General features: G+C 43.2%; 3 protein-coding genes and 1 pseudogene across 7 annotated transcripts; 2 read left to right on the plus strand and 2 right to left on the minus strand.

Moving 5' to 3' along the window:
* Positions 1 to 11,322: 11,322 nt before the first annotated feature.
* On the plus strand, positions 11,323 to 20,950 carry RELT (RELT TNF receptor). The gene is made up of 11 exons (XM_052653100.1): positions 11,323 to 11,467; positions 15,462 to 15,577; positions 16,506 to 16,580; positions 16,686 to 16,852; positions 17,059 to 17,138; positions 17,783 to 18,040; positions 19,253 to 19,333; positions 19,576 to 19,657; positions 19,800 to 20,045; positions 20,399 to 20,597; positions 20,750 to 20,950. The coding sequence occupies exons 1-11, from the start codon at positions 11,323 to 11,325 to the stop codon at positions 20,795 to 20,797; spliced, it is 1,497 nt and encodes a 498-aa protein (XP_052509060.1). The 3' UTR covers positions 20,798 to 20,950.
* A 3,368-nt stretch (positions 20,951 to 24,318) lies between these two features.
* Positions 24,319 to 226,744, minus strand: FAM168A (family with sequence similarity 168 member A). Of its 5 annotated transcripts, XR_008200654.1 has the most exons (10): positions 226,582 to 226,744; positions 94,449 to 94,536; positions 50,370 to 50,450; positions 45,072 to 45,098; positions 40,022 to 40,147; positions 33,465 to 33,607; positions 32,688 to 32,862; positions 31,039 to 31,168; positions 29,762 to 30,325; positions 24,319 to 29,105 (listed from the first exon to the last, which is right to left on the minus strand). XR_008200654.1 is itself a non-coding variant. In XM_052652761.1 (9 exons), exons 2-8 carry the CDS (start codon positions 94,516 to 94,518, stop codon positions 31,056 to 31,058), a joined length of 735 nt encoding a protein of 244 aa, XP_052508721.1. In that variant the 5' UTR covers positions 94,519 to 94,536; positions 226,582 to 226,744; the 3' UTR covers positions 29,700 to 30,325; positions 31,039 to 31,055. The 5 variants fall into 5 exon arrangements, 4 of the variants coding, with proteins under 4 accessions (XP_052508721.1, XP_052508723.1, XP_052508724.1 ...); XM_052652761.1 differs by lacking the exon at positions 24,319 to 29,105 and having other exon boundaries at positions 29,700 to 30,325; XM_052652763.1 differs by lacking the exons at positions 24,319 to 29,105; positions 226,582 to 226,744 and adding an exon at positions 116,251 to 116,263 and having other exon boundaries at positions 29,700 to 30,325.
* LOC128061060 (uncharacterized) lies at positions 72,596 to 72,695 on the minus strand (annotated as a pseudogene).
* Positions 226,745 to 260,015: 33,271 nt separating the features above from the next.
* On the plus strand, positions 260,016 to 275,037 carry PLEKHB1 (pleckstrin homology domain containing B1). Its single transcript, XM_052652836.1, has 8 exons — positions 260,016 to 260,033; positions 263,041 to 263,116; positions 264,483 to 264,635; positions 265,228 to 265,330; positions 266,458 to 266,497; positions 269,165 to 269,269; positions 273,194 to 273,293; positions 273,852 to 275,037. Exons 1-8 carry the CDS (start codon positions 260,016 to 260,018, stop codon positions 273,986 to 273,988), a joined length of 732 nt encoding a protein of 243 aa, XP_052508796.1. The 3' UTR covers positions 273,989 to 275,037.
* Positions 275,038 to 282,503: the final 7,466 nt, after the last annotated feature.

Below are 282,503 nucleotides of genomic sequence, written 5' to 3' on the forward strand. Positions count from 1 at the left end.
ATTGCAAGCCAGGAGCTTGGATCATCCAGTTTCATCTTCAGTGGTCCTGGGAGGTTGGTACCATTATCCTTTTTTTCAGATGAGGAAACAGGTTCAGAGAGGTTAAACGCCTTCCTCAAGGTTGCCTTGCTACTAAGCAGTAGAGCCGGGATGTGCATGTGGTCTGTCTGCTCAGGTCTCTGCCTCATGGGGGAGACTAAAGGCAGTGACATAGGGTGGCTGGACGACAGAAGACAGTCCAAGCAGCCAAAGACACACCCGCCACTCATGACGTATCTGGCTCATGTTCCTCATACCCAGCCTGGAAAGGGCATCCTGACTTCAAAGGAGACAGTCAGGGCCAAAAACCACCTCTTCTCCAAGGGGGGTTCTCCAGGTGTTTCCTTGGGCTAGATAGAAACAACAGGGTTTAGCTAGACATCTGCCTCACAAGGAAGATGAGATACAGAAAAGGACAGAGATTTACCTGACGTCACACAGCAAGGCAGCGTTGAGGCTGGGGGTCGGTGTAGGAGAGAACCGGGCAGGAAGGTTTCCTATGGTCAGAAAAGTAAAAAAAAAAATGACCCAGGTGACCTCCGAGAGCTCTTCGCATCTTTTGCATGCCTGCCAAACACCAAGTCTCTCTTCTGTCCTCACAGACCTGAAGCCACAGGCCAGATTGCAGGAACCAGCAAGGGGAAGTACTATTTTGGGCCCATTACGGCCAACGAGGAGCCTTGCCTGGCAAAGGCAAGTGAAGGGGCTGGGCCAGGGGCAGGATGCAGGGCTGACGGGGAGGGGGCAAGTTGGTGCCTCCTATGTGGGGTCTCAGCAGATCCTCACAATGCCCTGAGAGTGAATTTGCACTCAGATGAAGTCACTAGCTTAAGGCCACGTAGCCTGACAATGGCTTTAAACCAAGCTCACCCTCCCACTGGAGGCTCGGAACAGATACAGGAGGACAGCCCGCCTTCTGAGGGATAGAACCTGGCCCATTAGGGGGTTAGCCAGGTGCAGAGTCTTGAAATTTAAGTCTGAGCCATGACATTTCCTCTTGCTTTGGACAGTCACATTGGAATTTAAGGGTATCCACAGAGGGCGCCACCATTTCTGGTCCATAACCCTGTGCGTGCTACGTCGCTTCAGTCCTGTCTGTCTGACTCTTGCCGTAACCTGCCAAGCTCCTCTGTCCCTGGGATTCTACAGGCAAGAATACTCAAGTGGGTTGCCGTGCCCTCCTCCAGGGGATCTTCCTGACCCAGGGATCGAACCCGGGTCTCATGTCTCCTGCACTGGCAAGCAAGTTCTTTACCACTAGCGCCACCTAGGTAGCCCTCATAACCCCAGAGGCAGCTATCTGCTCAGATCCCCTGCAAACAGCCCCTTTTCTCTAATCCTGCAGCCCAGGATCCCCACCCTACCTCAGGCAAAGTCTCAGTGGGGCCCATGTCCCTGCCCCTGGGCCACCACAGCTCACCCAGCTTATTGGAGTCTTGTGCCGTACCGCCTAGGATGAGGTGCAGGACTTCTCTGGGCTCAGCTCTCCCGCTTCCCTATCGGAGGTTCAACAAGATCGTCTGTCTCTGAGGTGCTTGAGCTCAGGGATTAAAATGCTAAGATTCTGAGGACCCATCTGAGATGCCAAGAGTTTTAAAAGCCTGTGATTCTAAAAGCCCTTTGTTTTCCCGAACCTGTGGTTCTCCAAGCTCCATAAAAAGCCGATCTAAGTCTCTCGTTTGGCCTCCGCAACTCCTTCCCTGTCTCCTCTCTGTAGCAGCTGAATGTTCCCAGACTCTTGGGCAGGGTTCCAGGTGCAGCTTGCTGTGGTTCGGAGGACAGAGGGACTGCTCGCCTCCTCCGTCCCTGGTCATTTCTCCGGGCTCTGGTAGCTGCTCCCCCTTCCTACACAGTCAGGTCAGGCCTCCTCACACAGAGAACTAGTATGACCTCCAGGCAACAAGTTAGGCAGCCTCATTTTCAGATGGGGAAACTGAACTGGGAAGGGATTTGACCAAAGCCTCACATGGAGCTGGTAGCAGAGACAGGCCTGGACCCTCTATAGTGGCAGTCCCCTTTGGCACCAGGGACCAGTCTTGAGAAAGACAGTTTTTCCACGGACCAAGGGAAGGGGCTGGAAGTGGGGAGGATGGTAATGCCAGCAATGGGGAGGGCTATAAATACAGATGAAGTTTCACTCTCTGGCCGCCACTCACCTCCTGCTGTGTGGCCCAGGGGTTGGGGATCCCTGCTCTATAGGACGTCTGGTTAATGGCCACTACTTGACCAAAAAGCATATCCCCACTTGGCCTATTGAGTGCATGTGAAATGCCACCATTTGAACTCCAGAACTTGGAACGGGGGAATAGAAGTTCCCCTTATAAAGAAAACATCTGCAGGGATAAGGGCATCCTGGGCCACTCTAGCTCCCTCACTAGGTCCCCAGCATGGACCTCTGTGGGCTCGGATGGGGGATATGTGACCCTGGGCCCACCCCTGATCTAGTCCTGGGGGTCTCCGCAGTCATGCGAGGGGCCTGGCTGGGGCTATGATCCTAACGTCAGTCATCTGGAGCCTCTCTGCCCTTCCCCCACAACCTGGGCTTCGCCCAAGGAAATGGAAACTCTTTCCCTGTCCCCCTCCCTCCGCAGGTGTCCAGTGCTCCTCCTTGGATCTCCTGGACCCTGGGGACCTGACCTTTTCCACCCCCTCACCCCATGGCTCAGATCTGACTCAATTTACTTAGAATTCTCCACCTCCCCTCACAATCTATCCCTAACAACTTATTTACCTTCCTCCACCTCTGCCATGAGCTGTGATTATCCTAATTCTGGCCAGGCCTCTTCCCCCAGCACACGGTCCTCCCTAATGTCTGCATCCCCATCCAGCCCCGCTGTCCTGGGAGAGCCACTGGGAACCCCTGAATGTAACTGAGTGGGGGGAGCCTTGGCGCCTGAGCTGCTGCCCTCAGTTCTGGCCCACCATAAGGCACAGCTCCAAGGGGCACGATTCACAGAGCTAGAAATACAATATGATTAGTGCCCCCCTGCTGGGCACCCCATGGTTGAGGTTGGGAATCTGCAGGGTGGGGCGGCTGGCTGTAGGAAACGGAAAGCAGTATATCACCTGTCCTGCTGGAAGGAGGGACTAAGTATCCCCGCGGAGGGTAGTGGGGAGGGAAGTGGAGGCAGGAAAGGCCTCCTGGAGGAAAGAGATTCAGGCTGGGCCCCGAAGAATGGCAGAAGCCTACCCAGTGGGCCTCCACTATAGATCAACTTTCACCAGGCCTTTTCTCACCTAACGGGTGGGGTGTCTGGAGGCAGGCCTCGGCCTCCTCAACAAGACAAAGTGAGTTCGTTCACCCTGGCTGCCAATTTCCAGGAGGAAAACGAGACCCAGTGAGGAGCAGCGGTGCCCCGTTTGCACTGGCAATGATGACTGGTCTCAGAGTAGCATCCAAGTCTCCAGTCTATCTTGCAACTCCCTCTTGGTTTGGAGCCCAGAAGGGGCTGACCCCAGAAGCGGCTGGTCTGGCACAGCCCCTGCAGTTCCTGCGGGACACGAGAGACGGCGACACAGAGCAGCACGGCCGGGCCGCGGAGCTCCAGCTCTCCCCAAGGCAGCCCCCAGGGGCGGGGGCCGCGGGCCGGGCTCTGACGTCGGGGGCGGGGCCGGCGGCCGTGACGCGCGGGGGCGGGGTGTGAGTCTTCCAGGCCGGGGCGGCGATTCATTCAAAAGGCGCGCAGCTTGCGCGGGCGCCCGGGCGCTCACCGACACGGGCCCGGGCACTGCGTCGACCCAGGAGCTGGGCTGCTGGAGGGGGCGGCCAGGTAAGGAGGTCGCGCGGAACCCCGGTCCGGAGTCCGTTCCCCGCGGCAGGGGCCAGAGGGATGCGGAGCCGAGCGGCGCCCCCTGCCTCCCCGCGTCTCTAAGGAAGTTCGCCGGCGCGGCGGATGCCGCAGCCCGGGCCCGGCGCCCCCCCGCCCTCGCGTCTTTTCGTCTCTGAGCCCCCCTGCCCGGGGACCTGTGCGTCCTTTGGCCGCGGCTCCAGGCCCGGCTGTGCGCGGTGGGGAAGCGGCGGCGGGACTTGCAGTTTGAGGAGCGAGCGGGCCGCGGAAACGCCCCCGGCCCGGGAAACTTGGACGGCGGCACCTCAGTGCGGCTGCAGCGCGGAGCGACCGGAGCGGGCTCTGAGCGGTGTCAGCCCGTGACTGTGGGCGACACGGCGCGTGAGGCGGCCCAGCCGGGGCGAACGTGTGGCCGGGACACTGGGCGGTGACGCCGGGCCGAGCGGGAGACACAGAGGGGCTCTGTGTGTCTGTGACAGGCAGAGTGTGTGCGTGTGATTGTGTGTGAGACACCCCGGGTCACTGCGGGTGACTGTGACCCCCCGCCTGCTGTGAGTGAGACCCCGGGTCACTGGGGTCACCGAGTGTGTTTGTGTGTGGCCTGGGGCGTGACCAGGGCAGGGCCAGGGCCCTCGTTAACGTGGGTGAGCGTGGAATAGAGGGACAGGGGCCCCAGGTGATTGTGAGAACCAGCCCCCAGAGCATAGCTTGCTGTGGGGTCACGTTGTGCCGCGTGCGCGCCTGCACCTCAGGGAGATGAGTACCAGGTGGGAAGGAGGGACCTCAAACACCCGCTAGCAGATGGGGGGCTGGAAGGAAGGGGGCTCAAGGGAGGGGACAGCAGTCTCTCCAGGACTGTCCCCAAGAGGGCACCTCCTCAGGAGCCCAGTTTAGTGAGGGTGACTTACCCTGGCAGGAGAGGCGCCAAGGCTGAGTGGCATCTCCTGGGGTGCCAAGTCTGGCAGCAGCAGAGGGCCCCTGAGGTAGCCTCAGGCTCCACCCTTCTCTGTCTTACACACACACACACACACACACACACACAGACACACACACAGGCTCCACCCTTCTCTGTCTTACACACACACACACACACACACACACACACACACTCAATCTCTCTCTCTCTCTGGGAGGCCTGGCAAAGCTCTGCCCCCGGGTAACCTGTATTTTCACTGGGCCCAGGCATAGTCTTACTCTCAGATCCCACCCTCACCGGGCCTCAGTCTCCCTGTCTGCACACTGAGGTGCTGGGCTGTGAACAGACTGTGAATCATCACTTTGGGATCGTCTATTGTTTTTGGGTCAACTGTCTCTGTTCTCCCCTACCTCCCTCAGGCGCAAAGACTGCAGTGGGGGAGGGGGGCAGGCAGTCTGCTAGGGACAAAGTGGCTCAGGGGTTGCACCCAGGTGCTGGTGACAGGACTGCCACACCTACCCGAGCAAAGCTGAAAATTCTGAAGCACAGACATGGACTTCTCTGGCCCCGTCTCCCTTCTTCAGTCCCCTTCACAGGGGGAGAGGAGGCAGGTTCCCCGGGAGTGGCCTCTGATTTGGAGAGCTGGAACAGGGCCTCTTCACCATCTGGACTAGACCCTGAGGCCCCCTCCTCTACAAGAGGCTCTTCTAGGTTCCTGCAAAGTAGAATGGAAATTAGGAGAGGTAAAGGGACGCCTGCCGAGGGGTCTGGAAGTTCTCTCATCTGCTGTCACCCTTTGAAAACGTTGACTGCATTCTGAGTGGGGGCGAGGGTTCCAGGTCCCATGCTGAAGTTTATGGCATGCTCTCGGTGAATCCTCACAGTGGTTCTGAGATGCAGTGACTTTTCCAGAGAAGGAAACAACCTCAGAGAAGCAAAGTGACTTCCCCAAGGTCACGCAGAGTCAGGTCAGTGCCAGGACTGGAATTCAGGCCTCCTACTCCTGAAGCCCTGTGAGCTGCTTGGCGAGGGCCACTTCCCTTCACAATAAGCTGCTCATGGCGCATCTGGGCTTCCTTCTCTCAACCTGGGCTGGCAACGTGGCCTTGGCAGGGGATATGCCATTGCGAGTTCTGAGTATGGTGTGTATTTGCTTACACATCTAAAACATTATGGGTGGGTAGACTATGTGGCCTTTCTCCTCCTCCTCTTCCCTCCCCCTAGCTCTCAGCCCGTAGCCAGAGGTCACCAGAAAGGCCTGTCTCCTGCCTTCTAGAGCCTGTAACTGGTTTGGGGAGAGTCTGTATAGCTCTTGAGGAGTGTTTGTAGAGCTCTGAGGAGTGTTGAGCGTCAGCAGCATAGCCCAGGCTCCAAGGGTGGCAGGAGAATTGGAGTCCCACTTGACCTTCACCATACCTGTGAGGACCTATGCCCCTATCCAGAGTTGTTCCAAAACCACCCACATGCTGCAGGAGTTAGGGGACAGGCCGGGAGTGACCTTGAGCTTGTGCCTACACTCTCCGGGCCTCAGCCCAGAGACCCCTGCAGCTGTGTGGCTGAGAGCTGGAGCTGGGGATCCAGGTGTCCCTCTGTCCTCTCTGGAATGACTGGAGTTGTGCTTCTTGGGGCTGATCAGAATAGCTGTCTTGGTCTCTTGGGACTGAGCCTGGGTTATTTCCATCCCCAGCAGAGAGGTGGAAATAGCTCAGGGTCTAGGAACGGGAGGGCGAGGGGAAGGGTTAACCGAGAGTTAACCTCCTCTTCTGGTCCTGGCCCTACCCTGTGCCCTGCCCAAGCCAGACTTTTCTGGGAACTTGGGTTCCCTGAATGACAGGGATGGTGGGGCCAGGCTGCGTTTCCCGTGGGGCCCCAGTTGGGATTGGTGCAACAGTTGCTGAAGGGAGGTGTCTGTTTCTGGCAGGAGGGGAAGCTTTCTGTCCCCAGCCACTGCTCACAGGGTTAGCCTCATTTTACAAGCAGGAGAGACTGAGGTTCTGAGAACTGCTGGAACTTACCCAAGGCCCCCGCCACCCTGATGCTCTGGCTCTCACCCTTCAGGCAGGGGACCTACCTTCTCTCCTGCCACATGTTCCCCAGCAGGCTGGACATGGCCCAGGACTGGGAGCAGGCCCAGGACATGCCTTCACAAAACCAGGGCACCTCTTATGTTCCAGCTCTGGCCTCTCTGCCTCCATTTCCAGTCCCACCCCCGCTCAGTGCCAGAGTGGCCTCCCTAAGGCAACCTGTACTTTTGGCCAACAAAGTACAGTCCAGACTCATCACCCTGTCATTGAGGTTTTCTTTCCAGGACCTTTTTGAACTTTACATCTTCAGCCTTATCTCTCTCCACCAGATGCTGTGGTTGTGCTGGCCTCTCCTTCTGCTGGCTCCCCTTTCTAGAACCCTCCTGATCGTTCAGGGTACAGCCCCACCCCTACCCCCTCTCCCAGGAGCCCTCCCAGCCCAGTGTTAGTCCTTCTTCGTTGTGTGGTCCACGTGCTACCTGCCCGCCTTCTCGCTTCTAGGAATAGGTCCAGGGGTGGATCCTCGTGGGCGCCGCACGCCCAGCTGGGTGGGGCCGGCCTGGCCCTTATCCTCTCTTCTCCCGTGGTCATATCTGTGTTAGCCAGGCAGGAAGGAATGGCAGCCGCTGTAGGCTGAGGGCCTACTGTGTGCCAAGATGCGCAGGGAGGTCTGTCCCTGGCGTGTGCTGGGGTTGGGGGTGAGTCCTCAAGGTCACCCCTCTGTGTAGGGGCGAGTCTGGTGCTCACTGTGGGCTCCTCAGGCAAGGGTCTCACCCCGGGCCAGCAGAGGAGGCTCCCCATGGAGGCCCTGCGGTGCGTCAGGCCCTGGGTGCAGGCGCTGACAGCATGCTCCCTGCTCCCCAGGCTGCTCCGGGGGGCCCAGACTCTGAGGGCAGAGGGTCCAGTCCGAGTTTGAGTCACAAACTCGGCGGCTGGTGCTCGAGTCTGGCACTCCAGTTCCCGCCCAACCCCCAGCCCCATCTCCGCCAGCCAGACCGAGCTGAGGGTTGTCTGACAACTCTGGCGTCGGTTTTCAAAGAAGGACCAGGCACCTGTAAGGGGAGCAGGGAGTGGTGGTGCTGCTGCCCAGCCCCTGGCCTGGCTGGGCAAGGCCCACTCCCTCCCATGGGGCAGCCTTTCTGCCAGGTAGGCAGTGAGGGTGGACCAGAGGAAGAGGAATTTTGCCGGAGAACAGCAGCAGGGCCCCCACTCAGGAGTGGGGGTGCTGGCATGTGATCCCTGGCAGAGCTTAGCACCCAGCTGGGGATGGGGTGGCCGGGAAGATGGTGGAGCCGGTGCTGTATTCTGGCTGTATGTTCAGCCCTGGGCAGGACCCTGAGGCCCATCAGCGGCCCGTCCAGGTACTGGCCTCGAAAAGAGGGTCCAGACCAGGGGAGGGACGGGCAGGACTCCAGTGTCACTGAGATCCTAACCCCGGTCTGCTTGCTGGAAGACCAGAGCTCTTTCCCAGGCCTCCCTGGGAAAGATGAGGGCTCCGTGAATAAGCTGCCCATGTGGCCATGAACGTGTGCCCTGGTTGCTTAGCACTGGAGAGAGATGGAAGGGTTTTCTGTAGCCTATAGAGTCAGGGTCTGAGTGTGTGGGTAGAGAGAGAAGGAAGGAGGGCTTCCAGAAGGAGAGACCTGACTTGGACCTCATGCCCTCACCGTGAGAAGGAGCAGCGAGCACAGTGATGGAGCCGTGCCCCACCTCCCGGAGCACCCGCTGCCTTCCTCTTTAGACATGACCAATGATGGCTGAGGGGGCCACGAGAGGGGTGGGGAGGCTGGGAAGGCTTCCTGCAGGAGGTGGCACCTGGAGTGAGGCCTGGTCGTAAGAAGAGCCCTGTTCCCTGATGAACTGTGGATCCTCCAGCCATGCCAAGCGGCCGGCTGGACAGGCACAGTTGTCCCAAATTACAGAGGAAGCAGGCTTGGGGATGTAGGGCTGGGTTGGGACTACTCAGCCCTCTTCTCCTTCCTCACTGTGACTTCAGTTGGTGTGGGAGCAGGTGGACACGGGCCTGTGTAATGGCTGGGAAATGGGCACCCAGGGTCCACCTGGGGAGTCCAAGACTCGTCACCCATGCTTTTGGGACTGATGTCGGGTTCCCCAAGCTCTCTTGCCTGTCCCGAGTCACTGGGTGACCTCGGTGGGATGCCGCTCTGTTCTGAGCTTGGCTCCTCCTCTGGCTCTTGTGGGCTGTTGAGAACTGGTACTCAGGAGAGGTCTGGTCAGCCCAGGCCCCGGGCCAGTACTACCCACAGTGGCTCCATTTATCCCCTCAGCATCCCTGGAGACAGGGATCAGAACCCCTGTCTGCAGGGGAGAACCCTGGAGCTCAGGAAGGGTAACTGCCTGAGGTCACAGAGCTCCTAAGCAATGAGCTAGAGCTTGAACCCAGGTGTGACTGCTCTGGGCCCAGCCTCCTGTGACCTCCATACTCAGGCTCTGCTGGTTGGGGCCTGACTGGGATTGCTGGGGGCAGGGAGTCTCTTTCCTCCAGCCCCTTGAGTCTAGAGGAGCTGGAGGACAGGGCTGGTTGGGCCTGTGGTCTCCCCTCGGTTCTTGAAGCCTCGCCCGAGTCAGCCTGGCCAGGGTGCCAGGGCAGGGCCTGTGCTGGGAGCTGCAGGCTGTCCTGGGGCAGTAGTGATTGGCACAGATGCACGGCTGGGTGGGAGGCAGGGGCGGCCTCTCAGAGGAGAGGGCGGCAGTGGCGAGAGCTGGTGGGTGGAGGGCTGGGCTGGAGCAGGGTGCGTGGGTGCAGGGGACTGCCAGGTCTGGGGCGGCCAGAGCAGGGGCTGCCCGCCTGTCCCCGCTCCTCACAGGGAGACCTGTCTCCTTGGAGGCCAGGTGGTGACGGGGGACTACCAGCCTCTCTGCCCTGTGGCTTCCTCATTTGTGGAGCCCAGAACCCTGTCTTGGAGGCCTGGTAAGGGAATGGGCATGTCAGTCGGTAGGTCAGTCAGTTCAGTTGCTCAGTCGTATCCGACTCTTTGCAACCCCATGAACCGCAGCACGCCAGGCCTCCCTGTCCATCACCAACTCCCGGAGTTCACTCAGACTCATGTCCATCGAGTCGGTGATGCCATCCAGCCATCTCATCCTCTGTCGTCCCCTTCTCCTCCTGTCTTCAATCTTTCCCAGCATCAGGGTCTTCCTGGTAAGGGAATGGGCATGTAATAGGTTCTTAGTAGCAGGCAGGGGTGCCCCAGCTCTGCTTCAGCATGACTGGCTGATTTGGGCCCCCGGCTCAGCCCAGGGAGGGGGCAGGGATTGCTTCTGCACTCAGACTGGGAGGGGCGGGTGGGCCCTGTCTGTCTGTCTCAGCCCTTTTCTTATCCTCAAGGGCCAATTAACCACCCCCAGCCCCTGCCCCCACCCGTGCCCTACCTCCCCACCCCACGCCCCTGAGCCTCCCAGGGACGGGTCGGGGTGCAGCTGCTGCCTGGTGGGCGCTGGGGCGGGATTGGGGGGTCTGCATGGCCTGGCGTCCTCACCCTAGGGTTGTGACCTGGGAGAGCTAGGCTGCCTGAGGCTGGGGGTGGGGGTGGAGATGAGGGCGCCCTTCTCACCGAGTGGCCCCTTCATCAGTCCTGAGGACTTGGCCTCCCGGCTGGGCTCTTCCTCCCCCGGGAATCCCCAGGCTTCCCACAGGTCCCAGTGCCTTTTCCTACTGGAGCTGGTGTAGACGAGGGCAGTAGGCGAGTCTGTGCTGGAAAGCTGAGAGGCCCCACTGGGGGCTGTGCCTTTCGAGATGGGCTTTCAGTTGAACTGCCCCTGTGTGCTGCCAGCTCCCTAGCCTCTGCCACTAGGTTGGCAAACCCTCAGAACATCTGTCTTATACTGGGCCCGGGGCCAGAGAGATGTGGGTACCTGGCCTCCATCTCTGCTTTACCACTCCCTGGCTGGGTGGGGTGACCCATAAGGTGACCTCCTGCAGCCTCAGTTTCCTTAGGGATGAAAGAGGCGTGCTCAGCTCTGCTGTGAGGAGTGGAGGCAACCCCGGATGAGGGCCTGGCCCGAGGGAATGAGGATCTGTCCCCTTCCCTGTGAGGGCGGAGAAAGGAGACAGCGCCTAGCTGTGGGCACTGCCCTACTTCAGCCCCAGTTGCCAGGGAACCACTGGGTTCCTTGCTAACCTGGATTTCTCTGCCGATGGGAGGCCTTTGTCTTCCTGCTTGGGTGCAGCCATTGCCGAGAGAGGCCTGTGTCCAGCTGTGTTTCCAGGCAACCCCAGCCTCTGGAGGCTGCAGGAGGTCCACAGGCCATAAAGCCACTGTCGGAAACAAGTACCTGTCTCCCACCCCCTGCTCCAGGTGGGAACCGCCTCCCACCTCCGTCTCGCCGGCCCTGCCCCACTTGGCCGGCAGCCCAGCAGGCCTCTGAGACAGGAGTCGTTCCTTGCCTTTCGCTCCCCTGCCCACCCTTCAAGGCTCCGGCAGGCCCCGAGGGCGGGGCGTGGAAACGAAGGCTTCTCAGCTCCAGCCTAGACTTGGTGGGACCTGGGCTCCGCCCACCAACCTTTCCTCTCCCTGCCCCCCCACCCCCCGAGATGGTCAGGGTATCTAAAGGAGCGCCTCCTGTGTACCAGGCTCTGTGCCAAGCATTGTGCATGAATGTAGGAGAATCTCATTTGTACCTCGCGCATCAGGTGTGTGCCATAACCCCCTCCACAGTGTACGCCGGAGACAGGCGTGGTGACTGCTTACTGAGAGCTTGTTCTATGTCAGGCTCTGTGCTGAGTATTTTTTAAGAGGATTGATTGATTGATTAGTTTTTGGTTGTGCTGGGTCTTTGTTGCTGCACGCGGGCTTTCTGTAGTTGTGGTGAGCGGGGGCTGCTCTTCGCTGTGGGGTGCGGGCTTGTTGCAGTGGCCTGTCCCGTTGTAGCCTGTTCGGTAGCTGTGGTGCTGGGCTCGGTACTTGCGGATAGCTGGCTCTTGAGCCCCAGCTCAGTGGTTGTGGCACACGGGCTTGGTTGCTTCGAGGCATGTGGCATCTTCCCGGACCAGGATTGAACCCGTGTCCCCTGCAAGAGTGTTGGCGCGCGGACTCTTAACTACTGGGAAGCCCCTGGGAAGCCTTGTGCCGAGTGTTTAATGTGAATTCTCTCTTGTCCTCACAACAGCCCTCTGAGAGATGGGGAGCGGGGGTGGGATCCACAGCGGCAGAGCCAGTGAAGAGCAGAGCAGGAAGGCTGGTTCTCCCCGAGTTAGGCAGGGGGTTCAGATCTGGCTTCAGTGCCCCCGACCCCAGCCCCACCCGCTGGGCCCCGTAGCCTATGGCCTGCGCTCTGGCCCTCTTGACCCTGGGAGAAGCTGGCCCCGCTCCTGAGCACCTCTTCTGATCCCCTGGTTTGGCACATGCCTCTTCGGGTGCTGGGTGCCGGGCATGGGAGTGGGGGGCAGCACGGCAGTGGGGAAGGGGCTGGGTAAACAGGATGGTCACACCCAGGGCGACAAACCCAGGGCACAGGTCGGTGGTAGTTCGGGGCTTCCAGGGGGAAGCGGCTTCCAGCGAAGCTCTGAAGGGCGGGTGCCAGGTGATGGGAGAGGGTTCTGGGCAGAGGAAGCAGTAGGTCCCAGTGCCAGGGAGAGAAGGCAGCTCAGAGTGGCTGGCGCTGTGGGGAGGCATGGGCCCAGCCCTCGGTGTTGAGACACCTAGGCTGCAGCTCGGCTGCACTGGAGGCCCCTGCGGGGCGGGCTGGGGGTGCGGGGAGCCGTCGGAGGAGCCACCTGGAGGCGGTGACCCCATGAGCTTCAATTCTGGGAAAGGGGAAGCTGCTGAGGCCTGAGGAGGCTGGGTGGGAACACAGCTTCCTCTTTCTCCGGGGCCTGCAGGGCTACGCCACACTGGGGCTCTGGCACCTTCTGCGAGGGGCCCTGGTTGCAGCTTTCCTCCTGGGCTTGCTTCCAGGGAATTTCTGGTCCTAATTGTTTGGGCCTTTTTAGGAGGGTGGGGACGGGCCGTGTGTGAGGAACCCTTCCCCCCCGAGCCCCCAATATCCCCGTGTTTCTTGGAGTCCTCCTGCTCTAGACGCTGGCTGGGGGAAGATTTTGTGGTGAACGAGACAGACATCCCTGCCCTTGCTGCTGTCTGGTCGGGGGGCAGACAGTAAGCAAGCAAGCAAACAAATAATTGCAAACCCTGGCGGGAGGCACAGAAGAAAAGAGGGGAGGCAGTCACAGGACCCATGGCAGGCTACCTCATCTAACCTCGTGACAGCCCTGCTCTGGGGGCACACAGCTCCCACTTACAGGTGAGACTGAGCCCCACTGAGGTGAAGCAGGGGCTCAGGTCCCCTGGGGAGCTGGGGACTGTGGGAACAGGCGCCAGGCTGGCTTTCTGGGAGAAGTGGCCTCTAAGCTAACTTCCTTCTGTGCCCCCGGGGCCCTGAGGGTGGTTCTGCTCTGCCAGGAACCGTGGGGCCAGAGAGGACCACCGTACCAGCTGCCACCCTTTTCAGGGCCTCAGTCTCTGACAGCCCTCTCCCAGGAAGCCCTCGGGAGGTGCCCCGAGATGCTGGGCTTTGGAAGGTCCCTGATTGCCCTGCCTACAGGAAGGCAGGGTCGGGGGGTGGAGGCTTCACCCACTGCCCCCCCTCCGCCCACCCAGCCAAGGGCTTGATGGGAACTTGCTCTCCAGTCAGGATTCCAGGGCTCCCAGCATAGGTGCTGGAGGCCTGGTGGGGAGAAGGCTCAGAGGGCAGCCAGAGCAGCAGGTGTCCGCATGTGCAGGGGCTTCTGGGTGGCGGCCAGCAGCTGCCTGACTGGACAGGTCTGCCGGGGGCTCAGGCTGAGTGTGGGGGCCCGGGGAGCTGCTAGTAAGCAGAGACTCGGGCGGTCAGACTGGAGTAAGTGCTGGTTTGGGGTAATTAGAAGGCGCGTAATTAGAAGGCGTCAGGCATGAGGCGGCGAGTGTCTGTGAATGTGCCAGAGGGGGCCCTCACTGGCTCTGAGTCTGGGCCCTTGGACCCCACTTTCCTCCTGGAAGTCTCGAGCGCAGAGCTCCCCGTCCATCTGGAGGTCAGCAGCTGCACAGCCCCTGCCTGCGGGCACAGGTCACCCAGCAGGTGCCAGTCATGGGCTGGGACTTGGGTCGGGGCGGAGGCACCTCTTCTCCGTGGCCAACCAGCCTCTTACTTTCCACGCCTGCCCCAGCCCCCTGGGCCCACCCTGGGGATACGGAGGGGCGCTGGGGCTGGACAGGGCTGTGGGGCTGGCATTGAGACCTTGGGACTCGGGGTCGGCTGTGGGTGTGACGAACAAAGGAGGGAGCCATGGCGAGATGGGCTGAGTGGGAGTGGGGCCTGGGAAGGGGAGGGACACGTGTCCCCACGCTGGAGGAGGCGCCAGTGGAGGCTGGGTCAGAGGATGCCCCCCATCAGGCGCTGACGGCCAGGGTGCGGCGTTCACTCTGCTCCGTGGCCGGACCTTCTGTCCTGGGTTTTCCCTTGAGCTGGCCTTGGGCCGAGAGCCCCCGCCAGTGACCTGGAGAGTCCCGAGGTTGGTGTAACTCAAACCCCCGGTCCCACGAGGTCCCTGCCAGGCCAGGCCCACAGCGCGGCCGGGTCGGTTTCCTCTGCCTCCCCCTTCGTGTGGGAAGTCCCGGCCTCTCATAGGCTGATGGGCTCTCCTGTGACCTGGGCTTTACCGCGGGCAGTGCTCCTTCTGCCAGGCTGCCCGTCAGACTCTGAGGCTCCAGGCGGGGCCCCTCCAGGCTCTAGGCTTGGCTGCTTGCTGCCCCGCAGGGGTCACCGGCTGCCCGAGACGCTCTCTCTCCCTCCCGAGCCTGGAGCACAGCCTCCTGGGGGACCATCACAGGACTCCCTGGCTCTGCCACTGTCCCTTTTGTCGTCTAAGCCAAATCCTCCTCCCTGCTCTTCAGCCTTGTCTGCCAGCTGGAGACTTTTCTCCCGGCGCAGCCAGTGCCCGTCACACTCTGTGCCCTCGTGTGCCACGCTTGGTGTCTTAGCCCTTCCCTCCGCCCAGCATGGTTGATCTGTTGGTCGTAGGTCTTCCTGGGGTGTGAGCTCCCTGAGGACAGGGGCGGTGTCTTGTTCGTACCCTTGCCCATGCTGAGGGCGGTGTCCAGCGCACAGGAGCCGCCTGGGAGAAGACGGAAGGCTTGAGTGCGGCTGCCGCGGCCACCCCCTCCCCACAGATCTGCCCAGGGCTCTGAGGGGCAGGCCCGGCGCTCTGGAGAAGCCGGCCCAGTGTGGACGGTGGGCCCGCGGAAGGAGGGGCTGTGGTGGGGTCGGGCTGGGGGAGGCCACACACGGGCGCTTTGGGGGAAAGAACATCTAGAGGGGCCTCCAGTTGTGTTGGGCTTTGAAGTGTGGCGGAGCAGGCCTTCCTTGGAGCAGAAACAGCAAGAGTGAAGGCAGGCAAGTGGAGAGGCGGGCGTGCTTGTGGCCCCCGGAGTTCGGAGAGGCGGGAGCCCTGAGAGCTGGGGATGAGAGCGGAGAGGCTGGGCGTGGGGGTGCTGCCAGCCCGCTCGTTCCTCCCACCCGGCCCCAAGCTGTCAGTCCCTTCCTCTCACACTTCCCTGCTTGGCCTGGGGCAGCTGCCTGTTCATGGATGAGGCCGGAAGCCCTGCTCCCCTGGGAAGCCCCCCAAGCCTGTGCTGCCCTGCGAGGCTGCCCCAGCCTTCTCCTGTCCAGCACCATCTCCCTACCTTCCCTCCCATCCAGCCCCATCCGGGAACACACGCCGGGAGGACAGCGGCCGCCTCTGTTCCATCTCCACCCGCTGGGGCCTGAGGATGAAGCTGAGCCCGCCGCCCTGGCCCCTGTCCTGTCTCCTCGTGGTGAGTAGGGATGGTACTGGGGGAGGCGTGTCCTGAGCCCTCAGGAGCCTCGTGCCGAGGTGGGTGCTGGGGTCGGTTACGCAGCCCTTCCTTTGAGGAGCAGAGACAGTCTGGCCCGCTCCTCTCCTGGTGCCCCTGGCCTCCCAGTGCTTGGCACGAGCTGGAACCAGGTCTGGAGCCTGAGGAGGTCCCTCACGCCCCCCATGTGACATTCCCTCTGCCCGTTTGGGCAGCTGGCTCGACTCTGCACCTGTCCCAAGCTGGGGCCCCATCAGAGGACTGGAGGAGGGGGATTCAGGGTAGATAGTTCACACCTGGAATGGGAAAAGAGGGCGCTCCAAGAGGAATGGGTGGGATACAAATTGAGAAGATCCTTCCCTTGGGACCTGTCATGCCCTCTGTGGGTGCCAGGCTGTGAATGAGCCAGCCTTGCATGGCAGGGAGGTCATGGAGGAGGATATGGTCCCAGAGCCTTGGCCAAGGGCCCAGAAGCACCCCTGTAGCCCCGGCCCCAGGGATGGTGAAATGAGGCTGGTTAATGACATTCTCAGCTGTGATGTGGGGGCCAAGGCAGCAAGCAGGAAGTGGGGCGGAACTTGAGAGAGGAATTCGGAAGAATGTCCTCCTCATCGTCCAGGATAGCTCAAAGGGTGTGACTCAAAGACCCGAGGGTTTGAGAGCCTGACCTGGCCCTGTCGGGGTCTTTCTGGCACTTTCCAGAAGCAGATGTGTTAGTGGCAATGCATCAGGGCTGAGGCAGGCAGATTGGACTTGGGGCACAAGGGATTGCGGCTTGAGGGTGCCCCCGAAGCCTGGGGGCGGCCCCATAACCGGAGGCCCCTGTGCCTGGGGCAGCGGACAGCGGGCCCGGCGCTGCCATGCCCCGGTGCTTCCTGCCCTGAGTGTGTCCTGCCCTGTGCCCTTCCAGCTGCTGCCCTGGCCTCTGGCCACTGCTACGTCGACAGCCCCTCGGCAGTGCCCACCCGGGCAGGAGCCCAATGTGGTGAGCTCGCCCTGCCCATTGGCCTCTCCTGGGAAGACTGTTGAGGGCTGGGGCAGGGACTCAGGCCTGGCTTCTGGCTCTGTTCTCACTCTTTCCCTCCTGCAGGAACCGGGGCGGGGCACATTATGTAGGTCCTGCCCCCCAGGCACCTTTTCGGCTTCCTGGGGCTCTCGGCTGTGCCAGCCCCACTCACACTGCAGCTCTCGAGGGAGGCTTGAGGCCCAGGGGGGCACGGCAACGCAAGACGCACTATGTGGAGACTGCCAGCCTGGGTAAGCCATGGGGTGGAGCGAGGGGGCTCATGACCAGGCGGCCAGGACTTGAGATCCTGGGGTCCCAGCCTCACTCTCCCCTGAGTGGGCCCCAGACTTCCCATCTCTGATTGGAGTGGGTCGGGACCGGTGAGGGTGCCTGTGGGGAAGGTCCAGCCTCTCTGAGGATGGCCTTTGGGCTTCAGTAACATCTTCCCTCCCTGCAGGTGGTTTTCCCCTGCAGAGGCCCTGGGTGTTCCCTGCCAGCCGTGCGCCCGGACCCCCCTGGGTGGCCGCAGCTGTCACGGTGAGTGCAGACAGGGGCTAGGACTGGTGGGGGTGTGTGGGAAGGGTTCTGGCGAGCTTGAGCCTGAGGGCCCCTCTGCGTCCGTCTGGGGCAGTGGGACCCTCACTCCCCTAGCCCAGGCTACCCAGCGGGACGTGGCCACTTGGTCCACTGGCTGCCTCTTCTCTCTCCATCTCCGAGGGGCAGAGGTTGCCCAGCAGGTGCTGTCACAGCTGGGGGCTCACGTCCCAACCTGTCTCCTGTCCTTCCTTCTCCCCCTCAAAATGACCCACATGGACGAGTGTGAGCATACACACTCACACGCGTGCACCTCCTCTCACCCGTGGAGTTGGTCGCTTTCTGAGGACACTAACCCATGGGCCAGGCTTGTGGAGAGGCAGGATCTGGTGTCCCTGTGTACACCATTGCCTTTTGTTTACCCCTCTGGCCTAGATGGGGGGCTCAGGGTCTAGCCATCCTGATGGTCAAGTGGCCAAAAAGGAAGGGGCTGAGCTGGCCTTGGCTTCCCCAGCGTGGTGGACGGTGGGTGGCTGTGGACCTGTCAGTGCCACAAACCCTACCCCTGCCCCAATGGCTCAGCCCTGGGCCTCGCTGAGTGTCTCCCTCTCTGCCTCTGTCCTGCCTCCGTCCTCTGTGGTGCTCAGAACGGGGACGACGGGCCCGACGTGGCGTGGAGGTAGCCGCAGGGGCCGGCAGTGCAGGGGAGACGCGGCAGCCTGGGAACAGCACGCGGGCGGGCAGCCCCGAGGAGACGGCTGCCCAGTACGCGGTGATTGCCATCGTGCCCATCTTCTGTCTCATGGGGCTGCTGGGCATCCTGGTGTGTAACCTGCTCAAGCGGAAGGGCTACCATTGCACGGCTCAGAAGGAGGTCGGGCCTGGCCCCGGAGGCGGAGGCAGTGGTGAGCCCACGCGAGGGTCGAGTGGGGAGGCCAGAGGGCCTGTGTTGGCCCAGCCTAGCTCAGCTTGGGGTCACCTGAGCGGCTCTGCTTGGCCTGGAAGGGTGATCAGGAGAGCTTCCTGGAGATGCAGCACATTGGCAAACTGATAAAGTGGAAGGAAGGCTGAGATGGCCCAAGGTGGCAGCTGGGGCAGAACAGGCAGAGAGGAGGTCAAGGGGTTGCAGCGGGACTCCCTCCCAGCTGGAGGAGTGTGGACCCCTTTGGGGCTGCCGTTGTGTGTGTAGTTCAAAGGTTAGACTGCCTCCTGGGTACTCAGGGTGACCTCTGGCCTGAAGGGCTGGCAGGGCACCTGAGCTGGACAGGCACCATGAGAGGCTCTGGTTTCAGCTCCAGGCTGTGGTTTGAGTTACAAGCCCTGGAACCAGAGGGAAAGATGTTCCTCCTGCCCTTCCCCTAGGGCCCTGGGGCTCTTTTCTTTTTTCTCTCCCCACCCCTCCGCCACGCTGTCCCCTGAGAGCCAGCAGGGCAGGGCCTCTGCATGCATACAGTTCTGTTCACAGAACATAGTGGCCAAGTCAAGACTGAATGGTGCCTCCCATGCCAGTCCCCTTTCCAGCCCCTGACTCTGCAGGGCCAGGATGGGGACAGGACAGGAACTTTGGGCAGGCCATTTAGCCTGGAACCGCACTTGTTTTCCTAGCCTAGGACTCCCTTTAACTGGCTGGCTGCTGCCTGGGCGCAAGTCCTAGGACTCTGCTGCTGGCCCAGGACTGATTGTTTGGCCCATTCTCATGCCCTTGAAGTCTGGGCCCTTGGTTAGTTACGAAGAAGACAGGGCGGAGTGACAGGCCCAAAGACAGAGTGTGACAGGCAGTGTGTTGGGGCTGGCGGGGGTTCTGGGCAGAGAGCCCGCCCACAGCTCCCTGAGGCTGAGGAGAGGGCAGGCCCTGGGAGAGGCTGGCCCCCATCCCATACACTGTGTGCAGGATGGTGGAGTTCAGAGGGCCCTGAAACCGCTCAGCACCTGGGACTGCCGGAGCGGTGGTGCTGAGCAGTGATGGTGGTAACAGCTCAGAGCCAGAGCTGAGGCCCTAGGCGCGCACACCCAGGCCTGGGGCGCCCTCTGCTGCCAAGTCCTGGCGTAGCCGGCGAGCAGGAGAGGGTCCCACCCGCTTCTTCCCTGGAATCCTGGTGGTTCTCTCTCTCCTCCAGGGACCAGCCCTGCCTGCCGGCCTGAGGACACCAGTGAGGACACCATCGGGGTCTTGGTGCGCCTGATCACAGAGAAGAAAGGTGAGGAGGGAGGTCTGGCCCCATCCCCGCACCGAGCGGTGCTCTGCCCCTCCCGCCGGCGTGCCTCGGGCAGCCTGGCCCTCTGACCGGCGTGGCTGGCGGTGCTGCCCTTTCTTGCTCGGTGAGCTGGGGAGGAAAAGGCACACAGCCGGGGCTGGGGAGGGGTGGGTGGGCAGGGGTTGGTGCAGGGGCGGGCCCTCCCTGGCTGCCCAGAGCCAGGTGCTGAGAGCAGCTGCCCACAGAGAATGCCGCGGCGCTGGAGGAGCTGCTGAAGGAGTACCACAGCCGACAGCTGGTGCAGACCGGCCACCGGCCTCTGCCCAGGTGAGCGGGCAGGCGGGCCCCCGACCGCAGGTACTCGGCCTGCCTCTGGGGACTCGCCCCTGGGGTGCGTTTCCCCTCCTGTCACTGCGGGGTCTCCTGGGCCTGCCCCACCCCGTGACCCTCCTGCCTGTGTTCTCCACAGGCTGTCGCCGGGCCCCCCCAGCATACCGCACGTCTGCCCGCATCGCCAGCACCTCCACACCGTGCAGGGCCCGGCCTCACTCTCGGGCCCCTGCTGCTCCCGTTGTAGCCAGAAGAAGTGGCCCGAGGTGCTGCTGTCCCCTGAGGCCGCAGCTGCCACCACTCCTGCTCCCAGACTCCTGCCCAACCCAGCCAGGACCCCCAAGGCTGGACGCCAGGGCGAGATCACCATCCTGTCTGTGGGCAGGTGAGGGGGGCACAGACCACAGGTGACCCCCTGATGGCTGTCGGGGAGGCAGGGCTGTAGGTCGATCCGTGAGCAGCAGGTTTGGTGGCAACCCCACCCTTCCTGGTCTCAGTGGGCCTCTCTTTGCAGTGGGGGTGGCCAGGGTCCTCGCCCCGATAACACCTGAGCCCCCAAGACACCTAAGAGCCTGGCCACACATGGCCTAGAGTTGGGAGCCCGGCAGTGGGTGGGCAGACATGGGAGGGCTCAGGCTCTGATCCAGGAACTTGCTGTGCGACCCTGGCGGGTGCTGCGCTCTCCATGCCTGGGGATCCCCCTCTAACAGGGGAAGATGGCACCACTGCTCCTCACAGGTTCCGTGTGGCCCGAATTCCCGAGCAGCGCGTGAGTTCAGTGGGCTCCGAGGTGAAGACCATCACGGAGGCTGGGCCCTCAGGGAGTGAGCTCCCCAACTCCCCACGACCTGGCCTCCCCAGTGAGCAGCGGGCACTTCTAGGAAGTGGTGGAAGCCACACTAAGTGGCCGAAGCCCCCAGCAGAGAACAAGGCCGAGGTGAGGACCCGAGTGGGAAGGTGTCTTGTCAGCACCTGGGCCACTTTCATGGCGGACAAGGCAAGGGTGGAAGTCCAGAGGGCACTGGGCAGGGGCTGCTTTCTTGGAGCCAGAAGCCCCGACAGCTCTGACCCCTCACCCCTGTCCCCCAGGAGAACCGCTATGTGGTCCGGCTAAGTGAGAGCAACCTGGTCATCTGAGGGGCTGTCCCATCTGAGGACCCTGCAGCCCTGCCCTGAGCAGTTCCGAAGCCTTCCTGGAGAAGGTGGAGCTGCAGCTGGGCCCATGAGGATCCAGAAACGCCAGCAGACAAAACCGCCAAGGCCTGGAGGTGGGAGTGTCCACCCTGGTGAGGAGACAGGCAGGCCGGCCGGCGGGTGCTGTGTGCAGGAGCAGGTGGAAGGCCCCCCGTCCCTGCCACCCATTTCCCTCCCCACAGGTCCCTGAGCCTGTGCCCTGCCCTGACCTCTGCTCCACCGGGCGGCTAGGCCTTGTGGTGGGGAAGGGCCCTCTGCCTGGCACCCGGGCCCCACCCTTGCCTCTGTAGGGGGACCGCTCCGTTCTTTTCTGACAGGTCCTATAAAGGACCTGGGCTGGGAGCTGAGTTCTGGGTTTTCATCTGGGGCAAGCCCCTGGCCATTACTGGGTCCCAGTTTTTTTGACTGTGAAGTGGGGGTAGCAGCGTCACGGCGCACAGGGCCTTCCCGCCTCGCAGGCTCTGGGCTGGGTTGTGGGGGTGGAGAGCTCGACTCCACGCCGCCCCTCCCACTAGTAGCTTTATCTGACCCAGTTTTTGCTGCTTCAGGGCTTCCACCTTCAAGTCTCCCCCGGGGCTGCCTGAAAGTGGCTCTGCATATATAAGGGGCCTAATGCATGTGCCTGCCCCTGCCCCTGCTGTTTTTATTGAAACTGAAGAAACAGACTTGACCTGGGCAGGACTGTGGTGCAGAGCCCCAGCCACCCCCAAGATCTCAGGCGCTTCGGAGGGAAAGTGGTGTGTGTGACGGGGCTGGGAAGGGGCCTTTGGCCTCGGTGGTTTGTGTCCCTGCGGTGTTGGTGTCTGTCCCCTGGCCTGGGCAGTGCAGGCGACTGCCCCGCCTCCGTCTCCACGCTGGCTCAGCAGTCTCGTTATTTATGTGGGGCTGTGCAGGCGCGGGCCCACGGCTGTCCCCGTGTCTCTTATTTATTGAAACTTGGCTGTTGTCCGTCCTTGTGTCTCCATACCCATCCATTTGTTGAATAAAAATGTGGGAATTAGTGTCAGGAGGAGCTTCTGTCCTTGCACCTCCTCCCAGGTTGCCTGCCCACTGCATAGTTCTGTCAGGCCCTGTGTGGGGGACATGCCATCCTTCCCCTGGCAGTGTCTGCTGTTTGGCAGGTGGGGCAAAAGGTGAAGTGGGGCCAGAGGTGGCCTCGCAGGTCGTCTGGCCTTATCTTCCCTTGGATAAGGAAGAGCTGCAGTCCAACCACAGGTATAGGCTTCAGGGAGAGGGGGTTTTTAGTTAATTCCAGGTTCTTTTGGTGTTTGGTATTGTTTTAAAAGATGGAAGGGGACATATTTAAACACTAATGGCAAAGAGGTTCAAGGAGAGGCTGAAGAACCAAGAAGTGATGCCTGGTGGAACCTGGGGTGGGGGTGGAAGGGGACACCCTGGGAAGGCTCAGGCTTGCTGCACCTGGGAGATGGCAGTGGGCACACTGGGCATATGCCTGAAGCCTGACTTCACATGGGGCAGAAGCCATGGCGGGGCCCGGCCTGGCAACTGAGGGAAAACTCCTGCCCTGAGGGGAGGCTGGGCAGATTCGAGTGGAGATTCAACCTCTCCCTTCCTCTCACCTCTCTAGAGCACAGGCTTCTCTCTGCAGCTTCTCAGGTGGGCAGGAAAGGGAGGGCACCTCTGAGGATCCAGGGCACAAAGCATCACCTGCTCTCAAGAGGGGAGGGAAGGATACAGGCTGGACATCATGAGGAATTTTCTGGAGCATCAGAGGTTCAGCATCATCTAGAGCTCCAGAGTCTAGAACAGTGTTGTAGGGGACCAATGGGCACCAGGGCACCCATGTTCCCTGGGGCCACTGTGGTGCTGTTGCTGTCCCTACTTGCCGGGGTGTGGTGGACTTGGCTGCCCCCTGAGCCAACCAACCCCACTTCACCGAGGGCCTGGACGACACACTGAGATGAGGACGAGATCGTGCCCTGGATGAAAGGGGAGGCTGACAGAGGGAAGCTGGACTCTGGTCTCTGGGATGAGGCACATACAGATGGCAGTGAGGGTGGAGACTGAGGCTGGGTCTGAGCTTCCCAGGTGAGGTAATGGACACCCATCTCAGTGCTGGCCCTTGGGGTAATAAGCACTGGTCGCCTCCAGACCATGCCTACCACCCCAATTTCCTGCTTGCTGGAAGGTAAGAAAAAGGAATGGCTCTGGCCCCAGTCTCTTCTCTTGATCCTTGGGGATACTGAAGCCACCTCCCAAAAGAGGGAGATGAACTGAGGACCAGCTAGGGGTGTGTCTGATGCGGTTGACCCTGAGGACCCCCTCTCACCTGGAAGCTTTCCTGGCTCTAAAGCCTACTCTTGAGCTGAAGGTAGGCCGAGGCTGCTGGCAGGGGTGGGAGCTGGAGGACAAGATGGGGCCCTTGGTGGCCACTGAGGACAGTTCTGAGCTTGACCTCTTCTCACTCCACCGCCCCTCCTCCACGGGCTAGAATGGTGTCCACCTCCCACCTGCTCCTGGGGTCAACCCTGCCACTGACCTGGAGCCGAGTCCCTGAACAAAGTCCCCTTCCTCTCGAGGAGGAACTGCTGTGACAGAGCCCGGGAACATGGTCCCCAACAGAGCTTTCTGCCCCCGTAGGGGAGGAAGGTTCTGTGGAGGCCCGGGGTACAGTCTGGCAGAGAGGGCTCCAGAGTGTTAGTTACAGCCAGGCCACTTAGCCTCTTTGGGCCTCAAGGATTCTCCCCAGTTGAGGAAGCTGAATACATGGGAGGCTGGCAGGGCGTGGACGGTGGGAGCCAGGCCCTAGGAGGGAACAGTTGGTGCGATGACCAGGGAGGGAAATCAAGGCCTGGACCAAGGCAGTGGCTTTGCCCAGAAGGGAGATTAGAGATGTTTTGGACATAAATAAAACTGACAGCTCGTGATGACAACTTGGATGGAGACCATATTATCACCTTCAGCCATCCTTCTGGGACTACAAACCACTTCGCCCTATTAAGTGGATGTAGGCACTGCCTCCTCCAGGGTGGGCAGGAGAACTTGGGGCTCGGCACCTGTGCTTTGGAGCCAGATCAAGTGTAAGTTCCAACTCTGCCCCTCACTAGCTCTGTAACCTTGACTAAGGTACTCGCTCTCCTCAGCTGCTCCCCCTCCCAAGGCCAGGGCTACCCACAGGGCTCACCTCCTATCCTGCCATGAGGACTGCCAGTCACCAAGCATAAAGCACAGCACCGGCCACACGGCGGGCACTCGGCAGATGCAGCCTCCATCATTCACGGCTTCCCTGCACTCCTGTGTCACACACCTTAGCCCAGGCCCCTGAACTGTGAGTGCCAGGGCTGCCCTGGAGATGCAGCGTAGGTATTGCTCGACTGGTGAAAACAAGTTTAGAATCAACTTGGGAGAAACCCGGGGGACACTCACCAACCCAACAGGTGTCTGTGTCTCCCTCTCCCAAGAACCACAAGTCTGGTCACTCCAGACTTTTTTTTGGAAACTTTTTTAATAGTTATTGAATGTTCTACAGCTTACAGTAAATATCATAGTTACAAATTCTTGGCTTCAATCTTTCAGAGTGATCACTATCTGATCTTCAAAACAAAACGGAACAAAAACCCAAAAGAATCCAAAACAACAGAACAAAACCAGATTTACACTTCATACACACAAGCGAGGCCGCAGGGCTTTCCACTCTTTACACTCCAGGCTGTGTTTTGAAAACACCTGTAAGTTCTTTGCTCAAACTACTTGGAAGACACCGGTCAAAGGTTTATTATTATTATTTTAAATGTTTTTCTTTTTAAAATGTGAGTTCCAATAAAATTTAAAAACTAGATTCCAACCTGTAGATTAAAATGAATTAAAAAATACAAAATCATATACAACGCTCTCTCACAGGGATGGTACATGCCACGAGAACAAGTTTCTCTGTCATGTGATATGAACAGGGATGCAGATGCCTTTTAGTCAGGAGATGGGGACAGGCCTTTGGGCCTTTAGAGGTCATGACAGACAACGCCACGTTGCTAGAGGCCTGGCCTTACCTCCCCTTGGGTAAGGAAGAGCTGCAGTCCCACCATAGATCCAGACAAGCTGGCTGACCCGAGAAGGTGGTCTCCGGCCAGTCCCACTCTTTCCCTGACTCTCAGGCACGAGGAGGAAGGCTGGAGCCTGGAGATGCTGGTCTTGCTGGGGTCAGGCCCAAAGATGACTTCACCCATTTGAGACCTATGGGCTGGTACTTATCAGCAAAGCTGTTATATGTGTTCTCTTCAAAAAAGGAAAATAGCCCCTCTACCAGGAGCTGGACTGGGTACAGGGCCTCAATGCCACAGCAAGAAGACCCAGGGACTACAGATGCAGCCACAGGGAAGCAAGCATTCTAGTTTCCCTTTCTGGCTCTGTGGCAGCCAGTCCTAATCACCTGGCCACTGGGCTGGACTCAACAGCACACAAGGTAGAAAATACCCATTGGAGAAAGTGAGGAGTGAGACCCAAGTCTGGCTCAGGCAAGACTGGTTATGGAATGTTGAAACTGACCTGCCAGGAAATTTAAAGGCCAGGCCCTAGAACCATGTAATGCCTAATTTCAGAAACAGGTTTTCTAGAAGGGGACGTGGACAGGTAAAGGACAGATCCTGCCGCCAACCTGGCACACCCAAAGGAGGCTGAGCTCTCTCAGGCTCAGCTGTGGAATTTGATGTTAGCCTGGCTGGGTCTCCACTGTGATCCAGCTTTTGGAGGTAAGTCTAGCCTGGATTCTCCTGGGGCTGGACACCGGCATGGAGCCTGCCCCTCCACTGCCCAACCTGCCTCCTCTGGATTCCCAAGCTTGGCAATCAGCTTGGGACCACATGCCCTACAGTGCTGTGGAATACAGGGTAAAAAGCAGAACTTCCACGTGTACTTTGAACTGCAATTGAGGAGCAAATGCCATGGTGACATCTCAGTGACTGATCCAGCCACAGTGCTGTGACCAAGACCTGTGCCCTCTAGGCCTCCCTCTGGCCTCCCTCAGAGCAGAGCTGAGGGTCTGACATGCAGGGCTCCAGGCCAGATTCAGCCAGTGCCTCTCTGGACCTCTGGCCGAGTCCCGTCTGCACAGTGAGGACATCAGAACTCGGTGACCAAAGGATCTGCACTACTCCTATGCTCCATGTGATTCATTTCTGAAGGGTACTTGGAACAAAGTCAGCCTCTCTGGACAAACTCCCAGATCTCTGGAACACTTTGGGTGGCCAAGGGTAAGAGTTGGGATGAGGTGGAAGGACTGCACAGTGTCTCTCTAGATCCTGGTCCTCACCCTTGGGAAAAACAAATCCAGGGACTGGATTCAGATGTACTTTTGACCATTCAGGGCTACACCAGGTCCCCTGAAAGTGCTAACTCACTGGATCTGGACAGTGGGCCGGCTCTCCAGGGTCAGAAAGCAAGGGTACACAGGCTTCCTAAGGACATAGGTCTTTCAGTGGACAGGTGCCTGGGGCTGCCCCTGAACACGTCTTCAGTCCTAGGCATCAAGACCCCAAAGTGCTTTGCTCAAGTTAGGCCTCTTATTGCAAATTCCTGTCCTTCGAGTGCTGCCAGCTGGAATTGCCTCTGGGTTTCCAGGGCTCCTCATAAAAATCTGCTCAGCGGGGAAGACTGACTTCCCAGGTTTCCCTGGAGTGTTCCTCTGTTTAGGGGCAGACAGGTAGCCTATCCCTTCTGCATGCTGGCCACCAAGGCCTGCAGGTATCAGCAGAAAGAGCAGAGGATTTGAAGAGTTGGTTCTTCAAATCTTGGCTCTTTCTCTGATGAGCTATGTGACCTTTGGCAAGTCTCTTAAGCCTTCAGAGACTTAGTTTTTTCCATCTATAAAATGGGAATTTTGGCAATCAATATCAAAGTAGTTCGTACACAGGCAATAAACTAGACAGGTGAGTGTCCTTTTTCAATATATAGGGAGGGGGATATTCACTTTATAGTCACTGCCAGGGGAGAGAGAGGAAGAGCAGCAACTGTCCTGTCTTGCAGGGAAGAAAGGAAATCAATTTTTCCAAAATGTGGCAGAAAGATTAAATTTCATTCTTTTACCACTTGGGGGCACTCCAGATTCCAGACTCCAGCTTCCTGGGCCCCAGGCTAAGGAGAGGGAGGCAGGTAGAAGTGGGGGAAGCTGTGAGGGTTGGCTGGTGACTGGAACCACCTGTACCCCTAACCCTGCCCACCAAGCTTGTGGCACTGGTGAGAAGCAGTGGAATGGGGTGGAGAGGGCTTTGCTGGTGCCATGCTGCAGCTTGAATGTCATGTGGGCACACCCCTTGTCCTCTCTGGCTTGCTGGACTTCCTAAAATGACAGGGCCCGTCAAGCTCTGACCTTCTGTCCAGCTCGACCACTGGGCCATCCAGTATCTGTGGATGACGCTCATGGTACCTCCTGATGGATGCCTGTGACCCCACGTGTGCTCATCCTACCATAGGCACACGACTGCCTCGTTCTCCTGGGCTCAGTCCCTCTGCAGTGACTCCCCAAGCTTGGCCAGGCTTGTGGATCTCCGTCAAAGCAAGAGGGCGAGGCCAGCTGAACTGGGGCTCCGGTGCTCAGCCCGCAAAAGGGGTGCTGTGCCTGGGTTCTTCCAGACCCCAGCCTTTCCACACCTTGTTTCTGCCTTGGGGTCTGTCCTTGATCTTGAATTACATACAAGGGCCAGGAGAGGGTGCACAGCATTGAGTTTCAGTCCACAAGCCTGTGTGTGGAGTCAGACTGGAGGAAAAGAGGCCACAGACTGAGATTCAAATAGCTCTGCCACTTATAAGCAAGTCACTCTGCTTTTCCAAGTCTCAGTTTCCTCATGGATCAAATGAGAGAATCATTTTTTTCATGGGGTTAAACCAGATGATGGGTATGAAATTGTTTTGTGAAAAACAGGTACTAGATGTTAGTTTTCACATACTGGTACAGAATGAACAAAGGTAAAAAGGTAATTCCTAGATCTCCTTTCCCCTCCTCTGGTTCTGCCCCAGCCCATCTGGAGGCAGTGGGGTTCAGGGGAGCCTACTGGGGTGTCAGCATTCTGCTCACTTTGGGGCAAGTTCCTTTTCCTGCTATTAAATAGGACCAGTTTCTTCATTTGTCAAATGGGTGAAATAACTCTGACCTTGTCTTTCCCTCAGGGTCAGTAAATTAAAGGCTGTGAAGTGCTCTGAAGTCTATGAAGCACCTGACAAACACATATGTTTCCTATTATTATTATAATCATTATTATTATTTTGGCATTTTCTGAACATGTATGACATAATCTAAAACAACCTTCACCCACCCTTATACAACCAGAGAGTAGGAGGAGGTATTTGCCCAAAAAAAGAAAAAAAAAAAAAAAAAAAAGGATTAACACTGGAAAATTTTCTATTGTTTTAAAACAAAACCTTTTCAGCACCCCTGAGCAGACCGTTTAGAACAGCGGGGCTTTTCCTTACTGGTCCTGCATTTCCCAGGTCGAGGATGCTGCTGGGCTGTGCACCCCTGGGAACAGCCAGATAGCCTCTGAGGTCCTCCTGGCCCAGGGGTTTCCTGATTATTTCCTCCTTAGGGAGACATGGGAGGTAGGGTAGGGATATATCCACATATGCATGAATTTAAAATAAAGAGAGTTATTTAGAAGTTCTAAATGTCATCAATGATCCCATTTTGTTCAGTAAAATGTTCCTGTGCACGCCACCCCCCCCCCCCCCCACCAACCATCCCCGAAGGGGCTGCTAACCCCTCCAAGTGCCGGGTGCAGGGGGGCAGTGTTAGACAGCTGGGCTCCTGGCTGAGACCAATGGGGCCTCCTGACCCAGGGGTCCCCCTTCTCCCCAGAGAGTGCATGTTTCCTCCTCTCCTCTCAGGATGAGGGGCTACTGTCTTAACAGCATGGACTCCTTTTCAGCCAGTCCACCTGCTCCTCCAAGGGCTTGGAGTCAGGTATAGGATGAGAGGTCCGGATGTCTTCACAGAATTTCCAAATGCTATTTCCTCATTTGCAATTTCTGTTCCCACCATCTGCCCCCATGTGACCTCGGCCAAGTCTTCAACCTCTGCCTTTGAAATCCATGGAGGAAAAGAGCAGAAACAAAAGCCCAGAGACTGTTCCAGAGCTCATCAGGTGTGGGCACTGCTGGCTTCGTTTTTACAAAGCCAAGCCAATCCATCCCTAGGTAAATTTTTGTGGGCAACATGCCCCAGGCAGGAAGGTTGCATTTAATGCTAATTTACTGCAAGGTCTAGGGAAGTCCCTTCCTCTTCTCTGGGCCTCAGCTTCCTTATCTGTCAAATAGGGGAATGGATGAGATGATTGCTAAGGTCCCTTCAGTTCCATGAGTCGATGAAATGTTTATTGCTATTGCTTTTCCTTCACTATCCTGACCTCCAGAGCCACCAGCACCCACCTGGAATGTGGTTCCTTCACTCTGGCCATGAATGGCACAAGGTAACCAAGAACTTAGCCTGTCTGCCAGCGCCATGGACAGACAGGTGAGCCCTGGCTCTGGGAAGGACAAAGGGAAGGGAGAGAAATGCCACAGGTTTCCACTCTACTCAGGAGCAAGCTCCTCACCAGAGTGGATCCATGAAGGCGCAGAGGCCAAGGTCTAGATTACACTGGGCACCTAGCCTCCGAGGCTTTGGGAGGCTGGGATCCCACCATCCTGCAGCTGCTTGGCAGGTCTGAGGTCCAAAATCACCTTCTGAGGAAGTGCCAGGTCAGTTAACATCACTGTGCAAATTAGAGGGTCCAGGCCCAGACAATTCGGCCAGAGACCTTACAAGCCAAAGCCAGCAGGCAAGGGCCTCTCGACTCTCTTCCCTCTGCCTTCCCACAGTGCACCCCTCCCCCCACCCTCCCTCAAGTTCTCCCAAAGAAAAAATCTGGTTTTCCCAGGTTCTCATCTGGGGTATTATTAAGCTGCTATGAATGCTCCTACCTAATCAGGTGGTTTTGTTCTTGGTCTGTTGCGATGGTTCTCAGAAATATCAGAAGATATTTCATTTGCGTCAGGATACAGCAGTGTCTTAAACTAATCCTGCTTGAGAAAAATCGAAAAAGAAACCATCCCTCAGAGATGTGGCTTGCTCAACAGTTCTGAGTTCCTACTCTGGACCCAAGGGTCACATCCACTATGCTCTTCAAAGGAAATCGCACCTGCAGCTGAACCACTGCAACAGACCCCACTCTCTGCCTGCCGCTAGACTAGGCTCCCAGGACTGAACGCTTGGGGGAGGAAAGGAGCAGAGAGGATGTGCCTGGTCACGTAGGAGAAGGGTGGAGCTGGGAGGGCAGCGGCTCAGGGGGACGGTGGGGAGAGGCAGGAGATTAGAAAAAGCAGCTTTTACAAAAACCAAAAATAAAAACCAAAACCGTTAATGATGCATAAAGTGACCCTTGCACTTCCGTTGTCTCTTCTTGCAAATAGAGGTGGTGCTGCTAGGGAGCTGCTCCAGCACCTGTGTAAGACTTGAGTAGTTGCATACAATGTGTGACTCCGGGTCTAGGGGAGGAAGGGGAAAGCTGTTAGTGACAGCAGTATTCCTGAGGCCCTTCAGGGAGCTCCTGGACCCCTTCCCCTCATGCTGAGAGCCCTAAATGGAGTCGTCTGTGCCTTCCCAGTGGAGCGGCCCATTTCCCATACAGTGCTGAGAGCTCTGGAGGAGGCGGCAAGGGAGACAAGGAGGCATGGCAGTGATTTTCAGTGACATCCCTGGAGTTCTACAGGTCACTGGCACCGCCTCAGGATCTGCAGAGGAAGGGGGAGCCTGGTGGTGAGGGTGACCTAGGGCTTCTGCCTGGCCCCAGTCGGAGCCAACATCTGACTGAGATAAAAGTTCATTGGAAGGATAGGCCCACAGTTAGAAGAAGTCTGAAGTAAAGAGTATAAAATTTAGTACTAGAGGATTGGAGTTCAAGTCCCAGGTTAGTTTTTACTAGTTAAGTGATACTAAACTATATATTTATCTGTAAAATAGAGCAATGATCCTTACTTCACAGAGCTACTGTGCAGATCATGAGATAACACATGTAAAGTATCTAGAATATATAGAAAATGACAGCTATCATAAAGAGTGATACTGCTGAAGCTGGAGCAGGAAAGCGACTAGTAACTGTCACCTGCCCCTGTTGACACCTGTGCTGGGCCAAGCCAGGGGCTGTGGGACAGTTCTGCTAGCTGGTCACCCTCCCACCTCGCACCCAGTCCCCACTCACTTGGATGGGTGCAGGCTTTACCAGTGCGGGGGCACATAGCTGTACGCAGGGGCCCCTTGGGCCCTGTATGTTGGCATGGAGACAGGGTGTGCCCCGATCGCGGTGTGCTGGGGTGCAGTCAGCAGGGTACCTGAGCATCCGGAAGGAGAAGAGCAAGCCTGATGAGGCCGTCCCAGGTGCTGGGGTGAGGAGGAAGGGCCGTGATCTCTCACAGCTGCTCCCCTCCCGCTCGTGAGCTGCCGCCCAGCCCTCCCCACCTTGCCAGGAGCCATCTCCCGAGGGGAAACCAGGTTCCTGATGCTCCAGGACAGCCAGTCTTCAGCGGCCTCCCTTCACTCTTCTCTGTGTGCCACTCTCACTGCACATCACACTGAGAGGTGTCTGCTGCTTTACGTGGCGCTGGTCGTCCCACTAACCTAGCTGTTCCTAAGGGTAGGCCTCTGGTTTGGTCTATCGGTATTTGGTCCCCAGGACCCAAACAATAAGGCTGGCACCCAGCAGATCTCCATCAGCTTGCTGACCTGATCTGGGGAGTGAGAGGCCTCAATGCTTACATAAGGGGCAGAGGAAAACCCCAACTCCCACCTCCTGCCCACTCAAGCCCTTGTACCCTCTTTCCCCAGAAGATGACCTCGCTGATTCTCTGAAAGTTGGGTCTCTAAAGGTTATTCAGAGCTCTCTTGTCTTCTCATGCTCTTCTTTTAGTGCCAACTCATCCAAAGACTTCCCCAAACCTGCTCTTCCTCTGGTGAAGTGAAGTCGCTCAGTCGTGTCCGACTCTTCGTGACCCCATGGACTGCAGCCTCCCGGGCTCCTCCGTCCATGGGATTTTCCAGGCAAGAGTACTGGAGTGGGTTGCCATTTCCTTCTCCAGGGGATCTTCCTGAACCCGGGTCTCCTGCATTGTAGGCGGACGCTTTACCCTCTAAGCCACCAGGGAAGCCCGCTTTTCCTCTGGTGTCTCTCCCTAACTCCATCCTCGGGGCTTCTGGAGTAAGCCAGAAATGGAGAAGGCGTTCTCCTGGACTCCTGTTTCTTCCAAGACACGCAATTAGTTACTGGACAGGTCCCGAAGCTCCTGCCTGCTAAAGAACACTGCCCTGTGCCCTCCTGTTTGGAACTCTGCTGCTAGCAGAGTCCTAGCATCATCATCTGTCCTCTAAAGCACAGCCTTCCCCCAATATCCCCTCGACCCAGCTGTCTCCACCTTGCAGTCAGAATGATTAGACAAACCTCTCTCCCATGCTTAAACCTCTCTGCTAGCTCCCTGTTACCTACGTATTCGAGACTCTCCACCACTTTATCTCTGACAACTGCTCCAGCCACCCTTCCAACTCCACGCTCTCATTTTCTAAGCGATTTATACCATGTCCATTCTGTGAATGTGCTTTACTCATGTTCTCTCCCCTGGACTGCCCTTCCCTCTTTCATCTCTCTGATTAGCCTCTGTTCACCTTTTAAGGCCTAGCTCACTACATCGTCCATGGTGAAATCTTCCACAGCCCTGTGGACAGAGTTAGAGGGTCCCTAGAACTCCCAGGCACAGGATTCTTCATGTTATGCTACAGTCGATCCCATGACTGTGTTTTCCACTCTGTCATGAGTTCCTGGAGGAAGGGAATGGACATTGACATAGATGCTGCCCTTACCTGCTGACATTGCCATGGTGGTGCCGGCCACCATTCCCATGGCCACGCCGTTGGTCCTGGGAGCGGCGACAGGCGCCGGGTAGATAGCAGAGGGAATGCTGTTGGGCTGGACGACCGTGGTGTGGTGGATGACATGGGGCTGGGCAGCATACACCGGCTGTGTATAGTAAGCTCCCTGGGGGAAGAGGGGCTGAGGTCACACCGGCTTTTGGAGAGGTGGGGAGAGAGGGGAGGGGAGCCTGTCTCAAACCTTAAGCGATGGTGTCTGAGAATCTCTGGCCCAGGGCCACAAGGTCTGGGGCTCTGCTCGTGGAAGTACCGTGCTGGTGTGAATGCTGCCATTTTACATACTAGAAAAATGTCCTAAATGCAGAGCGCTTCCCCAAATGTCTCTTACTATATATTTCCTTTTAGGCAAAAAGGTTGACGATGGAGACAATGGTCTGAGGTGACACCCCACTGCCTGGATCACATGACAGCGTTCTGCCGTCACAGCCCACAGGTCTGCTGATCTCTGGGCAGAGTGGACAGAAGGCTTGGATCATCTTAATCCAGAGCTTCTCAGATGCTTCTACTACATAATAACAAGAGCTTCTGACTGTGGACTGAGGTAGAGTGAGGGTGTGTATAGGCTATAAGGTTACTGCTTCAGTGACACAAGAATGACAGCTGATCAGAGCCACAAACTCTCTTTTCCTCCCCCTCCACCCCACCCACCCAGGCTGGTGGCTCCTTTACCTGCAGAAGAGGTGGACCCAGGCTTCTACCTGTACTTACCTGGGCATACAGATTCTGCTGGGGGTAGGCACTTCTGATTGGATACATGGCCGTCTGGTAGGGGTTGGGTGAAGGGGAGTAGGGGGGCGGAGCAGTATTACTCTGGGTTGGTGGGACTTTGTATGGTGTCCCCGCAGTATATCCTGTACCAAGGCAATAAGAGAGACTTCCAATTAGTTGGCAGAACAGCATCGCTGGGAGGCAGCAGGTCCCAGTCACGACTCCCCAGACAAGCATGGGCTGAATCCAGGCTGGAAACACAGATGAGAACAGACAGAGTACAGGGCTCCGCCCAGAGAGCCCTGGCCCCAGAGGCAGCTCCCTCAGTCCTGGTGCATAGGGCTGCATGTGTGGCATCTTTTATTTCTCCATGTCTCAGGGCTCTGAGACACACATAAGAGGCTGGGACCAGATGACCTCTTAAGGGGCCCTTGAAACTCGGACAGTCTAGGATTCTGAAACCTGTACCATGAGACAGGCAGGTACATGTGGACGGGAGACCCTCAATCTGCTTGCTCTGTACTGCACTCTCTCTTCCTGCTTTTCAATCTCTTCACTCAGTACCCTGGGGCATCTGCTGTGGCCGCTTCTGTCTTGCTTTCTCCCTTACTCTCTCTTTTCTCCTTATATCTCTCTCCCTTTATGAATTGCTCTCCACCATACTCCTCCTCTTCCCTGTCAAGTTTTAAGGTGGAACCCTCAGACAAAACACCATTCAGAGATCCTCCTTTGGTGAGATGCTAAAAATCTTTGCTCTACATAGCTGGCTTTTCCTCCCCTCCCGGGGCTTGGAGGAGGGCCACCACTGCTTGAAAGACTGAAGTCAGGATAAAAAAGATTCACATCGACCTGGAACCCAGGCCACGTCTGGTCAGCAGGGTGGACAGAAGCTGGGGAGGGGGGCTGAGAAGTCAGGCTCCGAGAAGTTCACAATCAGCCATTCACACAAACTATGCTGCCTTTGAATTTCTGGAAAAGAGAGTCAGATCCTAAGTTCATAGGAAAAACTTGAAACATAAATCACTCAGGAACAAGGCTATGTCCTTAGAGAATCACAACATGGAATGATTCTATGGAAACTGAGCGATCATCAGGCAGCCCTATTCTCTGAGTTGAAGGGACAGTGCCAGGGGACCTTGGCTTTGGATCGCCAATGGGGTGTTGCTGGAGATTCTTCCCTGTGGTCCTCCATCCTGACTTAGTCTGGCTGACACATCACGAAACCTCTCTTAGCTTCAGGTCTTTTGCCTACAAGACACTCAACAAGGACCCATTCAGTAACATGGAGCTGTTTTTGTAAGAAGAAACTGGAGGCAGAGTAAAGAGGGTGCTTTACTGGAAGAGAAAGCGTCCAGGCTTCAGTCCAGGCTTTCCTCCAATTTGCTGTAACTACTGCCAAGTCTCTGGGCCTTAGTTTCTTATTTTGTAAAATTAGAAGGCTAAGAATGAAGCTCTCTTCCTGAACTAAAATCCCATTGTTTTAAAGACACTGGGTCTCTTCTACCCTAACCCCCATTTAAAGCAGGCTGCCATACAGTCACAAATCTCTCTCAGGTCACACCACAGCTTGGGCATACCCTGATGAGGTACTCAGGAGGATGTGAAAGCTACTGTGTAGTTACCACACAAGGCACTACCAATAGGTGTCCTGTCCTCTTCCCTGGAATCATGCCATTTATCTTTCCACCTGTAGATTCATAGTTTGTTCTGTGAAAAACTGGAGAAGCTGATTTTGTGGTCAAACATGCTTGAGAAATAAGTAGCAATGAGGATGGAGTGGAGAAAAATACACTAAGGAGAAGAGAGCATTGGTAAGAATTAGAAACTAACTGAAGTGGAGATGTGAGTCAGTTGAGGAAGAAGTCTACAGCAGATTCCTCCAAGATTCTAGACTGCACAGCTAATCATGAAATGTGGTCCCGGGAGAAGCAGATACTGTGGGGGAAGTCAAGGAGCGTAGGTTTGCACATGCCTAGGAGCTGTCTGAGCTGTACTTCAACCAGAGACAGTTTACTTGTCTGCAGAACAAAGGGGATTCTCAAGATGGGCATGTCCCAAGAGCATGGACTATGATGCTAAGGGAGCCTAATTGCTATTCTGCCCCCTTCCCCCAAAGAAGAAGAAGGTGGGAGAGAAAGGGAGAGAAGAGGGGAGGAGGGAGAGGAGGAGGAGAAATATAAAATAAGAGAGAAAGAGGTTTTATTCCATGACAGTGACAAGTTTTAAAGTAATAGGATGAAATGTGAATCTCAAAGAACAGGCATATGCAGGAGACTATTTCCAGATTTACCACAGGATCTTTTACTCATACTATTTACATTTGAAACATGCAAACCACAATTTGTGTGTGTGTGACTGCAGCTTGTTTTAGTAAATCAAGTTTTACTGTAACACAGCCATGCCCATTCATTTACATTCTGACTATGGCTGCTTTACTGGCTGAATGGTGATTATGTCAGAGACCATAAGGCCTGAAAAGCCTAAAATATTTATTATCTGTCCCTTTACAGGAAAAGCCTGTTAACTCCTGACTTAAAGAAATAAAACACTATAGGGAGTCCTGCCAGAATGGAGAGCACCCCTCTTCCATGCAGGAGGGCAGGACACCCCCAAATCCTAAGAATCCCTATCTCTGAAAGCTATATAGCATAGGGTTATGGTGCTGAGCAGTCTGGAGTCAGACTGACTGCCTGGGTCTCCTACTTAACAGCTGTAGAATACATCAGTTTCATCATCTATAAAATGGGGACAATAATAATATCACTTACTTCATAGGGTTATAGTGATGAATACATTAATAAGTGCAAAGCCCTTAGAAGAAAGCCTGACACAATAAGAATAGTTCATATAGGTTACCTATTATTCCTTTCTCTCTCCCTGTACAGAGAACAGTAAGCTTCCTGTCCTGGGAAGTGTACCAGCAGAGACTGATCTGAAAGCTAAACCATGACTTTCATGGTGGGATCCAACTTGGAACACAGACTTCAGGATTCTAAAATTTTTAAATTTAGTGGTTTAAAATGCCATGATTTTAAGATTCTTTAAAGTTAACACACCAGTGGTGCTAGACTCTCCTTTATGCTCCCAGACAATGTGTGCTCAAGTTCTATCCTCTGGGAAGCCTGCACTCACCTTCTGTGTCACAAGGACAACCACATCTCACAAAGTGTTGAGACTGTCCCTCTGAGGGAAATCAAGAGGTGCCCAGAGACTGCAGTAGAATTTGGTTTCTACATCTAAGAATAACCTTGTCTGAGAGTGTTTCCTTTCTTCATGTTATGAAATAGACACACATGAACTCAGAATACAAATCAGTTTAGCCAAAACACTCTTGGTGGCCAAAATGATGATGCTGGGGAAGAAGGCCTTGCCCATTTGTCCAGAGAGGTCGAGGGGGGAGAGGCGAAACTGCAGAGCTAGAAGACTTCTTAGAGAGCATCAAGACCAGCACAGATGTTTCACAGAGAAGACAACGAGAGCAAGCGAGCGACTGCTCACGAGCACCCAGGACTCGGTGCTCACGAGCACCCAGGACTCGGTGCTCCCTCCTCGAACTACAGTCCCAAGTCCTGGGCTCCGTCAGTGAGTCACATCAATTCTTCTCTTAAGGAATACGTTCATTGGACTAGATAATATCAGAAGATCTTTCCAGTGCTGATACTCTAAGCTGTGAGTATTTCAGTGAGACTTTTATGAGAAAATCCTTGCAGAGGACATTCCGTAACTGACTGATGGTCCTGTCCACACCCTTGAGGAAATTCCCCTGGGCTACCTCAAGTATCACAGAATTCAGGGTTTACTACTATATGCACCTAAATTAAAGAGGAAAAAAAGCTGTTGGACTTCATACAAACAAAACAAAACCAAGTCAAAACAAAGACTAATTGATTTTGCTCAAATGAACTTAGACTCAACTCATCACTTGAGGCCTGGGTCTCCTGAAAAGAGTTCTACCTAAGTCTGAAGGTTACAGAACTAGGACTTTGGAATGCTATCCCTTAAGGACATTAGAGACTTGAATTCAATCCTCTCCAATTCAGGTGAAGAATCTAGAGCCCAGGGGAGCAGCAACTTTTCCAAAACTGCGCAGCCAATCAGTGCAGAGCTGGGCCCAGAGATCAGGGCTTACCATGCCCTGGGCAGAGTTCCTTTTTGGATCATATGTCTGTCTCTGTAGTCCAATCTTGGGCATCTGGTATATTGGCCTTTGTGTCCCCATTTCATTAAGGCAATATTGTGAGAGAAAAAAGGAATTCAGTCACTAGCAGTCCCAGCCCTGTCTTTTGAAAAAGGCTTTGTTTATGGTACCCTATTCTTTCTCTCAGGTTCCTAACCATAATTTTAAAGTCCGTCAAATAGGGTAATAAAGAGAGTGTGTATATTAGCAAGATAAAACCTTTTTAGCCCTCTCTTTAATCCTTCTGCACTGTCATAAATCTTTTTCAGCTGGAGAGCCCCTACCACTTTCAAATGCATTGATGCTCACATCAAGGATACCTTTTAGACTAATCGGTTTATTGACTATCAGATTTATATGTCTGGACAAAGCTCTATGTATGAGACTTGCCTTGACCCCCAAGTCTCCTTGTTGGCAGCTGAACAAGAGAGTGCTGAGTAAGTAGGAGGGAGACCTAATTACAAACAGGCTTAGCAAGTGTTAGTGAAATTAAACTGAATTTTTCAAAGGGTCCCGAGTTTTCTCTGGTATTAGAAGCCACAAAATCTGTGTGCTGGGAGAAACTCTGGAGGGATATGGGAGGACCAGTCAATCCTACCTCTATTTATAAATTACAAGAAAGGGGGTATGCCTTGGCCCTTGCTAGTGACTGTGAGAGCCTGTGAGAGGACAGTGGGCTATAGCTACTGGACAGTTCAGTGGAACTTCAGGAAGAGGTTAACATGATGAAAGGCAAGGCCTTCTAATACAGATACTTCCCCGCTGTGGAAAGGACTGCCTCTGGAGGGAATGAATACTCCACACTCGGAGACATGTGAACAAAGGCTAGTTGGCAGCTGGAGAGAAGGCCCCTGACGGGGTGGAGGATATTGGGTATACAGCACCAAGATGACCTAGTCTAGTCTCATTTTACCTTTGGAAAAAATAAGGTCCAAAGCATGGGAATTATTCAAGGTTACACAGAACCAAGTCTATAATCCAAATCTTTTGGTCTTCCACTCCAGGTTTCTTTCTGCTACACTAGTAGGTGTGTCTGTATGCATGTACCTCCCTATGTGCAGATACAAGAGATGTATTATATGCCCGTGCACCTATATCATATCATAGGTTATCTGGAAAAACTCCCTACTGCTATTGTCTCTCTCTTAAAAAACAGTAAAATTAATCTCAAGAAAAAAGTCAGTAATAGAAACTTATCCTGGGTGAAACCTTTCTCCAGTTGTGCTGCACTGGGCATATTACCTTTCTGAGCTTCAGCTTTCAAAATAGAATAAAAATCCACCCAAATATCGTGTAGATTAAATGAGAGGGTGATCATGAAAGCATGTTCTTCAAAAGGTGAGAGTTATGTCGTATAAACTAGTTTATGTTGACATGAAGGGGCAATGATAACTAAGGAAAAAACAACATTTTAATGAAAAACTTTAAATACAACATATTCTTCTAATTTACTTACTTAATAGAGTAATACTTCATTGAACCCCAGACCATGGGCCTAGTCTGCGACATCCCTCTGAGGGCCTGACCAGCCCACGTTGGCACAACTTAAGAAACAGGCGCTTACCACATGCAAAGCCAGCTATTCCTCTTTTGGACGGCTCCAAGAAAGCATGAAGATTTTCCTTACACAGAGTCAAAATGCCACTCGGTAATTTCTGAACACTGGCCCTCATTTTACCTAGTGGAGTCATTTTGTGTTAAAAATCAGAGGTGAAAGTGAAACCATCGGTCAATCCACTGAGCCTCGAGTGAATGGGACCCATCTGACCAGCCAGACCAATTTCCGGCCTCCACCAGGACCCCCTGCACTTACGTTGCTTCCATAGTGTAGCTTCCATGCAAGGGGCAGTGTTTCTCAAGCAAGGGGCAATTTTGTACAACAAAGCCACCTCCCAACTAAGAATTATCTGCTCCTGATGTCCACAGTGCTGAGGCTGAAAATCCTTGTGCTAGCTGGAGGAGGCCCCTCTGTCCAAAAGTCCACAAGCCTTTAAACTGCCCTCTGTCTTTTCCCCTGAAATGCAGTAACGGTCCTTCCCTCATCAAACTTATTGGCAGATGAGTACTTCCTTCTCTCTCCCTCACTGCTTTGTGTCTCCTCAAAGTGGGGTGCATGATTAAAGAGGATGACCTTTCCCTGTATGCTGCTGCTGCTGCTGCTAAGTCGCTTCAGTCGTATCTGACTCTGTACGACCCCATAGACGGCAGCCCACCAGGCTCCTGTATGAGGAGGGCCAATTTTTCGGTGGGTAGGAGAGAGAACCTCTTAAAACATTGTCTTACAAATGTCAGTTTTTAAAGTTCCCTTTCCTTTCTTCCTAAGAGACAAATCAGTCCCAACCAAGGGGAACAAGGAAAGGAGGAGACAGGCTGTATTTACTGAAAGCCGCAGAGGATGCTTGGTAAGTTCGGTTCTCGGTCCCGGTGTCCACTGGGAGGTGGAAGGTGCCTTCAGTGCCACAGGAAGACGAGTTCTGTGGCCAGGCCTGTTTCATCAGCAGAGTTGCTTAAGGGAAGACACAAGAATGGCATTAGGCAGAAATAAGAAGTGGGCACCACCAATCACAGACACAAAGCAAGGGTCTTGGGCTGGACGGAAACATATAACCCAAGGGGCCCCGTTCAGACACACAGGATGGTTCAGCCTTTCTGAGATGGGTGAGTGGTTGGGAGGAGTGCTGAAATGAGCTTCTAAATGATTTGAAGCTGAGGAAATCTGACCTTACACTAATCAGGAGAGTCGGGATTTTCTACCCACTACTAAAAGCATGACAATGCTTATGAATACCACCTTCCACTGTCTGGCATTCTGACCTAAGGCTCTGAGATATACCTTAGCCACTTTCTTGTTAATGTGTAGCAACTTGGAACCTCTGACTGCCTATTGGGCCAGATCAACTGAGTACTCCTTTTTCATGCCTGAAATCTCAGCTGGAGGTGTATTTAACAACTGCTTTCGAACAGAGAGCCCAGAATGCTAATCACCACCTGACGTGAACCTTGCTAGACTGCCATCTCTTGTAAAGGGACTGAGCTTTGGCAGCCTGGAAGGCACAGGCTGTCCAGCAGGACTTTCCCTGCAAACTCCTTCTCCTGTGCACCTAGCGGGGAGCAGGCAGACAGACCTCTGGCACACCCTTTGTACCTCCTGCTGCAGTGCTCCACCTGAGACATGGCCTCCTGAATTAGAGACGAAATCTTCTGGGCCATCAAGAAAGCAACTGTCAACCTTAGAGCAGATGTGAAATAGAGATGAGGCCCAGTTTGAAAGAAATCTGCAGAGACTTTCCAGGCTGACTCAAAGCTCAGCTTGAGAAATTTGAAGGATGATGCTTCCTATGTTCTAGAAGTGGGGAGTGACTCAAAAAACTTACCTTCATGTGTCCTGTAGGGAGGGTGAGGAATACAGTTTCAAAGGAGGGGGCTGCTTAACGTTTTAGGTATCTCCCTTGATCTATTTTCAAACACTAGAGGAGAAATATTCCTGACCCAAATTTCTACTTACGACTAAAAAATGATTTTAGCAGTATCTTTTCCACTCAAATAAGGTCTTGGGAGTCATGGATATGGGGTGTTTTAAAGTATATTAGTATTGGCAACAGTTGGATATACTTGAAACATTTTAACAAGGGGCTGAGGTAGACAGGGTAGTAAGAGAAGCAAATTTGCCTATACTCTCTCATTCCATCAGGACAAGGATAGTCCACTCCAGACAGATTCCCATAAACCCCTCTGCCTGTCCAGGTAACTGGAAACGCCTTTGTGTCCTTCAGTCATCAAAGTACTGCGGCCAGAGGAGGAGGTCAAAGACTCTGCTGTTTTAGCTGAACCAAGGAAAAATGTGTAGCTGTTCTGGGCTGATTCTGAGCTTGCATCAATGGCCCGCAATATATACAGCAGATGCTGAGAAATGAGAAGGAAATCATGGGCAGGGAAGTGACACTAAAAGGAGAATTCTGGTAGAAGAAATGGAGATCCAGCAGAATTCCATGCAGAGTCCAGGGCCTTTGCTAGACATTAGATCATGACTCTGCAGACAATACAGGAGGAGGGCAGTCAATTTTAAACAATTACCTTGAGTTTCTTTTCCTGAGGGGCGGGGATGGGGGGAGTGGTGGGGATTAATAAAGGAACCAATTAGTGCTGAAAAATCCTATTAAGATGGCTCCAAGTTTAGAACCTGCCACTCCACTTGGCTGGAAAGCCCTAACCACCTAAATCAACTTCCTAAAAAAGTATAACATTCAGCTCTAAGAAGTCAGATAGAGCAAGCCCAGGCCCTCTGGACCCCACAGGAATCTACCAGAGGGCAGGAGCCTGAAATCTGACTGTGGAGAATTTGGATGTCCTATTCTGGTCCAGTTTCTAACCCAAATGGTGCATACTTTACCATAGTTTTAACCATAAACCAAAAGTCTGACATTAGCCTGAAGGACCATGTGACAAAGTCCGTCAAAATCAACCAGAGCGCGACTGAGGCCTACACTGCACTCAGCACTGAGGGGAGTGCCACGGTGGACAGGAACACACGTGGGTCATGGGCACCGCACACAAGGTTATTTATGGTCTAGCTGGGGATGCAACACAGCCACACGCCAACCAGAGAGTGAACAAGACAGCATCACGCACAGCAAAATAATGCTCCAGGTTAGCCAGGAAAGAGGCAAGTGCGACTGTGCCTTTGATTTATGTGTTTCCCAACTGAGCCAGTGAACTACACTATACATGTTTGTGAAGAAGTGGATATTTTTTTCTGGTTTCATTATAAAGAAAACAAAAACTAATATTTCTGTAGTTTTCTATATATATGAATATATAATAATCTACATAACTGGATAAATATGAAGACTAAAAACAACAAATAGCAGCTGTCAATTTGCTCTCCTCATTAGATATACCATATGATCCTCCTTGTCCATGTACAATTCTAAAGTAACCTGTTGCTGGTAGCGATTCAGAACTCAGTTGTGGGATGAAGACAATCCAACTGAAGCTTTGAGAGGCGTGGTAACAGAGAAGGCTGCTCTGACAGGCATGCCTGCTCCTGGTGCCATAAAACGTAGCAACTCCTAGAAATGATCTATATTTTGAATAAATACATGTGTATATATTTGTCAAATATTATTAAGGTGCACGTGTGAGACTGGTGAAACTTTATGGAGTGCTGTATATGTACTATTCCTCAATTTAAAAAGAGAGAGAACCCGTGGTAGTGAAGGGCCACGGCCCAGTCACAGCATGCTGCCCACGTCCAAGTGCTGGGTTGTTCACATCCCTGGACACGGGGCCCTCACGCCCTCTGACACTTGAACAATCTGTTAAGCACACTTACAAGGAGGAGAGGCAGCAAGGGACCATCATCCTGAACAATGTAGTGTGTCAGGAAATCTGAGTTCTGCCCTGGGCTGTGCCACTTATTAGCTGTGGGACCTTGGGCAAGTCACTATACCTTTCTAAACTTCAGGTTTGTTGTCTCACAATGTGACAATAAATAACCACTACTTGATTGCTTGACAGCACTGATTGTGAGGATCAAAAATCAAGTATCCGGTCTCACAGTTTCCGATTCCGGGGCTTGCCCACTCCTCCACTCCCAGATGTGGCAGCTCCATGGAAGCTCTCATCACCTCCCTGAATTACTGCAACTGCTTCCTCACTGTTTTCAAACCTGCCAACTCCAATCTCCAAGCTGCAATCAGAGTGATATTTCTAAGACCTGTATCTAATCTCAAAACCTTCTTTCTTAAAAATATCCCATGGTCCTCCACTACCTAACTCCTTGTGTGGCACTTAAGGCCCCTCAAGATCTAGTCCTATGATCTCTCTAGATTCTTTTTGTTCTCGCTCTCAAACCCTACACGTCAGCCACACAAATCGCTCACCATTCCAAGACTATGCCAAGAAGCATCACTTCTCTGTATTTTTGCTCACACTGCTCACTCTTCCTGGCACATCTTTCCCCAGATGCTACCTAGTAGACATTTACTAATCCATCAACCATGAGCTGAAGACTTGCCTCCACTATGAGGTCCTTTTCTCCCCCAATTTTTGACCATACTTCTCTTGTGTGCCCCATTTGTTTCACTATCCCAGTTCCTGTGTTTCTTAGAAGTTCCCTGCTGGTTTGTCTATCTCCCCTGTTAAACTGTGAGCTCCTTAAAAACAAGAACTCTGTCTTACTGAACTCTGCAATTTCAAAGGGCCCTGGCTTAGGGTCTGGAACAGAACCATCTGTGAAGAGAAGAGCTCCATACTACTCTGAATATTTCAGATGCTACAACTGGAGCGGAAAGGAAGCAGGAGTGCTTCTCTCACTTTCTATGGAGCCTTCTGTTCAAGTTCATATATTCTGAGACAAACAAAAATGATTCCTCATAAAAAATAAGAGAAACAGGTCTGTGACTAGCAAAAATGAAATTTTTAAGAGGGCCTTCTGTTAGCATTTAAAGGGACCTCAGAGATCATCTGGAATAAAACACTTTATCTATGGCCTGGAGATATTAGCAAATTGCCCAAGATCACGCAGCCTATAGCAGCATAGAGAGATTTTCACAGCTCATCTCCTAAAAGATGGGCCACACACAAATTCAATTTTCAACATCCAAATAATTCAAGGTTAAAAGTTGGGAAAGTGTGCAGAGACTTTACAAAAACATTGTCCTAAGCAGCCCAGGCAAGGGTGGTGAAAGCAACAAGTCCCCCCTATGGTCCCTTCCTGTCTATGACAAAAAAGGACCTAGTCAAGTTACACTGCTGGGACCCTCACAGGTGCCCAGGAGTTCCCCGTGGTGCCTTGGGCCTGGAGTCCACACTGCCCAGAGAATCCAGCTCTGGTCCCTGGTTTATTAGCACACTTGACCCTCACCTCTCACCATCTAGGAAAATGTCCCCAGATGAGCCAGAGCTCAAGATCTGGGCTGAGGGAATAGATGCATCTAAAGTCAACCAGGTCTTTAAACATGTGAGACTGCCAATGCAGATGGAAAAATCTGATCCTGGGCCAGACTCATTTTTTTGCGTTCTTACAGGCATAATCCAGGTATTCCTCCACAGGGGCTGCCACACAGCCAATAGAGGAGCCATGGAGGCCCAGGGATTTTTGTTCATTGGTTTGAATTCAGCAGTCACAGGGTGAAGGTTTCTGACCTAGGTCAGATGGGACCCCGGAGGTGAGGAAAGGGAGAGACAGACGCCTTTTAGTGCCATGATCCTTCACTGCTGCCCTAGGGGACGGTTCATGTGTGTCTCCAACCCATGATTTTGCACCATCAGACATGTTCCTGCATGCTTTAGGAACTGCTGCTGAGCCACCTGGGGGAGCCCAAGCCTAGGGGATGGGATTTGGGGAGGAGAGGAGAGGGGATCTACTGTTGTTACGAGATAACACATTCATAGGCCATAATACAGATGAGGAAAAATAGCTTTCCTACCATAAGCTGAATGCAGGAACTGAAACTCTGTTGGATAGAAATGTTAGTTGAAATTACCACTAAGAATCTGTGCAAAGTAGTACATTGCAGTTACAAAAACAGACTTTGTCTCAAAATAGCAGTTTCCCCCAGGCTACATAAGAAAACTGTGAATGCAAAGGGTACAAAGTACCTCCACCCTGGAGAGGGTGACAGACTTGCCATCCAGGAAAGCCCACTCACTGGGGAGGGGTACCCTTTGGATGCCAGGACATCTTCCAGGAAGCTGACCCATAGCTGCCTGGAAGTGCATATGTCCAAGTTCCTGCTCTTTGCTTGTTTATGCTAAGAATAAATTTCAGTTCTCCCAAGCACTGCAGAGGGACTTCACACATGACAGAGGTGGTATGTGCTGGATAAAAAGCTAAAGGTTTAGGGACAAAACCACCATCTTTGGTCTCTGAAGAGCTCTCTATAAACTGCTGGAGGGCTAGGACCAATGCAGGGGCACTTTATTCCCTAAAACCTCTGGGAGAGTGTGCTACTGTAGCAGGGGCAGACTGTGGGCAGTCAGAGTGGCTTTGAATCTGAGCTCCACTGCTCTTTAGCTGTGCAACTTTGCACAAGTAATTTTACCTCTCTGAGAAAAACTGGAGACAAGAATCTCTAACTCACAAAACTGTAGGGAAAAAAAAATTTTTGTGACAAGACCTGCATGGTGCCTGGATCATGGGAGGTGTTCAGAAAACACAAATTCCTTCCCCTTCCCAGGTTCATCATATGCACAATGGGAATAATGTATCTAGTCTAGAAGGCTGCTACGAAATCAAGTGCGACAACAGATGACAATGATTTATAAAGATTTTTTTTGTGAGGAGGTATTTCATTTTTATCTGTTAGTTATTCTGTTTTTCCTTTCACTTCATTTTCAAGTCAGATTACCATTAATATGACACATCCTTTGGTCTCTAGATTCTGTAAAGAAGTCTCTGTTGGCTACACCTCCTGCGGGGCCAAATTTAAGGAAGAGCCCTCAATTCGTTAGAGCTTGGAAAAAAGCTCCAAGTACCCAAGCTGCTTTCAAAACCAATGAAGGAGTGAAACATTTCCCTGCATTCTGGACAGATGACATTGTAGGGTACTCAGTGCTGCTAAAAATAGCTCTTTTTTGAAGCAACTTCTTTGTCTCCTTGAAGAAGCTGAGAGAAATTTCAACCTGATAGCCTGGCCCCTCTGCAGGATTCTATCCTGCAGCATTTCTCAGCATCACAAATGGCAGCTCTGGCAGGAAGCTGAGCGCACCTACAACATCTTTGCTGTCCTTGAGTCGGTGCCTCCACCACGGTCAACAGACCTGGAAACACAGAGGCCAGCCTCCCACCGTATGCCACAGACCAGCTGTGTGCATATGTAACTCCAAAGACAACAGGATCTGCCAAGGTCACACCAGAATCAGTAGCAGAGTTAGTGCGACAACCCTGGTCTTCCAACTCCCAGTTTGGGGCTTTCTGACACAGCATGCTAATACCACCCTGTGTAGTGGACTGTGTGGGTTTCTGAGAAAATGGTTTAGTCAGAGCTTAGAAATATGCTGATTTTTAAAAATACAAATTGGGGAAAATCAAGTTAGATGTGGGTTGATATTTTGTATGCATTAAAATTAAAACTTAATCAGTACTTTATACACGCTAGGAGCTTTCCAATCTATCCATTCTCCCCCACGCCGCCATCCCAGTCTCAGGTTTTTTCTATCTGCTCTCCCTTCCCTCTCTCACCTGACTGCTCTAACATCTCAATTTCTCTCTAGTTAACTGCAACTATAATGTGGTTAAGAGTGTATGCGGATGTGGTGGCTGGATGCCTGGATTGGGATCTTTGGGCTAGTTCCATTAACTTCTCTAAGTTTTAGTTTTCCCACTTAGAAAAATGGGAATAACACTAATGACCTCAAATGTCTGCTGTGATATAAAACAAGTTAATACCCATAAAGAGCTTAAAATAGCCCCTGACACACTGGGACCATTCAACAAATGTTAGCTATTTATTCCCTGTCCTTCTGCTTTCTTGGTAAACTGATCCTAAATCTATCATCAGAAGTTTGGAACATTATGAGAGAATATCCCAGGGCTGGGGGAGAGCCTTGAGAAACACACAGTCTCCACCTCAGTTGCACCTCCAATGTTACATGGCCGTATTACTGCTCAAGTCTCCTCTCCTACCTTTCACAGTAAGGCTCATCCCTGACCTCTCTCGTTGAGAACACTCCCTCTCTCCTTGCTCACTTGTCTCAGCAAATCAAGATCAGGAGATAAGAACTCTGCACTTCCCACTAGACAAGTTATTATTAGCACATCCACCTGTGACCTTTCCTTTACTCTGAGAGGAAGAGCTGCTCTTCCATGGGAAGCACCCCATTCCATTAGCTTCCCAAAACAAATGAGAGAATCGAGCTCTGGACTTCCCACACCATCACAGCCTCCTTGGAAGCCTGGCTCTGTCTGACACTCGTTCTTCTGTGTCTCAATGTCCTCTCCACTTGCTCCTTCTCATCAGTACTTATTTAATGTTCATTTCCAGAAAGAACAAAAACAAAAACCCCCATTTAACCCTGTCTCCCCTTCTACTCAATCCTCCTCCGTCCTCCTTTTGCTAGTAGCCAAGACTCCAGTACTCTTGCCTGGAAAATCCCATGGATGAAGGAGCCTGGTAGGCTGCAGTCCATGGGGTCGCTAAGAGTCAGGCACGACTGAGCAACTTCACTTTCGCTTTTCACTTTCATGCATTGGAGAAGGAAATGGCAACCCACTCCAGTATTCTTGCCTGAAGAATCCCAGGGACAGAGGAGCCTAGTGGGCTGCCATCTATGGGGTCGTACAGAGTCGGACACGACTGAAGCGACTTAGCAGCAAGCCTCTTGTAACTGCAGGCTCCATCTGCCAAACCCACTCCTTCACTCCAGCCTCCCCTCCCCGATCACTTCCACAGAGGTCACTGATGGCTTCCTGACTATGAAGATAATGCATCTCCTTCACCTTGGATCTTACCTGACCTTCTACACTACTCATCTCATTGTGTTTTAGACTGGGTAGTTTACCAAGACAATTCACAGACTTCATAGCATTGAAATCATTTTTATACTATAAGATTAGTATCAAAACCAGCATAGTTTTCAAGTATGATGGAACTTATCAAATTGGATTAAGTCTTTTATAAAAGAGAATTTCTGTAGTTTTCACTGCTTCTGCCTCCTAGTATATGTTTTTTGGGAAATATATACCTTATTGATTAAAGTGAGTATAGAATAAAATATCTGTGGTGAGATATCATTAGAGATTTTTTTTTGAGCCTGTGTGTCACTGTTCCCCTCACAAGCTTTTTGAGGGCAATGACTGCAGTTTCACAAATCTGAATCATCTATAGGGTCTTCCAGAGTGCCCTTGGCATAGCAAGGGCAAATGGAATAATGTACCTATGTAAACACTTTAGGGATTAACATCACTTATTTGCATAAAATGGTTCTTATTTGCCAAAAAAAGAGCAGGGCTCATGATATGCATGTGCATGTGAGTATAATATGATCATGACATTAACCCTACTTTAGGAGGGGCAACTGAGGCTCAGAGGTCAGGAGACTTTAAGATTGCTAATCTAGGAAGTGACAGAGTCAGAATGCAAATCTAGGGCTTCTGACACAGCCCATGTTTGTTTCATTTAAACATCCTGGAAGAAAGGGAAAGTCAGTGGGGTGAATCCTGGATTGGCACCGAAAATCCTGAGACCAAGAACCCTTAGATCTTTCTAGTCCATATGTTACTGTTGATTGATTGGGTAAGTTGGATAAAACACTGCTTTTCTCTGCATTGTCAAGAGAAGGGACTGAACTGGAGGCTCTCTAAGGCCTTTTCAAGCTTTCTGACTTTAGAATAATAATTACTAAACATGAAAATGAGGATATTATCATGACATTCAAGGACTTTCCAAATCTGGCCCTCGAACATCTGTGATCCAGATTTTGGACTGCCCTGCCCAAGAGCCTATGCTTCAATCATTCTCACTACTTTGATGTTCTTCAGTGTCATTCCTCCCATCTCCGTGCTTTTGCCCAGGTTCTACTCCATCTAGAATGCCCAACTTTTCCTTTGTATGTTTAAAAAAATGCCTCTCAGCAGTAACAACAAAACCCAACCAACTAAAACAAACACACAAAAAAGAATGCCTCTTAACAACAACAAAAAACCCTCCACCAACCAGACAAAAAAGAATGCTTCTTACTTCTCTCTCAAGTATCCACTGCTAAGTCCTCTGTGAAGCCTTCCCCTACACTCTGAATCCCAAGCAGAGGATGTTCCCTCCTTTGCTTCCTCTCCTCTTATATGTATTCCTTTGACAATATTCATCACACCATACAGCCAGGAATTTGTTTACATGTCAGCTCCTAAATCAACTATAAGCTACTTTAGGCAAAGATAATATCCTTCCTTTTATTCTGTTCTAGTGTGGAGGGCATTTAGCAAATACTTGTTGAATAAATGAAAAGGAACTTACACAAAACCATCTACAACAGTGAGGTAGGTAGCACATTTCTCAGGTGAGGTAACTTGTCTAAGGCCTCACAACTAGTGAGTTAGATAATCAGGATTTAAACCCAAGACTTACAAACTGCAGAGCCCACAATCTTTCTCTGGCCCCTTGAGTGTTAAAGCACCAGCTGAGAGTAGCTTTTCTGGTGGGGGGTGGGGCGGGGGGTGTGGTGCGGGGAAATGGAGGCTAACATCAGTGCTAAGACCTCTGCATTGCTCCCAAACTGAAACAAACTTCTTCAATACTTTCTAACCAAGGAGTGTTGGCCCTTTGTTATTTTTGAAAACCAAGTTCTTTGCTCCAGCTTGGAAACCAGCTCTTTGTGTCTGGTGGCAAGTCTCTCACTCTCTTCCAGGTCCACATCCAGGACGTCTGCTGTGTAAGTGGGTGCTTGGTGTGTGTGAGTGTGCACACATCAACGGCAGCCTCAGGGGAAAGGAGCAAACACTGGGTGTGGACATTAGGAGAGCAGGAGGTTCTGTGAGGAGGACGCACGTCTCAGGTACTCTAGCAGAAGAGACGACTCACTGTAAGTTACAGAGAACAGAGGAAATTCTGTTCCCGCCCCAACTGGAGGCTGAACTGCCCCAGTTCCCAGAGGGGACTCCTTGGACAATCAATCATGGACAAGCTGAGCCTAGAGCAGTTAAGGACAGCGGGTGTTTTGAGCTTATTTTTTCCCAAGTAGAACCTCACCTCCCATCCCACTCATCACTACTGTCTCCACTTTCTCCTTACCTGGAGCATAACTGGGGCTATTGGTGGGGTACAGGCTGGGATTGTAGGCAGGGGCCGCAGCTGGGTAGGCTGTGGGGTAACCTATGAAAAGACAGGAAAAAAAAAAAAAAAACCTATTTAGTTGGGCAAGAAGAATGATTTCTGAGGAAATGGAATCCAAGTCCCAGGCTTGGACTTCAGCCTCTTCATGAGCCATTTCAGACCATATATGTGGCTTGTTTTAGCCTTCTGAGAATAATAGAAAATATATAATATTTTTCTATTTTTTAAAAGCACTATAAGATATATATGCCTAGATGCTCACTGTAAAAAAACAACAACAAAACTGAAACACCATATAAGTATATATGGTAAAAGGTGTAACTCTACTTTCACATGCCTGCCACAACACCGCAGAGACAGTAACAGTCTGGCATTTAAGTCTCCGGATAGTTCTCTATGCATTTTTATACACATATATTCAGTGGTGTGCTGGTGAATATTTAACAACTGGCCCAGGGAAACTGCAGTGAAGCCCTATTTTGTAGCACTTGCTGAGTTCCATGCTGTAAATACTCTCACCATGGCTGGTTTCAAGCCAGCAACATCATCAAATGAATAGCTGAGGAGAGATGCTCACAAGTGGCCCTAGAGAGCCCATACAAGCCTGATCCAGTCCACCACTCGTATATAGGGATTAAAAATTTTTTCTATTGTGACAAAATATATGTAACAAAACTTGTGATTTGAACCATTTACGTGTATAATTCAGTGGCATTCATTACATTCACAATGCTGTACAACCATCCTATGTATTTCTAAAACTTTTTAACTACTCCAAACAGAACTCTACCTATTAAGCAATAATACTCCATTCCCTCTTCCCATAACCTGTATTAACCTTTAATCTACTTTCTGTCTCTATAAATTTGCCTATTCTAGATATGGTATATACAGGGAATCAAATACTATTTATCCTTTTGTGTCTGGCTTCTTAACAGAATTAAGCTCATCCATGTTTTAGTATGTATTAGAACTTTAATCCTTTTCATGGATAAGTAATATTCCACCGTGTGTGTGTGTGTGTGTGTGTGTGTGTGTGTGTGTACGTACACACACACCACATTTTGTTTTTCTATTCATTTGTTGGTGGATACTTGGATATTGTGAATAATGCCATGGAGAGAGTAAGATTTCCAGAAAGACTTAAAGGAAATAGTTAACCAAGCAGATGGCTGAAGGAAGAGCATTTCAGATGAAGGAAATACTCAGCACAATGGCCCTAAGTTGGGGGTATATGATATGGGACATGTCTGAGGAACAGTGAAGAGGCCAGTGTAGCCGAATTGGAACAAACGAGGAGGGAAGAGGCAGTAGATGAGTCAGATAAAAGGCTGGGCAGTTCACGTAGGGGCCTTATAGGCACCGTAAGGACTTCAACTTTTACTCTGAGTGAAATGAGAAGCCATGACGGGATCTTGAGCAGAATAATAACATAATCTGACTTAGGTTTGAAAAACATCACTCAGCTGTGTGGAAAACAGACCATAATGGGGGAAGAATAGAGAAACCTAGAGACCAGTTAGGAGCTACTGTAAACTCCTTGCATGGATAATGGGGCTCAGATCAGGGAAATAGCAGCAGAAATGATGAGAAGTGACATGCTAAGAGACTTCACATACTTTGCCACATTGCTTTCTAGAAGGACTATCAATCTGTACTCGCACTAGCAGTGTGTAAGTGCCTGTCTCACTGCTCGCTATGGTTATTTTTAATGCTCATTGGAATTTTGACTGACAATGGAAAGCTGATTTTAAAAGTCAAAGATTAAATCCCTAAATCCTTAAAAGCTTCTTTGGGATTTGTAAATACTGAGCTTTAATAATGTATCTTTGTTAATATGCCTTTCCCTAAATCCTTTCCAACTCCAAAGAAAATTCATCTCTCTTTACTCCCCAATCATTTTCTGACTTCACAGCCAAGGCAGCCAACTTGTTGTCACTTAATTAGCAATATGCTGCTAAGTCGCTTCAGTCGTGTCCGACTTTGCGCGACGCCAGCCCACCAGGCTCCCCTATCCCTGGGATTCTCCAGGCAAGAACACTGGAGTGGGTTGCCATTTCCTTCTCCAATGCATGAAAGTGAAAAGTGAAAGGGAAGTCGCTCAGTCACATCCTACTTTTAGTGACTCCATGGACTGCAGCCCACCAGGCTCGTCTGCCCATGGGATTTTCCAGCAAGAGTACTGGAGTGGGGCGCCATTGCCTTTTCTGAATTAGCAACATGGAGGTCTTCTAAAGTCAAGGGTTTAATCTGGAAAACAAAGTGATCTGGTCTCATGGCTGAAATCTGTATTCAGCTTCACGTGAGAGATGGCACAGCAAAGAGTAATCCCACCCCTATTACATCATTGCAGATGTCTTTTAGGGGCAATTATAGGATCTTCCTTCAGTGTTTCTAAGAATTTTTTTTCACTTGAATTTGGCAGGTATCAAAGAACAGCAGCATTAGAAAGACCTTCATTTTCTAGGTGACATTCTCAGGCTGAGAGAAAGGCAGGGACTTAGGGTCACAGATCTGCAGAGATTAGAAGTAACTTCAAAGCCATTTGGTCCACCCTCACATTTGAGGCTAGGGCTCCTCTACAACACATTCATGGCATCATTCATCCCTGCCCTGGATTTCTACTGACCACAAAATCTTTCCTTTCCCGAGACTCAGCGCCCTCCTCCACTGTGAGACTGCTCTGATTGTCTGAAAGTGACTTCTCATACTTCACTGAACTCTATCTGTCTCTTCTACCCTGTAGAACAGAACAAATTTGAAGACACATGCATCCCCAATTACAAAACTTATCACAGTGTACTTCAATGGTTTCTTTACATTCCCTGTCCTTCCCCCTTTCCTCAACCTGCAAGTTTTTTGAAAGTATAGCTATGTCTCCTTTGCCTGTACACAATAGCGCTTGATCAGGTCCTCTTTCCTACTCCTTGAGCAAACCACCACCTCCTCCCCTCAGCTGGACAGCAAGCATCCAAGCTTCTCAAACACAGGCTCAGTTTAGTTCAGTCGCTCAGTCGTGTCCGACTCTTTGCGACCCCATGAACTGCAGCATGCCAGGCCTCCCTGTCCATCACTAACTCCCGGAGTCCACCCAAACCCATGTCCATTGAGTCAGTGATGCCATCCAGCCATCTCATCTTCTGTCGTCCCCTTCTCCTCCTGCCTTCAATCTTTCCCAGCATCAGGGTCTTTTCAAATGAGTTACCTCTTCACATCAAGTGGCCAAAGTACTGGAGTTTCAGCTTCAACATCAGTCCTTGCAATGAACACCCAGGACTGATCACCTTTAGGATGGACTGGTAGGGTCTCCTTGCAGTCCAAGGGACTCTCAAGAGTCTTCCTCAACACCACAGTTCAAAAGCATCAATTCTTAATATCTTTTGCTTCTGTTAGGTCCATACCATTTCTGTCCTTTATTGAGCCCATCTTTGCATGAAATGTTCTTTTCGTGTCTCTAATTTTCTTGAAGAGGTCTCTAGTCTTTCCCATTCTATTGTTTTCCTCTATTTCTTTGCACTGATTGCTGAGGAAGGCTTTCTTATCTCTCCTTGCTATTCTTTGGAACTCTGCATTCAAATGGGTATCTCTTTCTTTTTTTCCTTTGCTTTTCACTTCTCTTCTTTTCACAGCTATTTGTAAGGCCTCCTCAGACAGCCATTTTGCTTTTTTGCATTTCTTCTTCTTGAGGATGGTCTTGATTCCTGTCTCCTGTACAATGTCACGAACCTCCTTCCATAGTTCATCAGGCACTCTATCAGATGTAGTCACTTAAATCTATTTCTCACTTCTACTGTATAGTCATAAGGGATTTGATTTAGGTCATATCTGAATGGTCTAGTGGTTTTTGCGACTTTCTTCAAACACAGGCTAGGGATGAACAGTCTGTGTAGCCAGTAGAGAATATCCCTTCCCCACCATCAACTTCCTCTGTCAAGAAAGAGTATCATAGGTAAGCTGGGCTTCCTCCCAACAATGTTCCTGGTTTTGTTTTGCTCATTTTGTTTCCTTGTCCCTAACTCATATTACTCATCCTACTGCCTCTTTTGATGCTGCTGGGATCTCTGGCACCTAGCACAGATAAGAGAATTTGTTGTGCTTCAGTTGTTAAGTCATGTCCGACCATCGAGACTCCATGGATTGTAGCCTGTCAAACTCCTCCAGGCAAGAATACTGGAGTGTGTTGCCATTTCCTGCTCCAGGGCATCTTTCCAACCCAGGGATCAAATCTGTATCTCTTGACTCAGCGGATTCTTCACTGCTGAGCCACTGGGGACCAGATGCCATGACCCACCACTGGATGCGCATCCGGTCCCATCACTTCACGGCAAATAGATGAGGAAACAATGGAAACAGTTACAGACTTTATTTGGGGGGGGGGGGGCTCCAAAATCACTGCAGATGGTGACTGCAGCCATGAAATTAAAAGACGCTTCCTCCTTGGAAGAAAAGCTATGACTAACCTAGACAGCATATTAGAAAGCAGATACATTACTTTGCCAACAAGGGTCTGTCTAGTCAAAGCTTTTGTTTTTCCAGTAGTCATGTATGGATGTGAGAGTTGGACTATAAAGAAAGCTGAGCACTGAAGAATTGATGTTTTTGAACTGTGGTGTTGGAGAAGACTCTTGAGAGTCCCTTGGACTGCAAGGAGATCCAACCAGTCCATCCTAAAGGAAATCAGTCCTGAAGACCTTGATGCTGGAAGACTGAAGGCAGGAGGAGAAGGGGACAACAGAGGATGAGATGGTTGGATGGCATCACTAACTTGATGGACATGAGTTTGAGCAAGCTCTGGGAGTTGGTGATGGACAGGGAAGCCTGGCGTGCTGTAGTCCATGGGGTCACAAAGAGTTGGACACAACTGCGCGACTGAACTGAACTGAGCCATCCAGGAAGCCCCAAGGCAGAGAATAGATACTCAGTAAAGAGATTACTCAGGGATTGTATTTTGGAGCTATGAAAGGTTTAAAAACAAAACAAATCCAAGAGGATCCCTGGCCTTGAAAAGGTCACCAAGTAATGAAAGAGAAAAACAGGTAAGTGGACAGTTGGAATGCACCTCAAAGAGTGCCTGACAAGGCTGTCAAGTGAGCAGAGAAGGGCCCTTCAACAACCAACATTTATTTAGTACCTACTGTCTGCCAGGGATTATACTGGGTACTAGGTGTCCCTGGATGTAGACAAAAAAAGAGGGAGGAAGAACATTCCAGGCAGAAGGATGAAGGGTGGCATTTTGGGGACATCCATAAGAAGCTTGGCTTGTTCCCTCCCTGGCTCTAAGAAGCAGGACTGATGGGTTAACCACACCTGAAAGCTAGGTTGCCTTTTAGAGCTTGATCTCATCACTTTTTCTTCTTGTGACTATATCTCCCTTTATGGTCATTGGCCCCAATGTATCTTTTCATTTTCATGTCCACTACCTATGCTTAAGTTTCATACATCTAGACTGGACTTCTCTCCTAACACCTGACTCAAATAGTATCTAACTGCTTACTCAACACCTCCACTTGGATATTTGCTAGACATCAAGTTTAGATGGCAGAGTGGCTAAGAGTATGGTCTATGGAGCTATATCTAAGCTTAGGTTTGAATTTCTGGAACATCACTAATTATTTGTGTGACCTTGGGCCATTTGCTGTGCTTTAGTTTATGAGAATAATAATATTATTTACCTAATAGGTTGGTATAAGTATTAAATTAGTAAGACCTCAAAGTGCTAGGAGGCAGGCAAACAGTTAAGAGTTCAAAAACTTAGGAATTATTATTTTAAATTATGATTCAAAATTAAATACTTACTTTCTATCTTCTAAATATTTACTTTCTACCTTCCAAATCTGTTCTCCAAGCTTCTTCTCCACACCAGTAAATGACAATTCGTTCTTTTAGTTCCTCAGGCCAAAAATCTTACAGCCATCTTTGACTCTACTTTTTTCTCCTATTCACATCTAATTCATCAGCAACTCCTTTTCAGTTCTACCTTCAGAAAATACTCAAAATCTGACCCTATCTCATTACTTATATACTTTCCATTCTAGTCCAAGTCATCATTATTTCTCACCTAGATTATTGCAATAGCTTCTTAACTGGTCTCTCTGCTTTTTTGTTGCCATGCAGTCTATTTCCCACAGCAGCCAGAACAACCCTTTAAAACATTAAATCAGATCACGACACTCCTCTCTTTAAACCCCACATAGCTTCCCATGACAACCACAGAGAAATCCTTTCAGTGACCCACCTGGACTTCAGTTACCTCTTAACTTCCTCTCCTACTACTTGAAAGTGAAAGGGAAAGTCACTCAGTCACGTCTGACTCTTTGCAACCTCCAGGCCAAAATACTGGAGTGGGTAGCCATTCCCTTCTCCAGGAGATCTTCCCACCCCAGGGATCAAACCAGGGTATCCCACATTGCAGGCAGATTCTTTACCAGCTGAGCCACCAGGGAAGCCCAAGAATACTGGAGTGGGTAGCCTACCCCTTCTCCAGCAGATCTTCCCAACCCAGGAGTCAAACTGGGATCTCCTGCATTGCAGGAACTCTTTACCAGCTTTCAGGAAAGCCCTACTACTTGCCTCCATGTTAATCTACTCCAGCCACAATGGCCTCTGCGCTATTCTTTAAATGTGTCAACCATTTCCCCATCTCAGAATCTTCACCCTTCCCCTTTCCTCCTTTCTGGAATTCTGTTCAAAGGTCATCATACACTCTTTCTAAAACAAGACCTTCAACTTTCATTACTCTCTGTGCTTCTTATCCTGCTTTGTTTTCCTTCACAGCGGTTAACAACCTGACATACTGTATGTTTACCTACTTTCAGGAGACTGCCCATCTTCTGTCACTACAATGTAAGCTTCAGGATATAGTAACATTTGTTAGGTTGCAATTATTCCCTGCTGAAGTCTTCTCAGCACACTCCCAAGACTCTGGACAGGCTCTGCCCCACCCAAGTGAGCAGAGTGCATTCCAAGTCCCAGTTCCCCAAGACTGCCTGGATCTGCTGAAGTGCTTGGTGATACAATATGGATGTTTCATCCACCACTCAGACAAAAGATACTTTAATACATGTCTCAAGTCTCAAAACAATACTAACGTTATTTCCCCCATCTTGTAGATAAGGAAATCAAGGCTCATGGAGGTAAAGTGATTTTTTTGGCCAAGATTATTTAGTAAATCAGTGGTGAGTGAGTGAAAGTCACTCAGTCATGTCCGACTCTTTGCAACCCCATGGACTATACAGTCCATGGAATTCTCTAGGCCAGAATACTGGAGTGGGTAGCCTTTTCCTTCTCCAGGGGATCTTCCCAACCCAGGGATCGAGCCCAGGTCTTCCACATTACAGGAGGATTCTTTAGCAACTGAGCCACAAGAGAAGCCCAAATCAGTGGTGGGAACTGGCTTTTTCCACACCTACCAAATAACTAGGACTTGGTCCTTGGAAACATGTATGCCTCTCCTGTATTTATATTTTTTGAAGGTCAAGAGTGATGAGAATAAATGGCCACAAATAAGTTTTTCTCCCTTGTACCTCAAAGGCTTCAGTAGTGATCAAGTTTCCTGGGATTCTGAGGTATACATTTTAACTGCTTTATAGATGTTAATACAATTTAATCCCTTTTACTGTTACTAGGATTAGGACTGAAGAAATATAAAGCTATTTTTTTATTAATATGGAAATCAGAAACTACTTTCTAGAGAAATTATTTCTGAAATGACTTGATCTTTAGGAAGTAAAAATAGCAGTGTATCAAAAAGCTAGCAGAAGACTAACTCCTTGGGTCAGGAAGACAAAGAAGATTTTGTCGTTGTGAGCAGGGGGGACACTTATGCAATGAAGACACTCCAGGTCTGAAGCTCACGAACAAAATTTAAAAACTGTCCCTCCAACCCCAGGGGTAACCAAAAAACCAAATAAGCAAAACAACTGAACAATAAAAACAAACAAAAACTTCAAACACTTTAATTCTCTCAAAATGAGAAAGAAGAGGACAAAAAGAAGGATATATTTTTAATTTGGAATATGTTCTGAGCTATCAGGCACTTCTTTATCTACCCTAACTTTATGAAATATATTATTAGTCTCATTTTATAGATGAGGATATTGAAGCTTAGATTTATCTTACACAACTAGTAAAAAGAGAGTGGCTACAGAACTGGGCTGGCTGAATGAGACAAAGTCCACTCTACCAACCTCCCTCAAAACATGAGTCTGCTTTGGATAAACCTCTGGATTTGGCTGCTATTTTCTTCGCCAACATTCTTATTTCAGATTCGAAACCTGAAAAAACAGGAAATTACTCAAGAGAATTGCTTTGATCAAAGATGGTTCGGGTTTTTTTTTTAAAAAGCTATTCTGTTCCCACTCGGTGTCCTAATATAGACCATGCTCACATTACTGAAAAGCATCACACAAGCACTGAATTACAGAGTTAGAAGAGATATTAGAAGTGATTGAGTCCAGTTTGCCATCCAGCACTGGAATATCTTCAATAATGGCCCGCATGGCTGGTCACACGGCCTATGCCAGCACACCTTCTAATGATGGTGTATTCAGAACCTCTTCAGGCAGTCAAAGCTTCTTCTGAAGAGCTCTGGAGGCTAAGAAATTTCTTTACTTGGCACTAAAAATCAACCTTGGAAGGAATCTAACCCTGAATAGCTTCCAAACTACAGGTCCTAGTTTCACCCTCCAGAACATGTCTGTTTCCCCTGCTCCAGCACAACGATTTTAAACTGGGGAGTTTCAGATTTGTGTTCTATAAAAACGACTCTAGTAGCAATACAGAAAGGGGTTTGGAGTTGATGAGATCAGAAGAGGAGGAACCAGATGGGACGTTGTGGCAACAGCCCAAAGGCAAAGCTAAAACAGTAACAATGGGACAAAGAGAGGGAAAGGACAAAGATGTTTACGAGACAGAGCTCACAAAACTTCATCCTGATAGCAAAATTGTTTTTATTGCTTTGAGTTGACAGGCTACAAAGTAAAGATGGGAAATATTTTAATTGCAGTTTGTGGGCTTTTTCTCTCTTTTCTTCAATAAGGAGGAGGAAACAAAAATTAAATGGACCCTTGAATCTGTGAGTTCCAGGGGGAAAAAAGGCCCAAATCTTAATTGTTCTTACTATTAGGAGGCCTGGCTGCTAAGAGTGATTTCCTGGTGAGAATGTAGGTTGGTGAAGGAGGTAGCAGCCCTGCAGGGCTGGCTCCAGACCAGCCCACTGACCTGAATATGAGGTTGTCTGTACTATGGATTCAAAGCCCACCCGCCCAGGCTGCCATTGCTGAGCCCCAGGATATAGGGGTGTGAGTGAGGCATTGTTCTTAGTTGTGGCAAGGCAACTTCCTCTGAGGTAACAAGAAAGGGAGGACTATCCAGTAATCAACTGTGCTCCAGTTATGCTGCACCTTCAGGGAGAACTCACCCATCAGGTGAGAGGCACTAACCTGTGGGTCATCCACCTTGGCTGGCCAGGAAGAGAAAGGCTGCTAAAACCAGGCCAGGCTTAGTTTGATAAAGTCTTTAGTGGAAAAAAAAAAATCACAAAAAAACAGAGATAAGAAAATAGGCTATATTAAAGCTAATAATAAAACTACTTCTAAGTAAGCAGGTAAATCGGTGCTGTTGCTCAGTACAAAACATTCTTTTACAAACCTAAAAAATATTTCCAAAGTTCCCTATCTGCCAGTATGAGATAAATTTTAATGGAAAATAGATGACCTAGTCTGTCTCAATTACCAATCCAGGAGTGTGTTGCCGCTGCTCCCTACCCCACCCCAAATCTATCGGTATAAGACAGGTGGGAGGTAGTCAGCACTTTACAGATTGTTTGGTGCAAGGTTTCTGCTCTCCCTGCACTTCTTTTTTAAAAGAGAGAAAAAAGCAGTTGAAATTTTGCAAATTGATGATTTGGTCCATGAATCCCTTTTCCTTCTAGATCAATTCACTCTTTCATTTCACTGTTGTGTTTCACAAGATCTGGTAAAGGGAAGAATCCTGCTCAGATTCAGTAAAATATACTGGGATACTTGGTTTTCCATGTGAAGAAAAAAATATTAGATCCACCTCACACTTCTCCAATTCCAGAAAGATCAAAGACCTAAATTAAAGAAACAAAAAGTTTAAAACTATCAGAAAAAAAATAGTAGAATATCAGTTTGACCCTGGGATTAGAAAGTATTGGGCTTCCCTGGTGGCCCAGAGGTTAAAGCGTCTCCCTGCAATGTGGGAGACCTGGGTTCGATCCCTGGGTCGGGAAGATCCCCTGGAGAAGGAAATGGCAACCCACTCCAGTATTCTTGCCTGGAGAATCCCATGGACGGAGGAGCTTGGTGGTCTACAGTCCACGGGTTGCAAAGAGTCGGACACGACTGAGCGACTTCACTTCACTTCACTTAGAAAGTATTTCTTAGATGAGACCAAAACAAACAAACAGAAAACTATAAAAGGTTGATAAATTTAACTTCTCAAAATTTAAATCTGTATGATAAGATGCTATTATAATATATAATAATAATATAAACAGTTAAAAAAACAAGCACAGAGTGAGAAAATATATTTATCACACATCTAAAATAGACTCTTGACAGTCCCTTGGATGGCAAGGAGATTCAACCCAGTCCATCCTAAAGGAAATCAGTCCTGAATATTCATTGGAAGGACGGATGCTGAAGCTGAAACTCCAATACTGTGGCCACCTGATGCAAAGAACTGACTCGTTGGAAAAGACCCTGATGCTAGGAAAGATTGAAGGTGGAAGGAGAAGAGGATGACAGAGGATGAGATGATTAGATGATTGGATGGCATCACTGACTCAATGGACATGAGTTTGAGTGAACTCCGAGAGTTGGTGACGGACAGGGAGGCCTGGCATGCTGCAGTCCATGGGGTCACAGAGTTGGACACGACTGAGTGACCAAACTGAACTCAAAAAAGAACTAGTATCCAGAATAAAGAACTCATATTAATCAATAAGAAAATGAAAATAAACCAACAGAATCTCATCATGCAATTCACAGAAAAAAAATCACTCAAATGACTTGGGAGATGGAGGAGAAAAGAAAAAGATGTCCAAAGATACTAGTAATCAGCAAAACACAAGTAGATGGGATATAATATCACTTCAAACCTATTAGACTAACAAACATTAACAAATAAGTCTGACAGTATCTAGTGTTAGGAAGAATCTGAAACAATGGGAATCAGTAAAAGCATTATGAAAAGCAATTTTGTAATACTAAAAAGAGACACACAACCTAGCAGAATCTGTTTCTAAGACTATAGGCTTGGGAAATTGTAAGCTGAGCTGGGCTTTGTGGGACAGGCAGGATTCTGACAGGCAAAGATAACAGGACTGGCATTCCCAAATAAACAGAGCAGTATAGGCAAGGCCATAGAGATAGGAAATCACCTGAGGAACAGCCATACTGTTTTTCAAAATGGCTATACCATATTTACACTCCCACAGGCAGTATATGAGAGTTTTAATTTCTCCATATGCTTGCCAACAATTGTTACTACCTGCCTTTTTAATTATAGCCATTTTAAGGGTATTAAGCAGAATCTCACTGTAGTTTTCAATCAGCATTTCCCTGATGACCAACGTTAAACATCTCCTATGTTTATCAGCCATTTGTACATCATCTTTGGATAAATGACTATTCAGATTCTTTGCATATTTCTTAATTGGGTTTTTTTTTTTAATTACTGAGTTGTTAGAGTTCTTGACATATAGACACAGGTATAAGTCCCTTATTAGGTAATTTACAAATATTTTATCCCAAATATGTGGACTGTCTTTTTGCTTTCTTGATAGTGTCCTTTGAAGTACAAAAGTTTTTTTAACTTTAATGAAATCCAATTTACGAATTTTTTTCCTTTGGCTTCTTGTATTACTGGTGTCAATCTAAGAAACCCTTGACAAATCCAAGGTCATGAAGATTTATCTCCAAGTTTTTTTATAAGAATTTTATAGCTCTTATATTTAGGTCTTTGAACGATTTTGAGTTAATTTTTGCACATGGTGTAAAGTAGGGATCCTATTTCATTCTTTCATATGTGGATATCTAGTTGTTCCAGCACCATATGTTGAAAAGACTATTCTTTCCTCCACTGAATTGTTTTTGGTACCCTTGTTAAACAGTCACTGACTGTAAATGCAAGGGCTTATTTCTGGATACTCAATACAATTCCAGTGATCCATACGTCTATCCCTTATGCCTGAACCATGCTGTTTTGATTACTGTAGCTTTTTAATAACTGGGAAATTGGGAAGTGTGGGTCTTCCAAATTTATTCTTTTTCAAGACTGTTTTGGCTAATATGGATCCTTTGAATTTCATGTGAATTTCAGGAACAGCTTATCAAAATATGCAAATAAGTCAGCTGGGATTCTGATAGGGATTATGTTGAATCTGGAGATCAACCGGGAAAATATCACCATCTTAAAAATATTAAACCTTTCAATCCACATGGGGCATTTTTCTAATTATTTAGATTTATAATTTCTTTCAAGAATGTTTTACAGTTTTCAAGGTAAACAATTTTATGCTTTTGTTAAATTTATTCCTTTTTTGTTTGATGCTATTATGAACAGAATTGCTTCATAATTTCATTTTTGGATTGTCCACTACAATTGAATAGATTGACTTCTGTGTATTGATCTTGTATCTTGCAACCCTATTGAACACATTTACTAGTTCTAACAGTTTTTGCATGGATTCCTCAGAATTTTCTCTACGTAAGATTGCTTCATCTGCAAATACAGTTTTAATTCTTCTTTTCCAATCTGGATGGCTTTTTATTTCATTTTCTTGCCCAACTGCCCTGGTTAAAACCTCCAGCACAATGTTCAATAGAAGTGATGAGACTGGACATCCTTGTCCTGTTCACAGTGTTACGGGAAAAACATTCAGTCCTTTTCTGTTAACTACGATGATAGCCATGGGTTTTCACAGATGTCCTTTATTAGGCTGAGAAACTTCCTTCTATTCCTATTTTGCTGACTTGCTTAGTTTTCTTAAATAATGAAAGGGTATCAGAGTTTGTCAAAAGCTTTTTCTTCATCTATAGAAATGATTATGTGAGTTCTGTCCTTTAATGTTTTAATATGATGTGTTGCACTGATTGATTTTCCTATTATGAGTGGCTCTTGCACCTATGGGATAAATCCCACTTGGTTGTAGTATATAATATAACCATTTCTATAAGTTATTGCTCATTTTGCTAGAATCTTGTTGAGGACTTTCACATTTATGGGATATTGGTCTGTAGTTTTCTTATGATGTCTTTGTCTGGTTTTGGTATCAGGACAGTATTTGCCTTATAGAATGATTCCCCCTCTTCTATTTTTTGGAGGACTCTGAAGAGGGTTAGTGTTAATTCTCATTTAAATATTTGTTAGAACTCACCAAGGAAGCTATCTGTCCTGGGCTTTTCTTTATGGAAAGTTTGTTGGTTGGTTGGTTGTCTTTCTAGTACAGATCTTCCCTGACTTATGATGGGGTTACATCCTGATAAGTTGAAAATATTATAAGTTGAAAATGTATTTAACATACCTAATCTACCAAACATGATAGTGTAACCTAGCCTACAATTAAATATGCTTGGAACACTTACATTAGCCTATAGATGGACAAAATCATCTAACACAAAGTCTGTTTTATAATAAAGTATTATATATTTTATTTAATTTACTGAATATTGTATTCAAAGTTGAAAACAGAATGGTCGTGTGGGTACAGAATGGTTTTAAGTGTGTTGGTTGTTATCCATATGATCATGTGGCTGACTGGGAGTTGCTGCTCGTTGCTGCTGCCCAGCATCATGAGAAACTATAATACTGCGTGTTGCTCGCTCAGGAAAATGTCAGAATTCAAAATCTGAAGTATAGCTTCTACTGAATATGTACCACTCTCACACCATTGCAAAGGTGAAAAATCCCAAGTCAAACCATTATTATTAAGTCAGGGACCATATACAATTTGTCCATTTCACCTAGATATCTGATCTGTTGTCATACAACTGTTCATAGTATTCCCTTATAATCCTTATTTCTGTAAAGTCAGTAGTAATGTTCCCTGTATCATTCCTGATTTTAGTAATTTAAGTCTTCTCTTATTCTTAATCAGTCTAGTTTGTTAATAAAAGTTTATTTTGTTGCTCTTTTTAAAGAAACAACTTTTGGTTTATTGATTAAAAAATTTTTTTTAATTTCACTGATTTTTGCTCTAATCTTTATTATTTCCTTGTCTTGCTTAAGGTTTAGTCTGCTCTTTCCCCTCCTCCAGAGTGTTAAGGTGAGAAGTTAGGTTACTGAGTTGAGGTTATTCTTCATTTTTAATATAGGCTTTTATAGCTATAAATTTTCTTCTAAGTACTACTTTAGCTATATCCCATAAGTCTTGGTCAGATGTATTTCACTCATTTCCAACTATTTTCTAGTTTCCCTTGCGATTTCTTCTTTGGCCCACTGATTATTCAAGAGCATGTTATTTAATTGTCACTAAATTCTAAACTTATTATTGATTTATAATTCCAATCTACTGTGATTGAAGAACATAATCTGTATGAGTTCACTCTTTTAAATGAGAGTTGTTTTATGGCCTAGCACACAGTCTATCCTGGAGAAGGTTATATGTGTTCTGGAAAATAATTAAATTCTTCTGATTGTCAAAGCCTGTTGTTGGGGTGTCCTACAGATATCTGTTAGGTGTAGCTGGTGTACAGTGCTGTTTAAGTCTTCTATTTCTTTGTTGATCTTTTGCATAGTTGTTCAATCCATTATTGAAAGAGAGGTACTGAAGTCTTCAATTACTACTGTTGAACCATCTTTTGCCTTCATTTCTGTTAGCTTTTATTTCATGTATTTTGGAGCTCTGTTATGAAGTATATGTTTATAACTGTTTTACCTTCATGAATGACTCCTTCATTATTATAAAATGTCCTTCATTAACTCTAGTAACATTATGGTGATTGTTATTTTAAAGGCTATTCTGTCTGATAATAGTATAACCACCCTAGCTATCTCGTGGTTCCTATTACATCATCATCTTCCATTCTTTTACTTTCAACTTTTTTGTATCTTTGAATCTAAAATATATCTCCTATAGATATTAAATTCTTGAATCTTTAAAAAAAATTCACTATGACAATATCTGCTTTTTAATTGGACACAGAGCAGATTTAGTGAAGCTATTGGAACAGTTCAGTGCAATTCAGTTCAATCGTTCAGTCGTGTCCGACTCTTTGCAACCCCATGAATTGCAGCACGCCAGGCCTCCCTGTCCATCACCAACTCCTGGAGTTCGCTCAAACTCACGTCCACTGAGTCGGTGATGCCATCCAGCCATCTCATCCTCTGTCGTCCCCTTCTCCTCCTGCCCCCAATCCCTTCCAGCATCAGAGTCTTTTCCAATGAGTCAACTCTTCGCATGAGGTGGCCAAAGTTTTGGAGTTTCAACTTCAGCATCAGTCCTTCCAATGAACACCCAGGACTGATCTCCTTTAGAATGGACTGGTTGGATCTCCTTGCAGTCCAAGGGACTCTCAAGAGTCTTCTTCAACACCGCAGTTCAAAAGCATCAATTCTTCGGCGCTCAGCTTTCTTCACAGTCCAACTCTCACATCCATACATGACCACTGGAAAGACCATAGCCTTGACTAGACGGACCTTTGTTGGCAAAGTAATGTCTCTGCTTTTAAATATGCTGTCTAGATTGGTCATAACTTCTCTTCCAAGGAGTAAGAGTCTTTTAATTTCATGTAGGTTGTGTTAAAACATAAGTAAAAATGTTGATAGTAAAGGAACAGAGTGGCTATAACAGCCTGAAGAAGTAGGAGGATACAGAGGAATTTTCCATTTCGAATGAAGGAAAGACATTTCTCCTCCTGAAAAATGAAAGAAATTAGGGGCATAGATCTAAATGCATCTTTATTTATGCTCAGGTAGTTAACACTCTTACATTCATTTTATCATCCTGAAGCCTGCATCATTTTAGACTTTCTTAGCTAGCCCTTTCCCAGTGCTTGAATTAGCTGTAGGCTAGAAGGCCAAAAATTCAACTTTTTTGGATTGTGTATATATTAAAAGTTAATACCTGAGTGACTGCCTTCAAAAGTGAGTTAATAAACAAGCCGTGGTCAACTCAATTAAATAAATAAGTACGTTAACACTTATTACGCTTTAGGTACTACAAGTGCAAAATGAAAAGACAATCTTTGCCCTCTATGAACTCTTTTCCTCTATGAGAAAGACAAACATTTAAGTAACCCTGGAATTCGGTATCTTCCAATAAAGGCTGTCAAAGAGGCACATACAAAGAGCTGTGGAACTGGGAAGAAGGACAAAAAGAATAGCAACTAACCTGACTCCTTTTCCCTCCAATTTGGTCTGGCTTCTGGATTGGAGAGGCTGCTGCAATTCTGAGTTAGTTACAAGAGAGACTTTTTAAGTAGAGTGTTATTTTTGTTCAGATCATGTACTTTCCCTTACTTTTGACTCAAACAAGTAACACTGTAGTGGACATTTAGAGGAAGTGTCAAATTGAGACAAACTGCACAGTGTTTTAGAGACAGCAGGAGCTTCATTTACAGGTAGACCTAGATTCAAATCCCAGCTCTTTTACTTATTAGCTCTGTGACTTTGGGCAAATCAATTCTCAGAGCTTTTGTTTTGGTATTTTAAAAAATAGACAATAATTCATTTAATTGTTTGATGTATGTTTTTTGAGTCATGTATGGATGTAAGAGTCAGACCATAAAGAAGGCTAAGCGCCAATGAACTGATGCTTTCAAACTGTGGTGCTGGAGAAGCCTCCTCAGAGTCCCTTAGATAGCAAGGAGAGCAAATCAGTCAATCCTAAAGGAAATTAATCCTGAATATTCACTGGAAGGACTGATGCTGAAGCTCCAATACTCTGGCCACTTGATGCAAAGAGCTGACTCACTGGAAAAGACCCTGATGCTAGGAAAGATTGAGGGCAAGAGGAGAAGGGGGTGACAGAGGATGAAATGGCTAGACGGCATCACTGACTCAATGGATATGAGTTTGAGCAAACTCTGGGAGATAGTGAAGGACAGGGAAGCCTGGCATGCTGTAGTCCATGGGGTCTCAAAGAGTTGGATGCAACTGAGCGACTGAATAACAACAACACTTTATGCTGGGACCAGTGCCTCTTTTTCCTTCTCCTGTATCTGCATATGAGTGGCTAGGGAAGAAAGTAGGGAAGTCCTGAACTTGCTTTGTAGACATCCATCTCAATATTCCTACTGACAGTCAGGAGAAGGAGTTTCCTGCTCTGGACGTCTTATGGTAGCCATCATAATCCAGCAGGAAGAACAGGGGCTCTGAAGGGAGGCAGTGTGGATTCAAAATCAACAGAGGTACCATGCAAAATACCTAGCATAAATACTTGGCACAGAGCGGTAAGTGCTTTAATAAATGTTAGTCCCCCACCCGTTTTGGAAATGGTTGCATTTGCCTGTAGATTTTAAGACTACTTAATGAAAAGCTTCTCAGTCTTCACTCATGTCCCTCACTCCTGCTTTTCCCTTTCCCTTACATGGCTCCAGGTGAGTAGACCTATCGCTATTTGGCCAAGCAGAGGCTAGACAAAAGCCATCTTAGTGTGTTTTTTTGTGGAAACATTGAATCAGTCATTATGCTTTCAGTTCAGTTCAGAAGCTCAGTTGTGTCCGACTCTTTGTCACCCCATGGACTGCAGCACCCCAGGTTTCCTGGTTCATCACCAACTCCCTGAGCTTGCTCAAACTCATGTCCATTGAGTCAGTGATGCCTTTGAATACAGGTAGTTGTTATGCTTTGAATATAAGAAACTTTTTGTGTGCAGTTGTGTGTATATTGTGTATTACAACCTTTTGTGCATTTTAAAGCATTTCTATCTCTTTAAAAATGTATAAATATCAGTGTCCCCATACTTCGGCATTTTTATTTCTCCATTATTTTCAGTCTGTTATTCTGTTTTGTGCTATTGATTAATAGTGAAAGTTAAAGCAACCTCAATGTCGACTAACAAGGCATTATCCAAAACAAATCTAAATGACACAATTCATAATTCCTTAAACAAACTAAGGTGTTACAGGACAGAACATAGCATATAATCTCATTTTTGTTGAAAAATAATGTGTACAGGTCTAGAAAAAAGAGACAGTGTACTGTCTCTGGATCAGGATTGGGTTTTCCAATACGCTAAAATATGAACCATGTCTCAGCTCAAGGATCCCCAGAAAATGCTTCCACTTCAACACATTTCTTGTTTAGAGACGCCACTAAGTTACTATGTGACCTGGGCAAAGCCCTTATAATCCTTATCAAATCTTTAATCTCTTTCTGCATTTGAAAAATAATACTAACAGTAACTATTAAATGAACATCTCCCATATTTTTAGAGGTGAGAAAACTGAGACTCTGCAAAAATAAGTAATTTGCTCATGGTTATCTTAGTGACAGTTAAGACTGAAACCAGATCTGATAAAGAAAAAGAATGATAGGGAAATGGTGGACTCTATGAGTTTTAATTTTTTTTCCTCTTAACACAAAGAAGGCATCAATAGACCATTCTTTGTATAACAAAAATGATACTGTACAGTCTGTTGGATTGAATTAGAAGTTGCACTGATTTACAATTAACTCATGGCTGAGTACTCAGATCAATCTAATCTAAATTTTATGGTTTGTTTTATTGTGGCCTATGATCAGTTGAAATCACAAGGGGAAGTTCAAGAGCCTTACATGCTATAGAGGAAGGAACATCTCTCAACTCTTGAGTAGGTGAATGATCCCAGGCAAGTTACTTAACTATTCTGTACCTCAGTTCCCAAATCTGTAAAATGGGACTAGCACCATCTTGCCATGTAATTACCAAGTTGCATTAAATTTAGAAATCCCAGCACTAGAATAAAAGCAGATTCCTCAAGTGTTATGAGTAAATTATCTGAGAAACATCTTAAAGGACACACACTGGCCTCAGTACTGCCAAGAACTCAGTGAAAAAGGCATAACTGTGCAAACTGTCACCTAAGCCAGAGAAAAGTGAAAGTGAAGTCACTCAGTCGTGTCCGACTCTTTGCGACCCCATAGACTGTAGCCTACCAGGCTCCTCTGTCCATGGGATTTTCCAGGCAATAGTACTGGAGTGGACTGCCATTTCCTTCTCCAGGGGATCTTCCCAACCCAGGGCTCGAACCCGGGTCTTCCCCATTATAGACAGACCTTTACCGTCTGAGCCACCAGGGAAGTCCTGAGGTAAGTCCAGATTCCTCCTTTCTCTTATTGCCCAAATTCAACATCCAGTCCTAACTTACTAATTTATATTCCACACATATTAAATGTCTACTGAACTGAACTGAATGTAAGACACTGTTCTAAAAATGCCTCAAAGATGTCTCCACTCCTTGTTCACATTGCTTGACCAAACTATTTTTAGGGCTTCCTAACTTATTTTCTGACCTCTATTTTCTCTCTCTCCAATCCATCCACCTTCATCCAGAAAGACCTTTCAAAATTGCTACTATGGTGATCAAAGATAAAGTTTCAAACAAGTATCCAAACAAGGATAAAGGTTATTCCTAAGGATTAAGTTACAAATTTTCTTAGCATGACATAAAGACTCTCCAATTCTGGCTCCTATCTATTTGAATGTCCTATTATTTCCTCTTTTGCCAATCTTGGCCTGGTACTTCACCAATACCGAACACACAACTATTCTAGCATACTGAATTCAACTGTCACTATTCAGGCTATCCCCAATGCTCGGATTGTCCTTCCCTTGCCCTTCACTTTATTTCCTTCTTCAAGAAGTCTCCCATAATCTTCGTCTCACCAGACCTGATTAGGGGTCCCTTCTGGCTACTCTTTTTTTATTTGTTTGAGTTTTCGTTTCTGGGCTTGAGCTTTCTCTAGTTTCAGGTGGGGGCTACTGCCCAGTTGCAGTGTGCAGGCTTCTCACTGTGATGGCATCTCTAGTTGTGGAGCACAGGCTCTAGGGCATCAGGTTCAGCAGTTGTGGCCCATGGGCTTAGTCACAGAGGCTTGTAGGATCTTCCTAGGAAGATCCCATGGAATCAAACCCATGTCCCCTGCATTGGCATATGGATTCTTAACCACTGGACCATCAGGGAAGTCACTCTAGCTACTCTTATAACTGGCTTTTCTTAAAGCTCTTATCAAATTATATTTCCGCTTTTCTCAAGTACTCATCCCTCAATATTGTGGATCTAGTATCAATCCAATGATGACCTCTTCAGTCATATTTCTCTTGGTCTTTATATGTCCCAGCAGGGGCTTCTGTTTGTGATCTCACTATCCAAACACACTCTTTTATTTTTTTTAATTGATTGATGATTGCTTTACTATATTTGGTTTGATTTCTGCCATACATCAACATGAATTAGCCACAGGTGTATGTATGTCCCTTTCCTCTTGAATCTCCCTCTCACCTCCTACCCTTTCCCACCCCTCTAGGTTGTTACAGAGCCCAAATTTGAGTCCCCTGAGTCATAGAGCAAATTTTCATTGGCTATCTATATTTTACATATGGTAGTGTGTACACTAACATGCTACTCTCTCCATTCATCTCACCCTCTCCTTCCTCTTCCCTGCCCTTGTCCAAAGTCTGTTTTCTATGTCTGCATCTCAACTGCTGCCCTGTGAACAGGTTCATCAGTTCCATCTTTCTAGATTCCATATATATGTGTTAATATATGATACCTGTTTTTATCTTTCTGACTTCACTCTCTATAATAGGCTCTAGCTTCATTCACCTCATTAGAACTGTCTCAAATGTGTTCCTTTTAATGGGTGAGTAGTATTCCATTGTATATATGTACCACAGCTTCTTAGAGGAGCCTGGCGGGCTACAGTCCATGGGGTCACAGAGAGTTGGACTGACGATTGAGCAACACACACACACACACACACACACACACACGTTTCTTTATCTATTTATCTGTCGACGGACATCTAGGTTGCTTCCATGTCCTAGCTAGTGTAAATAGTGCTCCAGTGAACACTGGGGTACATGTATCTTTTTCAGTTTTGGTTTCCTCAGGGTATACGCCTAGAAGTGGGATTGCTGGGTCATATGATGGTTCTAGTCTTTGTTTTTTAAAGGAATCTCTATACTGTGTTTCATGGTAGCTGTATTAATTTATACTCCCACCAGCAGTGCAAGAGGGTTCTCTTTTTCTCCACACCCTCTCCAGAACTTGTTGCTTGTGAATTTTTTGATGATGGCCATTCTGATTGGTGTGAGGTGATATCTCCTTGTAGTTTTGATTTGCATTTCTCTGTGGTGTTGGAGAAGACTCTTGAGAGTCCCTTGGACTGCAAGGAGATCCAACTAGTCTATTCTGAAGGAGATCAACCCTGGGATTTCTTTGGAAGGAATGATGCTGAAGCTGAAACTCCAGTACTTTGGCCACCTCATGTGAAGAGTTGACTCATTGGAAAAGACTTTGATGCTGGGAGGGATTGGGGGCAGGAAGAGAAGGGGACGACAGAGGATGAGATGCCTGAATGGCATCACTGACTCGATGGATCCGAGTCTGAGTGAACTCCAGGAGATGGTGATGGACAGGGAGGCCTGGCGTGCTGCGATTCATGGGGTTGCAGAGAGTCGGACACGACTGAGCAACTGAACTGAACTGAATAGAGCAACACTGAGCATCTCTTCATGTGTTTATCAGCCATCTGTAAGTCTTCTTTGGAGAAATGTCTTTTTAAGGTTTTTTGCCCACTTTTTGATTGGATTATTTGTTTTTCTGGTATTGAATTGTATGAGCTGCTTATATATTTTGGAAATTAATTCTTTGCCAGTTGTTTCATTTGCTATTATTTTCTCCCATTCTGAGGGTCATCTTTTTACCTTGTTTACAGTTTCCTTTGCTGTGCAAAAGCTTTTAAGTTTAATTAGGTTCCATTTATTTTTGTTTTTATTTCCATTATTCTAGGAGGTGCAAATCTACTCTATTTTTAGTCTCCCTCCTTCCCTAATCACACAGCCCATATGGCTGATGCCATGCATCTGGCCAAAAAGAACTTACCAGCTAACCACCATTTCTCTGCTGACTCAACTGCCACTGCAGAAAAAGGAGCATGGACTTTAGATTCAGATATGGGTTCTAATCTGTTTCATCATTTTGACTTCTGTGAATTCAGGCAAACTATCTTTAAAAAATATGGAAGGCTTCACAAATTTGAATGTCATCCTTGCGTAGGCGCCATGCTAATCTCTGTATTGTTCCAATTTTAGTATATGTGCTGCCTAAGCAAGCATGAGTCAAACTATTATTTCCACTTACTGAGCTTTGGCTTCCTCGTTTAAAATGGAACAATAATAACTTTGCAGAGTTGAGGTGATAATAATACTAGCAATAAAAATAATAATATTACTTACTGTGTGTCAAGTATCATGCTACTGAATACTTTGCATTGATCTCATTTAATTTTCATAATCCCTTAATGAGGTTCCACTATTACCATTATTTTATAGATGAGGAAACCAACTAGAGAAGCTAACTTACTCATCCAGGTCATTTTGGTAGACCATGGGCTGGCTAACTCAATGCCCATTTCCAACCCCCTCTGCCCTCCTGAGGCTGGAAAAGTACCCGCTTTCTCAGCCTTCCGATTCCTTAGGACTAGCCAAGTGGCCCAGTTCTGATCAAGGAAATATACACATAAGTCTCCTGGGGGAACTGTGGGAAAGCCATTGTTTTTCTAGTAAAAGGACAAGTATTTCGATGTTCCATCACCTTTTTTCCACCTCGGTCGCAGAGGTGACGCCTACAACTATAGCAGTCATCCTAGAACAAGTGGGAAAAGCCAAAAGATTCAGGGGACAACAGTCTTGAAATCACAGACCTAATAAATCAATGCCATCTGCCACTGACCTCCAGATTTTTTTTATGTGAGAAAAATACACTTTTATTTGTTTAAACTACCATTAGTCAAGTCTTCCAGTAGCATCTTCAGGTATTTATATGTGGTACAGAGTAATTAAATGATAGAGCTCAGTTCAGATAGTCACTCAGTTGTGTCCAACTCTTTGTGACCCCATGGACTGCAGCACGCCAGGCTTCCCTGTCCATCATCAACTCCCAGAGCTTACTCAAACTCATGTCCATAGCATCGGTGATACCATCCAACCATCTCATCCTCTGTCATCCCATTCTCCTCCCTCCTTCAACCTTTCCCAGCAGCAGGGTCTTTTCCAATGAGTCAGTTCTTCGCATCAGGTGGCCAAAGTATGAGTTTCAGCTTCAGCATCAGTCCTTCCAATGAATATTCAGGACTAATTTCCTTTAGGTTGGACTGCTTGAATCTCCTTGCAGTCCAAGGGACTCTCAAGAGTCTTCTCCAACACTACAGTTCAAAGTCCAACTCTCACATCCATATATAACTACTAGAAAAACCATAGCTTTGACTAGATGGACCTTTGTTGGTAAAGTAATGTCTCTGCTTTTTAATATTCTGTCTAGGTTGGTCATACCTTTTCTTCCAAGGAGGAAGCATCTTTTAATTTCATGGCTGCAGTAACCATCTGCAGTGATTTTGGAGCCCCCCAAAATAAAGTCTCTCTCTATTTCCATTGTTTCCCCCTCTATTTGCCATGAAGTGATGGGACCGGATGCTATGATCTTAGTTTTCTGAATGTTGAGTTTTAAGCCAGCTTTTTCACTCTCCTCTTTCACTTTCATCAAGAGGCTCGTTAGTTCTTCTTCACTTTCTGCCGTAAGAGTCGTGTTATCTGCATATCCGAGGTTATTGATATTTCTCCAAACAATCTTGATTCCAGCTTATGCTTATTCCAGCCAGCCCAGCATTTTGCATGATGTACTCTGCATGTAAGTTAAATAAGCAGGGTGACAATATACAGTCTTGACGTACTCCTTTCCTGATTTGGAAAGGAGTCTGTTGTTCTATGTCCAGTTCTAACTGACCTGCATACAGATTTCTCAGGAGGCAGGTCAGGTGGTCTGGTAGTCCCATCTTTTGAAGAATTTTCCACAGTTTGCTGTGATCCACACAGTCAAAGGCCTTGGCATAGTCAATAAAGCAGAAGTAAATGTTTTTCTCGAACTTTCTTGCTTTTGTGATGATCCAGCAAGATGTTGGCAATTTAATCTCTGGTTCCTCTGCCTTTTTAAAATCCAGCTTGAAGATCTGGAAGTTCATGGTTCACATACTATTGAAGCCTGGCTTGGAGAATTTTGAGCATCACTTTGCTAGTGTGTGAGATAGAGTTAATAAGATTCAAAATTAGGGAGTCAATCATTAAGCTATATCAGAAACACCTCGCATTGGACTTGGCAGAGAATGGGTACTCAAATGATGAAAATGATTGTAATAATATCAATTACTCGGTCTACTTCTTCAAGGCCTCCATGTTCCTCAAGAAACACAGAATTGTCAGTAACCTAAATCACAACAGAGTTGCTCAGAACAGGCCAACTCTATTGGACCTGCCCATCCCTCATGTCTGTACTTCTGAATTCAGTTCTCCCAGCTCAGGGGCCATCCTAAGTAGGGTAAAGGGAAGGAAGGTTTGGAGATAGATCTTGGCTGCTCACCCCAACTTATCTCATGGGCCACAAAGATTTCAGACTCCCTGCCATGCAAGTCGAAGATGAGAGAGTTCAAAGAACTAAGGAGAAACTTACAATCTTGGCAGCGTTTGTTGTGATGGTGATGGCCCAAGCTTCTCTCTCTGGCAGCCAGAGGCCTTTGGAGATAATAAGAAGTGTGGTTCTGTAGCTTAAACAAGACCAAGGGCTATTGATTTTTCTGCCTCTTTTCCTGCTGAGAGCGATAACAGCAAAAATCTGATTTAGACACTTAAATTCAAGTACCTTCGCCACCAGCTGAGCAATTTTCAAGTAATCACAAGTTTAACCTCACCCAACATATGTCCTTTTAAAGCCATGTTTTTGGGGGCCAATTATTTAGTCTTCCTAAGATGCATAGGGGAAAGGTAGACTTGTTGGCCATCTTCCTGAAAACTGTACCCTCTATTCCTCTGTCCAGGGTTTTGAGCAGCTTGCTCACAGACCTTCCAGTCTGTCTGGGAGGGGGCCAGCCACTCCTGTCACAGCTGACACAGGTGCCATAGCTGACATGTCTCCAAGCTAACATATTGCCTTTGTTTCTACAGCTGTTCAGAACCCAAAAGGTACTTCCTGGAGGAATGAAGACATTTACGATGGCAAGATTCCTAGACAAGCTCACTGAATTGGGAAAGAAGAAAAAAACTATTTATTAAACATTTAACTAAATGGCAGATTTGAGCATCAGAATCACCTAGGGAGCTTGTGAAAACACAGACTCCTGGGGAAGCTCTGGAGTTTGTAATTCAGTAGATCTGGGGTAGGGCCCAAGAATTTGTATTTCTAACAAATTCTTAGGCCTGGTGAGGACACTTAGAAGCCACTGCTAGAAGGTATAAATCTTTGAAAACTTACAGTTGGCTACCTTTTGTGAAAAGTCTCTCCAATCCTAAGAAGAGATACTCTATCCGGATATCATTTTGCTTACATCTTTTAAACAAACAAAAAACAATCCTTCCTACCCTACCCTCCAAAATCCCCCTAAAAGCAACTATTAACAGGTTTCTACAGATTTCTCTTTAAGGAAGGACTAGATTCCAAATGCTTCAGATCAGTGGGCAATGCCAGTAGGTATTTAGAAGAGAAATTATCCTAGGAGCTCCAGGCAATACATTTTGGAAGAAAGAACAAGTTAGCACTAGAGGTTCACCAATCTCCCAAAGTATGCACAGACTACTCACAACCAGCTGCCATTAAGAAAACAACAACGTTATGACGATGATTCTCAAGCTTTGTCCGCAATACACCTGTACTTGATGGTACTGATCAGGGATGGATGGGTACATGGAAGGAGAAGAGAGAGTATGTATGAGTGTATGTATGAGAGGGTAAGGAAACAAACCAAAAAGCACCTAATTCTGAGATAACTTTCTTGATGGCTTAGGAGCTGTCAGTGAGTCACAGGTGAATTGGGGTACTGCTTTCTCAAGCTCAGTAGAAATGTCTGGGAAGGGAGGGGAGAACAGAAGTTCCTGGACAGTCTTGTTTATCTAGAATTCTCTACAAATATTCTTTTCTGTGTAGAAGAACGTGCTTAGCATTAACTGAATCACTGCTTTAGAAGGACGAAAGTTCTTCCCACCAATCCAGATGGCTGCAATCACCATCTGGATTGCAGTTCTGGATTGGAGCCCCCCAAAATAAAGTCTCTCACTGTTTCCATTGTTTCCCCATCTATTTGCCATGAAGTGATGGGACCAGATGTCATCATCTTAGTTTTCTGAATGTTGAGTTTTAAGCCAACTTTTTCACGCTCCTCTTTCACTTTAATCAAGAGGCTCTTTAGTTCTTCTTTACTTTCTGCCATAAGGCTGGTGTCATTTGCATATTTCAGGTTATTTATCAATTCCCCCGACAATCTTGATTCCAGCTTGTGTTTCTTCCAGCCCAGCATTTCTCATGATGTAGTCTGCATATAAGTGAAATAAGCAGGGTGACAATATACAGCCTTGACATACTTCTTTTCCAATTTGGAACCAGTCTGTTGTCCCATATCCAGTTCTAACTGTTGCTTCTTGACCTGCATACAAATTGCTCAGGAGGCAGGTCAGGTGGTCTGGTATTCCCATCTCTTTAAGAATGTCCCAGAGTTTGTTGTGATCCACACAGTCAAAGGCTTTGGCATAGTCAATAAAGCAGAAGTAGATGTTTTTCTGGAAGTCTCTTGCTTTTTCTGTAATCTAACAGATGTTGGCAATTTGATCTCTGGTTCCTCTGCCTTTTCTAAATCCAGCTTGAACATCTCGAAGTTCATGGTTCATGTACTGTTGAAGCCTTGCTTGGAGAATTTTGAGCATTACTAGCATGTGAGATACTCTTGTCTGGAAAATCCCATGGGCAGAGGAGCCTGGTGGCTGCCATCTATGGGGTCGCACAGAGTCAGACACGACTGAAGTGACTTAGCAGCAGCAGCAGCAGCATGTGAGATGAGTGCAATTGTGCGTTAGTTTGAACCTTCTTTGATATTGCCTTTCTTTGCGACTGGAATGAAAACTGAGCTTTTTCAGGCCTGTGGCCACTGCTCAGTTTTCCAAATTTGCTGGCGTATTGAGTGCAGCACTTTCACAGCATCATCTTTCAGGATTTGAAACAGCTCAACTGGAATTCCATCACCTCCACTAGCTTTGTTCGTAGTGATGCTTTCTAAGGCCCACTTGACTTCGCATTCCAGGATGTCTGGCTCTAGATGAGTGATCACACCATCGTGGTTATCTGGGTCATGAAGCTCTTTTTGGTATAGTTTTTCTGTGTTTTCTTGCCACCTCTTCTTAATATCTTCTGCTTCTGTTAGGTCAATACCACTTCTGTCCTTTACTGTGCCCATCTTTGCATGACATGTTCCCTTGATATCTCTAATTTTCTTGAAGAGATCTCTAGTCTTTCCCATTCTATTGTTTTCCTCTATTTCTTTGCATTGGTTACTGAGGAAGGCTTTCTTATTGCTCCTTGCTATTCTTTGGAACTCTGCATTCAAATAGGTATATCTCTCCTTTTCTCCTTTGCCTTTTGCGTCATTTCTTTTCTCAGCTATTTGTAAGGCCTCCTCAGACAACCATTTTGTCTTTTTGTATTTCTTTTTCTTGGGAATGGTCTTGATTTCTGCCTCCTGTACAATGTCACAAACCTCTGTCCATAGTTCTTCAGGCACTCTGTGGATCGGATATAATCCCTTGAATCTATTTCTTACTTCCACTGTACAAACGTAAGGGATTTGATTTAGGTCGTACCTGAATGGTCCAGTGGTTTTCCCTATTTTTTTCAACCTAAGTCTGAATTTGGCATAAGGAGTTCATGATCTCAGCCACAGTCAGCTCCCAGTCTTGTTTTTGCTAACTGGATATAGATTCTCCCTCTTTGGCTGCAAAGAATACAATCAATCAGATTTCAGTATTGACCATCTGGTGATGTCCATGTGTAGTCTTCTCTTGGGTTGTTGGAAGAGGGTGTTTGCTGTGACCAGTGCATTCTCTTGGCAAAAGTCTGTTAGCCTTTGACCTGCTTCATTTTGTACTCCAAGGCCAAATTTTCCTGTTACTCCAGGTATCTCTTGACTTCCTACTTTTGCATTCTAGTCCCCTATAATGAAAAGGACATTTTTTGGTGGTGTTAGTTCTAGAAGGTCTTATAGGTCTTCATAGAACCATTCAACTTCAGCTTCTTCAGCATTATTGGTTGGGGCATAGACTTGGATTACTGTGATATTAAATGGTTTACCTTAGAAACAAACAGAGATCATTCTGTTGTTTTTGAGACTGCATCCAAGTACTGCATTTTGGACTCTTCTGCTGACTATGATGGCTATTCCATTTCTTCTAATTAAATTTCTAGAAGAAACTTAATATAAATACTATACTAAATATCATTCAGGGCTAAGTACATTTAACATTAAGTATTAAATTATGCTTCCATTAACTACAAATCATAATAGGGGTTTCCCTAGTGACTCAGACCATAAAGAATTTTCCTGCAATGCAGAAGACCCATGTTCCATCCCTGAGCTAGGAAGATCCTCTGGAGAAGGGAATGCCTACCCACTCGAGTATTCTTGGCTGGAGGATCCCATGGACAGAGGAGCCTGCTGGGCTATAGTCCATGAGGTCGCAAAGAGTCGAACATGACTGAGAGACTAAACACACATACACAAAGGAATCATCATAAACAACTAACAGAAAATTAAATTGCATGAACTTATTTAGCGAGAAAAGGGAATGAACTCACATGGCTTATCCTTAGTCTCTTTCAGGAGGATCCTTCTGTAAAGGCCTTCCATAGTTTCCTATTGGTCTTGCCCAAGAACATCAGGAGCCCTGGGGTAAGAAGACCTGGACTGACAGAGTTGCTGCAGGAGAGGATTCTGAGTAAGGGTACTGAGCTCACCTCACCTTCCTGGTATCTCAACCTTTCACTAAGGCCAGGGACTCTAAGAAGGGGCATAGAAAACTGTGTTCAAGAAGAGGCAAAAGAAATAGATTAAGGGTATGAGTTAGCCAGTTGCTTTATAATGAAAGAGAGCTAAAGAAAATTTATAGATTAATGCCCAGAATGTTAGAGCTGGAAGGGAAATTGCTGAACAACTGATGTAAGTCCCTCATAGCCTGGATAGGAAGTGAAAGCAAGACTCTCCCAGTGTCTTGCAGTTATTAGCAACAGAACCAGACCTGGAACTGAGAACTCCACCTTGTGGTTCAAGACCTAGTTCCATGCTTAACCTCTGAGAAGGCTTTCCTGATAACAACCTCTGAAGAGTTATGGCCCTTCCCCTATGTCCACTTTATTCCACAGCAGTTTGTAAGTACATCCATTTCTTATGTTAAGTTCTTAGAATAGAGTGGCACATCCCTCTGAGACAGCATGTCTCACTACTGCAACTACCTCCTTACTTGTGTCTTTTTTCTCCGTACAATCTGTGCTAGTTAAGGGAGGAAGTCCATGGAGAGGTAACATACACAAAGGTCACAGTCATTGCCTGTATGTGTCTTCACAAAATTGATAATCTTACAATTTGAAGAATAGAGTACATAAGAAACTGGAAGGTCAGAGTTCATCCTGACCAGCTCATTTCCCTCCCTCTGCGTGTGGCAGGAGAACCCTCCCTTCAAACAAAATCTCACCTGGAAGTTTATATATAAGATAGGCCTGAGCAGACATTTACTAGAGGGGAAGAGAACACCTATTTTCCTTAACCCTGCCCTTTACTAGTTTCTAAGGCATCTTGAGGAGCAACTGCCTCATTTTTAAAAACTTATTTTATTATTCTTTTATTGAAATACAGTATATAAGTTACAAGTGTACAATATAGTGAGTCATAATTTTTAAAGTTGTAGTTCATTTATAGTTATTATAAAATATTGGCTATATTTCCCATGTTGTACAAAATATTCTTAACCTCCTCATTTTGTTTTATTTTGGAAAGAGCAAGCTGAGCCAAAATAAAGAACTTTTAATTTCAGCCTCCTCTCATTCAGGATGTGATAGAGGTCAGAGAAGTCTTTGGAGCCTAGGAAAACTGTAATGAAATCCTCTACGACCCTGGAAGTCATTTAACCTCGTTGCATCCGTTTTTTCATCTATAAAACTGAACAATAATGTCCATCTTGTGAGATATTAGGAGGCTTAAATGAGATGAACTATATAAAGCACCCAGCTTGTATATCTTGTTACTCAATGAATAGTTACTAATAGAACTACTATTAGATTCAAGGATGGAAAACCTGGTGTTCCCCAGAGCTCTATCCAGCAATCCTGGTGCCAATCCAAAAAGTATCAGCAGTGTAAAGAAGTAAGGGCTAGTACCCTGGAAAGTGGCAAGTGTTAGTCACCCAGTCGTGTCTGACTCTTTGTGACCCCATGGACTGTAGCCCACCAGGCTCCTCTGTCCATGAAATTCTGCTGGCAAGGATACTGGAGTGGGTTGTTATCCTCTTCTCCAGGGGATCTTCCTGACCCAGGGATTAAATCTGGGTCTCCTGCACTGCAGGCAGATTCTTTATCATCTGAGCCACCAAGGAAGCAAAGCAAGTATGAAATACCTTAAAGCAAAACCTTAAATGAAATCTCTCCAAGCATAAGAAAGCACCTAAATCTTGATTCAAAGCTCTCAGCATGCTAATGAATAAAGATTTTTTTCACCAGGGTAGAAGATAGGAAACCAACTGAGCTATAGGATAATATTTCCATCATTTAACAGAAATATGCCAATGACTGAATACATTGTTGTTACCTCAGCTATTTCTGAGAATCTGTCACTGTGAACAAATACATGGAAAGTACATGTCACCCACCATCAAGCAGGACAATGCTATTTTTTATTTGCCAAGAATAGTGGAAGTATTAGGACCTTACCTGGAAAAAAAAAAATCCTTTCCTGATACTTTCTTTTATGCAATGGTAACAAATCTTTTTTATATGACACCAGGTTTTGTTTGTTTGTTTTTAATTTTTTTTTTTTTTACTTTACTTTACTTTACAATACTGTATTGGTTTTGCCATACATTAACATGAATCCACCACGGGTATACATGGGAGGGGGGTTCATGTTTGGGAACGCACGTACACCTGTGGCAGGTTTTGTTTTTAAAGGATACCTATATTGGGAGTGACGTCCTGAAGATGTCACAACAGGAAGGTCCAGAAACTCATCTCTCCACCAAACCTGAACTAGCAGAAACTCTCTGTAGTAACTACTTTGGAACACCAGAATCTAGTCAAATAAACAGTTCATTTCAATCTTTTGCCCAGCCCATGCCCTTTCCCACACTCAGATAGCAGTGATAGTGAAGCCCTAAGTTGCTGGTATGGCCTGCCGGAGCTAGGGTTGGCTGTAAGAACCTTGTTCCTCCACAGGGTTTGTTTATGTGTTTGATTTCTCATAGCTGCTTTTGCTGGCTGAGGGACCAGCACAAAGACTGACAGCCATGGTTCAGCATCCAAGGGCTAAAGTTTATTCCACAGGATTTAAGGAGACAAATGTTGAATGGAATAAACAAAATGTGGCATAAATGAACTGTTACCCAGCTATCAAAAGGAATGAATTCTGATATATGCTACAACATGGATGAACCCTGAAAATATTATGCTAAGTGACATAAGCCAAATAAAAGGACAAATATTGTATGATTCCACTCTTGTGATATCTAAAATACGGAAATTCAAGGAGGCAGAAACTAGATTAGAGGTTACCAGAGGCTAGAGGGAAGGGAAAGGGAGAATTATCATTTCATGGATAGAGAATTTCTGTTTGGGATGATGAAAAAGTTCTGGAAATAATATGTTTATACAACATCATGAAGGAACTTAATGCCTCTAAACTGTATACTTAAAATTGTTTAAAATGGTAAATTTTATGTATATTTTGCCACAATAAAGTAAAAAAATTATTTTCTTTTACATATGCCTATTTTTCACTTAACAATTACAAGCTATAAAACCTAGGAAAAGTTAACATAGTTGAACCTTATTTCCTCATATGCAATAGCTCTTCCTTGTACAGTTATCATGAGAATTGAAGACAATGTTTATAAAGTGCCCAGTACTCCATTTATTAGTCATTAATGGTAGTTATTTAGAGGAGGAAATGGCAACCCACTTCAGTATTCTTGCTGGAAAATTCCAAGAAAAGACGAGCTTGGCAGGCTACAGTCCATGGAGTCACAAAGAACTGGCCATGACAAAGCACACGCACATGCACGCACACACACACACACACACACACACACACACACACAATGGTAGTTATTACTATAAAATAATTACCTACGGAAACAGTAATTTATAATTAACATAAACATAATAACAATTCAAAAAATATTTAATGAGTAACTAACTGCCTGCTGTCTTCTAGGCACAGGAGGTTCCTAACCTTCATCCTCAAGGAGTTCTCAGTCTAGGAGACATGAAAAAAAAATGAACAGGAGAACAGGGAGCCAAGAGGAACAGGGAATAACCCAACACCGACACTTCTTTCTTTGGGCAAAAACACTGCTTTCCTTTCTACCAAAATGGGAAATTATCTTGTGATCCAAGAAAGTAGATCAATTATAAGGAAAGAAAAAATTAGTTTAATGCACATGATTCTTGTCCAAACAAGATTTAATCCATTTGCTCTTTGTACTGACATCACACATAATGTATCAGAGGCAGACATACTGCTTGTGTTCCCTTTAAAACCCAGAGAGCACTTGCCTGACAGCCTGGAATTAGATTTAGAGTCCAGTAAACTCAAGCGCTAGTCTTAGCATTGCCACTTACAAGTGATAAAAACCTGTACACATTTATTGACCTTTCTTAGACTTTCATCTGTAAAATGAATATTTTAATAAAAACTTCTACTTCATACAACTGTTATAAAGATTCAACGAAATTACAAATGGTAAAGTTGTAAAGTATTTTACTTCTTATCTATTATTACGTGGGGTTCTGTGGACCCTTGTTTTCTTAAGCTTCAGAGAAATTCTGGCATTGGAGAGTTAAATTTTTTCTTCCAGTTTTGTTGAGATATAATTGACATACAGCACTATATAAGTTTAAGGTGTACAGAGTAATATTTGACTTATATACATCATGAAGTGGTTACATGATAAGTTTAGTGGGCATCCATCATCTCATATATATATAAAATTAAATAAATGGAAAAAAAATTTTTTCTATTCTTTTTTAAAAATATTTATTTATTTGATTGTGTGGATCTTAGTTTTGGCATGTGGGATCTCCCCTGACCAGGGATTGAACCCAGGGAGTGAGGAGTCTTAGCCACTGGACCACCAGTGAAGTCCTGAAAAAATACTTTTTTATTTGTGATAGGATTTATTCTCTCAGTAAACTGCATATATATCATACAGCAGTGTTAATTATATTTATCATGCTGTACATTATGTCCCTCGTACTTATTTATAACTGAAAGTTAATTTTGTTTTTAGAAGTCAAATCTGGCTTTGTTAGCAAAGAAGCTGAGATCCAAACTAAACCAGTCCAAGCTGACTACACAGGTAATGCAAGAGTTCGAGCATACCTCTTCCTTGCAGACAAACTCAAAAGAATTGTTAGATTTCAACTATCCTTGTTCTAAAAAGGAAAATTTGCTATAAACCAAATATGCAAGAGAAAAAGTTCCCTTTTGCTTTCTCTGAGGACCTCTGCAGTCTCTACATAACTCATAAAGAGAACCCATAAGGAGAAAAATTATAATATAATCAAAGAAGAGCAAGGAAACAAAAATTTCAAGAAGGGAGAAGTCAGGAGTATCCAATGATACAGAGGTCAAATAGGATGAAGGCTTAACAACAGGGAGATTGTTAGTAACTACTATAGCAAGACAAGTTGATAAGAATTCTCCTTAGAGGCTATTCTGCAATCAAAGGTGGAAAAGTAACTTAGTGACCTGAGAAGTTTTTCTGAGCAGAGACCAGTTATAATATCAGAAGGGGGTTTCATAGAGTAGTTTCAGGAATCAATCCATTTTCCAGGCTCATCTCAGATCCTAATCACTGTGGTTTCCAAGACACACTCAAGTGTGCTACAGCAGTTAAAAGCTCTTGCTTTGTAATGGAGAAAACTGGGGCTTGGGGGCTCTGCCATGTATTATGACCTTGGGAAAACTCATCTTCAGTCACTTCGTCTGGAAAATAAGGGCTATCTCCCCAGACTTGTTATAAGAAATAAATATGAGGGGGAAAAACCCATAAAAGTTATTTCCAAAGACCAAAGTACAAATGTCAGTCTTAAAACCTCCACCAGGTGGTCCTTACAGTGGAGTAAAATGTGCAGGGCCATATCACTGCAAAGAAAGATTTTTTTTTTAACCCTCAGATTATTTCATTGTATTTTCAGGCTATCAGCTTACTTATTAAGGTCCTCTAGCTGACAAACTGCCATGTCAAATACAAATCTGGGGACTTCTCTGGTAGCCCAGAGGTTAAGAATCCATGCTTCAATTGCAGTGGGCGTGGGTTTGACCCCTGGTTGGGAAATTAAGATCCTACATGCCATGTAGCATAGCCAAAATAAATCAATTAAAAGACATTTTTTAAAAAAATCAGCTTCTTAAACTAATATATTTTTTTTAAGTAAAGAAAGCATTCTAGAGGGGAAAAAAAACTGGTGGAAAATGCTAGTAAAGTCTGAACATACCAATTTCCTAGCTTTGCAACCTTGAAGGCCATGTCTTTTGTGGGGAGGGGTAAATGGCATATTGAACGTGTTTGCTGTATATTGAAGCCAAGAAATTCATTTAGGGCTCAGCACAGGAGTGGGGAGAGCATGTGAGCTGGTGTGGCCCAGCAAAAGATGGGGAAATGGCCAGGAAAGGATGTAGAGAAGGAAGGTTTTCAAGGATAAAACCTTGGTTGCTCTTTGTGATAGTGAGACAATGAATATACAGACCCAGGATGGGTAGACTTTAGGTAACAGCCTAGCTTCAATACTTTCCTCAACAGTTCTTCATTGTCTCACCTATAAAATGATGAGTTAGTGCAAGGGGGTCCATCTGTTCTCACACTTCACAATTCTTTTCTAACTGGATTTTTCAAATTCTACTACATGTCAATGGTTGGCCCCATTATATTTATTACTCCCAGCTGTCTTGTAAAGGTGGCATTCACAGTCCTTTTTCTTTTTGCAAAGGATATACTGAAGCCCAGAAAGGTTAATAATTTATCCGATGTCATAGTTTTTAAGTGGCAGAATCAGGTCTATAATCTAAGTCACTAACTCCATATCCCATATTCTTTTCCCTATATGGTATGCTCATTGCTGTGCACTGTGATAACCATTAACTGAGCATCAGTGATGAGCATGGTGCCAGAGGCTTTATAAACATTCTCATGGACCAGTGAACCAACCATCTGTATAGACCATTATCCCATTTTACAGTTGAAGAAACTGAGATTCAGAAAGGTTAAATAACTTGCTCAAGCTTGCACAGTTAATTAGTGGCAGAGCCTAGATTCTACTCCAGATCTGACAGAATCCAAAACCTGTCCTCTTCTCAGCACATATACCTCTAGTGCCTCTAGTGACACATGGACACTCTCACCATTAGAACATTTTAAGAAAAGAAGAGAAAAAGGAAAAAAACAGAAAAGTAGACAACGTTTAGATCTTAACTACACTTCAAACTTCTAACAGAGAAACATTTCTGAGACCTTTCAGAAAAAGAAATGTCCCAGTCTGTAAAGAGCCCATTTTGATGGTCAATCCATGTAAAGCATATTCAAGTGTTCACTGTACTTACTATCTTTACTGTAAGCTGGAGCTGCCACAACAAAATAACACAGACTGACTGCATGGTTTAAACAACAGACATTTCTTTCTCAGAGTTCTGGAGGCTGAAAGTATGTGGATCAGGGTGCCAGTCTGGCTGAGTTCTAGTGAGGGCTCTCTCTTCCTGGCTTGCTAATGGCAGCCCTCTTGCTGTGTCCTTCTGAGGCAGGAGAGAAATACCCCACCTCACCCCCCACCACCAGGATAAAGCAATTGGAAATTCATTTCCTATAGACCAAAACTCCAGAACAAGAAGAGCAGGACAATTAAGGGAGAAGGCTGGGCCCTGCCCAGATCATGTATTTCTCATTCTCGAAGTCAGAAGACCTCTCGGACTACACGTGCAGAAAGGTTCCTTGGCAATTAAAGAGGAATATTGTCAAGGGATGCGTGCACACACATGGGAGGATCCCAAGATATACCAAATATGGACTGCAAACCAGGCAAAATCAAAATGATTGGCCAAAGGAAACCGGAAGAAATGCTCCATAAAAGTACTTTAAACTGAGGGTGCAACTCAGCAAGTCAGGGAGTGTCCCTCTGAGTCTGCCCATGTGTCTATCCACACATACTGTACTCTTTTTCCTCTTAATAAATACTTCACTTGCTTCACTACTTTCTGTCTTTGTGGAAAATCTTTTTTCCAGGTCACTGACCACTGCCTAATGGCTAGGATCTGGTACTTTTACCACCATGACCTGGCCTCAATCTCTGGCTGGAAACCAAAGCCCCAATACAAGCTGTTGCAGGCCAAGGCCACCCAAGATCACTCCCATGGCAGAGAGAGAACTCTGGTGTCTTCCTCTCCTCTTATAAAGGTACTAATCCTACTGTGAAGGCCCTCCTCTCATGACCTCATCTAAACCTAATTACCTCCCAAAGGCTCCATCTCCAAATACCATCACATTGGGGGGCCAGGGTTTCAATGTATGAATCTGGGGGGACATAAACACTCAGTCTACAACACTACCTATACTTTCAGTATTTTAAAGTATATGAACAGATTAATCTTTAAATTAACTTTTCCAAGATGTGCAAGGAGCTAGTTATAACCACTTCATAGGATTACTGCAAACATAAAAATAAATAGTCTGTAAAACACTGAGCTCAATTTTTGGCATACAGTAAGTGCTCAGTAAAGGAGCTTTAAAAAGGAGATATAAAGAGAGAGAGAACTGTCAACTGGCTAGAAGACAGCTGTTTACTGGAATACACTATTGCTGTGATACTGTGATTTATAAAAAGCACAGATTTAGTCTTCATCCCTGTTCCTGGCACAGGGTTCCTAAAAACCCGTGAAATTTTCCTAAGTGATAAGAGCAATAAAGATGCCTTTTCTTGGGGGGGTCCATGCTATGTGGCATGCAGGATCTTACATCCCAAACAGGAGGAGAAGGACTGCAGGTTGAATCAAACTCCAATGGTCAATCATACCTATATACTGAAAGAAAGCAAGCAAAAGTCCCTCATTCGTGTCTGACTTATTGCAACCTCATGGACTATACATACAGTCCATGGAGTTCTCCAGGCCAGAATACAGAATGCTATGTGGCATGCAGGATCTTACATCCCAAACAAGAGGAGAGGGACTGCAGGTTGAATAAAACTCCAGTGGTCAATCATACCTATATACTGAAAGAAAGCAAGCAAAAGTCCCTCAGTCGTGTCTGATTTATTGCAACCTCATGTACTATACATACAGTCCCGGAATTCTCCAGGCCAGAATAGCCTTTCCCTTCTCCAGGGGATCTTCCCAACCCAGGGATCAAACCCAGGTCTTCCGCATGGCAGGCAGACTCTTTACCAGCTGAGCCACAAGGGAAGCCCAATAATACTGGAGTGGGTAGCCTATCCCCCCTCCAGCGGATCTTCCTGACCCAGTAATTGAACCGGGGTCTCCTGCATTGCCGGTGGATTCTTTATCAACTGAGTTATCAAAAATCAAAAAGGACAAAGTTCAGAGAGCTTCTAGGTTGGTGAACACGTTAGAGGTACAGGGAGAGTGGCGCCCTCTAGAGGATCCACATTCCTTCCTGTATTCACTGTCTTTTGCATCTCTTCCATCTGCCTGTTCCTGAGTTACATCCTTTTATAATAAACCAATAATCTAGTGAATAAACTGGTTTCCTAAGTTCTGTGAGCTGCCCTGGCAATTAACTGAACCCAGGGAGGGAATTATAGGAACCTCAGATTTACAGTCAGTCAGTGAGAAGCACAGGTCACAACCTGGACTTGCGATTGGCATCTGAAATGAGGACAGTTTTATGGGACTGAGCTCTCAACCTGTGGAATCCAAGCAGACAGTGTCAGAATTGAGTTGAATTGTGTCAGAATTGAGTTGAATTGCAGGACACCCTGCTGGTGTCAGAGAATAGCTTGGTGTGGGGAAAGAATCCACACATTGGAATTGGTGTCAGAACTGTAACTGCAAAGCTGTATTTCATTTCCCTATTTCAGAAGGAATTTCAAATCAAGAATTTTTCCAACTTCTCCATTCCTTGTAGCCACCACCCTGTTCCCTCTGAAGCAGACAACACCACAATGGACTTGACCCTCCACTTATACTGCCCCCACTCTGAACCTACCCCAAACTGCTGTCAGGAGCTAGCTGCTTGCTCCTCAAATGTGAGGCTCCCTACGCCTAGAAACTGAAAAGACAATCCTTTCCCCTAGTCTATCATTGGAAGCAGTGAAAGAAGCACATATTTTAAGACAAATCAGCTTGCTATAACAGAAAGCATTATCACTTTGAAATCATAAAGACCCGAGTTCAAATCTTTCTTCATCCTTCAGATGCTATATATATACTGGCCAAATAATACAACATGAATTAAACTATCAGTTACTTTAACTTAAAAGAAGAGTACTATGGAGTTTATGATTAGTAAGATTACAATTATACTGTTCATTCTAGGAATCAGCAAACTAAAATGGACTGGAATGGGTGAATTTAACTCAGATGACCATTATATCTACTACTGTGGGCAGGAATCCCTCAGAAGAAATGGAGTAGCCACCATGGTCAACAAGAGAGTCCGAAATGCAGTACTTGGATGCAGTCTCAAAAACGACAGAATGATCTCTGTTCGTCTCCAAGGCAAACCATTCAATATCACAGTTATCCAAGTCTATGCCCCAACCAGTAATGCTGAAGAAACTGAAGTTGAACGGTTTTATGAAGACCTACAAGACCTTTTAGAACTAACACCCAAAAAAGATGTCCTTTTCATTATAGGGGACTGGAATGCAAAAGTACGAAGTCAAGAAACACCTGGAGTAACAGGCAAATTTGGCCTTGGAATGTGGAATGAAGCCGGGCAAAGACTAATAGAGTTTTGCCAAGAAAATGCACTGGTCATAGCAAACACTCTCTTCCAACAACACAAGAGAAGACTCTACACATGGACATCACCAGATGGTCAACACCGAAATCAGATTGATTATATTCTTTGCAGCCAAAGATGGAGAAGCTCTATACAGTCAACAAAAACAAGACCAGAAGCTGACTGTGGCTCAGATCATGAACTCCTTATTACCAGATTCAGACTTAAATTGAAGAACATAGGGAAAACCGCTAGACCATTCAGGTATGACCTAAATCAAATCCCTTATGATTATACAGTGGAAGTGAGAAATATATTTAAGGGCCTAGATCTGATAGATAGGAGTGCCTGATGAACTATGGAATGAGGTTCGTGACACTGCACAGGAGACAGGGATCAAGACCATCCCCATGGAAAAGAAATGCAAAAAAGCAAAATGGCTGTCTGGGGAGGTCTTACAAATAGCTGTGAAAAGAAGAGAAGAGAAAAGCAAAGGAGAAAAGGAAAGATATACCCATTTGAATGCAGAGTTCCAAAGAATAGCAAGGAGAGATAAGAAAGCCTTCCTCAGCGATCAATGCAAAGAAATAGAGGAAAACAATAGAATGGGACAGACTAGAGATTTCTTCAAGAAAATTAGAGATACCAAGGGAACATTTCATGCAAAGATGGGCTCGATAAAGGACAGAAATGGAATGGATCTAACAGAAGATATTAAGAAGAGGTGGCAAGAATACATGGAAGAACTGGCCAAAAAAAGATCTTCACAACCCAGATAATCATGATGATGTGATCACTAATCTAGAGCCAGACATCTTGGAATGTGAAGTCAAGTGGGCCTTAGAAAGCATCACTATGAGCAAAGCTAGTGGAGGTGATGGAATTCCAGTTGAGCTATTTCAAATGCTGAAAGATGATGCTGTGAAAGTGCTGCACTCAATATGCCAGCAAATTTGGAAAACTCAGCAGTGGCCACAGGACTGGAAAAGGTCAGTTTTCATTCCAATTCCAAAGAAAGACAATGCAAAAGGATGCTCAAACTACCGCACAATTGCACTCATCTCACATGCTAATAAAGTAATGCTCAAAATTCTCCAAGCCAGGCTTCAGCAATACGTGAACTGCAAACTCCCTGATGTTCAAGCTGGTTTTAGAAAAGGCAGAGGAACCAGAGATCAAATTGCCAACATCGACTGGGTCATGGAAAAAGCAAGAGAGTTCCAGAAAAACATCTATTTCTGCTTTATTGACTATGCCAAAGCCTTTGACTGTGTGGATCACAATAAACTGTGGAAAATTCTGAAAGAGATGAGAATACCAGACCACCTAACCTGCCTCTTGAGAAATCTGTATGCAGGTCAGGAAGCAACAGTTAGAACTGGACATGGAACAACAGACTGGTTCCAAATAGGAAAAGGAGTGCGTCAAGGCTGTATATTGTCACCCTGCTTATTTCACTTATATGCAGAGTACATCATGACAAATGTTGGACTGGAAGAAACACAAGCTGGAATCAAGATTGCCGGGAGAAATATCAATAACCTCAGATATGCAGATGACACCACCCTTATGGCAGAGAGTGAAGAGGACCTAAAAAGCCTCTTGATGAAGGTGAAAGAGGAGAGTGAAAAAGTCGGCTTAAAGCTCAACATTCAGAAAATGAAGATCATGGCATCTGGTCCCATCACTTCATGGGAAATAGATGAGGAAACAGTGGAAACAGTGTCAGACTTGATTTTGGGGGGCTCCAAAATCACTGCAGATGGTGACTGCAGCCATGAAATTAAAAGACTCTTACTCCTTGGAGGAAAAGTTATGACCAACCTAGACAGCATATTGAAAAGCAGAGACATTACTTTTCCAGCAAAGGTCCGTCTAGTCAAGGCTATGGTTTTTCCTGTGGTCATGTATGGATGTGAGAGTTGGACTGTGAAGAAAGCTGAGCGCTGGAGAATTGATGCTTTTGAACTGTGGTGTTGGAGAAGACTCTTGAGAGTCCCTTGGACTGCAAGGAGATCCAACCAGTCCATTCTGAAGGAGATCAACCCTGGGATTTCTTTGGAAGGAATGATGCTAAAGCTGAAAATCCAGTACTTTGGCCACCTCATGTGAAGAGTTGACTCATTGGAAAAGACTCTGATGCTGGGAGGGATTGGGGGCAGGAGGAGAAGGGGACGACCAAGGATGAGATGGCTGGATGGCATCACGGACTCGATGGATGTGAGTCTGAGTGAACTCCGGGAGATGGTGATGGACAGGGAGGTCTGGTGTGCTGCGATTCATGGGGTCGCAAAGAGTCGGACACGACTGAGCGACTGAGCTGAACTGAAGATTATAATTAATGAAGTACCTAGTATGTACTTGCCAAATGGTAATTAACACTCTTTAATATAACCATTATTTTTACTAACAATAATAGCGAATGTTTACTCTAATGTATTGTATTTGACATCTGTTTTACAGGTTATGTCACTTGGATCTTTATTTCTTGCAATTTGGAAGAAAAGATAACTTTATTTGCCTACTCCATATCACCTAGAAAAGCTGGATAAAAAGTATAACAAGCATTTTATGTTATATAACAAATACAGGCAGACTTGAGATTTTAAGAAAGAGAAGAAATCTCCTGAGGTCAAAAAATGAAAAGGAAATTGAAAAGTAGAAAGAAAACTGGAAGCTTAGGTTAAAAAAGAAAATTTCCTTAAGAATTGAAACCTTGGCTTGTGCGAAGTTTGAATGTATTCTACTTATACGGAGTTTATACCATCTGTGCAGTCTTAGAATCCCAGCAGAAAAATTAAAAACATAGTTCCAGGCTGATAATAATCCTTGGTGATTAGTAGAAACAAAGACAATCACCCCCTCTCTCCCTGCAGAGGAGTACTAATTATCTCATTTAATTCTCACAACTGTCCTATGAAATAGTATTATCCCAATTATAAAAGAAATTCAAATTTAGGAAGGTTAAGTGATTTGTCCAAAGTCATCTAGCTATTATCTGAAAAAGCTGGGATTTTAACTTGCTTGTTGTTCACTCAGTTGAAACACATTTATCAATATGTTATACTGCTAATCTTCTTTGTGCAAATCAGTAGATAAATGCAACTGCTTCTTTCTCAGGTTTAGCAACTCAGTAAGCATGAAGGCAGCCAGGATCTCATGAAACCTGAAGGACTCCCCCCGGCTCTGTCTACCAAAGCAGCTCGGTCCCCTCTGGCAAAGGACTTAGGTTGCTGGAATATTCTGAACCAGGAAGAGAAAAAGCAACAGGCTCCCTGAGCTAGTGGGGCATAGGATACTGCCAAATGGATCCTGGTTACTGATATTAATGGTATTAGAATAAACATACTATAGAAGCCCAAACAGAATGTATTTACTATTGGAGTTAAGTCAGGATAATAAAGCTGTTGTGATAAACACAAACATGTGAAATTGAAAATTAATGATGACAGCTTAGTCACATCAGGCTCAATATATTCCTAAATATTATTTGGGTTGCACAGCATTCAGAAAATCCCGATTTACAAGCATAAATAGCTGCAAATGTGTTAGCACACACTGATCATCTTGTGTATATGCAGGTTTATAAAAATAGTTCTAAATATTTTTCAAAAATCGTATCAAATATTTGAGGATTTTTGAAGCCCCGCACCCCACAATGTTCTAATTGAACAAAAATTTGGAGCAACGAGACAAAAAGTTCTCAGAGATCCCTCTATTCTCAATCTATACAGCATACGTAGTAAAGTGCAAATTTATAAACAGGAACCAGCACGCTCCACACACCCTCTCTCCCTTCCAGGGTGAAACTCTCTACCCTCCCATCTCCGATTCTGCCACCACGACCGTTATTACTCTACTAGTTAAGCTCTATTTCCCATTTCCCCCACTCTTCTACACTTTAGTCCAGCTAATCTCAAGTAGACTGTACCTTGACCATACTTTCTTACCTCCAGGTGTTCATTCATACTGTTATCGTCACCTTGGATTTATTTTCATTATATTTTTTAAGGCTCATGATATACTAAGCACCATGCTAGATAATTTACATATATTTTCTCATTTACTTCCATTATGATACATCCTGCCCATTCTTAGTTATTTGTAAATAATAACCATTATTAAGTACTTACTTGGTGCCATATATTACATGATGAGTGCCTCACACTGCTCATTTAATCCTTGTAGCAGCCCATGAAACATGGTAACACTATTGCTCTCATTTTATAATGAGAACACCGAGGCTCTGGAAGGTTAAAAAACTTGCCCAAGGCCAGCTAAGGGAGAGAATCCCCCCTGGAAAAGTGCTGTCTGAGCTCAGAGAAAAGATGGTAAAGGATAGGGTGAAGCTGTCAGGAGACGGTGGCATTCTAGACGACATTCACAAAGGCAGTGCAATAGGAAACAGTGTGGTGTGCAGTCAGGAAAGAGATCAGCCTTCAGAATCAGCAGGCCTGGGTCAAACACCTAGTTTTGTTTTGTGACTTCACTGCAACTCTATTTTTCTCATCTGTGAAATGGTGATAATAGGCTTCACCATGTATAATTAAGATTAAAGTTAAACATGATATATAAAAGTGCCCAGTACAGGACTAGGCCTATGGTAGGTACTCAGTAATAAATAAATGTTACCTCCCTTCCTTTCCCCTAGAGGCAGTTCAATAATCCATGGTCTTAAGAACATCATTTTTATCTCCACTAAACTCCAGACATGTCTCCCTTCTACAAGTTTCCAAGCTTTACAAGGGCTTTTGGAGGTGTCATATGCCAAAAGTCATTGAGCACCTTATGTGGTAGGGTCCTTAACCACCACTTCTCAAACTCATTCTCACACCACTCACCTGTGTAGGCCATGTTCTTCGGGTTGCCATAAGGAGCCCCAGGCTGCACGGGGCTATAAACAGGGTTCATTGTGGACAACTGAGAATCCTACAGAAAAACAAACAAACAAACAAAAAACCAGCATTGATTATTGATTGCTCATTCTCCCTGACATCAGCTTCTGATCTATAATCTTCAAGTGACACAGAGAAGCAACGTAGTATAACAGAAGGAGGACTTAAAAAAAAAAGCCGCTTGTTTGTACCTGGCCCTTTGCTAGACACTTTTCCCACTGTACACATGAAGATACTGAGAGGCAGAGAAGTGACACAATTGGCCTAATGTCAGCCCCAGCCTTTTGATTCTCAGCTCAGTAGTAGTCCCACTATCCCGTAAGTTCAGCTACCATGAGTGTACTGTGTGGCACTGGCCAAGTCTCTTCCCCTCTCTGGGCTTCAGTGTCCTGACATAAAATCAATTACTTCAGGTTCTCTGCGGTCCTTTCTAAGGATGCCTGTCTATGAGCTAGGACAAGATGCACTTCTACTGCTCACCAGGGAGCCCCTGTGCCTGGTAATAAGCACACAGACTGCTGGAAGAAGAGTAGCAAGTGTGTTATCCACCCTTTGTACTTACAGAAGACAAGATACACTAGCAGCAGTTTTGGGGGAAAATGGGAATTTATTGCCATTGACCATTTTAATGCAAACAAGGAAACAAAGCCAAGGTCTCTTTCAAAATTTATTCAAGGGAAAGAAACAAACTTGGAAATTTGTGTGCAATAAGTATCACCTGCACAAGTGCTGTGTTAATTACTTTAATGAAGCACATTCTCCATTCTGATTAATGGAGTATTAAGCTCTATTAGCCAGCCAATTTGTCCCATCTTGTTTAGGGAACCAACTCTGATACACAGGCCAACACATGTTTGAAAACGTGTCTCCACATATATTATTTACACTTCATAAAAATCAAGCTATTTCCTCCTAACTAGGCTCACATGATAGAAAGGCAATATCTTAGGTCATTAACTTCTTCCATAAAACCTCAGGACAGGGAACAAGTCAAAAGCTGAAGACAAGCAGTTAAAGTCAACAGCTGGCTTGATGACAATTGCTCTGAGATTAATTAGCCTGTCCAGGGTTCTGGAATGAGAGGTGGAGGAAAGATGGGTTACCAAAGAGAGGAAGGTGGGGCAAACAGGTAAAAAAGAAAATGCCATTGGTCAAATTCAGACGACAGAACTTCTTGAAATGTACCCAATGTGCAGCCCTGGCAAATCACCCCAGGGCAACAGGCTAGATTAAACCATCATCAGTTGACAACGTGAAACTAGAACAACCTGATGAAAGTTATAGGAAATATACACATTCCAGCACAAATTAAGAAAAAAACATACTTGCAGCCAGAGTTATCCAAGAATACTGCCAGAACGTGCGTGTGTGCTGTTGTGTCTGCCTTTGTGATACAGACTGTAGACCACCAGGCTTCTCTGTGCATGGTATTTACCAGGTAAGAATGTTGGAGTGGGTTGCCATTTCCTTCTCCAGGGGATTTTCCCAACCCAGGAATCAAATCCACATCTCCTGCATCAGCAAGCAGATCCTTTACCACTGCACCATCTGGGAAGTCCACCATCAAGTACATTCTCTCTCTAAATACAAGTACTCTCCTGACAAGGTGCTAAGAGAGTTCACAGATATTAAAATACATTGCAAACTACAAAGTGGAATGCAGATGTAAGTAATGATGGTAATAGCCTCGGATCTCTCTTCTACTCAACAGGTTCTCTGTTAAATAAGCCAGGGTAAGGAAGACTGCTAAGCAGCACAACGGGTCCTGCAAATATCTGAGCACTCTCCTACTGAGAAGCTACTCTTTGTTGCTGATTGGACAAAGTTTGAAATTGCTCTTCATAACCAAAGAAACTCATCAGTTTTGAAACTGGTCTCCTGCTGCTCAAAAATGAGAACCACAGCCTCAGAAGGAGACCATGCCTGAGCAGCACTCCAGAACAGCGTGGACTCCAATCTCAACAAATCACTGGCAGAAATGAGATCTGCCAGGGGTTCAAAATGCAGAATAAGAATACAATAAGCAGACAGAGCTCCTGGCTTTCAAGGGAAGGTCAGCCTTTTACAACAGAATCCACACACGAATAGTTTTAGGGACAGGCTAAAAATGAGTAGGAAGATCACAAGCTCTATTATCAGGCAGATTTAGGTTCAAATTCTGGAACTGCCACATACCAAATGTGGGACCACAGGCAAGTCCACTAACTTTCCTGAGCCTCAGTTCCCGCTAGACTCAAAATGGGAAAGAATAACACATACTCTGCAGAGTTGTTGTAGGTACTGTTTTAAAGCTAGGTTTATTGAGGTACAATTTACATGTACTAAAATCTACTCCTTTTAGGCATACAGTTCTATGAGCTCTGAAAAATGTATATAGTTGTAGAAACAACAACACAATTAGGATACAAAGTATTTTCACCATCCCCAAAAGTTCTCTATCTTTGGGGTCAACACCCTCCCCTTAAATCCTAACTGTGGCAACCTTTGTTTTCTGTTGTTGTTTTGTATACTCAAATATCAACTTTTATTGTAACAAGATGAAAAAAGTGAGGCTGAGAAATGGCAAATGAACAGCCTGAGGTCACAAAGTAAGTAATGGACAAGGTTAAGACTAGCACCCCATATCAAAGACCTAAATGAGACAGCTAAAAAGATAAAACTCATAGAAGAAAAAAGAAAAGATAGCAAAACCTTTACAACCTTGGATTTGGCAATGGTGTCTTTATTATGATACTAATAGCCCCTGAGAGATCCCACCATGGAGGCAACTACTGGGTCCTTGCTGGACACACACAGGCAGTTATGAGAAAATAAAGGCACTGACTGCCTGACTTCTATTCCTGCCAGCTATACAGGATATTAGCTGCCACATGCTATCAGTCCAACCTGATTTCACTTCTTGAGTAAGATAAGTGCCAAGGTGTAGTCCCATTTAGCTCCCTCTCTAGAGCTGAGTATGGAGTTGCCCCTGCTCCCTGGGGTTGAACCACAGTAAGTCTACATTACTTGCGTCAGCAAACACAACTCTGCAATAGCTTCCCATCTCATTCAGGATAAAATCTAAAGTCCTTACATGCTTCAATCATGTCTGACTCTGCAACCCTATGGACTGTAGCCCGCCAGGCTCCTCTGTCCATGTGATTCTCCACACAGGAATACTGGAGTGGGTTGCCATGCCCCTCTTCCAGAAGACCAAAGCGGGATCCTCCCCACCCAGGGATCCTTCCCATGTCTCTTACATCTCCTGCACTGGCACACAGGTTCTTCACCTCTAGTGCCACCTGGGGAGCCCCTATAAAGGTCTACGAGGCCTTACAGATCTGGTCTCACATGCCCACCACTCTGGTTGCAACTCCTACTACTATCTCTTGTTTTCTACAAGGGACATTCTTGTTCCCTGAACACACATGTATGCTTATGCCTCAGGGCCTTTGCACTTGCTCTTTCTCACACCAAAAATGCCCTTCCCCAGATATTCAAATAACATACTCCCTCACTTCATTCAGGTCTCTAAACAAATGTCACCGTGTCTGAAGTTAATTCCTTAGCCAACCTATCTAAAAATAACTCCTACTGTTATTCTGTCCCCAATTTCTGTTTTACTTTTCCCATTGACCCCAATCATTAACTGATATCCTTTCTTGTCTATTTGCTTATTCTTTCCCCCATTAGAGTTGTAAGTTCCATAAGAACAAGGATTCTGTTTATTTTTTCTTGTATCCCCAATACCCAAAATATTACCTAGTATATAATGATCACTAAATGCATAGTAGTTGAATACATAATGAACCATCCTTCATGCTTCCCGCAAAAAAACAACTCTGGAATAGCTTCAAGGTGTTTGGCACTTCTTGGCATATTTCAGTTAACAACTTGGCTTCACATCTCTCCAGCATTTACTTACAATGTTCAGAGAAGCCTCTACTGATAACTCATCTTGGGCAGTACAAGCAGTCGTGAGCTGAGTGGCAGCATGATGACTAAGGAAAACAGACAGAGACTGCTAAAGACTTCCCTCCTCGTGGAGCTGGACTTCATCCCCAGACTGTCTGACAAGTAGCCTGCTGCTGCTGCTGCCCTCAAAAATATCTGAACAATCTCTTTCAAATCAATAGCAAAATCTATGAGCACAAAATGACAAGAAAAATTTCACGGGTGAAGAGTGAACACTTAGAAGTACCATATGCAAAACAGGTTGCAGTGATTTAAATTAACGTAGTTTACAAACTACCTATATAAGGTTTTAAAGAACTTTACCATTTACAAGGCTGATATAGATGGTACCCAAATTATGAAGAGTTTGGTTAAGATTTTTCAACTTTACAATGGTACCAAAGCAATATGCATTCAGTAGGAAAATACTTTGAATTCTGAATTTTGCTTTTCCTGGGCTAGTGTATGCAGCGCAATACTCTCTCATGATATTTGGCAGCAACAGCAATAAGCTACAGCTCCCAGTCAGTCAAGGGTAAACAACCAATTTACATGTGCAACCATTCTGTATCCATATAACCATTCTATTTTTCACTTAAAATATAGTATTTAATAAATTATATGAGAGATTCAACATTACAAAATAGGCTTCGTGTTAGATGATTTTGCTCAAATGTAGGCTATTGTGTTCTGAGCATGTTTAAAGTAGGCTAGGCTAAACCATGATGTTTGGAAGGTTAGGTGCATTAAACGCATTTTCAACTTAACATGAGTTTATTGGGATGAGATGGCTGGATGGCATCACTGACTTGATGGACATGAGTTTGAGTGAACTCCGGGAGTTGGTGATGGACAGGGAGGCCTGGCGTGCTGTGATTCATGGGGTCACAAAGAGTCGGACACAACTGAGCGACTGAACTGAACTGAACTGAACTGAACCTCACCGTAAGTTAAGAAAGATCTAGTTTATAATGAGATTTTAATCACTATTTCACTTGATCCTTTGAAGTAAACAATACAAGGATTGCTAATTTCATTTGACAGATGAAGAAATGAAAGCTTACAGGTTTAATGTTTATTAGAATGGATACTATTAAAAAAACAAAAAGATAAAGCGTCTGCCCAAAGGAGGCTATGGTCTAGTTAGGGAATTTTGAAAGTTAAATAAAAATAAACATGCCAAAAATAATGAAACAAGTTCAGAGGTGGAACTTCTGGAATACCTAAATTGCTTAGCAAACCCTCTTCCCTAAAAGCAACAATAAAACTGAACGAAACTGTCAAAAACAACTATTTTGGGCCTCTGAAAATTAACCAAAGGCATATATCAAACTGAGAAATGGTAATATAAGAAGAATTACTGAACCATATCAAGAACAGTGAGAATCTGTATCATTTTAGGCTCAGGCTGCTCCTACCCTATAGCCCCCAACTCCCTGGAATAATTCCATCATGCCAGGCCAGAAGGATGACTTGCCAGAGTGGACTGATTTAATTTGATGCTGAGTGTAGACAATTTTCTCTGGATACTGCCCAGAGTCATTGCCAAAAACAACAGAGGGACAATCTGGGGGAACAATAGTAAACTATCCAGGAGGGCCACTACTGCAGCTGGCCTAAGGTCGTAATACTGGTTAAGGCAGGCAACAGGCCTGCAGATAAGCCAGAAATTTTAAAAGGAGTCCTTGGGAACAAAAGATGAGACCCACTATGGGATCCCTGGTGATGTGTAAGGTTTCATACGTACTAAGGAGAAACTGGAGCAGTTCTAGGTATCTATAGACCCAATGTGAATATAAGGCCTTGAACATACTGAAAGTAAAGGCTGAAGCAGAATTGCAAAAATTGCCTGAACTTTGAATGCCTTCTCCCATCAACAAACAAATCCATCAACAAAGGGTGGAAGATTTCCTGGCCTAGGGCTGAAACCAGTCATTGTTGACCACTAAACTATGCTGACCCAGGGGTGACCTTCAGGAAGCCTAGTTTAAAAATTAAAATAATATTTAAAAAAATATTCCCTGGTGGTCCAGTGGCTAAGACTCCATGTTCCCAATGCAGGGGGCCTGGGTTTGATCCCTTCATCAGGGAAGTAGATCTCATATGCCACAACTAAGAGTTTGCATGCTGTTAAAGATACTGATTGCTGTAACTAAAAGAACCCACATGCTACAAGGAAGACTGAAGATCCCATGTGTGGCAACACATAAGACCCAGCACAGTCACATACATAAAGATTAAGAAAGAAAGAAAGAAACTCCTTTCATAGAGACTTTCTTTAAATAAATATATATGACCACAATAAACTACTTGCATGTTAAATAAATAAATGTTCATAGTTAAAAAAAGAGACATCAGCAGTCACACATTATAAAGACAGGCACTATGAAGTAGTCTTGTTAGGGGAAGCACACTAACTGAAACCTCCCACCCTGGTCAGGCACCATAGTAACCATTTACATGAGTTGTTTTATGACAGGAGATCCTGGTAAGGAATACAGAACTAATAAGCCACCACCAACCAGAAGAGTTCGGGAAACGTCAAAAGGAGACACTATGTGTCCGTCTACTTCCCAGAATCCCTCTCGCTAGCATCCATCTTGGCTGAGCAATGCGTGTGCCACCAGGAAAGACTCTGAAATTAGAATGACTGGCCAAAGACAACCCAGAAACTAATCCCATCACATCTGAGACTGTGAGCCACGTGGCAGAGCAGTTCTCCTGGGTTCCCTTACCCTACTGCTCTCCATCCGGGTGCCCTTTCCCAATAAAATCTCTTGCTTTGTCAGCACATGTGTCTCTTCAGACAATTCATTTCTGAGTGTTAGACAAGAGCCCAGTTTCGGGCCCTGGAAGGGGTCCCCCTTCCTGCAACAGTCTGAGCATGTACTAAAGAAACCAAAAAAGAGGGGTTAAAAAAACAAATGCAACAGCCCTCCCATTCCTTAGTGGTGGAAGAATCTGAATCAAGAGTTGCTACATTATATTATCTACAACATAGTTTTTCAACCAAAAAAATCATAAAACATGCAAAGACACTGGGATGACCCATTTACAGGGGGGATAAAAGGAGACTATAGATATTAGAATCAATAGATAAATATTTCAAAGCATCTATTGGAAATTTTTTTTAAATAAAGAAAACCATATTTAAAGAACTAAATGAAAGTATGATGGTAATTACTTATCAAATAGAGAAATCAATAAACAGCAATTATAAAAAGAACCAAATGAAAATTGTATTCTGAAATCAAACATTCAAGAGGACTCAAAACAAATCTGAGCTGACAGAAGAAAGAATCATCAAATTCAAAGATGGATGAATACAGATAATGCAATCTGCAAAACAAAAAGAAAAAATGAAAAATAAAGTCAAAGACCTGTGGGAAACTATGGAACAAACCAACATACAAGTAAAGGGATTTCTAAAGAGAGGAAAGAAAGGACTAGGAAAAATATCTGAAGATATAATCAGCAAAAGCTCCTCAAATCTGATTTTAAAAACATACATTACACTACACCCAAGATGGTGAACTCCAAGTGGGCTAAACAGAAAAAGAGACACATTTGTACACATCATAGTAAAAACCGTTGAAAGCCAAAGAGAAAATTTTGAAAGTGGCAAGAGAAAAAAACTTATGAGATGAAAGGGGACAACAATAAGATTAAGGTTAACAGCTCACTTCTCATTAGAAACAATGGAGGCCAGAGGCAGTGGAATAATAAATCAAATGCACTGAATGAAAAAAAGTTTACCAATCACAATTTGTGACCCCAGTAAAACCATCATTCAAAATTAAAGGCAAAAATAAAGACATTCCCAAATAACTAACAACTAAGATAATTCACTGACAGCAACCTCCCTTTCCAAAAACCCTAAAGACATACTAAAGCCTTCTGGCTGAAAGGAAATGGCACTACAGAGTAATTCAAATCCACATGAAAAGAAAAAGAGCACCGGTAAAGGCTATTACATAGGTAAAAATAAAGATAGCATAAATATTTTTCTCTTTTTCTCTTAAAAGACAGTTATGTAAAACAATAACTTTAAAACTACATTGTTGCAACTATGACATACAAAAATTTACTGTACAGAAAAACAAGACCCCAAAGTAAAAGAGAGGAAAAATGAAGCTACACTGGAACAAAGTTTCTAAATTTTACTGAAATTATGTTAGTTTATAATGTGAAGTGCATTGATTGTATATGTGTTTTCTTCTTTTTTTCTTTTGGCTGCACCACAGGCACGCAGAATCTTAGTTCCCTGCTGCTGCTGCTAAGTCGCTTCAGTCGTGCTCGACTCTGCGCGACCCCATAGACGGCAGCCCACCAGGCTCTCCCATCCCTGGGATTTTCCAGGCAAGAACACTGGAGTGGGTTGCCACTTCCTTCTCCAAGATCAGGGACCAAATCTGTGCCCTCTGCACTGGCAGCACTGTCTTAACCACTGAAACACCAGGGAAGTCCCAGACTGTTTGCACATGAAGTAGATTATAATATGTATGTTATAATATGTAATGTGTAATAAAGATACATATTTAATCCCCAAAACAACCACTAAGAAAATAACTTCCAAAGTTTATTAATAACAGTATCAACAGTAAAAAAGAACAAACTACTGATACACATCATAGCATTAATTTACCTAAAAAATATTGTGCTAACTGAAAGCCCCAGAACAAAAGACAGCATATTATGTGATTCCATTTATACGAAATGTTCAGAAAAGGCAAATCATGGGGCAGATAGATATTTGTTCACCTAGGACCTGGAGCAGAAATGGAGGTTGACAGCAAATGAGAGCAAGAGATCTCTTTGGGGTAATTAAAAATGGTTTAAACTAGATTTTGGTGACAGTTGCACAACTCAGTAAATTGACTAAACAGCACTGAATAGTATACTTAAAATGGGTGAATTTTACCATATATGTTATACCTCAATAAAGCTATTAAAATAACACAAATTCATGATTCTTGAATCATCAAGGAAAAAATATAGAATTTTTTAATGCACTAAAAGGAATTAAGTCATTTAATGCAATATCCTCATTTATACACATGAACTGAAATCTCTTGTGACAAGCTCTGAGCAAAGTGTTACTAAGTCAGAGATAACAGGACATAATTCCCGTCCCTGAGGTGTTTGTATGGGGGAGAAAAACACAAAAACTAACAATAGCAAAATTGTACTGTTATTATACGGAATGCTAGAATTTAAAGAACGAACAGCTTACTAAAGGATGGGGGGGAGGGTGGGAGAGATGTTCTGATTGCCACTAGATGGCAATATGCTCAGTTAAACGATTCTATTCCCCAGTCTCTCCTGTAGTTCAGTGAGGCTATGTGATTAGTTCTGCTCAATGAGATGTAACTGAAATATATTGTATAGGACTTACACTTAAAGGCTGCTTAAAGGGATCACTGTTAGCTTGGGGGAGGTGTCTTTCCTTCTCCTCTTCCTCATACCTGCTATCTGGAATTAAGACATGATGACTGGAGCTCATCAACCTTTTCTGTGAAGTGACCTTGAGAACAGAAGTCTCAAACCAAGGATGACAGAAGAAGCCTGGATCCTTGATCATTTCAGCCCTGGACTACCTTTTTACTGTTTTACACGAGAAAATAAAACCCTATGTTTTTAAACCGTTGTTATTTTAGATTTATTGTAGGTAGCTGAACCTAATCTTGTTTAATTAAGGAGAGAGATATATAAGATTTCAAAAGAATGCTATTTGATCTGTTTTGAAGGATGACAGGAATTCTACAGGGGGAGGAGAAGGAAAGGTCATTTGTGAAATTATACAATGAGAGAGCAAGGCACATTCAGAGAACACTGTATAGTTCTGAAAAGCTGTAACAGAACTGCAGGGAAAACATGGCAGGAATATTCTCATCCTGTACCCGTTTCTCAATTGTGTCCTCTCAGCTCTTATGAAGGATCTCAGAGAATTCTCTGGTGGTCCAGTGATTAGGACTCCATGCTTTCACCATCGAGGGCACAAGATCAATCCCTGGTGAGGGAACTGAGATCCCACAAGCTGTGTGGTGCAGTCCAAATAATAATAAAAAAATCTCAGAAAGCCAGATTGGGCATGGCTACAGGCCACTGGGCTTCCCTGGTGGCTCAGTAAAGCATCTGCCTGCAGTGCGGGAGACCTGGGTTTGATCCCTGGGTTGGGAAGATGCCCTGGAGAAGGAAATGGCAACCCACTCCAGGACTCTTGCCTGGAAAATTCCGTGGACTGAGGAGCCTGGCGGGCTACAGTCCATGGGGTCGCAGAGTCAGACACCACTAAGCGGCTTCACTTTCACTTTTCACAGGCCATTTTATGATCCCAGGACTCTCTGAAACTTCTTTGTTATAAATACTTGTGGCTGTAATCTGCCTGCCCAATTCTTTTCTTCCTGATATATTTTAAGCAACATAAGGTTGAGGGACCGTATCTGTTTTATTCACCACTGCATTTTCAGTAAAGGGCTTGGTATAAAGCAGGGTGCACAGTAAAGATTTTCAACTAGATGAATGAATTAACTAGTGGGTAAGTTAAAAGAAAGCTTTTACTGGAATTCAACAGTTTAATATCACGTCGCTCAGTCGTGTCCGACTCTTTGCAACCCCATGAACCGCAGAAAAATGAAGTCAGCCATTGTTTCCACTGTTTCCTCATCTATTTGCCATGAAGTGATGGGACCAGATGCCATGATCTTAGTTTTCTGAATATTGAGCTTTAAGCCAAGTTCTTACCAAATTGAGGAAAACTGTTTCAGTGTTAGTTCTCCTTAATTCTCTACACAAGGAAGCCCATTTTTATCATAGTAATCTATTTCTTTATACTGTCTGCCAAATGTAGTCAGACTGCACATTCTATTACTGCATTTCACAGTTGTGTATGTTATCATTTTGTCTCAGAAAACATTTCAATTTAAAGATGAAAGAAGGAGCACTCTGATTTCTAGGAATCAGCCACGAGGATCTCAATATCAAAAAGGCTTCCAGAGATAACAGCTCTTTTCATGTAAAAGGTTAATACCACCTCTGTGCCTACCTGTAAATGAAATGCAGAGATTCCTGATACCTAGAACAAAGTCAAGCACAAAGTATGTACTTTGAAAATATTTGCTGAATAAATGCAATTTCACAACCACATAATACAATGACCTTAAATTATCACACAACTCTAAAGCAAAATTATAATTTGCTGGAAATGGGTTGCTGTGGCCAGGCTTGCTATCCCAAACTATAAGAAACAGTGATCAGGCATTTCTAGAGAGACTATCAATCAACAATGCTCAGAGAGCCCCTCTCTAATGTTTACAAGAGGTTAGATTTGCAATGCAAAAATATAACCAAATTTTATCTTCTTAGATAAGGCTTGTGACAGTAAAAAAAGAGTGGTGCTCCCTTTAAAAAGTACAAGTGCCATATTACCCATCACATTTAGGTGGAGAGAGAAAGTGGAAGAGGATTATGATCACAACATCCAATAGCTTTACTGACTTTTATTTATTTTTATTTTATTTTATTTAGAAGAGAAGACTAAGGCACAGGGAAAGGAAAAGACTACCCTAGAAATACATGGCAAGTCAGGGTTGTGGACAGGTGCACTGAACAAAACCCAGGTCTCCTGCCCTTAAACTGGAGACTTCCCATTGTATCACCTTGGTACCATCCTCAGGATAGACAGATAATCAAACAATTAGATGGAAAGACAAATGAACAAATAAGGTATATGATAATGCAGTTCTAGGAATGCCCTTCTGCCCTTTTGCTGGTCCTTTATCTTTCTTGGCATTTTAGATCCATCTGTCACGAAACATAGAATACTAAGGGAATATAAAGAAATGCAGGTATTTGTTTGAAGAACCTATTCAGTTAAAGTGTAATCAGAATATTTTAGTTCTCTGAAGCAAACCCATGAAGCCCACTATATTGGGAATTCTCAACAGCAAGTTTATAGCACCCAAAGTTATTACCTTTCCCAGGGAAGTAATATGTGCAAAAGTGTTGCCAAGCAATTTCATATAGTGAATGGTTAAGAACATAGGGTTTTAAGCCACAGCAGCTGTGAAGCCTTGGATGGCTTACTTGTTTCCTCATCTGTACAGTGGAAATACTAGAGGTAATTACATTCTAGGATTCTTGAGGGGATTAAATGAGACAACACATGTTTTGCCAGAACACATGTAAACATATAACAAATGGTGGCTTTATCATTATTTCATCTTAGGAAACATCCTCATCACACATGATTTTCAATGACCTGGGATCCCTAATGTCCATAGGTTTCCCCAGGACTGTAGACTATCCTCCTCCCAGGTGTTCGGTTTTAGATCTTACTCAAGAGTAAGACAGGTACTAGTCAACTTAAGGCTACCTACTGTACTGTGCTAAATTGCTTCACTTCAGTTCATTCGCTCAGTCATTTCCCACTCTTTGCGACCCCATGAACTGCAGCACACCAGGCCTCCCTGTCCATCACCAACTCCCGGAGTCCACCCAAACCTATGTCCATTGAGTTGGTGATGCCATCCAGCCATCTCATCCTCTGTCGTCCCCTTCTCCTCCCGCCTTCAATCTTTCCCAGCATCAGGGTCTTTTCCAGTGTGTCAACTCTTTGCATCAGGTGGCCAAAGTATTGAGTTTCAGCTTTAGCATCAGTCCTTCCAATGAATACCCAGGACTGATCTCCTTTAGAATGGACTGGTTGGATCTCCTTGCAGTCCAAGGGACTCTCAAGAGTCTTCTCCAACACCACAGATCAAAAGCATCAATTCTTCTGTGCTCAGCTTTCTTTATAGTCCAACTCTTACATCCATACATGACCACTGGAAAAACCATAGCCTTGACTAGACAGACCTTTGTTGGCAAAGTAATATCTCTGCTTTTGAATGTGCTATCTAGGTTGGTTATAACTTTCCTTCCAAGGAGTAAGTGTCTTTTAATTTCATGGCTGCAATCACCATCTGCAGTAATTTTGGAGCCCAGAAAAATGAAGTCAGCCACTGTTTCCCCATCTATTTGCCATGAAGTGATGGGACCAGATGCTATGATCTTAGTTTTCCGAATGTTGAGCTTTAAGCCAACTTTTTTACCCTCCTCTTTCACTTTTGTCAAGAGACTCTTTAGTTCTTCTTCACTTTCTGCCATAGGGTGGTGTCATCTGCATATCTGAGGTTATTGATATTTCTCCCGGCAATCCTGATTTCAGCTTGTGCTTCCTCCAGCCCAGCATTTCTCATGATGTACTCTGCATACAATTTAAATAAGTAGGATGACAATATACAGCCTTGACGTACTCCTTTTCCTATTTGGAACCAGTCTGTTGTTCCATGTCCAGTTCTAACTGTTGTTTCCTGACCTGCATACAGATTTCTCAAGAGCTTCAGTTGTGTCCAACTCTTTGAGACCCCATGGACTGTACCAGGCTCCTCTGTCCATGGGATTCTCCAGGCAAGAATACTGGGGGGTGCCATTTCCTTCTCCCAGGGGATCTTCCTGCCCCAAAGAATGAACCCCTCATCTCTTATGTCTACCTGCTTTGTCAGGCGGGTTCTTTACCAGTAGTGCCACCTGGGGAGTGAGGTTATCGCTACAAGAAGGCAATTACCTCTTCATCTATAAAATGGAAACTATCAACAAACTGTGGAAAATTCTTAAAGAGATGGGAACACCAGCCCATCTTACCTATCTCCTGAGAAACCTGTACGCAAGTCAAGAAGCGACAGTTAGAACCGGACATGGAACAGACTGGTTCCAAAATGGGAAAGGAGTACGTCAAGGCTGTATATTGTCACCCTGCTTATTTAACTTATATGCAGAGTACATCATGCGAAATGTTGGGCTGGATGAAGCACAAGCTGGAATCAAGACTGCCAGGAGAAATATCAACAACCTCAGATATGCAGTTGATATCACCCTTATGGAAGAAAGCAAAGAGGAACCAAAAGAGGGATGAAACTGAAAGAGAAGAGTACAAAAGCTGGCTTAAAACTCAACATTCAGAAAACTAAGATCATGGCACCCGGTCTCATCACTCCATGGCAAATAGATGGGGAAACAGTGGAAACAGTGGCTGACTTCATTTTTCTGGGCTCCAAAATCACTGCAGATGGTGATTGCAGCCATGAAATTAAAAGACACTTACTCCTTGGAAGGAAAGTTATGACCAACCTAGACAGCATACTAAAAAGCAGAGACATTACTTTGCCAAAAAAGGCCCATCTAGGCAAAGCTATGGTTTTTCCAGTAGTCATGTATGGATGTGAGAATTGAATCAAAGAAGGCTGAGCACTGAAGAATTGATGCTTTTGAACTGTGGTGTTGAAGACGACTCTTGAGAGTCCCTTGGACTGCAAGGAGATCAAAACCAGTCCATCCTGAAGAAAATCAACCCTGAATATTTATTGGAAAGACTTATGCTGAAGCTAAAGCTCCAATACTCTGGCCACCTGATGTGAAGAGCTGATTCATTTGAAAAGACCCTGATGCTGGGAAAGACTGAAGGCAGGAGGAGAAGGGGATGACAGAAGATGAGATGGTTGGATGACACCATCAGCTCAATGGACATGAGTTTGAGCAAGCTCTGGGAGATGGTGAGGGACAGGGAGGCCTGGCGTGCTGCAGTCCATGGGGTCGCAAAGAGTTCAGTCAGGACTGAGTGACTGAACAGCAACCGTTTAGTATAAAAAGAATTGTTATGCAGATGAATAGGGAGCCATGAAGGATTATAGTAACAAAGTGACATAATCCTATCTGTGTTTTAGAACAATATTTCATGAGAAGATGGACGATGGACAAACAGAAGGTCTGAACTAGAAAGAGCCGAAATAAAAAAGAAGGAAAGAATATAGGAAATACTTTATAGAGTTGTAACTGACAGGATTTAGAAACTCTCTTATAAACTCTCTGTATGCAGTGCTTTATGTGGGGAAATAAGAGGTTTCTAAGGTAAGCAATGAAATATAGCATTCATTTTTGAACAAGCAGAGGCTGAGATGGCCAATAAACAACTGGGAATCTGGAAATATTGATCTCAGGGCCTATGACTGCTATGAACTAACTACCGACCAACCATTATGTCCATTTGCTTAGAGTTCAGCAGAAGTAGTCTAGCAGGGGTATAAAAGCAATAAGGAATGAAGGAACATGGAGGCAGAATAACAGCATGGCAGAATATGCTGTCAGATATAATTCACAGCAGAAATGGGTGCCCGTAAAGCATCTCTTTGGAACTTTCTCAGTTGCTAAAGAAGCAGGCCTGTTTGGCCCCCAATATGCTTGCTTGCTTCCTTCTTTCCATCAATAAATCTTCACTACGCCTTTATTTTATACCAGGCATTATTATCCCATATACCAGCATTAGGGATATAAAGATGAATAAGTTATGGTACAAGCCCTTAAGAACCCTGGAGCTAGTAAAGAAGGGGAACAAGTAAAGAGTCAAATAAGGATATCCATGTGCTATGGTAGAGAGGAGCATGCGGATCTAAAGAACCTAATGCCATGCACCCTTTCTCCAGTATATCTTCCCAGAATATTATATTAGCTAATGTTTATGAAGTGCTTAACTATGAGAGGAATTTTTCTTGGAGCTTTACATGTTCTTTAATTTTCACATCTACCTTATGAAGTAGGTATTATTTACTAACTCCATCTTACCCATGAGAAAACTGGACAGCCTATAATGAACTCTCCTCTGAGTTCTCACTGTCCTCCCAAAGCATTCTATGTCATCACACAGTACTTTGTATCCTTGGTTTTTTTTTTTAAAAAATACCCCTTAAGGACCAAGCTCTAATTTACTCATGTCTTTATCTCCCACAAGGCCCAACAGAGGACCAAGTATATGCTACAGGTATTCAGTATTGGCTGAACATCAAAATGACTGTTATGAAATCACTTCACTGTTTAAGTTTTACATTATATCCTTTATAATGTAAGCCATTCTACAGCAATCATTTCCTGTCCATTGACATAAGAATGGATAAAGAAGATGTGGTACATGAAGAATTTATTTGGAGGGCAGCAACGGAGAAACAGACATAGAGAACAGACTTATGGACACGGAGAGAAGGGAGGAGAGGGTGAATGCATGGAGAGAGTAACATGGAAACTTACATTACCATACGTAAAATAAATAGCCAATGGGAAGTTGGGGCTCTGTATCAACCTAGAAGGGTGGATGGGGAGGGAGATGGGAGGGAGGTTCAAGAGGGAGGGGACATATGTATACGTATGGCTGATTCATGTTGAGGCTTGACAGAAAACAACAAAATTCTGTAAAGCAATTATCCTTCAATTAAAAAAATAAAAGAAGATGTGGTACACACACACACACACACACGTGTGTGTGTGCCCACGCAATGGAATATTACTCAGCCATAAAAAAAGAATGAAAAACCATCCAATGTAGCAACATGGATGGATCTAGAGATTGTCATACTGACTGAAGTAAGTGACACAGAAAAGGACAAATACTGTATGATATTACTTATTACATGGAACCTAAAAAAATGGTATAAACGAACTTACTCATGAAACAGAAATAGAGTTACAGATCTAGAAAACAATCTTATGGTTATCAAGGGGGAAAGGAGGAAGACAAATTGGGAGATTGGGACTGACATACATACACTGTGCTGTGCTTAGCTGCTGAGCTATATCCGACTCTTTGCAACTCCATGGATTGCAGCCCACCAGGCCCCTCTGTCTGTGGGGATTCTCCAGGCAAGAATATTAGAGTGGGTTGCAGTGTCCTCCTCCACGGGATCTTCTCAATCCAGAGATTGAACCCAGGTCTCCTGCATTGCAGGGGGATTCTTTATCATTAAGGGGATTCTTCCCTTACCAGGGAAGCCCAAGAATACTGAAGTGGGTAGCCTACCCCTTCTCCAGGAGAAATTCCTGACCCAGGAATCGAACCAGGGTCTCTTACATTGCAGGCAGATTCTTTACCAGTTGAGCTACCCAGGAAGCCCCATATACACACTACTATATATAAAATAGATAATAAGAACCTACTGTATAGCACAGGGAACTCTACCAAGACTCTGTAATGACCTATATGAGAAAAATATCTAAAAGAGAGTGGATGGATGGATGTATATTTATAACTGATTCACTTTGCTGTACACCAGAAAGTAACACAACATTATAAATCAACTATATCCCAATATTTTTTGTAAAAAATCATTTATTTATTCAGTAGATTCATATTAAGCATTTACTCTAAGTCAATTACTGGTGCCAGGTATAGACTAAACAGAAATAAACCATACACAGACCCTACCATCAGGCTTATTGTGGCAAAACCATAAATGTTGTCTATTGTTTAAGATGATCTATATTTTCTTCAGATATTACACCCAGGTATCAATGTGTGCCTTCTGACTATTCAAACACTCAGTAGGAATAAACTATCAGTTGAAAGAATAAATGAATGAATGATGGATACTGTGATCCTTAGACAAGGCATTGCTCTGGCCACTAGGACACTCAGGATTGAACCAAACCTTAGTAATAAGCAAGAACTTCTGGTTTCATTTATTCTGTTTTCCTTATTTCCCCCTTCATTATGAATCTCTTTATTTACTTTTGATCCTATTGTATTATGCATATTTTAAAAACTAATTCCCTCTAGGGGAAAAAAATGTTGAGTATGTAGTATTAAATCAATCAAACTTTGATGAGATGATGTGATGTGATCAGTCTCCTTCGTCAAGATGCTCTGCTGAAGATCTGGAGACAAACCAGACCCCACTTGCAAGTCAGCAGTGCAGCACTCAACTGCTCTGCTGCTGAGCTCTAATCAAGGAATTTTTTGCTGGAGGAACTATCTTGCTCCAAAGATGCCAAGGCCCCATTCTTGAAAATACCCCACTTTAAGTTTTCAGCCCTTGCACTGATGGACAGGGAGGCTCTGGAACTAGACAGACCATGTGGTCTAGGCTCTTATCTCTGTCCCTGACCTATCAGTGACAAACCTCTTAGGATCTCGTATCTACTCCTCTCTACCCACTTCTTGTGGCTACTCTGAATATTCAAAGGGAAAGCAGAGGAGAAGACATTTCCTAAACTGTAGAGTACTACAGCACTGCAAGTGTTGAGGGAAAAGGGGTTCATCATTTGTAATACAATGCAAGGATGGCTGACCAAAATTTAGGCAACCAGTCTTGTAGGCACTGGACTTAAAACACTGGAGGGTTTTTTTGTTTGTGGTGATAAATATATATCGTAAAATGTACCATTTTAACTATTTTTAAGTATACAATTTTGTAGCATTAAGTACATTTACACTGTTATGCAAATCACCAACATCTATCTCCAGAACATCTCCATCTTCCCCATCTGAAACTCTGTACCCATAGACACTAACTCCTTATTTTCTCCACTCCCCAGTAACCACCATTCTATTTTCTATTTCACTAAAGCATAATGTTTTCAAGATTTATCCATGTTATAGCATGAAAATACTAGTTTTTAAAACATTCCAGACTTTTAATTTCAGATAAAGTTGATCACAAACTATAAGGTTGACCACCATTTACTTAGCTTTTCAAGATAAACTCAAAAGTTCACTGCAGGAATTTTTTCCTTCCAGTTCCCTTGAGATCTCCAATTTGATCTGCACTCTCGCACAAATATTTCCAACTACATATCATTTGGATGGAGTAACCGGCTACTCTGAAAATAAATTCCAACATGTTCATTAGGAAGCAAAATGACCCTTAATAAAAAATGTAATATTATATCAATGTTTGGATAAAGAAGACTGATGTTTAGAAGGAGATACTGATCTGCTTTGATATTACCAAACATTTTTAGGCAGGAGGACAAGTGTGTATCTGTCTGTTTTTCATAATATGCCTATTGATATAAATGTTTGCTATTCCAAAGTAGCATGTTTTGGAGGATTTCCCTGGTGGTTCAGTGGTTAAGAATCTGCCTTCCACGTGGCAGGCCAGACCTGTAGACTTGGGAAAGAGGAAGAAGGGTCTGCAGATCTCCACACTGCCTGCTGTGCTGTTGTGTGGGACATTTGGTGACAAGGAGAGCAAGCATCTCCGGGGTGCAGGTGGTCCTGAACCAGTGGCCCCTGGGAAGCTTTGGGGTCAGGAAAAGCACCCTGGTGGGGTGGCTGTTTGGGGCATAAGTCAATTGCTGTGTTAGTACTGTCACAGTGCTTTTCTAATATAGACTAGATTAACTTGTCATGTGTTAAACACACAATTGCTTTTTTATAGCTAGGTTTTCATATTCAATACATTTATTAATACCTTGAAAAAAATAAATAATCCACCTTCCAATGCAGGGATGCAGGTTCTTAGGGAACTAAGATTCCACATGCTTTTGGGGTGGGGGGGGCGGGGGCAAGTAAGCTAGCATGTCACAACTAGAGAGAAGCCCTCGTGGCACTAGGGAAGACATAGTGCCATAACTAAGACCCAACACAGCCAAAAATAAATATTTAAAACAAACAAACAAAAAAACCAAGTAGCATCTTTTTAACATTGGCAAATGAAACTTCTATTATTCACACTGATTTATATTATTCACATGGATTATATTTTTATTTTGTACTGGAGTATAACCAATTGACAAACAATGTTGTGATAGTTTCAGGTCAACTGCAAGCACCTCAACCGTCATATACATACATGTATCCATCTCCCCACACTCCCCTCCCATCCAGGCTGCCACATAACATGGAGCAGAGTTCCCTGTGCTATACAGTTGGTCGTTGTTGGTTATCCATTTTAAATATAGCAGTGTGTACATGTCCATCTCCAAATCCTCCCAAGCAATCTTAAGTTCATTTTCCAAGTCTGTGAGTCTCTTTCTGTTTTGTAAGTAAATTCATTTGTATCATTTTAGATTCCACATATAAGGGATGTCATATGATATTTTTCCTCTCTGTCTGACTGACTTCACTCAGTATGACAATCCCTAGGTCCATCCATGTTGCTGCAAATGGCATTATTTCATTCTTTTTAATGGCTGAGTAATATTTACATTGTATGTATGTACCACATCTTTATCCATCACAAGGATTATTTTTCAACCAGCAAATCATATCTTATTCCAAATGTCACTGGAAGGATCTCAAAGATCATTTAATTCAAGCCTTTCATTTTGCAACAGAGAAAACAGAGACCCAGTAACTTGCTCAAAGTCACACAGCAAGTCAGTAACAGATCCAGGACTGCACCTCAGGCCTGCAGACTCGCAAGCAGAAGAGTGACAGTGAGGCCGCTTTTGTACCCAAAGGAAAAGAGATCTCCTCTGCTTACTGGTTAGTTCAAAGTCACTGAGCCCTTGCAATGGGAGATCAAAGACTCTGAATCAGGAGCTGCTGCATCCAAACAGTAAAGACTAAATACCAGGCCAAATCCTTTGTCTCAGGACAAAAAGGTTCAGAAAAACCTGGCAGAACCACCTTTATTAGGTGCAAAGGCCCCAGGATGCTCTGGGCTACAGTCCTGTGCACAGGATCAGTAAGCAATTTACCTTGATGAAGCTGGAATAAAAAAAGGAAAAAAGGAGGATGGGAGAAAAGGAGAGTTAGATTCCTGCCTAACAGCAACAACACTCTTGAGAAAGCACTCTTGATAAAAGGGAAAGAGATTGTAATAGAAGAAGCTAAAAGATTAGAAAATGGAAGCACGGATAATATCAGGACACAGTGAAGACTCCCCAGGGAACCTGTCTAATTTGAAACTTAATGGTATAGACATCACAAAAGAATCAACCTGGAGACTGCATGTGATGCCAAAAACAACCCAGTCAAGAATAACGCAGCTTGAGTGATCCAAGCCTCCTCACCCTGCTTCACAGCTGCTGACCCACTCACCACCACTCTCCTTCAGAATCACCTGGGGTTCTTATTTACAACAGAGTTTTACAAATAATTCTATCTAACAACACGAATAGACATTTCTCCAAAGGAGATATACAAATGGCCAACACACATATGAAAAGATTACTAATCATCAGGGAAATACAAATCAAATACCATCTGAAATCTGTGAGGACAGCCACCATCAAAATATAAAAAAAAAACAAAAAATAGCAAGCACTGGCAAGGATGCAGAGAAACTGGAACCCTTGTGCACTATTTGTGGGAACGTAAAATAGTGCAGCCACTATGGAAATAACGGTATAGAGGTTCCTCAAAAATTTAAAAATATAATTATTACATTACCCAGCAATCCCACTTCTGAGTCTAGCTCCAAACAAATTGAAAACAGGATCTTTAAGAGATATGTGCACACGCATGTTCACTGCAGCATTACTCACAATAACAAGGAGGTGGAAGAAACTTAAATGTCCACTGACAGATGAATAGATAAAGAAAACTGGTGTATATATACAATATTATAATACCAAGCCTTAGCAAAGAAGAAAACCCTGTTATATGCTACGTTGTGAATAAACCTTGAGGGCATTATGCTAAATGAAATAAACCAGTCACAAAAAGGCAAATAAATACTACATGACAACACTCATATGAGGTATCTAGAGCAGACAAGCTCTTAGAAACAGAAGGAATGGTAGTTGCCAGGGGCTGTTGAAGGATGGGGAGCTGTTGTTTAAGGGATACAATTTCAGTTTCGTAAGAGGGACATTCTAGAGATCTGCTGAACAACAAGGTACATATAGTTAACACTACTACACTGTACACTTATGGCAAATTCAGGAACCACTGGCTTCAAAATAAAGTCCAAACTTTATCTTAGCATCCAAAGCCCTCCACAAGCCCATCCCTCTCTCTCCACTTCCTCACCACTTGCTCCTCCTCAGGCCTCACTTTACTTACCCTCTGGCTGGTCCAAACAGAACTTTCTACGGTGACAGAAATGTTCTACATCTGTGTTGTTCAATATAGAAGCTGTCAGTCACATGTGCTGAGCACCTGCTATGTGCTACTGGCTACTGTGCTGAACAGCACACAACTAGAGCAATAGCTAGGACGCCAGAAGATAAAGATGGGCCAAGGATGAAACTCACAACAATGCCATTTACCCTTTTTTCCCTCACATGTTATCATCATGTATTCATTCATTCTACAAATATTCTTGCTTATTATGTGCCAGGTACTATTCTAGGTACTGGGGAAGAAACAGTAAATAAAAAGACAAACATCCCTGTCCTCAAGAATCTTATGTTCCAGTGAGGCAGTGTAGGACAGTGGTTAACAGCAAGAAATCTGGAGCCAGAGAGCTTAGGTTCAGATTCTGATTCCACTGCTAACCACCTATGTGTTCCCTGAAAATTACTTAACTTCTCCATGCCTCAGTTTTTTAATCTATAAAGTGGGGATAACAATAGTACTGCCTATTAGGCTTTCTATAAAGATTAAATTACTTAGCATACATATAAAGTGCTTAGAACAGTACCCTATATATAAGAATTAGCTGTTACTATTATTGCTATATTTTTTTGTTGTCATGAGTGGAAGCAAGACAATCAACAAATAGCAAAAAAAAAAAAAGCCATTTTGTGATATGACTAAATAAAACACAGGGTAAGGGAACAAGGAGTGTCAGGATAGGGATTATATTTAAGAGGATAATTAGGGAAAGCTGCACACAAAGGTGATATTTGAGGAAAGGCCTGAAAGAGGAGGAGAGGAGCAAGTCTCATCAATATCTGGGGAAGCACTGAATTTTCTGAGATACTTGGTATTATTAACACTATGTTATAGATGGGAGAATTGAGGTTCAGACTAACGAACCTGTCCAAGGTCACATGGCTTATAAATAACTGAGCCCAGAGTCAAATCTGGGACTACTGACTCCAATTTCTTCTCCACGTCTGGACCCTTTTGACCTCCATTCCTTTCTGTGGTGAAACAAGACCAATGAATCCTGTTCACATCAGTTTCCCATTCTGGCACTGAGATTTACAGACTCATTATGATCAGACAAGCTCTCTGGCTTAATTAACCAAAGGAGTTAGAGGCAAAAGCTGCCTTTAACTGCCCCCTCTCACATGTGCTCTCACCCATTGCTTCCTAAGCAGCGCCACACCAGGACTCCATGTTAACTGCATGCTGTGCATAGGAAACAGGCATTTATCAAGACCAACAAGACTCAAACACCAGGAAGGAGAGGTAAATTACACATAAGAAATTAAGGCCACTGCTTCCAACCAGGCCTTTGAGGGGGAAAGCTCTGCTGTATGTGCACTGCAGGAGAGCTATGATCAAAAGTTAGGTTCAACCTACTGAACCTGTCTAATCTAGAACTACAGGCTTCCCTGATAGCTCAGTTGGTAAACAATCTACCTGCAATGCAGGAGACTCATTGGAAAAGACCCTGATGGAAAGACTGAAGGCAGGAGGAAGAGGGGACAACAGAGGGTGAGATGGCTGGATGGCATCACTGACTTGATGGACATGAATTTCAGCAAGCTCTGGGAGCTGATGATGGACAGGAAAGCCTGGAGTGCTGCAAAGAGTCAGACATGACTGAGCGACTGAACTGAATACAGAACTGCAGAAATAAGAAGAAAAGAACAAACCATTATAGCCTAACTTTATCTGTAAAGAAGTCAGTAAATAAAATACTTTCAACAATATCTACTCTGTACATTTTACCTGTATTCATGAAATCTCTGAAAAATATTGGCAATTTATTCCAGAAAATCATTAGTGCTGCCAGGAGCAGTGAATTCTAGTTCTCCTTTATAACTTACCAGAAAAGTCACTTCCATTCCATGGATCCCACTCCTCATATCAGTTAGAAGAGAAGTTAGACTAGGTATTCATTAAATGTTCCATCTTTAGCCCTTTATAGCACATTGTATTATAATACTAATGACAGCACCCCTGCACCTTCAGAGTCAGACCCAAAATACATTCATTCAATAAACATTTATGTAAGCTAGGCACTGAAAACACAAATATACTAAATGATAAGTTCAGGAAAGTTTCAAATACACTGCTTTTCCTATTCACATAAACATTTCAGAGTTGTGTTCCTACAAAAACAAAACACAGCTCCAAAAATTTTTTTCCTACTCATACTTAAGAGAGTTTTGTGTTTATTATATAGTATACTTAACACCCTCCCCCCAAATAAACCCTCTCCCTATTAAACCATACCTCACAATTATGTTTCACTTTAAATCACTCATAGCTCAAACCACTAAGTTAGAGGTTTTCCCCCACTTAATATATAGTGAGAGAACCTCTCATTCTGTATCTGTGTTTTTTTAGTATCTTCTTTTTTTCCTAATTTTTCTTTATTTAAAACATCTTTTTTCATTTTATTTTCATCTTTAATTTTTTAACTTTAAAAAATTACTTATTTTTTGCATTTCTTTCTCTTACAATCCATTATTAGTTCCTTGAGAACATCTTATTTTTCTTTGCATCTTAAGTAAGCCCTTTTTATAATTTATTTATAAATTTAAGACTAATCCAAAAGAACATTAAGTGATTCATCTTATTAAGATATAAAAATAAGATAGCAAAAAATAAAAGCAAAAAACCAGGGGTATAGGTTTATATCAAATGATCAAACTTCAGGTCCTACATTTACCATATATATGCCATGTGATTCTTGAGAAGGTATAATCTCTCTACTAAGAAAAATACAGTGGTATACCTCCTGTGCTGTGTGCTACGGGACATTCAGTCATGTACATTCAGTCATGTCCCACTCTGTGTGACCCTATGGACTGTAGCCCACCAGGCTCCTCTGTCCACAGGATTCTCCAGGCAAGAATACTGGAGTGGGTTGCCATGCCCTTCTCCAGCTATACCTCCTAGAGAGTCTGTAAAACGCAGAAGTTAACAGGACCAGCAGTTGTGAAGCCAGGCACTGTTGGCTATGGCTAGATTAAAATCATAACTCCATCACATATTAACTGTGTGAATGGGCGTCTTACTTAATCCCTTTGGTCCCTAGTATCTTCATCTGTTTCAGATGGTAATAAAACCACTTTTACAGCTGATATAAAAGTTAAATAATACATGTAAAGCACTTAGCACTGCGTCAGGCACATAGTAAGTACTCAATAAAAAGTAACTATTCATAGCATGCATCATCTCCAGGTTGTTTATAAAGATGTATTAGATAAGGAGAAAAACAGCTCTGAAATTTAAACTGCTATGAAATGTTTGGAATACTTTTTACTATTACTCATATTCAAAACTATGCAGCAAATTAATAAAAATGAGGAAAAAACATGTCCAAAGACAGCTATCTTAAACAACATATTTCTAAATATAGCTAGCTCCCTCTTCTGTATCTCTGGCCTCCTTCCAAACATCTTTATACTACAGTAAAGCAGGAGTGGAAATTAAAGCTATGTACTTGCAACTGACAGGAGAGGCAAGGCTTGGGGTTTTTCCACCAAGTCAGGACAAAATTGCCTTGCCCCCTCCTTCCAGCCCTGAAGGCTGCTTGTGCAGTACTTGATAATCTGTAGCTAGCAGGAAGGTCAGTTTAAATTGAAGTAAGCTGGTTGTGTTTCTCTGTTGTATGCTTTTCTGATACTGCTGGAACACAATGGTATCTGGGCCTGGCCTTCTCCACAGGATGACAGAAGGTGCAGCCAGAACATGAAGGCAGAAGAGAACATAAAAAGGACAGGACACAAGAAAAATACTCAAAATAACGGTAGCACGATCATCAGTGGGATCTGTTTCATAAGCATGTGATGAATAAGCCAATATGTGTATAGTCACTGTGGTACAAATACATTTTAATACATTATGATCTGTGTACATGACGAATGTCAAAAAGGCTGATCTGCATCCCATATACAGAGTCCTAAAATATCAGAACCACAAGAGTCTTTAGAGATTATGCAGTCAGCATCATTGTTATTATGCATACAAGAACTAAGAGAAAGAGACTTCTCAGTGGTCATACAGGCAAGTCAGGGAATAGCTCTACGATCAGAACCCAGGATAGGCCAACTGTGGACTTGAGTATAAAGTATGTGGGAAGGGAATATATTAAAAACCATATCATTTGTGAACAAATCCCCAGAGATGGTTTAAGAATCCTCAAATTTAGACATGCCATCACTGCCTCACCAAATACTTTCAAACGCTCACCTCAGGAAAGTGGGAAATGATGACGTGTCATGGATCTCTGCAGCCACTCAAGAACAGCCAGAGTTACATATGGTAAGTTCATCAAAGTGAAATGTTTAAAACAAAGTTCCAATCTGTACAGTGTAAAAAGGCAGAGAGTTCATTACTCAGCTGCCATCCAGGGTTCCCACAACTCATCTTCAAAGAAGTAAACATAAACCATGGTATTAATGGAAATAAAAGTAAAATCTTCACATCTAAATTTTATGCTTTCTAAAACCTAGCCCCAACCTCTATTCTCCAGCATCCTTCACTTGCCAGGGAATTCCCTAGGTTAGGGGCTTTTAAGGACTCTGTCAGCTTTTATATTCTGTAGAAAATAAGCACAAAACTAGCTCATTAATGAGGTGAGCCAAAAAGTGCAATACAGATAATGCCTAACGCAACCAGAAACAGGCTGCTGGATTCAATGGAAGCTGCTCTGTGACTGGCAGATTCAATGGAACCTCAAAGGGGGGATGGGAAAGTTGAAGCCTAATGATGAATACAACCGCGGCCAGGAGGTCATAGCGAACTACAGGAACATTCCTTACAGGAAGCTCTGCAAAACTCTCCACTGAGGTCCTAAAGTCCCTGCCCATACAATGGAGCCTCACTGACCAGAGAAGGGAGAGGGACTAGACAGGAGCCTGGCAAGAAAGGCAATGGACAAAGCTGAATGAGACAGCCTGTCTCACCCAGAGATGAGGCCACATCTTAGGTCTTCTCAGTCCTCAGTTATTTTTCTTTTGGTTTTTCTTTTCATTTTTCCTTGCCAGAGCAGGTAAAGGAAGGAATAAAACAGCAGGGCTCCAGTAGTTGAGCCTATTAACTATTAACTACACAGCCCTGGGTAAGTTATTTAACACTACTGGGTCTTAGCTTTATCATCTATAATCATATGACTAAGAATCCCTACCTCACAAGGTTTGCCTGCATTAGAATATATGTATATACTCTTTCTATATCTGTCTCTGCTATAAAACTGTCAACAACTTGAGAGCAGGGATTTTAACTCATATTTAAGATTCCCTAAAACAGTGCCTGACACAAAGGAGGAGCCAGAGGAAATCAGATGAATGTGTCTACCACGAGTCCAATTCTATAAAGGGAACAAAATAATGATCATGATAATGTTGAACATAATAATACAACCTGACAACAACGAACACACAGCATTTATTATGTGTCCGACACAATTCCAAGTCCTTTAACTCTTCCTGCTCCCATATCACACTTATAATAATAAGCTGATTAAGTATTACTGTCCCTACCTTGTTAATGAGAAAACTGAGGCACAGAAAGGTTAAATAACTTGCCCAAATCCAGAACAGGTAAATCCACATAGAAAGAAAGTAGTATGGTATTTGCCAGGGGCTTAGGGGAGGGGAGAATAGGAAGCAACTGCTAACAGGTATAAGGTTTCGTCCCATATAATAAAATGTTTTAAATTAGAAGTAGTGGTTGCACAAATCTGTGAATATACTAAAAGGTACAAATTGTATACTTTAAAAGAGTGGATTTTATTGTATATTATACCTTAATAAAACTGTTAAAAAAAAAAAAAACAACTTGGGAATTACCTGGCAGTCCATTAGTTAGGACTCTGTGCTCTCACTGCAAAGAGCCAAGGTTCAACCTCTGGTCAGCGAACCAAAATCCCACAAGCCATGCAGTATGACCAAAACAAATCTCCAGAGAGTCAGAGAGATAGGAAGTGACAGACCCAGAATTCTACATTTTCAAAGTCAGTGCTTGCCGGGGGGGCCAGCGTGAGGAACTCCGCCCTGGCAAAGGTCATGAGGAAGGAGGCTTGGCATACACAAAGGAGTGATCAAGCCTCAGGAAACCCCCTGTTCCCGAGCATCTACCCCAAAACCAGAGTCTCTTTTATGCTCTCACCTACACCTCTGACTTTACAGGGGGCTCTCCCCCATAACCATTTCTCTCGGAGAAGGAGTTAACTTGCAGCTCCAAGTCAATAAAAATTCCTGGGCGTGACAAGAGTGTTTCAGCTTACGGACTCCTCTGAAGGTTATCTAGCCCACCTGTATAGGTTCGTCTGGCCACATGTGATTGTTTACAGCCTCCCAACCTGAGAGGCACGAGATGTTTTAGACTTACTAAAGGCAAATTCTTTTGGGGAGTTGGAAATTATTAGTATAGTGGGTTGGTTAGGAATTATATTGGTGAAGGGTTTTTCATTTGTTGTGCCAATAATTGCTGCTAATTCCCTGCCCTGGGTGTGACAAGGGTGTTTCAGGTCAAACCTCTCTGCTGACAGACTAGCTTGTGTGACAGGATTATCCATACTCCTGCCACTACCCACATGATTGTTTACTACCTCTCAACCATAAACAGCACAGAGAGTTTTGGAGTATTTTGAGAGTCTTAATTAGCATAGGGCTTTTCTCATTGTTGAGTCAATGATTGCCGACAGGCCTCCATATCCTTAGGCACCTGGGAATATATTAATCAATGTATTTGGAATATAGAAAAGGAAATATAGTAGTTTTAAGGTTAGCAATACTAGACTTTTTGAGTTAATGAATTTTCTCTTTTGTAATAGATCACTGTACTTTGTTATAAATCACTGTGTCCTTGCTATGTAAAATGTAACTTTATCACTATCTTAAGACTAAATAGATCTTAAGGGGAGCATTGGTGAAAGGATTTTTATTTGTTGGGCTGAGGTTTGCTGCTAAATCTCCATGTTCCCTACACTTATAATGAATATAACTAGCATATAGGAGAAATATAAGTATTAACCTTTAAGCATATAGGAGAAATAAGCATTAACCTTTAAGATTAATCATATTAACTTTGGGTTAAATAAATTCCTTTCTTGATTGTAACTCACTACACCCTCACCCTATAGGAATGTAACTTTATTTGGAGGGTGGTGCCTGGTTTAAGAAAAAACACCCTTGGAAGAAATAAGTTTTTTGGTTATCAGAAAGAAAGGATCATAAAATGTCAGCAGGTCTCACTCATGGCCAGAAGATTATGTAAAATCCCTAAGACCTTTTTATGTGAAGCACCTGATTTTGATAAAGGTCAGGACTGCTGACCCCCGCATGACTCTGTATTCATCCCTATATGTAACAAAAGGTATATAAGCAAACCCAAAAATAAAGAAATCAGATCAGTTTCCGGAAAGACTGATACCCCTATGTCATTCTTTCTTGCTCCCCGTTTTTCTGGCTGAATTCCCATCTGGAGCATGGATGCTATTCCACGTAGCCAAGTTATTCAGCCTCTTTTTCTCCACTAATTTTCCTACTACACTATCCGTTTCCAATCTCTCTATATATCTGTGATTAAATATGTATTTTTCCAAGGACGCCAACGCCGTCCCCACCTTCGAATTCCCTGGATCCACCAGGGCTGGACCCCGGCAAGTGCTTTTAACCACCATTCTATACTGCCCTCAAGGAACATAAAATCTAAAACTATCTAGCTATTATTACTTACCTATAATATAGACAATATATATAGACTATATATTTTGGAAAGAAAACAGAGCCTGAAATTGCAGGTTTTCAGTAATGTTTAACTAAACTGAACTGAAAAATTAACTCATTTAATAATTTAAAGACTATACTTTCAGGGATCATTTCTATAGCTTATTTAATAATTTAATTCCTGACCTCGAGGCACTCACAGTATAAAACATGGCTCAGACATGTTAAATTATCCCTAACGCAAGTTAGAAGGAAACATGTTCTATGTAAAAATAACTGCCCCTGGGAAACATCTGTGTGAAGTGCTCTGGCAGACCCCCATAGCTTCCAGATCTGTTGTAGTTAGGTAGCACTAATGACCTATGAATGAAGGTGACTCACACTCTGGGAGAAGTATTCAAAAGCTGGTGTATGACCCTCCAGCTCTGGCATGGACTTCCTCCCTCCCTCCCTCTCTCTCTTTTCTGCAAAGACATCCTAGAGGTCTTAAGTTGGGATTGTGGCAGCACAAGACAAAAGCAGCATAAATGCGCTAGTCATCACTTCCTGGAGGACGGCTGCCCTCCAGAGTCACCTGGCCTGAAATTGAATTCATACGAGCAAGAATTCCACAAATTTTTGTCATGTTATGCCACTCAAATCTTGTGGCCAATCTGACACCACAGTATAATTCTGTGTGTCCTCACTAATATAAGGGTTAGCAAAAAATGAACCCAGAATATATGAAATAAAATCTGCACTCTGCCACTTAATATTTTGACTAAGTTATCTGAACTCAATGGTCCTTGATTTCTCAACTTTAAAATGGAGGCAACAACAGCACACTTACAGTTGTTATGATAATTAAATGAAATATATGAAAACACCTGGCATAATGCAACTGCCTTTGGGGAAAAAATGTTACACTGAAGCTGATGGTTGACCGAGAAATTCTAATCAGAGTCTAAGCTGTCAAAGGCAAAAAAAGGTACACAGTTTGGGTGAAGAACTGTGCTTTAGCTAGTTCAGAAATAGCAGTTATTTACTGCTCTGGAGGATAAAAAACCATACTCCCATCTGCACAGCACTTTATAAGTCCAAATGATCTTCTATATGCTGCTCCTCCTATACATTTGATCTTCACAAGAATCCAGTAAGGTAAATATTATAATCAAAGAAAGATTAATACAAGCCCCCAAAGCTTAATTCTGTACCTACCCACAGATTAATAGGAAGAGTCAAATGCCCTTTTAAAGAAACAGAATGAAATAGTACTTACCTGTCAGCAACTTCCTTGCCACTACCTCCAGGTATGAAGAAGACGTACCATAATTCACTTTGCCTCAAAATAGCTCCCTTTGGCCAATTATAGTGACTTCTATAAGACATTTATTCCAGAAAGGGAGAACACTTCAACAGTTGTTACTTCTTATAAACCAAAGAAAACAACTATTTAATAAAAGAAGGAAAAGAAAAAGTGCCACTCTCAATCTATTTAATTAACAAAAGAATTCTAGTGAAGGTATGAAAAATTATAACCATTCATGATATATAAATTATAAAATATAATATAAATTATAAAAGCCCATGAACTAATACAGAAATATTCAGAATAGCTGCCTTCCCCTCAAGAGGATTTTAAGTAGGAGAAATGATGAAAGTTGGTCAAATACAGCATTTAAGTAAAACTGCCATAAGAATATTAATAAATGAAAAATGAGGCTGAAGAAACCACTTCTCATAGGAAAGGCATCATGAAAGATGGCATTCTGACTGAGTCCTAAGAATCAGAATCTTAGAAAGCTCACAAGCATTAGGAATTCTGGCCCTTTGAGGGAACACTACAGAGATCTAGAAAATGAGCCTATAATATAATATAATATAAAGAGCTCTGAGCTTGTTGCCAAAAGACCTAAATGTGCCCTGGCTTCGTTCTTTACCAGCTGTGCTACCTCAAGAAAGTTATTTAACCGCTCTGATTTCAATTTCTTCATCTATAACATGGGGAATTGTACCATTTGTCTTAACAGATTGTTGAAAGAATTAAATAATAGATAAGTGGTTAAATAAATGGTTGAGAAAGTGCCTGATAAACTGATATTGATAGAACAACATCTCAAAATGAATATACTTGGGATTAACAGCTCCCCATTCCTGTACCATGACAGAATAAATTTAAGTAATTTTCCAACTTTTTTCTGGAATTGAATGCTATTTTATTTCCAGTAATATATTTCAAACACTAAACTAAATTGAGTTTAATTTTTAAATGTAAATTATTCACCTCCTGCTCTAGGCTGCTGCAAAACTTCATACAAACTTGTACTACAACTTTTTTTTCCATGCCCATCTCCTCTAATAGATTTCAAGTGCCTTCAGGGCAGAGATCAAGGGCAATTCACCTCCAAATCAGAGCCTTGAAGTAAATGTCTAAAGAACCTCTAAATGAATCAATGGACTTCTGGAACTTTTACAGAATGTTTGCATTGTAGAAAACTCTTCATTCATTCATCCAAAAATATTGAAGTCTTTCTATGCCTAATAATGAACAAGACAGATGTGATTCCTGCCTCATGGAGTTTGCTGACTAGTGAGAAAGACATATATGGAACAAATAATTAGAAGTACACTGATAAATTATTTTTTTTAAATACAGATCGCTATAGGGACTTAGAAGAGGCAAGAGCATGTGGTCACAGAAAACTTCAAGCAAAGCACCTTCAAGGTCAATGAGTCTATATACATTTTTAAAAATGCAACTGAGTGATAAATAATTTCTCCCCATCCCATTCTGTACACCCTCATCACACGTCATGCAGTTAGCCTATAATCCAAGTCAGCTGACTGCTAAAGGCTATTGCTCATTTTACTATTTTAATTCATAGCTTTCTAAATCCCAAAGAAATATATGCTATATATTAACGTTTAAAGACCAGTTGTTTATTCGGAGGGGAAAGGATGAGTGGAAACGGATGTCATGTGTATCATGATAGATTGTGCTTGACCATTAATTCTTGGAAAGTACACTCCTAAATGCAAAAATAAATATTTCTGTCCCTTGAGGAGATTGGGGAAAATATCTCATAAGCATCTTTTATACTGCAAAATCTTGGTTTTGACTCAGGAAATCACTTTTTGAAATACCTGACATGACCCTGGGTGTTTTTTTTCCTAAGATGAAGGCATATTCTGTAACGTTTCAACATACGATAGGAAGCATAAGCCATTAAAGTTGGGGATCAATTACACAAGTATAAGATTTGGTAGTAAATGCCTATGAAAAAGGCAGTGGGCCTTAGGAAAACAGAAAAAGAAAAGCAAATTAAATCCAAAATAAACAGAAGGGAAAAAAAAAGAATTCAAACAGAAAGCATTGAAATTGAAAACAAGAAATCAACAGAGAAAAACCAACAAAACAAAAAGATCAATAAAATCAGTAAGTCTCTGGGCTAAGAAAAAAAAACACAAATAACTAATATCAGAAATTAAAAAGGGACACCACTACAGATCCCACAGAAATTAAAAGGATAATGAAGGAATATTATGAACAACTCTACATGATATAGACCAAATCTTTTAAAGACCATCTGCCAAAACTCAAACAAAAAGAAACAATCTGAATAGACCAGTATCTATTAAAGAAATTGAATCAATAATTAATAATCTTCTAAAACAGAAAGCACCTGGCCCAGGTGGGTTGACTGGTAAATTCTACCAAATATTTAAGGAAGAAATCATGTCAATTCTCTGTAATTTCTTTCAGAGAATATAAGCAAAGGGAATACTTTCCAACTCACTCTATGAGTCCAGAATTGCCTTAATACTGAAATCAGGCAAAGACATTACAAAAGAGAAAACTATAAGCCAATATTCCTCATGAGCACAGATACAAAAGTCTTCAACAAAATATCAGTAAATTGCATCTAAAAAAATATAAAAAGAATTATAGGGATTTCTCTGGTGGTCTAGTGGTTAAGAATCTGCCTGCCAATGTAGGGAGCATGGGTTTGATCCCTGGTCTGGGAAGATCCCACTTGCCACAGGGCAACTAGGCCCATGCATCAAAACTACTGAGCCCATTCACAAGAGCCCTTGCCGCACAACAAGAGAGGCCACCACAATGAGAAGCCCAGGCACCACAATTAGAGAGTAGCCCCTGCTCTCTGCAATGGAGAAAGCTGAATGCAGTAATGAAGACCCAGTGCAGCCAAAAATTTACCAATTAAAAAAAAAAAAAGAACAAATAATTTCACAATTTGTATGGAAATACAAAAAACCTCGAATAGCCAAAGCAATCTTGAGAAAGAAGAATGGAACTGGAGGAATCAATCTGCCTGACTTCAGGCTCTACTACAAAGTCACAGTCATCAAGACAGTATGGTACTGGCACAGACAGAAATACAGATCAGTGGAACAAAACAGAAAGCCCAGAGATAAATCCACGCACCTATGGACATCTATCTTTTACAAAGGAGGCAAGAATATACAATGGAGAAAAGACAATCTCTTGAACAAGTGGTGCTAAAAAAACTGGTCAACCACTTGTGAAAGAATGAAACTAGAACACTTTCTAACACCATACACAAAAATAAACTCAAAATGGATTAAAGATCTAAATGTAAGACCAGAAAATATAAAACTCCTAGAGGAGAACATAGGCAAAACACTCTCCAACATAAATCACAGCAGGATCCTCTATGACCCATCTCACAGAATATTGGAAATAAAAGCAAAAATAAACAAATGGGACCTAGTTAAAATTAAAAGCTTCTGCACAACAAAGGAAACTGTAGGCAAGGTGAAAAGACAGCCTTCAGAATGGGAGAAAATAATAGCAAATGAAGCAACTGACTAACAACTAATCTCAAAAATATACAAGCAACTCCTGCAGCTCAATTCCAGAAAAATAAATGGCCCAATCAAAAAATGGACCAGAGAACTAAACAGATATTTCTCCAAAGACGACATACAGATGGCTAACAAACACAGGAAAAGATGCTCAACATCACTCATTGTCAGAGAAATGCAAATCAAAACCACAATGAGGTACCATTTCACTCCAGCCAGAATGGCTGCGATCCAAAAGTCTACAAGCAATAAATGCTGGAGAGGATGTAAAGAAAAGGGAACCCTCTTACACTGTTGGTGGGAATGCAAACTAGTAAAGCCACTATGGAGAACAGCGTGGAGATTCCTTAAAAAACTGGAAATAGAACTGCCATATGACCCAGCAATCCCACTGCTGGGCATACACACCGAGGAAACCAGAACTGAAAGAGACAGGTGTACCCCAATGTTCATTGCAGCACTGTTTTTAATAGCCAGGATATGGAAGCAACCTAGATATCCATCAGCAGATGAATGGATAAGAAAGCTGTGGTACATATACACAACGGAGTATTACTCAGCCATTAAAAAGAATACGTTTGAATCAGTTCTAATGAGGTGGATGAAACTGGAGCCTATTATATAGAGTGAAGTAAGCCAGAAAGAAAAACACCAACAGTATACTAAGGCATATATATGGAATTTAGAAAGATGGTAACGATAACCCTGTATGCGAGACAGCAAAAGAGACACAGATGTATAGAACAGTCTTTTGGACTCTGTGGGAGAGGGCAAGGGTGGGACGATTTGGGAGAATGGCACTGAAACATGTATAATATCATATGTGAAAAGAATTGCCAGTCCAGGTTCCATGCATTATACAGGGTGCTAGGGGCTGGTGCACTGGGATGACCCAGAGGGATGGGATGGGGAGGGAGGTGGGAGAGGGGTTCAGGATGGAGAACACGTGTACACCCGTGGCAGATTCATGTTGATGTATGGCAAAACCAATACAATACTGTAAAGTAATTAGCCTCAAATTAAAATAAATAAATTTATATTAAAAAAAGAAATTTAAAAAGAAAAAGAATTATATACTATGACCAAGTGGGACTTATCCCAGCTACGCGAGGTAGGTTCAACATTCAAAAATCAATTAAATCACATAATCATATTAATAAACATTAGTAAACACATAAATTCCGGGAGTTGGTGATGGACAAGGAGGCCTGGCGTGCTGTGGTTCATGGGGTCACAAAGTCAGACACGACTGAGCAACTGAACTGAACTGAAACACATAAAAATCACATAATCATATTAAATAGAAGCAGGGAAAAGAATTTGACAAAATCTAACATGCATTCATTATAAGAATTCTCAGTAAGCTAGAGAGGAGAACTTTCTTAACTTGATAATGACTATCTACAAAAAACCTACATCTAACATCATACTTAATAGTGAGAAACTTGTTAACGTTTCCCACTAAGATCCCATACAAAGCAAGGATAACCCTTCCCACCACTCATTTCAACATCATACTCGAAGTCCTAGATAATGCAATTAGTCCAGAAAAGGATATAAAAGGTGAAACAGAGGAGGACCCTATGGTTCTTGCCCCCCTCCATATTCTCACTCTGCCTTCCTTTGCAGAAAAACTTCAGCCAAAGAGTAAGTTTAATCAGAGAACTAAAAAAAATGCAGAAACAAAGAAAAATAGTGAAAGGAGACCAAATAATAATAACGTAGTCATTAAGCAGAGTTAAGACCTTTAGTTCCTTCTCAAGGAGCAAATTCTAAGCCATATCCTGTGAGCTGTCTTATAGATACTGAAACCCCCACCAGGTGGAGAAGTTAACTAACGAACCAGATTGTAGCCACGACATAAGCTGCCACCAATTCCGAGAACTGGCCTCAAGAAATGAAGACAAACTGACTCTGGAACTGAAGATTAACAGTACCTAAAACAGTTAAAGGGCTTCCTTGGAGGTTCAGCTGGTAAAGAATCTGCCTGCAATGCAGGAGACCCTGGTTCAATTTCTGGGATGGGAAGATCCTCTGGAGAAGGGAATGGCTACCCACTCCACTATTCTGGCCTGGAGAATTTCATGGACTGTATAGTCCATGGGGTTGCAAAGAGTCAGACACGACTGAACGACTTTCACTTCACAAACAGTTAAGGTGATGCTGCTCAGACCACCAAAGATCAGTTTTAAGATGACTGCCAGAATTGACTGTGCTGTTTCTGCATGTAGCCCCACGCCCCACGCTGTGTCTATAAAAGCTCTTGCCCCTGACTGTCAAGGGGTAGTTGGCCTTTGGACAAATACTCACCACCACCCCAACCCTGGTCACCAGCACCTGAAATAAAGCAAACTTTCCTTTCCACCAACCTGGCCTCTTTAATGGCTCTTGAGCCGCGAGCAGATAGACCTGGGTTCAGTAACAAGAGTACACAGGTAGGGAAGAAAGACATAAAATTGTATCTGTTCACAAATGAAATAATCATGTATACAGAAAATAAAAAAACACTGACAAAAAAAACTCCTGGAATTAATGGTGATTATAGCAAGATTGCAGGATAAAAGGTTAATTACAAAAATCAACTTCTTTTCTATTATTAACAATGAACAAGTTAATGCAAAATTAAAAACAAAATATCATTACAAAAGGAAAGAAAATTAAATACTTAAGTATAAATCTAACAATATATATATAAGACTTATATAAGGAAAACTACAAAATTCTGATAAATGAAATAAAAGAACAACTAAATAAAGTGGAAAGATATTCCACGTTTGGGAGTAGAAAGACTCAATATTGTTAAAAGGTCAGTTGTTCCCTACTTGATCTAAGGATTCAATACAATTCCAATAAAAATCCCAACAAATTATTTTACAGATATTGACAAACTGATTCTACAGTTTATAGAGACAGGCAAAAGACCCAGGACAGGCAACACAACACTGAAGAACAAAGTTGGAGGAATGATGCTACCAACTTCAAGACTTATAGTAATTAAGACAGTGTGGTACCAGTGAAAGAACAGACATAGAGATAAATGGAACAGAACACACAGCCCCAAAATAGAGCCACATAAATATAGTCAACTGATCTTCAATGAAGGAGCAAAAAGGCAATACAATGGAGCAAGGACAGTCTTCAACAAACGGCACTGGAACAATTGGACATCTACAAGCAAAGAAAAAAGAAAACAAATCCAGACACAGATCTTACATCTTTCAAAAAATTACCTCAAAACCAACCATAGATTTTCATGTAAAATACAACTATAAAACTCCTAGAAGATAACATAGCCATAATCTTGGGTATGGGTATGCATCTTTAAACATAACACCAAAGACACAAACTGTGAAAGAAATATTAATAAGCTGTACTTGATTAAAAACTTGTACTCTGCAAAACTCACATTCAAAATAATTAAAAGACAAACTATTGACTGTGAGAAAATATCTGCAAAATACACACCTGGTAAGGACTATTATCCAAAAACATACAAAGAACTCTTAAAATTCAACAATAACAAAGCAAACAACACAATTTAAAAAATGGACCAAAGACCTTAATAGACATGTGATCAAAGAAGATATACAGATGGAAAATGAACACATAAAAATATCCAGGAAATGCAAATTAAAACAACACAAGATGCTACTACTCACCTATTAGAATGACCAAAATCTGGAATACTGACAACAACAAATGCTGGTGAGGATGTGAAGCAATAGGAACCCTTGTACAATGCTAGTGGGAACACAAAATGGTACAGCAACTCTGGAAGACAGTCTGTCAGTTTCTTACAAAATTAAACATATTCTTAGCATGTAAACCAGCAACCACACTCCTTGTTATTCATGGCCACACAAAAACTGGCACAAAGATGTTTATAATAGCTTTATTCATGACTGTTTAAACTTTGAAGCAACCAAGATGTCCTTCAGTAGGTGAAAGGATAAATAAACTGTAGTACGTCCAGACAATAGATTATCACTTAGTACTAGGAAAAAGAAAAAGCTATAAAGCCATGCAAATACACGGAGAAAACTTAAATGTATATTATTAAATATATAATCTTAAAGACTACATACTGTATGATTACAACGATACAACATTCTGGAAAAAGCAAAAATTATGAAGATGGATCTTAAAAAATGATATAAATGAACTTATTTACAAAACAGAAATAGACTCACAGACCTAAAAAACAAACATTGATTACTAAAGGTGATGGGGGAGGAGAAGACAAATTAGGAGTTTGGGATTAATATATATACACTATATATAACATAGGTGAAAAAAACAAGCAGGCTTCTCTAGTGACTCAGTGGTAAAGAACCCACCTGCCAATGCAGGAGATGTGGGTTCAATCCCTTGGTTGGCAAGATCCCCTGGAGTCAGAAGAGTGAATGACTATATTTTTTTATACATTATTACAATGTCTTACAGAATATTTCATTGCTCAAAAAATCTATTCATCCTACTCTCCCCTTCCCATTCCCACCAACCACTAATTTTTTTATTGTCTGAACAGTTAAAAAATTTTTTTAAACTGAAGGATAGTGAATTTACAATGCTGTGGTAGTTTCAAGTGTAGAGCAAAATCATTCAGATATATATTATTTCAGATTTTTTTTTACAGGTTATTACAAGATATTAAGAACAGTTCCCTGTGTGATACAGAAGGCCCTTGTTTTTTTTTTGTTGTTGTTATTTAATAGCTAAGTCATGTCTGACTCTTGTGTGACCCCATGGACTATAGACCCCAGAGCTCCTCTGTCCATGGGATTTCCCAGGCAAGAATACTGGAGTGGGTAGCCATTCCCTTCTCCAGGGTATCTTTCTGACCCAGGGGTCGAACCTGAGACTTCTGCATTACAAGTGGATTCTTTACCATCTAAGCCACCAGGTAAGCCCAATAATAATGTATTCAGTTCAGTCGCTCAATCGTGTCCGACTCTTTGCAACCCCATGAATCGCAGCATGCCAGGCCTCCCTGTTCATCACCAACTCCCGGAGTTCACTCAGACTCATGTCTATCGAGTCAGTGATGCCATCCAGCCATCTCATCCTCTGTCGTCCCCTTCTCCTCCTACCCTCAATCCCTCCCAGCATCAGGGTCTTTTCCAATGAGTCACCTCTTCGCATGAGGTGGCCAAAGTATTGGAGTTTCAGCTTCAGCATCAGTCCTTCCAATGAACAATAATAATGTATACATGTCATTATATATTTGTCCAAACCCATAGAATGTACAACGTCAAGAGTGAAGCCTGAGGAAAACTACGGACTTTGAGTAATCTTGATGTTTCAGTGTAAGCTCATTCGAATGCACCCTCCTGATGAACGATATTGATAATGGGGGAAGCTACGCATGCACAAGTCAGGGGAGAGGGATATGGGAAATCTCTGTCCCTCCCTCTCAATGTTGTTGTAAACCTAAACTGCTCTACGAAAAGTCTTTAAAAAAAAAAAAAGAGGCAGTGGAGTTTAGGGGACTGTCTGCTTTGAGGGCAGTAGCAAAAACTGTATAGCTCACTACTATGTTCTCAGTGTCTAACACAACATCCAAGACTTGGCACATTGTACTCAAAATACATTTACTGAAAGCCTGAATGAATGTAGAAACCACTTACATTTTCTGATAGGTTTTCTTTCTCTATCACTAGTAAGTGACAGAATCATGATCTGAACCTCCATGTTTCTATATTCCAGGGGTGTTTATCCAGGGATATCAGTAGTATAAACGCCAACAACAGAGCTACATTCATTTCTCAGAGGTGACAGCCAATACCCAGCCTGGAATAATGTATTATGACAGACTGTATTTTCCAAAGATTGCCACAGGCCACGAAGAGGTACAGCCTAACAATCCTCTCAGGGAATCTGAACTGGACTAGTCCAACCAATAGAAGGCATGGAAAGTAACACTGTGTGACTTCCAAAGCTAAGTAAAAAATGGGCCCCCTAAATATAGTCAACTACAGGCCATTCAGTTTCTGTCTGGTTCTCCTAGATGTTCCCCCAAAAGAAGGGGCTCCTTCATTCATTCATTCATTCAGGCTATCAACAAATATTTGTTACAAATTCCTACTGTGTGTCAGACCCGAGACATTGTGCTAGGCACTGAGAATGCAATAGTGAACCGCTCAGTCACTATCCCTGTCCTCACATAGTTCATACTCCAGGGGAGGAAAAAGACAAAGAGTAGGTAAGAAAAACGAATACATCCTATCATTACAACATGCAAGAGATGCTCATAAAGAAGCAAACAGAGATTTTCTCAAGAATGACAAGTCAAGAAAGAATACTCTAAGGTGGGGACGTTTAAATGAGTCGTAACAGAGGAGTAGTTAGCCAGGTTGGAGGGAAGAACATGGAAACATTTCAGGGAAAGTAACAGCATGGGAAAAGGTACGGAGGCAGAAAAGAACTTGACATTCTTTTAAGAGAAGACTGTGTACAGTATCGAATGAACAAGGTGGAGAGTGGCAAAAAGACCAGACAAGAGATTTCTGAAGCAACAATATTGGGTTACTCACAGATCAATGAGTGCAGCACATCAGTAGATTCACCTCTCAAAACTCTAATTTAAATATTATTTGAAGCTAGCTTTATATAAGTTCAGATATAAAACAGAAGAACTCAAGCAATAAATGCTGATACTGAAACTATATGACCAGTTCAGTACAGTTGCTCAGTTGTGTCTGACTCTTTGCAACCCCATGGACTACAGCACGTCAGGCTTCCCTGTCCATCACCAACTTCTGGAGTTTATTCAAACTCCTGTCCATCTCACCCTATGTCATCCCCTTCTACTGTCTTCAATCGTTCCCAGGATCAGGTCTTTTCCAATGAGTCAGTTCTTCGCATCAGGTGGCCAAAGTACTGGAGGTTTCATATGACCAGAGGTAGTCACATAGCAAGCACAGGAGTGTTAAAAACAGGAATGTTTCCAAGACAAAGAACCATATGGTTTGAAGGACTTCCTGTAATTAACCTCTTTAGAATTTCAGGACACAGAAAGACAAAATTGACTTTCTCACTGTCTCATTAATGGTGCATTTCATAAATCATACCTGACTTGACCTAGATTTTTTTTAGCAGACATCTCAAAATGTTTCACTGAAACTACAATCCTTAAATGGGGAGGATGATCAAGCCTATCCCCAAAGGATGCCCGTGGCTAAAAAGAAATGGCTCCTTTACAGAATTCAGAACATGAAAGTGGCTCCCTACATATGCTACCCAAAGGCTTACTCTGCCCAAAGTCTTTGTCCTCTTAGCATCTGTCAAGCCCAGGAAAAAAAGAATCAGGTTTACACACTATTTCATACTACTGTCAAACATCTATCCCTGCACCCAAAGACAACTGAAATAATCAGCTGAAAAAAAAAAACATTACTGGCAATTGTTGCTAGAAAACCACCTCGCAGGCCTGGGATCTCCCAGCAAACACTACTTTACAGCAAGGTAGTTTGGTCTGGAAGCCTATCTCTAATATTAGTTAAAACCAGCAAGTATCAAGTTCTAAATGAGCTGATAACTATTTATTATGGTAGTTTTAGGAAATATATGTGCTATTATTTAAATAATAAGATTGATTTTAGAGTTATAATTTGAAAGAATTGATGGTTTTTCCTGCATGTGCAACCTAGCCTATGAAAGTTGATTGTGGCTCTCAAGCAGGAGCCACAAAAGGAGTCCTTTGGCCCCCTCTCCAGGACAGTCTAAATAACAGCACTCTTAAATTTGTACTGTTGTGACATCTGTGGAACCCTCCATAGATTGCTCCTCGGGAGAAAGCTGAGACACACCTACCTCTACACACCTTGTGATCAAGAGCACTTGGCCAGGCCAAGGGCCCCCCTCTTCCTCACCACTGAGCCCAGGGGGTGGCAGGTAATAAAAATGAAACTCTGCTCTTGGTTTTGCTCATATTTGGTCATGACATTTTGCTCTGGTGGTGATAACATCTTCACAGTTAGGAAATTAGTCTTCAACTGGATAAAACAACCAAAGAGCAGCCTCATCAGTAAGCAAGCAAAGAAAACCAAACGAGCTTACGGCTAATGCTTGTGGACAAGAACGCTGTAATGGTAATAACAGTGGGGAAGGAGGTAACCTAAAATTTTAAGTTTACCACTAGGGCACTGGCTCATTCTAAAGCCTTCACTCTGGACTAGTATCTTATAGTTGGCACAGGCAGGCAAAGAATGATTCCCCAGCACTAGACAATGGGATTCTTCACTGAAAATAAAATTCTCATGCATGATGAGTGAGCAATAAATCATTTGCAGACACAGAATCCAAACTATTATGGGCACAGGAAATCTGGGAATACTACAGCTCAGCAAAGATGTCAAAGAGGGAAGTTTCAAGGAAGCTGAAATTGTAGCTTAGAAAAGAAGGAATTCTACTTTGCTGAAGGAGAAACAAACAACTCCCTCCAAAACAAAAACCAAAACAGAGAGTAGCCGAGCAATAGATTGCATTCAAGTTCTCTGATTCCTAAGCCTAAGCTGGGACTTCCCTCTCTCATGACAGGAGTATTTTGTCACGGGCCAGCAACCAATTTTTAAACAAAACACAAAACAAAATCAAAAAGTAGGTCCATATAATTCCTATAAAAGAGCCATCCCTAGTCCATCAAAAGAAATGAAAATGGCCATGGCCATCAAGTTGGCATTTCAAAAAAACAGTTTTACGGTGATTTTTTACCCCAGCATCAGTCACTTAGAAACTGAGTCTTGAGGACTCTTGTGTTTGCTGTATCACATATTTTGCAGTATCCCAAAGGCAGAGACTATAACAACCAATATAAAAACACTGAGAGGGCTCTGTTGGGAGCACAAGCTTTCACTCCTATGAACATCAGCAAACATGCCACGGCAGGGTGAGGCAGAAAGGTCACTGGTGAGAGTAGGGAGCCAGAGCTGAAGGCTCAGCTTCTCTAGTTATTCATTCTAAAACTTTGGGCCCGTAAGTCTCTGGGCCTTATTTTTAAGTTTGGTAATTGTTGATTTCAGTCATATAACAAAAAGCAGTAATCCACTACCTTACTGAGAATTTCTGCTTCTCAAAGGCAATCACTTTCAACTTTTAGCTCTTCTAGTTTTTTCTCCTTATTTCCAAAAATACACATATACTGGCTCTTTGGGGATCAATTTTACTCACTATTTATCATCTTTCTGTTATGAAGATTTGCTCTTTCATATCATTATCGTCACTTTCTTGACCACCCATACGTACACATCTACACACACTTCCCATTCCACTAACATTGTCACATTACAATTTTAGTTACATTAATATTTAGGATATGCCCAATCCATGGAATACTACTCAGCAACCAAAAAGAAATGAACCAGAGGGCTTCCTGCAATGCAGGAGACCAGGTTCAATCCTTGGGTCAGGAGGATCCCCTGAAGAAGGGAATGGCAACTCACTCCAGTATTCTTGCCTGGAGAATCCCATGGACAGAGGAGCCTGGTGGGCTACAGTCCATGGAGTTGCAAAGAGTTGGACACGACTGAGTGATTTTCACTCAGAGAGCTTCCCTGGTAACTCAGTGGTTAAGAATCTGCGTTGCAATGCAAGGGACACCAGTTCGATCACTGGTCCAGGAAGATTCCACATGCCTTGGAGCAACTAAGCCTGTGTGCCATAACTACTGAGCCTGAGTGCCACAGGCTCTGAAGCCTGCATGACTAAAGCCTGTGCTCCACGACAACAGAAGCCACTGCAATAAGAAGCCCACACACAACAACAAAGGGTAGCCCATGCTCACCACAACTAGAGAAGGCCTGAGTGCAGGAAGGAAGACTCATCACAGCCAAAATATAAACTAAGTTAAGTAACTAAAAAAATAAAAAAGACTATTGATACATATAACCACTTGCGTACTGTTTGATTCCACTTATAGATTTAATCTTGAAAAACAAAATTATACAAGTGTTAGATAAATGTGGTTTCCAGGAGTCAGAGAAGAGGGTAACAGGTGTTCTGTGACTATAAAGGAGTAGAGTGAGGAAAATTTTTGTAGTTATGGAATGCTGAACCATGACTGCAGTGATGGTTACACAAATCTACACATGTGACTCAATGGCACTATATACACACATTGCACCAATGTCATTTTCCTGGTTTTGATACTATACTACAGTTACACAAGATCTAACCATTGGAGAAAACTGGGTAAATGATATATGAGGCCTCTCTGTTTATCTTTGCAACTTCCTGTAAATCTGTAATTATCTCAAATTAAATTGCTGTTCAAAATTAATATTCATAAATCAACTATACCCCAATAAAAATTAATATTCAGAGTCTATATTATTTTGGGGGAATTACAACTGATTCACTTAGAGGGACTACAATTCAACCTACAACAGGCTGATTTCAAATTTTAGCTATTATAAACAATGTTTTTATGAAAATTTGTACAAAAGCCTTTATGTGGCTGTGTTCAGTGCTGTGCTAAGTTGCCTCAGTCCTAGACTTTGTGACCCTGTGGACGACAGCCCACCAGGCTCCTCTGTCCAAGGGATTCTCTGGGCAAGAATACTAGAGTGGGTTGCCATGCCCTCCTCCAGGGCATCTTCTCGACCCAGGGATTAAACCCAGGTCTCTTACATCTCCTACATTGGCAGGTGGGTTCTTTACCACTAGCACCACCTGGGAAGCCTTTTATGTGGTTAGCAGCTTTCATTTCTCTTGGGAATACACCAAGGTGTGATTACCAAAGCTTTTAAGTAAGTTTTGTTATCTGGAGGAACAAATATTCCAACACTTTCTTATTTTCTTCAAGAATACTCAGGGTCTATATTATTATTAATATAATGATTTTCACAGCTAAGCCACATAGTGTATTATGACTACACTGCCTTTCCTGAATAACTAGAATTCTGGTTTCCCTAGAATTAACAGTTGTTTCATTTTTAATTTGCTTGGTTTTAATGTCCTTTTCCCCAAGTCTCCAGGTTCTCCAAAACAACTTTAAGGTTCTTTTTAAAACGGTTGAACATGTTAGATAATTTACTGATGTGTTTGTTTTTTTCTTTAAAGCATCTCTTGGAGATCCCGAGCGTCTTGTTCAAATCTGAGAGCTCTCTCTAGTCTTTAGGTCTCCTGCATAGTTGCAGTCCTTGAATACTCCTTAATCATTTGGGGACTTCCATTCATTTTCTATGCTGGGTTCCCTTGTTTCCTGGGTCCATGCCTTCCTATTTCATCCTTATCCTCATTATGCTATATCAAACTACCAAGTTATCTGAGACAGCATCCATGGGAAACAAATCTTTTGAGATGTCAGAAAATGTCTCCAATTTCATATTTTATTGTTAGCTGTCAAAAATAAAATTCTAGGTTAGGTGTAAAATGCTAGGTTAGAAATAATTTCTTCTCAGAATGTAAGGCAATTCCTCCACTTTCTTCTAGATTCTAATACTGCTTTTGAGAAATCCAATGCCTTTTTATGTGACCTGTTCACTCTCTCGAGAAGCTTTTAAGATATTCTCACTCTACCCAGTGTTCTAAAATTTTACAATGATGTGTTTCTTTTTGAAAATTCATTGTACTCAGTGCTTGATGGGTTTTTTCCAATATAAACATATGTGTACTTAAGGCCTGGGAAAATGCTGTATTATTTCTTTGATGATTTCTTTCCCTCTATGACTACATCTTACTATCAGGAGATCCAGGGACCTAAAGGGGAAAAAACTAGAGGAATTGGAGAGAATGAAATCATCAAAAATAATTACACCAATTTTCTTAAATTTAAATAACTTTTATAGTTAAATAAATTTAAAACTGATCCTCTTAGGATTATTATTTCTTCTCTTATTTTCTACTTGTTTTAAATTCTTTATTCTGATGTATCTTTTCAACTGTCCAAAATAGCTTTCTTGTCTGACTATTCCTTTTTTTTCTTTTTTTTTTTTAACAGGACCCTATTCTTATTTCACTGAGGTAGTATCTTCTCTGGTCTGAGTTTTTTCAAATTTTCTTTTGCTCCCTACATTGTCTCCTGTGCTCTCTCTCCCCTCTGCTCTCTTTTGGCTTGGGGGAGGTTCCTTTTCTGTTTGTTTTCATTTCTGTTATGTTAGAGATTTTTCTCAAACATCAGGAGCTCTTTGCCTCTTTTCTTCACATTTAGGAGGAAGGCACACAGAGATACACTGCATGGGCAGTGGGACATGTTAACTTCTAGGCTTCAAAATTAACAAGAGAAAATGTCAACCCAATTTTTTTTTTTTTTTTTACTGCAGAGGTCTCCAAATGTCTGAGAGTCAGTTTCTCAGCAAGGAATCCTCTAATCTCCCACCTGAGGAGAATAAACCTGACTACCTATGTGTGAGACATAAGAACTAGATGGAGCCCTTCATATAATCCCTGTTTTTAGAATGTCACCTCTCGTTTACTCTCAGCTAAATCTGGTAATCCCAAATCCAGGGCCTCTCTGATTTTATTTCTCTGGAGGATAAACCTTCAATGTTCTGCTGAAATAGACAAAAAGATCTGATAGCTTAAATGTTCCTTATATACCTCTGAACTCCTGTTTTCGGCTCCACCTCTCATGCTAACATTCAAGGTGCCAAGAATCTCCAATACCAAGGACTTTCTAGGGTTCTGTATGACAAAGATGTCTTTATTCAGATTAATTTCCCTCTGTAGCTCCAGGTTTCTGCTTTCCCTAAGCCACTAAATCATTTCTCATTTGTGCCTCTTTCCCATCTTCTCAGGGTTTTCCTAGTGAGCTCAGCTGGTAAAGAATCCGCCTGCAATGCTGGAGACCTGGGTTTGATCCCTAGGCTGGGAAGATCCCCTGGAGACGGGAACGGCCACCCACTCCAGTATTCTGGCCTGGAGAATTCCAAGGAACGGCTACCCACTCCAGTATTCTGGCCTGGAGAATTCCATAGACTGTATAGTCCATGGGGTCGCAAACAGTCAGACACAACTGAGCATCTTTCCCTTTCACTTTTCACTTTCCCATCTTCTTTATTCTCTTAGTCTGTGTGAGTTAATACTAGTTTTATGCCATTTCAATGGAGTTTTTAAAAAAAAGTTAAAAAGTATGAGTTCAATCCACCTTATTTTAATCATAACCTCCCTGATGTAGTTACTAAAAGGACAAAATACAAAATATGAGAGCTTTTGGAAAACTTATAAAGTAAAAGTTCAGTAGTAGTGTTAGTGGTAGCAGCAGTATGCAATTTTTTTCTTTTTTTAAATCTCTTGTTTGCTTTTCTTTTGGTATGCTATTTTCTTAAATAGCTATTCCAATATAAGGGTGCTCTAGGGAGGCACCAAGTTTCATAAAGAAAACATCAAAAATATTTGCAGCATATATACCAAAAGCTGAATACCCCTGATATACAAAGAACCTCCCATACCCTGCAAAACTGACAAAAGACAACCTAGTGGAAAATGTGCAATAAATGACACAAAATTCACAGAACAACTGCAAATGGCCATGAAAAAGTGTTTAGAGATAAAAATTAAAATAAGACATTTTTCTCTTACAGATAGGTAAAAACTGTAGAAAGTGATAATATCCACTGATGATAAGGTATGATAATACTCCCAGTGATTATTAAAAACCTTAAAATAAAAGGACCTTCTCGCTAATTCTAACCCTACCATTCACTCACTATATGACTCTGAACAACTCATATCTCCCTCTCTGGGCCTTAATTTTCTCATCAGTTTAAAAAAAAAAGATTTTTAAAAAATCCAAATCATTAGGAGTATCTGACTTGCTTATCTCACAGAGATGTAAAGAAAAAAGCAACACGGGTGTTGAAATAACCTAGCAAACTTTACAGCTCAATACAATCCTGTAGCATTTATAAGAAGGAAAATCAGGGTATCCTCAAAATAAACTAAAAAAATATCAACTAAAACTAGCCTTGCTGGTTAAGCCATCCTAGGAAATAAACAATTACTTTTCCAAAGAACTACAGGAAGAGTTAAAAGGAAGAAACCTAGGTTCTGGTTTTACCATATGACTTAAACAAGCCCTCTAACATCTTTGTGTCAGCTTCTGAAGGTATCTAAGAATTCTATAATTCTGTGACCAAAAAGAGAAATGAAACCCTGTACTGAAACAGTTGGAATTTAAACTTGCCAGAGTCTCTTGCCTAAAGAGGCTGAGTAGATCACAGGCCAGCTTTGCAGAGATATCTAGTTTATTGGTCCATAAAACATTTTTTTATGGGCCAGCCCTCCTTCTTGGCATATACCAAAGAAACAGCAAATAATAGCATGATCACATCTCCTTAAAGACCTTTGACAAACCCTCCTTGATCTTATATACAAAACACTAGACCCGGAAATACATGCTACTGGAAGTTGTGAACCATTAACTCACCCTTTGTACCCCCACTTTCTCTACAGAGAGCAACTTGGAACAACAAAATCAGGACTATAGCATGGGAAGGAAACTCTCAAAAAGAACAACTCCATAGCTGTGTCTGCAAAAATGATGGTAGGAGAAAGAAAACCAGCAGAGCAAAGCAAGTGAAAAGGAAATGATAAGAGCTCCCTATGGAAAGAATTAATCAATGAATATTTATTAAGCCCTGACCCATCTCACAGGAACTATGCTACCCTTAGGGATCTTTTCTCTTAGATCTTCTAAGAATAGTCATAGCCATTTACCTGCATTCCACTTATATTAGCCAGTTTCTTTCTCAAATCAAATCTATTACTGAGGAATTACTGCCTCCATTTCACAGAAAATTGAGGTTCACAGAAATTCACTCACCCAAAATGGTGGATCGCTATTATTGTTGTTATTATGTATTACTATTTTCATTTTAATGATGAGGAAACTGAGGCTCAGGCAGTATAAAGAACTATTAAGTTATTAAGTAGAAGAATAGGGTTTTGCCAGGTGGCTCTGTTTTTAAAGCCCCTACTAATTCCATTACATCCCCTTTCTTGTTTGATGCTAAACCACAAAAACGAAAGTAAGATTTCAACTCTGTTGAGTATGCAGTTAAAAATAAATGACATGTACAGACTCCTTCTTCAGTTCCTTCCAAAGAATAAATGTCATCATTTCTGAAAAGCAGTTAGGCAGCAGCCCTTATTGCCAAGAAAGTCAAGGGTCCTAAGATCCCCTAGTCAACGGAAGTACCAAAAGATATCAAGGATAGGTGACACTGGTCCAAGGGCTTCTCACTGTCAAGATGAAATCACACTCCCATGTCAACCAATCTCAGTGGGCATCCCTATGGATAGTCACAAAATAACCAGCAGAATAATTTGATAAGCAAATCCTGACATCATTGGCTTCTTCCAATGCTTTTAAAGGAAAGCTTTTCTTATAACAGTGTCTCTCTCAGGCTATGAGCCATACTTTGACCCTTCAAGCAGTGAGACTGGCATCGGGGTCCTCAGCTCTGCCTGGCTGATGACCTGAGAAAGAACAACTGACTCTCAACCCTAAGTAACTTACCTAAAGGCTTTGTGTGTGCTGGCCCAGAAGCAAGAAACACACCAGCCTCACAAATTTTGCTTCCTCATAATAAATTGGTCTGTCTGGTTTTAGGTCTCAGAAAAGGGAAGAAACCTAGAAGAGCAACAGAAAAGAAGCTTAATGTTTCAGGGAATGTACCAGAACTCTTCTGTAAACTGCTAGTGTGAGATTTAAAAAAAAAAAAAAAGAGGAAGAAGAAAGAATACTCTGCTGCCAGACAGTAACTGCTTCACAAATCAGGTGTCTGAAGCACAGGCTCAAACTGGTTTATATAAAAGGCCAATTACTAGCAAACTCTATGATTGTAGCCTTGCAAGGATTACTATTTTGCTCTGTTGTTACTTGTCCAGCCCCAAACAGCCAGAAACAGAAATCAGTTTCACAGATTTTTATTGCTATCTGCTAACAAAAACTCTGTGCTTGCTCTCATATGCTGGAGAAAAGAGAGAGTACTGTCCTGTTCAAGTTTTAGAACAGTCAAGCCTGGACTAGCTTTGCTACTTACTAGCTGTATAACTTCGGTCAAGACCCTCAGCATCAGTTTCTCTATCTGCAAATGAGATTTTTTGGTGGGGGGATGCTGTGTGGCATGTGGAATCTTAGTTCCCCAACCAGGGATCAAACTTGCAACCCCTGCAGCAGAATCATGGAGTCTTCACCACTGGACCATATAATGACAATGAAGCTTAGTCTCCTTTTTTTCTGAGGAACACACTTAAGTGCAAAGTACCTAACTTAGATTTCAGACTGTCACCCTTTAGAAATGGGAATATGTTTAATTTCATTGTCGTTCAGTTTCTAAGCCGTGTCTGACTCTTTGCGATCCCATAGACTGCAGCACACCAGGCTTGCCTGTCCTTCACTATCTCCTGGAGTTTGCTCAAACTCAAGTCCATTGAGTCAGTGATGCCATTAAACCATCTCATCCTCTGTCACCCCTTCTCCTCCTGCCCTCAATCTTTCCCAGGATTAGGGTCTTTACCAATGAATCAGATCTTTGCATCAGGTAGCCAAAGTATCAGAGCTTCAGCATTAGTCTTTTCCAAAGAACATTCAGTGCTTATTTCCTTTAGGATTAACTGGTTTGATCTCCTTGCTATCCAAGGAACTTTCAAGAGTTTAATTTTATAGAATATATGAATATTAAAAGCAGAATGTTTTTCCTGTCCTTACTCTAGTATCTAATGCAACTATGCACATGATAAGCACAGGACGATAGCACTCAATAAGATTTGGATGTCTAGCCCCAATACTTTTCAAGACAGTAAGACTGAAGTCAACCTAGAGCAACACATAATCTTCCCTGTATTATAGAGACTTTCCTTCATTCAAACAGTATTTACTAAGCAACTCTTAGGTGCCAGGCCCCTTCTGGGTCAATGCAGATACAGAGGCAAATAGGATAACTTTCCAGCCACTACCAAGCTCATGATGCAATGAGGAAGACAAATATCAAAACAGATTATTAGAATATAGAAATCATTAATTTTTGCCTTATAGCTCTAAATTGATTCTTCATTGTCCTATTCAGTGACAGTGCACTGGACTCTGCAGACTACCTTTCTCTTTTCCCAGCTGGTTCACATCTGCCAACAGAAAGTACTGGAACAAGGCCACAAGGCTAAGAGAGAAAGAAGCGGCTTTTTCTAGTGTTTGGTTTTCCTATACGGCAGCAAGCAGATCAGCACAGAGAGCCATGCCAGATTTCAAGCCAGTGGCTCTCCAGGTTCTGAGGCAAGCAAGCGCCAGGCAATTTCTTCTCTACAGCAATAAGTAGCACGTTCCTATGACTGTATTCCATACACTCTCAGAATCTTGGCCTTGTGGAGCTCTCTTTCCTTAAGCTTTTAAGTTCCTTCCTTGTTTGCTTTCCCCTCAGCCCTCAGGTTGGTACTCTCAGTAGTTCACTCCTTTTTAGCTACTTATGGCGACCCACTCCAGTACTCTTGCCTGGAAAATCCCATGGGTGGAGGAGCCTGATAGGCTGCGGTCCATGGGGTCTCTAAGAGTCGGACACGACTGAGCGACTTCACTTTTACTCTTCACTTTCATGCATTGGAGAAGGACATGGCAACCCACTCCAGTGTTCTTGCCTGGAGAATCCCAGGGACGGGGGAGCCTGGTGGGCTGCCGTCTATGGGGTCGCACAGAGTCGGACACGACTGAAGCGACTTAGCAGCAGCAGCAGCAGCAGCAGCAGCAACAATTCTTTATATTAAATTTTACCCATTCAAATTGGTGGTGTGACTTCTATCATTTCAATTGGACCCTGACTGCTGTAAGTAGGAGAAATGCTATGATACTGACCGTGGAGTCCAGCCTCTACATTTTACAGATAAGAAAACTACAGTTTCAAAGATTGAAAGTAATCTGCTCAAGGTCACACAGTGGCAGAACTGAAACTAGAACTCCTGTATCCTGACTCTCAATAAATAATAAACATCTATCAGATACTTCTGTGTCCAGGCTCTATGTTGGCTGTTGAAAACACAAGAGATGAACAATAACAAATCCTTGCTCTCAGATGGCCCACTATCTGGTCAGGGAGACAGACACTAAAAAAAAGGGAGCACTCTAGGGAGGGGTGACAAGCACTAAGACAAAAAGAAAAGAAATTACTAGATCTTGGAGGCTAGTAAAAGATGCTTCCTAGGTGGTTTCATTTTACCACACTTTACTCTCTAAGCTGAAGGATTCCTGAGCTGAATGGAAAGTTAACTTGAAATTAAATCTATAATCAAGGCTTAAGAAATGCAAGTTATCAAACAATAAACATCCATTCTGGGCATAATCAGAAATATGGCAAATTCTTCTAGAAACAAATTAAGGATGAACATCTGTCAGTATTAAGTTAGGAGGGTACTGCACTGGCTTTTAAAGGGCAACACGATTCAGAGAAGTATCAGGTATCAGCCTGGAAAGACTTTTTAGAGGACAGTGTAATTATACTACCTAAGCTCTGAAGAAAGGTGAGCAAGACTAGAGAGGAGATACAGACTGCTTCAAGAACACTTGCATAGTAGGAAGGATACACCTATGGTGAGCAGATGCTGGCACAGCATGATAGACAGAAAGGGGCCTTGAGAGCCCTAGACCAAGAAGAGGTCTGGTTTATGTTACTTTCTTGTTCTAGCTGAATTAAGTTGCCTGCTATTTCCCTCAAAACAACAAGCTCTTTCATCTTTCATATATGGGATTTTGCACATACTGTTCCCTCTGCCTACAATGCTCTTCATTTCCTGTCTATCTAAAGATCTGATCTTCTTGCGAGATACAAATCAACTGTCTTCACAGTAAAGTTTTCTCCAGTCATTCACTGTACCCTTGATCTGAGCAGAATGAACCATTCCCTGATGAGCACTTGTATATCTTTCAATTATAGCATTCTTACACATAATGTTATTATTTGTGTATCCCTTCCCAATTAGACTATGAAAATCTTAAGCAAGATATTTCCCAGGATCTATTATTGTTCTTAGTAAGCAGGAGTTCAAAAAAGGTACACAAAATTGTTCTACGAAGCTTGCCTACACAAGCTTAGCCTTCAAGCCCAAGAATGAATGGATCTTAGAGCCTTAACATTCCCTGATTCATGATGGATTCCTGGAGTTAAGAACATTTCGGCTTTACTAGAAACTCAGTTATTTCTACTTGAGAGCTCAACTATGTATCTTTAGGGCTTCCACTACAGGAATTAAAGTTTGTTGCAAGTCCAAACACTACAGTTCTTTAACGTTCTTTACATAAATTGGAAAAATAGACCAAGAACTCCAATCAGCTGAACTCTTCCCAGGGAAGAACACCAGGCTGTTTATTTACAGTTCAAACTATTGCTGTCTAATACCCATGTGGCTAGCATATTTTCTCTTTTGGCAGCCCATTCATATTGGGGGAGGAAGTATCTGTTGCAATCAGAGTAGGATTTAGAGTCAAAGGTAGAGAATAAGACCAGCTCTGCCACTCTTTATTTTGCTAAGTGACCTTGGACAAGTCATTTAATCTCACTGAGCTTCAATTTCCCCAGGTGGGAAATTGGAAAAATATTACCTGTCCCACTGGGCTACCATAAGGATCATATGAGGACTATTTCTTATTGCACTGAACTCTAATGATTAACCTTGTCTTTCTGGAACACACAGAAAACTAAAAAGTAAGTTTAAAGAAAGCCTCTTCAGAACCAAAATAACTGCCTCTAATTCTTCACACTTTATTACTGATATCAGTAGAGTTCCTGGAGCCTCACTCTTCCTTTAAAAACATCTAATAAACTCATAATGTGGGAGCACCACAGTTGAAGGCAGGGTTACTATACTGAAAATAAGAGTGTTAAGTAAAGTGAACACTGAGGGCCTACCCGTAGCCTTTCTCCTCCACTCAGCTTTCAGATCAGTGGTATCCAGCATTATAACCTCGAGGAAGGAGACTAGAGGATCCTTCCAGAGAATCTGACCAGTGCTAGTAGAAAGACCTAATGACACTGCAGTTGCTCCACAAATAGCCCAGGCAGATTACCATTAGCATGAGGTCCAATATCAGTAAACTCCACCCAGGTACTTAAAATTTCCAATTAGCTTTTTAATAACTCCTTTTAAAATATGAACAGTCAAGGATTGTCAGACATCTGGGGAAAACTCCAGCATGAAAAGCAGAATTCAGATCCTATTTATAGTGAAGAAATTTGAGGATTCAAATGAAAAGTTATTTGAAAGAAGCATAATAATTAGCTTATCTTGACCAAAGTTTGCCAGTGATTAAAAACTCAGATCAGGGAATTTCCTGGTGGTCCAGTGGTTAGGAAGCTGTGCTTCTAATGAAGGGGGCCTGGGTTTAAACCCTGGTTGGGGAACTAAAGATCCCACAAGCCATGTAGCACAGCCAAAAAAAGAAAAGATCAGGTGGACTTCTGCCATCAAGCTGATTAATAAACAGCTCTTTCCAAACTTAATGGTTCATTTTACTGACGGCTATTCATTTCATCAGGGACAAGAGGCATATAACAAAGTATTGATAGAATTTTCTAAGTCTGGCAAGGTGTAATATTGTATCTGTATTTTATTTTTCTAATTCTAAAGATATCAGTTGTTGAATAGATCTACATAAAGATGGTTTGGGTATCCCAATGAAGGCACTAATATAAAGAAATCAATGGGTCATAAAAGCATTAAGAGACATCACTGATGCCTACTAATCACTGATGTTACATGTTGTTAGACTTCTGTATGTACAAAATTCTAGATGAACCTAGAGGAGGGAAGTCTCCCATCCCATGGCACCTCACCTTCAAAAGTCAAAGAAGACTTCATGGAAAACTCAGTAGTTGAGAAGAGTTTTAAAGAAAGAGTAGAGACTGTCAAGTAAAACAGAAGAACAAGAAAGAGTACAACACAGCAGAAAGACTATCATGGCTCAGAACATACATAAGGGTGGGGGTGTTAAGAAGCTGTAAATAATGCAGTGTGAGTACAGCAAAAGTAGGAGGAGGTAGGGATCAGATCAAGGAAGACCTAGTATGTGACAGACGGAGTTCAGACTAATCTGAAGGCAACTGGGAGCCAATGAAAAGTTTTAAGAGCAAATTAAGATGACTAGATTTTAATTTTGGAAAATATCACCCTGATGATGATATAATAGATTTTAGGAGTGGAAAGGGAAAGGCTGGTGTCTGCAATCTTCCCAGCTATGTACTGTTTCTAAAAGGCAGCGCTCATGCTTATAAACCCAGGTTCTGCTCTCAGCTTACTGTGAAGCAGATTATTCTATCTCTGATACGAGTAGATACTAGAGACACGCTAATGATTCCCCTGAGGAAACTAGCCTACCAAGGCCTCCACCACTAGGTTCTTTCTTTTTCTTTCCTAAGGTCTTCTTTAAAGGCACAAAGACTGTGTTAGGTTACACTGTATCAGAGGAAGTCTCTCAACCTGGTTTTTAAGGAAGGTACGCATGAACCCCAAGCCCCTACCTCCCAATTCCCAATGATTACGGCAATTTTCTGCCACTTCTCAGAGCTATATTAAACTAGCACCCACATAAACTAACATGTACACATGAACACACAATCATTCATATACATGTCCATTTTTTCCATGTACACTCTTTAGGGAAATGGGAGGAAAGATGGAAAGGAATATTTAACAAGCACCAATTTAATGCTTTATTCTTTCCTCATTTCTTTCATTTAATGTCTCAGTACTCACTACAACCTTGAACAAAGTAGATATTTATATTCTCATTTTTAGAGATGAAGAAACTATGGCTCAAAGAGAATAAATGACTTACCCAAGATCACAGAGCAGATATAAGGCAAAGCTGAGATTTGAAGCCACATGTCTATGGGTTTACCAAGGCTTTTCTATCGCCTCACTCTAGGTTTCTCTGTACCTTATTTATTCATTACTAAATCTCCACTTAACTCAGTCATTGAACTGCATTATACCAAGCCACTCACTGAACAGATCAATTATCTGGAAAAACAACCGAACAGAAGAACCAAGTACAAATGGAGAACTTGGGCAATAGACACAGTTACCAGAAAGAAAAGTGGGAAGAAAAAAAGGAAAACGAAGAAAATCAGCAGCAGCAGCAACACTGAGTCCAACAAGCTCTTAGGAGCCCTAGCTGATACCAGCAAGTACAGATATAGCCAAAACTCATGTTGACAAATTTCCATTTCTAAATTTTATCTCCTCCATAGCCAGCCCCAGCAGAGTGCCCAGTCAGGCACACATCACAAAATGAATTCCAATAAGCAGACGCAATCTCTCCCTGAGGCCTTCCCACTTTTATAGAACCACTAGAGAAAGCTTTTGTTCTCCATTTGAAGAACTGTCTACAAGCTCTTGGTGGTAAAGGGAAATTGGATTTGAGAAGCAGATGGCTTGTCAAAGAGCCTGAAACCTAAGGTGAAAAGGAAGCAATTCACTAAAACCAAGCTTTCCAAAAGAGAAACCACACTCTCTGAGGTGACAAAGAGTGCTAAAACACTCTTGCCCTCCAAACACAGCATCCCCAAAGCACCTTGTAGCAGGGGCAGAAGCCAAGACTAGCTCTAGCTGCACTGGCCCATAGATATTATCATATCTATGTATTAGGTTCATACTAACACTGTAGATTTTTCTAAAAGCAAGAATCACTTGTTTGTAATAATAAGTTCTTGGTTATGGAGATTTCATTATAGAAGGATCTTGTTATGGAAAAAAGATTATACCAATTAGATCCTCAATATAAGGAGAGAGAGAAGGAACTTAAAAGGTTAAACAAGATAATTTAAGTAAAGAGTCTAGAAATTGAGCTGGCACACGGTAGATGCTTAATCAGTGTTTGCTGGAGTGAACTGAAGAAGAGAAATTAGCATTCATTGAGTATCTTCTGATTAATAAAAATGACCTAAACAGCTTTTGTATACTTTACCTCATTTAATCCATAAAACAATTCAGAACAAGTGTTAATTATCCTTATATATAATTATCCTCATATATATATTATATAATAAATATATATATTATATTATATATATAAGACATTCAAAAAGATTAAGCAACTTGCTTGGTCTTGGTCATTTAGTTATTAAGGGACAAAAACAAACTTGGGATTTGTTCACGGTATCAGAAAGTTACAAACTGAGCAAAAATAAGTAAATAATGCCATTCATATTTGTTTTAAAGTTTTTCACTGCACAATAAAACAACTGGAGGTAAACAGTGGACTCAGAATTGGAATGACTGAGTTCTGGTCTTCACTGTGCCAAACTGCTATGCAGTTTAAGTCTCTTCCCCTTTCTGGATTTTAATTTTCTCACCTAACTTAACAGTGGTACAACATTTAACTTAAAGATGAGTTACATTATCTTGAAATTCCAGGAATATCGTATATACAATCGAGACTCTTTACTGGACAATAAATTTTCCCTTATTGCCCAGTGTTCACTCTGCTCTTCCTCTGGCTACATGTTCAGGACTAACAGCTTACCTCCATCTGTCCATCAGCCATTTGTAAGCTAGAAGCATCCTTTATGGTACAGCTTACCACCTGTGCTGGATGCTTCATTAAGTGTAAAGCTGATACCATAGTTTGCTGGAAGCATGGTGCACAAATGTTACCTGTAGATGAATAAATCATTCCAGTTGTGTTGGGTTGCAACTGCAGGGGTGGCAGCTGTGGGTCTGAAAACAGATGGTCTTACAAGGATGGAGGACTTGGCTCCTATCTGATTCTCCTAAGGCAAGCAGGTTTGGGTCAGCAGGAAGCCTGGCTGGGAAGTGCTAGAGTAGAGCTAGCATTCAGAGATGAGGAAAGATGACAGAAATGCACACACAGTTTCTTTTCATAATAAATGAATATATTAGAGGCTGTAATTACCAGAATCCCAAAGCCTTATTTTTATACCTATTCATCAACTTCTAAATCATTTTCTTTTCAGTCCAACACTCTTCCTTGATTTCTCAATACAAAGGTGAGTTCAGGGAGGATGACTAGCAGAGCCCAGGCACAGGAATAGAATTTTAAGATCTGCTGACTAAACCACTTTAAAAAAAAAAACAGAAAAACAAACTGAACTTACCAGATGACAGTGAAATAAGTTTCTATGACACAGCTGACATAATAGAAGATGTGCAGTAAATATATATTTAACAAGGTAATATGCCAGACAACATTCAGGTATTGTACATACATTCTCTCATTTAATTCTCAATAGGCTTTATTTTATTATCTCCATTTTGTATATAAGGAAATTAAAACCCAGAAAAGTCAAGGATTCTGCCTAATCACACAGTAAATTAAGTGACAGGAATCAGAAATGACTCACCAGGGCTAAATGATTTCAAAGCTCTAAGCATTTTGTTTGTCAACCTCTTGTCCAGCGAATAACGACCTTGCTGCTCCTCAAACACACCTAGTTCACTCTCACCTGTGGACCTTTATGCCTGCTATTCCCTCCATCTTCCTATTTTCTCATTGTTTTCTACTTTAGATCATTCAGGGCTCTGCTCAAATGCCATCTCTTCAGAGAAGCTTTTCTTGATCATCCCCCCAACATATACTGTTCCTTTACTTTGCTTTATTTTTATTATGGCATTAATGTTATATTATTTATTAGCTTATTTATCTGTTTACTGTCAGTCTCCTCCACTAGAATGAAAGGTCTTTGAAGACAAAGGCATTTTCTTGGTCACAACTGTATCCCCTGTGCTTAGAACAGTAACTAGTACATTGCAGGTGCTCAGCAAATATTCAATGAATGAATGAATGAATGAATTCTTTGTAATCGAAATCACAGAGCTCTAGAATGTTAGTGTAAAAAAAGTACTTGTTACATATTATAAGGAGCACAGGCTTTGTGATCAGGCAGATCTGGGTTCTAGTTTCTGACTGACTATGACTGTGTGAACTTGGACAAGTCTCTAAACTTCTTTAACCTTCTCATCTGTAAAATGGGTATAAGTCCCATAGATCTATTATGATGATTAAATGCAATAAACACATGAAAATGCTTTGTACAAACTATAATGTGTTATATAAATATATGATCAGATATTATTACAATGAGAAAAAGTTTAGAGACAATCTTGTCAAGCCTTTTCACTTTAAAGATCACCCTAACCAAGGCCCCCAAAACTGTCCCTAGAACTAAACAATACTTAGACTCTAGGTTCCCAGGCAACCAAGCTGGGACACCTGCCATTATCCCTAAAAATCACTTGACCTCTGCTACTTCACTTTCTCTTGATTCTTCTTGCACCTCACTGGCTACTCCTTTGATCATCTCAAACACCACCGCCAGACCAATGTCAGCATGTCCAGGGCTCAGATGTCAGATTTCTTTTCTGCTCTCTCTATACACAGTTCTTGGGTGATAACATCTACTCAATGGCTTTACATATACTGATTTCCATTTCTGACCTGAATTTTCCTGAATTCCAGACTTGCATATTCAACCGCCTATTCAACATCTCCTTTTGTTTGTCTTACAACAATCTGAAATGTAACATGTCTAACACCAAATACTTGACCCTTCCTTACAAACCTGCACCTGCCAGTCTTTCCCATCTCTGTAAATAGCAACTCTAATCTTACAGTTGCTCAAGGCAAAAACCTCCCATTGACTACTTTCTTAACTCAGTGAGGAGTATTTTTTCCTCCTTGCTGTTCATTTACAAACCAAGCATAACCCCACCCCAAGGATGTAGTGTTTATAATTTTCTCTGCCTAAAGCATTCTTCTCTCAAACTATCAATATGATGAGTTTCTTTACTTCATAAAATATCTGCTCAAATTTCACTTCACCAAAAAGGTCCCGGTCAACCAGTCATATCTTAACTATTAATAGATCCCTCCCAGGAATTCCCTACCAGTCCAGTGGTTAGGACTTCGCGCTCTCGCTGCCAAAGATCTGGGTTCAATCCCTGGTTGGGGAACTAAGATCCCACAAGCCATGCAGCATGGCCCAAAATAAAATAAATAAATAAAAATAGATCCCTTCCTTTCAATAACTCTCTTTCCCCATATATTGTCTAATTTTTCACGTCTCCTACCCACTAGATTGCCAATGAAATCAGGGACTTTATTCACTGCTATATCCCCAATGCCAAGATCAAATTGTATGTGCTCTATAACCCATAGCATTAACAATTTAACCATTAATTATTTTTTACTTAATATCTTATGTCCTCAAATTAGCCTTCCCCTAAACAGACTAAACATTATTTTCAAATGAAAATCTCTATTCTGGATATCCTCTCTGAGAATCTTCAATTTAACTACTGATAAGCAAATTTGGAAAACTCAGCAGTGGCCACAGGACTGGAAAAGGTCAGTTTTCATTCCAATCCCAAAGAAAGGCAATGCCAAAGAAATGTTCAAACTACTGCACAATTGCACTCATCTCACACACTAGTAAAGTAATGCTCAAAATTCTCCAAGTCAGGCTTCAGCAATACATGAACCGTGAACTTCCAGATGTTCAAGCTGATTTTAGAAAAGGCAGAGGAACCAGAGATCAAAGTGCCAACATCCGCCGGATCATGGAAAAAGCAAAGAGTTCCAGAAAAACATCTATTTCTGCTTTATTGACTATGCCAAAGCCTTTGACTGTATGGATCACAATAAACTGTGGAAAATTCTGAAAGAGATGGGAATACCAGACCACCTGACCTGCCTCTTGAAAAACTGTATGCAGGTCAGGAAGCATCAGTTAGAACTGGACATGGAACAACAGACTGGTTCCAAATAGGAAAAGGAGTACGTCAAGGCTGTATATTGTCACCCTGCTTATTTCACTTATATGCAGAGTACATCATGAGAAACGCTGGGCTGGAAGAATCACAAGCTGGAATCAAGATTGCCAGGAGAAATATCAATAACCTCAGATATGCAGATGACACTACCCATTTGGCAGAAAGTGAAGAGGAACTAAAAACCCTCTTGCTGAAAGTGAAAGAGGAGAGTGAAAAAGTTGGCTTAAAGCTCAATATTCAGAAAACGAAGATCATGGCATCTGGTCCCATCACTTCATGGGAAACAGATGGGGAAACAGTGGAAGACATTCTTTTTGGGGCTCCAAAATCACTGCAGATGGTGATTGCAGCCATGAAATTAAAAGACGCTTACTCCTTGGAAGAGAAGTTATGACCAACCTAGATAGCATATTCAAAAGCAGAGATATTACTTTGCCAACAAAAGTCCGTCTAGTCAAGGCTATGGTTTTTCCAATGGTCATGTATGGATGTGAGAGTTGGACTGTGAAGAAAGCTGAGTGCCGAACAATTGATGCTTTCGAACTGTGGTGTTGGAGAAGACTCTTGAGAGTCGCTTGGACTGCAAGGAGATCCAACCAGTCCATCCTAAAGGAGATCAGTCCTGGGTGTTCACTGGAAGGACTGATGCTAAAGCTGAAACTCCAGTACTTTGGCCACCTCATGTGAAGAGTTGACTCATTGGAAAAGACTCTGATGCTGGGAGGGATTGGGGGCAGGAGGAGAAGGGGATGACAGAGGATGAGATGGCTGGATGGCATCACTGACTCGATGGACATGAGTTTGAGTAAACTCCGGGAGTTGGTGACGGACAGGGTGGCTTGGCGTGCTGCGATACATGGGGTCGCAAAGAGTCGGACACGACTGAACGACTTAACTGAATTGAACTGAATGTAGAATTAACTAAAAAAGGAAAGATTGATAAAATGAAGCCCTATTTTTCTTCCTCTGGGTTCCTCTTATAATCAGCTAACAAATCAGCAAGTATTAATAAGAACATCTTTGGGTTCAGATCATCACCTTATTAAAGAGGGATATAACCCAGCTACATAGTAAAACACAGAGAGATACGTAATAACTGTAATAAGATGGACAATAAACACATGAAAAGATAGCATCATTAGCCATCAAGGAAATACAAATCAAATCACGAGATACCACTCAGTTCACATTCACCAGGATGACTAAAATAAAAAAGACAAATGGTGGAGAGCATGTGGAAAAAGTGAAACCCTCATATACTGCTGGGGGAATAAAATGGTACAACCACTTGAGAAAACAGTCTGGAGTTCCTTGAAGGGTTAAACATAAACTTATAATATGATCCAGCAATTCCACCCCTAGAATTCCTCTACCTAAGGAAAATGAAAACATATAACATATATCCACACAAAAATTTCAGATACAAATGTTCACAGCAGCATTATTTGCAACAGCTGAGAAGCATTAGCTGATGAATAGACAAATAAACTGATCAATTTATTAATTTAAATTAAATTTATTTATGTTTATATATTTATATGTTTATATATTTATATAATATTTATATATTAAATTAATTTATATTAAGTTTATTAATTTATTGATTTAATTTAACATTAACTGATGAATAGATAAATATCCATATACTGGGATACTCTGCAATAAAAAGGAATGAAGTATTGATACATGAGACAACATGGATGAACCCTGAAAACATTACAATGCTTAAATGAATGAAGTCTGGTCATAAAAAGCCAAATATTTTATGGTAACATTTATATGGAATATCCAGACTAGCCAAGCCTACTGTAGAAGACCGATTAGTGTTTGCCTACAGCTGTGGAGATGGGATAAGTGTGGGGTGACTGCTAAAGGGTATATGTTTCTCTGTGGGATAATGAAAATGTTCTAAAACTGACTGTGATGATGGCTGCACAATTTCATGAATAAAAAGGCACTAAGCTGTATGTTTCAAATGGGTGAAATGTATGGCATGTGGATTATAGCTCAATAAAGCTGTTATTAAAAAACTTTAAAAATGTAATCTGGGGGTTGTTTCAGGTTCCATTTATCAACATTCTTACTATTCACAATAAAATGAACACTTATTGAAAGCCAGATAACTTCTTCTTTACTCAACACAACCAAAAAGCCCATGAGATAGGAGTTGTCACCTCACCCATTTTGCAGTTCATAAAAATTAAATGAATTAAGATCCAATACTTGGGCCACCTGATGTGAAGTGCCGACTCATTGGAAAAGACCCTGAGGCTGGGAAAGATAGAAGGCAGGAGAAGGGGATGATAGAGGATGAGATGGTTAGATGGCATCACCAACTCAAAGGACATGAATTTGAGCAAGCTCCAGGTGAAGGACAGGAAAGCCTGGCGTGCTGCAGCAATGAGGTCACAAAGAGTCGGACACAACTGAGCAACTGAACAACAATAACAAGATCTAGAGAGAGAATTATCAACAACCTGAGATATGCAGATGATACCACTTTAATGGCAAAAAGTGAAGAGGAACTAAAAAGCCTCTTGATGAAGGTGAAAGAGGAGGTGAAAAAGCTGGCTTAAAATTCAACATTCAGAAAATGAAGATCATGGCATCTGCTCCTATCACTTCATGCCAAATAGATGAGGAAAATGTGGAAACACTGTCAAATTTCATTTTCTTGGGCTCCAAAATTACTGGGGACATTGACTACAGCCACTAAATTAAAAGACGCTTGCTCCTTGGAAGAAGAGCTATGACCAATGTACACAGCATATTAAAAAGCAGAAACATAACTTTGCTGACAAAGGTCTGTATAGTCTAAGCTATGGTTCTTCCAGTAGTCATGTATTGATGATAGTTGGACCATAAAGAAGGTTGAGTGCCCACGAATTGATGCTTTCAAACTGTAGTGCTGGAGGAGACTCTTGAGAGTCCCTTGGACTATAACCAGTTAACCCTAAAGGAGATCAACTTTGAATATTCATTGGAAGGACTGGGCTAAAGCTGAAGCTCTAATACTTTGGCCACCTGATGTGAAGAGTTGACTCACTGGAAAAGACCCTGATGCTGGGAAAGATTGAGAGCAAGAGAAGGGGACAACAGAGGATGACATGGTTGGATGGCAATACTGACTCAATGGACATGAGTTCGAGCAAACTCCAGGACATAATGAAGGACAGGGAAGCCTGTCATGCTGCAGTCCATGGTGTCACAAAGAGTGAGACACAACTTAGCAACTGAACAACAAGATCTAGAGTAAATTATCAGAGACAAGAGTGGGTCCTACATTCATGTACTCCAAATCTAAGGCTCTTTCTCACTCTCATCCCCAACTTCTTGCTAGGAAGTATAATTAAGACCTAGCTGTCAGTTCAGTTCAGTCGCTCAGTTATGTCTGACCCTTTGCAACCCCATGGACTGCAGCACGCCAGGCTTCCCTGTCCATCACCAACTTTTGGAGCCTACTCAAACTCATGTCCATTGCATCGGTGATGCCACCCAACCATCTCATCCTCTGTCGTCCCCTTCTCCTCCCGCCTTCAATCTTTCTCAACATCAGAGTCTTCTAATGAGTTAGTTCTTCGCATCAGGTGGCCAAAGTATTGGAGTTTCAACTTCAGCATCAGTCCTTCCAATGAATATTCAGGACTGATTTCGTTTAGGATGGACTGGTTGGATCTCCTTGCAGTCTAAGGGACTCTCTAGAGTCTTCTCCAACACCACAGTTCAAAAGCATCAATTCTTCAGTGCTCAGCTTTCTTTATGGTCCAACTCTCACATCCATACATGACTATTGGAAAAACCACAGCTTTGACTAGATGGACCTTTGTTGGCAAGGTAATGTCTCTGCTTTTTAATATGCTGTCTAGGTGGATCATAGCTTTTCTTCCAAGGAGCAAGTGTCTTTTAATTTCACGGCTGCAGTCACCATCTGCAGTGATTTTGCCCCCCCCCCCCAACCCCCAGCAAATAAAGTCTATCACTGTTTCCATTGTTTCTCCATCTATTTGCCATGAAGTGATGGGACCAGACGCCATGATCTTAGTTTTCTGAATGTTGAGTTTTAAACCAACTTTTTCACTCTCCTCTTTCACTTTCATCAAGAGGCTCCTTAGTTCTTCTTCACTTTCTGGTATAACGGTGGTACTATTTGCATATCTGAAGTTATTGATATCTCTCCTGGCAACCTTGATTCCAGCTTGTGCTTCATCCAGCCTGGCATTTCACATGATGTACTCTGCATGTAAGTTAAATAAGCAGGGTGACAATAAACAGCCTTGACATACTCCTTTTCCTATTTGGAACCAGTCTGTTGTTACATGTCCTGTTTTAACTGCTGCTTCTTGACCTACATACAGAGTTCTCAGGAAGCAGGTAAGGTCATCTGGTAGTCCCATCTCTTTAAGAATTTTCCACAATTTGTTGTGAACCACACAGTCAAAGGCTTTGGTGTAGCCAATAAAGTGAAAGTAGATGTTTTCCTGGAATTCTCTTGCTTTTTGGATTTTTCTAAATCCAGGTTGAACATCTGGAAGTTCATGGTTCATGTACTGTTGAAGTCTTGCTTGGAGAATTTTGAGCATTACTTTGCTAGCGTGTGAGATGAGTGCAATTGTGTGGTAGTTTGAACACTTTTTGGCATTGCCTTTCTTTGGGACTGGAATGAAAACTGACCTTTTCCAGTCCTGTGGCCACTGCTGAGTTTTCCAGATTTCCTGGGATATTGAGTGCAGCATTTTCACAGCATCATCTTTTAGGATCTGAAATAGCTCAACTGGAATTCTATCACCTCCACTAGCTTTGTTCGTAGTGATGCTTCCTAAAGCCCACTTGACTTCGCATTCCAGGATGTCTGGCTCTAGGTAAGTGATCACATCATCATGGTTATCTGGGTCATGAAGATCTTCTTTGGACAGTTCTTCTGTGTATTCTTGCCACCTCTTCTTAATATCTTTTGTTTCTGTTAGGTCCATACCATTTCTGTCCTTTATTGTGCCCATCTTTGCATGAAAAGTTCCCTTGGTATCTCTAATTTTATTGAAGAGATCTTTAGTCTTTCCCATTCTACTGTTTTCCTCTATTTCTCTGCATTGATCACTGAGGAAGGATTTCTTATCTCTCCTTACTATTCTTTGGAACTCCGCATTCAAATGGGTATATCTCTCCTTTTCTCCTTTTCCTTCTCTTCTTTTCTCAGCTATTTGTAAGGCCTTGTCAGACAACCATTTTGCCTTTTTGCATTTCTTTTTCTTGGGGATGGTCTTGATCACTGCCTCCTGTACAATGTCATGAACCTCTGTGCATAGTTCTTCAGGTACTCTATCAGATATAACTGAAGTATAATTAAGACCTGGCTGTAGCACTTATTCATAAAGGCCATAAATTAATAAGCTAAGGACTAAGAGATCATAAGAAAAGATTTAAAATCACCCTTTAACAGAATGATTATCAAAATTGTATATCATAAAATCTAATATCTCTACATTTAACTATTTGGTCAGCAGTGCTATGCTTCATGAAAACAGAGTTGGCTGGATCTGATTTCCAAGGTCACCAAAGTGGGGAAAAAGAAAGAAAGACAAAAAGAAAAGTCCACAGCATCCCCGAGCAAGCCAATGAAAAGTTATTAGCACTTCGAAAGGATTTGCAGCTGACCTTGGTGATTCCCAAACAAGACATCTTAATAACACTACTAAAAAGCACTTATTAAAAAGCTAGCTGTAACAAGGAAGTTTTTTGGGGTGTTGGAACTATTCAGTACCTTGACTGTGGTAGTGGTTACACAAACCTATGATTAAATTATGACACAAAAAGATCAAAATATTAAGATAAAAGTAGAATTTAATAAAAACCGCATATATTTTTAAAATAAGATTTTACATATCAAAAGACATTATCAACAGAGTAAAAAAGGCAACCTATAAAATGGAAGAAAATCTTTGCAAATCGTATATTGATAAGGGATTAAAATCCAGAACATATAGGTAACTCCTAAAACTCACAACAAGAAAAACCTGATTCAAAAATGGGCAGAGAATCTGAAGAGACATTTTTCCAAAGGAGATATACAAGTGGTCAACAAGCCCTGAAAAGATTCTCAATATTACTGATCATTCAGTTCAGTTGCTCAGTCGTGTCCGACTCTTTGCGACCCCATGGATGGCAGCACACCAGGCCTCCCTGTCCATCACCAACTCCCGGAGTTCATCCAAACCCATGTCCATTGAGTCAGTGATGCCACCCAACCATCTCATCCTCTGTCGTCCCCTTCTCCTTCTGCCCTCAATCACTGATCATTAGGGAAACGCAAATGAAAACCACAATGAGATACTATCACACACTCATTAGGATGCCTATTACCAAAAAGACACACACACACACAGAAAATCACAAGTGTTGGTGACACTGTGGAGAAATTGGAATTCTCATGCACTATTAGTGGGAATATAAAATGGTACTGCTGCTGTGGAAAACACTATAATGTTTTCTCAAAAAATTAAACACAGAATTACATATGACCTAGCAGTTCCACTTCTGGGTTTATACTCAAAAAAAATAAAAGCAGGGTCTCAGAGAGATGTTTGTACATCTGTGTTCATAGTGGCATTATTCATAATAGCTAAGAACTCAAGTATTCATCAATGGTGAAGGGATAAGCAAAATTTGGTATATGTTTGTATATATACACATACATACACATACACACACACAACTATTCAGCCTTAAAAAAAAAAGGAAATTCTGACATACGGTATAATATGGATGAACCTCAAGGACATTATGCTAACTGAAAGAAGCCAGTCACAAAAAACAAATACTGTATGATTCCACTTAAATGAGGCACTTCGAGTAGTCAAAATCACAGAGATAGGAAACAGAATGGTGGTTGCCAGGAGTTGGGGGATGGGTCCCTGGGGGGGTCAATGGGTATAATGTTTCAGTCTTGCAAGATGAAAGAGTTCTGGAGATGGATGGTGGGAAGGTTGTATAAGAATACCAATGTACTTAATATCACTGAACTGTATACTTAAAAATGGTTAAGATGATAAATTTTATGACATGTATTTTTTGCCACAACTTATAAATAAATAAGCAAGCTAGCACATACGGTAGTCTTACCTCAAGTAAAATGTAACAGTTAATGTTTATAAGTGCTTACTGTAAGTGAGCACATTATTTCACCTGACCCTGACCATAATCCCAACTATTATGACCTCTCTTTCACAAATGAGAAGGCTAAGACAAGTAAAGTCAACTCAATTGCTCAAGATCATATAGTTATTAGGTTGGTGCAAAAGTAATTGCGGTTTTGCACTGCTGAACTTTGCTTTTTGATACTGGAATACATTCTTAAATAAATGTGGTTATGTTATCCATCATTTTAATGAGCATTTCTTACTTTATGTCTTTTTTTTTTTGCTAATGACTTGTTACTTGCTGCTCATTTTAGATTTATTTTTAAACTAGGTAAATGATGTTAGGACAAAAAGCAAATTTGAGTGATTTTCTTATTCAGGTTCAAAATGGGTAGTAAAGCAGTGGAGACAACTTGCAACATCAACAATGCATTTGACCCAGGAACTGCTAATGAACATACAGTGCAGTGGTGGTTCAAGAAGTTTTGCAAAGGAGATGACAGCCCTGAAGCTGAGCACAGTGACTGGCCATCATAGTTGACAATGACCAACTGAGAGGATCATCGAAGCTGATCCTCTTAGAACTACAAAAGAAGTTGCCCAAGTACTCAGTGTCAACCATTCTACAGTTGTTTGACATCTGAAGCAAATTAGAAAGATGACAAAGCTCGATAAGTCAGTGTCTCACGAGCTGACTGAAAATTTTTTTAAAAAATTGTTATTCTGAAGTGTCTTCTCTTATTCTACACCACAACCGACTTAATCAGACTGTGATCTGTGACAAAAAGTGAATTTTGTATGATACCAGCAATGACCAGCTCAGTGGCTGGAATAAGAAAAAGCTTCGAAGCACTTCCTCAAAAGCTTCGAAACAAACTTGCCTCAAAAAAAGGTCATGGTCACTGTTTGGTGGTCTGCTGCTGGTCCGATCCACCACAGCTTTCTGAATCCTACCAAAACTGTTACATCTGAGAAGTATGGTCAGCAAATAATGAAATGCACCAAAAACTGCAATGCCTGTGGCTAGCACTGGTCAAAAGAAAGGGCCCACTTCTTCTCCATGACAACTCTTGACAGAACGTAGCATAACCAATGCTTCAAATGAGGGTAGGATGATTTGAGAGAAAAGCACTGAAACATACACATTACAGTACATAAAACATATAGCCAGTGGGAGCTGGATATATGACACAGGGAACCCAAAGCCAGCATTCTGTGACAACCTAGAGGGGTGGGATAGGGAGGGAGGTAGGAGGGGGGTTCAAGAGGTGGAGGACATATGTTTACCTGTGGCATAAAAGCTATTACAATATTGTAAAGCAATTATCCTCTAACTAAAAAATTCTAAGTTATACATCACCTTGGAAAAAACAAAATGTTGAACGACTGGACTATAAAGTTTTGCTTCACCGTCACATTCACCTTACCTCTTGCCAACTGACTACCACTTCCTCAAGCACTCAAAATCTTTTTGCAGGGAAAACGCTTCCACAACCAGCAGAAGGCAGAAAATGCTTTTCAAGAGTTCATCGAATCCCGAGGCACAGATTTTTATGCAACAGGAATAAACAAACTTATTTCTCATTGGCAAAAATGTGTTGATTATTATGGTTCCTAATTTGATTAATAAAGATGTGTTTGAGCCTTGTTATAATGATTTAAAAATCATGGTCCGAAACTGCAATTACATTTGCACCAACCTAATAGTTCCCTGAGACTAAATTCAAACTCAGGCAATCTGACTCCAAAGCCGAGGCCCTTAACCACTATACTACAACATAAAATACTATATAAAATATTGCAGATAGAGGTTGACAAAGAAAACCACCCAGGCTAGTCCTGATAATCTAAGCTTTCAATTGAAGAGACCCACATTAGACTGTACAACCAATATAGAAGCATTGTAGAAACATCAAAATTGTTCTTATAAAAAATAAAATAAAAACTACATCATTAAACGTAATTGGTTCCACAATTACAGTAACTCCATGCCTAAAAGCAAAATAATGCAGTTCTATATCATCACAGGCAGGAAACACACACGCGTCTACTAAGACCCCAGTCTCCAGCATCCCAATCTCAATACTGCCTCCAATATCATAGACTCAAGTGCCACCATCCTACTTTGGTGGCATTTTGTACTTTTGAGTAGTTTTCATATTTACTCTGGGCAACAGGCTGTCCCCTTTAGCCCAAGACTCTGCAGAACAAACATCACACTTTGTATCTCCACCCCACAAACATATGCTAGAACTTAACTCCATTCCCAATACTAAGCAAATCTCCCTTGTTTCTATTTATTTATTCCCTCATATCTCACAGTTTATAAGACTTATGTGCCAGTGCTGATTTATCTGAAAAGTAGAAACTTTAAAAAAGAAAAAGAAGCACAATAAGCCAAACTAAAGTGCCAGCAGCATGAACGGGGGCCTAAGGAGAACTTGAGGACAGAAGAGAGGGTACATGGAACTAATCTTCTAATTTTCTGCACAATCGGTACTCACTACTCAAGGGAAGACTCCTCAGCCCATGAGTTCCTTTCTCTGATGCTTCTGTCAAATAAACCTAATACACCAAATAATAAATATACCTGTTAGCTGAACTTATTACACCCTAGGCCACATCTAATTCTCCATGTTGCTTTGTAAAAATATCTTAGTTTGTCCAGGAATTTTAATCCCTTCTTTAAACGGAATCCCTGATTAAACAAAGTGACAAGAGGTTCACATTTCAACCAAACTTAACTGAGCACCTACTATATTTCTTTTTTTTTCTTACTGATAAGTTGGATTTTATTATAACTAAGACAGTTTTTAAAAATGAAAAAGCTAGTAACACAACAGAAGAAATTATTCACAAAACATTTATCTGACAAAATATTAGACTGTAAATAGTTCTTACAACTAAATAATAAGACAGTCCAAGAAGAGATGGACAAAATATATGAAAGACATTTTACCAGAAAAGATATATGAAGAAAAATAAGCCCATTATTCATCAAGGAAATGCAAGTTAAAACTTTAAGGAGATATCACTGCATACACATCTGAGTAACTGAAAATAAAAACCCTGACAATTCCAAGTGCTAGAGAGAATATGAACAGAAGTATATGCATTTGTTAAATGTCATCAAATGAATAAAAGAAAATCTCTTGGATGACCACTTCCCTAGAGGTTGGAACATCTCCCTTTCAACCCTTTTTATGAGGTAAAGCCATTTTGTAATAGCCCTTACTTTTTTCCATCACTGACTAGTCCCCAATATAGTAAAAACTTTATGCCCTAAATTGAATGTTACAAACTTGATACAGCATTCTGAATTTAACTACATTTGAAATGCCAGAGTTTGATGGTCTTTTGGTATATACTTTCAAAGGATTTGTAAATTGCTTATATCTGAAGTGTTCCCCCTCTTCATCATTTAAGACATTTGACACTCTTCCCTATAACTTGCTACTCATGTGTGGCAGCCACATATATGGGAATGCACAACTCAGCTCTCCCTTCGGGAAAGAATCTGCTCTTAGGTGAGCAATAGGTTGACACCCTCCAGCTGTCACATCATCAGGATCCACTGCAAGGTTCATGCCAGTCTTATCTTTCCCTAAGATGTTTCTAGTCAATAATTGTGTACAATGAGGTTACAAAAACCCGCCATTTTTGACCAATACAGAATTCTTCTGATGGGTGGTCTTTGCTTTAGGGCTCCCAATACATCAGGTTGGGACTTTCCCAGAAGTGCATTACAGTCTGGTTCTTCTTAGACAATTCTCTTTCCTTCCTTCTTTCCTTTGACTAATGTCAGACTTGCATCATGATCTGAGGCTCTTATTACCTACTCCTACTATATTTCTGAATTAGATTTTTCCACAGGAGGTTATCATTTAATCCTAAAAAAGAATCCTTTGATTTAAGCATTACTGGCTGCCACCCCCTTTTTTTTAACCACCAATTAAGACAAGAATCATGCAGTTAAATTTCAAAAATCTCACAACTAAAAAGCAAAGGGGAAAAAAGTAGAGGAGCCAGGATTCAAACACAGACCTTGTATCCCACCTCTCTGAGCCTCAATTTCCTCATCAGCAAAACAGAAATGTTATCTATCTTCAAGACTTGATGGAGGAACTACAGGCAAAGCACTCAGATCAGTGGCTGCTCCTCAACAAATGTTGGGTTTTTTCCCTTTCTTCCTTCATGCTTGAAATGTCTCATTTGTTGGCTTATCTCAAACAAAGAGCAATTTTTAAAGTTTACACTTTATTTTTCTTAGCTCTCTTATTAACTGGGTTTGTCTTGGTCCTACAAGGATGTTCATAATCCAGGGATGTCTCAGGAGCAGTTCTGGCTCACCTAGCTGCTGGGATGCTCTCAGTAGAGCTCTTTTTGCTCAGAAACTTGCATAAAATATACTTCCTCTCCTCTATTCTCCCTTAGACAAACAGACACATATGCAGGTGGAAAATTTTTTTAAGCCATAATTAGCTTAATTAACATAAAGTGACAGAAATAGAAAAAGCCACAGTGTTCTAGCCAGGCAACAGGCTGCAGGGGAAGCAAGAATTCTCTGGCTGGCAAAGTGAGAGGAGAAACAAGCATCTATTAGGGAGGAAAAGAAGTCACTGCCATGCGGTAGGAACCAGGGAATGTCTAAAATGGATGGTCAGCACCAACCATGGGGACCCTCATCCCTAGTCCTCAGGGTGGGGCAGGTGATTCATCAAACAAAAACTGACACCAGATGAAGGTCTGATTATGAGCTCCTTGAAGGCAGAAATTATATTTACATCTAGATATATTTACACCTATAATTTACATCCCCAGGCATAGAACCTGGCACAGAGAAGCACTCATATTTGAATACATAAATGACTGCATAAATGAATAAAGTCAGATTGAAAGGGTTTATCCATCTCACAAGGGAGGGTTCCTATAAGCATCCATGATGCAATCCATGATTCCTCATAAACACACACACAAAAGTATGGTGCATCTGCAAGACCATCCACCAAAGAGTTCAAGATAACCCACAACTGTTTCTGGGAAAAAAAGAAAGACAGCAAATCCCAAATAAAACCTTCCACTAGCTCCCCACTACCTTCAGAATAAAGACTATACACCTTCATTAGCATGTAAGACCTTTCTATAAACTGGCTCTTGCCTTTGTTTCCAAATACACCTTTTCAAGAACTCGGAGCACCTGCCAAACTAGAAGCCCGCTGCTCCTTAAATATGACCTGTGTTCCTGCTTCAGCACCCTTGTTGCTGTAGTTTCAGTGAGACTCACCACCACCAAAATTCGGTCTACTTAGGTTCCATCCACATACATGAAACAACTCTAGTTCCATTCAGTTTTACAAAATCTGTTATAATCATCCCAGACCACAGTGTTCCTCTCCTTTAGACTTGAGGTAGTAATATCCATAGCATTCATCCCATATTCAACAATACCATGTTGTTATCTTTATACAGACGGCATACATCCACATACAGATTAACACAAAGGTATGCTGCGCTTCTCCAATCGATAGCTCTCATATAGCAATAACATATCTGTCTTACTCTATTGCCAGTGGCTAGAAAACTAGCCTGTATCTAGTAAATGCTCTTGTTCATGAGAAAATTGAACATCTTCCCCCATTTTAAAGTGCAAATGCCAACTAATGTAACATTATATCATTATATAATAAAAGAATTATCAACTTAGCAGCTTTCTCATCAATTTTATAGTAAGTGCTCTAATAATAATGGCCAGAAATATTTAGAAGTTTTTAATCTCCAAACTTCTTTTGGAATCAAAGATAATATTATATTGTATACAGTGAGGTTTCAGGCATAACTATGTTTTTACTGTGCCTTGATTCTTGGAAAACTAGTAAACTGTGAATGCTCTAAGATAGCGGTGACTGTTTAACCTAGCAGGTGCCAATCAAGTATATATTCATTCATCTTTTAAGACTCATAAAGGTACGAAACTTTTCTTGAATCCCTCTCCCCACTCCCAGAACTGACAAACCTACTTCTTCCTTTGGGTTCCACTTTACCGCAGATATTACCTGACCCAACCCTAGACAAAGCACTAGACATATTTCTATCATAGCACCTATTACACTTAATTATACTTCCTTACTTATACATCTGTCTACCTACTGGTTCTACCTACCTTCTAGATGCGTGCTTTCCCACACATTAGCTGCATGTATCTTCCTCAATTCAAATTTACATTAACTAAAACTAAATAAAATTTAAAATTCAGTTCCTCAGCCTCACTAGCTACATTTCAAGCACTCAAGAGCAACATATGGCTGGTGACTACCACACTGGACAACCCAGATACAGAGTATTTTCATCACTGCAGAAAGTTCAACTGGACAGGGTTGTGTCTAGATCATGTGTATTTTCTGAGGAACACACAGTCTAGAGGGCAGTTTGGCAGGAGCCCTACCTAATTTATTTCTGTATCACAGCACCTTGCACTTATTAAATTCCCAGTAAATGTCTCTTATGAATGACACTGGATAACAAAGAGCTTGGTCCACCTTTCTTATTATCACAGGCCAATAGAGTCTCTGCTCCATCAGTTCAATGTCCCTTCTAGGGTAGAATCAATATAATTACCCACCATCATCCTAACTTGAGGAAAGAGGTAGGAACCACAATAGCTAGAGACAATCAGAAAGTCTTTGTTCAGTCGCTCTCTCCAAACCAAAGCTCCACTACTGATGAAGAAGAGGGTTTATTTCCTGTTTCAAGTTTGGCATGTAATTAAACTATAGTTGATTCTATAACGAACTTCTTTCAAATACTGGAAAAATTTCACAACTCAGCAAAATGAAAACAAAGACACTGTTCAAAACTCATCACACTTTTGGTGACAAATTAATATATCCCCTTTATATAAAAATCTAAAATATACTCTTTGTATTAAAAATAGTCATTTAGCACATTTTCTGAACATCTATTAAGGGTTAGGAGCTAAAGAAAGAGAAATAAATTCTACTGGCAGACAGAAATTTAAATTGTTAATAATACAATGTGCTATATGCTCTATGATAAAGAGAAGTACCAGAAACTATGAAGAACACAAAAGGAGAGGCTCAGAACCCCATGGTGAAATGTGGCATAGGGTGAGGGAATCACAAGGGAGGCTGCTTAGAAATGAGCCCAAGCTACACTCCGAAAGGTTGGGAAATGAAGAATGGGTGAGAGAGTGTCACAAACAGAGACAACAGCATTGATGAAAGTACAGGAATTTAACTTGACAGTAAATGTCAAGTAGCTTAGGCTGGCTGAAACAACATGAAAAAGATGACTTGAGGCTAATGAGGCAGACAGAGACCAAACCATGAAAAAGTTCTGCAAGCTAAACTAAGGAGCCTGAATTTTATCCTCAAGGCTATAGGAAACCTCTGAAAGTTTTAATGAAGGAAATAGGAGTGAAAATCTACGTTTAACAAAGCTCACAAAGCAGCAGTATGGAAGATGATCTGGGGGAGGTGAGACAGAAGCAAGGAGACCAGTCAGGAAGTTGCTGCAAAATGTGAAGAGATGGTATATTTTACCACAATCTTTTTTTTCTTTTCCAAAAATGGCAAGAAAAAAGTGACGAGACAGGGCTCATCTGATGCAAATAGTTTTAAATACAACCTGTTTTAAATGGGTCTCTCCATTAGTCTATGCCTCTCAAAGTTATAACACCATGGTTCAATTCATATAGAACAACTACAAAAGCAACTGTTGAAGTCAGTTACATAAACTACAAAAACTATACTCATTCTTTTTACTCAATAGCCATTCTGAACTTCAAACTAAAACTGAACATTTTTCTCTTTTCTACACATAACAATCCTGTAAAACCATTTCACCCAGCTGAGCACATCTGTGCAGTGTGCAACAAGTGTGAACAATTTAACAGGAGTTTAATGAAACATTTCCTATTTTTTATTGGAGAAAAATATTTAACAATCTACATGGCAACATCAGGCTGCAAACTGACATTTTTAAATTAGTTTAAAAATATGCACATGCCAATTTAAAATCCCATCTGGTTTCATGGTGCAGCTGTCCTGAATGAATATAACATTTTCAGTTATTAGGCACTTGGCTAAAGCATTCAGAAGTGCCATGTGCCATCAATGAACAGCAAGAGCCACTAGTATGGTACTTAAAAAGTACCTACACAGTCACACTGGTATGAGAGGATTACTTTGTCCTGGAAAGGTGGAGACATGTAGGGAAATGGTAGACACAATCTCACAATTTTAAGGAAGTTATCTTTCAGTTTACCTCCAATTCTCTTAAAAGGCAATCGACTCTGATATCTCTGATCCCATAATTCCTTGGCCTAAAGAGCTTTACCCACCCTCCTGCTTTGAACCAACAAAATTATAAAAACCAAGACTAAAAGTGGGTTCAATTCCAACTCTACTTCTTACAAACTATATGAACTTATTAGCACATTTCTTAATATTCCTGAGACTCTATTTGCTTAGGTACAAAAGATACTCTCCCAAACCTTCAGAGTTGTGGTGAGGATGAAAGAAAATATACATCAGATATTTACGGAACATTTGGTTCATGTGGGCATTCACTAAATGCTAACTATTTTTATACTCTCCTTTGTACCTCACTATAATTTGTAGAGCACAGTAATTATACACCTACCTTAAAAGTTTACTATGACAATTAAATGAATTAACATAGGTCACGGGCTCAGCACATAGAAGGAAACTGCTGTTTGTTGCTGTCATCATTACTACCAACCCTGAATTACAACTTATTTGCTGTCTTCTTCCCTAATATTTAGCATAAAGCCACAGTAAGTGAGGCTCATTCAGTTGACCAGCTGAATAAATAATGGATGACTAGCTGAATGAATGAATGGAAGGTATCATAGTTCTGTGACAACAAGAACACCTCTCTGAATTTATTACACAATCTTCACAAGCAGCAATTCAAAAAGAATGTATTGTGTGGAAAAAAAAATTAGAAGTTAACTTGTATAAAAATGAATTAAGATAAACAATTCTTTTTCTGTCCAGTAAATAAGTGTAGAAATATAAGTCAATGCTGATAATTTCTTTAAAAAGAACAACAACAAAAAAAAGGATGTATTGTGAATTGACTAATCATACCAAGAATCAATTAATCTTACCAAGCCTTGTGTGGCAAGTATTCTTGTAGGTCTATCTCACAGATAAAGAACTCTGAAAGAGATTAAAGTTTAAGTACATCATGAGAAATGCTGGGCTGGAAGAAACACAAGCTGGAATCAAGATTGCTGGGAGAAATATCAATAACCTCAGATATGCAGATGACACCACCCTTATGGTAGAGAGTGAAGAGGAGCTAAAAAGCCTCTTGCTGAAAGTGAAAGAGGAGAGTGAAAAAGTCGGCTTAAAGCTCAACATTCAGAAAACAAAGATCATGGCATCTGGTCCCATCACTTCATGGCAAATAGATGGGGAAACAGTGGAAACAGTGTCAGACTTTATTTTTGGGGGCTCCAAAATCACTGTAGATGGTGATTGCAGCCATGAAACTGAAAGACGCTTACTCCTTGGAAGGAAAGTTATGACCAACCTAGATAGCATATTCAAAAGCAGAGACATTACTTTGCCAACAAAGGTCCGTCTAGTCAAGGCTATGGTTTTTCCAGTGGTCAGGTATGGATGTGAGAGTTGGACTGTGAAGAAAGCTGAGTGCCAAAGAATTGATGCTTTTGGACTGTGGTGTTGGAGAAGACTCTTGAGGGTCCCTTGGACTGCAAGAAGATACAACCAGTCCATTCTGAAGATCAACCCTGGGATTTCTTTGGAGGGAATGATGCTAAAGCTGAAACTCCAAAACTTTGGCCACCTCATGCAAAGAGTTGACTCATTGGAAAAGACTCTGATGCTGGGAGGGATTGGGGGTATGAGGAGAAGGGGATGACAGAGGATGAGATGGCTGGATGGCATCACTGACTCGATGGACGAGAGTCTGAGTGAACTCCGGGAGTTGGTGATGACAGGGAGGCCTGGCGTGCTGCGATTCATGGGGTCACAAAGAGTCGGAAACAACTGACTGACTGAACTGAACTGAAGATCACTCAGCTCGGAGAGAAACAAGAGTCTCCTTTGGTCTTTAAGAAAACTAGTACTAGATGTTTCTTCTAATAGGGCTTCCTTTCTTTCCATATTTTAAACATTTCTTATGAGACTGGTCAAGTTTTTCCATACTCTATGGTTTCAGGAAGAGACCTCTGCCTGAGTCAGAAGATGCCACTAATGAATGATGGGAGAATGAAGAAGGAATATGACCAAATACGGAGAAAGTCAGTATCTCTTCTTGAGAAAGAAGGAGCAAAAAAACCTGATTTTACTTGACCTGAAAAAAAGACAAACCAAGTAAGCCTGAAACTAACAAGAGAATAAAGTCCTACTATGAACAAATGAGGATAGAGGACACTTCAGTTCAGTTCAGTCGCTCAGTCGTGTCCGACTCTTTGTGACCCCATGAATCGCAGCACGCCAGGTCTCCCTGTTCATCACCAACTCCCGGAGTTCACTCAGACTCATGTCCATCGAGTCAGTGATGCCATCCAGCCATCTCATCCTCTGTCGTCCCCTTCTCCTCCTGCCCCCAATCCCTCTCAGCATCAGAGTCTTTTCCAATGAGTCAACTCTTCGCATGAGGTGGCCAAAGTACTGGAGTTTCAGCTTTAGCATCATTCCTTCCAAAGAAATCCCAGGGTTGACCTCCTTCAGAATGGACTGGTTGGATCTCCTTGCAGTCCAAGCGACTCTCAAGAGTCTTCTCCAACACCACAGTTCAAAAGCATCAATTCTCCAGCGCTCAGCTTTCTTCACAGTCCAACTCTCACATCCATACATGACCACAGGAAAAACCAGTACTTTGGCCACCAAAGTACTTGACTAGCCGGACCTTAGTCGGCAAAGTAATGTCTCTGCTTTCGAATATACTGTCTAGGTTGGTCATAACTTCTCTTCCAAGGAGTAAGCATCTTTTAATTTCATGGCTGCAATCACCATCTGCAGTGATTTTGGAGCCCCCAAAAATAAAGTCTGACACTGTTTCCACTGTTTCCCCATCTATTTGCCATGAAGTGATGGGACCAGATGCCATGATCTTCGTTTTCTGAATGTTGAGCTTTAAGCCGACTTTTTCACTCTCCTCTTTCACTTTCAGCCAGAGGCTTTTTAGCTCCTCTTCACTCTCTACCATAAGGGTGGTGTCATCTGCATATCTGAGGTTATTGATATTTCTCCCAGCAATCTTGATTCCAGCTTGTGTTTCTTCCAGCCCAGCGTTTCTCATGATGTACTCTGCATATAAGTGAAATAAGCAGGGTGACAATATACAGCCTTGACGTACTCCTTTTCCTATTTGGAACCAGTCTGTTGTTCCATGTCCAGTTATAACTATTGCTTCCTGACCTGCATACAGATTTCTCAAGAGGCAGGTTAGGTGGTCTGGTATTCCCATCTCTTTCAGAATTTTCCACAGTTTATTGTGATCCACACAGTCAAAGGCTTTGGCAGAAAGCAGAAATAGATGTTTTTCTGGAACTCTCTTGCTTTTTCCATGACCCAGTCTATGTTGGCACTTTGATCTCTGGTTCCTCTGCCTTTTCTAAAACCAGCTTGAACATCAGGGAGTTCACGGTTCACGTATTGCTGAAGCCTGGCTTGGAGAATTTTGAGCATTACTTTACTAGTGTGTGAGATGAGTGCAATTGTGCGGTAATATGAACATTCTTTTGCATTGCCTTAAGGCATTACGGGGGTTATGGGTACTCATCCCCTCTTGTTCAAAGTATGACTAGGTACAGTCTTGGAGGAGCAGATATTTTTTCATTTAACAAATACTAACTAAGTCCCTGTAATGAACTAGGAGAACAACTTGACAGTACACAGCAAGAATCTAAAAAAAATTTACACCTTTATTCCAATTACTAAATTCCTACATTTTTATCTGAACAAAGCTATCAAAAATACAAACCAAAATTTACAAAGGTGTTTACCAATGTTACAATATCTAAAAATGGAAAGTAACCTAGATGTCCAACAATAAGATTATGAGTAAATAAATCACATCATGCAATGCTATCAAATAGCATAGTCATAGATGCTGAACAAAAAATCTGACACTAAAATATGCTTATAACCTAATATTAAATTTAAAAGCACTCCACAAACAGTATATATAATATGATCTTTATATAAAATAGGAAAAAAAAACTTAAAAAATGCTGAAAATTTTCAAAGCTAATTTCTACATGGTATGCTATAAGAAGAATACCCTATAGGGAGATGTTGCCAAGTTTTCAAATTTTCCATAATAGGCATTAAAAAGAAAAGAAAAAAAAAAGGGTAGAAGAGATTTACAGAAGAAAAGTGAGAATATTAAATACCATCAGGACTGATCAAGATCTTTAGATTCTCTGCTAGGTAAGAAGAATATAAAAGACATATTATATCTATGCAAAAGGATTATGTTAATCCTAGTGAGAAATGACACAACTACAAGGGTGAATGAAACACAATGGGAGAGCAATAAAGAGGAAATCCAATCAGATTCCCAGGAGGTCACTTTCATTCCAGAATGTCTGTCAATAGCAAAGTCAAGTTCAGTGAATGAGGTGAGGAATGAAGCTTGATGGCTGGGAGAAAATGGCAGAAATTCAACTAACATCTAGTGCTAAAATCTGTGAGTTTCTTGGTGACATGGAAACCATTAATTATCATACAGTGTTTTAAAAGCCATGACAGAAGCCAGAAACAGAATGTGACAAAATAATCTAGAGAGGGTCCATAAAGGCTTTGTGGAAGACGATTAATTTAAAGGGAAAAGGCATGAACCTGGAGATAGGGAGATCAGTCCAGCAAAAGAGACAGATAGCATTATGATAAAGATGAGTGAAAGGTGGTTAGCACAGAGAAAGTGAAAGTGAAGTCGCTCAGTCGTGTCCCACTCTTTGCGACCCCGTGGACTGTAGCCCACCAGGCTCCTCCGTCCATGGGATTCTCCAGGCAAGAATACTGGAATGGGTTCCCATTTCCTTCTCCAGGGGATCTTCCCAACCCAGGGGCCGAACCCAGATCTCCCGCATTGCAGGCAGACACTTTAACCTCTGACCCACCAGGGGAGCAACCAACTCAGCCTCAGGGTTCATAAAAGGCCTCGAGAAAGCTGCGAAAGTTGAAACCAAAGGAAAAATTGGTCTAAGGTTTCTGACATTCAAGATGGTAAGACACCACTGATACAAACTCTGGCCTGACATAACTGCAAATCAAAGCACCAGCCCATGTAAGACTTCCAAAGAGGGGCCCAGTCTCATCAGCAGAATTAAGCTCCAAACACTTTGTCCTGTTCACTGCCATTTCTCCAACCTAAAAACAGTGAGCATGAAGACGGTACTCTGTAAGTATTTGGAAAGAAAAAGAGAGGGGGGCTTTCTGTTATATTAAAAAGCAATGGGAAAAAGAGGGGAAGTAATGGGAAATTCACAATAATCAAAAGGTAGAAGCAATCTAGTGTTCATTGACAGATGAATAGATTTTAAAAATGAGATATACATATAACTGAATAATTATTCAGTCATAAAAAGGAAGGACATTCGGACACATGCTACAACATGGATGAACCATGAAGACATGCTAAGTGAAAGCCACTCACAGAATCACAAAAACTGTATGATTCTAAGTACTTGTAAGAGGTACTTAGAGTAGTCAAATTCAGTTACAGAAAGTAGAGTAAGTAGTTGCTGGGGGCTGGAAGGAGAGGGAAACAAGGAGTTACTGTTTAATGAGTTTCAGGTGTGCAACACAAAAAACATTCTGGAGAAGGGTGGTAGGCTGGTTGCACAACAATGTGAAAGTACTTAACATCACTGAATTGTACTCTTTAAAATGGGTTAAAACAGTAAATTTTACATGTGTATATTTTACCACAATTTTTCAAAAATTACAAAATGCAAAAAAAAATTACTTAACGGGAAAACAAAAAATGGAATAAAGGATAAAGAAGTAAGAGAATAACTCTGAAGACTAAGGCCAACGCTTAGCAGCTTGGAGCCAAAGGAAAACAGCTATGTCTCCTCCATCCCTCCAACTGCCATTTTCATCTACATCCAATTTAGTAATTTTACATGCAACTGAGCCTCAATTAAAACAAATACTAAGCATAGAACTCCAAAGGGGTCACAAACAAGGAAATCCACGGTTATTCTGAGAGATGTGTTAAGGAAAGTACAGTCTCACTGACTTAACCTTGTTAACTGTTAGTAACAGCAAAAACAACTATCATGTACTTGAATGCTTAATATGCATGGGGCTCTATGGTTGGAACTTTATAAACATTAGCTCTAATCATAACAGTAATTCTGAAAGGTAAATGTTACATTTTTGCTTTTCTACTGACTTATTTAGGATGATATAAATGGTAAAGATGAAATTCAGAATCTTGGTTAATCTGATTCCAAAATACTTTAAGAATGATCAGCTGTTGTCTCAAACCAGGTACCTCTCCTGTGCCTCTACCGGGTCCTAGGCCCTGACCTACCCTCCCCTCCAGCTCTGCTAGAAGTTTTAGCTAGGAGTACCTAGATTGAGTCATTACCAAGTATTAATACTTTTCAAGGTAATCCCCAGTGGCCAGGCACTGAGCCACTAGAGGAGAAAAAAGAAGTGGCTCCCCACAGGTCTTTCAGACCTCAAATTAACCAAGCAGGACACAGACACTTAAGACATTTGTTAACAATGTTTCCTAAAGGAACATAAACACTCTACTGGCACTGCCCAAGATATTGCTACTGCTTAACAATGTTTCACTGATTAATAGCTCTCCCAGATCAGCCCTATAAATCATTACCAGTTCCAGTCACCTTTTGGCCTATTTCCCTCATCCTCGCCCACTCCCAGCACCACCAAGTTCAAGGCTAATTTAAATAAGATCTTTTCTTTCTCCATATACCCGTGGCTCAGTGGTAAAGAATTTGCCTGCAGTCCAGGAGACCCAGGTTTGATCCCTAGGTCGGAAAGATCCCCTGGTGAAGGGAATGGCTACCCACTCCAGTATTCTTGCCTAGAAAATTCCATGGACAAAGGAGCCTTGAAGGCTAAGTCCATAAGGTTGTATAGAGTTGGACACGACTGAGCGACTATCACTTTCACTTTTCATACTTTTTAAAACATTCCAAACCTGTGGCCCACTCCTCCACCTAGCTCTGCTGGGTGGTCTATTATCCAATGAACAAACAATTCTCAGGTATGTCCAAGTACATTAAATAATTTACTCCTACAATAATTCTAAGAGATAAGTATTAATATCTCCTTTTGACCAAACTGATTCAGTTTACTCTAAATAAGTAGTAGAAAATAACCACCAGAAAAAGAGGCCACCTTTCAGGTATCATTTTTTTTGTTTATTTTTTTAAACCAAGAAACTTTCTCAAAAGTTTCCAGTAGCATTATTATCATGTCTCGCTGGCCAGAATTTGGACACATACCCAAAGTCATTCACTGACAAGAAGCATGGGATTACCACTGCCAACTCACAAGCTAATTCCTTGGGTTGGAATAGAAGTTGGCAAACACACAACCACCACAGGGCCCATCACCTTGAGGACACAAATATGAAAAGCTGGGGAAGCAGGCTGTCTCTAGACCCTCTTAGTATGTTTTCTTCAAGTCACAGGGACCCTGAAGACTCAAGGGGTAAGAACTGCTGGCCTGGGAAAAAGAGAACAGACATTTCACTAGAGTCCAGAGTCTGTGGCACATGCCCTGGAAGAGGATCTAAGGACTTTAGTTTCAGTAACAGTCCAAAATAGTACTAGTACTATTAGTATAGTAACTAGTACTAATACTAGTTCTAAACTCAAAGTCTGCTAAGTATATGCTTTGCTAAGGGACTACCTCTCCCCAACACTCAGTTTCTCCTTCAGTAAAGGCAGACCACCTAGATAAGATTTTCAAACTGATCTTCAGAGTATTAAGGGTTATGAAAAGGTATTCAAGACCAGAAGTAAATAGAAGAAGGGACACAAAGGAGCCGTGTTATAATCCCACTTAAATTAGAATAGCTAATTTGATCTCTTTGTATTGAGACTCATGTAATATTTGGTAGAAAAGGGTTCTAAGTGCTTAAAAAATTTTTTTTAATTCTCTAAACTACACGATCAATAACATCTCTTCTAGGTAAACAATCTATTTTTCAATAAAACAGGTTATCAGCTGAAAAAGCTCCCATTAATCATTTCACTATATTTCACTAAATTATGAATGACCTTCACAATGATAAATCCAACGAACAGAGCTTATTTTTATTTGATCTCTCAGCATCTTTTAGCACAGTTGTTCATTTTCTTCTAATTGAATTGCTTGACTTCTGAATATCACATTCTCTTAGTTTTCCTCCTAGCTCTTCACCTGCCCCTTCACTGCCTGCTTTCCAAGTTTATCCTCTTCTGCTCAGTGATTAAATGGTCAAGATGATACTATTCTCTATTCTTTTCTCATTCCATTCTCTCACCCTAGACAATCTAATCCATGTCCATGACTTTATTTACCATCTAAATACAAAATATACAACAAATTTTCCTCTAGTCCTTACCTCTAAGTTCCAGGCATATTTATTTAACTGCCTACTCAACATCATCTGTCAGATGTCTTAAGAAGTGAAGTGAAGTCACTCAGGCGTGTCCAACTCTTTGTGACCCCATGAACTGTAGCCCACCAGGCTCCTTGGTCCCTGGGATTTTCCAAGCATGAATACTGGAGTGGGTTGCCATTCCCTTCTCCAGGGGATCTTCCCGACCCAGGGATCGAACCCAGGTCTCCCACATTGTAAGCAGACGCTTTACCGTCTAAGCTACCAGGGAAGCCCCTTAAAATCACCTCAAGTTCAACATGTCCAAAACCAAAGTCATAATATTCCATCGCAAGCCAGTCTCTTTCCAGTGCCTTCAAGTAAAAGGTACCACCATCTACCTCCTAGCGATTAAGCCAAGAACTTGGAGTCATTTTATCACTTCTCCTTTATCCCCAAGATATAATCCATTACACAGGGCTAGCAATTCAACCTATAAATACATCTGTAACATCCATTCAGTTCAGTTCAGCTGCTCAGTCGTGTCTGACTCTGCGACCCTATGGACTGCAGCATGCCAGGCCTCCCTGTCCATCACCAGCTCCCAGAGTTTACTCAAACTCATGTCCATTGAGTTGGTGATGCCAACCAACCATCTCATCCTCTGCGTCCCCTTCTCCTCGCCTTCAATCTTTCCCAGCATCATAGTCCTTTCAGATGAGTCAGCTCTGCGCATCAGGTGACCAAAGTATCAGGTGGCCAAAGATTACACACTTCTATCAATTCAACCTACTAAATACATCTGGATGTATAGTGAGAGTTAGACTATAAAGAAAGCTGAGCACCGAAGAATTGATGATTTTGGATTGTGGTGTTGGAGAAGACTCTTGAGAGTCCCATGGACTGCAAGGAGATCCAACCAGTCCATCCTAAAGGAGATCAGTCCTGGGTGTTCATTGGAAGGACTGATGTTGAAGCTGAAACTCCAACACTTTGGCCACCTCATGTGAAGAGCTGACTCATTTGAAAAGACCCTGATGCTGGGGAAAAAAAACCTCCGGGAGTTGGTGATGGACAGGGAGGCCTGGCGTGCTGCAGTCCATGAGGTCACAAAGAGTTGAACACAACTGAGCGACTGAACTGAACTGAAATACATCTGTAACATTTCTCAACTCTGCCTACCATCCTCCTCATCCAACCTACCATCTTATCTCTCACAGGGATCATACCTACGCAAGAGCATACCTGCACTGACTGATACTCCTCTGTAATTCTTTCTCTACATCACAAAGTGCTCTTTTCCAAATTCAGATTATGCAATTCTCCCTTGCATAAAACCCTGAAGCTCAAGGCACAGCGATCAGACAAGAAACATAAAATAAAAAGAATCCAAATTGGAAAAGAAGTAAAACTGTCGCTGTTTGCAGATGACATGATACCAAACACAGAAAATATCCTCAAGACACCACCAAAAAACTACCAGCATGCATCAATAAATCTGGTAAGGTTGCAGGATATAAAACTAAAATACAACAACAAACTATCAGAAAGAGAAAATAAAGAAACAATCCCATTTGCCATCACATCAAAATTAACAAAATAACTTATAAATCAATCTCACAAAGGAGGTAAAAGATCTGTACTGGAAAAACTATAAGACACAGATGAAAGAAACTGAAGACAACACAACGAAAGATACTGCGGGACTTCCCTGGTGGTGCAGTGGATAAGAATTCGCTGCCAATGCAGGGGGCACGGGTCTGATGCCTGGTCTGGGAAGATTCCATATGCAGAGCATATGCAGAGCAACTAAGCTTGTGCATCCCACCTACTGAGCCCATGCTCTATGGCCTACAAGCCACAACTACTGAGTCTGTGTGCTGCAACCACTGAAGCACAGGCACCTACAGCCTGTGCTCTGCAACAAGAGAAGTCACTGCCATGAGATGCCCTTACGTCACAATGAAGAGTAGCCCTTGTTCACTGCAACTAGAAAAAGGCTGCACAAAGCAACAAAGACCCAGTGCAGCCAAAAGTAAAGTTTTTTAAAAGAAAGATACCGTGTATCTTTGTATTGGAAGACTATTATTAAAATGACCGTACTATCCAAGGCAATCTATAGATTCAATGCAATCCCTATACAAATATCAATGGCATTATTCACAGAACTAGAAAAAATAATTCTAAAATTCATGAGGAAACATAAAAGATCTCAACTAGCCAAGGTAATCTTGAGAAACAAGAACAGAGGTGGCAGTGTCACACTCCCTGGCTTCACGCTGTATATACTACAAGGCTCCAGTCATCAAAAAAGTATGGTACTGGCACAGACACATAGTTAAAAGAAAATGAACAGAGAACCCAGAAATAAACCCATATATTGTGGTCAACTAACACACGACAAATGAGGCAAGAATATACAATAGGGAAAGGACAGTCTCTCAATACATGGTGCTGGTAAAAATAACACTTACATGTCAAAGAATAAAACTAGAACACCATTTTCTCACATTATATACAAAAATAAACTCAAAATGGATTAAAGACCTAAATGTGCAGCCAGAAAACTCCCAGAAGAAAACACAGGCAGAATACACTTGACATAAATTATAGCAGTATTTTTGTGGACCTATCTCCTAAGGCAAGGGAAACAAAGCAAAAAAACAAAACAAAACTTAATGTGATCTAACTGAATGCAGAGTTGCAAAGAATAGCAAGAAGAAATAAGAAAGTTCTAAAGTGAACAATGCAAAGAAATAGAGGAAAACAATAGAATGGGAAAGAATGCACACATCTCTTCAAGAAAATTAGAGATACTAAGAGAACATTTCATGCAAAGATGGGCACAATAAAGGACAGAAATGGTAAGGACCTAATAGAAGCAGAAGAGATGCAGAAGAGATTCAGAAGAGGTGGCAAGCATACAACAGAAGAACTATACAAAAAATGTCTTAACGACCTGGATAACCACGATGGTATGGTCACAAATCTAGAGCCAGACATCCTGGAATGTGAAGTCAAGTGTGCCTTAGGAAGCATTACTACAAACAAAGCTAGTGTAGGTGATGGAATTCCAATGGAGCTATTTCAATCCTAAAAGATGATCCTGTTAAACTACTGCACTCAATATGCCAGCAAATTTGGAAAACTCAGCAATGGCCACAGGCCTGGCAAAGGTCACTTTTCATTAGAATCCCGAAGAATGTTAAAACTACCACACAATTGCACTCATTTCACAAGATAGCAAGGTAATGTTCAAAATCCTTCAAACTAGAATTTAACAGTATGTGAACAGAGACCTTCCAGATGTACAAGCTGGATTTAGAAAAGGCAAAGGAACCAGAGATCAAATTGCCAACATTCACTGCATTGGTTCCAAATAGGAAAAGGAGTACATCAAGGCTGTATATTGTCACCCTGCTTATTTAACTTATATGCAGAGTACATCATGAGAAACGTTGGACTGGAAGAAGCACAAGCTGGAATCAAGATTGCCGGGAGAAATATCAATAACCTCAGGTATGCAGATGACTCCACCCTTATGGCAGAAAGTGAAGAGGAACTAAAAAGCTCTTGATGAAAATGAAACAGGAGAGTGAAAAAGTTGGCTTAAAGCTCAACATTCAGAAAACAAAGATCATGGCATCTGGTCCCATCACTTCATGGCAAATAGATGGGGAAACAGTGGAAACAGTGTCAGACTTTATTTTTCTGGGCTCCAAAATCACTGCAGATGGTGACTGTAGCCATGAAATTGAAAGATGCTTACTCCTTGGAAGGAAAGTTATGACCAACCTAGATAGCATGTTCAAAAGCAGAGACATTACTTTGCCAACAAAGGTCCGTCTAGTCAAGGCGATGGTTTTTCCAGTGGTCAAGTATGGATGTGAGAGTTGGACTGTGAAGAAAGCTGAGCACCAAAAAGCTGAGCGCCAAAGAATTTATGCTTTTGAACTGTGCTGTTGGAGAAGACTCTTGAGAGTCCCTTGGACTGCAAGGAGATCCAACCAGTCCATTCTGAAGGAGATCAGTCCTGGGTGTTCATTGGAAGGAATGATGCTAAAGCTGAAATTCCAGTACTTTGGCCACCTCAGGGAAAGAGTTGACTCGTTGGAAAAGACTCTGATCTTGGGAGGGATTGGGGGCAGGAGGAAAAGGGGACGACCGAGGATGAGATGGCTGGATGGCATCACCAACTTGATGGACGTGAGTCTGAGTGAACTCTGGGAGATGGTGATGGACAGGGAGGCCTAGCGTGCTGCGATTCATGGGGTCGCAAAGCGTTGGACACAACTGAACAACTAAACTGAACTGACCTGAACTGCATCATAGAAAAATCAAGAGAATTCTAGAAAAACTTCTGCTTCATTGACTACGCTAAAACCTTTGACTGTTTGGATCACAACAAACTATGGAAAATTCTTAAAGAGATGGTAATACCGAACCACCTTACCTGCCTCCTGAGAAACCTGTATGCAGGTCAAGAAGCAATAGTTAGAACTGGACATGGAACAATGGACTGGTTCAAAATTGGGAAAGGAGTACATCGAGGCTGTACATTGTCACCCTGCATATTTAATTTATATGCAGAGTATATCATGTGAAATGCCAGGCTGGATGAATCACAAGCTGGAATCAAGATTGCCAGGAGAAATACCAACAACCTCAGATATGCAGCTGATACCACCCTAACTGGCAGAAGGCAAAGAAGAACTAAAGAGCCTCTTGATGAAGGTAAAAGAGAGTGAACAGCCTAGCTTAAAACAACATTCAAAAACCTAAGATCATGGCATCCCATCACTTCATGGCATCCCATCACTTCATGGCAAATAAATGTGGGAAAAAATGGAAACAGTGACAGATTTTATTTTCTTGGGCTCCAAAATCACTGTGGACGGTGACTGCAGCCATGAAATTGAAAGAAGCATGCTCCTTGGAAGAGAAACCATGACAAATCTAGACAGAGTATTAAAAAGCAGAGACATGACTTTGCCAACAAAGGTCCATACAGTCAAAGCTATCGTTTTCCTGGATGTGAGAGTTGGACCATAAGAAAGGCTGACAGCCAAAGAATTGATGCTTTCGAACTGTAGTGCTGAAGAAGATTCTTGAGAGTCCCTTGAACAGCAAGGAGATCAAACCAGTCAATCCTAAAGGAAATCAACCCTAAATATTCATTGGAAAGACTGAAGCTCCAATACCTGGCCACCTGATCCAAAGAGCAGACTCACTGGAAAAGACCCTTATGCTGGGAATGATTGAGGGCATGAATAAAAGGAGGGCAACAGAGGATGAGTTGGTTGGATGGCATCACCAACTCGATGGACATGAGTTTGAGCAAACTCCTGAAGATAGTGAAGAACAGGGAAGCTTCGCATGCTCCAGTCCACAGTCTTAGGGTCTCAAAGAGTTGGACATGACTTCATGACTGAACAATAACAACCTGACCTAAGCTTCTGCACAAAAGAGGAACATCAACAAAACAAAAATACAACCTACTGAATGAGAGAAAATATTTGCAAATGCTATAACCAATAAGGGGTTAATATCCAAAATATATAAACAGTTGATATAATTCAATATCAAAAAAAAGAACAACCTGATTAAAAATGGGTAAAAGATCTCAATAAAGATTTTCCCAAAGAAAGCATACAGATGGCCAACAGGCACATGAAAACATGTTCGACAATGCTAATCATTAGTGTAATGCAAACTGAAACCACAATAAGATATCACCTCACATCTATCAGAATAGCTATCATAAAAAAGACCACAAATATCAAGTGTTGGCAAGGAGGTAGAGAAAAGGGAACCCTTGTACATTGTTTTGGGAATGTAAAGTGGTGCAGCCACTGTGGAAGCTCCTCCAAAAACTGAAAATAGAAGTACCATGTGATCCAGCAATTCCATTCCTGGGTATATAACCGAAAAAGAAACTAATTCAATAAGATTCATACAGTCCAATATTCATAGCAGCATTATTTACAACTGCCAAAATATGGAAACAATCTAAGTGTCTATCAACAGAGGAATAGATAAAGAAGATATGGTATAGATATACAATGGAATATTACTCAGCCATAAAAAAGAAATTTGCCATTTGCAGCAACACAAATGGTCTTGGAAGGCATCATGCATAGCGAAATAAGTCAGACAGAGAAAGACAAACACTGCATGTTATCACTTATATGTAGGATCTAAAAAATAAAACAAATGAATATAACAAAACATAAACAGACTCACAGATATAAAGAACAAACTAATGGTTACCAGTGGGGAGAGAAAAGGAGGGAGAGGCAAGATAAGAGTAGGGGATTAAGAGGTACAAACTACTATGCACCAAATAAATAAGCTATAAAGATAGATTTTACAGCACAGGGAATATAGTCAATATTTTATAATAACTTATTTAAAAAATTTTTGGTTTCCAACTATTCTCTGTATAAAGAAAAACTTCAGGTCTTCTATGTTTCTTATTTATGTTTCCCCCTCTAGCACTATACTTGGCAACAGGCTGTCCTTATTTCATTTTCTCAAATACACCAAGCTCTTTTCTATCATTGAGGCTTTATATATGCTGTTCCCTTTACCTAGAAGACTCTACTCACCATACTCACCTGTCTTTGCCCCCAAAACGCCAACTTATCCTTCAGACTTCACATCTAATATCACTTCCTTAGAGAAGCTTTCACAGAACTTCTAGGTCAGATTCCCATTATGACATTTACCCACAGCAACATGAAGCACTAACTGGCAGTACTTGCCTCAGTTATAATTTTATATTCTGTGTATGATCATTTGATCCATGTCTCATTCACTATACTATAAGCTCCTTAAGTTTATGGAAATGATATCTGTTTTTGCTAACACAGTATCTATACTGCACAATGTTATACAATCTATAAGAAAGAGAGCCTAGACTGAAGCCCAAAAATCCAACAGCTTTCTTTTTAGAAATGAGAGAGCCAATCCTCAAATTCATATGGAATTACAAGCAGCTCAAAATATTAATAGCCAAAATAATCTTGAAAAGGAAGAACAAAGCTGGAGAACTCAAGCCTCAATTTCAAAACTGACTACAAAACTAGAGCAGGCAAAACAACATGGTACTGGCATAAGGGGAAACATAGATTGATGAAACAGAATTGAGTCCAGAAGTACATCCAAACATCTATGGCCACTTGATTTTCAGCAAAGATGTCAAGACCAATCTATGGGGAAAGACTACTGTCTTCCACAAATGACGCCAGGACAACTGCATATTTATTAATACATGCAAAAGAATGAAGCTAGATGCTCAGCTCATACCATACATAAAAATTAATTCAAAATAAATCAGTGACCTAAAACGAAAGTCAAAACCATAAAACTCTTAAAAGAAAACGGGTAAATCTTCATGACCCTAGATTTGGCAATGAATTCTTAGATATAACACCAAAAGCATGAATAAGAAAAAAGAAACACAGACAAACTGGACTTCAGAAAATTTAAAAATTTTTGTGCAAAAAAAGGACATGATCAAGAAAGTGAAATGACAACCTACATAATGGGAGAAAATATTTAGAAATCATATATCTGACAAAGGTCTGGTATTCAGAATATATAAGAATGTTTATAATTCAACAACCAAAAGACAAACAATCCAATTTAAAAATGGATTAAGAACTTGAATAAATATTTATCTAAAGATATATAGATGGCCAACAAGCACATGAAAAGATGCTCAACATCATTAGTTAAAATGAAAATGCAAATCAAAACCATGAGATACTACATCACATCCAATAACATAGCCATTAAAAAAAAAAGGACAATAAAAGAAATGTTAGCAAGGATGTGGAGATACTTGAACCCTCATACAATGCTTCTGGGAATGTTATGTGGTGCAACTATTAAGGAAAATAGTTTGGCAGCTCAACAAATTAAATAATTACTGTATGAGGTAGGTATAGACCCCAAAGAACTGAAAACAAGTACTCAAACAATACATGTACCCACAAGTTCACAGCAGTACTACTCACAATAATCAAACAGTAGAAACAACCTAAATGTCCATCAACAGGAGAATGGATAAATAAATTGTGACATATCCATACAGTGTAATATTACTCAGCTATAAAAAGAAATGAAGCACTGATGCATGCTGCAATGTGGATGAACCTGAAAAACACTACCCTAAGAGAAGGAAGCCAGAAACAAAAGGCCACATATGGTATGATTTCATTTACATGAAATATTCAGAACCGGTAAATCCATTGAGACAGAAGCGGACTGGTGGCTTCCAGGGGCTGGGGGAAGGGAAGAATAGGGCATGACTACCTAATGGGTATGGATTTCTATCTGAGGTGATGAAAATGTTTTAGAACTAGACAGAAATATTTGTCAGCACTGTGAATGTACTAAATGCCATGGGATTGTTCACTGTAAAATGGTTAATTTCATGTTATGAGAATTTAACCTCAGTGATTCATAATATAAGAGAATCCTCCCTTACAAACACATTCCCAAAATTTAGCCATGTATTGCCTGCCTTTTCTTCCCATGGCCCAAATTATAATAAAAGACAGAAGGCATTTCTTGATTTCTCATCAGGAAAGAAAATATCTCTAGGGAGCTGCCACAAATGAGAATATTAAAAAAATCCTCAATTGCACTACACTAACACTAAATAAGTCCAAGTAGCTGTGTCTATAGAATTAGTCTCACTCAGCAAAGACCAGTGAAAGCACTGTTGCTAAGACACCTGTTGCTAGGATCTAGAAGACAGGGAGAGACAAAGGGAAAACTAAAATACTGGGAAAAGTTTTAAACATCTTTGCAGGTCTACATTTTTTAAAAAATGAAAGTACATTGGAAATTCCCTGGTGGTCCAATGGTTAGGACTCTGTGTTTCTGCACAGGGCCCAGGTTTGATCCCTGGTTGCGCACCTAAGATCCTGCGAGCTGCGACATGCAGCCAAAAAAAAAAAAGTACATTAAAAAAAAAAAAAACTTAAGTGCAATGGTACAAACAACAAATTTGAAAAGCTATCCTTGACTAAGGCTATCAACCCACCACTAAAAGACAAATATGCCTTTAATCAAAGAAAAACTGAAAGAAGTGAAAGTGTTAGTTGCTCAGTCATGTCACCTCTTTGCAACCACGTGGACAATAGCCCACCAGGCTCCTCTGCCCATGGAATTCTCCAGGCAAGAATACAGGTGTGGGTAGCCATTCCCTTCTCCAAGGGATCTTTCTGACCCAGGGATCAAACCCAAGTCTCCTGCATTTCAGGCAGATTCTTTACAATCTGAGCCACCAAGGACGCCCCAAAGAAATACTACATATGTATTAAAATAGCTGAAATAAAACACAATGATAGGGGCTTCCCCAGTGGTCTAGTGGTTAATGCCTTGCAACACAGGGGACACAGGTTCAAGCCCTGGTCAGGGAAGATCTCACATGCCTCAGAGCAACTAAGCCCATGTACCACAACTACTGAGCCCATGCTCTAGACCCCGCAGGCCACAGCTACCAAAGCCTGCATGCCCCAGAGCCTGCACTCTGCAATAAGATAAGCCACTGCAACAAGAAGCCTGTGCACCTCAGGTAGAGAGTAGCCCCAGGGAACAAAACTAGAGACTAGCCCTTGCCCAACAATGAGACCCAGTACAGCCAAAAATAAAAATTTTAAAAAAACAAAACACACACACACACAGTAATAATACTAAATGCTGGCAAGGAAGCAGAGAAACTGGATTTCTCATACATTGCTGATGGGAATGTAAAGTTGTACAGTCATTCTAGAAAATAGAGGTTGATAATTTCTTATAAAATTAAACATGCACTTACTATACAACCCAGCAATCACACCCTTGGGTATTTATCCCAGAGAAATAAAAACACGAAAGCCTGTATACAAATGCTTATAGCAGATTCATTTGTAATAGCAAAAGCTGGGAAACAACCCAAATGTTCTTCAAAAGGTGAGTGGTTAAATAAACACCAGTACATCAACAAAGGGCTTCCCTGTGGCGCAGTAGTAAAGAATTCACCTGCAATGGAGGAGATCAGGATTCAATCCCTGGGTTGGGAAGATCCCCTGGAAAAGGAAATGGCAACTCACTCCAGTATTCTTGCCTGGAAAATCCCATGAATAGAGAAGCCTGGCAGGCTACAGTCCATGGGGTCACAAAAGAGTCAGATAGGGCTTAGTGACTAAAACAACAACAACATCCATACAATGGAATTCTATTCAGCAAGAAAGAACAAAATATGATATACACAACAATCTAAGTAACTCTCAAGGGCATTCTGCTTAATGAAGTCAATCTCATATTTATATACTATGTGATTCTATTTTTATGTCTTCTCAAAATCACAAAACTAGTTTACAAATGGAGATGATAGGAATAGGCTGAGGGAGATAAGGAAATGTGTGCACAAATTTAAAGGGACTAGTACAAGGAGTTCCTTTGAGGTGACAGAACAACTCTGTATCTTGACTGTGGTGGCTATTATACAAATCTATACCTGGGAAAGATAGACCTACACACACACAAACACACAAAGGAATGCATGTTAAAAAAAAAAAACAGAAAAAAAAAGAATGAATGAGGTCTGTAGTCTAGTAAACATATTGTACCAATCTCAATTAGCTGGTTTTGACATTTTCTTCATTATATAAGATGTCATCAACAGGGAAAGTTGGTAGGTTACACAGAACTCCGTCCATTTTTGCAACTTTCTGTTAGTCTACAATTACTTCAGAATAAAAAGCTTTTTTGTTGTTAAGTAATACAATTCTGAAGCTCCAATACTTTGACCACCTGATGCAAAGAGCCAACTCACTGGAAAAAACCCTTTCTAATGAAGCTGGAAAGACTGAAGGGAGGAGGAGAAGGGGAAGACAGAGGATAAGATGGGATGGTTGGATGACATCACTGACTCAATGGACATGAGTTTGAGCAAGCTCCAGGAGACGGTGAAGGACAGGGAAGCCTGGTGTGCTGCAGTCCCTGAGGTCGCAGAGAGTCAGACATGACTGCGTGGCTGAACAATAACAACAAACACAATTCAACAAATGTTTACTGAAAATCTACAATAAATATGTCAGGTACTATGCAAGGATATTCTGTAGTGTAATATAATTCATCAAAAAAACTATCACCTATGCTTTTGTCTGAGCACAGTAGATAGTTTCAATTTTGATACCCCTGGCTTACCCACTTTAAAATTAAGATACTTTTTGCTGAGACTAATCTATTGATTTTCTTTAATATGGAAACTATCGTGAACTCAATTTATTATGAACATACTTCAGAAGTACATTATTATCTCCACATGCCAAAGCACATTTTTAATACCATTAATAAGGATATCAGGAGCTCACAGATGTATCACCAGCTCTCCCTTTTCCAGTGAAGAGACTGAAAAGTGCAGAAACATGTAAGCTAAGGAAAAAGTCATTTCAGAAAAAAGAAAGAAAGAGAAAGTATGTTTGAACATATAGGAGATACAGTAGCTTCTCAGACTATATCCATCCTGGGAAATGGAACGAAGCAGACCACAAAGGAGGGTCTTGGTAGAAGGTGTATCTGGTATAGAGAAATGAGGAGCCTCTGAGTCCTGAAAAGGGGGAACCTATCCTGCAACAGGAATGTCTGGATTACCTATGTGTTTGAATGGTCTGAGCTCCTATACGAAGTCCCCATTCCAGCCAGACAGACTTAACTGATGGACTCCCAATATTCCCACAGCTCTGCATGGGAAGCCTTGCCTGGTTACCCTAGCCAAAAGAGGTCTCCCCCTCCTTGGAGCTCCTATAGTCACAGAAGTGTAGATTAATCCCACCTGTGGGAACTGGAATCTGCCTACAATGCAGGAGACCTGGGTTCAATCCCAGGGTTGGGAAGATCCCCTGGAGAAGGAAATGGTAACCCACTCCAGTATTCTTGCCTGAAGAATTCCATGAACAGAGGAGCCTGGCAGACTATAGTCCATGGCTCACAAAGAGTCGGTCACAACTGAGTGACCAACACTTCACTGGAACTTACCCTATACTACCTTAAACTATAGCCTGCACATTTTAACCCATCTCCCCTAAGGGCAGGTCCTTACAAGAAGGTACTACATTAAAAATGGATGGAAACATGTAAACAAAGAGCATCTGGCTCAGGTTTCTTGCCAATATGGTTATGTGTGTGCTGTTCCCCATGCCTGAATGATAAACTTAATTGAATGTTAAACAAGAAAAACTGTTTTGTGTTCTCCTTTTATTATTATTTTGACAGTGCTGCGCGGGGATCTTAGTGCCCGAACCAGAGATCAAACCTGGACCCACAACAGTGAAAGTGCAGAGTCCGAACCACTGGACTGCCAGGCAACTTCCTTGTTTTCTACTTTTAAAAGTCACCTTTATTTCTGATGACTTTTTTGGTCATTGGAAAAGGTTTCTAGGAAATTTTCTGGGAAAATCCAGAAGTAAATTTGGAGCTCACCTACAGCAAGCAGGAAGACACATATATTATTCCATTTTCATTAGAACTGAAAAATGTCCTTTTTATTAAGTTGTAACCTATCCTAAATCCTTTGTAGAATGAACACAAAGACTACACAAATTTGGTTAATACTATATCCTGAATAAGTATATTAAAATTATGGCATACAAGATTGGAAATGGTCAAGCCATTCACTTAAAAGAAAAATCCATAAACCAAAGTCTTTATCAGGCCTCCTCCCAATACTAAAATTACTTTATTCTTATATCTGTATAATTTAACCAAGTGGTAAAAAGTGACACTCCACTCACTTTAAACAATAAAAATAAAATTTTTGGATAACTTAAGTATCCTCTTTTCTTTTATGATTCCTGCTTTGAGGTTCAATACTGCAATACAGTCTTTGGGAAGGACTGTAATAGAGAATACTACAGGGGAATATTTACAGGTGTATAACCTCTAGTCACCTCTTTGACCCTCATCATCAATGGGGAGAGAAGTACTTACTTTGAAGGGCTCTTTCGGAGATTACTTAAGACAATATATGCAAATCATCTAGTAGGTATGAAGGAGGAGACCCACAGAACAGGCTCCATCTTGAAAGCAGGACTCCATCTTGGGCCGGACTGTGGACTTTGAACTATACGCCCAGTATAGATGGACACGACATACCAACTGGAAAACCAGGCCCCCTGGATGGAAGAGTCCCAGGGCTTGTACCTAGACTCTCTGTTGCCTAAAAGAATACCCTAATTATCTGTGTAACCAAATAGAATCATAAATTCTATTATGCTTATTGGGGTATGACCACAGGCCTATTGAGAATTGTCCACTGTTAACTACCTAGGCTTAAGGCATATGAATCACGGGTTAACTTTGATTGTATCTTTCTTTTCTCGTGTTCAGACTAGTTTCAGGGAATTTGGGGAGGTGGGTTTGGGCACGTACATATATACATAGGGTATATAAAGTTTTCAGAAAAACTGGTCAGAGTCCTTGGCTAAGAAGAGACTCTGCCTTGGGCCTGCCAGTGTAATAAACTGCACTACACTATCTGCATTGTCCTTCTGAGTGAGTTTGTTTCCCAGAACATGTGGCTACAACAGGTACTCAATAAATTGTATCATGGAGTCAAGATTGCCGGGAGAAATATCAATAACCTCAGATATGCAGATGACACCACCCTTATGGCAGAAAGTGAAGAGGAACTAAAAAGCCTCTTGAAGAAAGTGAAAGAAGAGAGTGAAAAAGTTGGCTTAAAGTCCAATATTCAGAAAACCAAGATCATGGCATCTGGTCCCATCACTTCATGGCAAACAGATGGGGAAACAGTGGAAACAGTGTCAGACTTTATTTTTTGGGGCTCCAAAATCACTGCAGATGGTGACTGTAGCCATGAAATTAAAAGATGCTTACTCCCTGGAAGGGAAGTTATGACCAACCTAGACAGCATATTGAAAAGCAGAGACATTACTTTGCCAACAAAGGTCCATCTAGTCAAGGCTATGGTTTTTCCTGTGGTCATGTATGGATGTGAGAGTTGGACTGTGAAGAAAGCTGAGTGCCAAAGAATTGATGCTTTCGAACTGTGGTGTTGGAGAAGACTCTTGAGAGTCCCTTGGACCGCAAGGAGATCCAACCAGTCCATTCTAAAGGAGATCAGTCCTGGGTTTTCATTGGAAGGACTGATGCTAAAGCTGAAACTCCAATACTGTGGCCATCTCATGCGAAGAGTTGATTCATTGGAAAAGACTCTGATGCTGGGAGGGATTGGGGGCAGGAGGAGAAAGGGATGACAGAGGATAAGATGGCTGGATGGCATCACCGACTCGATGGACATGAGTTTGGGTGAACTCCAGGAGTTGGTGATGGACAGGGAGGCCTGGCGTGCTGCGATTCATGGGGTCACAAAGAGTCGGACACGACTGAGCAACTGAACTGAATCAGACCCAGTCTACCACTCAGATGGCTTGCTACATGGTAACGGTAATTTGTATTATAGAATGAAGTCTACAATGCTGAACTTTTTCCATTTGATGTCTTGCTTAATCTGGTTTCTGACTTTAAAGCTTATTAAAAACTAAAGGTTACCTATTAGCAAGGTGGTTCTGTAAGAACCTAAGCAAAACACTTCCCGGGCATCAGACAAGCATATCTGTCAAAGCATTAATTCACAAAGGAGCCAAGGAAGGGGCATTTACTGAGCTATTCAATGGGGCATCACCAAACTATACATTCACAATCAGAACTGCTAATGCCTCTACTCTCTATATCTGTTGTTATTTAATACTGATAAAATTGGTGAAATCAATGAAACTATGCCAAGAAAAGACTCAAAGGTGGCTTCTGAAGCAAGTCCAGACCCATCAGCCATTTACCTGATGCTCATCTCTTTCATTCACCTATGCCAGACTCCTCAAACCTAACCTCTAAAGACAATACTATTAATAGCTATTTAACAGCTATCTAACAGGTAGTGCTATTAGCTAAGTTTAAAGATAATTTACATAGAATGCCTACACAATGTCTGGCCTAAAGCAAGTATGCAATAAATTATAGCTGTTACTGTCATTGTTAATAAGTATTCATGAGTGCCCACTATTCTCCCAACACTGTGCTAAGCACTTAGTGAAACAATAGGTATAGATGCAGTCCCACTTTTAGAGGAAACAAGTTAACTGCTACATATAATCATATAATTAAATGGTAAGTTATCTGGCATAGACTAAGTGCTGAAAGAGACCAGAAAGCTTCCTCTTCTATTAATTCACAGAAACTTCTTGAACTGGGTAGGGCAGAAATTACTATTCTCATTTTATCAGAAAAAAAAAAAAAGAAAGACTAAGAAAAAATCCCTGTTCATGTTCATAGAGATCACTGATGTATTTAACAAATTCTAGGCCACGAACTTTGCTAGATGCAAAAGAGAAACAGATCAGTTAAAGCTCTTTCCATTGTAAATGACAGAAAATTTAATCAAAACTAGTTTAAGCAAAAGGTCTAATTACTGGCTAATTAACTGAAGGCCAGGATTTGGGAAGACTAGGTAAGAGCCTCTAATTCAGAGCACCAAGTCATTACCTCCATCTCTTTAGCCTTGCTTCCTCAGTGTTGGTTACATCATAAGCTAGAGTCCTCTCCGACCATGGCAAAACAGCTTAGCATCTTCTAGACCTTCTAGAAGCTAGCACCCTTCCAGCCCAGCAGAATTGCGAAAGGATTTCTATAGCTCCCACAAAAGTCTTGAACATCCAGTATAGAATGGCTTAGAACATATTTTCACTCCTAAATCAATCACCGTGCCTAGAGGAATGTGATGTGCTGGTTAGCCTGGGCCTAGTTCAGGCACACCAGAGTTCCTACTCAAACCACAAAATAATGAGGTATAGTTCCTAAACCAACATCTGAGGCCATTATCAAGATAAGGGGGAGAAGCTAAAGAAGCAAACTACAAATGTCCACCACAAGGAACCCTGTGACTGCACTCTTCAGGAATTTAGAATTTAGGGCAATGAATCACAAGTGCAAATGTCTGGTAGATAAAAGGGTTAGAGGTATGGTTCCAATAGGAAAAGAAACATAATTGCGGCACAAAGTGATAAGTACTACAGCAACTGTCACAGCATCCAGAGAAGAAAAGCACTAAGGCCACCAGGGACTCAAGGAAACCTTCATAGAGGTGGTATTAACCAGGTCAGGTAGCAAATCACTCAGCTACAACAGGTGAACAAAGGTTTCCTTATTCTCTGTGAAGAGATCTCCTCCTAATGGTAGGAGAGGAAGATGGGTCATCAATGGAGATGGCTGCCACAGAAGCTCACTTAAATTAGCTGTAAAAACTGCTCAGCACTTAGATACACTGCAAAGGCCTTGTCCACATAAGTTCATCCTTCCCATCTCTTCCTGTAGGGGCATGTGTACCAGGGTCCCCATGGTGCCTGGAATCTTCCTGGGCCCACTTGGTTCTACTGTACTCAAGGTACCTCCTGCCATGAAGCTAATGGATCTCTTGTCACTGAGGCATCAATAAAGGGTAATTGTCATTATATGCAAAGACCATGGCCAAGCCTACAGAAAGATGTTTCAGCTACATACAGTCATGGTTCAAACATGGAACTAGACCGTCTATCATTTCCCAGCATTTTAGCTTTCTCACCTACTATCATGCTGCCTCTTTTCACTGTACGTTTAAGGGTTGAAAGATCAAAGAGGAAACTACCAAACACACCAAGTTGAGGCCACATTATCATATGATAAAATGGAATTAAAAGAAAAACCCATAAAACTGACATTTCCACACATGCACTTTCTGCTCATTGTGACAGCATGAGGTACCCAAAAGAAGACAGGGTTTGGGGTCTATATCAGTCCACCAGTTACTAACTGCTTAACGATGGGCAAGTCACTTTTCTAACCCTCAGTTTCCTAACCTGTAAAACGAGAAACATGAATTTATTCTTTCTTCATGAAGCTCTTACAGGAAAAAACAACACAGAGCAAGGGAAAAGCACTTGATAAAATTGTAAACCACTGTGAAAACATTAGTTATTATGTTCTTTAACTCTTTCTGGAAAGATGTTTCAAAGTATTATACAACTTCTAAGTCTATAAAAAGCAGAATCCTCAACGCTTCAAAATATAGGGACTACATATCCTCCTGACTTGAAAATAAAAACTGTTTCCAGGAAAGGCTTATAAAAACAATGCCACATTAAACACTGGTGATTTATTTTAAGAGCTGGCATGCAATTAAGAGGATTCCACTGTTTCACCAGGCTCTAGTGGCATCCAATTAAGTAATAATATGAGAGAGGAGCTCTTAATTACAAAGGAAAACTTCCACAAGCCAGTGACAGGTGTGCAGGGCTCAAGCTGAGATCAAACTAGTTGACTACAGCATTAATTCCTCTTTCCTTTTTCCCAGACACTTAAGTTTGCATGCAATTAGCTGAAAAGTAAACCAGACTAAATGACTACCATATTTCAAACTTTATTACCCTTTATCATGTTAACATCCACCAACTGAGTTTTAAAGGATTAACACCAAAACAGATGGTTTAAATCCACAATAAGTAAGCTTCAGTGATCAGAAATGATAATCACTAAAACCACATTTAAGGGGATGCACTTTTCTTCTAACTTTCTACCTTTCCTCCAAGATGTACAGCAAACCTCTCTTCATTGATTTAATCAATAAAATTAAACTCAAACATTCAATATCTATTTTGCAGGTCACTGACAATTGTATTAGCCACACCTGCATTAAAAGCCAAATAAACACATCCCCAAAACCCAAATGGAAAAATAATTTTCCCACCAAGTTTGATTATTATAAGGTCAAAGTGTGACCTTTCAAAGAGACGGACTCTTACCAATTAAACTGTTTATGTGAACTCTAAACATGTGACAGGGCAATGATGATACAACAAAGGCACCCATTTGTTAGAATAGCCCTTTTCAAGCAGAGTTTGCCCCTGTCTGCCAAAGAAGAGTTCCCAGAAGGTCAGATCTCCAAATACGAGGTTGGGAAGCAACTCCCTCAAAATATGTACACACATAGGATGAACCACTATAATAAGAAAAACACAGATTTTGGATATAAGTTCCAGCAGTATACTCCATTCACTCTAGCAATTGTGTTGATGGTTAAAGAAACACACATAAACTAATACTATAAAGCATTACAGGTCTATCACAGGCATCAGCACAAAGAAGCATAAAAAAAAAGTCAAAAGCAATAGCTTTATAGAAGAAGTGATGTTGGTGCCAAATTTTTAAAAATACAACAGGGCTGTGTTTGACAAGGTGAGAAGAGAAGACCACTTGAAGAGAAGTACCACAGGAGACTGGAACGCAAAAGTAGAAAGTCATGAGATACATGGAGTTAACAGGCAAGTTTAGCCTCGAGTACAAAATGAAGCAAGGCAAAGGCTAACAGTTTTCCAAAGAGAACACACTGTTCATAACAAACACCCTCTTCCAACAACACTTGAGACGACTCTACAAATGGACATCACCAGATGGTCAATACCAAAATCAGACTGATTCCATTCTTTGCAGCCAATGATGGAGAAGCTCTATACAGTCAGCAAAAACAAGACCAGGAGCTGACTGTGGCTCAGATCATGAACTCCTTCTCGCCAAATTCAGACTTAAATTGAAGAAAGTGGGGAAAACCACTAGACCATTCAGGTATGACCTAAATCAAATCCTTTATGATTATACAGTGGAAGTGACAAATAGATTTAAGGGACTAGATCTGATAGATAGAGTACCTGATGAACTATGGAATGAGGTTCGTGACATTGTACAGGAGACAGACACAAGACCATACCCAAGAAAAAAAAAAAAAATGCAAAAAACAAAATGGCTGTCTGCAGAGGCCTTACAAATAGCTGTGAAAAGAAAAGAGAAAAGCAAAGGAGAAAAGGAAAGATATAAGCATCTGAATGCAGAGTTCCAAAGAATAGCAAGGAGAGATAAGAAAGCCTTCCTCAGTGATCAGTGCAAAGAAATAGAGGAAAACAATAGAATGGGAAAGACTAGAGATCTCTTCAAGAAAATTAGAGACACCAAGGGAACACTTCATGCAAAGAAGGGCACAGTAAAGGACAGAAATGGCATGGACCTAACAGAAGCAGAAGATATTAAAAAGAGGTGGCAAGAATACACAGAAGAACTGTCCAAAAAAGATCTTCACGACCCAGATAATCATGACGGTGTGATCACTCACCTAGAGCCAGACATCCTGGAATGTGAAGTCAAGTGGGCCTTGGAAAGCATCACTATGCACAAAGCTAGTGGAGGTGATGGAATTCCAATTGAGCTATTTCAAATCCTCAAAGATGATGCTGTGAAAGTGCTGCACTCAATATGCCAGCAAATTTGGAAAACTCAACAGTGGCCACAGGCCTGGAAAAGGTCAGTTTTCATTCCAATCCCAAAGAAAGGCAATGCCAAAGAATGCTCAAACTACAGCACAACTGCACTCATCTCACACACTAGCAAGGTAGTGCTCAAAATCCTTCAAGCTAGGCTTCAGAAACACGTGAACTAAGAACTTCCAGATGTACAAGCTAGATTTAGAAAAGGGAGAGGAACCAGAGATCAAATTGCCAACATCCACTCGATCATAGAAAAAAAGCAAGAGAATTCCAGAAAAATATCTACCTTATGCTTCATTGACTACGCTAAAGCCTTTGACCATGTGCATCACAACAAACTGTGGAAAATTCTGAAAGAGATGGGAACACCAGACCAGCTTACCTGCCTTCTGAGAAACCTGTATGCAGGTCAAGAAGCAACAGTTAGAACTGGACATGGAACAATAGACTGATTCAAAATTGGAAAAGGAGTATGTCTAGGCTGTACATTGTCACCCTGCTTATTTAACCTCTATGCAGAGTATACCATGCGAAATGCCGGGCTGGATGAAGCACAAGTTGGATCAAGATTGCTGGGAGAAATATCAATAACCTCAGATATGCAGATAACACCACCCTTATGGCAGAAAGCGAAGAGGAACTAAAGAGCCTCTTGATGAAAGTGAAAGAGGAGAGTGAAAAAGTTGGCTTAAAGCTCAATATTCAGAAAACTAAGATCATGGCATCTGGTTCCATCACTTCCTGGCAAATAGATGGGGAAACAGTGGAAACAGTGGCAGACTTTATTTTGGGGTAGGCTGCAGTCCATGGGGTCGCTAAGAGTTGGACACGACTGAGCGACTTCACTTTCACTTTTCACTTTCATGCATTGGAGAAGGAAATGGCAACCCACTCCAGTGTTCTTGCCTGGAGAATCCCAGGGACGAGGGAGCCTGGTGGGCTGCCGTCTATGGGGTCGCACAGAGTCGGATACGACTGAAGTGACTTAGCAGTTAGCAAAATCACTGCAGATGGTGACTGCAGCCATGAAATTAAAACACTTATTCCTTGGAAGGAAAGTTATGACCAACCTAGACAACATATTAAAAAGCAGAGACATTACTTTGTCAATAAAGGTCCATCTAGTCGAGGCTATGGTTTTTCCAGTGGTCATGTATGAATGTGAGAGTTGGACTATAAAGAAAGCTGAGCATCAAAGAATTGATGCTTTTGAACTGTGGTGTTGGAGAAGACTCTTGAGAGTCCCTTGGACTGCAAGGAGATCCATCCAGTCCATCCTAAAGAAGATCAGTCCTGGGTGTTCATTGGTAGGATTGATGCTGAAGCTGAAACTCCAGTACTTCAGCCACCTGATGGAAGAGCTGACTCACTGGAAAAGACCCTGATGCTGGGAAAGACTGAAGGCAGGAGGAGAAAGGGACGACAGAGTATGAGATGATTGGACGGCATCACCGACTCAATGGACATGAGTCTGAGTAAACTCTGGGAGTTGATGATGGACAAGGAGGCTGGTGTGCTGCAGTCCATGGGGTCACAAAGAGCCGGACACGACTGAGTGACTAACTGAACTGAGCATGCAGATAAGCACATAATACTGGGAGAGTAAGATAAAAGGAGTCTAGATCTTCGGGTGATTTCCTAGAACAGAATCTCTGCCCACCCTGGCCATAACACACCTACCTCTTAACTGTTACATAAAAGATAAATGTCTGTCTTGTTTGAGCCACTGAATTTCTGAGTGTCTGTTTCAGCAGGTATCCTGTACTCTAACTGTATACTCTCTAAACTTGTAGAAACCTGAAAGAAACTGTGCAAGACAAATCATAGGACCCTGAAAATCTACTATATATTAGTAATACCTTTAAGATCAGAGGGGAACTTTCATGAATAGATATGCACATGTGTACTCACAGACATAAAATGAGAAAACAGTTGGACTGAGGCATGCCAAGTGACAGAGCAGGACCAGGTTTGCAGCTAAGTGATCAAGACTGAAAGTTCAAACTTTGGTCTCATACAGTTCCCACAATAAAACAACTAACTCTTAAAAGATAAAGTAATATGTAAATTACTACCTGACACTCAAATCTACAATCTAGAACAAAGGAATCAATTATGACATTCCTAGGTAAGGGGTAATTTACATGAATAACAATCATGTCAGACTAAAGTAAGAGAGGCTTAGGAATTCTCAAGCATTTTGTACTATAATCATACACAAAAGTAATGCAGGGCGACATACCCAGAAAATTAAGTAGCTAGACTATGTCATGACTGTATTTGAATGTTTTATTGCCTAGAACCTAAATGAAACAAAACCAGCTTCAAGGACCTGAAAGAAGACTATTAATGGAACTAGCTCCTTGATGTTTGTTGACATTACACTGTTCCTATCAAAAGCCACATAATCTACTTATCTATTTATTCATTTATAGGACAGATGAACCAAAACTCTTGAGCTTGTGATTTTGACCCTATGATGTCACCTTTAGGGCAATATCTGGCTTCATAAGTACCAAAGTAAAACAATCATTTTCAAAAGGAAAAAAGTGTGCTATGGAAAAAAACAAGAAAAACTTAGGTTCTAATTCTAGGTTATCCATTTTCAAACTGTATGACCTTGGACAATTAACTAATTTCCCTGGGCTTCCAGTCTGCATTTGTAACATAGGACAGTGTGAGGATGTCATCCAGCTCTATGAAGTTCCAAAGTCTTAAATATTCTAATGATATACTACTGAGTTAGCCTATTATTTTAATGTTAATACCTCAATGTAAAATAAAAGTCACAATAGAGCATCACTTCAATTTATTTAAAATATGTATATAAGCAAAAAAAAAAAAACTGGAAAACTAATTTGCCACTGCCATATCTTCTTCACAGAAATAGGAAAAGAAAATCTGACAAGGCAGTCAGAAAGAGTTCACTACAATTAAGTTCACATGAGAAAAACTGCTTCTTGCAACTAAGCCTGTGCACCACAACTATTGAGCGTGGTCTCAAGAGCCTGGGAGACGCAATCACTGAACCCAACTGAACCTAGGTGCAAAAACTACTGAAGGCCACACGCCACAACAATGAGAAGCCCTCACTTGCCACAACTAGAGAGTAGCCCTCCACTTGCTGCAACTAGAGAAAAAGCCCAGGCAGCAACAAAGACCCAGGACAGCCAATAAACAAATATTAAAGAAAAAGAAAAATTGCCTCTTCAAATATTCCAAATGCATAACTGCAATCCCTCTCTCATATGAAGGCTCTCTTATAGACAGTGACCACATCCTGGCTCAAATATATATTAAATGCCACTATCATTAGTGTTACTGTAATGCTCAAGCATAATCAGTGACCAAGAATGAAGGAATCTGCAGAAAGCACAGAATATAAAAGTAATCTAGCAATTTTAGCATCATCACTCTTTAATACTACTAGATTCAGCAAGAACTCTTTCAATCCTGCAGTCCTCAGCAATCTTTACAGAAAACATACTCTGTGTCAGGTACTCGAAAAACAGATTCTCTCTCTCTCACACACACACAGACACACACACACAAAGTTGTCCTATCTACTCTCAATCAGCTCTCATAGTCTATCTACCAGGGAATTTTGCTCCTTGGATTTGAAAAAGAAGGATGTAACAGAAGACTTTTTAAAACCTGCTGCTTATCTCCAAATAGTCCAGATAAAGAAATCTATTTTCCAAATCTAGAAAGATTATTCCTAAAATAGATGTATAGCTCTAACCAGTGTCTACAGTAATGACAGAGGGGGGAAAAATAGGGGAATTGGAATCAGGAAGCCAGAGACTGAGACTCTAGATTCTGCCACTCAACAAATGTGTAACTTTGTACAATTAATTTACTTCATTTTTCCTTCCCTATAAAATGGATACAGCATATCTGCTTCACAGAATTTTAAGGCACAGGCAAGACATATTTTATATATATTTATATATACTTATTAAGCAGTTTCTGAGAAAATTTAGGGTAGAGGCTAAGTATTTAGGCTTTGAAGTCAGACTGCTTGGTTCTAATCACAGCTATATCTCTTCATTATTTGTGACAATGAGCAAGTTTCTTTCTTTCTCCAAGTCTCAGTTTTTTCTTCTATAAAATGGGGATGAGGATGAAAACAAATATTGCATGCACTTGAAACAATGTCAGACATACAGTACAGTGTGGCCAGCATCATCATCATTAGATCTGCGCTGAATACAGTAGATACAAAGATGAAAAAAAATACATGAACCTGCCCCAAAACAGCTACCAGTTTAGTACAAAAAACAGATTAGTAGAAAGAAAAACTTATAACAAAATACCTACCTAAAAAATTATGCAAATATCAGTTTATTATATATGAAGCTAATATGATAAAGTAACTCAGTTTCATTCTGTGCCTATAGAAATCCATCTCCTACATAAACACTGCAATACCTTTTTACGAGTAGCAAAGGGGGCAGAAGACAGAAGCCTAAATGGGTTCTTATAATCAAGTAAAATGGAGACTGTGAAACTAACCTGTACAACCACTATTGTACCTCAGTACTCAATAGAGAAGGCAATGATCCAGAAAGCATAACGCAGCCACTTGTAGTGAAGAAAAAGATTACACCCCCGAGAGAAAAATGAAAAAACTGGTGCAGTACCAAAATCCAAAGCCAGAAGGCTTTCTTCATATAAAAAAATCTTTATTTTAACCAATATGCTGTACCACTCAGACATATCAATAATTAAACACAGTAAAAATTTTGGTTGATGTTCCACTTAGGAAAAATACCATCTGCCTTATTGAAATGCTATAAAAGAACCAATTTTCAGGGAAGAGATAACCTGAATATGACTGCATAAAACTAAGCTTTCTAGTCTGTAAAAGTAGATCCCCCACTTGCCAGCCACCTGGACCACTTTACATGAAAATATGCCTTTATGCCCACCTGAGAACCACTAAGTGATTCACATACAATAAGCACAAGCTTTACTTGGAACAGCCTCCCCTAAATGGACACACTTAGCTGCTGGGGGCTACGAGGAGCTGGGAATGAAGCAAAATCTACTTTATTTCTGTACATATTCCTGAAGACTTAAAACTGGGATTTCAACTTCAGAGTCCTCAGCTGAGAGAACCTACAGCTGTTACCTCCATCCTTACTCTTTCAACCAGTGCTCCACACACTGCTCAGGCTTTAAGATTTTCTAATCAAGAAGCATCCATTTTCTTGGCTCTATGGATCAAGATTAGACCAAGATCCAAACGTCATATCTAAATTATTCTCTAAGTTCCCTTGGCCTGCCTCACCACTCTGCTGCCACTCACACTCCATTCTCACCTCTACCATTCAATTATATTCACTCAATACTTTCTCTACTCAGGACCTCATTCTGGCCTCTTCTCTTCAGCTGTCCCTAAGAGCTAACATAAAACTCATGAAGATGTTTCCTTTATACAGTATAATTTAAATTTAAAATCTCCCTTAAAATAGTAGTAAATTCCCTTCTAGTCTAACTATGAAAGTCACATAATGATTACCTAACATTTTTCAATTTAAAAGGCATCTTCACATCCATTCTTATTTGATCCTTACAACAAAGCAGGTCAGCTATTATTATCCCTCCTCCAAGTCTCAGCTAAGAAAATCAGCTGTCCCAAGAAACTCAGCTAGGAAGCAGCAAAGCTAGAACTTTAACCAAGTTTGTAAAATCACAAGTCAATGCCCTCTCCATATATGTACTCACTCTCTTGACTAAGAGAGTATAAACAATGAACCAGATGTCTAAATATCCCTTCCAGCAAGTTCCTAGAGGAACATGAATTCCATCAGTTTAACAGCATCAACATGAAATGTAACAAAACAGTACTAAAAGTTGATCATCTTTTAATAAATCCTATGGCCAGTGATGAAAAAAGCATCAAATTATCCAAATAGTTCAGTAATGGACCCAATTAGCTGCTGGGGAGTAGAAAGAACTGGGAATGAAACAAAATCTATTCTACTTCTGTATATATTCCTAGAAGACTTAAAGAAGGAAGGTAGCCAACACTTAATGAGCCCCTACCGTGTTACAGGCATATACGAGGCACTACCACATATAATGTGGGTATTATCTCTATTTCACAGATGAGTAAAACAAGGCTTAGGCAAGGAGTAAGGGTTAGCCAAAGATGGTTAAAGGGTTTATCCAAGACTACCCAATAAGTGGCAGTGCCAAGATTTTAAAACCTGGTTCCCACACTTCAAGTCTATTTCCAGTGACTATATCATGTTTTGGCACATCATATAGTGCCAAACTTTTAAAGAATTCCTAAAACAGCGTATGTCTGGAAGGCGTTTAATTTTGGAAAGATAATCAAAATACTCCATGTACCTTAACTGGTGTAATAATGTAAGATTAGATGACACATAAACACACTATTATATACAAAATAGACAAGGACCTACTATATAGCACATAGAACTCTACTCAATATTCTGTAATAACCTATACAGGGAAAGAACCTGGAAAAGAACAGACATAAGTATAGGTATAACTGAATCACTTTGCTATAGACCTAAAACTAACCAACACTGTAAATCAGTACTCCAAAATAAAAATTAAATTTAAAAAATTAGATGACAGGAAGAACAACCAGATATACATCTGACGACACTAATTAATGTACAATATATTACTGAGCCAATCACTGTAATATCTAAGAACGTAAGAGAAACTTGTGTAATGTATCTTCAGAATATCTTATACTGTAATTGAAAACCTAACGTGAGCTTTGAGTCTGGCAAACTGCTGCCCACCCCTTATTAACTGAGATACCTTAATTTGGTTACTTAAATTCTCTGAATTTAGGTTTCTGCTTATGCAAAACAGAAACAATACCTACCTCTCAGGGTTCTAATTAAGACTGAGAGATAATGTGTGTAAAAACCTAGACAAAGTCTAGCACATGGTACCTAGTCTCATCCTTAGCCCTCTATGGATATTCCCAGAAAAAAAAAAAAGTAGATGAAAATTAAAAACTGAACTATACGATTCCAAATAGAATTGGCTGTTTGGTACCATGGAAAGTAAATACACAGATGACTGAGAAATAATTTTTTTCTTTTAGATATTTTAGGATCAGATAAATAAAACCTTAAAAAAAAATTCCAGATGACAATCAAAAGCAAACTCAGCTTTTTTGCCTTGAATCCCTAAGCAGAATTTCTTGCCTGTTCAGAAGATCCTCTAGTTACCTAGTAACCACCTGCCAGCCTCAAACTAAAGAAAATTGGCTCTGCACTGGTCTAATTACCCAACCAGCCTGAACAATCTAAAACAAAGTGCAAAATAAAGAGAACTGTCAGCCAGAATGTTAGTGAAATTATCCACAACAGGAGACCTGAGAATCCAAATACCACTGGGCAGTTATTTCCATGAGAATAAAATCACAATTTATGAGCCCTGCAAATTATACCATTATTAAAACAAACATCCCATTGAGGCTACTGCTATCAGATAAAAGGCTTTATTGTCTCTATTGTTTCATCTACTGCAGCAAAGAGGTGCAAACTGAATGAGCTATTACCAGAAGCTGCAATTTCTAGGAAATTACAATACAGACCTCCATCTTAAAGCTTCCTTTGTGTTGGGCTGTAAACGCTCTGGAGGGTAAGAGGAGAATGGAAAATCAACTCTTCTCCACTGCCCTCAACTCAAAGATCCTGACAACTTCACAAGCAGAACTCACCAGTTACCCCCAGGTTTTCCTATGGTTTCCTCTCAGAAGGTCATTCCTGGGCTCACCCAGGAAGGAAGAATCTGAATTTAGCAAATCTACTTTATTCACTTATAAGCCTTTAGACAATTCTCCAATCCAAATAAACACAGACAGAAAAAACAATATGGCCCCCAATTTCCCTGGCTCCCACAGTACAAAGTACCTCCAGCTATAGCAATGAGAATTAATGAGAAAATACAAAAACATGGCATCAGTTCCTCCCATTATTAGTGGGGGGAAATCCCTTTACAATAACTGTTGGCATCATAATCCTCAAATTGCATTTTCAGACTTAAATGGGAAATCTGAGACACCACCTAATGGCTATCCTGGGCCAAACTGTATTATGGAATGGGGAAGACAGAAGTAATTTCTTCAGTGATAGCTCACTGAACTCCACAAATCTACCAATTTTGGAAATGGAAGGGAAAAAGTAGCACCACTAAGTATCTGCTATTTGCCAAACACTGTACACATTTTCAGAGAAGGCAATGGCAACCCACTCCAGTATTCTTGCCTAGAAAATCCCATGGATGGAGGAGCCTGGTAGGCTGCAGTCCATGGGGTCGCTAAGAGTCGGACACGACTGAGCGACTTCACTTTCACTTTTCACTTTCATGCATTGGAGAAGGAAATGGCAGTCCACTCCAGTGTTCTTGCCTGGAGAATCCCAGGGATGGGTGAGCCTGGTGGGCTGCCGTCTATGGGGTTGCAGAGTCGGACTCAACTGAAGCGATTTAGCAGCAGCAGCAGTACACATTTTATTTCTATTCCTCACCACAACCCTCTGAGGAAGACCAGATATACCTTATTAAGGCTCAGAGAAAGTATATAACTTGCCCAAAGTCACACAACTACTAAATTAATACCTGAATTAAAGTTTCTCTGACTTTAAATTCTAAGCACTTTTAACCTTTGGTTTTTGCTTTCTTGTGCTACCTATTAGTAAAACCTAATAAAATAAACTCAAAGAAAATTCTAGAATATCAAGTTTAAATACTACACTGCAAGCTAGTCACAGGACAATGCAGACGAACTATGATGTCATCATACAATTCATTTTCAAAATTCTCCTTTAATCATCCCAACAAATTTGTGTGGTATGATACTCTTCAACTTTATATCTGAGAAAACAGACTCAAAAAGGTTTTACAATTTGCCCAGGGCAGCATGGGAACTAAAATCCAGAACTTTGACTACAAGCTCATTGCGTATGCAGTTTTATCACAACGTCAGACTTAAACATAGGCATAAAGAACTCAGAAATCTGAGGTGAAGTTCTTCACTTATTTATGAAGAACATCTGTTTATAATTAATAGCAATGTGGAACACTGGGCATGCAGGAGGGAAGGAAGAAGTACCAGAGAGCCCTTTAGGGCCTCAAGTTGTCTAATCTAAACTTTCCTATTTCAAGAAAGCTCATTCAGTAAGAGGGAGCACAAGGTCTAGGTGACAGAAAAGCATTTTGGAGCTCTGACGCCTAAAGGTACTCTGAGCCACCAACTGAAAGCTGATCTGGTGCCTTCCCGGGACTGAAGACCAGCTGTGAGCCAGGCACCATGTGAGGCTCTTTCTAGGCACTGTTCTCCTCTTCCTCATGGTCCTTTGGGCTGGTGCTAGAATCCCTAGATTACAGGCGAATAAACCAGGCTGAGAGATAGAATGACTTCTCCAAAGTCACCCAACTAACACAGTGACAGAATGGGTGATCTAAATCCTGATTGCTACAACTTCAAAACCATTGTTTAATCTATAAGAATAATATAAGTAAAAAGGAATAGAAGGCAGACCAATGTTTGTGTGGAAGAGGGATCAGGGAGAGCAAGAGGAAGGGATTGCATAGGGGGTACCAGGAAATTTGTGGGAGGTGATTCCTCCCACAGTTTGTGTGATATATTCACTATTTGAATTGCAATGATGGTTGCACAGACGTTTTCACATGCTAAAACTTAGCAAATGATATTAAATTTGTGTCATTTATTGTCTGTCAGCTTCACCTCAATGAACCTGTTTAGGCAGGAAAAAAACATATTGTTCTTTTTACTAACCACTGACCAGGACCCCAGAATATTTGCCCTTTAATTGCATCTAATCACAGGAAAACCAGGCCAAACAGTTCTTTCTCTAACCAATTTAGTTCTGAGTTTATGTAAACTATTAGTAAAACATCACAGAAAGATAGTTTTAAATATCTAAGAGTCACAAACTATTTCCAAACACTCTACAGCACTTCAGAATGCATATTCTAACAAATAAAACATTAATTACAAAATGAAGTCTGATAAAAAGATAGAGTAATGGCATTGGAAAAGACTCTGATGCTGGGAGGGATTGGGGGCAGGAGAAGAAGGGGACGACAGAGGATGAGATGGCTGGATGGCATCACCGACTCGATGGACGCGAGTCTGAGTGAACTCCGGGAGTTGGTGATAGACAGGGAGGCCTGGCGTGCTGCGATTCATGGGGTCGCAAAGAGTCAGACGCGACTGAGCAACTGAACTGAACTGAACTGAATGGCATTGCACAAACCTGGATTGAAACACATCCTTGGTTCTTACAAGTGAATCTATTCAGGTTGCTAAATCTGTATTCAGCTTCTCATTTATAAAATGAAAGTGACAGTAACAATGCTACCATTTATTAACATCATACTATGAGTCAAAGCTATGGTTTTTCCAGTATGAATGTGAGAGTTGCACCAAAAAGAAGGCTGAGCGCCTAAGAATTGATGCTTTTGAACTGCAGTGTTGGAGAAGACTCTTGGGAGTCCCTTGGACAGCAAGGAGGTCAAACCAGTCAATCCTAAAGGAAATCAACACTGAATATTCATTGGAGGACTGATGCGCAAGCTGAAGCTCCAATACTTTAGCTACCTGATGCGAAGAGCTGACTCATTGGAAAAGACCCTCATGCTAGGAAAGATGAAAGATTGAGAGCAGGAGAAGAGGGCAACAGAGGATGAGATGATTGGATGGCATCACCAACTTAACGGACATGAGTTTGAGCAAACTCCAGGAAATAGTGGAGGACAGGAAAGCCTGGCGTGTTGTAGTTCATAGGGGCACAAAGAGTCAGACACAGTCAAGCAACCAAACAACAAATATGTGCCAAACACCAATCAAAGCACTTTATCTAATTATCTCATTTAATCTTGCCAACAATTATATGTTGTAAATACCACTTTATTCCCATCTCATAGATGAATAAAAAATGTTACAGAAATAGTAAGTAACTGAGTTCATATAGTTAGTAAGTACAAGAGCTGGGATTTAAAATCACCTTGCAATATTATTATTGAAAAGGAGTACGTCAAGGCTGTATATTGTCACTCTGCTTATTTAACTTATATGCAGAGTACATCATGAGAAACGCTGGGCTGGAGGAAGCACAAGCTGGAATCAAGATTGCCGGGGGAAATATCAATAACCTCAGATATGCAGATGACACCATCTTTATGGCAGAAAGTGAAGAAGAACTAAAGAGCCTCTTGATGAAAATGAAAGAGGAGAGTGAAAAAGTTGGCTTAAAGCTCAACATTCAGAAAACGAAGATCATGGCATCCAGTCCCATCACTTCATGGCAAATAGATGAGGAAACAGTGGAAACAGTGTCAGACTTTATTTTTGGGGGCTCCAAAATCACTGCAGATGGTGATTGCAGCCATAAAATTAAAAGACACTTACTCCTTGGGAGGAAAGTTATGACCAACCTAGACAGCATATTAAAAAGCAGAGACATTACTTTGTCAACAAAGGTCCATCTAGTCGAGGCTATGGTTTTTCCAGTCATCATGTATGGATGTGAGAGTTGGACTATAAAGAAAGCTGAGCACAGAAGAATTGATGCTTTTGAACTGTGGTGTTAAGACTCTTGAGAGTCCCTTGGACTGCAAGGAGATCCAATCAGTCCATCCTAAAGGAGATCAGTCCTGGGTGTTCATTGGTAGGACTGATATTGAAGCTGAAACTCCAATACTTTGGCCACCTGATGCAAAGAGCTGACTCACTGGAAAAGACCCTGATGCTGGGAAAGATTGAGGGCAGGAGGAGAAGGGGACAACAGAGGATGAGATGGTTGGATGGCATCACCGACTCAATGAGCATGAGTTTGGGTCCATGGTTTGGACTCTGGGAGTTGGTGATGGACAGAGAGGCCTGGCGTGGTGCAATTCATGGGGTCACAGAGTCGGACACGACTGAGCAACTGAACTGAACTGAACTGCAATATTATTCTGACGAATGAACTTTAAGAAAGAAGTAAAATATAATCTTGTGTGTGTTAGTCGCTCAGTCGTGTGCCACTCTTTGCAACCCCGTGGACTGCAACCCATCAGGCTCCTCTGCCCATGGGATTTCCCAAGCAAGAACACTGAAGTGGGTTGCCATTTCCTTCTCCAGGGGATCTTCCTGACCCAGGGAGTGAACCCAGGTCTTTTGCATTGGCAGGCAGGTTTTTACCACTAGCACCACCTAGTACGTTCTCTTTATTCTTCAAGCAAGTTTCACTAAATGAAGTTTCTCATATTGAAAGATAAGAAAGTTTATTTTAATATTCTACAAATTAAACTTTTAACTGATTATGGCAAATAGTATGCACTTTACCCAACTTATCCCTAATTCTCAGTCTGCAAATTAACTATTACTTTTCTCTGTTTTATTGATGAGGAAAATGTAATTCTGAAATGTTAAGTAATCTTTTTAATAGTGCCACAGATATAAGTCTTCTGACAAGCAATGGAGCTCTTTCCAGTTTGGCTTATCGCCATCCAAGCCACTCAGAACTACACACAGTACATTTTCAGAGACCACTCCTTAAGCATCTTAAGCAATATCTTTCATAACAGCACAGAACCAAAGTTTCATGGATTCTGAGCTTAAAACTCTTTACTCTAAATCATGATGCTTACAGTGTTAACACTTCATAATTAATATCTACACACTAATATACCCAGTCTTTTTTTTTTTTTTTTCTCATTTCTGGTCTGAGTAAGAAAACTTATGCTCCAATCTGTCAAAATGAAAAACAAAAACCAAGATGTAATATTTGTTTAGCACATTTACGAAACTCTTTCACATATATTAAATATTCACAACTTTCAAAAACAGACAAGATTATCCCCACTTTAGAGGGGGAAAAAAAGGGAGATTCAGAGTGCTTAAACAACTTGCCCCAAGTCAGACAGCTCATAAGTGACTAAGCTGAGGTTCAAATCCAGATTTTGAGCATACATCCAGAATCTTCTACACACAAAGATCTTATTTTCTTTCAGAAATAAGCTCAGGTGTCTATTCCTCCAAGAACTCTTCCCTGAAAAAGGCATTAACACCTCCCTCTCTGCTACTTATTTTACAGCTTGTACAACACACTCATCTGAAATTGTGTATAGTTTTTCTCTTGCACCTGAGAGCTCCTTAGAGACAGACACCACATCTTACTCAGCTCTGTGTATCATCAGAACCTACCTAGCATAGAGCCTAACACTCATATTAACTAAATGAATGCAGGCATAAATGATTATTTTTGTGTGCTAATAAGACTCTAAACAAAATATTTTTGGAAGCCATAATTTAAATCACCTGTCAGGAACTATTAAGTTCTTAATAAGGCTTAAAACCCCCACACTTGTTAAAGTCTCAGTCATCCCACCACCATAAGAGATAAGTCAAATCCTGTATGTAGGCTCAAAAAAATCAAATACACAACCGGAGTACTTGTGGTTTGGTTTTGGAGCATTCATCTTATGTTACCTAAAAGTTAAAATTGACCAAAATATTAATAAAGAGGAAAACTTGGAAGCAGAGAAAAGAACTAAGAGTTAAAAAGCAATCATAAGATCCCAGCTTTTCCATTTACCAATGTGATTTCATTCATTCCAAGTGAGATTCAGGACCTGTCACAAATCAAGTTCTTTATGAAGATCTACATGTCTACCGTATATACTGTTCCACTGACCTACCTATGGGCAAAAAATAGAAGATGAGTGTGAGCTGAAGGGTAATGAAGAAAACATAAGGCAAGGTTCAATGGCCACAAAACAAAAACCATTCTACTAAAACAGCCTAGAATAACATGGGTTGGGAAGTTACAATGCTAACACATCAGCCTGAAACTATGGAGTCACAAATAAGATATTATCAATGTGTAAGGTCAAAAAATGAGTTCTAGAGAATAAAAGGATATTTACATACAATCCCTGCTCACTGCAAAGTAGAGGAGACCAATAAATAATAAATGGATAATTACAACCCAGCAATGAGGCAACCCAGAGATGGGGCACCCAATCACACCCAATCAAGGAAAGCTTTCTGGAAAAGGTTAACTCCTAGGCTGAGTTTTAAAGGCTGAACAGGAGTTAGACCAACCAAAAGTTAAAAGGAGACATCCAGGCCCAGAGAGAAGCATGTGTAAAGACATTAAAGCAAGAAGGATGGCACGTCTGGAGAACTGCAAACACCCAAAAATGCACACTTCATTAGAACTAGAGGTAAAATGTGCAAGCTGGAAGGAGAGACAAACAATGAATGACACTGGAGAGAGTTAAGGGGAGAATACTGAGCTAAGTCTCTTACTAAAAACACCATACCAGAGCTCCATCTGGGGCTTCCCTGGTGGCTCAGCGGTAAAGAATCTGCTGGCAATCCAGCAGACTCCAGTTCTATCCCTAGGTTGGGAAGATGCCCTGGAGAAGGAAATGGCAATCCACTCCAGTATTCTTGCCTGAGAAATCCCATGGACAGAGGAGCCTGGCAGGCTATACAGTCCATGGTGTCACAAAAGTAGGACACAAGTTAGTGACTAAACCACCAAGAGAACCCCATCTAGGAGACAGTATACCTATATCGACATGTGACTGAAGGGCAGGCTGACTTTCAGATATGCTCATTTAGAATGGATACTTGGTATCATCTTCCGTAATTCCACAGCCTGATCAAAATGTACTGTCAACTATACTTAAAAAGTGCTGTCAAAGACATAAGTCTCAAAAGTATGGATAATATTAGCACCAACAAAAACAAAGGCAGAAAAATTCAAAGAACACTCTTTCTTTGGTTCTGGGGCAGAGTACTATGGAGAAATACTTGATCCCCTCAGTAATGAGTAGTATAGTTGGAAAAAGATTTAGAAAGAGGCATTTCTCACATTCACTGACATTTTTAATTCAGAAAGAACTGTGCTGTTGGAGAAGACTCTTGAGAGTCCCTTGGACTGCAAGGAGATCCAACCAGTCCATTCTGAAGGAGATCAGCCCTGGGATTTCTTTGGAAGGAATGATGCTAAAGCTGAAACTCCAGTACTTTGGCCACCTCATGTGAAAAGTTGACTCATTGGAAAAGACTCTGATGCTGGGAGGGATTGGGGGCAGGAGGAGAAGGGGACGACCGAGGATGAGATGGCTGGATGGCATCACTGACTCGATGGACGTGAGTCTGAGTGAACTCCGGGAGTTGGTGATGGACAGGGAGGCCTGGCGTGCTGCAATTCATGGGGTCACAAAGAGTCGGACACAACTGAGTGACTGAACTGAACTGATCAACATCAGTGAATTTTCCAGAACAATTCAAACCATTTCAACTAGACCAAAAAGTTTTAAAAAGCTGACGGGGAGCCAAAGGTCATATTGGTTCATGCATAAATCCTGCATTGGTTCATGAATAAATCCAGGCACACAACCAAAATAACAGACCTTCGCTGCCAGGAAGACCAAGCAAACTACAATCAGAAAACAAATCCCCAAATACAAAAACCAGTAAATTCAGTGCTTTATTTCTCTAACAAAAATGCTTTAGAAGCCAAAATACTGTTCCTTCTTAACATGCTAAAAATCATCTTAAATTCATGCTTCATTCTAGAAGGATAATAGCTCTTATTTATTGACTGTAGTATATAACAAGCACTGTGGTAATTTCTTCACATGAACAGTCTCATTCAATCCTCAAAACTACCTCGGAATTATGTACTACTATTGCTGCCCTTCCCTTTTTAAAGATTTTTTAAAATGAGGTACAGAAAAGTAAAGTAACTTGCACAAGGTTTCAAAGGTTTAATTAAGGGGGAAATCAGAGGCAACATAGATGTATTATCTATTCCTGAAGAAACCACTGACAATCTAATGAAAACTCATCCCATTAGATTTTCTCAACTCCTAAATTTCCAAATTATTTAAACAGTTTGATAGTCTATCATTAAGAAGATTGACTCTTTCCCCACAACAACAAATGGTGACCAGACTCTCCCATGCCAATCTACACACAGCCCAGAGGGGATGGGTTATATCCTACTCTGTAAAAACTGGTTCACCAGTTTATTTAGCACCAGGTCAAGTATTCAACAGAAACTTACTGAACCCTACTAGGTTCCAGATATCAAGGATTCAGAAATAATCAGTGAGACACTGTCCTTGGACAATAGCACAGAATATAGCAAAGACCACTCACAGGCTCTGGAGATAGAAAAGTCTGGGGATAAACCCCACCCTAGTCACTGGCTAGTGGGCCTGAGTAGGCTGCACATCTCTGAGCCAAAGCTCTCTCAGGTGCAAAATAAAATAATTATGGCTACCCTACAGGAGAACTGTATATTTAAATAAGTTACCATACTTAAACAGCCTAGCACAAAGTAGGCACACAGTGAAAGTTAATTCTCCTTCCCCTAAGGTTCCAGGCTGTATGGGGATGTTGGCTGAAAGGTAAAATAATGCTCAGTACTATAACTTGCTTAGCCTACCCTCCTCCATCCGCCTCTGCCCAAACACAGTGAAAAACCAGTCATTACACAACAAGATCACTTGGTCATGGCTTCATCTCCATCGTTCTCTTTTACTGCAAATGCTCCTGGTTAAGGGTAGGAAGACAGAGAATCACTTTTATACACAGCTATGCACAGTTCACTAAAAGCCACTTTACACTTTTCTTTCAACACAAATAGTAAAGGATAAGGATCAAGCCCAGTGATTTTCTAACATACTGATAAAGTTGTAAAACTGCTCAACTCTGAAGTGTTTGGTTCTACTAAGCAAAAGAAAGGGCTTCCCTGGTGGCTCAGAAGGTAAAGAATCTGCCTACAATGCAGGAAACCCGGGTTCAATCCCTGGGTTGGGAAGATCCCCTGGAGAAGGAAATGGCAACCCACTCCAGTATTCTTGCCTGGAGAATTCCATGGACATATGAGCCTGGTGGGCTACAGTCCATGAGATCACAAAGACTCAGAAACAACTGAGCAACTAACACTTGAAGCGAAGGAAAAACCAATTATATTAATGCTAGCTTTCAAAGCAGTATTTTTAATAAAGTTTTAACAAATTGCTCAGTCATGTCTGATTCTTTGCAACCCCATGGACTGTAGCCCACCAGGCTCCTCTGTTCATGGAATTTTCCAGGCAAGAATACTGGAGTGGATAGCCATTCCTTTCTCCAGGGGATCTTCCTGATCCAGGGATCGAACCCAAGTCTCCTGCATTGCAGGCAGATTCTTTACCCTCTGAGCCAGGGAAGCCCCTTTCACTAAGAAATCTACCTATTTCTCCAATAAGAAATAAGTAAACCCTGGAAACATAATTATACTAATAAATAAAACTATACCATCCTGAATTGAAGTAAGGCAGTGACATCAAACTGTGACACTGTCATTGCATTCTTCATAGCCAATGCCAAAAAAATACTATTTTGAGGCCTTGCTGAAGCCACAAAAGTAATGAATCCTATTAAGTCTCATTCCTTACCTATAAACATTTCTACGTGACAAAGTACAAGAGTTTTCTCAAGAAAAAACACTAAGGCATTTATGCAATTGAGTTGCAAGCTGAGTTACCTGCCTTTTTTTTTTTCATGAAACACCATTTTAACTTAAAAGAACAACTGCCAGACAAACTGATTATTCAGACTTGGATGTTTGGCAGACATTTTTTCAAAAATGAACAATGCGTGACTGTCACTTCAAGGAAAACAACTGTCAGTATTTCTTGCCAATGACAAAATTTGAGCTTTCAAGCAAAAATTAGAGAAGTCTTGTCTGATAGAATTGGTGGAGATATTAACAAATGTAGTATCTGACACTGTATGATAAAATATGTCAACATTTTTACAAGATCTGCATAACTCAATGAGCCAATATTTTCCAGATGACCAAAGCACAGTGACACAAAATTATGCATGAGTAGAAAACCCATTCAAAGTACAAAAGAGACCAGCAGACTTTAGTATAACAGAGCATGAAAGGCTCACTGTATAGCTTCAGAGTCCATAAAGAAACTACCAGTTGATAAGTTTCAGTGTAATATTAAAAAAAAAAAAGAATATCCATCAATTATCTAAAAAGTCAACCAAGGGAATTCCCTGGAAGTCCAGCAGTTAGGACTCCATGCTCCCACTACCTGAGGGTCTAGGTTCAATCCCTCGTCAGGGAACTAGGATCCCCCAAGTCTTGTGGTACAGCCAAAAAAAGTCAATTAAAACATTCCTCCCTTTTCTAGCCACATATATATGGAACTGGAGAAGGAAATGGCAACCCACTCCAGTATTCTTGCCTAGAAAACCCTACAGACAGAGGAGCCTGGTGGGCTACAGTCCACAGGGTCACAAAGAGTCGGACACGACTGAGCATGCACACTCACTCATATATGGGACAGGATATGCTTTATATACCATAAACAAAACAACCAGCTGCAACAGATTGAATGTAGAAGCAGATATATATCCAGTCAGACAGAGAAAAGCTTTGCAAAAATTTTAAATAATATCCTTCTATTTGGGGGTAATAATATAGCTATTTTCAATAAAATATGCTATATTTAATAGGTTTATTATTTTTAAATGCACAGTTTTAATTTTTAAAACAGCAAATATTGGTAGATGCAACCCACAAACAAAAGTTCTTAGGGGTCTTCAAAAGTAAGAGTGAAGACACCAAAAGGTTTGAGAACTATTGCTATACAGCAATGAGAAGGATAAATTACTGCTACATTGTTATTGTTGTTTAGTTGCTAAGTCTGGTCCAATTCTTTGCCACCCCATGGACTGTAGCCTGCCAAGCCTCTCTGTCCATTGGATTTCCCAGGCAAGAATACTAGAATGGATTGCCATTTCCTTCTCCAGGGGATCTTCCCAACCCAAGGATCAAACGCAAGTCTCCTGTATTGGCAGGCGGATTCTGAGCCACCAGGGAAGCCCACTGTTAAATGCAAGAACATAAATGAATCTCACAAACAAAGCTGAGTGCAAAAAGCCAGTCATATCTCATAAAAATTCATAAAGAGGCAAAAAATAACTATGGTATTGGAAGTTAGAATATTCATTACCCAACCAGGGACTGAACCTGGGCCACAGCAGTGAAAGAACCAAGTCCCAAGCACTGACCCACCAGGAGTTCCCAAATTTCTTGATCTGAATGCTGGTTACATTTTTTGTGTACTTTTTCTTCATATGCTATATATACAGCAATACAATTTCTTTTTAATTTATATTTTCTTAAAAAAAAAATACACCCATATACATACCTGCTTTAGACTCACCTGAAGAAGTTTCATTAGCACTGGTCAGAGTTGAACTAGCGCAGTTTTTTAAAACAGATCTTCAGGTAAGTTGAATGTATAGCCAAGCTACTACTAATTTAAGTAGGTTGAAAAATACTGATCTAAGAATTTAAAACAAGGGAGCTTTATATACAGTACAGTAAAAAGAATAAGGGCTTTGGAGTAAGGTGGATCAGATTTTTAATACAAGCATCTCTTCTCTTACTATATAACCAAATGCAAGCTACTTAGTCCCTGCGGGTCTCAGTTTCTTCAGCTTCCTCTTCTATAAAATGGGCACAATACCCTAAAATGGGTAAGTATGAGGATTAAATTATATACTCAGAGAGAGTAAGCACCCAGCATACTCCCTACCACAGATATTCAAATATTAAGCCCTTTTCATCTTTTCATACTCATCTCCTACTATTCCTATGGCCAAAGATAAATAACCCCCTTGAGTCTTGACTTCTTAGTCCTTAAAATGAAAATAATGCTACATGACTAACCTGTGCACTGCAGATCAAATAAAACAGTATAATTATATTTGCAGAAAAATAAGTAATGCAAATACATATATATACGTATATATACACACACATACAGATAGGGATTTTTGCTATCAATTCAAAATAAGAGAGAGAGACAACACATTAGAAAACTAAGACAGAGAGTTCCCTGGTGACCTAGTGGTTAGGATTCCAGGCTTTCACAGCCAAGGATCAGGTTCAATCTCTGGTGGCAGAACTGAAATCCAACAAGCCACATGGCACAGCCAAAAAACAGAAACAAAAACACAATACCTTAAAAAAAAAAAAGAAAACTAGGATATGTATAAAAAGTTACAACACAGAGACAAGAAAAGGAGTATCAGCAGAAACTATCAAGCTTGAAGGACATGATCAGAAGCCAAATCAAGATTATAATTTCTAGTCAGCCAGGGATTGAACCTTCTGTGAAAAATAGATCAGCCTAGGGTTCCTTCAAAATGCCTGCATCTAAGAAACAACACAATCTATATCATCATAAAAACAGGCATATTCTGAAAGAACCCAGACATCTGCATAAACTGAGAAAGGTGGGGGAGTTGTACTGGAATTTTACAAACCAAGGTGTTTTCAAAGCATCTTTATACAGAAATTGATGACCCATTTAACAAAATGTCAAACTTTTAGATAAACAATACCTTGACAAAAAAGACTGTACAATTATTTTTCATACTAAAAGGCGTAATTGCCTAAAGGAACTAAATTTTATAATAAACAAAACATGAAAACTGAGCTCGCCTTAGTCTCTAAGCTCTGCAATATTATACAACTTTAAAGGACTTCCCTGGCAGTCCAGTGGCTAAAACTCTGTACTTCCACTGCAGGAGGCACAGGTTCTAACCCTGGTCAGGGAACTAAGATCTTGCATGCCATGTGGTAGGGCCAAAAAAATAAAAATTTTACAACTTTTAAGTCTGATTTCTGATAACATACCAGGGATTGTCAAGCTATGGCACACCCACGGCCTGCTTATGTACAGCCTATTAACTAAGAATGAAACATAGGAGGAGGGAAGAAGGGAGACGTGGAGGGGAAAGAGAAGAAGAAAAAAATAATAGAGACTGCATGTGGCCCACAAAGCCTAAAATATTTTACAGAAGCGTTTGCTAACCACATCTTGCTGTCTTCCACTTTTGAAACTTGTGTTATATATCATTATTACCAAAGCCTTTATCAATCCAATTAAATTCTAAATTACACTGTAAATAAATAAAAATCTACATCTGGAAAAATACCTATCATCTTACTCCTCAGTAGAATATCATACTATTGGTTTGTCATCTCTTCTATGTTCAGTTCAAAAATTAATCATTCACTACTTACAAGGCACCCTCCAGGAGCAAGGACTATAAAGATGACTAGAACACAGTCCCTGCTCCCAAGAAACTTACAGTTAAGTGAAGGGGCAGACAGAAACAGTCAATTTTCCCAAAACAGCCCAAGTACTATAACAGAGGCCACACTGGGTGCTCCTTATGAACTTATGACAAACTTTAAGGATGCTGAAAGAACCCAGAGGGATGAATAAAAGGAGAAACAGCATGAGCAAAGGTGTTAAACTGTAAAACATCTGTATAAACTACATACTGCTCAGTGTTACCAATGACGGAAGATTAGGCAGAAGAAGTACATCGGGACAGGTCATAACAGAAGACGTAATATGTCATGCTAAGGAGCTTAAGACTTTAGAGCCAATGAAGGGACTGAAGCAAGGGAGTGATGTGGACATTCTGCTGCTGAGAGGAAGACAGGTTTACCATTGCACATGGATGATACAAAAACAAGTTAGGAGGCTACTGTCCTTGTACAGGCAAGATTAAGAGCTGAACTAAGGTGATAATAGTAGTAAAGGCAAGATGAATTTCAGGAATATTTAGGAGGATTTATTTGGGGCTACAGGATAAGGGATAAGAAAACACTAATAGCACAGATTCATTATCTTGAATGGCTGGATGGACAGCAGTGCCTTTAAGTTAAGACAAAACTACAGAAAGGGATGATTTTAACTTTTAGGGGAAATAAAAAGGGAGAAATCAGAAGAAGTAGATGGGGAAAATGAGTTCTGTTTTGGACCTACTGAATTTAAAGATCATCAAAATGGATGTATGTAGGTTGTCAATAGCAAGTGAGATATACTTGCTAGAGATAGTCTAGAGATCAGGAAAGATGTTTGAGCTGGAGACAGAAAATTTGACAGTCATCAGCATATGATAGCAGTTAAAGCCAATAGAATGGGAAAGACTACCCAAAGAAAGAATCTTGAAAAAGTCCAGTGAGCCAAGATCCATGGAGTCGCACAAGAGTCAAACACAACTGAGCAACTTTCACTTTACATGCTGGAAAGCTGTACTATTACACATTGCAGGCAGATTCTTTACCATCTGAGCCACCAAGGAAGCACCTCTTATCTCATATAATCCATTAAACAACAACCCAACAACTGAATATTATCTTTTACATATACACAAATGATCCATCTCACTGTACACTATCTCTGTAATAAGTTACAAGTAGAAAACTAAGGGGGAAAAGACTGTATTTGTCAGGATAGTGGAAAACAAACATTGCACACCACATTCTCCATTTCAAAAAGTCTCAATTGTTCCATTTTGAGCAAGCCAGCAGTTAACGTTGAACCAGGTCCCATAAACTCACTAGGAGAAAGTTCTCTAACAGCCTCTCTGTCCCACTGTATCTAACAATCTTCAAGTTTTAAGGGAGAAACTGTGAACTGCGCTTCATGTACTCCTCCTCCACTAGGAGAAGAACCCTTCAGAAAGGCAATAAACCAAATTTGACAAGCTTTTCACCTCTGTGTGGGTGCCTGATTTCAGTTTTGTAAACCAGAGAGGAAAAAAAATAAACATTTATATTATCCTTCACAGTTTAAAGAGTATTTTCACATTTATTATCTCATTTGAGCCCCATTTTACAGGTGAGTAAACTGAAGCTCCAACTGATTACTAATAAATTTGGATTTCACATCTCTTAGACAAAAAAATTCTTGGTATTTAGGCTGCTTAGGTTGCTAAGCTTCTGATATGTATAAGGATTTCCTATTCATAGTATGCTCTGTACATCAGATGACAGACCTTCCTGTACAGTCAGGTGAGGACCAATGTACCAGGTTGCCTTTTTGCAAAAACATGCACAAAAATTCTGATCAGAGTAAAGTGACTTGCCAAAACATGACATGAAGTTCTAAGTCAGTATTACAATGAATTACTATGTAGTAAATCTAAGATGCTGTTCTTTCACAGCTCACAAAGGTTGCTACTACCCACTGACTGACCCATATCTGGATAATCTGGTCATCCATAAATGCAAACTGGCTTCCTCTTGCCACCTAGACTACCCATATAGGTATGTGTGTGCATACTTACAGAAAGTTACTGAAGAATATATATTTTTGAATATGTATATATAATACGCATGGGTCCCTGGTGGCTCAGATGGTAAAGACTCCACCTGCAATGCGAGAGACCCGGGTTCTATTCCTGGGTTGGGAAGATCCCCTGGAGGAGGACATGATGACCCACTCCAGAATTCCTACAAGAATCCCACAGGCAGAGAAACCTGGCGGGCTACAGTCCATGGGGTCACAAAGAGTTGGACACAACTGAGCTACTAAGCACATATAATATACATACAAATAAGAAATGTTGCTGAGTAAAGGGACTACAGACAATAACTTTGCTTCCTTTTACTTTTTTATAACTTGCAATTTCTATCATGAGCATATTATTTTAATTAATGGTGGAAGAAATAAAGCTCTTTTAAAATTAAAAAATAAGGATAATAAATAATAAAGCAAGCTACAGAAAAATACTTATATATTTTTCTATTATATAAAGTTGTAAAGGTATAAAACATACTGTATACATATTTGTTTCCTAAAATTATTTTTAAAAGGGAATGATTCACACAAAATTCAGGAAAGTGGTGATTACTTCTGAGGGAGAAGGAAGGAAAGGAATCAATCATAAGAAGCTTTAAAGATACTAAAAATCTCCTTTTAAGCTGAGTAGCTAAGACTGAGGCCTTCAATTTGCTATCAGTCTTTAAATTGAAGATTTATATTACACAAACTTTTATACATATGATTTCACAATTTGAAAAGAAGATATAAATAGGATTGAAGAATTAGAACTTCAGGTCTAAAACCCAAACTCTTCCACTTACAGTATAATCTTAAGTATTAAGACAAGTTTTTACTCTTCTCAGAGTAGTTTTTCTTCTTGTTTTATATGAGAAAGCTAACACTTTACATATGTTTAGTACTTTACTGTTTAAAGTTCCTAGACTATAGTACCAACATGCAAACATGTATATGCAGACAAACTGAGATAATAATACAAAGTAGTACCTCCTTAATAAATTACAGAACATAAATAACATAAATAACTAAGAACTCAATGGTAGGACACAAGAGGCTATTCACATTCTAGTCTTTTCCTGTCTAATAATATTAGCAACAACTAATACTATTTAATGTACTATATAACACACTGTATTAAATGCTTTCCATGGATTAGTTTGTTTAATTCTCAAGACAACCTGTGAGATTAGTCCTCTTATGTCCATTTTACAGATGAGACCATTGTGCCCAAGGTCACACTGCTAGTAGTAAATGGTGGACAGACTTCAGAACCCACAGTCTTGACCACCATATTAGTTTTGCCTCACTTTTCTCACCACTTTTTTTTTTTTTTTTTTTGACTGCACCTTGCAGCATTCAGGATCTTAGTTCCCTGACCAGGGATCAAACCCATGTCCCCTGCATTGCAAGTGTGGAGTCTTAACCACTGGACCACTAGGGAAGTCCCTTCTCACTACATTTAAATCATCTCTCTCTCCTATGACACTGAAAGCTCCTTGACAACTATTTTTTTGTTCATTTTCATTTTCCTCTGGCACTTAGCAGGCAATAAGTAAATAAACAGTGAACAAATATTTCACATATGTGCAATGTTTTTAGGACATAAAGTTATTTCAGGACATGATCTGATTTGTTCCCCTAGACAGCCTTCTGAAGTGTTAGTTTTTTTAATTTTTACCATTTTTAATTGTATTTAATCGTAATATTTAATCGTAAAATTTAGTGGCAGTAAGTACATTCACAATGTTGTTTAAACATTACCACTAAGTACGAAAAGTTTTTAATGACTTTACTAAAATTATTCAGCTATCAAGTGGTAGAAAGGGAATTTGAAACCAAGACTCTCAACCTCTTAATTCACAAGCTATTCATTCTCCCAATGTACCTGTATACCAATACCTCCACTGCTCCTCTTGCTACCAGAATATTGGGAGAATCAAATGAGGTAAAGATACTAAAACACTTTATACACATTTCTACTGAACGAATGAACATAGTTATGATAAAAAAAAAATCCACCAAAACATTTCTCCCAAGTGATTATTTTCCATTTTGAGTTCTCAAAAGCTATAGCTTTAATATAACTGTCCCACCTCTATATCAACCTTGCAGATGCACAAAAGCAATGGCTGGACCCCAGAGTAAAGTTACGAGGAGAAACGCTTGCATTAGTTAGATTACACTCTCATCAAATTACCAGTAACTGCTCAAACCTGATTTTCATTGTAACATAGAAAGCTTCCTCATAACAAAACATTTTCAATTCCAATGATTAAGTCCAACCTTCAATCATTCTGCCCATTTCAGAACGACAAAAAAAGATTCTTTATATTGGGTATAAATTGTGCTCAATTGTGAAAGCCAAGGAAAATGGTTTATTTACGAGCTAAACTCTGAAGCTGGAACCAAAAACTAGATTTATTTTGATCCCATTGGTGCCAATTTTATCTTTACATCTCTCCTCATTTTTTCCCCAGTCTGAGCACTAATCAACAGCTACTTCATGTTTAACATATCATAGTTACTGCAATTAAGTCCAGAAAACTATTTCCCTAAAGATGTTTCCTCCATTAACATCCTTCTCTACCTTCCAGCATCACTATTCTGCCATAAGAATGAGCATATCATTAAGCTTTAAATAAAATTTCTGATGAATAAAAGGATGTATTATTTTTGTAGTTAATGCAATATGCTTATATCTCCTAATAAATAAAATAAAAATGATTTTATGTTTTTATCTATATCTGACAGAATTCTAACCACCTGAATTCCTTTGGAAGAAAATTCAATCTATAGAAATACAATCCAATTATTTTAAATCTTATCAAGTAATGTCAAAAGAGAACCAAATGAAAAACTCCATCAATAGCAAACCATCTCACCAATGAATATTTATGACATTTCCATATTTCCTGTCTTATGTTTACATAAAGCGGTAGTGCCAAGCAGTAGTGCAGGATTATTAGCCTGCAATACAATGATGGGCCTAATTGCCTTGCAAACAAGGACACCAATAAATGGAGTCTTCAAGCAATCAATTTTAAGAGGGGGGAAAAAAAAGGCCTAAGCTCTTTCTGAATACATGCACGTTGCCTGACTAGGAAATAAATTCAGCCTCATATTTTTCAGTCTCATTCATCAGTTCTCAAGCAAGGAATGTTCCCTTAACTACTTAAGCTCATCAAATCTATTTAATACCAAATTTCAGGACTAATTTTTAAAACACACCTTGGGCAGAAAGAAAGCAGAGACATCAAACAGAAAGGTATCTATCACATTCCGGTTTCATCTTCTTCACCTTTAGTTATGACAGTGGGTTTTTCCCTCAACTTTCTTTTTAAAATACATGAATAATAGAAGATGCCTTCCCTCCTCAATTCTACCTTAACTGAAGCCCCACTCAACTTTACCCTTTGTGATGGTTTACTTCCACATACTAATACAAATGAAACAAAAACTAACAGCTTAAGAAGTCCTCTAGAAACCAGTCTTCAATGTACCTTCTCTGTCCCCTGCAAAGTCCCCCAACCAAAGCTGTCCATTTAAGTCCACTCCCAACCCTCTCCTGTCTCTTGGAGGCCATCCCAATCCTTCCTCTCCAAAATCATCCAATCAACCTCCTCCCAATATAGCTTACCGCCCCTCTCCATCCTCCCTGCCCACTCCATACCAATAGCCCCAGGTTTCCCACTCCTCAATTAGCCCCACCTGACACCTCACTATCATCAACCACCTCTCCAGTCCTCCTAGCTCATCTCAGACATTCTTTCTCCCAAACCGCCTCGGCCACCTTGGCCAAGGGACATCTTCTTCAAGATACCTTCCCCAACCTTGCCCACCACCTGCCACTATTCTTTTGGTGAGTCCAGCCTGGAAGCATCTTCTCTGCCCTCCGCCTCCATCCTGTACATAGGGAGCCACCAGCAGTTTTAACATCACTCTAAATGCCATCCCGCTGTGTTCCCACCCCACCCCACCCCCAATTTCGATCCCTGTTTGCCCATTTTGGGCCTAACTTCTACTAATTTACCCCGTCCTGCCAGCTCACCCTCACACTCCCCTCATTGAAAGTCCCACCCCCACCAGCTCCTATTACAACTTCCATAAGCACTCCCCAGGAAAACCCCAAATTCTACCTCCTCTGCTCGCCTAACCCACGCTATTCCGTAAGTCTCAACAAATTCCACCACCCCAGATGGCAAGCGCCCACTTCAAGCTCAGGTCTCAACCCATGCCAAGCCCCTCACCCCCAGCTCCTACCTCCTCTGTCAGCCTGACGAAGGTCCACGCCACACTCCAGAATTAACCACCCCCCAGGGTCCTATCCAACTCTGCAGTCGCACTTTCTATTGAAATCAACCCCTTAGCCCGCAACCCGGCCCAGATCCCAAGCTGTCAATTGCTCCAGGCCAACCCCAAATCCACCACCCTCATTCAGTCCCCTCCCCCATTAAAAGCCATCCCACTCCAGTTTCACCATCCATTTCGCCCAAAACCATCCAAATTCCATCCCAACCCTACAATCCCATGCTCCTGTCCCAGGTCGTCTCCATTAAAAGTCCCCTCGCTTCGTCGCTCCCCCCGCAACCTGCTCGCGTCCCACCCTCACCCCACCCCCAGCCCGCGCCTGGACAAGTCTCCCTTGCCAGCCCGCCGTTCCATCGCGACCTTAACCCCCTTCCCCCAACCCGCGAGGGGGTCGGCAGCCCCCATTCCCATTCTCCCCAGTACCACCGGCCCAGGCTCAGCGAGAGCAGAGCGGGGAAGGGTGGGGGTGTATCTCCTCACCGGCGAGCGGCTGCAGGCGAAAACGGCGGCGGCGGCAGCTGAGGCGGCGATGCCCTTGTCTTCTCTGAAGGCTACAGAGGCGACGCTCTCGCTCCGTCGCCCGTGTCCAGTAAGGTGGCGGATGGCGCGCAGGGACCAGGAGCCGCCTCCTCCTCAGCGACTCGGCTCTGAATCCTCTGCAGTAGCCGCCGAGGAGCCCGACGGGTGGGGGCAGGGGACGCTGGGCTGCGGGCGAGGGAGGAGGAGGCTGAGGGAAGGGGCGGGGGACCGCTGAGAAGGGAGGGGAAGGAGGAGCCGGCGCAGCGCCGCGACACGTCCCACAGCCTCAGCTCGCCGGGACCACAACTCCCGGCACGCCCCGCTCCGCCCGGCGCGTCGCCTGCGCCTCCGACCGCGCGCCCGAAGCGGAGGGACCGCTCCCCACTCGGTCACAGACAATGGAGTAAAGCCAACCATCCGCGGGCAGCTTTTGTAGACTCAGAGACCACACAGGAAGGAAGTTAGGTCACCCAGCAGCCCCATCTTCAAGGGACGATGTTTGCGGCGTCTCCAACCTCTACGCGCGCGCACACACCTCCACACAGCCCTAAGACCTCCTCCCGCTGGACTACACTTCCCAGCATGTCTCACAGCCTCTCGCCCTCTTTCCGGACCCTTCTCAGACCTGGTACTACAGTTCCCAGGGAGTGTGGTCCCCGCGAAATGCTGGGAGATGCAGTTCTCAGTTCTTCCTCCATGTTAAAAAAAAGAAGTGAAAGAGAGGGGAGAGGGAAGGAAATATGCCACCCAGCCGAGTACAGGCCTAGATGGGCAAGATCACCTGCATGCGAGTCTGTACTCTTCGAAATAACCGTTTACCACTGTCTCGCACCAGAACTAATGCAGCAGCTTTCTTCTGGTCTCCCTGCAAAACTAGACGACTTGGCAGCTTGAGCCCAAATATAAAAAGAGGGTACTTCTTGACCCAGCTCCGTTACTTTTAAGAATTTACCTTAGAAAGATAATCAGTTTGGAAAAGATGAATGGACAAGGTTGTTATCGCAGGTTGTTGATTATAGTGGGGTAAACGTTAAGTGTCCATCACTAGGAGCTGGTTAAATTATATATACAAACAATAGCTGTTTAAACTAATGATATGGGTCTATTTCTTGACATCAAAAATTATTCACAATTTATTCTCAAATGATAATAGAACATGTTTAGAGTGATCTAATTTATGTGAAACTTGAGAATATTCTATAAGCATAGAACGATTTCAGTAAAAACGTTCCCCAAAATAGTATCTGTAATAATCTTGGGATAAAGTGTGTCAGATTTAAAGTAATTTTTATTTTCGCACTGCCAGAATTGTTTAAAAACAGTACAAACTTTTTAAGCTATAAACTATTTTCAAAAAATAAAATTTTCAAATCTAGCAACAATCTGTTTTTGCTACCTAAAAGCTTTTCACGGCTTTCTGTTGTCTTCAGTGGTGCTCGGAGAGGAGGATTATCTAGTTTTTCTGGGAGCCCAACATTTCCACTATTAAAACAAATAATAGTGGTCACTTAAAATTCATAAAAGAATTGGAGAAGGCAATGGCACCCCACTCCAGTATTCTTGCCTGGAAAATCCCATGGATGGAGGGGCCTGGTGGGCTGCAGTCCATGGGGTCGCTAGGAGTCGGACACAACTGAGGGACTTGACTTTCACTTTTCACTTTCATGCATTGGAGAAGGAAATAGCAACCCACTCCAGTGTTCTTGCCTGGAGAATCCCAGGGACGGGGGAGCCTGGTGGGCTGCAGTCCATGGGGTCGCACAGAGTCAGACACAACTGAAGCGATTTAGCAGGAGCAGCAGCAGCAGAGAGGATTTTCTCAATTTTCATTGTCTCTTCTTAAGTGTTTCCATCTTCTGGTCTTTCTACACCCATTTTCTCCTTTTCTCCTACTCATTGTTGAAACTCAAACCAAGGTCCTGCCTCCCCAAGAACATATTTTAGACATATTGATTTTCCTTTTATTTGAATTCTTATAGCAATGGTTTCTAATCTATGGGCCAGAGATCACTGTTGGGGAGAGGAATGAGGAGGGAGGAATAAAGTTATTGTAAAGGGACTACAAAGCAACACTTCAAGGATCGACTGTAAACCAAATAAAATAAATCTTACACTTAAAACTTGTTTCTGGGACTTCCCTGGCAGTCCAGTGGTTAAGACTCCATGCTGCCACTGCAGGGGGCTTCTGTTGGATCACTGGTTATGGAACTAAGATCTTGAGTGGCTCTGCCAAAAAAACACAATTGTTTCCTTCTTCTATGCCCAGTTCTTCTAGAATACGGAATATGGTATCAGATGACCTCTGACTTAACATAAATCCTGTATGAAAAATGTTACAGCATTTTAGATCTTACGTAATTGTTCCTCTCTGTTCTGCAAGAAACACCAGAACATTCCAGCTCCACGAGCTAGCCAACCGGAGAAGCACAGGCCTACCAGAGAAAGCCCAGGTTGTCTGAATCAAAGCTTAATTTGGTCCATAGTCCTGCTGCAGCCAATCTCTTCAGCAGCTTCACCCCACCTAAACCTAATTACACTCCTATGACTTATGACTCATTTTCCCCAAATGCATCAGGCTCTATCTTTTTCAAACTACCTCATTTTTCATCCTATTCTCCCAGCCTTAAAATTCCAAGTCCCCTCCCTGCCCCCAAAATCCTAGACCCTCTTCTCTCTTTTCTGAAAATAATAAGAAATGTGGCTATGAAATGTGGGCTATATCCCTTCCCCTATCTGAGTGTTGCATTGACCATCCCACCTTCTAAACCTGCTTCACTCCTCCTCCTCCTCTTCACCAACTGGCAGAGAGTGGAGGCTGGGCAGTCTAAATGAAAAGGGTTGAGTCTATCCAGCAAGTAAAGCATATCTGAGCTAGGGGAATAGGTATGAGGAAGCTTACCAGATTAGGAATCTGGGAATCAGATCCTAAATTAGACCTTGCCATGAACATGCTGGGTGACCTTTAGTAAGTCCTTTAACTTTTTTTTTCTGAACCTCATGTTTATGTCTATAAATGGCAAGATGATTCCTGGCCTGTCACCTCATAATGTTATTAGGAGAATCCAATAAAACAATGGGTATGAAAGTGCTTTGAAGACTGTAAATTGCCACTTACAGTCCAATCCTTCATCTGATTTGGGAATTCTCTCTCCAAATCCCCACATCTAAGTCGTGGGGACTGTAATGTAAACCTTTTACTCAGAATTATATTATTATTAATGAATTTATTAAAGTATTTAAGGAATTTGTTCTATTAAACCAATTTAATTCCTTGATAAATTTTCTGTATAGCGCAGTTAAAACAATTTGACTCTTCTAAATGTTTTTCTAAATTGAAATTTCATAAAGATATATCCTTTTCTATATCAGTTTTGCAAGAAAGATCTGATTCATCTGTTATCTTTTCTCTTTATCAATTTTTACTGCTTATTGTTTCAGCTGTCATGAAATTTCTCATGACTATTTGCACCAAGTCCACCTTTTCTCGGGAGCAATTTGAGCCGTTGTCAGTTTTATTTTGTGTTGATTATTTCTACCAAGTGGAATTTTTCCAGGGGTCAACTTTGCAACATTCAATGTTACCAACAAAGATGGGATCATTCAGTTTGCTTTTCCATCCATAAGAAATTTTTACCACGTGTAGTTTTAGCCATTGTCAGTTTTGTTTTGTGTTATTTCTACCCATCCGATTTTTTTTTCTGCACCCTAACCAAAACAAACTCAGACAAAATGACAGTGTCAAAACACTGTCCTTTGTCTGTTACTATCTGATTAACTGAAACTGAAATGGTTTTGTTCCAGCTATGTTAATGAGCTGGCTTTGAGCTCTCTCTTTCTCTCAAAGCACTTCTTTAGGAGCTTTGGCACACAGTGTGGGCTGGAATACTACTTTAAGAATGTCTCAGAATTGGAGGAAAATGGATGTTAGACACCATATTAGGAGAACCAATCTTTAATAAGCCAGGTGCTGTGCTAGTGTCTAAGATCCATTTTCTGATTTAATCCTACAGCCTAAAAGTTCCTTCACAAGCCCATTTTATAATAGAGGAAATTCAGACCCAGAGAGAGGGAGATATTGGCAAAGTTAAGGATCAGAAACCAGGCACTGGTTTAATTCTCAGTGCAATTTGAATATTTGTAAGTTCCAAAATTACCTAACTTAATTTTCAAATGTTTGCACTTAATCTTGTTTGCTTTTTGTTTTTGGCTGAGCCACATGACATGAGAGATCTTAGTTCCCCAACCAGGGATCAAACCTGTGCCCTTTGCAATGGAAGCACAAAGTCTTAACCATTGGACCACCAGGGAAGTCCCTGCATTTTATCTTGTTAGAAAATTTAAAATTTTTTATTTTCACTAGGATACAAAACAACAGAAATATATCAATATAAACAAAGCATTCTCAAAGAGCTTTTTGTGACAAAAAATGAGACCAAGAGTGTGAAAATGTTTTGTAAATGACACAACACTGGGCAAATGGAAGTTTCTGCCATTTGTGATGAAGGCTGGTATATAAACCTGTTATGCCAGCTTGGAAGAATGCTAGAAAACTAATAATATCCTCCTGACATTCAATAGATGAATGTCAAATGCTCATGCTAATATTTAATTCTAACAGCTAATAATAAGAGAAGGGGGAAGCAGAGAATGAGATGGTTAGATAATCAATGGACATGAGTTTGAGCAAACTCCAGGAGATAGTGAAGGAAAGGGAAGCCTGGTGTGCTGCAGTCCATAGGGTCTCAAAGAGTCAGACACAACTTAGCAACTGAACAACAATGAAGGAATAAGATTGCATCCTGCCTATATTTTAAGACCCAATTCAGACACCAGGAAGCCTCTCCTGATCTTCCAGTTAAGCTAGGAGCCCACTGAGCTCCCCCAGCCAGCTCTCACTGGATGATCATTGTCAATTTACTGCCTTCAAGGACAAGGACCAAGGTGGTCCTGTTCACCTCTGTGGCCCAGAGCTCAGTTCAGCCTGAAGCTTCTCAAGGTAAGGCTCCTGTAAATGGTGGTCAAATTAATGAATGAATCAATCAATTAACATGACAAACATACAGATGCTATAGACAATCAATTAAAATGACAAGGGAAATACCTCAATAAAGCTGAAAAATTATTGACAAGGGAAAAGTGCACATTAAATAAAATTTAGGGCACAAGTAAATCACAAATGAACGTGCAGGAACTGCTGCCAAAGCTCTAGCCCAGCTGCAGCAGTGAGAAAAGAGCCTTGATGTCCTGGGTTCAAATGCTGCTTCAGCCAGGATGGGGTGTCCTCACGGTCCCTTCCCTCCTGCACCTGTTTCCATATCTTGAAAATTTCTGACCTTGCAGAATTCCCAGGGTAGATACAAGAGTAATTAAGGTACCAGATGCTTTGCAAGCTATGACAAGCTGACAGAGGTGAGGGTTGTTACTGACAAATTTAGAAGAAAATTTGAAAGAAAGTTTACATTTAGGAATATTCTTTTTTTTCCCCATTCTTTTTTTTTTAATTGGAGGATAATTGCTTTACAATGTTGTATTGATTTCTGCCATACAATAATGTGAATCAGCCATAAGTATACATAGGTCCCCTCCATCTTGAACCTCCCTCCCACCCTAGGAGGATTCTTTTACATAAAGCTACTCAAGCTGATAAACTTAACCAACTCCCCCCAAAAAAAGCATACCGATTACAGTGCATTGAATTGTGAATTGTGTCTCCCATAAAAGATATGTCCCAAGTTCTAACCCCCATCTACATACCTGTGACTTTGGCCTCATTTGGTAGGAGAGTCTTGGCAGTTAAGAAGGCAGAATGTGGGGGAATTCCCTGGTGGTCTAGTGGGACTCACACTCCCAATGCAGGGGGCCTGGGTTTGATTCCTGGTCAGGGAACTAGATCCCACATGCCACAGCTAAGAGTTCGCATGCCACAGCTAAGAGTTCGCATGCCACAGCTAAGACCTGGTACAGCCAAATAAATAAATATTGAGGGGGGAAAGAAAGGCAGGACGAAATCAGTTCTGGATATAGATGGACCCTAAATCCAATGAATGATGTCTTTATAAGAGAAAGGAGAGACAATCTGAGACGCAGAGACACCAGGGGAAGGCCATGTGAGGACAGAGGCAGAGATTAGGCGTGTAGCCCTAAGCTGAGGCACACCGAAGCTCACCGGAAGCCACCAGAAGCTAGGAGCCTACTTCACAGCCTCCAGATGGAACCAACGCTGCCAGCACCTTGGTTTCAGACTTCTGGTATCCACAGAAGTCTGTGAGAAAATACGTTTCTGTTGTTTTAAGCCTCCCAGTTTGGGGCAATTTGTTAAGATACCACTAGGAAACTAATATACCAATTAAAAAACCCACATAGTCAGGTAATTAGTAAATATTTTAAGTACCCCAAATAGATTCAGAGGAGCCTATTTTAGGAAATGTTTTTCAGTTTCATTTCATCTGTCATCTCTAACAGCAGCTATGGAAAATTGGTGTTAACATCCATTGTCTTTGAATCTGTGGCTTTTCTTTTCTTAATCCTTTTTGCACTGTTAATTCTTGCCCTACCTCCTCTGATGGCTCACACTTTGAATCAGTGTGAAGAACTCTGGTGTCATACAAAATACACAGATAAGAGGAGTCCAGACCTGGGTTTATAAACCAACTCAGGCACTTAGAGGCTATGACATTGGGAAAATCATTTCTCCTTACGGGACCGCCAAGTCTTCCATTATAAGATGAAATTCATGGTCTAGCAAAACAAAAAATTCCCTACGGAACCCCTTGCTCCTTCAATCCTGGCCCAGCTCCCCTGTGCCCTGTGCTGGTGTCCCCCTAGCTCAGCCTCAGGCCTTTAGGAGGCACCAGATTCCATTCAGCAGAGGAGAGATGGGTCCTCTCCCCAGCTCTGTGCTGTGCACTCACCTGGACCCCAAGGCAGTCAGGGCTTTTGTGCCTGGAGCTTCAGCAAGGGACCCCTCCAGTTTCTGACCTGGCCTTGCTAACCTCTTCCATCAAAGATCACCAGCAAAGCAAGCCCCTTGCACTGCCAAAAGAAATAGGCTGCCCTGCACAGCCACACCTGCAATGGCTGCTCAAGGGCGGGGGCAAGACAGGGGTCACTGGTACTCCGGTCATCAAATTCCATTCTAGACTGAGGTCCCTTGGGAAAATTTATCACAGTTGAGACCCTTAAATTCTACTGTGGAGGAAGAACTAAGCAGACAGTGAAGGGCTCTGTAGGGGACAGAAGCAGCACACCCTGAGTTCAGGAAAACTGAAATCAGGGGTCCCCTACCTTTTTCATGGACCTTTTAGGTAGGCTGATGAAGCCTATGAATCCCTCTCAAAATAATGATTGTAAGTGCATAACATAAATTACATAAGATTACAAAAGAAATACAGTTATCAAAATATTTTAACATTTAATCAGCAATATGTTTGTTGACAGATAACAGAATGTCACACACTATTTAATAACTGCCTCAATTTCAAATTTCACAGACAGTATTTCAAGATATCTGTAACAATTGAAATGCGATATGGAAACGTGTGATTTTTGTTGGTTACAAAGTCACAGTTACTGCTAATTTTACCATAGTTTGTGATCTGTAAGCAAAATGGAAGAAAACACTAAGTTTCTGTAAAGATTAATGAATATAAAAATGTAATTTTCCCATCCAGATCACAGACCCCCCAGAGGACTCTAAGGAGCCAGGATAAGAACCTCTCTCTCAAGTAGTTAGACTATAGCATAAAGTATTTCGGAAGGGATGAAAAGATTGGCAGGCTGTGTCTGAGGGAGTAATTTTCAATGGAGTATGGGGTTGAAGAGGTAGTGGGATGAAGTTGCAGAGACTAAGGACTCAGCCAGAACTGAAGTCCCCTTCTCCATCTTTGCATTACCCCAAGCTGTGTGACTTTGGGCAAGTCATTTCACCTTTCTGCGAAATACAGATACTCACACAGACTCACAGGATCACTCTGAGAATCTAATGTAAACATCTCTTTAACCCTTAAGCCCTGTACAGAGAAAAGGATTTTGCATTTTGTTGTTGCTGTTTATTTATAACTGTATTCTTTTGTTTTGTTTTTACTTTTTGGCCAAACCTAAGACGTGTGGATTCCTTGACCAGGGATCCAGGTATCCAGCCCATGCCCCTGCAGTGTTCTTTGTTCAGGGATGTTCCTTAACCTGGAATCCAACCATCCCCCTGCAGTGGAAGCAGGAGTTTTAACTACTGGACCACCAGGGAAGTCCCTCTTCTGGTTCTTTACAAAGTAGGAAAGTTCCAGAAAGGTTGGCAAAAGGCACTTGTGAATGACAGTGATGAGTGGAGCAGAGTGACAAGATCAGGAGAAGTTGTCTCAGAATGGAGATCTTAGGCTTCTCAGGGAATACACTTTAGTCAAACAAAAGAGGGCAGAGAGAAGAATGGAGGCAGGGAAACCTCCAGGAGGGAAAAGCCTAGAAACTAGGACATCCCTCAAAGGCCAGGGCTCTGCGCAAATAGCTAGAGCCTGCTACATTGTTGTTAATACAGTCCAAGAGATAGAAAAGCTCTTAGGACAGGATAACAGCTGCCTGTGTACCCACCAGTCAGCTCTCATTGCGGTGTTAAGAAGGAGAGGAGGGAATGGTTCTTTTTTCTCTAATTTTGAAAGTCTTTATATACTGTGAGCAAACATGCTTTGTCTGTCAAAACTGATTTCAAAGAGAATGAGAAATCTGTGCTTCCAGACAAACTCCATCCTTTCCAACTCTCCAATTTTCTTCTAGGCATTTTGCTTTGATGTGATCACTCAGAGCCAGACATCCTGGAGTGCAAAGTCAAGTGGGCCTTAGGAAGCATCACCATGAACAAAGCTAGTGGAGGTGATGGAATTCTAGTTGAATTATTTCAAATCCTAAAAGATGATGCTGTAAAAGTGCTGCACTCAATATACCAGAAAATTTGGAAAACTCAGCAGTGGCCACAAGACTGGAAAAGGTCAGTTTTCATTCCAATTCCAAAGAAGGGCAAAGCCAAAGAATGTTCAAACTACCACACAATTGCATTCATTTCACATGCTAGCAAAGTAATGCTCAAAATCCTCCAAGCTAGGCTTCAACAGTACGTGAACTGAGAACTTTCAGATATTCAAGCTGGATTTAGAAAAGGCAGAAATACCAGAGATCAAATTGCCAATATATGTTGGGTCATAGAAAAAGCAAGGGAATTCCAGAAGAATATCTACTTATGCTTCATTGACTATGCTAAAGCCTTTGACTGTGTGGATCACAACAAACTGGAAAATTCTTCAAGAGATGGGGATACCAGACCATCTTACCTGCCTCCTGAGAAACCTGTATGCAGGTCAAGAAGCAGCAGTTAGATAACCAGACATGGAACAATGGACTGGTTCCAAATAGGAAGAGGAGTACGTCAAGGCTATATATTGTCACCCTGCTTATTTAACTCATATGCAGAGTACATCATGAGAAACACTGGACTGAATGAAGCACAAGCTGGAATCAAGACTGCCAGGAGAAATATCAACAATCTCAGATATGCAGATGACACCATCCTTATGGCAGAAAGTAAAGAGGAACTAAAGAGCCTCTTGATGAAGGTGAAAGAGGAGAGTGAAAAAGCTGTCTTAAAACTCAATATTAAAAAACTAAGATATTGGTATCTCATCCTATCACTTTATGGCAAACAGATGGGGAAATAATGGAAACTTTGAAAGACTTTTCTTCGGCTCCAAAATTACTGCAGACAGTGACTGTAGCCATGAAATTAAAAGACACTTGCTCCTTGGAAGAAAAGCTGTGACAAACCTAGATAGCACATTAAAAGCAGAGACATTACTTTGCTGACAAAGGTCCATCTAGTCAAAGCTATGGTTTTTCCAGTAGTTATGTACGGATGTGAGAGTTGGACCATAAAGAAAGCTGAGCACGGAAGAACTGATACTTTCAAACTACAGTGCTAGAGAAGATTCTTGAGAGTCCCTTGACTGCAAGGAAATCAAACCAGTCAATCATAAAGGAAATCAGTCCTGAATATTCATTGGTAGGACTGATGCTGAAGCTGAAGCTCTAATACTCTGGCTATCTGATGTGAAGAGCCAATTCATTAGAAAAGATCCTAATGCTGGAAAAGATTGAAGGCAGGAGGAAAAGGGGTCAATAGAGGATGAGATGGTTGGATGGCATCACCGACTCGATGGACATGAGTTTGAGCAAGCTCCAGGAATTGGTGATGGACAGGGACGCCTGGCGTGCTGCAGTCCATGGGGTCATGAAGAGTCGGATATGACTGAGCGATTGAACTGAGCTGAACTTAAGGAACTGCCCCTAAAGAGCCTCATTTGCATCTAAATTGACTAAAATGGCAAAATTCTGTATTTCATATTGATACTGTAATGGGATGAGACTTTTGAGGGTCTTGGAGGAGGGTGACAGTATTTTATGTGTAGGAGGAGAGTTTTAAGTCACTTGGGTTAACAAGGCAGATTACATTAGGCAGCCTCTAAGATAGCCTCCAATAATCCTTACCTCCAGGTATTCATAGCCCTGCAGTGTGTGACTTCTAAGACTAATTAAAAGCATTGTGGCTTCTGTCTCACTCTCTCTTGGATCACTTACTCTGGCAGAATCCAGCTACTATGTCATAAGAGCAGATCCCCATCATGAGGAACTGAGATCTCCTGCCAACAGCCAAACTTCGTGTCAAGCTTCAGATGTTGCAGCCCAGTCTGATGTCTGGATTCATGAGAACTCTGAGCCATGATTACCTAATTAAGCCACTTCCAAATTCTTATTTACTTAATTTTGAGGGGCTACTCTGGGTCTTTGTTGCTTTGCATAGCCTTTCTCTAATTGTGGCGAGCAGGGGCTAATCTTGGTCGCAGTGCTTGGCTCCTCATGTCAGTGACCTCTCTTGCTGTGGCACACGGGCTTGAGGGCATGGGCTTCAGTAGTTGTGGCACATGGGCTTACTTGCTCTGTGGCATGTGGTATCTTCCTGGACCAGGGACCCAACCCATATCCCCTGCATTGGCAGATAAATTCTTAGCCACTGCTCCACAAAAGAAGTGCCCAAATTCTTACCCACAGACAATGAGACAATAGATGCCTATTGTTTTACACCACTAAGTTTTAGGGTAATATCTTATGTAGAAATAGATAATTTATACTCCCACTTGGACTGCTTACCTTGAACTGTTAAAGATGATCTGTTTCGGGGACTTCCTTGGTCATTCAGTGGTTAAGCATCCTCTTTGAAGAGCAGAGGACATGGGTTCAATCCATGGTTGGGGAACTAAGATCTCACATGCAGTGGAGCAGCTAGGCCTGTACACCACAACTGCTGAGCCCAAGCACCACGATTAGAGAGTCCGTGTGGCGCAACAAAAAACCCCACATTACAGAGCAAAGATCCATGTGATCCTGAGCACCACAACTATGGCCCGACACAACCAAGTAAGTAAATAACAATTTAAAAAAAGATGATCTGTTTATGTCCCACAGGAGTTGAACTTTTATCACGGCTAATACAAAGCTGTCCCTCTGACTGAGACCTTCCTTGAATTCCACCACACTCTCCCCACCACATTACCTGGCTGCCTCCCATTCATCCTCCAGGACTTACCTCAGCTGTCTCTCCATCTCTAAGAAGCCTCCTGTTTCCAAGGACAGAGAGCCCCTGCATTATCCTCTGCAGCAGCACCGGTCACCCTGACCAACTACGTCCACAACTGCCTTCTGTAGGAGATGGTAATGTCCTTGAAGGCAGGACCCCAGGCACAGAGGCAGACATGGGATGGGTAGGGAGAGTCAGTGAGTGTTTACTTAACGACTGAATGAGTTAGGAAACACCTTCTCAACCCCGAAGGCCTTGGTGAATTTGGAGGGCCTCTGTAGAATGAAACTTCTGTACCAATGAGATCTTCAGGGACCTTACTGAAGACTCAAAGGACCCTTAGAGAACTCTTTTCTTATGCCCACAACCAACTCAGAAAACAGACACCTCTCAAGGAAACCTTCAGAAACATTTCTGGGGTTCATAATTGTAAGCAACAAAAATATGACAAAATTTCTGTTCATTAAGAGAAGAAATTTATCTAAGAATATGGGAAAGATGCTCAAAATCTTTCCTCATTAGAGAAATTCAAGTCAAAACCACAATGAGGTACCTCTTCAAACTCACTAGAATTGCTAATAAGTAAAAAGACAGATAACAACAAGTGCTGACAAGGATGTGGAGAAATTGGAAACCCCATAGATTGTTCATAGGAATGAAAATGGTGTAGCTACTTTGGAAAACAATCAGGCAGGTCCTCATTAAGTTAAACATAGAGTTACCACACGATTCAGAAATTCCATTCCTAGGTTTGTGATCAAGAGAAATTAAAACATGTCCACACAAAACTGTGTACATGAATAATCATAGAGCACTATTCATAACAGCTGAAGAGTAGAAACAACCCCATCAACTAATGAATAATATATATGTGATATATCCGTATAATGGAATGTATCAGAATGGAACAAAATTCAATGGAGTACTGGTACAACATGCCACAACATGGCTATACCTTGAAAATACTAAGCTATGTGAGAGAAACTAGTCACAAAGGACTATACATTGAATAATTACACTTATACTGAGGCAGGAGATAGGCCCCAGGCTGAGCAGCTGGAATCTGTCCCCTATGGACAAATACTCCAAGATAAAGATAATGGCAGGAGCAAAGATGCTGAAGCTTCAATACTTTAGCCACCTGATGTGAAGAGCTGACTCATTGGAAAAGACCCTGATGCTGCGAAAGATTGAAGGCAGGGGGAGAAGGGGATGACAAAGGATGAAATGGTTGGATGGCATCACCAGCTCAAGGGACATGAGTTTGAGCAAACTCGAGAGACAGTCAAGGACAGGGAAGCCTGGTGTGCTGCAGTCCATGGGGTCTGCACAGACACAACCGAGCAGCTGAACAACAAGGAGCAAAGAGGAGCTGAGTCCTGATCAGATAAGAGATAAAGAGACTACATATTTCCCGTTCTTGAGGTAAAGAAACCTCCCTGACTACACATGTTCAGAAAGGCTCCTCAGGGGTCAAAAAGGGAGTGGGTGTCACTGTATAATAGGTGACGTCAACCTTCTCATAGGCCTCTGAGCTGGAGTCCATCTTGGCCGAGAGATGTACTCACACAGGGGAGGACCTTGGGTTAAACCAAATGTGGACTCAGAGCCAGGCAAAGTAAGATGATTAGTCAGAGAAAACCCAGAAGAACTGCCCCATATAAGTGATTTAAACTATCATGAAGGTGGCACTCTCTCTGAGCCTGCCTGTGTATGTCTATCCACTGTACTTTATTCCTTGTAATAAACACTTGACTTGTTTCACTACTTTCTGTCTTTGTTGAGATCCACTTCTCCAAAGCAGACAAGCCAGGGCATGGTCAGTAGCCACTGGCCTGTGTGGTCTAGTGGTGAGGACTCAGGGTGCCCTCATCTGTGGCCTGGCTACAATCTCTGGTCAGGGAACTGAGATCCTGCTTCAAGCCACCCAAGATCCTTCAGGCCACCAGAGATCAATGTGAAGTGTCCAGAGGAGGTAAATCCATGAATACAGACAGTGGATTAGTGGCTGCCTAGGGATGAGAGGTTGTAGTTGAATTGTCCCCCACAAAGACATGTCAAAGTCTTAAGCCCTAGTACCTGTGAATGTGACCTTACTTGGAGACAGGGTCTTTGCAGATATAATTAAGATGTAAATTAAGATGAGGTCACACTACAGTAGGATGGCTTCTTAATCTAAGATGACTGGTGTCTTTATGAGAAGAGACACACAGAAAAAGAACACCACGTGAAAACACAAGACGTGGGGAGAAGTCACATGACAATAGAGGCAGCAGTCGGAGCGAGGCACCTTCAAGCCAAGGAACAGCAGGGATTGCCGACACGAGAAACTAAGAGAGAAGCGAGCAGCGGACGCTCACGGAGCGCTGCGGGGAGCACGTGGTGCTGCCAGCACCTTGATTTTGGACTTCTAGCCTCCAGAACTGTGAGAGAATAAATTTCTGGTGCTTCAAGTCACCCAGTTTATGGTTCTTAGTTATGACAGCCCTAGCAAAAGAATCCAGGGATCTAAGGGGAAATGACGAGGGACTGCTAAAGGATTTGGGCTTTCTTTGTGGGGTGGTGATAATATTCTAAAATTGTGCTGGACTTCCCTAGCAGCATAGTAGATGAGAATCTGCCTGCCAATGCACAGGGCACGGGTTCGATCCCTGGCCTGGGAGGGTTCCACATGCTGTGGAGCAACTGAGCCTTTGAGCAGCAACTTGTGAAGCCTGCTTGCCTAGAGCCTGTGCTCTGCAAAAAGAGAAGCCTGTGCACCTCAAGAAACAGTAGCCCCCACTCACTGCAACTAGAGAAAGCCCATGTGCAGCAACAAAGACTCAGTACAGTCAAAAAAATAATAATAATAAATTTTAAATAAATTTAAATAATAAATTTTAAACAAAATTGATTGTGGTGGTAGTTGAACAACTCTGTGAATATACTCAAAACCTTTGAACTATTTATTGAGACATATCAATAAACCTGTTATATTTTAAAAACAAAAAATGCTATCAGGGATCTCGCAGATTTAATGAGGTTTGTAAAACCAGATATGGGGGCAGAAATACCACCACAAATCAGATAAAACTGATCTGGGGAAACTCCACTGTTGCTTTCTCAAACCCTAGCCACTACAGATTTTTAAAAATTATTATTAAATGAACCAGGTCCTCATATGTATATATATATAAATGAAAGTGAAGGTTGCTTAGTCATGTCTGACTCTTTGCGACCCCTATACAGTTCATGGAATTCTCCAGGCCACAATACTAGAGTGGGTAGCCTTTCCCTTCCCCAGGGGATCTTCCCAACCTAAGGATCAAACCCAGGTATCCCGCATTACAGGCAGATTCTTTACCAGCTGAGCCACAAGAGAAATCCAAGAATACTGGAGTGGATAGCCTAGCCCTGCTCCAGGGGACCTTCCTGACCCAGGAATCAAACTAGGGTCTCCTGCATTGCAGGCGGATTCTTTACCAACTGAGCTATCAGGGAAGTTTCTCTCTCTCTCTGTCTCTCTCTGTCTCTCTCTGTCTCTCTCTCTCTCTCTCTCTCTCTCTCTCTCTCTCTCTATATATATATATATATATATATATATATATATACACACACACATATGTATAATTTAGTATATCTTTTGTTTTCTTAATGGTTTTACCAAATAGGAGTGTATCTTTAAATTATATTATTTATAATATAATACACGACTCAGTGACTTCACTTTCACTTTTCACTTTTATGCATTGGAGAAGGACATGGCAACCCACTCCAGTGTTCTTGCCTAGAGAATCCCAGGGACAGGGGAGCCTGGTGGGCTGCCATCTATGGGGCTGCACAGAGTCAGACACGACTGAAGTGACTTAGCAGCATATAATACATGCATATCAGTTGTTTTCTTCTGTTTTTGAGCTTTGTATAAGTGGATTCAGAGTGAAGGAAGGGAAAGGCTACCCACTCTAATATTCTAGCCTGGAGAAAAAACTGTACCCATTTAAAATATATAGTTCAATGGATTTTGCCAAATGCAAATATCCTGTGTAACCATTGCCATAATAAAGATACAAAATATTTCCATCATTGCCCAGAGTTTCCTTGTGCCCCTTTACAGGGAATTCCTCTTCCATCTCCAGCCTCAGGCAACTACTGATTTGCATCCTGTCCACTTCCTGAGCCTGGTTCTCCAACCTTTCCATCAGTTCTATAAACCACCTATCACCCTTCTAATAAGTCCCCTTCTTTTAAGTAAGCTGAGACGGATGTCTGCAATCATAACCAAGCAGCCTGACTGATAAGACAGAGAGAGAGCAAGTGAGGGGGATAAAAATCCACTCTGAAGCCACTTATACAAAGTTCAGACAAAGAGGAAAACAACTAATATGCATGTATTATATATTATAAGTAATGTAATTTAAAGATACATTCCTGTTTGGTAAATAATAAAACAAAAGGTACACTTGTGATAGTCTGGATTATGGGTTAGCAAACATTCGCTGCACCTCCCTCCACTGGGAGGGACGATACTTCCCCGCACTACTGAGGCTGCGCTCAGCCCCGTGACTCACTTTGGCTGGTGGGATGTTAGCAGATAAGCCAGGAGCGGTGCCTTACATGTGCTTGTGCTGTCGGATGTGGCTCTCACACTTCATTGAGCAGGCCCCAGGTAGACTTTGATCCAAATAGGATGAGATATGTAGAGCAGACTGGATCCAAATCCAACCAATCCATAACCTGAAGCATATGAAACTGGTCTGGGGAGAACCCCACAGTTGCTTTCTCAAACCCTATAGACTTAAAAAAAACTATTATTAAATGAAGCAGGTCCACACCACCCCACACCCAGCCTAGGCTGTGCGTGCCTCTACGCTCAGTCACTGTAGTTGTGTCTGACTCTATGCGACCCTATGGACTACAGCCCCCAGGTGCCTCTGTCCATGGGATTCTCCGGGCAAGAATCCTGGAGGGAGTGGTCGTGCCCTCTTCCAAGGAATCTTCCCGACCCAGGGATCAAACCCACATCTCCTGCATCTCCTGAATTGGCAGGTGGATTCTTTACCCACTGAGCCATCTGGGAGGCCCAGCCTAGGTTGGTGTGAAGCATGAGGGTAAGATAATGCTCACTGGGTTTTGAGGGAATATGTGGAATTTTCTGACAACAACCAACTAATACAGGTAGCAACAGCAAATTCAGGAAGGGAAAGGAGGGGATATGATCAGGGCTTTCAGGTATTAGCAATGCTTCACTTTTCAAGCCAAGTGGTGGGTTCACAAGTATCCATCACATCGTTATTCTTTAAGCCATACATATCCATTATACATACCTGGTTTAAAAAAAAAAAAAAGTAACAAGTTTAGGGCCAAGGCCTATAACAACCTTTTGTGTACCTGAGTGGGTGGGCAGATAACTGGGCGGGTGCAAAATGAAGATAGAAGGGGCTAGAAGGAGTGAAGCAAAGAGAGGGACAAAACCAGTGCAAAATGGATAAGCCAGTGGTTGGATTTGGGTGGTAGAATATTTGGAGATTTTCTTTTCTTCTTTATCCTTCTCTGGATTTCCCAAAATTTTCTGAAATGTTTATATATGACCTTTGTAATCAGAGATGAGAACACTATTTTGTGTTCTATACAATGGCAAAGGCAGTCACTTCCCAACAGGCCTACTCTCTTTCCCCCTACTGGTAGGATGAATCATGATTGGTAGGATGAATCATGGCTGGTTCGAACCAGCCTCTGTCCCTTGCAGTTGGTTTAGTGGAACCTGTGTGTCCCACTACTGACCAGTGGGATGAAAATGGAGGCCTCCTGGTGGGAGGTAGGAGCAGAATTTTAAGAAAAATTTCCCTTCCTGATAAAAAAGAATATACAGAGAAAGACAAGGATAGGGGTGGGGGAGATCTTGTACACTGTTGGGTAATGCTATGATATTTGCATCTGCAGCAGCCATCTTATAACCTTGAAGGAAGATGTTGCCAGGGAGGGTGGCTGAGGGGAGAGACAGCAAGGTCCTGAGTGACAGGTTGAGCCACTGAGTCAAACTAGAGGCTGTTCAGTTGACTTCCTGGTAAATAAGATTATAAAATTTCTATGGCTTAAATCACTTTCTGTTGGGAAAGCCCCAAACATCCTAACTGACATGAAACATCTTTTTAAGTCTGCAAAGAGACATAACTGGATGGCCTTAGATGGAGGCTCACCGCACCCCCTAGACAGCCAGTGTAACATGTCAGTGTGAGCCCGGTGGGGTCAGTCGCTGGGTTCAGCTCCCCGTTTTTAATGAATCGACTCCCTTGGCAGGGGAGCTTCCAGTGTGACACAGACCCATAGCTATTCCCTTCCCCAAACCCACTCTACTTAAAAGTTGCTCTTTTAAAATCATTCCTGTCAGCAGAATCTGTTCCATCTCCATTTCAGCACTGCAGGAACAGGACCCTGTCTACTGTGGCCATGGTGCAGTGGGGTAAATAGAGTTCCAAGGATTGGAACCTGCACCTGATTTCTCTACTTGTTTGTTCCCCCCATTATACACCTGCCCTGCTGAGTGGGGCTAGTGGTGTGTGTCCCATAACTTCTTTGTGTGACAAAGCATTAGGCAAAGAGGAGACTATAAGATAAAGACAGTAAAGTAGCCAGTAAACCAGTCAATCCTAAAGGAAATCAGCCCTGAATATTCACTGGAAGGACTGACGCTGAAGCTCCAATACTTTGGTCACCTGATGCAAAGAGCCGACTCATTGGAAAAGACCCTAATGGTATGAAAGATTGAAGGCAAAAAGAGAAGGGGTTGACAGATGGCGAGATGCTTGGATGGCATCATCGACTCAATGGGCATGAGTATGAGCAAACACAGGGAGATAGTGAAGGACAGGGAAGCCTGGCGTGCTGCAGTTCCACGGGTTTGCAAAGCGTGGGACACAACTAAGCAACTGAACAACAACAACAAAAGTAGCCATAAACTAGAATTGGCCAGTGTCAACATCAGCTGACTGCAGCCAGCTTTGTCCTCTCAACCAGACCTGCTCCTCAAGCTACATACAGGGTAAGGTCCCAGGTGTGAGAGGCGGGAGGCAAAGCCTTCAGCGCCAGCAGCACCGCCTACTCATGGAGACCCCCCCCCCAGCGGATCCACTTTCCGTGGCTCTTCATTTACCAGGCTTCATCTCAAGAAATCACCAGTTCCTTCCTCTTCCCACATAAATCACATGATGTCGTTTCTTTGTCAAAACCTCTCCAACACACTCCATCACACTCTGTGTGTTCATGCCTGTCTTCCTCCCTGTGCTGCTCACTGGTGGGTCCTACCCTGTGAAGTGTTGGACCATAAAGAAAGCGGAGCACTGAAGAATCGATGCTTCTGAACTGTGGTGTTGGAGAAGACTCTTGAGAGTCCCTTGGACTGCAAGGAGATCCAACCGATCAATCCCAAAGGAAATGAGTCCTGAATATTCACTGGAAGGACTGATGCTGAAGCTCGAATACTTTGGCCACCAGATGTCAAGAGCCGACTCATTGGAAAAGACCCTAATGCTGGAAAAGGTTGAAGGCAGGAGGAGAAGGGGATGACAGAGGATGAGATGGCTGGATGGTATCACCAACTCAATGGACATGAGTTTGAGCCAGCTCCAGGAGTTGGTGATGGACAGGGAGGCCTGGTGTGCTGCAGTCCGTGGGGTCATGAAGAGTTGGACGACTGAGTGACTGAATTGAACTGAGCCTGGGAAGTCCAGGGCCTCTGTGGCTATGTCCCCTGGTTTTCCCAGAAACTTCCCACACCTCTCCCACAGGACCTGAGAGGGGAGAGAAGCTCCAGAGAAGTGGGGCTTCAGGGTTTCAGCCATGTGGGCCCACCCAGGGCCCTCCCAAGTATTATGTTCTGAGAATGTCAAGGCCCGTCTCTAGCAGCTGCTGCTCTTTCAGGAGGGACCTTCAGCTGTGCTTCCCGATGCCCCATCTCGACCCTTCTTCTCCCCGTGAAGGACAGCCTGCTGGTGGCAATCATCTACTAGCCACTACAGTACCTTTAGAAGTGCTACGCAAGCCCAGGACTGTCAACTAGAAGGGTTGCTCTAGAATGCTGGTCCAGGGGCTTCCCTGAAGGTCCAGTGGCTAAGGCTCTGAGCTCTCAATGCAAGAGGCTGGAGTTCAAATCCCTGGTCAGGGAACTAGATACCATAGGTGGCAACTAAAGATCCTGCATGCCAAAACTAAGACTCAGTAAGACCTGGCACAGCCAAGTAAATAAATATAGAATAAAAAAATAAAAGAATAATGCCAGTCCAGGGAGTTCCTCAATGGTCCAGTAACTGAGACTCTAAGCACCCGATGCAGGGGGCCCTGGTTCCTTGACTGGCCAGGGAACTAGATCCCAAGTGCAGCAACTAAAAAATCCTATAAGCCATAACTAAGACCTGGGGGCAGCCAAATAAATAAATGATAAATGAAATAAAATGCCAGTCCAGGGAATTCCCTGGCAGTCCAATGGTTAGGAGCCTGTGCTTTCACTTTTAGGGCTTGGGTTTAATCCTTTGTCAGGGAACTAAGATCCTGAAGCCATGCGGCAGGTCCAAAAATAAATAAATAAATAAAATGCCAGTCTAGAATGGAGCCCAGTTTATCTAACTCTTCACCTTAGCTAAAGCACTGGTGGTGGTTCAATTGCTAAGTCTTGTCCTACTCTTGCAAGCCCGTGGACTGGAGCCTGCCAGGCTCTTCTGTCATGGGATTCTCCAGGAAAGAATACTGGCATGGGTTGCTATTTCCTTCTCCAGGGAATCTACCTAGTAATTGAACCTGGGTCTCCCGCATTGCAGGCAGATTCTTTACCGACTGAGCCACAAAGTAAGCCGTAAAAATGAGAACACTGGTGGTGGCTAAAGCATTGGAAAGTCTTAAACTGACTTGGGTGCCCGCTTTGGTGCAGCAACCAAATATGACCACAAGGGGGCAGTAGCACATCTTCACAACTGAAGGAGTTTGGCTACAACCAGGAACACCTCAAGATGCTTTCACCCTGCGACAGCAGAAGAGCCAGGTGGAGATCTGTGGGTACCCTGGTGAAGGCAAATAACCTGATGTGCCTTTAAAATGACATTCTTCAAATACCTATTTAAATGCATTTAGTGGGGAGGAAAAGAAACTACTTTTCTGTTAATAAAATAAAAATAATAACAACAAACACATGTGTAAATATATAAGCATAGATACATCCCTTGTGGTCAGCAGCTAGGAGGGGGCTTGAAGGAGGCTGGTGCTGTTTCTTGATCTGGGTGCTAGTTACACAGCCGTGTTCACTTTGTGCAAGTTCATTAAGCTGGATATTATGATACATGTACTTTTCTGTAGATATGCTATGCTTCAAAAAAAATTAATAAAACATCCATGGTAATGATAAGTCAACTAAAAACTGTACTTACTTTGTTCAAAATAAGTGATTTATACACTGAATGTAGCATAAAATTTTTGAGAATAAATAGGTAATATATTCACAAGTTTCAAAATTCAAATCCTACAAAAAGGTGAATGAAACGCTTTCTCTCATTCCTGTTCCTCAGCCACTGAGTTCCCTCCTGTAACAGTTATCTATTATTGTACAATAAATCACCCCAGAACTTAGGGGCTTAAAGCAACAACCACTTGTTTGCTCACAGTTTTGGGGGTCAGTAATTTGGGCTGGACCCAGCTGGGTGGTGCTTCTGCTGGCCCCCCCCGGGGTGAACCATGCTACTCACTCCCTTGGCAGATGGACTGTGGCTATAGCTCTCAGATGGCCTCACTCGCACATGTGTTGCTCCGGCTGTCTGCCAGCCGGGCCTCTTTCTCCTTGTGGGCTCTCATTCCCAGGGAGGCTCCTTCACGTAGTGGTTTCAGGGCAAGAAGAAGGAGAGAATTTATAAGGATACTTAAGGCCTCAGCCCAGAACTCAAACATCATTTCAGTTGCATTCTATTGGTCAAAGCAAGTTTCCAGGCCAGACAGCTGTGAGAGAGGGGAGAAACAGACTCCATCTCTTGATGGTAGGAGCAGCAAAGTCACATAGCAAAAGGTCATGCACGCAGAGACTGGATGAAATTCGTGGCCATATTTTGCAATCTACCAAACTTGCTTGCCGTGGACTTTCTCGTACAGCTTTCTAGAAATATTTTGTACATATTTAAACAAATCATACATACACTTGCATATATATCCGTATATATGCAAATGCCTCCACTTCAGGCTAGAAGCCTGAGAACCTTCCCCCAATTCTCTCTGTCAAGATTTACGCTCAGTCCATCAGTAGGTTAGTACAATCTCCAAAATTTACATACGATCTATCCGTTTCTCACCTTTTCTATTGCCATCTCCCCCTCCTCGTGCTTGGCATGGTCTCCTAACTAGTCTTCCTGGTCCATTTTTGTCCCACTTGAAGACTCTTCACCTAGCAGGTGGCTTTTAAAAATATAAATCACATCATGTCATTTACTTGACAAAGATTTTCCAAGGGCTTCCATTTCGCTCAGGGTATGTTTGCTCCTATTTTCCTCTCTGAACATCCTCATACCAATCTCTCTCTCTTTGTTCACGAAGGCCCACCCTCTCTGTTCTCAAACACACCAGGTTATTCCCTCCCCCAGGGCCTTTGCATCAGCTGTTTCTTCAGCCTGGGATGCTTTTCTTTTTGGGCCCTGGCTCCTTTGCCTCCTTCTTGACATAGCTTAGACATTGCCTCCCTTGGAGGTAACCCTAACCAGCACTCCCCCTTCCGCCCAAACTATTATTTCTACTACAGCACACTATTTACTTCCTTTGGAGTTTATCCTATTGTCTTGCTTGTTGTTTTTCTCGCATTTTTCCTCTCCCCTCTTTCTAGAATGTTAAGACTTTGTTTTTTCATTAATGGATCACTTGGACATAGCACAATGTATGGTCCATAACAGGAGCTCAATGAACATGTGTGGACAGAACAAAGAAGGTTAAGGAAGACATGGATGTGCCAGACTCTAATAGGGAGGGAAGCCCTTAACTATGAGAGAATGGAAGAAGCTCATGACTCAGTTTGGGGGTTTAGGAAAAGCTTCCTGGAGTGGAAGTCTCTGAGCTGTTCAGAGAGACACATCTATGTATGTTGGCGCATGGGTCACTTTAACAACCGGAAGAAGCTACGTTAGTACTTATGAGCACCCATTCTAGGAACTGTGTTTTTGTTTCTTTCTAGAAGAGCGCATTTTAATCTGAGGTCCATGGACCCATAAAATTCATGGGGTCTGTGTAGTAAAATATATAATATTTATATACATTAACCCTTAATGTAAGTTAGCATTCCCTTCAGTTACGAATGTAGGCAACCAAGTCCATCGTTTGTCCTCCCAGCAGCCCTTCCTCCCCTCCTGCCTTTTCTTTCAGAAACAGAATCTGTCCTAGATGGACACGTGACAGAAGCTGGCCAGACAGAATCCTCCCCTGGAACGTTTTCCTCTGGAGCTGGCAGATAGGCAAGAATGAAGCAGACACACAGAGGCCAGGGGCAGAGAGAGAGAACACACCTTTTGCTTAAGCTAGGCTCGGCTTGCTGGATGTACAACTAGAAGCTCTGCCTAATACAGGCCATTTTTAAAAGCTTCTCCTGATCAGGCACTCTTATCTGCAATGGGATGGGATTTATGACATTTTTATGACTAGATGATATGTGTATGTTAGAATTCATGTCTAAATTATTCATGCCCCTATTGCTAAAGCATAAAACTAAAATACAGTCTCAAAAATTCTTGCTGTTATCACAAGGTTTTCTTCCTACTTGGGATGGGTTTCTTAGGCAAGAGGAGTGTGGCCTTCCAATACAGTGCAAGTCACTGCCTCGCACAGTTGTGGGGATGCAGGGCATCTTCCCTCCATCTGAGGGCATCCCTGTCTCAGGGAACCAGGGCCAAGAGCCCTATCCTGTGCAACCTATCTAACCAGTGTACTGGAAATGTCAGGAGGAGGCCCAGATACAGACATGGTCTAGGAAATCTAACAGAACTGACTTATCTAGAAAATGAAAGGATGCCGGTACAGCCGGGATACAGAGCACCAAGCATCAGCTACAGGGACAGATGTGGGAACTCTGGAGCCCTTCCAAAGGGCCTCACTGAGGAGATACAGCTGTGGACGATGTGCTAAGGGAATGAAGATTCCCCCAGACCTTCTGGACTCCGCTGCCTCTCCCTCCCTTCACGGCTACATCCCCAGTACTAACCCCATACAAGACACATAGAAGCATTTGGTAAAAATTGGTTAAACTCATGAGTAAGTCAACAGTCCTCACTTAATTCCTAGATTGACCACATTACTGAGAAGCAGCACCCAAGCTCAAGGCTGGATAGGAGAGAGCAGATGCTTCTTGGGAGATTCACCATCATCAGTTCACTTCTTGCTTGTGCAGGGTTCAAGGACCCAAGAAGTGTTCTGAAGGTTGAGCAATCACAGGATTTTTCAGGCTGGGTTTGGTTTCATGGGTTTCCCTGATAGCTCAGTTAGTAAAGAATCCTCCTGCAATGCAGGAGACCCTGGTTTGATTCCTGGGTTGGGAAGATCCGCCGGAGAAGGGATAGGCTACCCACTCCAGTATTCTGGGGCTTCCCTTGTGGCTCAGCTGGTAAAGAAACTGTCTGCAATGTGGAAGACATGGGTTCAATCCCTGGGTTAGGAAGATCTCCTGGAGAAGGGAAAGACTACCCTCTCCAGTATTCTGGCCTGGAGAATTCCATGGAATTGCAGAGTCAGACACAATTGAGCAACTTTCACTTTTCACTTGGGTTTCCTTAATAGCAAGATTCCCTCAAAAATGTAGTAGACCTCTGGCCTACTTGGTTCTGGTCAGTTCCAATGTGAGTAACTATAGTCAAAGATCTTGGTTTTCAAACCCAACATTCTGCTCTTCTACTTCCTTGCTGTTTCTTCAACTGATGGCTCTCTTCAGACCATTTGAAACAACAGGCTTGGGTGGCCTTCCAGCACCATTCTTCCTCTTCTTTTCTAAAAATTATTTATTTATTTTTGGCTGTGCTGGGTCTTCATTGCTGTGAGAGCTTTTCTCAAGTTGTAGCAAGCAGGGGCTTCTACTAGCTGTGGTGTGGGGCTTCTTACTGTGGTGGCTCCTCTGAGCCACCAGGGAAGCCCGCACCATTCTTTACCAACAGGCTCACAGCTTTTCTAAAGAGGGCGCTAGTCTCAGCTCCTCCTAAGGCTGCCATTTTGCCATGACTACACATAAGTGCTTCAGTGAGGAAGCAACTGGCTTTTTAAACTCTGCAAAATTTAAAATTACAAGATTCTCAGTCAACCTAGATTACAGGTTATAGCAAAGAGCTCCTCCCTTAGAAAAGTTGTACAGAGTAGCTAGATCTAGCTTGAGCTTCTTTGTCTCTTTCTCTCTGGTAGGACTTTGCTAAAAGTAGCATGAAGGAGCCAGAAAACACCAACATTCTAAATTTCCCCATCTTTCTCTATTGCTACATCACATTGCTACAACCTCAATTAGATCATAACATGCCTCCCAAGGTGAGGTAGTGAGTGTCTGAAGATTGCCTCCAATGAAACACACCTCCAAGGATTCACAACTTTATAGCTTTTACTTTTGCATACTTGGGGTCCGGCTGTTGTGTAAAGAAGCCCAAGCTGTGGCCCACAGGGAAAGCAGTCACAGCCTTTCCAGCCGTCCCACCAATGTGCCACAAATGTGAGTGAAGTCCTCTTGGATATTCCATCCCCAGCCACCATCTGTCTGCTGCTGCTGCTGCTGCTAAGTCGCTTCAGTCATGTCCAACTCTGTACGACCCCATAGACGGCAGCCCACTAGGCTCCTCCATCCTTGGGATTCTCCAGGCAAGAATACTGGAGTGGGTTGCCATTTCCTTCTCCAATGCATGAAAGTGAAAGTGAAGTCGCTCAGTCGTATCTGACTCTTAGCGACCCCATGGACTGCAGCCTATCAGGCTCCTCCGTCCATGGGATTTTCCAGGCAAGAGTACTGGAGTGGGTTGCCATTGCCTTCTCCACCATCTGTCTGAATCCTCATCAAAGACCCCTGTGAGACTGAAAGAAGTGTCTGATACCCTGGTAATGCCTAACCACGTGATTTGGTCCATAAGATGCTTACTCCTTGGAAGGAAAGTTATGACCAACCTAGATAGCATATTGAAAAGCAGAGACATTACTTTTCCAACAAAGGTCCGTCTAGTCAAGGCTATGGTTTTCCCAGTGGTCATGTATGGATGTGAGAGTTGGACTGTGAAGAAAGCTGAGTGCCGAAGAACTGATGCTTTTGAACTGTGGTGTTGGAGAGGATTCTTGAGAATCCCTTGGACTGCAAGGAGATCCAACCAGTCCATCCTAAAGGAGATCAGTCCTGGGTGTTCATTGGAAGGACTGATGCTAAAGCTGAAGCTCCAATACTTTGGCCACCTCATGCGAAGAGCTGACTCATTGGAAAAGACCCTGATGCTGGGAAAGATCGAGGGCAGGAGGAGAAGGGGACGACAGAGGATGAGATGGCTGGATGGACATGAGTTTGGGTGAACTCCGGGAGTTGGTGATGGACAGGGAGGCCTGGCGTGCTGCAGTTCACGGGGTTGCAAAGAGTCAGGCATGACTGAGCAACTGAACTGAACCGATGGCTTAACAGGAAACAAGCTAGGAAAAGAAAACCTCAATATGTAGATCAAGATAAGCCAATCTCTTATAACATGAGAAAGATCCAGTCTCTAGAAGCAGAAACTAAATCCATCAAAAATACAAGTGGGAGGGCTTCCCTGGTTGCTCAGTGGTAAGGAATCCGCCTGCCAGTGCAAGAGACACTGGTTCCATTCCTGGTCCAGGAAGATTCCACATGTCCCAGAGCAACTAAGTGTCACTGCTGCAACTACTGAAGCCTGTGCACCTTAGAGCCTGTGCTCCACAACAAGAGAAGCCACCGCAATGAGAAGCCCATGAACCACAGGTAAGAGGAAGCCCTGCTCGCCACAGCTACAGAAAATCCTGTGCAGCAACAATGACCCAGCTCAGCCAAAAATAAAGAAATAAAATACAAGTAGGGTATTTCCCTGGTGGTCCAATGGTTAATACTCCACATTTCCAATGCTGGGGACATGGGTTCAATCCCTGGTCATGTAACTAAGATCCCATATGCTGCACAGTGTGGGAAAAAAAATACAAGTGGAAAAAGCAAAAGTAATACTTAAGACTCCAGCCCTTCATAAAGAGTCAGATCAAGTCTCTGGAGGAATGTTGGCTAAAGATGAATGACCTAACAGCTCCACTTGGAGAAGAGAATACAGGTAATGACTTGGACTTGGAAATGGAGACAGTATTTATGAGCAGACCAGAAGAGCCAAGAGGAAACTGACTGATGTTGAAAAATCAAGCGTGAATTTAAACAGCCAAGATGGAGAGAGAAATCAATTCTACGACAACTAAAGAAGGAAACACAGTCATCGAAGCCTAATCATCTTACAAGTAGTCAAGCTGAGCAAATCTTGACTTTTGAAAAAGTGCAGAGTCTTCAGGGAAGAGGAAATGAAGTGACTGAACTCTGTCAAGAGAAATAAATGGAGTCTCTTAAGAAATTACCTGTCCAGGAAAGTCATTACTTGGAGCAAAAGGAAGCAAGTTCTGAAGCAAATGACCAGGTGAACACACAAATGAAGAGCTAAAGACTTTCAGACAGCACATCAAAGACGGTTACGAAAACCTGGAAAGCATCATTTGTTCTCAAAACCAAATTATTTTCCTTGAACCAAAAGGTCCCAGTCATTGGACAAGAGCACAGGAAGCTGAAAGAAACCTCTCTATGATCCAGATGGAGCATTTTCCAGGAAGCATTTGCAACCACTCATCTCTGGGGTACTGTTTCTTCTGAGATAGGAAGATCTCAACACCCCTCCCCTCAGACCTTCTCCTGGGCTGCCAGGCTTTCTTCCTCTGTTCCCAAACCTGGTATTTCCAATAGTTTCAAATGGGGAGTTCTGACAAGAAGATACCTTCTTCCCTGTATTAGGGCTTTCCAGAAAAACAGAGCCAGTAGGTTATACATACATATAAAGTGATTTATCTCAAGGAATTGGGGGTTGTGAGGCTAGCAAGTCTGAAACCTGCAGCCCAGGTCAGCGGACTGGAAACTCTCAGGCAGGAGCTGAGGCTACAGTCCACAGACCATACAGTCTTCTTCAGGGAAATCTCTGTTTTGCTCTTAAGGCCCTTCAACTAATTGGATGATTATCAAGGATAATCTCCTTTGCTTAAAGTCAGCTGATTGTGGAGGTTAACCACATCTACAAAATAGCTTCACAGTAACACCTAGATTAGCGTTTGATTGAATAACAGAGTATTATAGCCTAGACATAAATAAAAGAACTGCCTCCATTCCAGAAGCCTGGATGAACCCCTCAGGGCTGGTTTTCCCCCAAGAGGTTGTGGTCCTTATCATTCCTCATGGGTTGAGTTTTTCTCTGGACATTCCTGTCCAGGAAATAGAAGTACACTACTTTCCAGGTTCTTTGAATAGGCATTTAATCCTTCTACTCAAACCCCTGAAACACTGCAAGGCCATTTCATTTTTCTTTTTCTTCAAAATTATTTGAGAATTATCTACATTTTTTAAGTTAGAACACTTTCTAACACCATTCACAAAGACAAACTCAAAATGGATTAAAGACCTAAATGTAAGACCAGAAACTATAAAACTCTTGGAGGAAAACATAGGCAGAACACTCTGTGACATAAATCACAGCAAGATCCTCTATGAACCACCTCCTAGAATAATGAAAATAAAACCAGAAATAAACAAGTGTGACCGAATTAAACTTAAAAGCTTTTGCACAGCAAACAAAACTATAAACAAGGTAAAAAGACAACCCTCAGAATGGGAGAAAAATAATAGCAAATGAAACTGACAAGGGATTAATTTCCAAAATATACAAGCAGCTCATACAACTCTATACCAGAAAAAAACAACCCAATCAAAAAGTGGGGAAAAGGCCTAAACAGACATTTCTCCAAATATACAATGACTAGTAAGATGCTCAACATCAGTGATCATTCAGTTCAGTTAGGTCACTCAGTCGTGTCTGACTCTTTGCAACCCCATGAGTCGCAGGACGCCAGGCCTCCCTGTCCATCACCAACTCCCAGAGTTCACCCAAACTCATGTCCATCGAGTCAGTGATGCCATCCAGCCATCTCATCCTCTGTCGTCCCCTTCTCCTGCCCTCAATCTTTCCCAGCATCAGGGTCTTTTCCAATGAGTCAGCTCTTCACATGAGGTGGCCACAGTATTGGAGTTTCAGCTTCAGCATCAGTCCTTCCAATGAACACCCAGGACTGGTCTCCTTTAGGATGGGCTGGCTGGATCTCCTTGCAGTCCAAGGGACTCTCAAGAATCTTCTCCAGCACCACAGTTCAAAAGCATCAATTCTTTGGCGCTCAGCCTTCTTCACAGTCCAACTCTCACATCCATACATGACCACTGGGAAAACCATAGCCTTGACTAGACGGATCTTTGTTGGCATAGTAATATCTCTGCTTTTTAATATGCTTTCTAGGTTTGTCATAACTTTCCTTCCAAGGAGTAAGCAGGGAAGTGCAAATCAAAACCACAAAACAACACTTTTCACCTGCTAGGGTGCCTATGATCAAAAAGAGAGACAATCTTATAATATGAGACTTCCTTGGGCGGGGGTGGGGGGGGGCGTCCAGTGGTTGGGTCTTCCCCTCCCCCTACCCACTTCCACTGCAGGGGGCAAGGGTTCAATCCCTTATTGGGGAACCAAGATCCTGCATATCACGATATATAACCAAAAATTTTTAAATATAAATAAAACTTTAAAAAAGAGACAATAAGAAGTGTTGGCGAGGATGAGAAAAACTGGAAAGCCCACAGATTGCTGTTGGAATTGTAAAATGGTGCAGCCACTTTGGAAAATAGATTGACAGTTCCTCAAAATGTGAAACAGAGTTACCAAATGATTTAGCAGTATCATACCCAACAGGAATATAAACATGCCTTCTCCTAAAAACTTGTACCCAAATATTCACAGCAATATTGTAAGATGGAAACCACTCAAAATGTCTATCAACTAATCAATGGATAAATAAAACATGGTTTAGAATGCTATTCACCAATAAGAAGAAATTAAGTACAGTTAGTCCTCCATATCAACAGGTTCTGCACCTGGGAATTCAATCAATCACAGATCAAAAATACTACAACAAATTCCAGTAAGTTTCAAAGAGCAAAATATTTGTCTAGGACAGGCAAATATTACATAGTTGTAAAAACATTTACATTGTATTTACAACTCTTTACACAGTATTTACATTGTATTAGGTATTATAAATAATCTAAAGATGATTTAAAGTATACCGATGTGAATGTGTGTAGGCTATATGCAAATATTATGTCACTTTATATAGGGACTGGAGAAGGCAATGGCACCCCACTCCAGTACTCTTGCCTGGAGAATCCCATGGATGGAGGAGCCTGGTAGGCTGCAGTCCATGGGGTAGCTAAGAGTCAGATACGACTGAGCGACTTCACTTTCATTTTTCACTTTCACGCACTGGAGAAGGAAATGGCAACCCACTCCAACGTTCTTGCCTGGAGAATCTCAGGGATGGGGGAGCCTGGTGGGCTGCCGTCTATGGGGTCGCACAGAGTTGGACATGACTGAGTGACTTCACTTTCACTTTCACTTTGAGCATCTGAGTGTGTGTGTTGGGAATCCTGGAACTAATTCTCCGCAGATACAGAGGGTCAACTGTACTGATACCTGCTATAACATGGATGAACCAAGAAAACATTAAGTGAAAGAAGCCAATCATGAAAGCTCACATATGTGAGGGCCTTTCAGGTGGTGCAGTGGTATAGAATCTGCCTGCCAATGCAGGAGACTCAGGAGACGTGGGTTCGATCCCTGGGTCAGGAAGATCCCCTGGAGTAGGAAATGGAAACCTACTCCAGTATTCTTGCCTGGAAAATTCCATACACAGAGAAGCATGATGGGTTACTGTCCGTGGAGTCGCAAAGAGCCAGATACAACTCAACAACTGAGGATGCATGCATGTACATATGCAATGTTCAAAACAGGCAAATTCATGCAAAGTAGTGGTTGCCATGGGACTTCCCTGGTAGTCTAGTGGCTAAGACTTCACACTCCCAATGCAGGAGGCCTGGGTTCAAAACCTGGTCAGGAAATTAGATCCCATACGCCACAACTAAGACCCGGTGCAACCAAATAAATACTTAAACAAGAGCAACCATAACCAAGTAGAGGTTGCCAGGGACTTGGGGGAAAGGGGATTGAGAGTGGCTGCTAGAGGATATAGAGTTTCTTTGGGCTGCACTTCACAGGCCTCCAAGGCCTGTGCTTGCCCAGCTTCAAGACTGAAGAAAGATCCGAGAGTCAGCAACAGAAACACCAGTGGTTTAAGGATGGGGGTAGCTCACATGTCTGAAGCAAGGTCCTGCAGCGGTGCCCCACGGTGTGCGGCAGAAAATCGGCAGGAGAGGACCTGGGGGCAACCTTCACTGCAGAGGGGGAGGGAAGGTTACCAGTTACGGGGGAATTGGTGTCAGGTGGGCTCATCAGTTATCAGGGAAACCAGTAAAGAGCACACCCCTCACTGCCCCTTTGCTAAGGACAATCACCAGCTGGGGCCTGGGGCAAGTAGGTAGGAAGGTCCATGATTTGAGTGGTGAGGTAGGCACTGGTCAGGCAAGGGATGTACAGAGAGCAAGAGAACAGCCATCTTGAATGTCTTAACCATATACGTTTCCTTTGAGGGTAATGAAAATGATATGTGAGAGTTCCTTGGTTGCCTAGTGGTTAGGAGTCTGGCCTTTCACTGCTGTGGCCTGGGTTCAACCCCTGGTTGAGGGACTGAGATTCCACAAGCCAAAGGAGGGGTGCAGCTAAAAAAAGGAAGAAAATGACATGAGACTAAATAGTGGGAATGGTTGCACAACTCTGTGAACTTATCAGAATCGGGAGTTGGGGACTTTAAAAGGGTACAGTTTCATACGTTCATGTCATACATACATTTTCATAATATGTAAATTATATCCCACTAAAATTATTATTAAACTTTTACATAAGAGGTTTTACTTTTGCTCCATTTGCAGTTTGATGGAAATCTCAGAATTTTTTCTTAGTAAATAGAGATGATATAAATCATTCTCATTATGTTACTTTCTAGAAAATGTAAGTAGTAAACTTTCATTTGATAAGCCAGCCCACTATTCTCTAAACAATATATTATCTGAGAGCTGTTCATCCACCAGAGACATTTGAAATAACAAAACACTTTCTCTCTGCCAATGGTGCTCTGTACCACAGTTACAACAGAAATGTAGATACTTATCGGCTTATTAGTCTTAACATATTTTAGTTGATTAAACAGTCTCTCAAAGCCATCACTGATGGAGCTATGATCCCTACTGTGCTCTCAGCACTTCTTGCTTGTCAGGCCAATACTCTTTCCACTCATCTGCACAGCTGTGAACATTAAAAACAGTCTCAATAGCAATCATCACAGCTTCAAGCATCTATGAAATCCCAAGAACTATAAGTAAAATGTGACAGGTGTGTGCATTTTTTCCTGGGCAGAATACATTTATCAGGTTCTCAAACAGAGTCATTGACCAGCATTTCAGAGTTTGATGTCAGGTCATGCTGCGTTGTGCAGCACACGCGGGTTGGCTCCCTGGGTTGGGAAGATCACCTGGAGACAAAAACGGCAACCCACTCCAGTATTCTTCCCTGGAGAATTCCATGGACAGAGGAGCCTGGTGGACTACAGTCCACGGGGTCGCGAAGAGTCGGACATGACTGAGCAACTAACACACATGCTGCGTTTAGATTTTGTAGTGGAATCTGTGGTTTTAGTTTGCCAAGCATCCCTTCCCTTTTTTCTTGTCATAGCACCCCCTCTTTGGTTGGGGGAATAGGGAGACCTTCTTATGAATTCCACAATGATGCTGGAAAATCTCTTTTCCTCTGTTACTAACTCCAGAGGAGGTAATTTTGGAGCTGTCTGCACTGTTCCCTCACATCATCCCTCTATGAAGGAGCCACCCCAGGGGAGCAAGCAGAGCTGGGGAGAGCGGCAGCACCCAGATTCTCTGAGGTCAGCTTCACCCTTCCCTTCCTCCCTTCCATCCTTCTGCAGAAGAGGCGGCAACTGTAGTCTGGAGAAGGGAGGGGTGGGACGGTCCATCCAGGACACAGGGATGCAAAGCGTGACTTGGGAGAACTGATTTCTGGGGCTGCACGGAGGGGATGAGCTCCGGGGCAAGCAGGATCAGCCCTGGTGGATCCCTCAGCAAGGCATGCACTGCACGAAGGGCCGAGGTACAGGGTTAGCTGAGGTCAGGATTACAGAAACCCAGGAGCAAGACGGGGAAGCTTAAAGAGCCAAGCCGTGTCTCCAGGACTGGGGTGACGGCACGGTCAAGCCCGGCTGAAGGAACATTCAGCCCCGCCCCCGACCGAGAGGGGAGGGCGAGCCCCGCCTCCCACCCCGGGAATCTTATCGATGCTAGTGCAACGCCACCTCCGAATCATAGATGACTTGTTATCCAGCGAACTGAAGGTCAAATAGGGGATCCACCGGTGAGCTTGGGGAGCGGACTGAGAGAAAGGCCGGCTTCTCTGGGAGCTGTGTGCCCCCTTTCGCCACCCCCTCCGGTCTCCACTTGGTAGCACCTTCCTGATCCCCTTATCTCCGAGGCTCTTAGGGATATGCCCCCCTGCAGGAGCCTTCTGGGAAATGCTGCTCTGACCGCCCAGGAGCCATGAGTCCCGCAGCTCCGGTAAGAGAGAGGTCTCTGGGACAGGACAAAGGACCCAGGGCAGGGTGGGTTCTGTTCTCAAGGGATCTTTCAGGCCTGGACAGTCTATCTCCTCTCGAATGACATCCTGGATCTGCTCTTAGGTGGGGCTTCGTGGGGTTGAACTATCCAAGGAAATGATCCTGGAGGAACAGACGGTGGTGGTAGATAATAGTCTTCTCTCCCTAGTTGGGCCCCTTTCAATCCATTTTTGACTGTCCTAGAAATACCTTTCCAGGCCACAAATTGTACCACCTAGCTCCTCACCCAATCCCAAGCTCCAGTCACTAAAATGCCCAGGCTCCTAAGCCTGTCTTCCAAGGCCTTCATGTTACATCCTTGCAACCCCTACAGCTTCATCACCCACCGATCCCCATGCCCTCCCACCCCAACCCCTGCACTCTGCTTTCCAAACACTGAAATACTAGACACTCATTGTTGTTCAGTCTCTCAGTCATGTCCAACTCTTTGCGACCCCATGGACTGCAGCACACCAGGCTTCCCAGTCCTTCACTATCTTCTGGAGGCTGCTCAAATCAGCCTCTGTTGACCCCTTTTCCTGCCCTCAATCTTTCTGAGCATCAGGGTCTTTTCCAGTGAGTCCTCTCTTCCCATCAGGTGACCAAATTATCGGAGCTTCAGCTTCAGCATAAGTCCTTCCAATGAATATTCAGGACTGATTTCCGGTAGGATTGACTGGTTTGATCTCCTTGCTGTCCAAGGGGACTCTCAAGAGTCTTCTTCAGTACCACAATTTGAAAGCATCAATTCTTGGGCACTCAGCCCTCTTCATGGTCCAACTCTCACATCTGTACATGACTACTGGAAAAACCATTTGTTGGCATAGTGATGTTTCTGCTTTTGAGTATGCTGTCTAGGTTTGTCATAGCTTTTCTTCCAAGGAGCAAGTGTCTTTTAATTTCATGGTTGTAGTCACCGTCCACAGTGATTTTGGAGCCCAGGAAAATAAAATCTCTGTTTCCATTTTTTCCCTTCTATTTGCCACAAAGTGATGAGACACTCATACTCATCCTTCAAGACCCTGCAGCCTCCTCTGGGAAGCCTTCCTGAATCTCTTCATCAGCGTCACACTTTACTTTCCCATTGTCAGATTATACTCTACTTTGTGTGTTTATGTTGGAACATAAATACTGTATTTTGTGTGTTTCCCAGACTGGAAACTGGGAAATGAAGGGGCTTGTCGGATGTTTCTTTGTGCCTTCTACTAATGCCCAGTGCCAGTACTGAGTATCAAGAAAACATGGCAAAACTAGGAGCCTGGTTTTCTCCCTGTAGTTTTACATTTTTCTAGAAAATTAGAGCTCGAGATTCTTGGGGAAAAGTATTTCATGCTAAATGAATGAACAACATAATGACAAAAGCAAAATAAAATCACAGATGCAGCCTCGCACCTGTGCTCCGAGTGGGCGCAGGGCTACCTCCCACGAGAGGCTGTATAGTTCCCAGGTCTAGGCCTGCAGACTACAAGTCCCAGAAGGACTCCTGTCAGCCCGTCGCTACACGCCCCGCCCCCTCCCTGGGGGTGGGGCCCCGAGGCAGCTAGGCTCTGGGCTGCAGCGGGGAGAGTGAATTGCCCCCGGCACTTTGGGGCACTCAAAGCGCAGGCGCAGCGGGTTGGGCGGCAGCAGCATCAAGTAACGGCCGTTTTGGCAGCAGCACCGCAACAGGTGTAGACAGGTGGGTGCATTAAGGGGGGCTTAAGAGGGAGTTTACACCTGGCCTTCTTGTCTGACCTATGTCAGAGCGTGAAGATGGGAGGGAGCGGCCGGAGAAGCAGGGACAAGGCAGGGGCCTTCCACCCCAGGTGTGCCAGCCAGCCCATGCTACGCAACAACAGGTGTGAGTTAGTTGGGGAGGGCACTTGGATTCCAATCCAAGCTCCATCACACAAGCACTGGACAGAGTTGCAGTGGGGCCCAAACTGTTCATTGACTCACCTGGGGATCTTTGAAGACTATCAGTGCTTACCTCCTGCCCTCAGACATTCTGATTTTATTGTTATGTGATATGGGCTGGATATTTGGGAGTTTTAAAAACTCCTACGGGGATAATGCTTAGAAGACAGGACTGCTGGGTGTGAATCCTGGCTCCACTGCTTACTAATCAAGAAGATCTGTGCAAGTGACTGGACCTCTCCAGGCCCCAGTTTCCTGGACACAACAAGGAATATTGTGAGGTAATAGATGAAACCACTTTAGAAGTATACCTGGCATACAGTGCTCGATAAATCATAGTTGCTGTTGAACTATTATTCTGTGCACTTTGTAAATGGGTTCTTTGTGTGTGTGTGTGCTCCGTCGTGTCTTACTCTTTGCGACCCCCAGGGACTGTAGTCCGCCAAGATCCTCTGTCCATGGAATTTTCCAGGCAAGAATACTGGAGTGGGTTGCCATTTCCAACTCCAGGGAATCTTCCTGACCCAGGGATCAAACCTGCATCTCCTTCGTCTCCTGCATTGGCAGGTGGATTCTTTACCATCGAGCCACCTGGGAAACCCTGGTGGGGATCAGATGTGAGGAGGGCTTTCTTATGAAAGTCCCTTGTTTACTGCCATGATTCTACTATTCTCTGGTGCCAGCATTTCAGTATTCAAGGGTTTCTAACATTTTCAGAGTTCCTCACTCCAGTCTCTACCTCCCTGATGGACACCCTTATACAGATCTAGATGTGGAGGCTGGGAAAAGGGACTTGGTCAAGGTTATAGGGATGAGATTGGAATCCAAGCTTCTGACCCCCACCCCCACCCCCACTGCAAAGTATGGCTGCCCTGCTGACCCCACAAACACAGTGCTCTCATTATGTGCCCGGAGCCAAGAATGGAGAGGAGACAGACAGGCTTGCCCTTGTTTGTTTATTCACACTCCCTTAAACCTTTCCTCAGTGGCTCCCCCAGGGAGGACCGGGGTGGGGGGTTTTCTCAGGGGAGCCTCTGTGGAGCAGCTGATGAAGTCTGTGATCCCTCTGACAGGTTCCGCCTGACTCCACCCTGGAAAGTCCTTTTGAGGAAATGGCCCTGGTGAGGGGCGGCTGGCTGTGGAGACAGAGTGAGTGACCCTGGGCCAAGCCCTTGTCTGTCCTGTACCTTATCTGGGGCCAGGGGTGAGGGAAGTGGCCTGTTGGACTTGCACAGTGAACCCTTCTCTCAAGAAACCATGCCCTTTTTATCCTTCCCTCCTTTGGACATACTCTTCGCTCTGCTGGGAATGTCCTTCACATTCCTGACTGCTTAGTAAACTACTTATTTTTCAAGACCCAGCTCAGGTGTCTCTTTCTGAAAAGAGCCTTCTCTGCCTTTTCTCTACTCCCCACCCCAGCCCCTGCTGTAGCACCAAGCTGGGTTAGCAGCTCTCTTTTCTGTTCCCAGTGCCTCACGCATACCCCTCTTATAGCACTGATCAATACTTCACCATCCTTACCTGTGGGCCTCACCAGTCCCCTACCGCATACTGTCTCCAGACTGTGAGTGCCCCGAGTGCAGGGACTGGGTTTAACCCCCTGTGGCCCAGAGCTAGCCACAGAACAAGGCACAGAACAAAATGAAAAATGCCTCTGTTCTTCAGAATTTGTAAAGTAAAAAAAAAGCAAAAACAGAATTTGTAAAGTAAAAAGCTCTCTTAGTCTTTACCCATTTCTGTTAAGACTTCCAGTCTCGAAATGTCTAAAGCTAGAGATCAGTCTTCCAGATCCACCTCTGACCAGAGTCATGGTCTGAATAAGAGCTGTCCTGGGCTAGGAGCTTCCCGATACCCCATGGCCCATCCTCAGTTCATTCAGTCCAGAAAACACTGAGTCCAGGTCCTGCTGGGTTCTAGGATCTGTGAGGTGAGCTATGGACAATCCCTCTGCTCTCCATTTGGCAGAAGAAACTGACACTATACAAATGACTGTCCCCCGGGGCCTTTGTTTTTAAAGTACACAATAACTGTACAACCCTCAGCAGAATGGATGCAATGGAAACTGAAGGTTTCCTTAAGGCAAGCGTGTGACGACTAGTTTTCTATTAATTCTTGCAAAAATCCTATTCTGCATTCATACAAAAACAATTTAATGCTTTTTCTCTGACAAACTGTACATATAGAAACAAATGTTCAATTGGACATGAACTTAAACTATCACATGTCTTGTGATACTTAAAAGATTTCCAGCCTCCCCCAAGGAAGGAATCAGATCATTCATTTACCATTCAGCACATGTATGGATCCTTGACTATGTTGTTAGGCTCAATGGGAGGCAATGGGTGAGCAAGACAGAGAGAGGCCCTGCCATCATTTCAGGGAGTAGACAGACAAGGAAGGGGTGATTACAACACTGGGGGCTGGGGATAAGGGGATGTTGGGAGCCCACCCACGGCTCCTGCCCCCACTCAGGCTCTGTGATCAGCCCGTATTGTGGGTCTGGAATATCGCACAGGCTCCATCCTCCGCCGCTGGAAGCGGAACTGGTTTGCCTTGTGGCTGGATGGGACCCTGGGCTACTACCACGATGAGACTGCCCAGGATGAGGAGGACCGCGTGCTCATCCATTTCAATGTCCGCGACATAAAGATCGGCCAAGAGTGCCACGGTGAGCCTCTTTCTCTCTGTGACTACAAGCTCGGCCCTCCCACTGTGTCTGAGAACACCTGCCATTCTCAGGCATTCTTTGCAGCTTTCAGAGGCCTTCCACAGACGTTGCTTCTGGGCCTCTATCAAATCCAGTTCATGTGGTGTAAGTTAAGAAATGAGTTCCTTACTGAGTTCCTACCCTGTGCTGAACCTGGGCCCTATGCTGGGTTCATAAAGGTGAGTCAGACACAGTTCCTGCCCTCTCCAGTGCTAGGAATGGGAAAAAATGAAATGAAATAAGGAGGCTCAGAGAAGTTAAGTAACTGGCCCAGAGCTACCCAGCAAATATCCTTGACCAAGGCTCAGGTCATAATTATAACAGGGAAACTGGGAGAGAGATGTACCTAGTTAGGGAAGCAGGTGATGTGGAAAGGTGGGAGGGTCTAAAGAGTTGAGTAAAATCCCAAGGAAAGTATGTGAGATCAGAGGAGGTCAGCAGTGGCCAGTCAACAGGACCCAGAGAAGTCAGTTCCTGTTCTTGTTCCCGGTTTGCTGGGGAGACCTGGGGCCTGTGCCCTGTGGAAACCCCATACGCGTGTGTCGGCCTTTAGATGTGCAGCCCCCAGAAGGCCGGAGCCGAGATGGCCTGCTGACTGTGAACCTGCGGGAGGGCTCCCGCCTGCACCTGTGTGCTGAGACCAGAGATGACGCCATGTGAGTCACTCCCAGGAGAGGATGGGGCGGTATCTCGGGAATATGACCAATGTCTTCCTCCTCGTTGAGCCGCTAGCACCCTAACGGTAGGAGAGCGGGACAAAGACCAGTGAGCATGGTGGTTCAGTGGAGGCTGGGCAGAGTGGGTTTGAATGACTCACGGTGATTGGTATGGTATCCAGTAAACTCCTGACATGGTCCACGATGAATTCAAGACTGTTGTGGGAGCAGTGTGTGCACAGCTGCCTCAGGTGTGGTCCCTGGTTATTCCTCAGGGTCAGGCATCTAACAGCCTCTTAGGTAAGCCCTCACTTGGGGTGACACACAGGAACAGACAGCCCTGTGGCATCTTCAGAGAGCCCTCCTCTCACTCCCTTCTTAGAAAATGGCCTGGGGTGGGGGGTACTCTGATCTGAGGGATAGACCCTAACGCACCTAACAGAGGTAGCCCGTGGGGCGCCCTGTGTTGGATGCAGGTCCATGCTGCAAGAGCCTGGGTGTGTCTTCCTCAGGCGCCTTTTGCTCACTCACATTCTTTCCCTTCCTACTCTCTGGCAGAGGGTCAGTTGGCCTTCACGCTATAGGAGAGTGAAAGAGATGGGATGTGTGGGAGCAGGGGAAGCCGAGCTCGGGGTAGACAAAGCACAGAGCCTCCTTGTCCACCCCAGCCAGGTGCCATGGCAACCAACAAAGGCTCAATTGTCCGGTGTCCACTAGGCGTTCCCGGGGCTCTGGGGTCAGAGTGTAGGGGAACCGAGTTTGTAGGTTTGGGATGTGGAGGTAGGCTGCAGCCAGAGGACCAGCCTAGGCATGTCAGAATCTGAACCACTAAAGGACCACCCAAGCCCAACTGTCTTTTGTCTAGATGGGAAAACTGGAATCTCCCCAGCGGTGAGGAGACTGTGGACTAAGAGAGTTATAGAACTGCAGCAGCTCAGCTGGGGGCTTGTCTGTGTGACTGGGGCAACTGAGGGGGTCCCCTTTGTCTTCCCAAGAGAGTGAAGAGGATCTCCCCTTCACAAGGGACTGGGGCTAGAGGCGGGGTAGGGGAGGAAAGTCTAAAATGTGGGGCCCAGTCTCCCTTCTCCTGCACTCCCTCCTCATGGTCTCGTGGGTTTGCATTGCAGAGCGTGGAAGACGGCACTGCTGGAGGCGAACTCCACGCCGGTGAGCTCCCTTCCTCCCTGTCTCCTCCCCACCCTACTTGCCATGGAATCAAGGGTGACTCAGGCTTAGTTCCCGCCTGCCAGCAGTTCTCAGTTTCCATATATGTGAGTGAATAGACTTGTGCAGACTCAGAGGCCCTGAGTCCCAAGTGGAAAAGGACAGAAGATGGCCAATGGGTGAATAAAAGATATTCACCAAAAGATTTGGAGGAGGGAGAGAGGCCTCCAAGAAGGCTTGTTGAAGGGGGTGGCATGTGAGCAGGAGGAAAGGAACTATCTTTTATCCAGCAACTATTATGTATCAGGTGTGGTATAGTTGTAATACCAGCTACTCTCACAGCCTTCCTGTGAGGTTGGGATTATTGTTCCCCCTCTGCAGATGATAAGGTTGAGCTTTATTTATTCACATAACAAATATTTACTGAGTTCCTACTATATGCCAGGCACTGTGCCAAGGAGTGGCACATAATCAGAAGATAGCAGAGGAGATGTGGGCCCTGCCCTCCTGGACTCAGCCTAGTGGGGAGCTAGATGTGAAGTCACAGATTAGAGTTGGTGGTTCCACCGCAGTGATGAGAGCTGCTCAGACAGAGATGGCAGAGTGCATTCAGTGTGCGTCCACCGTGATGCCCTGACCCAGGTGGGAGTCCAGACAAGGCTTAAGACCTGGAGGATACCAGAGATCAACTGGGTGAAAGGGGTGGGGTGAGGGGAACAGCTTTCCAGGCAGAGGGAGCTGCAGGTGCAAGGGCCCTGAGAAAGGTTATGATGTTGGCAAGCTGACAAACAGAAGGAAGGCTGGGGTGACTGCAGCTCAGGGAGCGAGAGAGCAGTCGGGGAAGGAGGGCTAGCAGGCCAGGCACGAAAAGCTGCGTTGAGAGTGGTTTCTGCTGAGAACACTGGGAGTCATTAAAAGTTTTAATAAGACCAGGCTTGTGGTTTTAAAAAGATAATCTGGCTGCTAGGTAGGGAATGGACTGAAGAAGGTCAAAGTGGATGCCCAGAGATCTGTTAGAAGGCTGGGACAGGTGCAGGCCATCTGGCTGGGGGTCTGGACTAAGGCCTTGCTGGCAGAGACAAGCTGATGAGGAGGACAAGACACATTTAGGAGGTGGAGTCAACAGAGCTCAGTGACTGATGGAGGTGAGGTTTTGAGGAGCTGCCCAAAGCCCCCAGCTCTAAGGTGGCCCAGCCTGGCCTCAGCCCCCATCTGCCTGACCCCAGACTCTGTGCCTGCTCCTTCTACCTGTGGCACAGTAGAGCCTCTTCTCATCTGGAGAAAAAGTCTGTTGGGAAGTGGCAGGTAAGACTGGAACGCATTTAGAAACTCCCGCAGTATCCGCCTGCTGAGGGCTGGGCATTGTGCTTGAGGACCTAGCATCCACTGTATCAGTTAATCTTCAATAAGAAAGAGGAGGGGCTGGTATTCTTAGTCCCATTTTACAGATAGGGGAGCTGAGGTTCAGAGGGGAATTGGCTTGTCCAAAGTCTCATGGTCATAAATCAGTGGATTGGAACCTAGGTCAGTGAGATTTTGAGGGAAGGGAATTATCCACAGAAGGAGCTACATGAGCAAAGCTGGGTAAGTGGTATGTGCAAATGTGTATGTGCAGACACGTACGTCTAAAGGCCAGGAGTCTGACCTGGCTGGAGGATAAAGCGTGGAGGGAAAGAAATAAGAGACGTGACCTCTGAGGAGCCACATCACAAATGCCTTGAAGTCCAGGAAGGAAGTGAACTTTATCCTGAGGGCTGTGGGGAACTATAAAGGGCATTAAGCAGGGGGGCTGTGGTCAGGCTTTGGGGAGCAGACTCGAGCTTCTGGGTAGAGGCGGTATAAGAGGAGGCTGGGGTGGTGATCAGCTGGGTAGAGTGACCTGGCTCTGAGCTCCAAATCTGGCTGAGGCAGGGCAGACCTGTCGTCCCACCCAAGAGGGTCAGAAAGAAGTAGGTGAGGGCTGGCCGTCTGCACTCTGTGACTCTATGAAGCTGCCTGTCCCTTCTCTGCACCCACCTTCCTGCTGCTCTGCTTCCTACATCTCTCTGCTCCGACCTCCACTCCATCTCCCACTGCTCTACACGCACGTACATGCACACCTCCCTCTGGTCACTAGACTTGCTCGAACTGGATGTATTTGTGTCTCTGTGTCTTTGTACCAGTGTCTGCCCACCTCTGAGTGTTCACGCCTGTGTCTGTCTGTCCTGTACCTACATAGGAGTGACCTCTGCTTCATCCCTCTACATCCTGCAGGGTTATACCCTACACTGGGTGGAGGTTCCAGGAGGAGCCCCTGACTCTGGCTGTTCCAGGGAACACAGTGGTGGGGGGCACAGTCATGGGTGATGGGTGCCGGTGGATGGGTCAGTGATCGGAGCTATGCTGTGCTCCCTGGAGACTGGGAGCCTCAGCGGCCTGGAACAGGTGAAGGTGGGCCAGTTCTGGAGAGACACTACTGATCCTTCTTCTCTGTGTAACTTTGGCAATTTCACCACCTCTTCTGAGCCCTCCACCATTACCGTGGGCTGAAGAAGAAGAGGATAGCTATTCCCTTGCCCAGCTGGCAGAGGGCTTTGCTAGGGCCTGTGAGGAGCTCTGAGTCTCTCCAGATGTAGAGGGCCTCTGACACCCCCCCTTCCTCCCCTTCTTGGGTTTCTGTGGCTTGAGCAGGCCCCAGCTGGAGCCACCGTCCCTCCCAGGAGCCGCCGGGTTTGCCCCAAGGTCAGGTGTGTGACCCGCTCGTGGAGCCCCTGTAAGGTTGAGAGGCGGATCTGGGTAAGTGCGGGTTCAGCCCTTCCTGCCACCATTCTGGCCGCCAGGACGTGCCTCCTAAAGTGGGCCCAGCCACATCCCCTCCCTGCTCACAAACATTCCATGGCTCCCAACCATTCGTAGGACAACCAAGCCTGCTTTCAAGGCCCCTGGGCTCGGGCCTGGGCCAGACTCGCCCACCTCCTCCCGCTCGTCCCCTGTGCTCCATCTGCTCTGCTCTGTCCTCTGCTCCCAGCTGTGCCAGACCTTTTCCCTCTCTCCAGCCTCTCTATAAGCTGCCCTCTCTGCTGCAAAGACCTTTACTTTCCTTACTCACCTGACAAAATCCTCTGAGACACCCCGCAAAGACTGCCGGCTCCTCAGGGGGGCTTCCCAAACCTCCAGCCATGGTCACTCCCTCCCACTGCACTAGTGCTGGTACTGTCTTCATTCTGCCTGATTTCTAGTCCCTTCCTTTCCGTCTCTAGTCTCCCACGAGACCTGGAACTTCCTTCAAGGCAAGAATCAGGTTAGGTCAGCTGTGCCCCTTGGGAGCCTGGCACAGTGCTGGGTATACAGCAGGTGTGCAATGAGTGCTCAGTGATGTGGGCAGTCTATTTTGATTCTCCTACTCCTGGTGCATGAAGCTGGGGCGCAAGAAGGCCTCAGGCAGTGTTCACTTAATGGGCAAATGAATGAGTGAAGAAAGGGAGAGAGGAAGGAGTGAAAAACCCTGTTAGGGCCCCGCTACTGCATATTATAACTTAGTCCGTGTCTGTCTCCCTGCCACACACCCCAGCCAGTGTTTCCAGAAAGCAGGATTTGGGGGCGAATCCTCTCTCTGTCCCCAGTGCTCAGCCTGGCATGAGGTGGGTGCAGCGAGGGGGCTTGGGTTAGAGTACCTGTGGTCAACTGTGAACTTTTCTAACACAGTGACACTCAATGTAGCTGTGCGTTAGAATCGCTTAAGGACTTAAAAACAATGGAAATGTTCAGATCCTACCTCTGGATGCTCTAATTGTGTAGTTCTGGGGTGGTGCCTTGGAAATCTGTGGTTTCAGAAATTTCTCCAGACAATTCTAATGTGCAAAACCACTGAGCCCAGCAGTGCTAGCAGCACCTGGCTGCATAGAGGTGGCTCTGCTGGATTCTCACTGTGCCTTGGGAGTGGGCAGTGTAGGAAAGACTGTCCTCATTAGTAGACCAGAAGACTGAAGCTCTGAGAGGTTATCTAACATGACTGGGAGCACTTAATTCGTCAGTGATTCCCAGCCCAGAATTCTAAGGCATCTATGGGTAAGACATCGTCATACCCAAACTAGGATACAAATTGTTTACAGTGGAGATGCCTAAAAATAGAATTTTAAAAGCTATAAACCTATGTATACACAGCAGCTTTTCCTTTTTTCCCCTTTTGTGTGTCCTTTTTTCTAGTCTTATTGAGTTATAATTGACATATAACATTATATTAGTTTAAGGTGTACAACACGATATATTTGTATACTGTAAAATGATTATTAATGTACAACAGCTTTTCTGAGGGGAGGGGTCTATTTGTATGTGACCTCCTAATTGACTGTGTCCCCACCTACAAAAGGGGCTGGACCTGAGGAGAGGGAGGGGATCTGGGATCAAACCCTTAGGGTCTGTCTGGGAGGTCTCTGGGGAGTCCCCTGCCCCGTTGCCAGGTAACTCATATGAGTTTACCTCGGGGCCTCTTAGGCATGGAGGATAGAAACAAATGCCCCACAGAGACATGAAGTGGTGTTTTCCACTTTCTTCAGGGCCTGGGACGGTCACTGGCTCACAGTGCAACTGCAGGGCAGATGTAGGCTCTGGACCTCAACTTCCCGACCAGTAAAACTGAGGATCTGAGAGCATAGATCTCTTTAGTCCCTTCTAAGGCTTAGAGCTCAGATCCTGGTCACCCCCAGCAGAAACCCCTATTGGATCACCCTTCGGGAAGGAGCACAGCAGGAACGTCACTTGAGACTGAGCCTTGTTTGTCTGAGCCTTCTGCATTGCTCTGGGTCTGGTCATTGTCCCTGACTTGAAATTGGACTTAAGAATTGGGTGACTATAGTTCCAGTCTGACTCTGTATTTGACTCGAGATAAATTCAATGTATTAGACACCTGCCATATTCCAGTCAGGCCTATTTTTAGACCCAAGTGGTGGTGGGAGTGTTTTCTTCAAGTGTGATGGGAGAAACACCTCACAGGGATACCAAAAATAAAACCACAGAGTGGCTGGTGCTGTGATGAGGGAATTCTAAGGGCCGTGGGTGCCCCAGATGGGGCCCTAACAAAACCTGAGGTTCAGAGAGAGTGATATGTTGAGTTGAGTGTGAAAGACAAGTTAGGTAGTTGAATAGAAAAAGATGAGAAAGGCATCCTTATCAAAGAGAAATGGCATAGATATTTGAAATCACAAGATGTGCTTGGAGGACTTCTCCTTACAACCAAACTTCTTGAAAGAGATGTCATGATATGTTGACTCCATCCCTCACTTCTCAACCATTCTTCAATCTGCCATAGTCTGGCTTCTTCCTTCTTTCCTCCTCCTCTGAAAAGTGTTTTCAAGGTCACCCACAATTTCCAAGATGCCAAAACCAACGGCTTATTCTCTTGGCACAGGACAAGAGAATGGACAGAATATATTTAGAAGATAAAATCATGAGATCTGGTGATAATGTGATGTGGGAGATGTGTGTGAAGACACAAGTGCCAACCTGCTGTCTTGGTTTAAGTGGGCAGTGGTGGCATTTACAGAAGCGCATTTACAGAAGAGCCGGCTGAGGGGTAGAAGGATGATGGAATCACTGTGAGATGCATTAAGTTTGGACACCTGAGCTTCCAAGGGACCACCTGGACCATTTAGGTGTAAAGTTCAGAAATATAAGGTGCAAAGGGGCTAAGAAGAGGGAGCCAGAAGAGAAGGGGATGCTGCCCCCTGTTCAGGTCTGTTCCCTTTGGGTAAAATGAGGGTCTTTTAGGAACTTAGGAACTTAGGGTCTTTAGGAACTTAGGAACTTTAGGTCTTTTAGGAAATTAGGAACTTCTGTTTCATTCAGCTTATATTTATTACTCCATGCTAGTCACTAGGCCTTGATGGCAATACAAATGAATTAAAGTCCTTGCCTACAGCTCACGTCGGTGGTGCAGGCAGGAGAGGTCAGGAGGAAGGCCAGGAACAAGAGGCACAAGCATAGGTCACAGAGAACTCAGAAAGAAAGGATTTTTTTCTGAGACCAGAAGGTCTTCCTGGAGTGGGTGACCTTTGAGTCAGGCTTTGAGGGATTGATAAAAATCTAATGAGGGAGGGAAAATGGACATCTATTCCTCCCTCCCAGAGAATGCTGACTGTTCTCCTCTGAGCCTACATCCCTGGCTGTGTGGTAGAGTGGAAAACAATGCCTGCTCTAAGGATGAGAGGAAATAACATATTATTTCCTCCCCCAGGACTTGGAATATAATGGATGCTTAATGATAGTTTAGTTACTTCTCATCTTTATCCTTCCTTTCTCTTCCTTCCTCCACACCCCCCTCTTATTTCCTGGGCCTTGTCCAGCCCCGCCCTCTCCATGACTGGGACAGTAGAGAAATCCATTGGCTTTCTCCAAGTGTGACCACTAGAAAGCTGCTATTTGCTAGCAGATAATAGCAAATCTATCAAAGGAAGTAGGGAGCCATGGAGAATTTTTGATCAGGGGAGGGCTAGGTAGGAAAACGGGGGCAGGAAAATGGCCTCACTGGGAGCTGAAGTTTTAGATAATAGCGGTCTTGTGGCGAGGCGGGGCTTTTCTTCAGGAGCTTGCTGGTAACTGGAGATCCATTTCTAAATTCGGTGAGGTGGCGCTGTGGGCCTAGAAGGGTGTGAACCAGGTGTGAGGGGTAGGGGACCAAAGCCTGGCCCCTGGTCTGGCAGCTGACCAAGCAGGGCTTCCCAGGTGCGTGTCTACAGCCCGTACCAGGACTACTATGAGGTGGTGCCCCCCAACGCGCACGAGACCACATATGTCCGCAGCTACTATGGACCGCCCTACGCGGGTAAGTCTCCGGCCCGCCCTTGCCCCTGCCTATATCCCCACCCACGGTCTGTCAGTCGGGACCAGGCCCCACCCTTTTAGTGACCACGTATTTTCCCAACGGGACCCTCTGCAAGGCCCTCCCCATCCCATAAATCAGAACAGCCCTGGGATCAGAGCCCCTCCCCACTCCAGAGCGGACCTCTTCTCTAGGTCGGCCCCTATCCGCTGGCTGCCCAGCAATACCCGTTCCTGAGTTGGTAGCGACCCCTGGTGGCTAATGCTGGAGACGCGGCCTCCCCTCACTCCAGGGTCTAGTGGTTGGGAAGGCCCATCCTGTGGTGTGGTCCAGAGATTTTTAGGAGACCCCACGCTTTCTTCGCCGGTCGACCCTAACCCCATGGTCCCAGAACGTCCGTAGCAGATCCAGGGAGTAGGAGCCGTGGGCACAGAGCGCGCATCCTTCCTGTTTCAAGGCCTACGTTTCTCCGACTGGAGAGCCAGAGAGTGGGCCCGGGACCTAGTGGAAGATCTCTCTGCTCTCTCAGGTCCCCGGCCCTCACAGATTTTCTCTCCGCAGGGCCTGGAGTGACGCACGTAGTGGTGCGGGAGGATCCCTGCTACAGCGCGGGCGCCCCCCTGGCCATGGGCATGCTTGCGGGAGCCGCCACAGGTGCCGCACTTGGCTCGCTCATGTGGTCGCCCTGTTGGTTCTGAGCCCTGGACCCTACGCATAGACCAAAAAGAGCCCCTGTCTCTTTGGTCCCACCTTTCACTAGCCAAGCCCAATCCCACTTTGGAAGCTATTATCCCAGGCACAAACATAGCTCAAAATCCTTCTATCTACTGCTAGACATTCCAGAAATCCATTATAGACATTTGGATATCTTTCTCCCAAATACACCAGGACACAGAAAATGCAAGTCATGGGGCTTCAAGTTCCTCAGTCACTGGAGACGCAAGAATCAGGTTCTTTCCTCTGGCAGCTCCAGGCTTGGTGGGGACAAACGAGTAAAGAGACACTTGACAAAGTGGAGTTATCAATCCGTTGACAGTATGAGGGCAAAGAGTGAGGAAGGTAGGCTAGGGCTGCAGTTGTTGGCAGGAGTCCAGAGCTGTGAACATAATGGCATGTCCAAAGAGTTGAAAGGGAGTCCTCTGGGCTGGGGTGTGGGCAGGGGCCAGATCATGATGGTCCCCCAGGCTAAGAAGGTGCTGAGTAAGGGGGAGATGTGAGCCTTTGGAGGGAAGTTTCATGATTGCACTTATAATGAACATATTGCCTGTTTTAATACCCTAACACCCCCTGAATTTAGCCCCATTTTTCCCACTACTAGATTTCTGGGTCCCTTGTTCCTTCAATGCTCAGAAAGCCCGTTTTCCATGTCAGGGTACTTGGGGCAGCAATTGAGCTGAACCTGAGGTCCCCTTGCTAGGGGGCAGGTGAGCTCTATTTGTGACTTGCCCCTAGGTTGGTGCCTCCATCAATAAATGATTTTCTACTCCCCAGGAGGTTGGCCCTCTATCCATAGCTGTGGCTACCACCATCTCAGGCTCTGTCCCTTGCTTCACTCTGGGAGAGATGGCAGTGTTCACCTCTGGGACCTGATCCATCTTTGTCTCAGTCCAGGAGGCCCCACATGTGCCTCCCTGAAGGTGGCCCAGCAGTCTCATTTGGTCCCCTTCTAGTCTCCTCTCCCATCCTGTCCCAGTCACTAGCAGAAATGCTAACATTCCTGCCCAGTAGCCAGAGTAGCGTGCTAAAATTCCCTTGTAGATAGGGGCTCCAGTTGCCCTGCTGCAGAAACTAATAAAGGTGTGGTTGGCTCTAGCCCTGACTCTGGCTTTGTTTGTTCCCCCAGGGTGCCCTGTCTCCCTGGGACATTTCCATGACTCAGCACTGACTAGTGCCTTCTCTGGTATAGTGAGAAGAGTGTGGATTCTGAGGTCAGGTAGAACTGGTGGCAGCACGTTAGCTGCCATGAGGAATTCTGGGGGCAAGTCACTTGACCGTTCTGGACCTGGCTTTCCTACTAGAAGCTGGCAGGTTGAAGTTGGCCATCCTTGAGGGCTTGGCAGGAGAGGTTGCCTGAGAATCTCTGTCATCTGAGCTGATGCATGATCCAGGCCATGCCCTGCCTGTCTGAGCATCCTGTGGTATTGGGTAGGGTCTTTTCCAGTAGGTTCCCATCCTTCTAGAATTGAGACAATCAGTTGTACTCATAGAGACAAGGTGCCTACGGAAGGAAACAACCATCTTAAATCAGGCCTTTTGAGGCTGTTACGTAACAGAAATCCCCTTTCTCAAACTGATTTAAGCCAGAGAAGGGAAAATATAGGGAGCTTCCGTGGTGGCTCAGATGGTAAAGAATCTGCCTCCAATTCAGGAGATCTGGGTTCAAAAGATCCCCTGGAGAAGGAAATGGCAACACACTCCTGTATTCTTGCCTGGAGAATTTCATGAACAGAGGAGCCTGGCAGGTTACAGTCCATGGGGTCGCAAAGAGTCGGACATGACTGAGAGACTAACATACACACACACAAGGGAAAATACTGGGCCTCAAACCTGAGAACCCAGAAACTGTGTGGTCCAGGGACATGAATATTATCACTTAAACTTTGCTTCGTTCCCATCTTTACAGCCACTGAATCTGCTGTGATCTGGAAAAGATGGTCTAAAACAACAGAGCTTAGAGCAGGTCTGGGGTAGTGTCCCAAAGGAAATTTAGGGCACTGTTTCCAGAAGGAGATGAATAAGTGAGAGCTGAGAGGCAAAAATATCAGGTGTCCAACTCAGTTATGTTTCCAGACCTGAACGTAAGAGGGATATATAAACAAATAGCAATGATTCCATGAAGTAAGACAGGAACATGGTACAGTGGAAGCTCTGAGGAAGAGGTGTCCAACTGTGCCAAGGAGACTGGCAGAAGCTTTGGAATAGGAAGTGAAAATTTAGGGTGAGCCTTGAAAGGTGAGTGGGAGTTTGCAAACAGAGAAAGGAAAAACAACAGATAGAAGAAACGGTATGCAAAGGCCTAAAAACATTTTAGATTCGAGAGTACTGAGAAATTCAGGCAATGGTCTGATATCACAGCAAGTTGCGTGATGAGAAGGGGTAGTAGGTGGGCTGGGTTATTGAGAACCTCCCACAGACAGGGTGAGAAAGCTGCAAATGGATGTTCCAGGTGCAGCAGATTCTTTACCATCTGAGCCACTGGGGCTTCCCTTACTTCAAAATCTCTCCATTAATGACTACAGCATGACTTCATCTTCCAGTTGTTCACTAGACAGTTATTACATTATTCACACACACATTAAGACAAACATTCATTCTCACAGACAACGCAGTTTGATCTGAAGGTGGCTGGCCTCAGGATCACATCTGGCCCACATATTGTTTTATCTGGTCACCACAGTGATTTTTTACAGTTTCAAATTAAAATGTGATATCACTACATACCCCACTAAATGACTAAAGGTGAAAAAGACAACATTAAATACTGATGTGGAACACCCCTGGGAATCTCATATAAGTGTAAACTGGTACCGCTGCTTTGGAAACTGATCAGGTAAGCCAAACATATGCATATCTCTTAACCCATCGATTCCACTCCCAGGTACTCTCAAACAAATGTATTCATGTATTCACCTAAAAATAGTAGGTACAAATGTGTCATAGAAACACTGGAAGAAAACTCAAAATTCTAGAATAGGTGGATTCATTGGTATATTCCATTCACAGAATGAAATACTAGTCAATAAGAATTAATTATCCAGAAGTATATACAAAATCATGAGTGAATCAAAAAAATCAGAGAGGAATTGGGGAATGGGGGTGGGAGTGGGAAAACAGTTACACTATGACAAGTTTCCCCTTCCTTATTGAAGTAGTGTAATATCAACCTTAGTATATGCTGATAAATCAAAGATGCACACTGCAATCCCTAGAACAACCAATGAAAATATAATATGAAGAGGTTAAGCTAAAAAAGCCAATAGAGGAGTTTTAAGAGTAGATGCAGCCAAGAAAACAAACACCAACACAGCAGACTCATATTCAAACATACTATAATTACATTAATTTTAAGTGGACAAAAAGCATAAATTAAGAGGCAGAGATTATCAGAATAAACAAGCAAGACACAACTATGTAACTGTGTATAAAAGATACACTTTAAAATACACAAATAGGTTGAAGGTGAAAGGACAGAAAAAGATACACCAGGGAATTCCCTGGTGGTCCAGTGGTGAGGACTCTCACTGCTGGGGCCTGAGTTCAGTCCCTGGTCAGGGAACTGAGATCCCTGAGCTGCGCAGCAAGGCTGAAAAAAAAAGATACCATGCAAAGAGTAGGTAGCAGAAAGTTGGAGTAGCTATTGTAGTATTAGACAAAACAGACCATAAGACTAAAATAATCAGAAATAAAAGAGGGGCATTTCATAAAGAGTCAATACATCAGGAGGATGATAGCAGTTATATGAGAGAGATTTACACCTATGAATGCATACATTAAAAAAGAAGGAAGACCTCAGTAACCTAACTAGACACCTTAAGGAATCAGAAAAAGAGCAAACTAAACCCAAAACTGGGAGAAGGAAGAAAATAATAAAAATTAAAGCAGAGATAAAATACAGAAATTCAGTGAAACCAAAAGTTAGTTCTTTGAAAAGATCAACAAAATTGATAAGCTTTAGCTAAGGGGGAAAAAAAGAGAGAAGACTAAAATCACTAAAATCAGAAAATAATAGTGGAGACATCACTACTGGTTATATAGAAATAAAAAGGACTAAAAGAGAATAATATGAACAATATGTATGCCAACCAATTGGATGACAAAGAGGAAATGGAAAAATTCCACACAACCTACCCAAATTGAGTCATAAAGAAATAAGAAATCTGAATAGATCTATAGCAAGGAGATTGAATCAGTAATCAAAAACCTCCCAATAAAGAGAAGTCCAGGACTAGATGACTTCGGTGATGAATGCTACCAAATATTAAAAGAAGAATTAACACTAGCACTTCTTAAACTCTTCCCCATAAAATGAAGAAGAAACACTTCCTAACATTCCATGAGGGCGGTATTACATGATATCAAAGCCTGACAAAGACAGTACAAGAAACCTTCAGACCAATATTCCTTATGAATATTCATGTAAAAATCCTCAGAAAATTACTAACAAACTGAATTCAGCAGTGTATTAAAAGGAATGTACACAACGATCAAGTGGGATTTATTCCTGTAGTGCCAGGAACTTTCAACATATGAAAGTTCAGCCATTTAATACACTGCTACTGCTAAGATGCTTCAGTCGTGTCTGACTCTGTGCAACCCCATAGATGGCAGCCCACCAGGCTCCCCCGTCCCTGGGATTCTCCAGGCAAGAACACTGGAGTGGGTTGCCATTTCCTTCTCCAATGCATGAAAGTGAAAAGTGAAAGTGAAGTCGCTCAGTCGTGTCCGACCCTCAGTGACCCCATGGACTGCAGCCTACCAGGCTCCTCCGTCCATGGGATTTTCCAGGCAAGAGTACTAGAGTGGGGTGCCATTGCCTTCTCCGATTTAATACACTACATTAATAAAATTAGGGCTTCCCCAGTGGCTCAGTGGGTAAAGAATCTGCCTGCAATGCAGGAAACACAAGAGATGCAGGTTTGATCCCTGGGTTGGGAAGATCCTGTGGATAAGGAAATGGCAACCGACTCCAGTATTCTTGCCTGAAAAATCCCATGGACGGAGGAGTGAGCAGGGCTACAGTCAATGGGGTCACAAAGAGACATGACTGAGCAACTAAGCAGCAATAGCATTATTAATAAAACAAAGGGAAAAAACCCATGATCATCTCAACTGATGCTGAAAAAGCATAAAATTCAATACATTCTCATGATAAAAACACCCAAGAAACTAGGAATACAACTTCCTCAACATGATAAATACTACATATACTACCCACAGCAATTATTATATTTGGTGGTGAAAGACTGAAAGGCTTTCCTCTAAGATCAGAAATGAGAGTATGCCTACTTTTGTCACTTCTACTGGAAGTTTTAGCCAGAGCAATTAGGCAAGAAAAAGAAATAAAAGGCATCCAAATTGGAAAGAAAGTAAAATCATCTTGTTCACAGATGACATGATCTTAAATGTAGAAAATGCTATATATTCCACAAAATATTGTTAATAAACCAATTTCGCAAAGTTTGAAGATACAAAGTCAACACAAAAATCAGTTGCATTTTATTCACTAGTACTAAACCATCTGAAAAGAGAAGGGGAAAAATTCCACTTACATTAGTATCAAAAAGAACACAACACTGGACTTCCCTGGCAGCCCAGTGGTTAAAAATCCCCCTGCCAATGGAGGGGACATGGGTTCGATCCCTGGTTCAGGAAGACTGCACATGCCCCAGGGCAACTAAGCCTACTGAGTAAGCCTGCACTCTAGAGCCCATGTGCTGCAACTACTGAGGCCCACACACCCTAAGGCCCATGCTCTGCAGTTAGAGAAGTCACCACACTGAGATGCCTATGCGCCACAGTGAAGAGTAGCTCTCCCTGGCTGCAACTGGAAAGCCTGTGCACAGCAACATAGATGCAATAAGGCAAAAAACACTTTTAATTAATTAAAAGAAGAATGAAATATTTAGGAGTAAACCTAACCCAGGAGGTGAAAGACTTCTATGCTGAAAAGTAGAACTCTGCTGAAAAGAATTAAGACATAAACAAATGCAAAGTTCTATGGTCTGAAAGTTTCTATACCCCAAAATTCATATATTAAAATCCCACCAGAAACTAAAACAACATTGTAAATCAACTATGTCAATTTAAAAATATATAAATTTTTTTAATTAAAAAAAATTCCTTATACTCTAAAGGTTATGGTATTAGTAGATGGGGCTTTGGGAAGTGCTTTAATCATGAGGGCAGAATCCTTATATCAGTGGCATTAGTGCCTTTATAAAAGATGCTCCAGAGAGATCTCTGGCCCCTTCTGCCCTGTGAGGATACTACAAGAAGTCAGTGACACAAAGGAGGGCCCTAATCCAACCAAATATGCTGGCACCCTGATCTTGTCAGATTTTTAGTCTCCAGAACTGTGAACAATCAATTCCTGCTGTTTATAAGCTACCCAATCTGTAGTATCTTTTTATAGTGGCCTAAATGAACTAAGAGAGAAAAAATAATACCAAGGTGTGGAAGTGCTGCTATAGCAAATACCTAGAAATACAGAAAAGAGCTTTAGAAGTGGGTATAAGAAGAGGTTGGACGAGTTTGGAAGTATGTGCTAGGAAAAAAGCCTATACGGTTTAAGAATGGACTCGCAGGGCTCAGGAGAGCTTAAAGAAAGCCTTTCTTTTTCAAGAATACTTAAGTGGTAGCGACCAGAATATTGGTAGAAATACAGATGGAAAAAACCATTGTAATGAAGTCTCAGATGGAAATAAAGAATGTGTTACTGGAAACAGGAGAAAAGGCAATTCTTATTATAAAGTGGCAAATATGGGTTTGATTCCTGGTCTGGGAAGATTCCACATGCCTCGGGGCTGACCCCTCACCCTAGAGGTCAGAGCAGCAACTACTAGAGGCCTCACGAGTAGGGCTAGAACTAGAACCCGAGAGCTGAGCTGCAATTACTGAGCCTTCACTCTAGAACCTGAGAGCTGCAACTACTGAGCCCAAGTGCCGCAACTACCGAAGCCCTTGCACCCTAGAGCCTGTGCTCTGCAACAAGAGAAAATGAGAAGCCCATGCACCGCAGCTGGAGAGTAGCCCCTGCTCACAGCAACTAGAGAAAGTCTGTGTGCAGCAGTAAAGATCCAGCGCAGTCAAAAATACATTTAAACTGAGAGATTGGGACTGACATATATACATGATTAGTAAGAACCTACCATATAGCACAGGGAACTCTACTAAAGTACTCTGTAATTACCTCTATGGGAAGCCCTACCTCTATGGGAATAGAATCTAAAAAAAAAGAGTGGATAGGGACCTCCTGGTGGTCCAGTGGCTAGCACTCCATGCTCCCAGTGCAAGGGCTGGGGGTTTGAACCCTGGTCAGGGAACTAGATCCCACTTGCTGTAAGAGCGAGCTTGAATACTGCAACTAAAAGATCATGCATGCTGCAATGAAGATTGAAGGTCCTGTGTGTTGCAACCAACACCCAGTGCAGCCAAAATAAACTTTAAAAAATAAAAATGCAAAAGAGTGAATATATGTATAACTGATACACTGTGCTGTACAGCAGAAACACAACATTGTAAATCAGTTATATGTCAATAAAAATTAATTTTAAAAAAAAGGATGTGCAGCTGAGTTGGGAATTGTGTGATGTTTTACAGTGTATTTTTGCATGGAAATTTTCTTAAGGTTGGGAGGTGACCTGTTGTCAACGTAACCTGTTCCGTGACCAGCTTATCCTAACAAAGGAGTCTCTGTGTTGGTGGCAAGTGCTCTATCAGCTTTTAAATGCTCAACCCATGCCCAACAATTTTATAGCTGCTCCCAAGATTTCCGTTAGCAATAGCCTTTATCTACACAAAACACAATGGACCCAGTCTGGTTTTTAAGTCAGACCCAGTTGAACTGTGGTCAGTAACCACCAATAGTCCCTGATGTGGAATCTGGGGATAGAACCAAATGATGGGGTTTTCCACTCAAAATAGGGAATGGTGGAAAGCCAATTAGATTGGGAGCTCCATGCAAAGAAAGCAGAGCTCAGAAACAAGAGGAACTTGCCCACCATCTTTGAAAATGGTGAGAAAGAGAACTCAAAAGGGTTCGTGGGTTTGCCTGTGTTTCTCGTCATCCCCAAAGCCATCAGAAGTATCCTTCAGTTCAACTGCTGCCAGCAAATGTTTAAAAAACAAAATTCAGCTGAGTAAATTTGAAGCTCTAATTGGTTTTATTCAATGATCCATTAATAATAACCCATCTAGTGGATAGAAAGGGACTCTGAGGACCTCTACAAAACAGAAGGCTTTTATAGGCAACGGGGTGGGAAAAAAAAGTTTCTAGTAAAGAACAGATTGATCTTCCTAGAAGGGACGAATGGGATCTATTGGGTGGGTTATCTCTCTAGTGCTGACCAGGTAATTCCAGGTCAAGTGGTTAAAGGTCACATTCCAAGAAGCTGAAACTGCAATTAGGTTAGGTTAAGTCCCGTTGACATGTGGCTTAGCGCAAGTGACTCCATTTGGGGTTTGTTGTTTCATTTTTAACATATGAGGAGAGAG

This window comes from Budorcas taxicolor, chromosome 15, assembly GCF_023091745.1.
Source record: "Budorcas taxicolor isolate Tak-1 chromosome 15, Takin1.1, whole genome shotgun sequence".
Classification (NCBI taxonomy): domain Eukaryota; kingdom Metazoa; phylum Chordata; class Mammalia; order Artiodactyla; family Bovidae; genus Budorcas; species Budorcas taxicolor.

Excerpts from the sequence above, each read along its gene's own strand:
- RELT (XM_052653100.1), top strand. The coding sequence starts at position 11,323 with ATGGTCAGGGTATCTAAAGGAGCGCCTCCTGTGTACCAGGCTCTGTGC. Across the intron at positions 16,581-16,685 it reads CCGGGCAGGAGCCCAATGTG|GAACCGGGGCGGGGCACATT; the intron begins GTGAGCTCGCCC and ends TCCCTCCTGCAG. Across the intron at positions 19,658-19,799 it reads GGCCACCGGCCTCTGCCCAG|GCTGTCGCCGGGCCCCCCCA; the intron begins GTGAGCGGGCAG and ends TGTTCTCCACAG.
- FAM168A (XM_052652761.1), bottom strand. The coding sequence starts at position 94,518 with ATGAACCCTGTTTATAGCCCCGTGCAGCCTGGGGCTCCTTATGGCAAC. Across the intron at positions 50,451-94,448 it reads GAAGAACATGGCCTACACAG|GTTACCCCACAGCCTACCCA; the intron begins GTGAGTGGTGTG and ends GTCTTTTCATAG. Across the intron at positions 31,169-32,687 it reads CACCATGGCAATGTCAGCAG|GTACCCTGCTGACTGCACCC; the intron begins GTAAGGGCAGCA and ends CCGGATGCTCAG.
- PLEKHB1 (XM_052652836.1), top strand. Across the intron at positions 265,331-266,457 it reads GAGACCAGAGATGACGCCAT|AGCGTGGAAGACGGCACTGC; the intron begins GTGAGTCACTCC and ends TTTGCATTGCAG. Across the intron at positions 273,294-273,851 it reads CTATGGACCGCCCTACGCGG|GGCCTGGAGTGACGCACGTA; the intron begins GTAAGTCTCCGG and ends TTCTCTCCGCAG.